General features: G+C 37.9%; 1 protein-coding gene across 3 annotated transcripts; it reads right to left on the reverse strand.

The window, feature by feature from the left end:
- Positions 1-1,463: 1,463 nt before the first annotated feature.
- Positions 1,464-174,167, reverse strand: t (C45 family peptidase tan). Of its 3 annotated transcripts, none has more exons than XM_067783506.1 (9): positions 174,006-174,167; positions 173,679-173,782; positions 89,133-89,226; positions 84,466-84,569; positions 13,329-13,433; positions 13,041-13,275; positions 9,620-9,740; positions 9,437-9,553; positions 1,464-1,817 (listed from the first exon to the last, which is right to left on the reverse strand). In XM_067783506.1, coding segments are annotated over exons 1-9 (1,185 nt in total). In that variant the 5' UTR covers positions 174,007-174,167; the 3' UTR covers positions 1,464-1,513. The 3 variants fall into 3 exon arrangements, with proteins under 3 accessions (XP_067639607.1, XP_067639609.1, XP_067639608.1); XM_067783508.1 differs by having other exon boundaries at positions 173,679-173,815; XM_067783507.1 differs by lacking the exon at positions 1,464-1,817 and adding an exon at positions 5,216-5,935 and having other exon boundaries at positions 174,006-174,164.
- Positions 174,168-288,358: the final 114,191 nt, after the last annotated feature.

A 288,358-nucleotide genomic window follows, 5' to 3' on the forward strand; every position in this document is an offset into this window, starting at 1 on the left:
AATTTAAGAAACGTCATGTAGACCAGATAAGTTCATGGCCCTTATCCAGACTTGAGGTTACCGTTACTGAACACAGGTCTCGAAGAAATCTACCTTATTACCGAACACATCCTATACCAACCTTCCCTTTAGACCCCACTAACATTGGGGCTGGTCAGTAAGAACTTGGTAACCGTATCAGGGCGTTCTTCGATTTTCATCACGGGTTCAGCCAAAGGTTTGCCCCTCGTTTATAAGAAAAATGTGCCCAATTTAAAACCCATCCTTAAAGTTTAAGAACAGAACTGTGGGAAAATGCACAGCACACCACAGCAAAAGAAATGCTTCTTAAGCTGTACTGTTAATTTTTACACAGCCATGTTGCTGTTGTAGCAATAACGACACTCCCCGAATGCCTCGGGTGGTGCCATCTATGTTGATGGTCCTTTGCTGGATATATATCTGGTACGTTCCGGTGACAAACACCATTAAGGTACAAGCCCGACTATCACGAGAACGACCACTTTGAGCCTTCTAGGCTTTTTCACCTGGTTCTGGAGTGGCGGCCGCCCTCTTCCTCTGCTTCCATAGCCGGGCTCCGATAAAAATTGCTTCTTTGCTTCTTCTTCATCAGCCAGCGTAGCCGCTGCGTTTTAATTCGTTGGACTATGGTGATGTTTGCGTAAAGCTCCTACAGATCATCATTAAATTTTCTTCGGTACTCGCCAACGCGTAGAGGTCCGTAAATCTTTCGAAGAACTTTTCTCTCGAACGCTCTTAGAGCCGCTTCATCTGATGTTGTCATGGTCCATGCTTCTGCCCCATATAGCAGGACGGGTACAATAAGTGACTTGTATAGTATGATTTTCGTTTGCCGAGACAGGAACTTTACTTTTCAATTGCGTAACTAGTCCAAAGTAGCATTTATTGGCAAGAGTGATTCTTCGCTGGATTTCAGAGCTGATGTCGTTGTTCGTGTTAATGCTGGATCCCTAATAAAGGAAGTCTTACTATTTCTAAATTATTGCTATCAACAGTAGCGTGGTTGCCAGGGCGCAAATGCTCTACTAACTCTTTGCTCGATAACAGTAGGTCTTCGTTTTGTCCTCATTCACCATCAAACCCATCATTTCCGCTTCTTTTCAGTTTGGAGTAGGTAACGCGGATGCTCAGGCCGATGATATCAATGACACCAACTTATAATTAACTTGTAGCAAGATCATAATCTTGCATTCGTATCGTTTCATACGTGCGGGTAATGTATCGGGATTATTTATTTTCCCAGCCTACGTGAAAAAGTAAGCTATGTACTCAGAGCGTTTTTCAACAGTTTTCGGGGAATTACTGTTTTTGAAAGGGCATCAGTCATTGTATGTGAGAGAAGGGTCCAACCTATGTACTTTTATTTTGGCATTCAAAATGTGGTATTATATGCGACAATAAATTGCATGTACGCGTACTTTCAAAAATAAGTTTTATTAAATTTATTTGATTGCGATATTGATGGGTAAGCTTTGACAACTAAGTAAGATATTCATATGTAATCTTTCAATATAAGTGGTAATACACACTGAGGTTTCGTTGTGCACGGATTATCTGAATATAAGGCAATCGTTTTTTCATTTATATCAAAAACACCAACGGCAATGGTCTTTACAACTTCGTCAGGCGAATTATTTTCTATGAAAACACAATATTCACAACCACTGCAATCGCTCAACATTTTAATGGCGTCCGCTTTACAATGTGGCGTTGGATAGTCTGCAAAGGTATTCATACGAGATTTGCTTGAATCCAATTGTCTTTGATTTGCTTCCTTGATGCATAAGCGCTCATATCTGAAATCAAATGGAATTATAAATAAATTAGTGGAAAACGTTAAATTCGGGATAAATGCGTGAATGTTGGTGAGTCAAACCGATTGCACAGATAGGGTAAGAAAATTGTTTCCTTGTAACTCAATTGTTGTTGCAATAGGCGCCAAAGCAGTCGACTTAAAGTTTTGCGGAATGCAGTCTTTCGACAGATAGAAATACAATGCGCTAGAATACTTGCAAGCAATTTTCCTTATAGTCAAACTCTTTGTACCGCTGTATGGAAGGGGCGTGGTAAGGAGCAATTATATTCTTAACTAAAAACATTTTGGAGTATTAAAAGTTTGATCATGCGTAATTTCGAGAAACTGGTGAAGTTTGCTACATTGATTGCTTTTAGCATTAGGGGGACTCATGAAAGCATATAAACTTATAAGGTGTAAAATTATATCCATTTACACACGCTGTTATATGAACGCACCTAGTAATACTCTTAATAAACTTGATTGTTTATCAGCTGTATTATTGCCAAACAAAATTTTTTTGATTGATATACAAATTAAAAAATGCCAAGATTAAGTGAAAAATCAAAACTAAAACGTCTTTACTTGCTGATGTTGGAGATTTCTGATGAAAATGATTGCTGTAATGTCTGCAAGGTTGCATTCCTTTGAGTTTACCGCGTTTACACAATGAAATGTGCGCGTAAATTTATACAAATTGTGTAAATGATTTTTCATACAAAATTTGACAGCTCGTTTACGCACTAGATAAATTTATACGTTTACACACTTTATAAGGCATGTATACGGTTACATGAGTCCCCCTATTATTTCGTAGAATTTTTCTCTCGGATATTCCAACGGCCATCGTACCAATGACGTCTTTGTTTCCGAGCCATACATCAGAACAAATATGATAAACGATTTATATAGCTAGATTTTGTTCGTCGAGAAGGTACTTTATTTTTCAATTGTCTATTCAGTCCAAAGCAGCACTTCTTAACAAGAGTGATTCTCCCTTCGATTCCCAGGCTGGCATTGTTTTCGCTGGTAAACTAGTTTCCTAGGTAATGCTAGTCTTTTCGTATCCTTATCCAGGTCTTACAGGGTAGAACTTACAGAGCATATGCTTAGGCCAATTATAAAAATATTATCCCAAAAAATATCAATAAAATATTTCTGTAGCCTTTGAGATTTTATAGTTTCCAAGTTTATATCTATCATCATTCTCCACACTCAACATCATCCTGCAACCTCCGAGTGGGAGCGAGAAGCTACAAAACTACAAAAAATTCCTGTTCAACTACCAGCGAAATATATTTTCATTCAAAATTGATGTTTGACTTGTCTGAAACTTCACCCTTTTAATCCTGAATCTTTATCTAATGTGTACAAGGCATGATCGCTTGATCAGAGTCGGTGGTGGTGTCCTTTCTGGGATTAGTCTTCACATATATATATATATATTTAACCTCTTTGCTACCACTAAACTTGGTAGTGATAAAGGACAAATTTTTCACTACCACTGAAAATTTAGTGCACTGCTCCCAATTATGATTTTATTATATTGTAACGATTTTTGGCAATTTCTGATTACGATGCACCTTCTACTAACGTTAGAATCGCTGAACTGTCGAATAAACAACTCCAATATTTTGTATTGCAAAATGGTCTTTATTTAGACTACTTTGGGAGTACTACTTCACAATTATACTTCACTAACAATCAAAATGTTTAGTTATTCCTCAGCTTACGCTGCTTTCATACTCTCTGTTGCCTCGTTCGCATATTTCTCCTAAGGTCTAGACTTTTCATAAACATGCAATCTGGAACAGTTGTATCTCATACTTGGATATTTAGCCATGGTGCCATACCATAACGCTAGAGCCATAACCATATCATAGCCAACCAATTGGTTTTGGTTTTTCGCCATATCGGAGAATTTATTAATTTTTTGTAGATTTTATTTATTGTTTTGGATAGGTTTTGACTAGGAGACTCATTTTTTGTGGTATATGTTTGTAATTTTTTGCGTTTTCTCCATTTTTATGTAATTTTCACGATTTTTAGGTTAAGGCGCATTAACTGATGCCAATTTGATATGGATAAGTAAAAATACGGTTATGACTATGCCAACTTTAACTCCGGCTTAACTGTCGTTGCGTTTATTTACTAACAACATATTGATGTTAGAAATGCTACTAATCGCCACAATTAATGTGCCAAAATATGCGAAAGACGCTGTTTCGAGAAATTTGTTGGTTAAGGCTTTTGGAAGTAAGCTAACGATATACCAACATTTTTTTGTTTTATTTTTAGCATTGCATTCTTACATTTGACTCCATCTAGAGAATCATTTTTGAGTACATGTTGAGACAGATCGCTCGTTCTCAAATTGAGATATAGAAATGCTTGTTTGGTTTAAAACGCTATGATTTTCCAGTTGAGCACCGGTTAAGAAACAATGTTTGTTCTCTAATGTGATTCAAGCCCAAATGTTTATTGCGATCATCCGCACTTTCTTATAATAGGCTATATATGCTGTGACGAATATTAACATCACTAAGCTGATACTAAATAAATAACAACAACGCAACAATAATAAAAAAAAAAAACATGAAGCAGCCACTCGTATATACATGAACACATCAATCATCATTTACACACACATATAAAAGGAAACGAAGAGATAACTCACACACTGATGTAGTCATCAGCCGAAGTTGTTAGTCACACATACACACGAATATAGTTAGCTCAATTACCAAGCAGGAGAGACATCAGTTCTAGAAGGCGAAACGTTTAGACTTTAGTAGAAATATGCGAATGAAACAACGGAGAGTATAAAAGCAGCGCAAGCTGAGTAATCAGTAATCAGTTTGATTTAAACACGCAATTAGTTTTAAAGTATAGGTGTTATTGTGAAGTACTGTCAAAGTAGTCTAATAAAGACCATTTTTATTTACTGAATATTGGAGTTATTTATTTGACAATTTAGCGATTCGAACGTTTGCAGAAGGTTTCAAATGAGCGGAATTTCACTAAATTCTCTACAATACAAACCCCATCTCCACTGAACTGAATTAACATATAAAGGACGAGGCCCTCTTCAAGTCTTTCGACAAGTTAATATAATAATAGTAGGTAATAATCGCTTATCGTGAGGCAACCCTTATCATGAACAGATAGATTTGGGATGTGTTAGAGATGCAGTTGTTGCAGTAGTATTACTTTTTATAACAAAGCATGACGTTCTTCGACAAAGTTTGAGCAGCAGTGGCAAGGTTGCGCGTTCTTTGAATGAAATGTTGAAAATCTATTGATCATCACTTAGAAATCAAACGCAACATAAACAAATTTACTGCGCTTTATCAGCTTGAGTATCAGAAATATTCCATTAATTAAGCAGAACTTTAGTAATATTTTATTTAATTGTTTTATTTAAATTGTATTCTTTCACTAAATTTATTTAAGGCCACAGAGATTTGTACTCGTATAATGTTATACACATTTTATACATATATAGATATGCATAGAAGTAAGTACATAATTCAACTAAATAATTTCGGTGTAATTTAATAAAATTTACATATCTAGAGAACGACCGAATATAGTTACAAATCGAGCTTTGGCCGTTAATGCAGCGGTCGAACCATAGTAGGCAATGAAAATGTTACTGTTAAAGTTTGGCTTTTTCAGCTCCAAAACCCGAAACTTTAGCTTCATGCCTATATCTTCGTGAAAATGAACGAAAGCCGCCCAATAAACCGAAGAGTGCAGTCGTTCTCTGATAATATATATACTGATAGGTAAGCATTTATATTTAACTTCTATGTTGATATTTAATCCTTTAATATAAGTGGTAAAACACAATGAGGCTTAGTTTTACTCGGATTATCTGAATATAAGGCAATAGTTTTTTTATTCAAATCAAAAACACCAACTGCGATAGTCTTCACAAGTTCATCTGGAGAATTATTTTCATTGAAGACACAATAATCACCGCCACTGCAATCGCTCAACATTTTAACGACATCATCTTTACAACTCGGCGATGGGTAGTCAGCAAACGTATTCATACGAGATTTGCTTGAATCCAGTAACCACTGATTGGCTTCCTTGATGCACAAGCGCTCATATCTGAAATCAGGTATTGAGAAATTGTGAAGTTAGGCTAAAATCATATGAAATATGTGCATTAATGTCAGGCCGAGTGACCGGGCTCGGGAAATGGAAAATAGCATTGTTGAAAGTTCTATGAATTCATGTTGTTGCATGTAGATGCGTGTATAATTTAAAAATCTAGCTGTAGCCTTTTTCTTATGGAACCAATTTTTATTATTGAAAGTTAAGGTTAGGGTCGGGTATAGGTTATAAACCGATATTCTACTTTTACTTATGCAATCTTTTTGTAAAACAGGTTTGACAGAATTTTCGGGATAGTACGGGAAGCATTTCCAGTAACATCTGATAAATTCTGCCAAATCAGCGAAATCATTGGACTTTTATTTATTAAACCCGCGGTCCCCATTTAGTTAATTAGTTAATTATTGGCGCCACTTCACACGTATTATTATTCTCTTTCGTCTTTAGTTGTCGCTGAACAAGGAGAGTAGTAACACCTGGTGAGGCTCATGAGCAGAATGTTTTCATGATTTAATGTTAACAATTCATTTTGTTGAAATTTTTCCTTAGACTCAAGCAATAAAGTAGTATTTATATGACATATTTACGAATTACTTTTAAACTAACTAAACCACTACCAATAAGATGATTTTAGTTCATTGATTTTACTCACACAGCCACAGTTTGAATTTTGGGGACTCCTGCCTTAAGCCCCCATTACTGATACTTAGCATAGACATGACTTGACTTGGCGTAAACTTGGCAACTTAGCCACGATTATACTCCACTTGGCGCAAAAATCTGGCATCATAATCAGCGTTGAAATTTATTTTTAAATAAATGTCAATTTGTATGACAAAATGTCAAAATGAAATGGAAACAAACAAATGGCATCTCAAAATGTAAACGTCACTTAGAACTTACATAGAAAATCAAAATTCAACAGACTTCTAAGTCAAGTTAAGTTTTAAGTAATCAGTAACATGCAATGTTTATTTAACAGAACTGTAAGTGACAGTTCGCAAGCCAAGTCGAGTCTATGCTAAATATCAGTAATGGAGCCTTTAAGCTATGGTTATGTTTGCGTATGTATTAGAGGTTTACGCCGACCACTTTATCGGCTGCGGCGGCGTGGGCGGCGCGCCTGCGTACGCCGGTGTTCTTACTTTAAAAAGCTTGATTTTTCTATTTAAAAAAATAGTAGGTATTTAGGAAAAGTTTTGTTTGTATGTATTTAAGGAAATCAACGCGTTGGCCATTTTGGAAAGATCCGGTATTTTTGCCTGAATATCTCTCAGACCGTTCAAAAATTTTCAGGAGTAGCTCCTTGCGGAGGGGTTGTCCCTCGTTCACTTACTCTATAGAGGCTTCGAACCTAACCCCGGTCTTTGGAATTGGTACTGCTGAGTCTGCTGAAAAAAATAGATATACATTAAATAGCCACACTTTGGCTGCATATCTCGTGCAAAGCATAGTTTCACCTAGGGTTAACTCCTAATAATCGTCGCGAACACAATTTCTTTAAATCATTTGTGGCTCCTTGGCGGTCACGCACAAAGGCGACTTGCGGTTGCTATTAATGGTCTATTAATACTCATGACTCTCGTGGCACAGGGCGCCTCTAGTTTTTTCGGCTGTTTTTAAGAGCTACAATTCCCGATGTGCGAACAGTAGCAGTCTCGACCACCAGTCGCTACCACGCCTCCTGACCCTTACACCATATGCCAGCACAGAAGCTATGGGATTGACACTTCGAACTCATACTTAGATCTACGTGTAGCTCCGAAGACTTTCTGGCGGATGTTTTTGTCGCGCTATGCTGCCGAACTACACCAGAGAAACACATTGAAACGTTAGGGAGTGACTATTCGGCCAAGGATGCCGCCTTCGAAATCATAAGCAAACTAAATGGATATCATTGCGTAATGGGTGAAAATCGTGTAATCCTCGGTGCATCTACAAAATTAAAATTTTACAAGGACCCTGGATAAAAATTTTAAAATGTAGACCAAAGTTTGCAGACGTTTGTGTTCACATCATTGATTTCAATAGTCTTCGTTAAATCAAAACGATATTTTAGCATAAAAGTCAACCGATTTTAAGTTGAAAGATGTTAACTGCTGTTTTCCGGCCTTATGATATAAGAGCTCATTATGGATGACCGCGTAGCTTCAGTTTTCAGACTAGTTCGACTGTCCAGTAAGTTAGGGTAGTAGCACACATGGTCATTAGTTCGACTGTCTTGGGAAAGCTTTTGCTCTACCACTTTGAGTGTTCTTGCGAAGGACAAAGCCTCACCTGGTAAATATATGTGCCTTCGTATTCACATTTGTAAAAGGAGCCGCTATTGTATAGTTTCGCAAACAAACAACAGATGTTTGAATGTAAGCCCAAGTAATTTTTCAAAAAATGTAGACCAAAGTTTACAGACGTTTGTGTTCACATCATTGATTTCAATAGTCTTCGTTAAATCAAAACGATATTTTAGCATAAAAGTCAACCGATTTTAAGTTGAAAGATGTTAACTGCTGTTTTCCGGCCTTATGATATAAGAGCTCATTATGGATGACCGCGTAGCTTCAGTTTTCAGACTTGTTCGACTGTCCAGTAAGTTAGGGTAGTAGCACACATGGTCATTAGTTCGACTGTCTTGGGAAAGCTTTTGCTCTACCACTTTGAGTGTTCTTGCGAAGGACAAAGCCTCACCTGGTAAATATATGTGCCTTCGTAGCCGCTATTGTGTAGTTTCGCAAACAAACAACAGATGTTTGAATGTAAGCCCAAGTAATTTTTCAACCCTTCTCATACGTACATATATCCTCAACTTAAGTATGAGGTAAGAATAATTTCAAATGAGTGTTTATGCCCCTAGAACCTACTATAGGATTTTGCATCACTGATTTCGCTTATTCTTTCAGCCAATCGCAATATAAATTTTTTTTTTTTTTTAATTGGCACCTTTTTTGGGTATTTTGCTTTTTTTAACAACTTGAGGACAATTTGAAAACACGTTCGCCATGGGTCATTTTATTTGAATTCATTGTTCATTATTAATTTTTTGAAAAAAAATATGCAAAGTGAGCATATAAATTTATTATATAACTTTTTTTTTAATGTTTTGTTTTAATAACTTGTTGAATTGGATGATGCAAAGTCCGTGTTAAGCTTACATCGAAAAGGCCTGTTTTTTAAAATAACTTTTGAACAGTTAGAAAGAGTTAAATTTCGCAATTAGTTTCTTATAACTGGCAGTGATGCGCATCCGTTGATACCACGCCGCCGCCGCGCCGATATTTTTGACATTCGGCGGCGGCGTGCGAAAAACGACCAATATCGGCGGCGGCGGCGGCGTTTATCGGCGGCGTATATCTCTAGTATGTATATTTGCGTAACTGTATTGACCATATTTTGTTTTTTGTTTTTTTGTCGGTGTTATTTACATGATGATGTGGTAGGGTAATCTGATTTTATGGTCGGGCAATGTCGGTCCAAATAATAATAAGTGGTTATTCAAACCTGTTAGCATGACAATTATGGCTACCACAGCAGACTTCTTTGATATCTAAACGCGATGCAGTGCCATCTTCTAGTACTGGAGCCATTTCAATATTGTAGAATTTACGGGACTCATCGCTTGAATGAAGCAAAAGTTATTTTGTTATGAATTAATTATAACATGCTGTGAAATATTATACTTACTTTATAAAAGTCATATTGAAAGAGCAACCATCGGCCGCGCCAACCCCCTCATCTTTAAGTATAGTTAATGCCTGATCGAAGTTTTCCGCACTTAAAAGGGAACGTGTGATAAAATGACGAGCTGCAACAAAAGAAAATTGGTATTATTATTGGTCTTAGTACAGTTTTTTCAGAAAACAAATTTTAATACAAAATCCAATGGAATTAAACTATTGAGAACGTCTTCAATCTTTTCAGAAGTAGAATAAGCGTTAGCGCAAATATCGACCCCTGAGGCACGATTTTCACTACAAGTTCGACTCAGTTTGTTAGTTAAACTACGCTAAAACTTATTCTGCAGTTTTTCAGTCTATTTTCACTGAAGCTGAGCTTAAGATGCCGATCGTGGGTTCAAACTCTAGTTAACCTATCAGTCATTTGCGTTCGTTCGCAATGGCGTCGAATATACCCAACAAGCATTTGGGCTCGAGTAGCATAAGTGCTCATGTTGATAACCAGACATACTTCTAAAATTTCAAAAATTGTTTCGAAACATTGCATTCTCAGCAAAATAGGGAATTATTTATAAAACAAAAAGTGCTATTCCCTTAGACCATGCTTACACATGCCTTAGCCTAAAATTAGTCGCCAATAGATAATCTACGCGTAGTGGAAATAATGTTCCACTCCTGGGAACTACATTATTTCCTGTGAGATTTTCACCTTTCTCCTTGATTTTGTGTTTCAAATTAGAGATTACACTCTGGAGGGGGAAACTTTTCTATTGTAACGAATTTATGGAAATTCCGCTTACTCCAAGTCTTCTGCTAACGTTCGAATCACTAAACTGTTGAATAAATAACACCAATATTCAATAATGCAAAAATGGTTTTTATTAGACTACTTGAAAGTACTTCACAATAACACTTCACAACCAATAGCGTGATTAAATCCAACTGATTACTGCTTACTCAGCTTTAACTCCTTTTATACTCTGTGATGTCCCGTTCGCATACTTCTAGGCGTTTCTTCTTCCAGAATTTACTACTTGTTTACCAGCTATAAACTCACCAGCTATAAACTACAGATGCACGTATATAGTTTCTCATACGCGCTTGTATATGTGAGTGATACTTCGACCGATGATTGCATACTTTTGGGAGTATCTCAGATATATGCATGTGTTTGTGCATATCTCTCCGCTTCTTGTATGTACATATGTGTAGACATAATGATGGATTTGTTTATGTAGATACAAGTGACTGCTTAGTATTGACTTAGAGATGGTAGTATGCCTTAGTGTTGCTAATATTCGTCACACTATGAAAACAAAATCCACATCTCTAAAATTGGTTCATGACTACCGATTATCGAGGCGTTAAGTACGAAAATTAAGATAATAAACTAGGTCTAAGTTGAAAAAAAGATACCTCCCAACTTGTACTTATGTGTGGTTCTCTAACTGGACTCAAATGCCAGATTTCAATACTACAATATTTTCACGAAAATAAAATGAAACATGTATAATTTATTTTTAATTAATAACGCTTCTTTACTGCTATCAACAAGGTGTTTATTTCTCTTCATGGTGGTACCACCTCGGAGAAGGTTTTTTCCAACTTACCTGAACTCGATATCAAATGTAGGATATAAACTAGAGAAATGTGTTGGATATTCAGAGCTGCATATTTCTCAAAATCTCTCAAAGGTCGGAGAATAATTTGAGAATGACGTTTGAGATTAACTCTAGAACTATACATTTTACAAAATTTCTCAAAGATGGGATAGTGATTGGAGAATGGAGATATAATTTTCTGGTTTAAGAATAATTAGAGAATGATGTTGGATATCATCTTGAAACTAGTTATATTTTTCTCTAAGGCTGGATAAATATTTTTTCCATGTTAGTTGGGTAAACAAGATCCAGCTGTTGCCGTATCTACAAATTATCTATATAATAAAAAACCAACGTTGCCGTACAAAAAAGCCTACCCCAAAGGCGGCCTTAACTGTGACTGAAAAAATGTTGAGTATTTTAACTGGAATTTAAATTTGACTAGAGTTTAAGCAAACTTAGTTAAGGCTTAGCTTAACCAACTACTGCAAAACCGTGCCAAAGTGAAATAAAATCCTATTTCGGCTGCCAGTTCGAAAACGCTCTAACTGAAATAATTTTTGGAAACGCCCGATCTCAGCTTTTTCTGACCAATTGGGAAATATGACGAAACTCAAAAGGTAAGATTGGCGACAAAGTTATATCATTTGTACCCAACTTTTTATTGGAGCAGAAAGTGATTGTAGATCAGGGGTCTGCTTTCTACAGCACAATTGTGCTCTCATCGCGCATGCGCAATGGTAATCACTTTCATTTTTGGAGACCAATGCTGTAGATCCATATTGCCATACTACAAACATATTCCACATAAAGGAGGTCGGTAATACATAGCCGCACCATATATAAATTCAGCTGATAATGCTTTATCAGATCTCCCAAAAATCGCGAACAGATCATTTACCGCTATTCGGCTTATTTTACTTCTTTCATAAGGCTAATATGCCCTTCTACACCTTTTGCTATCAACATAACGTATGATGAGCGTAACGACATACATATCATCAACATTCATTTTATCCGTTGTTAATGCCTGCGTTAAGCTTATCATCATGGACAACGCTGTAAATAGTCCGAGTAACTCTTCTCTTTAGTATTACAATAGCCCCTCAACCCCTCGACACCATCCATGTTCCCGATCCGTCCACTAGAACAGTATTTACATCCGTTCACAGTGACGTGGCTGCCTAGGCTCGAATACGCCGATTGTATCTTTGATAACAGCAAGTACTTAAATTTAAAATACTCATCTAAAACAGTAAGTTACATCATATAAAACACAGGCATTGAAACCGCTTGAATGTGTCAGTTCTTGGATTGATGTCTAAGTACTCTCGGTAAATGGGGATCCTTGTCAGCTCTTTTTCGCGCGAAGTATAAAAAATCCCATATTCGAATACAGGGTGTCATTATAAGCAAAATATACCCCCACGGGTTAGGGGGCTCGGCAAGTATGCCTGTTGTAAGAGGCGATTGAAATACAAAAGTGATTCAAGGGGTTGGGTAGCGCAATATATAGCTTCTCCAGCTCAATTGTCAATCTCAGCAACCCGTGGCAAATCCTTTCTTTAACAGCCGCGCCTCTAGGAACCCCAAATACCTCATGGATCTAGGGTGGGAGGGTGTTATTGCCTAGAAATTCCATGTGGTCATACCAAATCGTTTCCGAGATGCTCGGGCTAGTACCTTAATGGTGCTTGTTACCGGAACGTATCGGATCTGCATCCGGCAAAGGCGCTTAAACATCGATAACACTCCCCAGGGCCTTCGGGGAGTGTCCCTACAACAACAAAAACATTAGCTAAATATGATTTTAAAAATGTCTCTTACGTGTTTTGCCACTTCTCAAATGCAATGCTGATAATGTATTTATGGTGAATACTAAACCATGATGGTTGTAGCTCATCGTGTATCCAGGCAAATGACCGGCATAACAAAGTGACATAAAATGTTCCTCCTTCACTTTATGTTTTCCCTGTGGTGTATCGTTTATTATATGAGCCACTACGAAATAAAAATGATTAAGTGTCGCCGCCAGTGCGTCTTCGGTGTGAGCAAGAACACGCTAAAAAGTGATTTATTAAATAATAGCTGAAAAAATCTAAATCATTGACTCACCGATTTTTCATTGTTAACAATGATGCTGGAGCAGCCAACGGGTGCCACGGCTTGAGTGCCATTAGCACAAATTGCAGTGATCTCATCCATGTGGAGTAGAAAGAGCTGTGGAGAAAATGAGATTATTTTGTAATTAAGTAATTAATTTATTTATTTATTAAGTCTATGGTTTAGGAACCTTACAGACTAAGACGTACATAGGTTTTAATTATATTAAAAGTTGTTCATACAAAGTTTTTCTTTAAATACATTGCGATTTACAAACATATCTAAATTTATTTCTCTACATAACAAATTAAATTCCGCTAGTAGTCTGATAATTGGTTCATTTTGAGCATACCTGGTTTTGCAGAGGTCAATAGCAAATAAATCATGATGTCGCAAGTTTCTAGCTGGAACATTGAGTTTAATACAAAGCAATAAGAACGGACAATCAATAGTCCCATTGAGAACATCTCGAATAAAAACTAAGCCAGATATCAATCGCTTACTGGCAAGAGTATGCATACTGATCAGTCTGCACCGCGGAACATAACAGTGAATAGGCATATTAAACCTAATACTAGATAATGCAAATTTTAGAAACTTTTTTTGTATACCTTCAAGTCTTTTGGAATGCACTTCATAAAACGGATTCCAGATTATAGAAGCATATTCCAATTACAAATGTAATAAACAGTAACTTTTTAGTATAAGGATTCTTAAATTCTGAGCTATTTCGTCTAATGAATGCTAGAGAGGAATATGCTTTAGGTATGATGTAATTCAAGTGATCAATAAACGTGAAATTCGAGTCAAAAACAACTCCAGGTCTTTGATTTTATAACTAGAACTGAGGACAGAGTCAGAAATAAAGTACGAAGATATGAGTGGCAATCTAATTTTGTAGAAGGTGAGCAGCAGTTTTCGATATTGATCATTAGCATATTTCGATCACACCATTCCTGAAATTTGTTAACCTCATTTTGCATAATTTCAATATCAGAGCAGCTTGTTATTTTTAACAAGTAAGGAAGGTTAAGTTCGGGTGTAACCGAACATTACATACTCAGTTGAGAGCTATGGTGACAACATAAGGGAAAATAACCTTGTAGGAAAATGAACCGAGGGAAACCCTGGAATGTGTTTGTATGACATGCGTATCAAATGAAAGGCATTAAAGAGTATTTTATGAGGGAGTGGGCCATAGTTCTATAGGTGGACGCCATTTAGGGATATAGCCATAAAGGTGGATCAGGGTTGACTCTAGAATTTGTTTGTACAATATGGGTATCAAAAGAAAGGTGTTAATGAGTATTTTAAAAGGGAGTAATCCTTAGTTCCATAGGTGGACGCCGTTTCGAGATATCGCCATAAAGGTGGACCAGGGGTGACCCTAGAATTTGTTTGTACAATATGGGCATCAAACGAAAGGTGTTAATGAGTATTTTAAAAGGGAGTGGGCCTTAGTTCTATAGGTGGACGCCGTTTCGAAATATCGCCACAAAGGTGGACCAGGGGTGACTCTAGAATGTGTTTGTACGATATGGGTATCAAATTAAAGGTATTAATGAGGGTTTTAAACGGGAGTAGTGGTTGTTGTATAGGTGGTCGCATTTTCGAGATATCGCCATAAAGGTGGACCAGGGGTGATTCTAGAATGCGTTTTTACGATATGGGTATCAAAAGAAAGGTGTTAATGAGTATTTTAAAAGGGAGTAATCCTTAGTTCCATAGGTGGACGCCGTTTCGAAATATCGCCATAAAGGTGGACCAGGGGTGACCCTAGAATTTGTTTGTACATATGGGCATCAAACGAATGGTTTCGTTAATTTTTCTTCAAAGCATTCCTTATAGTAAAAGCAACCTCTCTGCCGAATTTTGTTAGAATACTGTAACGAATTTAGTGAAATTTCTGCTAACGTTCGAATCACTAAACTGTTGAATAAATCACTCCAATATTCTGTATTGCAAAATGGTCTTTATTAGACTACTTTGAAAGTACTGTACAATAACACTTAACCTCACAACCAATAGCGTGCTTAAATCAAACTGATTCCAGATTACTCAGCTTTCGCTGCTTTTATACTCTGTGCCCAAATGTCTAAACGTTTCTTCTGATAGAATTTTCTACTTCGCGACCAGCTATAAACTACAGATACACGTTTATAGCCTCTCGCATAGTCATATGCGCGTGTATATGTGGGTAATACTTCCACCGATGCCTACATCTGTGTGTGAGTTATCTCTTTAGTTGCCTTGTATGTGTGTGGGTAAATGATGATTAATGTGTTTATGTAGATTGCCTAATGTTTCTGTTGTTGTGCCTTTATTTAATAACCTTAGAAATGGTAATATTCGACACAACAGGTTTAACGATTTTTGATTTGATTAATAATATTTGTAAAATTGATTTTTCACAAAAAATTGTTTTCAAATTTTTATCAAGAGTCTCAATATCAGTCCACATGTCCAATTTCAACATTCTATGTATATTATTTACTAAATAATCGGGTTTTTTGTGTTTTCCAAAATGTTATATATATAAAAAGTGGGCGTGGTTATCATCAGATTTCGCCCATTTTCATTAATAATCTATTCTGGGTCCAGATAAGCTCGTGTACCAAATTTGGTGAAGATATCTCAATATTTACTCAAGTTATCGTGTTAAGGGGCTGACGGCCGGGCGGACATGGCTCAATACCTGTACAACCAACCGTTATCCAATCAAAGTTAATATACTTTGTGTCCACGCTGAGTATAAAAACGAAAACTTAAATATTGCAAGAATAAATAAATAATTACATAAATAAATTAGTGAAGAAAATTAATAAACAACCCACAACATAAATAAGGTCAAGTATGGTAAAAATAAAAATAGTTTGGTAGTCAGATTTACGGACGTTCACGACTATATACTGGCACAGATACATTTAGAAACCTATGCTATAAGAATATCCTTCGCATGGTATACCCCTACTCTTTTACCAGAGCTGTCCCCAGTTCATACAGTGAATAGCATATCGTACTTATGACAACACATTGAACATGTTTCTGTACCAGTTTAGCGTTGTAGTTTTCAAGTTGGGAGCTCTGGTTAAAATGACGGCGGTATACCACTTGCCCAATTTTAAATCTAACCTCTTTTGATCGCGTGTTATACACCTTCTCCTACTTTATATGCTCGCGCTAGCTCGTCAAATATTATGTTCCTCAATGCTTGGTGCCTATCTCCTAGTTCTTCCTAGCAAACTATATCTTTAATGGAACCTATTCTGCTTCAAACGAGGCGCCATGCTGTATCATGGGTATCCCGAATACGGCGTAGTATGGCGACTCACCTATGGTGGTGTGTAGCACGCTTCGCAGGTCAAAGGCGGCATAACTCACATGTTGGTCCCAGGTCTTTTCGTTCTTGCCGATATACGCTCGTTTCATTTGAAATACTGATCTATCGACTCGCTCAGCTACGTCTGCCATACTTTACTAAAAAGGAGGTGAATATCTCCGAGACAAACTATTTTCCGTTGCGTGAGTGTACAAACTCGAGGACTCCAAAAATGTGGAAAACTTTCTTCTCTAGAAATTGAACCACTTTAGCAGCTTTTGCTCTTGGCATAGGTTTCAGAAAAACGAATTTACTAAAATGATCAAGACACACGAACACAAAAACATTTCCATCCTTGGAAGGAGGATATGGTCCCATGAAATCGACGTGAAGACGATGGGAAGGTCGCTGGGTAATTTGTTGTTTGCCCATTGGTGGCTTTTGAGAACTATTTTGGGTCTTGGTTTCTTTGCATACGACGCAATCTTTAGCACACTGTTGTGGGTCCTCTTGAAGTTCTCCCTCTCTATCAAGTTGTGTCCGTTTGTTAATATATCCGTTATATACGCAAAGATCAGGTAGTTTGTCTTTGTCTTTCGTTATGTTGTGTCTCAGTCCACCGTATTCGTCGGTATCAAAGAATGGCGAGTCAAAGCTAATGTCTAAGACTCTGTCCAGTGGCGTTACTTCGTCCATGTCCATGTGCGATATCGTATCAAGCACAAAAACATTTTGCGCTATGTCGAAGTTGAAGGCTTGCAACTTCAGGCTCCACCTAGCCAATCTACCACTGAGCTCCTTCTGACCCATTCGCCATTTAAGGCTTTGGTGGTCCGTGAATATTGTGAAGGGCATACCCTCCACATAAGGGCGGAACCTCTTCACACTCAACACTGCTGCATAGCACTCTAACTTTGTCACGCTGTAGTTACGCTGTACCTTATTCAATTTCGCCGACATGTACTCCATAGTTCGTCCATAGTCCGTTTCCGTCCTCATCATTCTGGAACAAAACTCCACCCACTTCGCCTGCCGAAGGGTCATACTGTATAAAAAAGTGTTTATTAAAATCCGGGTGAACTAGCACCGGCGCTGTATTAGACTTTGCTTCAATTACTCAAAAGCATTGCTCGCTTCGTCAGTCATTACAAATATCTTTATTCTGTCCTTAGTGAGGCAGCCGTGCAGCGGCGCTGCAATGGTTGCGTTATCTCTAACGAAACGACGGTACCACCTTGTCATGCCCAGGAATTGATGAAGCTGTTTTGGGCTTTTTGGTTGAGGAAAGTCCCGCATTGTGGCTATTTTATTGGCATCCGTCCCTATGCAACCGTCGCTTACCATATACCCTAAATACCGTACTTCCTGCAAGCAAAACTTGTTTTTTTCAGTGAGTGTCTGCAGCAGACCCTAGAAAGCTCAGGTGGCTTGTTCAACAGTCAGTTTTTATTTTGAAAGTCATTATCCACGATAGATGCAATACAAACAGGTGTCCATATAGCCCGTGAAGCAGCAAACGGAGGTCAAAATAAAACTAAGATGTGTGTACTGATTACTTTGGATATAAGAAATCCTTTTACCACCGCGAACTGGATGCAGATAATGACAGCACTATGAAACTTTGGCACACCTGCTTACCTGCTCAGAATAATCGGTAGAAATTTTTGCGACAGGTGCTGGAAATGGCTAGCAATAAGACAGAAGTGGTATTGGTGATCCAAAGCGAACTGCGCATGTGTTAGTCCTAATCATAGGATACTATGAAATATAGACAAAGTCTTTTGAAAATGTTTATGAGTAGACATTGACTAAAAACTGGCATATCAAGCCATCCAGGTTTTATCTCGAAAATTCCCAGTAGATTTACTGTCGATTGAAATGTCCTATCTGTATGGTATTGGAATAGGCCGACCATCTGAAGATATCAAGAAAAGCTCAATGCCACGAACATTAATTTGGTGGCAAGAAAGGTGGGAAGAAGAAATGAAAGGCCACTGGATGTTCACGTTAGTTCGGAATATACTTGAATTGTACAAGTGGAAGAACGGCGAACTAAACTACTACCTCACGCAGATATTGAGTGGGCACGGCGGTTTCAAGGAGTATCTACATAAGCATAGGATTGAGGAAGATCATTTCTGTCCACGCTGTCCCACCGAATTGGAAAACGCAGAACACGTAATGCTTCATTCCACTCGTTTTCATGAGGAAAGACTCCCTGTTCACAGAGTTGTTGGAGAGGAGCCTTTAATTAGGAATTTAGTTCCCGTAATGTACAGAGACAGACAATGTTGAACTCCGGTGAGTAAAGTGACGTTTCTAGTGATGACGCGATTGATGGATGGAGGAAGGGAGCGCAGAGAAATGCGCATGAGATGCAGTAGCGGCCAAATCGCCTTTCGCTAACCCCATGAACAGGATTAGCCTGTTATCATTGGGCCACTTGAGGGCATAACGCTGCCCCTACGTCCAGGAAAAAAATATATGTATAGATGGAGTGAAAAAGAAGTGCAGAGACGGAGAAGGAAAAAGTTAAATGAGGAGTAAATAAAAGGATAAGGAAAAGGGAAGGGAGAGTAAGAGGTAAAAACTTTTTAAAACTTATGCAGAAAGACCAAAGCTAGGGCGGAAGTACATTTATAAACAAACAATTATTTGGAAATTTTCATTTGAAAAAGAATAGCTAAATAAACTTGCACTAAAAACATTTCGCTAGAATGTCAATAATTATGTTGAATTTTTTATTTTGGTAGAGTAGAAGCTGTTTGTTCACATGGTTTAGAATTCTCGTTACTATTTACAAAGCATTAGACAGGTTAATTAAGCTCCTATTATGTGGAAATTTCTATGGAAATGCCGTTTCACAACGCTTGATAAACTTTTTGTTGTTCTAATCTAGAATTTTAGCAGGCACTTTTACCGCGTTTGCTTATTTTTTATTGACACGACCCAATGATGTATAAGTAGCGCTAAAAAAACTTATCTTGCTTTAGTTAATACTTAACAGCGGCATGAAAGGCTACAAACTAGTTGCAATGAAATTACTAAAATATTTCGCGCTCGTAGTTGTCCTGACATGCCTTCTTACCTGTGCACAAAAAGGGGGCAAACCTTCGAAAATAGAGGATATCCCCTATTTGGTAACAATTTATACTAAACCTGGACCAAAATATCGTTGCGCTGGTGCATTGATCTCTATGGAAATGGTGGTTACTTCTGCGCGTTGCGTATATAAATTAAAAAAGGAGATCGCCGTTGCAGCTGGGTCAGACAAATTATATGGAAAAGAAAATGTTCGCAAAGTGTATAAAATATTTATTCCATTGGAATATACATATACATATATTTCCACACCAGGCCATATGGATATAGCAGTGCTTGAAGTTGAAATACCCTTTAAACAGGGTCCTACAATTAGAGAAGTGAAACTATACCTTCATGAATTAACAGCAGAACAAGAAATAAAGGTTAGTGGATGGAGTGAGGATAAAGCTGAAAAGACTGCGAATAAAGTACTCCGAACTATTGCCATGTATAAAATACCAAGGGACGAATGTCAGGATCGTTTCAAGGGGACAAAGATAATTGTAGAACCAACAATGATGTGCGCTGGAGGTCTTGAAACTGATGCGTATTTTGCAGGTTCTGGAGCACCGGGCGCTATGAATGGACAACTTTGTGCGATCGCCTTATCTAAGCAGGGAAAATTGCCGCATCTATATACAGATTTAAGTAATTCAAAAATTCGAAGCTTTTTGCAAGACACGAGAAAGGGAAAATGTTGTACTGCCCCGATTCGCGGCGAATATGGAACAAAATTTTTTTGCTAGAACACACACGAGAAACTCGCAAAAATCACAGTGTCGATATATTGTTGTTAACATTTTTTTGTTTTTATTTTTCGACATAATACAATATAATGACATAATTATACTGCTACAATCAATCCTTTTATTGTCACGTAAAAGCTAGTTGTGAGCAATTTGTTATAGTAATATGGAGTGCTAAATATATAACTGTTGAGTGAAATATCGCCGTATCTCGACTGAACGCCTTATTTCAGAACTTTTTTCATAAATGCCCCACGCGCTCACGTCAAAGCATTTTGAAATTATGCCGAGATAGGGCGTTTTCGAAACGGCAGCACACAGCAGTCGAAATGGGGACATATTCCATTTTTGTGTATCATCTATAAATAACTATTGCTGATTTCGATTAAATAAAAGTTTCGTTTATATGTAATGAAAGTGTGTAGCATGCAAATGCCCCGGTTTAGAAAAACTCCTCAATGACAAATTCCGTTTTTATCATTTTTGCTGAGTTCAACAAAAGTTATGATCAGAGCTGTTCAAAAATGCTTATATTGAAGTGCAATTAAATTTTTTGTTGTAAATTTGATAGTGTTAATATGAATATCATACTGAAGTGCCTTGGCTTAATATGGAAGTGCTTTGTCTTTGCAGATTTGAAATTCAGGCATTTTTTTATGAATTGAGTTTATACATATGCGAGGGCATATGGGAGTGCTATGAATTTTTTTTTTTATATTCAAAGTGTGAATTTGTATCTGTGCCTATTATTCAGGGAAAAACAAAAACAAAAGTGCTATAAGCGCATTAGGGGTTGAGCAGCTCTGGTTTTGCTAGATTTATTTCTATTTCAGCAATGATGAGGTGAAAAAGTTAATGCTCTTCTTTTAAAACTCATTGAAATATTTATCACATTTATTTAAACGCATGTCAGTACACACGGCATGACATAGAGTAATTATAAACAGAAAGAAAGCCCTGGAATGTACGGAGTATGCCTTGGGAGCCTTTTGATAAGATTGATCGGATGCATGTGAAAATGTAAGAAGATTACTTCACTTCGTAAATTTTAATGTAGATCATTTTGTCTGCCAAGAGAGGAATTTACTTTTCATTTTCCTAACTAGTCCAAAGTATCATTTATTGCCAATTGTTATTCTTCGCTGGATTTCCGATGCGCTGTCTCCTTGCTCGAAGACAGCAAGTACTTCGTGTGCTCCTCATTCACCATCAAATCAATCTTTTTCATTTCCTTTTCAACTTTTGAGTAAGCAGAACTTACAGCGCGGGTGTTCAGGCCAATGATATCAATGTCATCAGCATACGCCACGTTAATACGGCTAAGTTCTGAAGCTAGTATAATTTTCTCCAGCATCAAATTAAAGAAATCGCACGATTTGGGGTAACCCTGTTTCGAACGGCTCGGGGAGCTGCTTACCAGCTCTGACTGAACTGATGGTGTTGCTCAACATCATTTTGCACAGCCGTGTCAGTTTTGTGGGAAAACAAAATTCAGAAATAGCGGAATACATGCAGCTTCTTTTCGTGCTATAGAATGCAGCTTTAAAATCGACGAAAAGGTGATGTGTATCAATTGAGGAAGCTTAGTATGCCAAATTTTTCAGCAGAAAGTTGTTTGGTTGCTCTCGGGGAAAAATTGAGAGCTGTGAGAAATTTTGGCCCGCATAACGAAATAATTTAATTGGGAATTAAGGTAGTGGTACATCAATTAGGGCATTGAAAAATGTTTTTTTTTTTTTTAATTTTAATAGGGGGACTCATGAAAGCATATAAACCTATAAGGTGTAAAATTATATCTATTTACACATGCTGTTATTTGAACGCACCTAGTAATATTCTTGATAAACTTGATTGTTTATCAGATGTATTATTGCCAAACAAAAATTTTTAGATTGTTATACAAATTAAAAAATGCCAAGATTAAGTGAAAAATCAAAACTAAAACGTCTGTACTAAGATATTCTTGTAAATGACTTGCTAATGTTGGAGATTTCTGATGAAAATGCCTGCTGTAATGTCTGCATGGTTGCATTCGTTTGAGTTTACCGCGTTTACACAATGAAATGTGCGCGTAAATTTATACAAATTGTGTAAATGATTTTTCATACAAAATTGGACAGTTCGTTTACGCACTAGATAAATTTATACGTTTACACACCTTATAAGGCATTTATACGGTTACATGAGTCCCCCTAATATTTCATTATTAACATAGCAGAAAATTACAACATTTCATACAATTTGAAATATCTTTCGATGGTACCAAAGTTCGCTTTATAGTCCCGTTGTAGAAGACTAAGCAGTACCCTGCAAAAATCGCGAGTACTCCATGCATGCATGTATGGAGTACTCGCTATGGACCAAGCGAGTGCTCCAAAATTAAACACAATTCATACAAAAAATATGGTCCAATTAACATTGCGATGTCCTAGGACTGGACCATATACTCCAGCTCCGCATTACATCAGAGTAATCCATGGAGTACCCACAGTCCAATAAACATCGTGTAGTGATTACAATCGTTAAAAATCGGCTTACAATATGTTCGTGTAGAAACATGAGTTGGTCCATTGCTGCATTACAGTGGAGTATAAGGGTAAGTACTCCAGTGGACCACATGATCCAACGATTTTTGCAGGGTAATCCAGTCAGCTTACCATACATGGCATAAGGTATTGGTAATGCAATTTTATCCAATTTCTTACATTAGTTATGCTTTTTGTCATTACATTGGTATATTTTATATGATAGTACAAAAACTAAGGATTATTTCTTCGTTGTACTATTAAACCTGCTTCTTAGTTAAGATACATATGCATCATATTATACAACAAATCAAATACACACCATTTCTGAATTGAGAATAACTACACCTTTTTCAGTTTATATTCAGAAAATTTCATTTCATATTCAGAAATTACAAATTATATTCAGAAAGTTACAATTGATATTCAGAATTTCCAATTCATATTCAGAAAATTGCATTTGATATTCAGAATTTCAATTTCATATTCAGAAAATTACAATTAATATTCAGAAAGTTACAATTGATATTCATAATTTCCATTTCATATTCAGAAAGTTACAATTCATATTCAGAATTCCATTTAATATTCAGAAAGCTACAATTCACATTCAGAAATGTATGTGATGTTGTCAGAAATGTATGTGATGTTGTACGAGTAAGACGTATTTTTGCTGTGCTTCCGAGTTTTTCACATTAAACGTGTCGTTTGAACATAAAAGTTGCCACCGGCGTCATAAAAAACAGCGCGTGTGAAATAGTGTCATTTTTTCTTTCACCATTGGACCTTAATTTCTATATATTTTATATATTTTACCCACTAACCATGTCATCAAACCGAAGTAATCCAAAACGCAAAGCTGTATCACCGCCAACAACACCACTAACAACATCATCTACTGTGACCAAAACGGGAACTTCAATTGAAGGGCAGAGAATTTCAATCATACAAGAGCTGACTGCGGTAATTAAGAGTTCTGAGGAAAGAGTGATGCAAAAAATTGGGGAGTTAGCCGGTGAAATTGCCAACATAAGACCTTATGTAACTGCGATAGAGTCAAGAGTAACTGCGGTTGAGAACTCTTGCACCGAGGTTAATACTCTACGAAATGAATTAGCAAGTATGCGAGCGCAAGTTGCAGAGCTACAAAGCAGCGCAGTCGCCACGGACATAGTCATAAACGGTATCCCTCTAACAGCGAACGAAAATCTGCCTGACATATTCGCCAAACTATGTAATGCAGCGCAGCACAAACCACCCCAGCTGCGCGATGCGTTCAGAGTGCGTAGCTCGAGTGAAAATGGGCAAAACAAAAACCATGCCCCCATTATAATAAAACTTTGCTCTTCGCAGGAGCGGAATCAGCTATTAAAATCAATTTCCGCACTCTGCAAATCACGCAAAAGACCGCTAATACTCTCTGACATCGATCAGCCCGGATATGGCAGTGTATATGTGCACGAGTGCTTGTCAAAGATAACACGTGAAGTTATGTCGTATGCCTCTGAGCTCCGGAGGAAAAAACTCTTAACGTCAGCTTTCTCTGTAAGAGGAAAAGTTTCATCAGACTTAAACCCAATGAAGAGCCGCAACTAGTACGTACCAGATCTGATGTGAATACTCTCATGAGCGCAGCAGCAAAATAAATCACCTACATACATACATATATACACTCTACAGCATAAGTAAGAGTATACCGCTCTCAAAACATTTATTGATTTTATTATCTCTTTATACTAGTTTTTAGCTTTTGATATTTCACTTATTTATGTTTTCGTTGTTTCTATACCTTCATATCTTCGTCCTTCCCGTTTTTCCTGCTTTTAATCCATCTCTACTTCCACAGCTGGCTTTGTTATTTACATTTTCCCTTTTGTCTTCCTTATATATGTACGTCTGTTTGTTACGCATGTATGAACGCTTGTTTGATATGAAAGCGCAGTGCTCATGTTATTGTTCTGGGCTGTAACAGCATTTGTTCAAAGCTTGTGACAGTGCACATAACATGATCAGAATACTAGGTAAACAAATAAATGGTTTAAAAATCTTATTCACCTTAATGCGCAGAGCCTCCCAAATAAAGTAGATGAGTTTAGACATATTTTTGAATCGTCCGACGTTGATGTTGTTTGTGTCTCAGAGACTTGGCTTTCTGCTTGGCATAGTGATACCTTGCTGCATGTTGATATGTATAAGCTTTTTCGCGCAGATAGAGCTGGACGAGGGGGTGGAGTCGCAGTGTTTGTAAAACATGGCTTGTCTTGTAAAATCAAATGCACATCAGAGCCATCTAACTTAATCGAGTATATTTTCATTGAAATCGACTCTAAACTTTCAAAAATACTCATAGGATGCGTTTACAGACCGAATAAACATATTGCTTTAGACAGCTTAATTAACAACATTTATGACCTTAGCCTGAGTTACAACAATATTGTGATAGTGGGTGATTTCAACAGTGACCTGCTTACTGGTAATATATTACCTTTGGCAATGCAAACCCTAGCTCTTTTTCCAGTGAACACATTATACCCTACGCACTTTACACAATCAAGCAGCACTCTTCTGGACGTATTTTTCGTAACCGACTTGTCAAAAATCCTGCTCTTTGATCAGCTATCTGTCCCGAATTTTTCCAAACACGACCTAATTTTTCTGACATATGACTTCAAGTTCTCATATACTTCGACCACATATTCATATAAAGATTTTATGCATATAAACTATGTTCAACTTGAAGATGCTGTTGATAGCGTTTTATGGGAGTCGGTCTATAACTTGACATCTGCAGATGACCAAATAAATTTTCTCCAAGCTAATATTTGCTCACTATATGAAAAATACGTACCAATCGTGACAAAGTCCCGTAATGCTCGAAAGCGCCCTTGGTTTAACAACTATATCAAAGGCCTTATTCAAAAACGCAACAAGGCGTTTCGTAACTGGAAACGGCTAAAATGTGAAGAAACTTATAATATTTTCAAAGCTCACAGAAGAGAAGTCACCAAAGCTATCAAATAACAAAAACTCAAATATTATGAGTATCAGTTTGGCACTGCGATAGGGAGTAAAAATACATTGAAGCACATCCGAGATATTGGCATAGGCGTTAAGGACAATGCCACTGATGAACACATAAATGTAAATGAGCTGAATGAAAAATGTGTTCAGCTGTCTAACTGTGACAATAACATATGTATTGATACGTATAGTGATTGTTTGCATAGTTCTTTACCCGGTTTTTCATTCTCCAACATTGATGATTGTGCAGTTATTAAGTCAGTTCTTAGTATTAAGTCTAATGCTACTGGCCTAGATGGTATTCACCCCAAGTTTTTTAAGTGTATACTTCCCAAAATTTTACCATACGTCACTTTTGCCCTCAATACTATCCTGTCCTCATCTACTTTCCCTCAATGTTGGAAGGTGGTTAAAGTAGTTCCAATTAAAAAAACCAATGGAGAATATAGGCCCATTGCAATACTGCCGTTTCTGTCCAAAGTCCTCGAACGTTTAATGCATGTCCAAATAAGTTCTTTCTTAAGTCGTAATTCCTTTATTAATCGGACACAGTCTGGATTTAGAACCAAATGCAGCTGTACAACTGCTCTAATCAAGGTTTCTGAAGATATTAGACTGAACATAAATAAAAACCTCGTAACGTTCTTGACGCTTTTGGATCATTCTAAAGCCTTCGACACTGTCAACCATACCATCCTCGCCATGAAGCTCAAAAACTTGTTCAATTTCTCACCGTCAGCGATATGTTTATTAATCTCATACCTTAGCGATCGATCGCAAGCTGTATGTGCCGCTAACAATATATCTGATTATTTACCGATTAGCAAGGGGGTTCCCCAAGGCTCGATTCTTGGTCCTCTGCTATTTGTGTTATATGTAAATGACCTTCAAAGTGTATTAGAGTACTGTGATATTCACGTCTATGCGGATGATGTTCAATTATATGTAAGTTGTCCCACGGTTTCCGTCAATAGCTGTATTAGTCTCCTAAACGCCGACCTTGAGTACGTAAACAAGTGGGCCTGTGAAAATGGGTTACTTTTGAATCCCAACAAATCCCAGTGCATAATTATTTATAAGAATATTTTGAAATATGAAGACTACAACAAAGTTATATTAAATAACACAGCTATAAAATTTGTAAATACTGCCAAAAATCTAGGAGTAATTTTTAATAGAACGTTGACTTGAAATACCCACATTTATCGTGCAATAAGCAGGGTCTACGGCATGCTACGTTCACTTTGGACCATCCAACATTTTACCCCAGTGCAAATTCGACTGCTTTTAGCTAAATCATTCATGTTCCCTACCCTGTTCTATGGATGTGAACTGTATGCCAGTTGTGATAGCCTGTGCCGTAATAAACTTAATGTTCTATACAATAACATCGCAAGATATGTGTACGGTGTTAAACGTCATGAACACATATCTGCTTATGCCATACAACTATCTTCCATAAGCTTTGATAATCTGCTTAAGTTAAAATGTCTAACTCTACTTCACAAGGTCATTGTCTCACGAGAGACCGAATACCTCAGGGAACGTCTTCAATTTGTCAGATCGCCTCGCTCGCTAAACTTACTTAGTTTGAAGTACACCAACCTTATAACTGAGCGCCAGTTCTTCGTTTTCGCTGTCCGCCTTTGGAACGCCCTGCCTGTGAAGCTTAAAGCTATACAAAACCCACTGCGCTTCAAAAACGCGCTGCGACACTACTTTGCTCAATAATAGAGATGCATATATAGTCATTTATTCAACTGCATTCCCTTCTTCCTTCAATTTTCCCTACATTAACACCTTTCTTCCTAAATTTTCTTCCACTCTATGTTATTTTCCCACATTTATTGTATTGTTATAATTGCTGTAATTAAGTTAAGCTCAAATTACTTTAATTTAGTTTAAGATCAAACACTGTAAAGTAACTTATGGTTGTGTGTTTGAAATAAATTTGAAATTTGAATTTGAATTTAAATTTAATATTCAGAAAATTGTTATTCATATTCAGAAAGTTTCAATTGATATTCAGAAAGCTACAATTGATATTCAGAAAGTTGCAATTTATATTCAGAATTTCAATTTCATATTCAGAAAATTACAATTAATATTCAGAAAATTACAATTCATATTCAGAAAATTTCACTGTTCGCTTGTAATTTTTATGTTGCATACATAGAAGCAATTGTTTTACCAGGTATTTTTTATACCCAGCTGTACTTGTATACAGGGTGTTATAACTTTGATTGGATAACGGTTGGTTGTACAGGTATAAAGGAATTGAGATAGATATAGACTTCCATATATCAAAATCATCAGTATCGAAAAAAAATTGATTGAGCCATGTCCGTCCGTCCGTCCGTCTGTCCGTCTGCCCGTTAACACGATAACTTGAGTAAATATTGAGATATCTTCACCAAATTTGGTACACGCGCTTATCTGGATCTCACAGATTGGCATTTGAAATGAGCGAAATCGGAAGATAACCACGCCCAACATTCTGTAAAACACAAAAGACATGATTATTTAGTAAATAATACACCTAGAATGTTGAAATTTGACGTGTGGACTGATATTGAGACTCCTGATAAAAATTTGACAAACATTTTTTTAAAATGGGCGTGGCACCGCCCACTTGTGATAAAATCAATTTTACAAATATTATTAATCATAAATCGAAAATCGTCAAACCTATCGTAACAAAATTCGGCTGAGAGTTTGCTTTTACTATAATGAATGCTTCGAAGAAAAATTAACAAATAAAGGACCACGCCCACTTTTACGGACGAATTAAAAAAGCTATATCTTTGCAAAAAGAGCTTTATATCAATGGTATTTCATTTCCCAAGTGGATTTATAACAATAAATAGGAAAAGCTTCAAATTTTAAAAGATGGGCGTGACATCGCCCCTTTTATGACTAAGCAATTTTCAATGTTTCGGGAGCCATAACTCGAAGAAAAATTAGTTCAGAATAGAACCATATGTATATGTATTATTGCGCAGCCTTGTATCACTAATAAGCACACAAAACAAACAACAACAGCATTTCAACTGTACAGCTGGGTATGTAATGTTCGGTTTCACTCGAACTTAGACTTCCTTACTTGTTATATGTAACTTTCATTTTGTGCTTTATATATTACATATCGACACACGTGTGTGCGTATTAAAAAATATAAAATAATTTCAACAAATAAAAAATAATTTACAAAAATAAACAAGTAAATGTGTCTAAGTTCGGGTGTAACCGAACACTCAGTTGCACATTTCATTTCAGATAAATTACTGTTCTACATAACACGTGGCACCGCCCATTTATAAAAAAATGTCTCCCCATTTCCTCTTACAATAAAACTTGAGAAGTGAAATATCATTAATTCAAACTATATGCTAATTTGTAGCATGTTATCCTAGTCTACGACCCTTTTAAATTTGTTTTATATCTAAATTGTCGTGGTCTTTAACCGATCCCGTCCATTTGTACTAGAAATATTTTCTGCTATAAGGAAAATATGTGTACACAATTTCAATACGATCCGTTAATTTGTCTTCGAGTTATGGCTCCCGAAACATAGAAAAGTGCTTAGTCATAAAAGGGGCGGTGCCACACCCATTTTCAAAAATTTTTGTGTTTTCAAATTTAAAGTTATAATTCAATTTAGAAAGGAAAATTCTATTGATACAAAGCTTTTTTTCCTATTTTCATCTACGACTGTTTTAAAAATCTTTCATATAAAAGTGGGCGTGGTCTTTAACCGATCTCGTCCATTTTTTCTAGAAATATTTCCTGCTATAGGTAAAATTTGTATATCCAATTTTATTACGATCGGTTAATTTTTCTTCCAGTTGTGGCTCCCGAAACATATAATGCTTAGTCATAAAAGGGGCGATGCCAAGCCCATTTTTTTAAATTTGAAGTTTTTTCTACTTACTGTTATAAATACACTTGGGAAATGAAATACCATTAATATAAAGCTTTTTTTTGCAAATATATAGCTTTTTTTATTCGTCCGCGACCCTTTTAAAAATCTTTTATATAAAAGTTGGCGTGGTCCTTAACCGATTTCGTTAATTTTTCTTCAAAGCATTCCTTATAGTAAAGGCAACCTCTCTGCCGAATTTTGTTACGATAGGTTTAACGATTTCTGAGTTATGATTAATAATATTTGTAAAATTTATTTTATCACAAGTGGGCGGTGCCACGCCCATGTTAAACATGTTTTTCTAATTTTTATCAATATCAGTCCACACGTCAAATTTCAACATTCTAGGTGTATTATTTACTAAATAATCATGTTTTTTGTGTGTTTCCAAGGTGTTATATATATAAAAAGTGGGCGTGGTTATCATCCGATTTCGCTCATTTTCAATACCAATCTATTCCGGGTCCAGATAAGCTCGTGTAACAAATTTGGTGAAGATATCTCAATATTTACTCAAGTTATCGTGTTAACGGGCGGACGGACGGACATGGCTCAATCTAATTTTTTTCGAAACTGATGGTTATGATAAATGGAAGTCAATATCTATATCGATTCCTTTATACCTGTACAACCAGCCGTTATCCAATCAAAGTTAATATACTCTGTGTGCAAAGCACGCTGAGTATAAAAATGGAACTAAAAGACAACTGCTCGATTTGCCTAACAACAATGGCATACAAACATGTATGTCGCGCGTTACCGTGCAGGCATCTGTACAATGCGAAATGCGCAGAAGCGTTATTGCCAGCTGTACCGTAGCTCTGCGCAGAGCTTAAATTGATTGTAAGTAAGACTGTAAAAAAGAAAGTCGAAAAAAGCGCCGCATCATCAAATAAACTATGTACATACATATGTATGTATTGGAAAGCATTATATTTCTTCTCTATGTATATAAGGGTATCAAAAAATTTTTTGAGGGCTCAGGTTTTTACATAGAGTCCTGTTTCTTGGGAAAAAGAAGAAACAGTTTTTCAAAGTATCCTAAAATACACAGAAAAAAAAGGGCATTTCCAGTGATGCATTGATAATTTGCATTACTCGTGTCACGTCGTAACAATATATTTTTCTTGCGTATTATATAGACACCGAGAACATACAGAGGAAAGAGTACAAATCTTATTCAATTAGAGACAGGGAGAGAATTGTGCACGCTGCAAATCGGGGGAAGATTGGCCTACTCTAGCCACATCGCTGGGAGTTTGAAATAAAACGGCATATACTTGGATTACGAGTGGCATAGTAGAAAAAAGGGCTGCTGGCGGTAAAAAGCCCCTGGCAGACGAGGAAGTTACAGAGATGCTCAGCTGGCTTAAAGAAAACTGCAGCATTTCTCTCCGCCAAATTCAAGCAAAAATTATTACTAATTTTAATAAAAATATTTGTATTTCTAGCATAAGCAATTACCTTGTAGGTAAAATGTTTACATTGAGTTCACACACAACCCACAACCCACAACACTTAACTCACCACAAAAGAAAGCAAAACGCGCACAGTACATAACACAATTAAACACATACACACAGGCGGGTAAGCAGTTGGTTTATATCGATGAAACAAATTTTAATTTGTTTTGTCGGTATTCACGCAGGAGGTCGAAGCGCGGAAACAGGGCAGTGTAGACGCTGCCAGTCTCCCGTGGTGCAAACGTCTAAGTGACATGGTTCTTATCTGCGATAATGCGCCATGTCACTCAAGGATTGAAGCTTCAGTCAGCGAATTTTCGAGTGGGGTCGCAACTGTGCTCCGTTTGGGACCATATTCGCCTATACTGAACCCAGTAGAGGCAATATGGTCCAAAATAAAGACAGTTGTGAAATCGAATATGGCTGCGCCCAGTGTTCAAGGTCCAGGTCTGACGGAGCAGGGGCTGCAGTATTTATAGGCCAAAATTGATGATGCCATGGTAGCTGTGACAGGTGGAGATTGCGCTCGTGTAACGCAGCACTGCTTCAGTTTCCACGCTGACGCACTTTCATTGCGTGATTTGCCAGCCGGTGAATAGTTACATAATACACATACACACATGCACGCATACACACATACACACATACACAAATAGTATACACAAAAATAGAATAAAATAAAATAAAATAAAATAAAGTAAAATAAAAAATAAAATAAAAGAAAATAAAATAAAATAAAACAAAATAAAATAAAATAAAATATAACAAAAAATAAACACAATAATGATACAAAACATATTTTTTCTTCCGTTTTCAAAAAAAAAAAAACAAAAAATTGTTGAATACAGATTTTGTTCATTACTTTTGTTACTACATATGTACATACATATGTTCACTGTACTTTTCCATTACTTACACTCTTTTCATTATAAATATAATGTTAATAAAACTGAATAATATGTTAATGATCGTGTTTTTTTTAAAGCTTGTCAGTTCCCTATCTGTCTCCTTCCGAATACGTATTACTTTCACTCTCCTTTTGCCTGTCTGTGAACTCTCTTCAAAATTGGATTTCTCCTGTTTTAGCGGTACTTCGCCACGTTCAATGATACCACCACCACGCTTGGGTAGTCATCGACAACTTTTGAGTGTTGTGTAGTGGGTTAAATGGGGTTATATCGTGATGACAACACTTTGTCGGGAAAAAAATCCCGAGTACTTCACTCTGCTTAGCCGACGCATCCATTCATGAATTGATGGCCTAAACAGGGTTATACTGATGTGGCCGTCCTTTTACGGATATGAATCCGGTACGTTAGGTTACCAGCACCTTGCGGCACCAGCCCTACAGCCTTTATTGGATTTAAGTCGCCTCTTACGACCGCAGGGGGGAACTCTAATATCCGACTGCCTCTAACTCTTTTATCTTAAAGCACACTGCTTGGTAAGGTCGACATTTCATTACCTTCATTGTAATGATATATGTACATATCTAAAAATGCGACATAAAACCTGCATCCAAGGAAGGTATATCAAGTAAAGAAGGCTAAGTTCGGATGTAACCGAACATTTTATACTCAGCTGAGAGCTTTGGAGACAAAATAAGGTAAAATCACCATGTAGGAAAATGAACCTAGGGTAACCCTTGAATGTGTTTGTATGACATGGGTATCAAATGGAAGGCATTAAAGAGTATTTTAAAAGGGAGTGACCCTTAGTTCTACAGGTGGACGCCTTTTCAAGATATCACCATAAAGGTGGACCAAGTTATCGTGTTTACGGGCGGACGGACGGACGGACGGACATGGCTAAATGAATTTCTTTTTTCGCCCAGATCAGTTTCATATATAGAAGTCTATATCTGTCTTGATTAGTTTATGCGGTTACGTATTACCATTATGCGAACAAAATTAATATACTCTTTGAGCTCTGCTCAGCTGAGTATATAAATGTATGAACGTAACCCTTCATGTCAGGTTGACTCTGAGTTAAAAAGTTAACTTTCCGCCCTGCAAGTGGACCTTAGTGCCTCATCATGTAAACAAATACACACAACAGTATGACTAACTCTATACAGTAAATGCTACAAAAACTGACTGTATATATCGATTTTACTCATGTTTGGCAAATCTTTGTTCGCAATTTTATCGATTACATTCGATGCGTTTACAAATAATTAGTTACTCATTAAGGTACTATCGTAACAACGCTCAAAGTTACGGCCAGCATACTTTTTTTCAATGTTAAATTAAGAAGTTATCATTACTTGAAAACTGCATCAAGGCTTAAAATAAAATATATTCGACACAAGAGGGCATTTGATCAAACCAGTTTTTTTCCTTTTTTAAATTGACATCAAAATGGTGGATCGACACTAATGCGATGTAATTGTTAGATAAAAAAATTGTATTGGTTATATATTGTTTTTTGTGTTACATAGATATGTACGCAAAGATGTTCATGCATTACTTTTTGTGTACTTAAATAATTTATTTATTGAATTAAATGTCAAATTCAAGCCGACGGCACTTAAGTGCAGTTGCTTAACGGACTAATGAGGATTTTAGAAACTTTATTTTGAAATTTATTTAGTTTACAATTTTTTTTATGGGTGGCTACTTTACTACAGCCTCGAGATTAAAAGTAACTCTGCTGTCCCTAGTAAGTGGAGCCTTGACCGCGCGAGCGCAGAGCACGAAAACAGAACGAGCTTAACCGTTTCTTCATACAGCTTGCACTTCCTACATCTGCTGTGACTGACGTGGCCTTTCTTATAAGCATGTGATGAAAAAAGGCAGTGTACAGTTGGTATGCCCATAGCGAGCCTTGGATCTTCTCCCTTAAGAGGTAAAATTTAACGTCGTTGAATTTGCACATGACTTTCTCGACTTGGTGGAGCATATGCAACTTCTGTTTCCTTTTGAGTTCTTCCAAGCGGATTGTAACAACTAAGTACCGTCCCCTTTTCGTTACCTTCTATCCCTTTATGACCAGGAACTCAGTTAAGAAGTATGGTCCGGCCTGAGCGAGGTATCTTCAATGCTTCTTTGCATTCCAAGACACTTCTTGGTGAAGTACTGTATTATTGCCTTGATCACCGCCTGACTCAATATTGTGACGAATATTAGTGACACTAAGTGATACTCCTCACATCACTAGTTTGATGGTAAGTAATAAACGAATCAATCATTATATCTACACATATGTACGTACACGCAGCGGAGAGAGACGCACAAACACATGCATATATGTGAGATACCCCTGAAAGTATGTAATGATTTGTGAAAGTATCACTCATATATACACGCGCATGGGCTTTGCGAGAAGCTATAAAATCGTGCATCTGAAGTTATAGCTGAGAAATTTATAGCTGATAACTAACTAGTAAATTCTAGAAATAGAAGCGCATAGAAATATGTCAACGAGGAAACCATACAGTATAAAAGGCAGCTACAGTTGAGGCACGACAATCAGTTTGATTTAAGCAAGCTATCTGTTGCGAAGTATAAGTGAACTTTCAAGTAGTCTAATAAAGGCCATTTTGCATTATTGAATAGTGGAGTTATTTATTCAATAGTTTAGTGATTCGAACGTTAGTAGAAGGTTGCAAATAAGAGGAATTGCACTAAATTCGTTACAATATATATTTATATTGACGCGACTACAGATTAAGCATGCTTCCTCCAGAACTGCTTTTGCTTTCTTCATGGCTACAACTATCGCATGAAATACGTTGCAGTCACCTGGCAGTCTGTTGTTTGGGTCGACCCCTTCCGTTAATTTGGAACCATCGGTATACATGTTCTGCCATTTTCGCACTTCTGCGTAAACTCTCCGACTAAATTGTGGCCCAAGGCCTCTTTCGAAGCTCAGATACGGTACCATGTAGTCCTTTGGTTATTTATTAGGTGGCACTATACTGCTATGGCCATACGGCCTACACTTAATATACTCCGCGGCCTGTAGCCTTGTTGTAGTTGCTAGCGCTATATTTTGGGCCATGAGGTCTACAGGTGGGACGTACAGAATGGCTGCTGTCGGGTATTTTTCAGGGCTCCGGTTATGCTAATAGTTAATAGTCTGCATATCCTCTCAAGTTTTTTCGTACATTTACTTTTTGTGTGGCTTCGCCTCAAACTAGTACCTCATAGTGAAGTATGGGCTTGACAATTGGCGTAAATACCTTTTGAGCATACCCCGTGGGTTTGAATGGTCCCCTGTCGAACAGCCTAAGCAATTGGTTGATGAACAACGTTCACAGCATTGGTAATAGAAAAATTTAACACATTTTTATTCTATTTGCTTCTGAGGGTCTCCACAGTGAGGGGTGGAATATTTTGATTCGACTTTTGCCTCAATCTGTAAATAATTTCTGAAATTATGAAATGTTATCACTCATCAACTCAAATTTTGAAGTTTTTCGAAAACGTTTTTGAGATTGGTTTGTGTTAAATAAATCATGAAACTTGTTTTTAAATTTTCGAAAATAAAACAAAAAGAATATAAATGATGAAATTTGGTAAAAGCTACCACTGTTATTTCTGCGTTCGCAACTGCACCTACAATATCTACATGACATGATATCGAAAATCTTGTTTTTATAAAGTGGTTGGAGTGTTGTTGCGCTCAGTTTTCGAATTATTTCTTTGAACTTAACACAAAATTCATATTAAATCAAAATATTAAGAAAATGTTTGTTGACAACATAAGAAAGACAACACACAAGCAAGTTGCCGAACATAAGCACAACACAATCTAAAATCGAAATTCGGCCTAAGACTCGCCAAAAATAAATAAGCAATCATTATAAATTACATCAAGTTTTTATTTTTTGCCGAAAAGGATTTTGGTTTACTTAATTAGTAAATAGTTTTGAACAACTTTTGAAAGCCTGTCCTATTACCTCGAACAATAATGTAAGATGCAGAAATGTTTTGGCTGTTTATTTATGGTCGTTACTACTTCCAGCTATACCAAAGTGCAGTGCGCACATTATAATTAGCTGATTACGCACAATTACAGCTACTGCACTTAGGCAAGTAGGGTGATTGCGACAAGCGCTTGATAGCCATGATCTTTTGTGCTCGGCTATAAATCATTCAGCATTAACCCTGACAATGTGTATCAAGCTTACCTAATATAATATAATTACTCTTCAAATGAGCAAAACTAAAATGAATGAAAACTTGTCAGTCAAACGTACCTAAGACAATTACGCACCCCTGAGTGCAATAGATAATAGCAATCGTACTTGCCTTCATTGACGTTCAATCATTATGGTATATTTACATTGTTTATGCTGTAATGACGTTTGCAAGGCCAATTAAAGCAACGCAGTGAAATGATTCAAGGAAAACGTATAGAAACAAATTGACATATTATACAACACATATGTACGTAGATCGCATTAATATATCATAAATTTCAGTACATAAGACTTGCGAACCAACAACATACAAACTTAGCAAATTTTGGTCTTACATCGAAAAAATAAATAAAAATAAAAGAATCATAATAATTGACCACGTACCAGGATGACGATGTTATATAGGGCAATATAAATTTCGATAAAATGGAGTTTAAAGTGTTGCATTTTGATACAAACATATTGACGCTAACTCCCTTAATCGAATATTTTCTGCAATTTCCATGATACAACTTTATATTCAAACAAGTAAAGGTGTCTAAGTATATACTCAGCGTGAGCTTCAATTGCACATTTCATTTCAGATAAATTACTTTTCTACATAACACGTGGCACCGCCCGTTTAAAAAAAAATTCTCCCCATTTCCTCTTAAAATAAAACTTGATAACTGAAAAATCATTGATTCAAAACTATTTTTTGCTAAGTTGTAGCTTATTATTCTAGTCTACGACCCTTTTAAACTTGTTTTATTTACTAGAAATATTTTCTGCTATAAGGAATATATGTGTACACAATTTCATTACGATATGTTAATTTTTCTTCGAGTTGTGGCTCCCGAAGCAGACAAAATTGCTTAGTCATAAAAGGGGCGGTGCCACACCCATTTTTAAAAATTTTAGTGTTTTCCAATTTAATGTTATAATTCAATTTAGAAAGTAAAATTCTATCTTCATCTACGGCTCTTTTAAAAATCATTTATATAAAAGTGGGCGTGGTCTTTAACCAATCTCGTCCATTTTTTCTAGCAATATTTTCTGCTATAGGGAAAATTTAGGTATCCAATTTTATTACGATCCGTTAATTTATCTTCGAGTTATGTCTCCCGAAACATAGAAAATTGCTTAGTCATAAAAGGGGCGGTGCCACGCCCATTTTTTTAAAATTTGAAGTTTTTCCTATTTATTGTTATGAATTCACTTGAAAAGAAATAGCTTATTTTATTCGTTCACGAGATTTTTAAAAGTCTTTTATATAAAAGTGGGCGTGCTCCTTAACCGATTTCGTTAATTTTTCTTCAAAGCATTCCTTATAGTAAAGGCGACCTCTACCGAATTTTGTTACGATAGGTTTAACGGTTTTGTGATTTATGATTAATAATATTTGTAAAATTGATTTTATCACGTCCATTTAAAATTTTTTTTTTTTAATTTTTAACAAGAGTCTCAATACCAGTCCATACGTCAAATTTCAATATTCTAGGTGTATTATTTACTCAATAATCTGGTTTTTGTGTTTTCCAAAATGTTATATATACAAAAAGTGGGCGTGGTTATCATCCGATTTCGCTCATTTTCAACACCAATCTATTCTGGGTCCAGATAAGCTCGTGTACTAAATTTGGTGAAGATATCTCAATATTTACTCAAGTTATCGTGTTAGCCGACAGACGGATGGACATGGCTCAATCAAATTTTTTTTCGATACTGATGGTTATGATATATGGAAGTCTATATCTATCTCGATTCCTTTATACCTGCACAACCAACCGTTATCCAATCAAAGTTAATATACTTTGTGTGCAAAGCATGCTGAGTATAAAAACTTGCAATACTAATTCATGAAAAAGCTGTTTAATGGCCAAGTCTTTCCACACACGCATAGAATAGTAAATCCAGAATTGCATAATCGTACGTTTTCAAATATAGTCTTATGATAATGTGAAATGGGAGATGGGGTTTAATGGATTGCTATGTGACCCGAAGTTATTTTGTCCGTACCGTTTACTTAATCTAACAAGATTTGGTGTGAATTCTTTTAATTTTGTGTACTACACTATCTAGGCAGCAAGCACGAAAACGTCCTTTCTAAGAATTTGCTTAAAAAAAGACCTATCTCAAAAGTTGATTAAAAACGCCCATTTTTTGGTGTTATTTTTCCCGTGCCGCTCAGTTAATTTGATATGATTCCGTGCGATTTCTTCTAATTTTTACGATATTGTGCCCATTTTAGCATCACTAAGTTATTAGTAAATAAAGGCACGACAACAAAAACATTAAAGCAAGCTGCACTTGTGTACATGAACACATCAGTCATCATTATACACATACATAGAAGGCGACGAAGAGATATCTGACACACACACATGTAGTCATCAGCCGAAGTAGTTACTTACACATACACACGCATATGGCTATAATGTAAAAATATATAGCTGGTAACCAAGCATGAGATACAACTGTTCGCGAAATTACTAGACCTTAGGAGAAATGGGTGATCAAGGAAAGCAAGAGTATAAAAGCAGCACAAGCTGAATAATAACTAATCAGTTTTGATTGTACTACTTCCAAATTAGTCTAATAAAGACCATTTTGCAATACAGAATATTGGAGTTATTTATTCGAGAGTTCTGCGATTCGAACGTTAGCAGAAAGTTTCATATAAGCGGAATTCCCCAAAATTCGTTACAATATGTTTTTACATATGTCACTTGGAATCATCAAACGACCCTATTGTGCGAAATTACCCTTTTTACTTTTTGAGGGATTCTTAAAGGAAATTTAACGCTCTTTCCAATGGACCAAACCGCAGTTTTCTATATTTCTTAGTTTTTCACAAATCGCATTTAGAGTACACGCTGAGTACCCCCTACACGATAATTCAAATCTTTAAATTAGAGCTTACGATTCCTCGAACTTGTTCAAGAAGAGATTTCTCGCTAGTCTCGCCTTTTCGCGAGATTCTCGAATCTCGAATTACTCGTAAAGTTCGCGATCTTCTCGACATACAATTTAATCGATTCATTGGCTGTTTTTTAAAGAGCTTACGATTTCTTCTGGAACACAAGCGAAAATTTCCACAAAACCACAAGTAAAAAACACCGAAATGTATAGCAGTGCAGCGACTGAAGTGAAAGTCGAGAAGCTCGCCAGTATTGCAAGTATTTCGAGATTCGAGAATCTCGCGAGAAGCCGTGTTCTCGATGCCTCGTTAAAAAAATAAAATATGGTGCACAAAGTTATAGGCATAATAAATATGTTTTGAGTTAAGTGTCATCGGAAATCAAAATAAGCAACAACAAGTAAGGACGACTAAGTTCCGGTGTAACCGAACATTACATACTCAGTTGAGAGCTGTGGAGACGAAGTAAGGGAAAATCACCATGTTGCAAAAAGAACCTAGGGTAACCCTGGTTTGTATGACATGTGTATCAAATGGAAGGTATTAAAGAGTATTTTAAGAGGAAGTGGGCCATAGTTCTATAGATGGACGATTTAGGGATATCGCCATAAAGGTGGGCCAGGCCTGACTCTAGAATTTGTTTGTACGATATGGGTATCAAATGAAATGTGTTAATGATAATTTTAAAAGGGAGTGGGCCTAAGTTCTATAGGTGGACGCCTTTTCGAGATATCGCCATAAAGGTGAACCAGGGTTGACTAGAATTTATTTTGTACGATATGGTTATCAAATGAAAGGTATTAATGAGTATTTTAAAAGGGCGTGGGCCTAAGTTCTATAGATCGACGCCTTTTCGAGATATCGCCATAAAGATGGACCAGGGGTGACTTTAGAATTTGTTTGTACGATATGAGTATCAAATGAAAGGTATTAATGAGTATTTTAAGAGGGCGTGGGCCTTAGTTCTATATGTGGACGCCTTTTCGAGATATCGCCATAAAGGTGGACCAGGGGTGACTCTAGAATTTGTTTGTACTATATGGGTATCAAATGAAAGGTGTTAATGAGTATTTTAAAAGTGAGTGGGCCTTAGTTCTATAGGTGGACGCCTTTTCGGAATATCGTTATAAAAGTGGACCAGGTTTGACTCTAGAATGCATTTGCACAATATGGGTATCAAACGAAAGGTGTTAATAGGTGTTTTAAAAGGGAGTGGGCCTTAGTTCTATGGGTGGACGCCTTTTCGGGATATCGCCATAAACGTGGACCACGGGTGACTCTATAATTTGTTTGTATGATATGGGTATCAAATGAAAGGTGTTAATGAGTATTTTAAAAGGACGTGGACCTTAGTTCTATAGGTGGACGCCTTTTCAAGATATCGCCATAAAGGTGGACCAGGAGTGACTAGAATTTGTTTGTACGATATGGGTATCAAATGAAAGGTGTTAATGAGTATTTTAAAAGGGAGTGGGCCGTAGTGCCTTTTCGAGATATCGTCATAAAGGTGGGACAGGGGTGACTCTAGAATTTTTTTGTACGATATGGGTATCAAATGAAAGGTGTTAATGAGTATTTTAAAAAGGAGTGGGCCTTAGTTCTATATGTGGACGCCTTTTCGAGATATTGCCATAAACGTAAACCAGGGGTGACTCTAGAATGTGTTTGTACGATACGGGTATCAAATTAAAGGTATTAATGAGGGTTTTAAAAGGGAGTGGCCCTTAGTTGTATATGTGAAGGCGTTTTCGAGATATCGACCAAAATGTGGACCAGCGTGATCCAGAACATCATCTGTCGGGTACCGCTAATTTATTTATATATGTAATACCACGAACAGTATTCCTTCCAAGATTCCAAGGGCTTTTGATTTGGCCCTGCAAAACTTTTTCACTTTCTTCTACTTAATATGGTAGGTGTCACACCCATTTTACCAAGTTTTTTCTAAAGTTATATTTTGCGTCAATAGACCAATACAATTACCATGTTTCATCCCTTTTTTCGTATTTGGTATATAATTATGGCATTTTTTTCATTTTTCGTAATTTTCGATATCGAAAAAGTGGGCGTGGTCATAGTAGGATTTCGGCCATTTTTTACACCAATAAAAAGTGAGTTCAGATAAGTACGTGAACTGAGTTTAGTAAAGATATATCGATTTTTGCTCAAGTTATCGTGTTAACGGCCGAGCGGAAGGACAGTCGGTCGACTGTGTATAAAAACTGGGCGTGGCTTCAACCGATTTCGCCGTTTTTCACAGAAAACAGTTATCGTCCTAGAATCTAAGCCTCTACCAAATTTCACAAGGATTGGTAAATTTTTGTTCGACTTATGGCATTAAAAGTATCCTAAACAAATTAAATGAAATAGGGCGGAGCCACGCCCATTTTGAAATTTGCTTTTATTTCTGTATTTTGCTGCAACATGTCATTACTGGGGTTGAATGTTGACATAATTTACTTATATACTGTAAAGATATTAACTTTTCTTTTAAAATTTGAATTAAAAAAAAATTTTTTTAAAAAGTGGGCGTGGTCGTTCTCCGATTTTGCTAATTTTTATTAAGCAGACATATATTAATAAGAGTAACGTTCCTGTCAAATTTCATCATGATATCTTCAACGACTGCCAAATTACAGCTTGCAAAACTTCTAAATTACCTTCTTCTAAAAGTGGGCGGTGCCACGCCCGTTGCCCAAAATTTTACTAGTTTTCTATTCTGCGTCATAAGTTCAACTCACCTACCAAGTTTCATCGCTTAATCCGTATTTGGTAATGAATTATCGCACTTTTTCGATTTTTCGAAATTTTCGATATCGAAAAAGTGGGCGTGGTTATTGTCCGATATCGTTCATTTTAAATACCGATCTGAGATGAGTGCCCAGGAACCTACATGCCAAATTTCATCAAGATACCTCAAAATTTACTCAAGTTATCGTGTTAACGGACAGACGGACGGACGGACGGACATGGCCCAATCGAATTTTTTTTCGATACTGATGATTTTGATATATGGAAGTCTATATCTATCTCGATTCCTTTATACCTGTACAACCAACCGTTATCCAATCAAAGTTAATATACTCTGTGAGCTCTGCTCAACTGAGTATAAAAAAGTAACAAGTGAAAAAAAACTAAGTGTATAAATACTCTCCATGCAGCGATTAAGTTTATGTCGAGGAGCTCGCGAGATTTACGAGTATTTACGAGACACGAGAATCTCGCGAGAAGTCTAGTTATCGATTTCTGAGGTCTCGAAAATCTCGCTTGTGTTCGAGAAGAAATCGTTGGCTCTACTTTAAAGGCGTTTTTCTCGAAAACTTTTATTCGCACAATAGAGTCGTTTGATGATTCCAGGTCACATATGTACATATGTGACGCACAGTGGCGCCTCTGCCGTTAAAGCATGGCAAAATCAAAAAAATCATGAAAGCGTTCGCTAAATCTAATACATGTTTCTAATAGAGAATTTTTCAGGGATCAAGAATATACAACTATTTTTTCCAGGTAGAGACGCTCAAAGTTGACCAATTTTCAACATTGGGAAAAATTTGAAATTTTTCTTCTTTTTCGTTGTATTTAAAATGGTTTTGTGAGTAAATAAGGCGGCCGGTTGTCGTTTTCTTGTATAGCAATTAAAGATAATTTAATTTAGGATTGAAACAAAAAAAATTGTTGCGCACACTTTTTGGGACTTAACTTCAGACCAGCGCCAGCTATTCTCTGGAAAACTTCCTCCAAGTTCTTAAGATGTTCATCAAAATTCTTGCCCAATACGATGATGTCGTCCGGGTTCACCAAGCATGTTTTCCAATGTAGTCCTTTCAGTACCTGGTCCATGAGTCTCTCAAAAGTAGCTGGTGCATAACAAAGTCCAAAAGGCATCACTGTAAATTGCCGAAGACCATCACCCACACTGAAGGCTGTTTTCTCTTTATCCTCCTCCTTCACTTCAACTTGCCAGTAGCCGCTTTTCAAGTCCAGTGTGGAAAACCATTTCGTACCACATAGCGAGTCCAGAGTGTCGTCAATTCTTGGCAATGGGTAGCTATCCTTTTTCGTTACGTTATTCAACTTCCGGTAGTCCACGCAAAACCTCATTTTTCCATCCTTCTTTTTTACAAGTACTACCGGTGAGCTCCATGGACTAGCTGATGGTTCGATGACGCCGCTGTCGCTCATTTCTTGAATGATTTGACTCACAACTTCCCGCTTCGCCAGTGGAACACTACGTGGAGCTTGACGGATCGGCCTCGCATCTCCAGTGTCAATTTGATGTTTCACAACGTTGGTGCGGCCTGGTTTAGAATCATCCTGGTCAAATATGATCGTGTACTTTAGGAGCAGTTGTTTTGCCTTACTCTGATATGCTTCCTCTAGCCCCTGCGTCCATGCCGTGATGTCATTTGAAAGATCAGTATTACTAGCTGAAACGTGTTCCTGGAGCTGTTCACAGTTAATAACTACTTCAGCCTCTTGGCATCTTCCCAAAATAGCTCCTTTAGTCAGTTTGAGTGGTGACTTGAACTCATTGAGTACTCTTACCGGAATACGTCCATATTGTTTTGTCATAGCCAGGGTTTTTCCTACAAGTATGTTTAGTGCTGATTTGTTTGCTGCTTCGACAACCCACAATTTTTTTGTCCCACAATCTCCATCAACCCTTGCCCAGATGACTGCTTCGGATTTTGGTGGTATTTGCTGACTCTCTTTCACCAGCACTCGTTTACTGCTGTAGCCCCTCTCGTAGCCGAAATTAAGTGGTACATCCATGTTTTTATATCGCATCGTCTTGCTTTGCATGTCGATCTTGATGCCCTGGTCGATTAAGAAGTCCACTCCAATTATGATTTCATCAACAATTTCTGCCACTATAAAATTGTGTACTACCGTGACGTTCCCAATTGCGACTTCACATTCTACTTCTCCAATTACCTGGGTGTCCTCTCCCGTGGCTGTACGTAATCTTTCTCCAAGCAATGGTCTTATCTTTTTGTTGACTAAATCCGCTCGAATGATGAAATGAGATGTACCCGTATCTAAAGTCAGTAAACGTTCCTTTCCGTCCACATGTCCTCCAACAGTAAGATTGCTCGATATTCTTCCAATCTGCGAGATAGAGATTATGGGGCATTCAATTGCGGGAGCCAGCTGTCGCCCCTTGCGGCTGACTCGATTTAGTTTAACGATTGAGTGGTCTTGGAGATTTGCTCATCACCTTCTGCTCTGCGTTTACGACCACCCACATTGTTGGAGCTATTGGGACCGCTGCTGCAATGTCGTGCAATATGACCTGGGTTGCCGCACTTGAAACATTTAATAACTCCGGCATTTTTCTGTTGTGATCCCTTCAGTGCTTCCAAAATTGTGCTACCCAATCTGGTCTTTCCACTTCCACATGATGAGCTTTGTATGCTGGTTCACTCAATAGTGAGGCCGTTTCCTGAGTCAATGCATGTGATACCGTTTCAGCAAATGTCAGCTTTGGGTTTGCGTATGTAGCTCGCTTCGTTTCCACGTCCCGTATGCCATTTATGAAACTCTGGATTTTTACCCTCTCGGTGTATTCCACGGGTGCGTCCGCATTTGCGAGATGAGCTAACCTTTCAACATCCGAGGCAAACTCCTGCAAAGTCTCATTCGCTCTTTGGTGACGGTTTTGCAACTCAATTTGGAATATCTGTTTCCTATACTCACTTCCATAACGTCGTTCTACAGCAGCCATCAATGTTTCATAACTGTTCCGTTAGTACTCTGGAATCGTCTTCCGCTGCAGGCCCTTTCAATGCCACGAACAGTGCAGCAACTTTATCTTCCGCATTCCAGTTGTTCACTGCTGCGGTCTTCTCAAACTGTAGCTTAAAGACCTGGAAAGGAACAGAACCGTCAAAGGATGGTGTTTTTACCTTTGGATTACTCGCTGAAACTGCTGGACGATTTAATTGTAACTGCTCCATACGACCCTTCAAATCATCGACTTCTGCCTGAAATTGAGCGATTTTTGTCATCCTGCGCTTCCAGCTTTGATGTTACCCTTGCTTCCTGTGCTTCTAACTGTGAAGACATTTGTGCCACCTGCAATGATAAGCGCTCCTCTTGTTCTTCCATCTTTGATGTTATGCGTGTCTCCTGCGATTCCAGTTGGGGTGCCATATATGTCTTCTGTTCTTCCAATTGTGATGTTATACGGGTTTCCTGCGATTTCAGTTGGGATAACATATACGTCTTCTGTTCTTCTAGTTGAGATGACATATACATTTTCTGTTCTTCTAGTTGAGATGCCAGTTGAGATGTTATATCTGTCTTTTGCGATTCCAGTTGAGAAGCCACTGTCGATGTTTGAGCAGATATTGCAGCCAAAATCATGTTCAAGTCTGTGTTCGCCATTATCTGCGGTGTTTCTTCCATTTTTGTTATTTCCTCGCCATCAAGATGAAAGTCATACTCTTCCACATCAATTCCTTCTGCTTCCATTGCCTCTCGCAGCCGTGCCTGAAGTTCAAGTTTAACGCCGCTTGTATTCAATCCACGGCTCTCCAACTCCTTCTTTAGTTGCTGGATCTTCAATTCACTGAATTTTGCCATGTCCTTGTTGTCCTCTGGAATTTATTCAACAATTCCTCTTCTGACACCAATTGTAACGATTTTACTTGCAAATTCCTCTTATTTGCCCTTTTGCTAGGTTCGTATCGCTAAACTGTTGAATAAATAACCCCAATATTGAATAATGGAAAAAATGGCCTTTATTAAAATACTTCACAATAACACTCAAACTGTGCAACGAATAGCTTAATAACCAAACTGATAGCTCAAATGAAACTCCACTATTCAAAATAATACTGCTATTGCTCGCTAGATATCGTCTTAGTCGTAACTGCTTGACAACTCAAATCAAACTCAAACTCCTCGCCTTTACTGTCGCGCCTTTTACACTTTTTGATTTCATACTTCTAGGCTTTTCCATTCCAGAACTTACTAGTTAGTTTCGGCTGCAAAATCGCCAGCCACAACTACATACGTGCACAAATTATTGCCCTCTCTTGTCACAACTCAGATATATGCATGTGTTTGTGCATTGCCGCTCCACTGCTCGTATACGTAGATATGTGTAGACGCAATTATTTATTCGTTTATGTAGATACATAATGATTGAATTATTGATGTGAATGTTTGTAGTTTACAGTCTCTCGAGTACACATAGGCGTATAAGTAAATGTATCTGTGTGTGACATCTCTCTGGGCTGCCTTATATATGTGTATACTTGATTTGATTATAGACGTAAATACTGCTTAGCATGGCCTTAGTGATGCTAATATCCGTGACAGTATATTGTTCCAGTGCGGTTAAGTTCTGCAGCTAGTATAATTTTCTCCAGCATCAAATTAAAGAAATCGCATGATAGGGGGTCACCCTGTCTGAAACCTCGTTTAGTTTCGAACGGCTCGGAGAGGTCCTTCCCAATTCTGACTGAGCTGATGGTGTTGCTCAACGTCATTTTGCACAGCCATATAAGTTTTGCGGGGAAACCAAATGCAGCTCCTTTTCGTGCTGTCGAAGGCGGCTTTAAAGTCGACGAAGAGGTGATGTGTGTCGATTCTCTTTTTACGGGTTTTTTCCAAGATTTGGCGCATTGTGAAAATCTGGTCGATGGTAGATTTACCAGGTCTGAAGCCGCGCTGATAAGGTCCAATCAGCCGATTCACGGTGGGCTTCAATCTTTCGCACAATATACTTGAAAGGACCTTATATGCGGTATTAAGAAGGCTGATTCCACGATAGTATAGTGCAGTATCCCCCTTCTTGTGGACTGGGCAAAGAACACTTAGATTCCAACCGTCGGGCATGCACTCGTCCGCCTATATTTTGCTAAGAAGCTGCTGCATGCGCCTTACCAACTCCTCGCCGCCGTACTTGAATAACTCCGCAGACAATCCATCAGCGCCCACGGCCTTGTTGTTTTTCAATCTGGTTATTGCTATTCTAACTTCGTTATAATCGGGCGGGGGGACATATATTCCATCATCATCGCTTGCGGGATCGGGTTCTTCATCTCTGCGCGGTGAATTACTGCCTCCATTTAGGAGAGTAGAGAGGTATTACCTCCATAATCTAAGCACTCTCTGGACATCAGTTACAAGGTCGCCGTTTTCATTCCTATAGGAGTTTGCCCCGGTCTTAAAACCTTCCGTCTGTCGCCGTATTTTTTGGTAGAATTTTTGGGCGTTATTCCTGGTGGCTAGCAGCTCATGCTCCTCGCACTCACGTCTTTCTGCTTCTGCTTTTTTCTTCCTGAAAAGGCGTCTCCTCATGTCGCGCTCGCTTTTAACGTAGCCCTGTAGGCAGCGTCTTTTCTTTCGGTTGCAACGCGGCATTCCAGTTGTTTTTTCGTGGCCGCCGGTAACCAATTTTTTCCTCGGCGGCAGTACGAAGTTCTTTGGAGATATGCTCCCACTGCTCCTGTATTCCTTCAGGATGAGTTGTGCTCTCAGAGAGCAGGTGTGAGAGTCGAGTTGCGAAATCATTGGCAGTCTGTTGTGATTGAAGCTTTTCGACGTTTAGCTTTCCTTGTGTTTTTTGTTCCTTGGTTTTAGCCGCGAGAGAGATTTACTAATCAATTTTGTTACTTTACTGAAAAATAAGATATCTATGTACAAGTTAATTTTTTATTTCAAAAAAAAAGAATTAATTTAGTAATTTATAAATATATACTTTCCGTTATTGCATTTCTCTAAAGTTTACCAAATTTATTTTAAAGCTTAGGCATTTCGCCTTCAAACGAGTATACAATTTTTATAGAAATCAATACGTCTATCGGGTTTGGTACAAATTGGTAAAGCGGTTACTAAGATCAAACTTTTTAGCATAAATGGGCAGTGCCACTCCCTTTTTCCAAAATTCGTTGGCTGTTTAATCTTTAGCTCAAATAAAATTTCATTGAACCACTTCCAATAACTTTTAGTTATTAATAAAATACATATTTGGCTTGTAAATTAAAAAAAAACATGTAAAATTTTACGATGAATTTTGAAGCACCTTGTTATTGTGGCTCCAAAAACGGACATTTGAGTTTTATAAGAGTATTGCCATTTAAAAGAAACAATACGTTTATCGATTTTGGTAGTTATTGATTACGTGACTACTTAGATAAAACTTTTTATTATAAGTGGGCAGCGCCACGCTATCTTATCAAAATCATTAGATTATCTTGTTCAATGCTTAAATACGTCATTATAAGACAAATCTCATTTTATTTTTTTTATTTTTATTAAAAACATTTTGTTTTTGCATTTTTCTAAAAATTTTCGACTTTGACGAATTTTTTTGAAGCACCCTGTATCTGTGACATTCTGAGCTTTTACACAATAAAAATTCAAACAATTAGCTTTCATTTGCATTTTAAATATCTTCATTGGTTCAAAAGTTATAATTTTTGCAATGAAAAAACTCAAAAGGCGCCACTGTGTGACGCCTGGGTAGAGTGCCACCCTATCTAGGTAGAAAGTTCTTAAATGTTCTTTCTAAAAATTTGGTTCAAAAACGACCTATCTCAAAAGTTGATTAAAAATGCCCTCCTTCAGATTTCTTCTTAAAAACGTCCTACCGCAGCTCTAAACATATTGAACTCATGCCAAAATATGGAGTTTTCGAAGCAAATTCTGAGATACTGTGCTTTTCTACATAAAGTCTGGGGTATTTTTCTTCAAAAAAACTATGAATCGGATGTTTTTCTAAAGTTTGCTGAGATGATGCGAATTTAAAACAGTCATCAAGAAAGAGCGCTATGCTTTGATGTTTTATAGATGGTATGATATTTTATGAGGTGATATACTGCAAATGATGTAATATGCCTTCATATGATGCCTCGTGTTACGACATGCTGTGATGTGCGATGATGTGATGTGAGGTAGTATCTGATGACGTGATGTACTCTCTATCACATAATGCGATATAGTTCTGTGATACCAAAGAGCATACATAACAAGAGACGTCAGTTCGTATGTTTGATATCAAACACTCGCTACAAGAGATTGGGGTTTCTGACAGTTCCTTCCTACTTTTCGTTGTAATTTTCGCCATATGTCAAAACACTAGAGCAGTGTTGCCAGAACTTCTTTGTAGAAAAAAGGCTATATGTACAAAAATTAAAGTCTAAAAGAAGCGAAATAAAATTTTTTAAAGCTAAGAATAAAAGCTAAAAGTTAAAGGCAACTTTTCAAGAGTTTTACTAATTTTTTCATAAAAACCATAAGCTCTGCAAAAAACGCGATTAGTCTAGGATGAATGTTTTAAAGATTAATTGAGGTTAGTTTAGTCAACGATTGCATATGCACAAACAAAAGGAAGCAGTCAAACTACCTAGCATTTTTCTTTTGAATGTAGTGTATGAATGCAGTTAAAATATTTGTCGATTAGTGACAAGCAAAATGGTAAAGGAAACGGTTACTCAAAATGCAAAAATACAAATTTTGGGTTTATTTTATACGGCTTCTCCTATATTTCTGTCAATTAAACCTACATTTGTGCATCGTTGCAAGCACAAAAATTTATTAAAATATATGTTTTTTGCTGGCTCAAGGTCCAAATTAAAACACAAACGTTTCGTCTTTTTTGTCAATATATTTCGGTTACACTTCGGTAACCATCCTCAGGACACTATTAACAATATAAAAACATCACAATATAAAACAATGTACAATATAAAAAATTTTTGTAAACAAAAAATCACATACATGATAAATATCCGATCCGTCTAATGTGTCTACTGTTGTCGCTTGCTCTCTAACAAATGCCTGTACAAATGTGCGCTGTGGTCTATGTCCGTTTTATAATTCATTCGTATGTTTGTAGGTACGTTGATTATGTGAAGCATTTCCAATGTAAAACGTTTCCCGTAGTGTTGTTCTTGTTCAAGTATAGTTGCTCTGTCAAAGTTAGGAGAATGCCCGGTGCTTTTACAGTGGGACATAAGGGCTGTTTTATGAAAGTTTGTGTTGTGGGACTGTTTGTAGTCAGACTTGTGTTGTGACAGTCTGGTTTTTAACTTTCCTTTTGTTGTACCCACATATATGCTATTACATGGCTCATCTGTTTTACCGTTACATGGAATTTTGTAAACAACGTTACTTTTTTCGGGTGTTGGAATTCTCTGTTTAGTTCTATTAAATATATTCTTCAAAGTATTAATCAATTCAACAAAAACCCATCAAAATAACTCAGAAAGAGCGAAAATATTCAAATCATTAACATATGTACCTGAATTGTCAGAACGTGTAGCGAGATCTGATTGTTATAATAAAGGAAAAGTGAGAATATCTCATAAACCAATTAATACTTTAAAGAATATATTTAATAGAACTAAACAGACAATTCCAACACCCGAAAAAAGTAACGTTGTTTACAAAATTCCATGTAACGGTAAAACAGATGAGCCATGTAATAGCATATATGTGGGTACAACAAAAGGAAAGTTAAAAACCAGACTGTCACAACACAAGTCTGACTACAAACAGTCCCACAACACAAACTTTCATAAAACAGCCCTTATGTCCCACTGTAAAAGCACCGGGCATTCTCCTAACTTTGACAGAGCAACTATACTTGAACAAGAACAACACTACGGGAAACGTTTTACATTGGAAATGCTTCACATAATCAACGTACCTACAAACATACGAATGAATTATAAAACGGACATAGACCACAGCGCACATTTGTACAGGCATTTGTTAGAGAGCAAGCGACAACAGTAGACACATTAGACGGATCGGATATTTATCATGTATGTGATTTTTTGTTTACAAAAATTTTTTATATTGTACATTGTTTTATATTGTGATGTTTTTATATGGTTAATAGTGTCCTGAGGATGGTTACCGAAGTGTAACCGAAATATATTGACAAAAAAGACGAAACGTTTGTGTTTTAATTTGGACCTTGAGCCAGCAAAAAACATATATTAGAATATAAAGGCCGCTAAATCATCAATTAAAAATTTATTAATTTCAATGACGTAAAAATACATGGAAGAATAAACAGATGGAAAGTTATATGACTGTAGATGTCTCCGCTTATTAAAAGGGGTTTTTGGACCCCAACTCCGGATTTTGAGGACGTATATAATCCAAGTATGCAGATTTTGTATACTTGACTAGACCTAAAACTTGAGGTATATCTTGAAAATAATATATTTTCAATGTCATATAGTGTTGTTAATTGAGTTAACATTGTCGCGTTCGTTAATCTACGAGCATCAGCCTCTCGTCTAAGGAATGTAAAATGTCGCCAAAGCTTCGGGAAGATTCTCATAAAATACATGAAAATGTCCCGTCTGGAATCCAGACTTGCCCATACACATAAATAAGTCCCAAGATATTTCAATATCATAGTGCTATTCATCATCTGATGTATGAGAATTAATGAGACCATTTCTTATAACAAAGCCGTGGTACAAATCGTGGCATAACAAAATCGGGGTAATATTTCGTACATAATAAGAAAAGGAGTACAAACTCAGCCATTTTGCAGAATGACAGGTTACCTAGTTCAAAGTCGATTCGCCTGAATGCACTAAGTGTAAAATTTCGTTTTCAATTAATTTTTTCGCTGGCCATCTTATTGGCTCCATCAATGGCAAGCTTTATAAAATTACCAAGAGGCAAACGTGATTTTGAAATAAATTTTTAATTCAGTGTTGTATCACTTTTATTAGGTTCAACTAGTGACTAAAATCTATGAGGAAATTTGTTTGTTAATCGATCGAAATATCTAACCACCAAAATTAGACCTCTCGTTCTGATAAGTCCGTTGTTTTATCAACAATCTACAATATTTGTTTTTTGGAAAATCCGACTCCTTTTTTCCTTTTTTCTGCTACAATTAAATGATGGAACGATTTTTGAATCTGTGCAGTAGTGAAAAAGACAAAAATATCTAAATCGTGGCTACTTGCTTAAAAAGCACAAAAATTTACATAAAGGTACCAGCGCACTAAACAGAGTCCGAAGTGGCAACCGTGGTTTTCGCCGTGTGTTTGCGAACAGCCATAAAAGAAAATGTCAGTAACCCCAATCTAAATCAGCGAGTAGTTTGGGTTCGAAACAAACATGTACAGTGATGTCTCTTGTTAATTTATCCTCTTCGATAACATATTGTAGCTATAGCGGAACGATACAAGGTGGCAGCATGGCGACATACCTGCAAACATAAATAAAAGTTTGATGTACTTTGTTTTTGTAAATTCTATGGACAAATGTCAAAATCGTACTGCGTCGGAAGATGATGTATCAATTCAAAAAAAAACAAGTAAGGAAGGCTAAGTTCGGGTGTAACCGAACATTACATACTCAGTTGAGAGCTATGGAGACAAAATAAGGGAAAATCACCATGTAGGAAAATGAACATAGGGTAACCCTGGAATGTGTTGTTTGTACGATATGGGTATCAAATGAAACGTGTTAATGAATATTTTAAAAGGGCGTGGGCCTTAGTTCTATAGGTGGACGCCTTTTCGAGATATCGCCATAAAGGTGGACCAGGGGTGACTCTAGAATGTGTTTGTACGATATGGGTATAAAAAGAAATGAGTATTTTAAAAGGGAGTGGGCCTTAGTTCTATAGGCGGACGGCTTTTCGAGATATCGCCATAAAGGTGGACCAGGGGTGACTCTAGAATTTTTTTGGACGATATGGGTATCAAATGAAAGGTGTTAATGAGTATTTTAAAAGGGAGTGGGCCTTAGTTCTATAGGTGGACGCCTTTTCGAGATATCGCCATAAAGGTGGACCAGGGGTGACTCTAGAATTTGTTTGTACGATATGGGTATCAAAAGAAATGAATATTTTAAAAGGGAGTGGGTTTAGTTCTATAGGCGGACGGCTTTTCGAGATATCGCCATAAAGGTGGACCAGGGGAGACTCTAGAATTTTTTTGGACGATATGGGTATCAAATGAAAGGTGTTAATGAGTATTTTAAAAGGGAGTGGGCCTTAGTTCTATAGGTGGACGCCTTTTTGAGATAACGCCATAAAGGTGGACCAGGGGTGACTCTAGAATTTGTTTGTACGATATGGATATCAAACGAAAGGTGTTAATGAGTATTTTAAAAGGGAGTGGGCCTTAGTTCTATAGGTGGACGCGTTTTCGAGATATCGCCATAAAGGTGGACCAGGGGTGACTCTAGAACTTGTTAGTACGATATGGGTATCAAATGAAAGGTGTTAATGAGTATTTTAAAAGGGAGTGGGCCTTAGTTCTATAGGCGGACGGCTTTTCGCGATATCGCCATAAAGGTGGACCAGGGGTGACTCTAGAATTTGTTTGTACGATATGGGTATCAGATGAAAGGTGCTAATGAGTATTTTAAAAGGGAGTGGGCCTTAGTTCTATGGGTGGCCGCCTTTTCGAGATATCGCCATAAAGGTGGACCAGGGGTGACTCTAGAATTTGTTTGTACGATATGGGTATCAAATGAAAGGTGTTAATGAGTATTTTAACAGGAGTGGGCCTTAGTTTTATAGGTGGACGCCTTTTCGAGATATCGCCATGAAAGTGGATCAGGGATGACTCTAGAATGCGTTTATGCAATGTGGGTATCAAATGAAAGGTGTTAATGAGTATTTTAAAAGGGAGTGGGCCTTAGTTTTATAGGTGGACGCCTCTTGGAGATATCGCCATAAAAGTGGATCAGGGATGACTCTAGAATTTGTTTGTACGGTATGGGTATCAAATGAAAGGTGTTAATGAGTATTTTAAAAGGGAGTGGGCCTTAGTTTTATAGGTGGACGCCTTTTCGAGATATCATAAAGGTGGACCAGGGGTCACTCTAGAATTTGCTTGTACGATATGGGTATCAAATGAAAGGTGATAATGAGTATTTTAAAAGGGAGTGGGCCTTAGATTTATAGGTGGACGCCTTTTCGAGATATCGCCAAAAAAGTGGACCAGGGATGACTCTAGAATTTGTTTGTACTATATGGGTATCAAATGAAAGGTGTTAATGAGTATTTTAAAAGGGAGTGGGCCTTAGTTCTATGGGTGGACGCCTTTTCGAGATATCGCCATAACGGTGGACCAGGGGTGACTCTAGAATTTGTTTGTACGATATGGGTACGATGACTCTAGAATTTGTTTGTACGGTATGGGTATCAAATGAAAGGTGTTAATGAGTATTTTAAAAGGGAGTGGGCCTTAGTTTTATAGGTGGACGCCTTTTCGAGATATCATAAAGGTGGACCAGGGGTCACTCTAGAATTTGCTTGTACGATATGGGTATCAAATGAAAGGTGATAATGAGTATTTTAAAAGGGAGTGGGCCTTAGATTTATAGGTGGACGCCTTTTCGAGATATCGCCAAAAAAGTGGACCAGGGATGACTCTAGAATTTGTTTGTACTATATGGGTATCAAATGAAAGGTGTTAATGAGTATTTTAAAAGGGAGTGGGCCTTAGTTCTATGGGTGGACGCCTTTTCGAGATATCGCCATAACGGTGGACCAGGGGTGACTCTAGAATTTGTTTGTACGATATGGGTACGATGACTCTAGAATTTGTTTGTAAGGTATGGGTATCAAATGAAAGGTGTTAATGAGTATTTTAAAAGGGAGTGGGCCTTAGTTTTATAGGTGGACGCCTTTTCGAGATATCATAAAGGTGGACCAGGGGTCACTCTAGAATTTGCTTGTACGATATGGGTATCAAATGAAAGGTGATAATGAGTATTTTAAAAGGGAGTGGGCCTTAGATTTATAGGTGGACGCCTTTTCGAGATATCGCCAAAAAAGTGGATCAGGGATGACTCTAGAATTTGTTTGTACTATATGGGTATCAAATGAAAGGTGTTAATGAGTATTTTAAAAGGGAGTGGGCCTTAGTTCTATGGGTGGACGCCTTTTCGAGATATCGCCATAACGGTGGACCAGGGGTGACTCTAGAATTTGTTTGTACGATATGGGTACGATGACTCTAGAATTTGCTTGTACGATATGGGTATCAAATGAAAGGTGATAATGAGTATTTTAAAAGGGAGTGGGCCTTAGATTTATAGGTGGACGCCTTTTCGAGATATCGCCAAAAAAGTGGACCAGGGATGACTCTAGAATTTGTTTGTACTATATGGGTATCAAATGAAAGGTGTTAATGAGTATTTTAAAAGGGAGTAGGCCTTAGTTCTATGGGTGGACGCCTTTTCGAAATATCGATATAAAGGTGGACCAGGTGTGACTTTAGAATTTGTTTGTACGATATGGGTATCAAATGAAAGGTGTTAATGAGTATTTTAAAAGGGAGTGGGCCTTAGTTCTATGGGTGGACGCCTTTTCGAAATATCGATATAAAGGTGGACCAGGTGTGACTTTAGAATTTGTTTGTACGATATGGGTATCAAATGAAAGGTGTTAAAAGTATTTTAAAAGGGAGTGGGCCTTAGATTTATAGGTGGACGCCTTTTCGCGATATCGCCATAAAAGTGGACCAGGGTTGACTCTAGAATTTGTTTGTACGATATGGGTATCAAATGAAAGGTGTTAGTGAGTATTTTAAAAGGGAGTGGGCCTTAGTTTTATAGGTGGACGCCTTTTCGAGATATCGCCATAAAGGTGGACCAGGGGTGACTCTAGAATTTGTTTGTACGATATGGGTATCAAATGAAAGATGTTAAAAGTATTTTAAAAGGGAGTGGGCCTTAGATTTATAGGTGGACGCCTTTTCGAGATATCGCCATAAAAGTGGACAAGGGATGACTCTAGAATTTGTTTGTACGATATGGGTATCAAATGAAAGGTGTTAGTGAGTATTTTAAAAGGGCCTTAGTTCTATGGGTGGACGCCTTTTCGAGATATCGCCATAAAGGTGGACCAGGGGTGACTCTAGAATTTGTTTGTACGATATGGGTACGATGAATCTAGAATACGTTTATACAATATGGGTATCAAAAGAAAGGTGTTAATGAGTATTTTAAAAGGGAGTGGGCCTTAGTTTTATAGGTGGACGCCTTTTCGAGATATCGCCATAAAAGTGGACCAGGGATGACTCTAGAATTTGTTTGTACGATATGGGTATCAAATGAAAGGTTTTAATGAGTATTTTAAAAGGGAGTGGGCCTTAGTTCTATGGGTGGACGCCTTTTCGAAATATCGATATAAAGGTGGACCAGGTGTGACTTTAGAATTTGTTTGTACGATATGGGTATCAAATGAAAGGTGTTAAAAGTATTTTAAAAGGGAGTGGGCCTTAGATTTATAGGTGGACGCCTTTTCGAGATATCGCCATAAAAGTGGACCAGGGATGACTCTAGAATTTGTTTGTACGATGTGGGTATCAAATGAAAGGTGTTAATGAGTATTTTAAAAGGGAGTGGGCCTTAGTTCTATGGGTGGACGCCTTTTCGAGATATCGCCATAAAGGTGGACCAGGGGTGACTCTAGAATTTGTTTGTACGATATGGGTACGATGAATCTAGAATGCGTTTATACAATATGGGTATCAAAAGAAAGGTGTTAATGAGTATTTTAAAAGGGAGTGGGCCTTAGTTTTATAGGTGGACGCCTTTTCGAGATATCGCCATAAAAGTGCACCAGGGATGACTCTAGAATTTGTTTGTACGATATGGGTATAAAATGAAAGGTGTTAATGAGTATTTTAAAAGGGAGTGGGCCTTAGTTTTATAGGTGGACGCCTTTTCGAGATATCGCCATAAAGGTGGACCAGGGGTGACTCTAGAATTTGTTTGTACGATATGGGTATCAAATGAAAGGTGTTAAAAGTATTTTAAAAGGGAGTGGGCCTTAGATTTTAGGTGGACGCCTTTTCGAGATATCGCCATAAAAGTGGACCAGGGATGACTCTAGAATTTGTTTGTACGATATGGGTATCAAATGAAAGGTGTTAGTGAGTATTTTAAAAGGGAGTGGGCCTTAGTTCTATGGGTGGACGCCTTTTCGAGATATCGCCATAAAGGTGGACCAGGGGTGACTCTAGAATTTGTTTGTACGATATGGGTACGATGAATCTAGAATGCGTTTATACAATATGGGTATCAAAAGAAAGGTGTTAATGAGTATTTTAAAAGGGAGTGGGCCTTAGTTTTATAGGTGGACGCCTTTTCGAGATATCGCCATAAAAGTGCACCAGGGATGACTCTAGAATTTGTTTGTACGATATGGGTATAAAATGAAAGGTGTTAATGAGTATTTTAAAAGGGAGTGGGCCTTAGTTCTATGGGTGGACGCCTTTTCGAAATATCGATATAAAGGTGGACCAGGTGTGACTTTAGAATTTGTTTGTACGATATGGGTATCAAATGAAAGGTGTTAATGAGTATTTTAAAAGGGAGTGGGCCTTAGTTTTATAGGTGGACGCCTTTTCGAGATATCGCCATAAAAGTGGACCAGGGATGACTCCAGAATTTTTTTGTACGAAATAGGTATCATATGAAAGGTGTTAATGAGTATTTTAAAAAGGAGTGGGCCTTAGTTTTATAGGTGGACGCCTTTTCGAGATATCGCCATAAAGGTGGACCAGGGGTGACTCTAGAATTTGTTTGTACGATATGGGTATCAAATGAAAGGTGTTAAAAGTATTTTAAAAGGGAGTGGGCCTTAGATTTATAGGTGGACGCCTTTTCGAGATATCGCCATAAAAGTGGACCAGGGATGACTCTAGAATTTGTTTGTACGATATGGGTATCAAATGAAAGGTGTTAGTGAGTATTTTAAAAGGGAGTGGGCCTTAGTTTTATAGGTGGACGCTTTTTCGAGATATCGCCATAAAGGTGGACCAGGGGTGACTCTAGAATTTGTTTGTACGAGATGGGTATCAAATGAAAGGTGTTAAAAGTATTTTAAAAGGGAGTGGGCCTTAGATTTATAGGTGGACGCCTTTTCGAGATATCGCCATAAAAGTGGACCAGGGATGACTCTAGAATTTGTTTGTACGATATGGGTATCAAATGAAAGGTGTTAATGAGTATTTTAAAAGGGAGTGGGCCTTAGTTCTATGGGTGGACGCCTTTTCGAAATATCGATATAAAGGTGGACCAGGTGTGACTTTAGAATTTGTTTGTACGATATGGGTATCAAATGAAAGGTGTTAATGAGTATTTTAAAAGGGAGTGGGCCTTAGTTTTATAGGTGGACGCCTTTTCGAGATATCGCCATAAAAGTGGACCAGGGATGACTCCAGAATTTTTTTGTACGAAATAGGTATCATATGAAAGGTGTTAATGAGTATTTTAAAAAGGAGTGGGCCTTAGTTTTATAGGTGCGCGTCTTTTCGAGATATCGCCATAAAGGTGGACCAGGGGTGACTCTAGAATTTGTTTGTACGATATGGGTATCAAATGAAAGGTGTTAGTGAGTATTTTAAAAAGGAGTGGGCCTTAGTTTTATAGGTGGACGCCTTTTCGAGATATCGCCATAAAGGTGGACCAGGGGTGACTCTAGAATTTGTTTGTACGATATGGGTATCAAATGAAAGGTGTTAAAAGTATTTTAAAAGGGAGTGGGCCTTAGATTTATAGGTGGACGCCTTTTCGAGATATCGCCATAAAAGTGGACCAGGGAAGACTCTAGAATTTGTTTGTACGATATGGGTATCAAATGAAAGGTGTTAGTGAGTATTTTAAAAGGGAGTGGGCCTTAGTTCTATGGGTGGACGCCTTTTCGAGATATCGCCATAAAGGTGGACCAGGGGTGACTCTAGAATTTGTTTGTACGATATGGGTACGATGAATCTAGAATGCGTTTATACAATATGGGTATCAAAAGAAAGGTGTTAATTAGTATTTTAAAAGGGAGTGGGCCTTAGTTTTATAGGTGGACGCCTTTTCGAGATATCGCCATAAAAGTGGACCAGGGATGACTCTAGAATTTGTTTGTACGATATGGGTATCAAATGAAAGGTGTTAATGAGTATTTTAAAAGGGAGTGGGCCTTAGTTCTATGGGTGGACGCCTTTTCGAAATATCGATATAAAGGTGGACCAGGTGTGACTTTAGAATTTGTTTGTACGATATGGGTATCAAATGAAAGGTGTTAATGAGTATTTTAAAAGGGAGTGGGCCTTAGTTTTATAGGTGGACGCCTTTTCGAGATATCGCCATAAAAGTGGACCAGGGATGACTCCAGAATTTTTTTGTACGAAATAGGTATCATATGAAAGGTGTTAATGAGTATTTTAAAAGGGAGTGGGCCTTAGTTTTATAGGTGGACGCGTTTTCGAGATATCGTCATAAAAGTGGACCAGGGATGACTCCAGAATTTGTTTGTACGAAATGGGTATCAAATGAAAGGTGTTAATGGGTATTTTAAAAGGGAGTGGGCCTTAGTTTTATAGGTGGACGCCTTTTCGAGATATCGCCATAAAAGTGGTCCAGGGATAACTCTAGAATTTGTTTGTACGATATGGGTATCAAATGAAAGGTGTTAATGAGTATTTTAAAAGGGAGTGGGCCTTAGTTCTATGGGTGGACGCCTTTTCGAGATATCGCCATAAAAGTGGACCAGGGGTGACTCTAGAATTTGTTTGTACGATATGGGTATCAAATGAAAGGTGTTAATGAGTATTTTAAAAGGGAGTGGGCCTTAGTTCTATAAGCGGACGGCTTTTCGAGATATCGCCATAAAAGTGGACCAGGGATGACTCCAGAATTTGTTTGTACGATATGGGTATCAAATGAATGGTGTTAATGAGTATTTTAAAAGGGAGTGGGCCTTAGTTCTATGGGTGGACGCCTTTTCGAGATATCGCCATAACGGTGGACCAGGGGTGACTCTAGAATTTGTTTGTACGATATGGGTATCAAATGAAAGGTGTTAATGAGTATTTTAAAAGGGAGTGGGCCTTAGTTCTATGGGTGGACGCCTTTTCGAGATATCGCCATAACGGTGGACCAGGGGTGACTCTAGAATTTGTTTGTACGATATGGGTATCAAATGAAAGGTGTTAATGAGTATTTTAAAAGGGAGTGGGCCTTAGTTTTATAGGTGGACGCCTTTTCGAGATATCGCCATAAAAGTGGTCCAGGGATGACTCTAGAATTTGTTTGTACGATATGGGTATCAAATGAAAGGTGTTAATGAGTATTTTAAAAGGGAGTGGGCCTTAGTTCTATGGGTGGACGCCTTTTCGAGATATCGCCATAAAAGTGGACCAGGGGTGACTCTAGAATTTGTTTGTACGATATGGGTATCAAATGAATAGTGTTAATGAGTATTTTAAAAGGGAGTGGGCCTTAGTTCTATAGGCGGACGGCTTTTCGAGATATCGCCATAAAAGTGGACCAGGGATGACTCCAGAATTTGTTTGTACGATATGGGTATCAAATGAAAGGTGTTAATGAGTATTTTAAAAGGGAGTGGGCCTTAGTTCTATAAGCGGACGGCTTTTCGAGATATCGCCATAAAAGTGGACCAGGGATGACTCCAGAATTTGTTTGTACGATATGGGTATCAAATGAAAGGTGTTAATGAGTATTTTAAAAGGGAGTGGGCCTTAGTTCTATGGGTGGACGCCTTTTCGAGATATCGCCATAACGGTGGACCAGGGGTGACTCTAGAATTTGTTTGTACGATATGGGTATCAAATGAAAGGTGTTAATGAGTATTTTAAAAGGGAGTGGGCCTTAGTTTTATAGGTGGACGCCTTTTCGAGATATCGCCATAAAAGTGGTCCAGGGATGACTCTAGAATTTGTTTGTACGATATGGGTATCAAATGAAAGGTGTTAATGAGTATTTTAAAAGGGAGTGGGCCTTAGTTCTATGGGTGGACGCCTTTTCGAGATATCGCCATAAAAGTGGACCAGGGGTGACTCTAGAATTTGTTTGTACGATATGGGTATCAAATGAAAGGTGTTAATGAGTATTTTAAAAGGGAGTTGGCCTTAGTTCTATGGGTGTACGCCTTTCCGAAATATCGATATAAAGGTGGACCAGGGGTAACTCTAGAATTTGTTTGTACGATATGGGTATCAAATGAATAGTGTTAATGAGTATTTTAAAAGGGAGTGGACCTTAGTTCTATAGGCGGACGGCTTTTCGAGATATCGCCATAAAAGTGGACCAGGGATGACTCCAGAATTTGTTTGTACGATATGGGTATCAAATGAATAGTGTTAATGAGTATTTTAAAAGGGAGTGGGCCTTAGTTCTATAGGCGGACGGCTTTTCGAGATATCGCCATAAAAGTGGACCAGGGATGACTCCAGAATTTGTTTGTACGATATGGGTATCAAATGAAAGGTGTTAATGAGTATTTTAAAAGGGAGTGGGCCTTAGTTCTATGGGTGGACGCCTTTTCGAGATATCGCCATAACGGTGGACCAGGGGTGACTCTAGAATTTGTTTGTACGATATGGGTACGATGACTCTAGAATTTGTTTGTACGATATGGGTATCAAATGAAAGGTGTTAATGAGTATTTTAAAAGGGAGTGGGCCTTAGTTCTATGGGTGGACGCCTTTCCGAAATATCGATATAAAGGTGGACCAGGGGTAACTCTAGAATTTGTTTGTACGATATGGGTATCAAATGAAAGGTGTTAATGAGTATTTTAAAAGGGAGTGGGCCTTAGTTCTATAAGCGGACGGCTTTTCCAGATATCGCCATAAAAGTGGACCAGGGATTACTCCAGAATTTGTTTGTACGATATGGGTATCAAATGAAAGGTGTTAATGAGTATTTTAAAAGGGAGTGGGCCTTAGTTCTATGGGTGGACGCCTTTCCGAAATATCGATATAAAGGTGGACCAGGGGTAACTCTAGAATTTGTTTGTACGATATGGGTATCAAATGAATAGTGTTAATAAGTATTTTAAAAGGGAGTGGGCCTTAGTTCTATAAGCGGACGGCTTTTTGAGATATCGCCATAAAAGTGGACCAGGGATGACTCCAGAATTTGTTTGTACGATATGGGTATCAAATGAAAGGTGTTAATGAGTATTTTAAAAGGGAGTGGGCCTTAGTTTTATAGGTGGACGCCTTTTCGAGATATCGCCATAAAAGTGGACCAGGGATGACTCCAGAATTTGTTTGTACGATATGGGTATCAAATGAAAGGTGTTAATGGGTATTTTAAAAGGGAGTGGGCCTTGGTTTTATAGGTGGACGCCTTTTCGAGATATCGCCATAAAAGTGGACCAGGGATGACTCTAGAATTTGTTTTTACGATATGGGTATCAAATGAAAGGTGTTAATGAGTATTTTAAAAGGGAGTGGGCCTTAGTTCTATGGCTGGACGCCTTTTCGAGATATCGCCATAAAAGTGGACCAGGGATGACTCCAGAATTTGTTTGTACGATATGGGTATCAAATGAAAGGTGTTAATGAGTATTTTAAAAGGGAGTGGGCCTTAGTTCTATAGGCGGACGGCTTTTCGAGATATCGCCATAAAAGTGGACCAGGGATGACTCCAGAATTTGTTTGTACGATATGGGTATCAAATGAAAGGTGTTAATGAGTATTTTAAAAGGGAGTGGGCCTTAGTTTTATAGGTGGACGCCTTTTCGAGATATCGCCATAAAAGTGGACCAGGGATGACTCTAGAATTTGTTTGTACGATATGCGTATCAAATGAAAGGTGTTAATGAGTATTTTAAAAGGGAGTGAGCCTTAGTTCTATGGGTGGACGCCTTTTCGAGATATCGCCATAAAAGTGGACCAGGGATGACTTCAGAATTTGTTTGTACGATATGGGTATCAAATGAAAGGTGTTAATGAGTATTTTAAAAGGGAGTGGGCCTTAGTTCTATGGGTGGACGCCTTTTCGAAATATCGATATAAAGGTGGACCAGGTGTGACTTTAGAATTTGTCTGTACGATATGGGTATCAAATGAAAGGTGTTAATGAGTATTTTAAAAGGGAGTGGGCCCTAGTTTTATAGGTGGACGCCTTTTCGAGATATCGCCATAAAATTGGACCAGGGATGACTCTAGAATTTGTTTGTACGATATGGGTATCAAATGAAAGGTGTTAATGAGTATTTTAAAAGGGAGAGGGCCTTAGTTTTATAGGTGGACGCCTTTTCGAGATATCGCCATAAAGGTGGATCAGGGGTCACTCTAGAATTTGCTTGTACGATATGGGTATCAAATGAAAGGTGTTAATTAGTATTTTAAAAGCGAGTGGGCCTTAGTTCTATAGGCGGACGGCTTTTCGAGATATCGCCATATAGGTGGACCAGGGGTGACACTAGAATTTGTTTGTATGATATGGGTACAATGTCTCTAGAATTTGCTTGTACGATATGGGTATCAAATGAAAAGTGTTAATGAGTATTTTAAAAGGGAGAGGGCCTTAGTTTTATAGGTGGACGCCTTTTCGAGATATCGCCATAAAAGTGGACCAGGGTTGACTCTAGAATTTGTTTGTACGATATGGGTATCAAATGAAAGGTGTTAATGAGTATTATAAAAGGGACTGGGCCTTAGTTTTATAGGTGGACGCCTTTTCGAGATATCGCCATAAAAGTGGTCCAGGGATGACTCTAGAATGCGTTTATACAATATGGGTATCAAACGAAAGGTGTTAATGAGTATTTTAAAAATGAGTGGGCCTTAGTTTTATAGGTGGAAGCCTTTTCGAGATATCGCCATAAAAGTGGACCAGGGATGACTCTAGAATGCGTTTATACAATATGGGTATCAAACGAAAGGTGTTAATGAGTATTTTAAAAGGGAGTGGGCCTTAGTTTTATAGCTGGACGCCTTTTCGAGTTATCGCCATAAAAGTGGACCAGGGATGACTCTAGAATTTGCTTGTGCGATATGGGTATCAAACGAAAGGTGTTAATGAGTATTTTAAAAGGGAGTGGGCGTTAGATTTATAGGTGGACGCCTTTTCGAGATATCGCCATAAAAGTGGACCAGGGATGACTCTAGAATTTGTTTGTACGATATGGGTATCAAATGAAAGGTGTTAATGAGTATTTTAAAAGGGAGTGGGCCTTAGTTCTATGGGTGGACGCCTTTTCGAGATATCGCCATAAAGGTGGACCAGGGATGAATCTAGAATTTGTTTGTACGATATGGGTACGATGACTCTAGAATTTGTTTGTACGATATGGGTATCAAATGAAAGGTGTTAATGAGTATTTTAAAAGAGAGTGGGCCTTAGTTTTATAGGTGGACGCCTTTTGGAGATATCGCCATAAAAGTGGATAAGGGATGACTCTAGAATTTGTTTGTACGATATGGGTATCAAATGAAAGGTGTTAATGAGTATTTTAAAAGGGAGTGGACCTTAGTTTTATAGGTGGACGCCTTTTCGAGATATCGCCATAAAGGTCGACCAGGGGTCACTCTAGAATTTGCTTGTACGATATGGGTATCAAATGAAAGGTGATAATGAGTATTTTAAAAGGGAGTGGGCCTTAGTTTTATAGGTGGACGCCTTTTGGAGATATCGCCATAAAAGTGTATCAAATGAAGGGTGTTAATGAGCATTTTAAAAGGGAGTGGCCCTTAGTTTTATAGGTGGACGCCTTTTCGAGATATCGCCATAAAAGTGGACCAGGGATGACTCTAGAATGCGTTTATATAATATGGGTATCAAACGAAAGGTGTTAATGAGTATTTTAAAAGGGAGTTGGCCTTAGTTCTATGGGTGGACGCCTTTTCGAAATATCGATATCAAGGTGGACCAGGGGTGACTCTAGAATTTGTTTGTACATTATGGGTATCAAACGAAAGGTGATAATGAGCATTTTAAAAGGGAGTGGCCCTTAGTTTTATAGGTGGACGCCTTTTCGAGATATCGCCATAAAAGTGGACCAGGGATGACTCTAGAATGCGTTTATATAATATGGGTATCAAACGAAAGGTGTTAATGAGTATTTTAAAAGGGAGTTGGCCTTAGTTCTATGGGTGGACGCCTTTTCGAAATATCGATATCAAGGTGGACCAGGGGTGACTCTAGAATTTGTTTGTACATTATGGGTATCAAACGAAAGGTGTTAATGAGTATTTTAAAAGGGAGTTGGCCTTAGTTCTATGGGTGGACGCCTTTTCGAAATATCGATATCAAGGTGGACCAGGGATGACTCTAGAATTTGCTTGTGCGATATGGGTATCAAACGAAAGGTGTTAATGAGTATTTTAAAAGGGAGTGGGCGTTAGATTTATAGGTGGACGCCTTTTCGAGATATCGCCATAAAAGTGCACCAGGGATGACTCTAGAATTTGTTTGTACGATATGGGTATAAAATGAAAGGTGTTAATGAGTATTTTAAAAGGGAGTGGGCCTTAGTTCTATGGGTGGACGCCTTTTCGAAATATCGATATAAAGGTGGACCAGGTGTGACTTTAGAATTTGTTTGTACGATATGGGTATCAAATGAAAGGTGTTAATGAGTATTTTAAAAGGGAGTGGGCCTTAGTTTTATAGGTGGACGCCTTTTCGAGATATCGCCATAAAAGTGGACCAGGGATGACTCCAGAATTTTTTTGTACGAAATAGGTATCATATGAAAGGTGTTAATGAGTATTTTAAAAAGGAGTGGGCCTTAGTTTTATAGGTGGACGCCTTTTCGAGATATCGCCATAAAGGTGGACCAGGGGTGACTCTAGAATTTGTTTGTACGATATGGGTATCAAATGAAAGGTGTTAAAAGTATTTTAAAAGGGAGTGGGCCTTAGATTTATAGGTGGACGCCTTTTCGAGATATCGCCATAAAAGTGGACCAGGGATGACTCTAGAATTTGTTTGTACGATATGGGTATCAAATGAAAGGTGTTAGTGAGTATTTTAAAAGGGAGTGGGCCTTAGTTTTATAGGTGGACGCCTTTTCGAGATATCGCCATAAAGGTGGACCAGGGGTGACTCTAGAATTTGTTTGTACGATATGGGTATCAAATGAAAGGTGTTAAAAGTATTTTAAAAGGGAGTGGGCCTTAGATTTATAGGTGGACGCCTTTTCGAGATATCGCCATAAAAGTGGACCAGGGATGACTCTAGAATTTGTTTGTACGATATGGGTATCAAATGAAAGGTGTTAATGAGTATTTTAAAAGGGAGTGGGCCTTAGTTCTATGGGTGGACGCCTTTTCGAAATATCGATATAAAGGTGGACCAGGTGTGACTTTAGAATTTGTTTGTACGATATGGGTATCAAATGAAAGGTGTTAATGAGTATTTTAAAAGGGAGTGGGCCTTAGTTTTATAGGTGGACGCCTTTTCGAGATATCGCCATAAAAGTGGACCAGGGATGACTCCAGAATTTTTTTGTACGAAATAGGTATCATATGAAAGGTGTTAATGAGTATTTTAAAAAGGAGTGGGCCTTAGTTTTATAGGTGCGCGTCTTTTCGAGATATCGCCATAAAGGTGAACCAGGGGTGACTCTAGAATTTGTTTGTACGATATGGGTATCAAATGAAAGGTGTTAGTGAGTATTTTAAAAAGGAGTGGGCCTTAGTTTTATAGGTGGACGCCTTTTCGAGATATCGCCATAAAGGTGGACCAGGGGTGACTCTAGAATTTGTTTGTACGATATGGGTATCAAATGAAAGGTGTTAAAAGTATTTTAAAAGGGAGTGGGCCTTAGATTTATAGGTGGACGCCTTTTCGAGATATCGCCATAAAAGTGGACCAGGGAAGACTCTAGAATTTGTTTGTACGATATGGGTATCAAATGAAAGGTGTTAGTGAGTATTTTAAAAGGGAGTGGGCCTTAGTTCTATGGGTGGACGCCTTTTCGAGATATCGCCATAAAGGTGGACCAGGGGTGACTCTAGAATTTGTTTGTACGATATGGGTACGATGAATCTAGAATGCGTTTATACAATATGGGTATCAAAAGAAAGGTGTTAATTAGTATTTTAAAAGGGAGTGGGCCTTAGTTTTATAGGTGGACGCCTTTTCGAGATATCGCCATAAAAGTGGACCAGGGATGACTCTAGAATTTGTTTGTACGATATGGGTATCAAATGAAAGGTGTTAATGAGTATTTTAAAAGGGAGTGGGCCTTAGTTCTATGGGTGGACGCCTTTTCGAAATATCGATATAAAGGTGGACCAGGTGTGACTTTAGAATTTGTTTGTACGATATGGGTATCAAATGAAAGGTGTTAATGAGTATTTTAAAAGGGAGTGGGCCTTAGTTTTATAGGTGGAAGCCTTTTCGAGATATCGCCATAAAAGTGGACCAGGGATGACTCCAGAATTTTTTTGTACGAAATAGGTATCATATGAAAGGTGTTAATGAGTATTTTAAAAGGGAGTGGGCCTTAGTTTTATAGGTGGACGCGTTTTCGAGATATCGTCATAAAAGTGGACCAGGGATGACTCCAGAATTTGTTTGTACGAAATGGGTATCAAATGAAAGGTGTTAATGGGTATTTTAAAAGGGAGTGGGCCTTAGTTTTATAGGTGGACGCCTTTTCGAGATATCGCCATAAAAGTGGTCCAGGGATGACTCTAGAATTTGTTTGTACGATATGGGTATCAAATGAAAGGTGTTAATGAGTATTTTAAAAGGGAGTGGGCCTTAGTTCTATGGGTGGACGCCTTTTCGAGATATCGCCATAAAAGTGGACCAGGGGTGACTCTAGAATTTGTTTGTACGATATGGGTATCAAATGAAAGGTGTTAATGAGTATTTTAAAAGGGAGTGGGCCTTAGTTCTATGGGTGGACGCCTTTCCGAAATATCGATATAAAGGTGGACCAGGGGTAACTCTAGAATTTGTTTGTACGATATGGGTATCAAATGAATAGTGTTAATGAGTATTTTAAAAGGGAGTGGGCCTTAGTTCTATAGGCGGACGGCTTTTCGAGATATCGCCATAAAAGTGGACCAGGGATGACTCCAGAATTTGTTTGTACGATATGGGTATCAAATGAAAGGTGTTAATGAGTATTTTAAAAGGGAGTGGGCCTTAGTTCTATAAGCGGACGGCTTTTCGAGATATCGCCATAAAAGTGGACCAGGGATGACTCCAGAATTTGTTTGTACGATATGGGTATCAAATGAAAGGTGTTAATGAGTATTTTAAAAGGGAGTGGGCCTTAGTTCTATGGGTGGACGCCTTTTCGAGATATCGCCATAACGGTGGACCAGGGGTGACTCTAGAATTTGTTTGTACGATATGGGTATCAAATGAAAGGTGTTAATGAGTATTTTAAAAGGGAGTGGGCCTTAGTTTTATAGGTGGACGCCTTTTCGAGATATCGCCATAAAAGTGGTCCAGGGATGACTCTAGAATTTGTTTGTACGATATGGGTATCAAATGAAAGGTGTTAATGAGTATTTTAAAAGGGAGTGGGCCTTAGTTCTATGGGTGGACGCCTTTTCGAGATATCGCCATAAAAGTGGACCAGGGGTGACTCTAGAATTTGTTTGTACGATATGGGTATCAAATGAAAGGTGTTAATGAGTATTTTAAAAGGGAGTTGGCCTTAGTTCTATGGGTGTACGCCTTTCCGAAATATCGATATAAAGGTGGACCAGGGGTAACTCTAGAATTTGTTTGTACGATATGGGTATCAAATGAATAGTGTTAATGAGTATTTTAAAAGGGAGTGGGCCTTAGTTCTATAGGCGGACGGCTTTTCGAGATATCGCCATAAAAGTGGACCAGGGATGACTCCAGAATTTGTTTGTACGATATGGGTATCAAATGAATAGTGTTAATGAGTATTTTAAAAGGGAGTGGGCCTTAGTTCTATAGGCGGACGGCTTTTCGAGATATCGCCATAAAAGTGGACCAGGGATGACTCCAGAATTTGTTTGTACGATATGGGTATCAAATGAAAGGTGTTAATGAGTATTTTAAAAGGGAGTGGGCCTTAGTTCTATGGGTGGACGCCTTTTCGAGATATCGCCATAACGGTGGACCAGGGGTGACTCTAGAATTTGTTTGTACGATATGGGTACGATGACTCTAGAATTTGTTTGTACGATATGGGTATCAAATGAAAGGTGTTAATGAGTATTTTAAAAGGGAGTGGGCCTTAGTTCTATGGGTGGACGCCTTTCCGAAATATCGATATAAAGGTGGACCAGGGGTAACTCTAGAATTTGTTTGTACGATATGGGTATCAAATGAAAGGTGTTAATGAGTATTTTAAAAGGGAGTGGGCCTTAGTTCTATAAGCGGACGGCTTTTCCAGATATCGCCATAAAAGTGGACCAGGGATTACTCCAGAATTTGTTTGTACGATATGGGTATCAAATGAAAGGTGTTAATGAGTATTTTAAAAGGGAGTGGGCCTTAGTTCTATGGGTGGACGCCTTTCCGAAATATCGATATAAAGGTGGACCAGGGGTAACTCTAGAATTTGTTTGTACGATATGGGTATCAAATGAATAGTGTTAATGAGTATTTTAAAAGGGAGTGGGCCTTAGTTCTATAGGCGGACGGCTTTTCGAGATATCGCCATAAAAGTGGACCAGGGATGACTCCAGAATTTGTTTGTACGATATGGGTATCAAATGAAAGGTGTTAATGAGTATTTTAAAAGGGAGTGGGCCTTAGTTTTATAGGTGGACGCCTTTTCGAGATATCGCCATAAAAGTGGACCAGGGATGACTCCAGAATTTGTTTGTACGATATGGGTATCAAATGAAAGGTGTTAATGAGTATTTTAAAAGGGAGTGGGCCTTAGTTTTATAGGTGGACGCCTTTTCGAGATATCGCCATAAAAGTGGACCAGGGATGACTCTAGAATTTGTTTTTACGATATGGGTATCAAATGAAAGGTGTTAATGAGTATTTTAAAAGGGAGTGGGCCTTAGTTCTATGGCTGGACGCCTTTTCGAGATATCGCCATAAAAGTGGACCAGGGATGACTCCAGAATTTGTTTGTACGATATGGGTATCAAATGAAAGGTGTTAATGAGTATTTTAAAAGGGAGTGGGCCTTAGTTCTATAGGCGGACGGCTTTTCGAGATATCGCCATAAAAGTGGACCAGGGATGACTCCAGAATTTGTTTGTACGATATGGGTATCAAATGAAAGGTGTTAATGAGTATTTTAAAAGGGAGTGGGCCTTAGTTTTATAGGTGGACGCCTTTTCGAGATATCGCCATAAAAGTGGACCAGGGATGACTCTAGAATTTGTTTGTACGATATGCGTATCAAATGAAAGGTGTTAATGAGTATTTTAAAAGGGAGTGAGCCTTAGTTCTATGGGTGGACGCCTTTTCGAGATATCGCCATAAAAGTGGACCAGGGATGACTTCAGAATTTGTTTGTACGATATGGGTATCAAATGAAAGGTGTTAATGAGTATTTTAAAAGGGAGTGGGCCTTAGTTCTATGGGTGGACGCCTTTTCGAAATATCGATATAAAGGTGGACTAGGTGTGACTTTAGAATTTGTCTGTACGATATGGGTATCAAATGAAAGGTGTTAATGAGTATTTTAAAAGGGAGTGGGCCCTAGTTTTATAGGTGGACGCCTTTTCGAGATATCGCCATAAAATTGGACCAGGGATGACTCTAGAATTTGTTTGTACGATATGGGTATCAAATGAAAGGTGTTAATGAGTATTTTAAAAGGGAGAGGGCCTTAGTTTTATAGGTGGACGCCTTTTCGAGATATCGCCATAAAGGTGGATCAGGGGTCACTCTAGAATTTGCTTGTACGATATGGGTATCAAATGAAAGGTGTTAATTAGTATTTTAAAAGCGAGTGGGCCTTAGTTCTATAGGCGGACGGCTTTTCGAGATATCACCATATAGGTGGACCAGGGGTGACACTAGAATTTGTTTGTATGATATGGGTACAATGTCTCTAGAATTTGCTTGTACGATATGGGTATCAAATGAAAAGTGTTAATGAGTATTTTAAAAGGGAGAGGGCCTTAGTTTTATAGGTGGACGCCTTTTCGAGATATCGCCATAAAAGTGGACCAGGGTTGACTCTAGAATTTGTTTGTACGATATGGGTATCAAATGAAAGGTGTTAATGAGTATTATAAAAGGGACTGGGCCTTAGTTTTATAGGTGGACGCCTTTTCGAGATATCGCCATAAAAGTGGACCAGGGATGACTCTAGAATGCGTTTATACAATATGGGTATCAAACGAAAGGTGCTAATGAGTATTTTAAAAATGAGTGGGCCTTAGTTTTATAGGTGGAAGCCTTTTCGAGATATCGCCATAAAAGTGGACCAGGGATGACTCTAGAATGCGTTTATACAATATGGGTATCAAACGAAAGGTGTTAATGAGTATTTTAAAAGGGAGTGGGCCTTAGTTTTATAGCTGGACGCCTTTTCGAGTTATCGCCATAAAAGTGGACCAGGGATGACTCTAGAATTTGCTTGTGCGATATGGGTATCAAACGAAAGGTGTTAATGAGTATTTTAAAAGGGAGTGGGCGTTAGATTTATAGGTGGACGCCTTTTCGAGATATCGCCATAAAAGTGGACCAGGGATGACTCTAGAATTTGTTTGTACGATATGGGTATCAAATGAAAGGTGTTAATGAGTATTTTAAAAGGGAGTGGGCCTTAGTTCTATGGGTGGACGCCTTTTCGAGATATCGCCATAAAGGTGGACCAGGGATGAATCTAGAATTTGTTTGTACGATATGGGTACGATGACTCTAGAATTTGTTTGTACGATATGGGTATCAAATGAAAGGTGTTAATGAGTATTTTAAAAGAGAGTGGGCCTTAGTTTTATAGGTGGACGCCTTTTGGAGATATCGCCATAAAAGTGGATAAGGGATGACTCTAGAATTTGTTTGTACGATATGGGTATCAAATGAAAGGTGTTAATGAGTATTTTAAAAGGGAGTGGACCTTAGTTTTATAGGTGGACGCCTTTTCGAGATATCGCCATAAAGGTCGACCAGGGGTCACTCTAGAATTTGCTTGTACGATATGGGTATCAAATGAAAGGTGATAATGAGTATTTTAAAAGGGAGTGGGCCTTAGTTTTATAGGTGGACGCCTTTTGGAGATATCGCCATAAAAGTGTATCAAATGAAGGGTGTTAATGAGCATTTTAAAAGGGAGTGGCCCTTAGTTTTATAGGTGGACGCCTTTTCGAGATATCGCCATAAAAGTGGACCAGGGATGACTCTAGAATGCGTTTATATAATATGGGTATCAAACGAAAGGTGTTAATGAGTATTTTAAAAGGGAGTTGGCCTTAGTTCTATGGGTGGACGCCTTTTCGAAATATCGATATCAAGGTGGACCAGGGGTGACTCTAGAATTTGTTTGTACATTATGGGTATCAAACGAAAGGTGATAATGAGTATTTTAAAAGGGAGTGGGCCTTAGTTCTATAGGTGGACGCCTTTTCGATATATCGCCATAAAGGTGGACCAGGTGTGACTCTATAATGTGTTTGTACAATATGGATGTCAAATTAAAGGTATTAATAAGAATTTTAAAAGGGAGTGGTGGTAGTTGTATATGTGAAGGCGTTTTCGGGATTTTGACCAAAATGTGGACCAGGGTGACCCAGAACATCATCTGTCGGGTATCGCTAATTTATTTATATATGTAATACCACGAACAGTATTCCTGCCATGATTCCAAGGGCTTTTGATTTCGCCCTGCAGAACTTTTTCATTTTCTTCTACTTAATATGGTAGGTGTCACACCCATTTAACAAAGTTTTTTTCTAAAGTTATATTTTGCGTCAATAAACCAATCCAATTACTTTGTGTCATCCCTTTCTTCGTATTTGGTATAGAATTATGGCATTTTTTTCATTTTTCGTAATTTTCGATATCGAAAAAGTGGGCGTGGTCATAGTCGGATTTCGGCCATTTTTTATACCAATACAAAGTGAGTTCAGATAATTATGTGAACTGAGTTTAGTAAAGATATATCGATTTTTTCTCAAGTTATCGTGTTAACGGCCGAGGGGAAGGACAGACGACCGACTGTGTATAAAAACTGGGCGTGGCTTCAAACGATTTCGCCCTTTTTCACAGAAAACAGTTATCGTCCTAGAATCTAGGCGCCTACCAAATTTCACAGGGATTGGTAAATTTTTGTTCGACTTATGGCATTAAATATATCCTAGACAAATCAAATGAAAAAGGGCGGAGCCACGCCCATTTTAAAATTTTCTTTTTTTTTTTGTATTTTGTTGTACCATATCATTACTGGAGTTGAATGTTGATATAATTCGCTTATATACTGTAAAGATATTAAATTTTTTGTAAAAAGTGGACGTGGTCGTTCTCCGATTTTATTAAGCATACATAAAGTAATAGAGGTAACGTTCCTGCCAAATTTTATCATGATATCTTCAACGACTGCCAAATTACAGCTTGCAAAACTTCTAAATTACCTTCTTTTAAAAGTGGGCGGTGCCACGCCCATTGTCCAAAATTTTACTTACTTTCTATTCTGCGTGATAAGTTCAACCCACCTACCAAGTTTCATCGCTTCATCCGTCTTTGGTAATGAATTATCGCACTTTTTCGATTTTTCGAAATTTTCGATATCGAAAAAGTGGGCGTGGTTATAGTCCGATATCGTTCATTTTAAATAGCGATCTGAGATGAGTGCCCAGGAACCTACATACCAAATTTCGTCCAGATACCTCAAAATTTACTCAAGTTATCGTGTTAACGGACGAACGGACGGACGGACATGGCTCAATCAAATTTTTTTTTGATACTGATGATCTTGATATATGGAAGTCTATATCTATCTCGATTCCTTTATACCTGTACAACCAACCGTTATCCAATCAAAGTTAATATACTCTGTGAGCTCTGCTCAACTGAGTATAAAAATGTACCAGATTATGTGATACCGGAACTTTTCGTGGTGCTACAATAACACTAAAATGTAAACATACTAAATCTGAATATGTTAATCCGGCATTGACAAATGTACTGATTTTGTACACACGTACCAATTATGTTTACAGATATTTATGCATTGCAAATTTTATTGCTTAATTAATAAACAATAATAAATTACCGCCTTAAATAGATATTTCGCGTATTCATATATGTGTGTATTTCTACGAAGGAGACGATTGTATGTAAATACCTACATATGTATGTAGCATTGTAGAGTGATTAAGCGTTGACAACCGTTACAAATGCATGTAGTACACATGTTGGTGGGGCAATTTAGCACATGTAACTATTATTGTTAACATAATGCAATGCTGTCGCGCATTCCAAGTACATACATATGCTATATATATATACAAATGTCGGTAACAACATTAATAAGCATGTATCTCACATTACACGTGTGTCACAAAAAGCGACATGTTAAATTCGATTGATGTATGGAATCATTGCCATCGTGTTATACCATTTTTATACCCAGCTGTACTCGTACACAGGGTATTATAACTTTGATTGGATAATGGTTGGTTGTACAGGTATAAAGGAATCGAGATATATATAGACTTCCATATATCGAAATCATCAGTATCGAAAAAAAATTTGATGGAGCCATGTCCGTTCGTCCACCCGCCCGTCTGTCCGTTAACACGATAACTTGAGTAAATATACCAAATTTGGAACACGGGCTTATCTGGACCCAGAATAGATTGGTATTGAAAATGAGCGAAATCGGATGATAACCACGCCCACTTTTTATATATAACATTTTGGAAAACACAAAAAACCTGATTATTTAGTAATTAATACACCTAGTGTGTTGGAATTTGACGTGTGGACTGATATTGAGACTCTTGATAAAAATTTGAAAAAAAAATTTTAAAATGGGCGTGGCACCACCCACTTGTCATAAAATCAATTTTACAAATAATATTAATCATAAATCAAAAATCGTTAAACTTATCGTAACAAAATTCGGTAGAGAGGTTGCCTTTACTATAAGGAATGCTTTGAAGAAAAATTAACGAGATCGGTTAAAGACCAAACCCACTTTTATATAAAAGATTTTTAAAAGGGTCGTAGACGAAAATAATAAGCTATATCTTAGCAAAAAAGAGCTTTGTATCAATAGAATTTTAATTTCTAAATTGAATTATAACATTAAATTGGAAAGACTAAAATTTTTTAAAATGGATATGGACCGCCTCTTTTTTGTCTAAGCAATTTTCAATGTTTCTGGAGCCATAACTCGAAGAAAAATTTACATATCGTAACAAAATTGAGTACACATATTTTTCTTTTAGCAGAAAATATTTCTAGCAAAAATGGATACGATTGGTTAAGGACCACGCCCACCTGCATATAAATGGCTTTAAAAAAGTCGTAGGCAAAAATAATAAATTAAATCTTAACGAAAAATAGTTTTGTACTAATCGTATTTTGTGCCATTATAACAAGAAATAGGAAAAAATGTAAACCTTGAAAAGAGGGCGTGGCACTGCCCCTTTCTTACAATGCATTTTCCAACGTTTCTGGAGCCATAACTCGACGAAAAATTTGGTGCACACGTATGTTTTTTAAAAGGAAATATTTTCAGTAAAAATTGATTAAATCGGGTTAATCGCCTTCTTTATATAAAATATTTTTAGTGAAAGTTGGAAAATTTCGTTAATAACCCTGCTCTTTTTTTGTAATAACGCTTTTTAGTACAAGGGCACTTGTGTGGTTATGTTTAATGTTCTGTTATAACTTTATTTTAAAATAAACAGTAGGGAAATCCCAATATCTGAAGGAAAACTGCATTATTACCCGCTCAAGGTCATTGGTGTTAGCCTCTGTATCCTTTTTGCTTCTTTTAAACGAAAATTAGTTCAGAATAGAACCATATGTATATGTGTGTATTATTGCGCTGCCTTGTAACTCTATTAAGCACACAAAACTAACAACAACAACAGCATTTCTAGTGTACAGCTGGGTATTTAATGTTCGGTTTCACCCGAACTTAGACTTCCTTACTTGTTTTTAGCTTCGATTGGCCAAGTTTGATTGGATTAAATTTAAATTAAATCTACTTTTAGAAATCGTAATGAAAATGATGCATGTTGTAAAGAAAAATATCTTTTCAATGTTAATGTTATTTGTTAGTAACTGATTAATGAGTAAAAAATAAAAGAAAATAACAATTGAATACGGCATACAGCGACAGTTGCTTTGTAAAGAAATCAAATGAGTATACCCGGTGGAAACTAAAATACATATGAAATGTTATTGCGAATAACGTTTGAGCGACAAAAAATGTTCATTGTACGCTTGTTTGTCCCTCACCAGGGTGAGCACACTGCCAATGGTGTGAGGGCTTAGCTGAACTTCATAGAGTTCGACTATGTAGCTGAGCGGCCTTTCTATAATAAGGGGCTCTGCTGGGGCGGACGGTCTTCTGCCCCATATTTAATACTATACCGCTGAGGCAATCTTGTCGGGCAGGTGGTACTACGACCAAGATGAATGGCTCAAGATCTTATGATAATAAGAAGGTGATAGAGAGTACTGGGTCGAATAACAAGGAAAACAAAAGCGTTATAAGCATTGCGTCGGACTCGTGGAGCGAAAGCAGCGGAGAGCCAACAAGCTCCGTGATGGAGAAGGGTAAAGAGTGGAAGGGTAAGGCGTAGGAAGGGATAAGAGAGCTCTCTCGGCAGTATCGTGCAGCACTACGAATAATCCATCGCTTGGGAACAATGGTCGAAACAAGAACCTATGTTCTAAAATAACACAGTCTTCTTGGTAAATACTAGAAGCTTCCTGGGACCTGTGTTATTTGTTGCTACTAGATTTGATAGCTGTTTCTTTCCTAGTTGGAGTCTTAGCTTGATGAGCATAGGATTCGAGCATAGTACGTGCCCTACCGTTTCCTTGCGCAACCTGCTATCTTTGACGAGGCTCCTGATGCTCGAGAGAAAGTATATTCATTAAATAATAGTCAAGCAATTGGATTAATATTTTGTATCATAGGGGACAACGATTGACATCAAAAAAATTATCATTGGCAAAAGTTTAATTTTTTGCTCCTGATTGTTACTTTTATGGAAATGTTGTGATTTAAAATATTATTGTCGACCACGAAACGTAATAATGCGAGACAATGAGACTATAGACCTTTTATGGCTAGTTTATCATTGTGAGTAGCAATGGTTGTATTAGAGGTAGCATACTTGGCCCGTTACTTTTTGTAGTCTTTATAAACGTTATTTCCACCTGCTTCCAGCACTCTAATTTTCTATTATACACTGATGACCTAAAGATTTTCACTACCATCACAAACTCTGCTGATGTGATAAGGATTCAATCTGATTTAGATAATGTTGCTGTCTGGTCCAGTGCCAATAACCTGCCACCAAATGTTAGCAAATGCTTTCATGTAAACTTTTCCAAATCACGTGGCCACATTCCCACTTCCTACTCTCTTGACGGTACCCAACTCTGAACTCTTAATGAGATTTTCTTTCACGACCCATATGAATTCTACTATTGCTAAGGCGTATTCAGTTTTGGCTTTTATTAGGCGTTGTTGCACAGACTTCATGGATCCCTACACCCTTAAGTTATTATTTACTACAATAGTTCGTTCGAAGTTGGAGTATGGCTGCTTTATTTGTTCAATGAAATAGTTGTCCTTTGGAAATGACAGCGGTGCATGATGGCATTTACGGCGGCTGCATCAAAGCTAGACGATTTAAGAGAATTGTTTTCTTTTTGACGTCTTTACTCAAATAGTAAAGGTGGTGTTATATATGTAGGTATGTATATTTCCCATTGAGTTTTTATATAATATAATTCCTTTTTTAATCCTATACTACATATGTATATTTGTATGTACATTAGACCGACCCATTAAAAAAGTATATCCAATGTTTGCTAAGCCAAATTTAACATTTTTGGTAAGGATCCCACAAACTATCTTAACCCCCCAAAAGTTTCATGTAAAAATATCAATGTTTAGTACTGATGAGTTACCGTTTGGTGGTGCTGGTTGTCTGGATGCATGCATCAAAGTTTAATACCGTGGAAAAGGAAAATTCCGACTTAACTTAAAAAGAAGGGATCAGACTAAAAAAATGACATTCAGTTCCTTATTCGGAGCCAAAATCCTTCACCGGTTCGTAAGCCTTGCACGGAATTGAAGTTTGAATCATTCATGCAATCTACCAGCGCCACCAAACAGCAATATACCAGTACTTATTTACGTACTTAATTGGCGCTTAACCGTTTGCTCATACCAAGGGATTATAAATCGTTTTATACCTGGTACTTAAAGGAGTGGCGGCCGCCCTCTTCCTCTGCTTTCATATGCGGGTTCCGATATAAATACTTCCTTAGTCGGAGCGTCATATTTCGTATAACATGGCCTAGCCAGCGTCGCCGCTGAATATCAATGCGCTCAACTATGTTGATATGTACTCTTACAGCTCATTATAAACCCTTCTTCGGTACTCGCTTTCGTCAACTCGAAGAGATCCGTAAATCTTTCGAAGAACTTTTCTCTCGAACACTCCAAGTGTCGCTTCATCTGATGTTGTCATGGTCCATACTTCTGCACCATATAGCAGGACGCATACGATAAATGACTTGTAGTGCATGATTTTCGATTACCGAGAGAGCACATTACTTTTCAATTGCCTACCTAGTCCAAAGTAGCATTAAGCTGACGTACCAGTACTAAACACTGAGATATTCTTGTAAAATTACGTGAACAGTGGGGAGGGGTGGTGGAACCCTGAAAAACATTATTATTCAGATGCTACAAAAACTGGAGGTACTTTTTTCTAACGGGTCGGTCTAACATACATATGTACCTACAAACAACATAAGTCGATTACTATTGAACACGAATTTGTGTTATATGTACGTATATATGTATGTATATAACTGTACCATAACAATTGCCTACTGCCCACTGTTAGACATTGCAATTTAATTAGATTTTGTTAGGTTATTATACCGTTAGTTGCATACATTTTTATGTAGATCTACATATGTATGTATGTATGTACGAAAGCTAACCAATTCAGACTGAACTCATTACGTAAATGCAATGTTACATTTTACCCTTGACTTATGCAGTTGCATTGCCATTTTTACGATTTAATGGAAACCAACAAAAAACCCACAGTGGTCTAATTAAGTATTATAATGTTTGCTTATGTGAATGTATTTTTTTTTTAAATTTAAGTTTGGCATATATTCATAATTTAATGCGTTTATTGCAATGTACTTTTCAAATACAATTAATAATATATGCTTAACGTGAGTATTCGCCATCGTATGGTTCAATCTAACGGTGTCAAACATACAACGGATCTAATTAGAGGATTAGCAGCCCAACGAGGACGCCATGTTCCTAGCCAAACACTTCAGTGCACGATCGTTGGTTTAAGTCAGGGTCAACAAATTGTACTGGGTAAAAATCGTTGAGATCCCAGGAATCTTCATGACCTTCTAATGAATAATCCTTCATCCTTTTTTTCAAACTTTTTTAAAAAAAAGCACAATGTTATTTGGTAAATTCGTACTTTTATTTTTGTAGTCGGATAATATCAGTTAAATTACACCAAATAATAGTTTAGTCCAAAATCAAAAGCATTTTTAATTTACACACATACCATGAGCCTGATTAAATAAATTTGGTACCAATCGATTGGTATTTTTTATCAACAATCCAAAGTATATATTTTGTTTAAGATCAGAGCAGGTAGCTTTCCCCCCTTGATGAAATAAGATTATTATATAGTTTCTTATTTAGAATGAGATATGAAGAATAAATGCATCATAATCGCATTCGAAAATTATTCAAAAATCTCAAACAAAACGATTGAAATATGTTCACGAATATGATCAGAAAATGAAAAACAGTTAAATATTACTCTAAAACAATTAAAGCTCAATTTTACAAAAATATCAAATATGAATAAAAAGCGTTTGGAAATAGGAATCATAAATGATTATTCGAGAATAAGGTACATTTTTCTCCCGACGATACATTAATTTGGAACAGAAAATGATTTTAAATTTGAACGTTTTTAATCATCTTGGGGTATGATATTGAAATATCTTTTGAACAAAATTTTCAAAAAATTATGGCTGGGTATTTTCATCAAAAAACATAAAAATATTCTTGTTTTCATCATGATACACAAAATGGAGGTAGTTCCATTTCGTGTGACGTTAGCCATTTGACTTTTGCGGGGACAATGACAATTTCACTAAAAACAAGGTACCATATTGAAAAATGTTACGAATTTTTCTAATTTTGATGGATCTCATATTAACGAATACGACTAAATTACTTTCATAGTTATTTTAAATATAAAAGAAAAAAAAAGTAGCCCCATGCCTTCGAAATATTTTAATACGAAACATCGGCCTAGAAAAGGTTTTTAATAAGTTTTTCGAGCTCCCGAAAATTGTCTTGGTGGAAGAAACATGGATCGATGTATGCAAAGCAAGGAAATATAGCCTTAAGTGTCCGTATGTTTGCTCAGAAAATTTTGACAAATCATACACGTTTGTCTATTGATTGTCCAAAGGAGGTCCTTATAAACCGACACCGCAATTTCTTGACAAATTGGCTACAAGTCTACAAGAGTAGGGAGGAAGTCCACATTTTTTATTTTTTTATTTATTGTATAATTCAAGCGCTGTGCTTTAGGAGGGAATTGTTAAACCATTTTTTAGGGAGAACATTACCCTGTAGCTCTGCAGGTTAGCCACTAGTTATGAGAGTGTTTTGGCCCGTTGTACCAGGGGTCACCTTGGGGCAGTGACCTTTTAGCATTGACATAGATGTGCAGACTTTGGAGGAACACTTTTTCTCAACAGGCCTTGAGAAATAACCACTGTAGGGGCATGATAATAGGGCCATGCTAGAAGAGCACGTTTTTCGGGTACTTTTTTTCTGTCTAGGGGTCAAACTGCCATATAGATATGAGTCATTAACCAACGTATGAGTCATTATCCACTATTTTTCAATAAAATTGCATGTTTTACTGTATTCTCAATCGATATATATGCACATAAATCATGCTAAAGCATATTATTATTGTCTCAGATGACTATTGCGTTTTCATCCTAAAGGAAATTTCCATCTAGAAAAACCACAATTTCGCCTTAAACAGTAACGGTATTGCAACGCTTATAGCAAACAACAAACATTATGAAACTTCAAACATCCCCAAATACGTTAAAAAATTTTGAGAGGAACTACCTTCTTTTTTTTATCATGGTTTTCATTTGTTTTCCAATAATTTCAACGTTATTTTTCAAAACCAAAAAATTTCGTTTTCGAGTTTGACTATTTTTTCCATATAAAATTTGCCCAAAAAAAACTCAAAATTGGGCTAGTATGGTGGTATAAGATCACGGTTTGAAAATCATTTTCACTTAAGTTATGAATATGAAACTGTCAAACTTTTTATAAAAATAATAATCAGTTATGAATCTATAGAACGCTTGCTGTCCATTGTTAACATATGTCATTAATTCGACTCACCATTTCAGAGCTATTGTGATTTAAAAATTGGCCTATCGATCAAGGATCGTAAAGCACGATACAGGCTCGGATATTAACGAAAAAAAAACTTTTTGATAAATTTTTTTGATATCAATAACATCTAAAAATTTGTTGTACATTTCGTTGTGCAGGCCTGGTTTTTACCCTTAACTTATGATATTTCAGAAAAATCCAAAAAAAAGTTCTCAGAAATAGATTTGGGCTTTGCTGAATTTCATTTGGTTTTTTCTGAGTGTAACCTGTATTTATTTGAATTTCATTTGTGTTTTTCTGAAATACACTTATGCTTTTCTGAAAAAGAGTTGATGGTATCTGAAAAAAATTTGCTGGTATCGGAAATACATATATTTGAGATTTTCTGATATGCTGTTGGAAAAGGTGCAGAATTAAAAACTTTCTCAAAAAACTAGTAGAGTCCGCAAATACAAATACTAAAGTGCTTGGAAGTAACTAATCCGAATTGGATTATATAAACAGTACCTGGGCGACCGAGCTTTGCTCGGCAATCTTCGAGTATACCGCATAACATAATTTATTCTACATGTCATCATTAATCAAACTCTACTTTTTTATATATGGCAACATTACTCGGTATCTTCATGCGCCGAATTATTAATTTCAAATATTTTTTAGTTATACACTATGAAAGTCTCACAATTTTATTACATTTCAAAAACTTGCAACGAATGACAACTATCACTTAGTTTAGTTATATGTCAACTTACTTCCTCAAGCGCCATCTGTTGGTAAGTAGTTAAATGGTTAGATGTCGTTTTCAAATTGAACATATGCCTCTAGTGTTCAACGGTAGCAAATTACCATGGTTAGATATCTTTTTGCAATGGTGAGAAATCTTTCTAATAGTAATCTGTGAGAAATTACAATTATTCATTACATATATGTGCCAAAAATATGCACTTAAATATATTTTTCTAGAATTTGCCACGGTGGCTTGATATTGCATTTAAATTTTATTAGCGTGTGTGAAATTAAGAAAATTAAGTCGAATCATGTGTAACATTGTTTTACGAAGATTTTTAACTTTATTTTCTCCTTTAAAGCTTTAATAGAATAGCAGTAAGCAGAGTACTATTTCGTCTAACTACACTAACCCTAAATGGCAACCCTACTCAAAAATGTTCCTATTGTAATGCGGAGTGAAATACCTTTCGTTTGATACCCATATCGGCATATCTCATGCAATTTTTTTTTTAATTTCGATTAGGTGGCAACCCTAAATGGCAACCCTACTCAAAAATGTTCCTATCGAAATGCGGAGTCAAATACCTTCCGTTTGATACCCATATCGGCATATCTCATGCAATTTTTTTTTATTTCGAATAGGTGGCAATCTTGTGAAACATTATGAGTGGCAACATCTAGGTAGAAATTCTCGGAAGGTGATACATTATATCTTCATTTAGATCGGTTGAGCCGTTCCCGAGATCATTCGGCTATACAAACATACAAATATACAAGGATTGCTCGTTTAACCCTTTAACCCCTGAGCTTTTTTTCGAAATCAGGCGGGGTTTCATCATTACGACAGCTAATCCTGTAATATGGTTAAAATATAAGACGTTTGGCGTACCTGCATCCTTACCGTTATCCTGGGATATATAATCCCAATAACATTTATAGGTTGGACGCATAAGTCCCAATAGTACCAGAAGGCCCAAAAATTTGTACAAATCTAAAGGTATAAACAAATATTGGGATATTATTATCTCAAACAAATGCATTATTAGGATTATATATCCTAATGCAGTTATAAATATAAAAAACTTACTTTTTTCATTATAATTTCTTTCCAATTTCGAAGGAATAATATTTATTCACACCTAAATTTTACAGCAAGAGGTATATTACTAATAAAAACGGTACCAGATAGACGTTTCACCCTGAAATACAACGCGTTACTGATGAAATTTCGCGACATGTCTGTGCAAAATATTGCGTAACGGGAAATTTGATGTCAGTAATAACGGAATGCGGTTACTGATCATCAAAGAAGGCTTCAAGGTTTTATTGGGCACATTTCAATGCGTAACTGGATAAAAATTAAAGGTTATACACATGTTTGAAGTTTGCTGGGACGTATTGTCCCAGTAGGGGCGAAAGGGTTAAAGTTATAAGATGAGCAAGTAAATGCGATACCCATATATTTTATTCCAATTATGGTGCACCATTATGTAGGCAACAACATAATTAATATCGCATTGGGAAAAAACAACTAAAAATTTAATTCATTTAAGTGCATGTATTTTTATTGCTGCCTTTTAAGATCACTTAAAAATTTAATGTCATTGACTATATGCACATATGTATGTATGGATAATATGCGAGTATCTTGCGTAGTTGTCAAACGAATGCAATCATTCAATATTTTATTAAATTACAATTAATTGGTAATTGATTGATTGTGGGTATTAAATTTATTTATTGTTTCATTAATGGCTTTTAAATTAATGGGTATAAGCATTCAGCAGTTTGTAATTGAAATCTGTATGTTATGGTATTCTGTAAGATTTATCTATCAAATTTTTTTACAACTAAACTGACATTGCTTTGCGATAGTAATTGCAAAGTTTGTATGATAAATCGGCTATTGCTGCATGTATTGTTTTGTCAAAAACTCAAAAACTGGCACTTTATAAGTAGATAATAGAAGAACCTAAGATTTTACTCACCTTATGAAATTCGACTTGTGCACCATCAGCTATGCCTTCGAGTTCTCTGATATATTGCGGGAAGGATTTTTTTACACTTTCCAAAGTTTCATTGTATACCTTTCCTGAAAAAAATTGTTGAGTTTAATTGTGTTTATGCTCGTGGAATTGTCGCCACACTGTTCTGTTAATGTACAGATACGCTTATATATATTTCCAACAAGCTTACACATAGAATAAAACCACTTAGTTAAGAGGGGGAAAACATTTCCTTAAAAGTTTTCTTTAAATTGGGGAAAATTTCACTTCAATGAGTAAGAATTTCTAATTTTTGTATAAAACTTTTCCTTAATTTGAGGGAAAATTTTTCAATCAAGAATACTTGTCGGCATGATTCAATCAAAAGAGGTTTAGGTTAGGTTGAACTGGCCGGCCCATGACGACCTCACATAGACTGAATAAGTCCGTAGTATTACCAGAAGTTTGCTTTAACGACCAAAAAACCAGGACCTATGTTATAAAATAACTCCGTCCTCTTGGCAATTACTAGAAGCTTCCTAGGACTTAAGTAACTTGCTGCTTTTAGATCTGACAGCTGTATTACTCCTAATAGCTGGAGTCTTATCCCGGCAAGCGCAGGGCACGAGCACAGAACGCGCTCGATCGTTTCCTCCTCCAGACCGCACTTCCTATATCTGCTATCATTGACCAAGCCTAATTTAAAGGCATGTGACAGCAGAAGGCAGTGTCCAGTCAGAATACCCGAAGCAACTTTGTTAGTCTAAGGTTGTAAGACTTACACATAATCTTCGACACTTTACAGCCCCGCGCTTGAACCCACGCCTTTCCTGCTTGGTCGATCATGTGCACCTCTCGCCTTCGCTTAATCTCGCCCAATCTAATTGGGACGTCTACGGAGCAAGCTTCAAGGGATGCGCCCTTTTAGCTGGTTCATCCGCTCTTTCATTCCCATCTTTTCCCATATGCCCTGGTACCCAATATAGATGTATGCTTCTCCCTGTCCCGATTCCCTCCAGAGATTGCTTACACTCTAACACGCATTTAGATGCTGTGCTATGCGAGATTATTGCCTTAATTGCTGCTTGACTGTCAATATAAAAGTTAACACGGTTGCAGCTCTTCTCTTCCAGGGTTTCTACTGCTTTGGTTACGGCTAATATTTCAGCTAGGAAATCGCCACAGTAATCCGGCAGCCTGTAGGATCTACTTATTTCCGGATCAGCACAGTATACCGCAGACCCTACTTCTTCCACTACTTTGGAACCATCTGTGTACACATGTATCGCCTCGTCCGCCATTTGCGCACCCTTGCGCCAACCGTCCATCTCTATTGTGGCCTTAATATCTCCCTCGAAGCGCAGATAGGGAATCACGTAGTCTGTTCGTCTTGTGATTGATAACGCTATACTACTTACTATATCCATATGGTCGGCGCTCAAGCTGCCCCGAGGCACCGAGCCTGGTTGCAGTTGTTAACGATATGTTCTTTGCTACCAGGTCTACATGGAATGTGCAGAATGGCATACAGTGCAGCCGTCGGGGTAGTTTTCAGGGCTCCCGTAATGCTAAGAATCGATAGTCTGCATACCCCCTCCAATTTTTTGAGGTATGTTGTTTTTTATCTGGCTTTTCACCAAACAAGAACTCCATAGTATAGAATAGGGCTTACAATCGCTGTAAAAACCCAATGAGAAAGAGAGGGCGATAAGCCCCACGTACACCCCAGTATTCTTTTACATGCATAGAGTGCCGTTGAGGCCTTCTTCACCCTCTCCTCCACGTTGAGCTTCCATGACAGCTTACTGTGTAGGATGATTCCTAGATATTTTTTGCAAGGTTTCTCCTGTAAGGTCACCCCACCTAACTTAGGCCTGGTCCAATTTGGGACCTTGTACCTCTTTGTAAACAAGCCCATATCCGTCTTCTCCGCATTAACTTTCAACCCGACATTAGATGCCCAGGTATGAATATCCCGAAGCGCCCGATCCATCAAAGAACTGGATGGCACTTTCCACTTATGCCAATTGCAACGTCATCTGCGTAAGCCGTAAGTTTTACGGGCCCCTCATCGAATCGCCTGAGCAGTTGGTTGATGACCAGCGTCCACAGCAGAGGTGATGGCACTTCTCCCTGCGGCGTGCCCCTGTCCACTGATTTCGTGCCCTCGTACAATCCTCACAAGAGGTTTGCTCAGCTGACAAATTTTTTGACAATTGCAGCCATTTTGCTCCCAAATTGACTTGACATCCGTTAACTGTGTTGTTTCTTTGCAGTTTTTCGAACTTGTTCGAGAAGAGATTACTCGTGAGTCTCGCCTTCTCGCGAGCTTCTCGAATCTCCAATTACTCGTAAGGCTCGAGAGCTTATCGACATTCAATTTCGTCGATTCATTGGCTGTTTTTTATAGAGCTTACGATTTCTTCTGGAGCACAAGCGAAAATTTCCACAAAACCAGAAATAAAAAACAGCGAAATGTATAGAATACTACCAATACAGCGACTGAAGTGAAAGTCGAGAAGCTCGCGAGATTTACGAGTACTTCGAGACACGAGAATCTCGCGAGGGGCCGCGTTGTCGATGTCTCGTTAAAAAAAAAAAACAAAATTATATGTATAATAAATATGGTTTGAGTTAAGTGTCATAGGAAAGCAAAATAAATAACAAATGTAACAAGTAAAAAAATCAAGTGTATAAATTCTGTCCATACAGCGAATAAGTTTATGTCGGGAAGCTCGCGAGATTTACGACTACTTCGAGACACGAGAATCTCCCAGGAAGCCGTGTTGTCGATTTCTCGGGTCTCGAAAATCTCTCTTGTGTTCGAGAAGAAATCGTAAGCTCTAATAGGAAGCAATCAGTTTGCAAATACCCGATAAGTACTGAACTGCATAATTCCTTAGACAAGTTTTTTAGTTTTATGAGGAATTTATTAACTATGCCATGATCGATTAGTTTGGCTGAATATAGGTAAATTTATGAAAAGTACGGACACCAAGGAATCGTGTTGGTAAACCTATGAACATAAAAAACCTAAACCAATTCAAAATTCATCGCTCAACGTCAAAAACACGACTAGTAAATCGATTCACGTAAAAATGTCCTTAGTAAATAATGGAGATGCCTTAACGAAATGTACTCATTGAGCATGTTAATTTATTCATTCCGTATGTTTCACATTCATCTCCATTTAGGAATTTGTGGAATCAGTTTATTTTTGGAATATTATGTATATACTTATTTGATATATTCGGACCTCGTGAGGTAGTATCGAACGAACGTGTTCCAAGTATTCTAAATTAACGGTTTATCCAGAACAATTCCATGAATACTTAACGGAAAAGAGCTTTCCGAAAGTTCAGCATAAAGATGTGAATACGAAAGCTTAACTCTTCTGTCAAAGTCAAGGGCGGAATATAAAGTTCTAAGACAATAAGTCTTTTTCTTTTATTTATTTTTTTGTCAGCTGATTGCGGCTGCTGAAGAGTATCACCCTATGCCTGTTCAAAATTGTCCTATCCCAAAGTATTTTTCAAAAATTTCCCAATTCAGGATTTGTCACAAAAACGCCCTATATTAGAATTAAATTGAAGAACGCCTTATTTCTGAATGCTTTTCGTTAACTCCCTTTTATGTCAAAATGCATTAACGTTTGCTCAGATAATATACAGATGAATAGTGTATTTTCGAATAAAATTGGAACGTCACAATTCCATCAATTCCACTGCTACTGCCACTAATGCTATTGATATTTACAACCTTACTGCTGTTAAATTTGCATCAGGTACAACCAATACATGTTACCTTGTAATGCGTGCTCTACAAGGGGAAATTGATCGTCTGAAAATGCAAAGGGAGCTGCTTATATTGGTATAATCTCCTCATATTCAGGAAATGCAATTTGACAGGTATGTATGGCAACTGCAGATGTTATGGCAGTGAAATGCTGGATGATATACTTGAGTTGCTGCAAGTCGAAGAGCGCAATAAACTTGTGTGCACAAGGCGTTTTTTTGACTTCAGTGTGAAACTTTTTACGTGTACAATTACTGCCTCTACGTAGGGGCCATTGAAAAGTGCTCAATGAAAGAGTTCAGGAGAAAAAATACCCTGTTCGAAGTGTAGGAAATGATGAGAAATCGCGAACGCAAGCTAAATTAAAGCACCCAGTGGCACTTTGTCGAAATGAGGGTGATTGTTAGCAAGGCCAACATACCAGAACGCGACTTAGTGTACTATCATCATCATATATGGTTTGAACGAAAGAAACAAGTTAATATAAATATAATATCAAGCAAGTACAATGGAACAGCTGAAGATACAGCTCCAACACTACGACAAATACGGGATAAGTCAGAAACACTATTAAACGGCTTCTGAGTTGGAATCAAAACTACACAGCTTTGGGTTAGAGACTATAGCCATTGTGTTAGAGAGTTTTAAAACTGGATTAAATAGAATTTAATTTGTGATAGTCACTGACTGTTGCTCGCGCAATGGAGAAAATTTTCCTCGTTTTTAGGTAATTCTTTTTTGGGTATATGAAATAAAAATTTCAAGTAACTATGTTATGATAAGTATGAGTTATGGAGGCTTAATAATAGGCAAGCTCCATACTGATCAGGAAAACTACTACTTGTTTTTAAATTTAATTTAAAATATACACTTACTTCCTTCATCCTTGTTGTATAACGGCAAATACGATTCATTTAAGGGATTACATAGCTGTAAAAAACTTTTGATGATTGAAGCAAATGTACGTCCCTGAAAGTAGAAACATAACACATTAATAGATGAATAATTAGCTCACTTAATTACATAAGATTACGGATATATGTATGATAAAAATTTTACTTGAAAATCTCATACCAATTTAACACACAAGCTTAATGAAATAATTAGGCAAGTTTTCTACATTATTGAATTAAATCTTCCATACAAAATACAAACTCCTAATTATCTCATTGTTACTTTATTTAATGCCTAATGGAGTCAAAAATCTAGTATTTACTTTAAATTATTTACACTTTAAATTATTTACAAAACAAAGAAAAACACGAAAAAAATAAAAGTTTTATCGCAAGTGCAGCAAAAGATAATATAGCTTTCTCAAAAACGGGCAAATATTTGGTTAGGTGAAACATCTGTGAGAAGTTGCGTATGCATTTTATTTTGATTGTCTCAATAGTTAAAGAGGAAACGGATGCAATTAATTTCAACTATTTTTTGTAAATGCGTTGTATTTTTTTGGAGCTGTTGACAGATGTTCCCTTAATGAAGCAAGAGGCTGTGTGTGAAAAGGAAAATTTATTTATTTCATTAAACAAAATTGTGATGAATATTATTACATTCTCCAAACCCAAATTCATAAAATTATAAATCTAGTACTTGTTTAAGGATAACTTGTTTGCTTTATGCCATAATGGCTGCCGGTCAGTGCTAAATGCTGATGATCATCGCTCAAAATCATATTGACAGTATTGCGGCGAATATCCCCAGTTGCGTACATCACTATGCTGGTACTAAATAAATCCACAACAACAATAAAGCAAGCAGCCATACTTATGTACTTGAATAGCGTTGACAGATTGACGATTTTCTATTAGAATGACGCTTGGACAATTTTGTAATGAAAAATGACGATTTAAGCCTGCTTTCTATGTATCCATCGAAATATTTTTATACTCAGTTGAGCAGAGCTCACAGAGTATATTAAGTTTGATTGGATAACGGTTGGTTGTACATATATAAAGGAATCGAGATAGATATAGACTTCCATATATCAAAATAATCAGGATCGAAAAAAAATTTGATTGAGCCATGTCCGTCCGTCCGTCCGTCCGTCCGTTAACACGATAACTTGAGTAAATTTTAAGGTATCTTGATGAAATTTGGTATGTAGATTCCTGGGCGCTCATCTCAGATCGCTATTTAAAATGAACGATATCGGACTATAACCACGCCCATTTTTTCGATATCGAAAATTTCGAAAAACCGAAAAAATGCGATAATTCATTGCCAAAGGCGGATAAAGCGGTGAAACTTGGTAGGTGGGTTGATGTTATGACGTAGAATAGAAAATTAGTAAGATTTTGGACAATGGGCGTGGCACCGCCCACTTTTACAAGAAGGTAATTTAAAAGTTTTGCAAGCTGTAATTTGGCAGTCGGTGAAGATATCATGATGAAATTTGGCAGGAACGTTACTATATATGTGCTAAATAAAAATTAGCAAAATTGGATGAAGAGCACGCCCACTTTTTAAAAAAAATTTTGTTAAATTCAAATTTTAACAAAAAATTTAATATCTTTACTGTATATAAGTATATTAAGTCAGAATTCAACTCCAGTAATGATATGATGCAACAAAATACAAAAATAAAAGAAAATTTCAAAATGGGCGTGGCTCCGCCCATTTTCATTTAGTTTGTCTAGAATACTTTTAATGCCATAAGTCGAACAAAAATTTACCAATCCTTCATAAATTTGGTAGAGGCATAGACTCTATGACGGTAACTGTTTTCTGTGAAAATGGGCGAAATCGGTGGAAGACACGCCCAGTTTTTATACACAGTCCACCGTCTGGCCTTCCTCTCGGCCGTTAACACAATAACTTGAGCAAAAACCGATATATCTTTACTAAACTTAGTCCACGCACTTATCTGAACTCACTTTATATTGGTATAAAAAATGGCCGAAATCCGACCATAACCACGCCCACTTTATCGATATCGAAAATTACGAAAAATGAAAAAAATGCCATAATTCTATACCAAATACGAAAAAAAGGATGAAAGATGGTAATTGGATTGGTTTATTGACGCAAAATATAACTTTGGAAAAAACTTTGTAAAATGGGTGTGACACCTACCATATTAAGTAGAAGAAAATGAAAAAGGTCTGCAAGGCGAAATCAACAGCGTTTGGAATCTTGGCAGGAATACTGTTAGTGGTATTGCATATATAAATAAATTAGCAGTACCCGACAGATGATTTTCTGGATCACCTGGTCCACATTTTGGTCGATATCGCGAAAACGCCTTCGCATATACATCTAAGGGCTACTCGCTTTTAAAACCCTCATTAATACCTTTAGTTTGATATCCATATCGTACAAACACATTCTAGAGTCACCCCTGGTCCACCCTAATGGCGATATCTCGAAAAGGCGTCCACCTATAGACCTAATGCCCTCTCCCTCCTAAAATGCTCAGTAACACCTTTCGTTTGATACCCATATCGTACAAACATTCTAGAGTCACCCCTGGCCCACCCTAATGGCGATATATCGAAAAGTTGTCCACCTATAGACCTAATGCCCACTCCCTCTTAAAATGCTCAGTAACAACTTTCGTTTGATACCCATATCGTACAAAGATTCTAGAGTCACCCTTGGTCCACCTTTATGGCGATATCTCGAAAAGGCGTCCACCTATAGAACTAAGGATTACTCCCTTTTAAAATACTCATTACCACCTTTCATTTGACACCCATATCGTACAAACACATTCTAGAGTCACCCTGGCCCACCCTAATGGCGATATCTCGAAAAGGCGTCCACTTATAGACCTAATGCCCACTCCCTCTTAAAATGCTCAGTAACACCCTTCGTTTGATACCCATATCGTACAAACATTCTAGAGTTACCCCTGGCCCACCCTAATGGCGATATCTCGAAAAGGCGTCCACCTATAGACATAATGCCCACTCCCTCTTAAAGTGCTCAGTAACACCTTTCGTTTGATACCCATATCGTACAAACACATTATAGAGTCACCCCTGGCCCACCCTAATGGCGATATCTCGAAAAGGCGTCCACCTATAGACCTAATGCCCACTCCCTCTTAAAATGCTCAGTAACACCTTTCGTTTGATACCCATATCGTACAAAGATTCTAGAGTCACCCTTGGTCCACCTTTATGGCGATATCTCGAAAAGGCGTCCACCTATCGAACTAAGGATTACTCCCTTTTAAAATACTCATTACCATCTTTCGTTTGATACCCATATCGTACAAACACATTCTAGAGTCACCCTGGCCCACCCTAATGGCGATATCTCGAAAAGGCGTCCACTTATAGACCTAATGCCCACTCCCTCTTAAAATGCTCAGTAACACCCTTCGTTTGATACCCATATCGTACAAACATTCTAGAGTCACCCTTGGTCCACCTTTATGGCGATATCTCGAAAAGGCTTCTTTCCACCTATAGAACTAAGGGTCACTTCCTTTGAAAATACTCATTAACACCTTTCATTTGATACCCATATCGTACAAACACATTCTAGAGTCACCCCTGGCCCACCCTAATGGCGATATTTCGAAAAGGCGTCCACCTATAGACCTAATGCCAACTCCCTTTTAAAATGCTCAGTAACACCTTTCGTTTGATACCCATATCGTACAAACATTCTAGAGTCACCCCTGTCCCACCCTAATGGCGACATCTCGAAAAGGCGTCCACCTATAGACCTAATGCCCACTCCCTCTTAAAATGCTCAGTAACACCTTTCATTTTATTCCCATATCGTACAAACACATTCTAGAGTCGCCCCTGGTTCACCTTTATGGCGATATCTCGAAACGGTGTCCACCTATGGAACTAAGGATCACTCCCTTTGAAAATACTCATTAACACCTTTCATTTGATACCCATATCGTACAAACACATTCTAGAGTCACCCCTGGCCCACCTTAATGGCGATATCTCGAAAAGGCGTCCACCGATAGACCTAAGGCCCGCTCCCTCTTAAAATGCTCAGTAACACCTTTCATTTGATACCCATATCGTACAAACAAATTCTTGAGTCAGCCCTGGTCCACCTTTATGGCGACATCCCTAAATGGCGTCCATCCATAGATCTATGGCCTACTCTCTCTTAAAATACTCTTTAATACCTTCCATTTGATACACATGTCATACAACCACATTCCAGGGTTACCCTAGGCTCATTTTCCTACATGGTGATTTTCCTTATTTTGTCTCCATAGCTCTCAACTGAGTATGTAATGTTCGGTCACACCCGAACTTAGCCTTCCTTACTTGTTAATGATGCAGACTATATTGCTGCAAATGATATGTATGAGCACATAACTGCCGAAAACTCTCAAGTTTCCGAGCAAAATAAAGCAACTTCGGAGACTGAACGTACCCTTACTTCGTCGACATCTAATACAAATCGAGTGACTTCTCCAGAACCTGTGGCATCAACAAGTAAAGGAGTAATTTCACTATGGCAGATTTCACCATTTCCAAAGATTAGAAAGCCAGTTGCTACCGGAAGAGGAAGGAATTTAAAAGCGACAGTATTAACAAAATCACCATATAAGAATCAGTTGGAAGAAAGCATTCGGAAGATCCGGGAAAAAGTGAAGCCAAAAATTAAAAAAAGAAAAGCAACTTTCAAAACCCCAGCAGCGAAAGCTAGAAAAGCTGAATGTGAAGAATTAACTAGTCACCCCGAAGTAAGTCTAGGCTGAATCGAACCAAGGGGATTTTGTTAAAATGCCTCCAGACGGAGCAATCTGCTACTTTTGCGAAAAGTTATGGAAGGACGAAAGAAATATATTAGAATGGAGTGTTTGTTTACAGTGAAATACTCATAACGTCTGCATTCCCAAACAAAAAATCCAATATTTATTAGCGAGTCGTGCACAATTGAAGTTTTGAAGCAATTCTGACATTTCCAATAACTTATTAATTTTTAATATCAACGAGCCAAGGAGGCATTTTATTTTATCTTTTGAGAAGCTATTTATATTTTATTAATAAAATTGGTAAATTTTAAAAGAAGTTATTTAATATTTTCTTTAGTAAAACTGATCTGGTTATTAATCGGGTTAAATGGTATATTATACCAAATTAGCCTACCTTTGCGTACCACATTACCCGCCAATTTTTGGGGAAGCGGTTTTCGGGCTCACCCGAATTTCGTCTTATAAATTATAAACTGTTGGTGCTATACAACTTTTGATAAAGTACGCTATAGATGATATTTCACCAAACAAAATCTGTCAAAAAAGAGGTGAATTGAACTTTTTGTTAGGCCAAAATTACCCAAAAACTAAACGCTATACCACAAATGCCGCAGTTCCTCTATTTTGAAGAAATTTCTAAGGTTCCTCCAGAAGGTTTTTTGGAAAACTACTTCTACTATCAAAAGAGCTGACTGTACCTACGCCTTTTCTAATTTATGTGCATTCGTTGCAGATCTAATGTGCTTGCCACACTCTTAAGCGAATGTAGAAAGAATTTTTTCTAAAATAAATTTAAACAAAACAAAAATCTGAAACCATCTGCAAACTGATACATTAAAAGGAATATTGCTAACCCAAGATTAATTAAAATTGAATAACTTTTCCTGTCTTAATTTGAACCGCAAATAAATATGCTAAAACAAATGAACGCGAAAATGTATAACTAAGAAACTAAAATGATATAAGAGGTTCGATTCCAGCTCAAAGAAAACAAAAAACAAATAATTGTTAAAATGACTGAATACAAGTACCTTTCGTATGTAATACAAAATTTGTTGTTACGATGTTTTTGTTATTTATAAAATAAAACGAAATGAATTGAAAACGATTTTATATGTTGCATGTGGCAACAAAAAATAACAATCAAAGAAAATTTTCAGAAAAGCGCTTTTAAAGATAATGTTGTTACATGAAATTCGGCGATCTCATTTTGGTTTCCCGCGAATATGATCTTACGTCCCCTGGTAATAACCGAACTTCGTACTAACTCAACTTTGGTTGTTATGGGTTGTTGCCGTAGATATGACGTTTTTTTGGGCGGCGCTTGACGACTCGGAAAAAAATATATGGCATCGCTCTAAATGAACACAACGACAGTAAGCCATTTACACACATACATAGAAGGCTACGAAGTATATTCGACATACATAAGCAGCAGCTCGAAGTGAAGAGATTATTTCACATACACATATGTAATCATCAGCTAAGAGCAGAAGCTGTTAATCACACATACACACGTACATAGCTAGGAGAAAAACATAAACTAGAGATATACATGTATATTAAGCTGGGTCCATTTATTAACCATGCAAATCAACCCAGCTTAATGTATATAGCTAAATAACCAAGTATGAGATTCAACTGTTCCAGAAGACATGTTCGTGAAAAGTCTAGACCTTAGGAGAAATTGGTAAACGAGGTTTACTGAGGGTATAAAAGCAGCACGATGCAAGCGATATTGAGTCAGTTTGATTTAAACACGCTATTAGTGAAGTACAATTGTAATTGTGAAGTACTATTCCCATAGTAGTCTAAATAAAAATACTGAATATTGGAGTTATTTATTCGACAGTTCAGCGTTTCGAGAGTTAGCAGAAACTTTATAATTATCAGTAACTCCCCAAAATTCGTTACAGTATTCGTACAGTCGTCCTATTATATTATAAAGATTTTGAGTTAAGCGCTTCACTGGATTAACTGTAGAAAGTTCTCTCCCTGCCAACAATTTTAAGATAATAATTTCTCTTTCAAAAACGAAATTAATTGATTTCACCGGCACAAACAATTCATTAACCATATATGTAATACTCCTATATTGCTGCTACAGGCTAGGTACACTCACAAACAGAGTGCCGATATATTAAATGTTTTTGTTTTTGTATTCAATAATCGAATGTACCTAAATTAAAATTTTTTCTTGTCACAAAAATTGTGTAGGCTGTATTGTTTTGAATCTGAATCCAAAACTCATTGCGAGCATTTTCTATTAGCAATGTAGGCGTCATTGTAAAGGCCTACAAGTAGGATATGTAACAGCACGCCCATACACAGCCACGCTCACCTGATAAAATGCTTGTTCTTGTTCGGTTTTTTTGTGGATGCTATTTGGCACTGTTGTACTTCTTACGACCAAGAAAAGTGCAGTAGCTGCTAACGAAAACTGCGTAAAATTTATATTGTAAAATTACAAAGAAATATCCTTATTTACTTTCAAACGAGCACTTAATTACATCTCTCTTTAAAATCCATATGTTTTGGACACATTGTGATACTTTATTACCGGGGAAGATTGCTAAAACATGACCAAAACCGTAGGAGGAGGTATTAATAGACGCGTTTTGCCCCGCTTCTAATAGTTCGAATACTTTTTCGCCTTTGGACTATTGATAAGAGGACAAAACGCGTCTTTTCATTTCGCTTTCCACATTTTAGGACGGGTTATTGCAGTCGACGTCGTTTTCAAACAGTTTTTTCGCGGAGAACTTTTGAACGGGTAGAAAAGCTTAGCACCCGTGTTTGTATTCTTAATACTGGAATAACTACGCGTCCTCAGATACCCCAATTCAAGACTTTTGTATAATTTTCTGTAGGATCCATATAGGTGCACTACATTTTCATACTAAATTCGTTCAAAAAAATTTACCATCACAGCAACCCATATTTGATATTCCGCTCTTTTTTTCCCTGCGTCGCTTTTCACGACAGCAACCGCGGTAATTTTGACACTTCGTTCAGTGTCAAACGTATGTTCCACGCAGGTTTCACTGAGTTCCACAATAGTTTGACACTGACCCAAGTGTCAAACGGCAGTGTGTTAGAAAGAGAAAGGAATTGTTTTCTAAGAAGATGCCTGGGCGATAAATAACTGTAAGTGTTGAATTTGCTTTTGGTTCAAAATTGTATGAGAACTTTCTTTTCTGATTGCCGTTTTTTATTTTCTAAACTTGAATAACTATAAACGGTCTGCTGCATGGCCCAAATAGAAATTTCTTGGTAAATATTGAAAAACTTTGCAAACCCCAATATTTTACCATACTCTGTTATCTCACCAGAGCACACTTTCGCACTGTTGCTTATCGGGCATTCATTCCTTAGCATTTTTGGAATACTTAACTTTCTAGTTCCGTTTCCTATTATTCCAGCTTTGGTAAGACATTGCCGGCGGTTTCTCTCGGCCTTACAAATGCCTTCGTAGTTTTTATCCACTTCTGCGGAAAGAAATACCTCCTTAATGCTGGGCCATGACAACATCAGATGAGGCGGCTCTGGGAGTGTTCGAGAGAAAAGTTCCTCGAAAGATTTATATGCCTATACGCGTCGGCGACGGCGAGTAGTGAGGAACATAGTCCAGCGAATTAAAGCACAGCGGACGAGTGAATGGCGCATCTTGTGGCCTTCCATAACCACTTAAATGGTAAAGGGCCAATTGAGTACGTAAGAAAGTGAGTGTCCTGTTTTGACTTAAATAAGTTTCACATCAAAAGTAGTTTGGTTCTCGATATTTTGTCAGCCGATCACTCAAATTATTGCTCATACGCAACGGTGCACGTGATCTGGGCAAATTTACAATTGAGGAGTTGCTTCTTTAAAAATTACGTTTTGAGATTTTCGTGCATTAAATATTTGAGGTGATATTTCATTATTGTTGGTGTAGTATTTGAAAAATTTTTTTGTAAATAGTATATTTAATATTTAATCTTTGCAATATATACATTGACAGAATCCATTTTACACAATTTTCTCAAAAAATAGCGAAATAAATTGGTGATAGATGTTGCCTTTTTGTATATAACATAGAAGAAACAGTGGTACGTCAATGGAAATTTTTTATCTTCTCCCTCCTATGTAGGTTAGGTTGAACTGGCCGGTCAACCAAGACCTCACATAGACTGAATGTGTCCATATTGATACCAGAATTTCTTGGACGACCAAACGTAAGACCCCCAATCAGGTAACTTGTCTTATGTTATAAATAACTTCGTCCTCTTGGCAAATACTAGAAGTTTTCTAGGACCAAGCTTCATTGTTGCCTCGAGACCAGACAACTCTGCCGCCCCTAATAGCTGGTGCCTTGACCTGACAAGCGCAGGACACGAACATAGAACGTGCTCAACGGTTTCTCCCAGCAGCTTGCACTTCCTACATCTGCTGTTACTGACGAGGCCTTAATTATAAGCATGTGACACCAGGAGGCAGTATCTAGTCAGTATGCCCATCGTGAGCCTTAAGCCTTCTCTCTTCAGAGATATGAGTCACAGTTTAATACCGTATGATCTGCACATGATCTTAGGAATTTTACAGCCCCGCGCTTTTGTCCACGCCTTTCCTGCTTGATGGATCATATGCAACACTGTCTCCTCTTGATTTCTCCAAAACGGTTTGGGATGTTTACCGTCGATTCAGCGAATGCAGCACCCTCCTTTGCTAACTCATTGGCCTTTTCGTTACCTTATATCAGGAACCCAGTACAGATGTATGGTTCGGCCTGAGCGAAGTTTTTCCAATGCATCTTCGCATTCCACGACACTTCTTAATAAAGTGCTATGTGAGATTATTGCCTTAATCGCCGGCTGACTATCAATATATATATATATATATATATAAATATATATATTCCGTCCATACGGCTTGCACTCAAGCTGCCCCGAGGCCTTAAGCATTGTTCCTGTGTTAAAAAGAGCAAATATAAAATTTCAGCGAAATCCAGAGTTGCTTACATAGCTTATACGGGGTTGTATGAAAATTAAATTTTTTTTATAGAACAAAGCAAAAAACTAGCACAGAGCTTTACATTTTGAAATGTCACGAAGCCAGTTTCAGAGATTAAAAAAAAAAATATTTGGTTTGGGTATAAAACTTGACCTATTCTTTCCATTGGGCTGGTTTACAGAAAAGGAGAACATCCACCTTTTTGCACGCAACTTCTCAACTGCGTTATTGCAGCGTAAAATAAAGAACAAGATGTAATATATGGTGTGCCAAATTGAACCGACTTGCCAAGGGTTTCTTCCAGAATAGGAGGTGGCAAGTTGGTACTTTTGTGGTCGGGGCGTTGCCAGCTTTCATAATTTGAACATTTTATTTGAATTCACTATTCAATTTATTTTAGTGCAAGTGCTCCTTCTTTGAGCCGACTTGCCAAGGATTTCTTCCAGGATAGGAGGTGGCAAGTCGATACATTTGCGGTCGGGGCATTGTCAGCTTTCATATATTCGCCAAGTTAGAACCTGGCAAGTCCACGGCTTGAGGTTGCCCTAAATACGGATAAATGAGTGATATTGGTCTCGCTTAAATACAACATGCAACATGTTTTTTGCAGTGGGCTCCTGGACTATAATAGCATAACAGTTTTGTTTATTTATTAACTAATATCAACTACAGATTTATCAAATTTTACAGACCACTTATGGCGTTTTCTTTTCTACAAATTGCGTCGCCCTCTTGATTCTTCTCAGCTCGCATGTGAGCTTGTGTGTTCCTTTCACAAAATATTTTCCACTGAGTAAAAAAAGGGTCTCATAACCTATAAAAAGAGCCATTTTGCATAGCGAGAGGTGACATTGTTCAAAAGTTAGAATTTAAGAGTAAGATTTTTTCCAGAAAAAAAAACACGCATTGTGCATTTATATTTCGAGATATTTAGCCTAAAGATTCTTTCTATATAAGAAAATACCAGCAAGTTTACAGAATAAGTATGTTAAATTTCGAGATACTACGAATGTTGTTCATATAAATTCCGATGTTGATGATGTCGGGATGGACGGGACTTCCAGCACCTTTGTAGACGTTTGTTTATATGGTCGAAACTATTAGTTTTCAATCAATCATACCGTTCTCGTAGTTAGAAACTCACAACATGCAGGCATGCGTGATAAGGCAAGCATACCTAATAAGTTTTCATTTACTTCAGTGCGTGACAGTAAGACAGAATGCTTTATGACATTTTTGGTATTATATAGTGGTGTCTGTGAATGTGAGTGCCTGCGGCTCAAAGTGTCACGGCGTCGTACATAATTTGGCCTTTAATTTAAATTTTATAATCGTGAAAACATTCAGCCTTATTGTAAACTTCGCGTGAATGCAATTCCCAATGGAAAAATTCCCACATTTGTTCTGTTCTCATTGTGAACTTCACATGTGAAAAATTTCCCATTTTCGAAAAATTACCGTAACCGTCAACAAATTTTTTTCCACGTGAATGTATAGAATTTGTTCGCAAAACTGAAAGTGGGGAACAACACTCGATAAAATGTAAAGATTGTTTATTACTTATTAAACTTAGTTAAGAATTATTTTATATCACATTATGTCTATAAACAAAACTCAGTGGACTTTCTTGGTAAGCACTATGGCCGAAAATCCTGAAATAGGAAAGGGCTTCCAAAAAAAAAAAATAAAGATAAAGTGGTGGCTTTTTGGAAGAAATTGAACAATTCCCTCAATAGCATGGGCCCACCATCAAAATCAATCTCCGAATGGAAAAAGGTGACTATCAATGCAATGTGGCTATGGAATGTGCCATAATTTATATAGCCATTGCTTACAGGCCTGGATTGATCAAAAACGATACGTACGAAACAAGGCTGTCGAAAATACCAAAAATAGGAAAAAGACCGGTGGAGGAGCTTGCAAGCAACATGTTTTTTCTGTATTAGAACAGTCAATTTTGGATATAACTGCGTCAGTAGCAGCTGCGGAAGGTGTCGAAGATGGCAAGCCTTTTGGTTTGAAAGCAACGAAATCAACTGGTAAGCAACGTGAAAATAACAGTAGTGATGAAGACAACAGCTCTAGTGAGGACTCTGAAGTGGAACTTAGTTGCATGGACAATAGCTTGGACGAAAATAGCACCGAAACTGCCGGTGACACGCAAAGGGAAAGTGCTTTGCCCGCACAAAAACCAGCCAGCAAACTCGCAAAAAAATTAACCCTTCGGAGCTATTAAACATTGAACTAGATGTTGAAAAAGAAATGAATGACAACGTCAGAAAGGCCTTGGAAATCCAGAGTCATCACTATACTGAAATAGAAGGCCACTTAAAGAAATTAAACCAAGGCCTCGAAAACTTTCAAAATATTCAAAACAGTTTACTAAAGGAAACAAAACGCCACAATTCGGAAATTGAACGGCTCAGAAAAATTGAAGTTGACGGTAAACTCATACTTATAAACAGCCATACTCATACTTATAACTAGCTGCAAAGAAAAGCTTAGGCATTAATTAGAATATTTCGAACGTTTTTGTAAAAAAAATTAATTTTATCTACTTTATTTTTTCAAATTGGTAAAGCAAGATTAACAATAAAGCCGCTTTTGGGCTAATACAAATCAGACATTTCTTTGAAGAGTGTCATTCAATTATAAAAACATTTTGTCATAAATTTACATAAGGCAATTGCCTATATTTGCTCTAATACGCTTAGCCTCATTGAGGTATGATGAATGCTATTAAAATTCTTCAAACTGCACGTGCTCAGAAATTTCCGGTTGAGAAGCTCTATTTGAAATAAAATGTGTGTCATCGCACCGATACTTTAAGCATATATTGTGCAACGCGCAACAGACATTAGTAATTTGAGCTTCTTCCTTAGGCGAATAATGTAGCTCCCTGGCTCCTAGTACACACCTCCATCTATTTTTTAAGACGCCATTGGTCCTTTCCACAATGTTACGTCCACGTGCATGAACCTCATTAAATTTGTTTTCTGTGGAGCCCTCTTCCGCTGATCTATGGGGTGTTAGCAACCAAGGCTCCAGTGGATAGCCAGCGTCGCCTGTGAACAAAATTTGATTTTGGGACTTACAGATTTCATTAAAATTTTACCTAGAAGCCAAACATTTCTAGTGCCTAGCAAGTAATCCTGCTCCCTTGAAACCCTCAATTCACTTGTATTCCAAATTAATGAGTTATGGCAGGCTCCAGCGTGTGTAGCATCGACGTATCTTATTGCCATGTTATTATCACATACCTGGAGATAAAATTATTAACATGCGTAAAAGCATACACAAATTTTACCAATCTACCAGCAAAACATTCATACTATAGTAACCCTTTCTGTTATAATATAAATGTTTATTATTCCTAGGGCTTATAATTCTAACGTGTGTGCCATCTATGCAGCCAATAATGCCTGGGATATTAAATTGTTGATGAAAATCCAAAGCAATTTCACGCATTTCGTCTTTAGTAGGCCATTTTATCCACTGATTGCATAGGCACTCCTCAAAAACATTCAATACTTCAGACAAGACGTGGCTAAAACTTGACTGCTATAAGCCAACATCCACTTGCCTCCCTACTCCTTTTTGGTATGCCCCTTCACCAAAAAATTTTAGAGCAGCTGAAAGCTTTACGACTGTTGCTATTGCAAAACGTTTACGTGCCACTGGCAGACCACTGTGCAATACATCCAACAAATATTTGAACGCCGGCTTATTTATTCTATACAATTGGTGAAAGCTATGTACAAATAGTTAAAACGCGATTATTTATTTGGTTTACGAGTATAATTATTTGCATGTTTACCTTGCATTGGGTAATTCAAGGGGATTACACTTGTCGCATAATATCCTCCTGGACACTCGTTCAGCCAATTGCTGACTGGTATTAGTTTCTTCTTCAATTAAACAAAGGCGCAAGTAAGCACTAATCATTACAATTTTAATATTTAACGCAAGAATAAAAATGTTTGACTACACAGCAGCAATTTTTTCTGCAAAAATTTGTAAACAAAACATGAGTGATGTTCACAATAGCATATTCGAAATTCGAATATAAGGATTGATTCACATGAAATTAACGATACGAATATTTTGTTCATGGGGAATAAAAAATTCATGGGATTGATTTATTCACATGAAGTTTACAATAAGGCTGATTATTGAACATGTTGCCGGAATAGACGCAATACCGAGCAATACTGAATTACATTGAAATGATAATAATACGGTCGGTAAGGCGATGTACAATTATCAGGAAATAATAAGGGCTGCACTGCATTGGGGGTTAAAACGGACGTTCCTCTAGGCCATCCGCCCAAATTATTATTTTGAGTTATTAAAGGCAACAAGCTCAAAATGTACACAATACTTTTACGTAGCTCTTCGTTCGTATTAATTTTTAATGTTTCTGAAGGCTTGAATTCAGACGCTAAAGTATTTTTAAAAATACCATGAAACGCCAATTCAAATATACTTTATGCAAAGTGTAATATGTGAAAACAAAGAATTGGTTGAAACGCCGATGTGTAGCGTTAAAATGGGTCTACCACGTTATCTCCAAAATCAAAATCCCCAAAACAAAATTCCCAAATCAAAATCCACAAAATCAAAATCCCCATTTTATGTGTGAAATAAGTTCAAATTAGGTTTAAAATCGCCGCGACCAAAAAAGCCTAATAATCCATACCAACTATCTGCATAGGCGGCCTTCGGCCGCGCTTATAAAAATAACCCTGGGCTACGCCATGCCAAGTCCGGGTGTGTGGTATAACCGTGGCTACCGCCACGGTGATATCCTTCTGCGTAGTACACACTTCTGTTAGCTTGTTCGAATTAGAGCGACCAGCAGTCCTATATATGGATAAGTAAAAATATGTATTGCCAAAACGTGAATATATAGTTCTACATACATAAATATGAATGAAAGAGGAAAGAGAAATTGCTATTTTTTACACGGTCATGATGTTTATCATAGCAATAGGATTTTGTGTTTGGGGATTTTGATTTTGGGGATTTTGAATTTGGGGATTTCGTGGCACTCCCGTTAAAATGCGATTCTTTTTTCCATTTTTTATACAAACAAAAAAACTTGGCAGGATCTCTGATCAGTCAGATCTTTCAAACGATTTTCGCTTGTTCAGCAAATTTTATGTTTTAAGGGTCGAGCTGGCAGGATCTTCCTCCAACTAGATTTTTAGCAGTTTTGTCAGTTTAAAATCCACTCCTGGCAGGATCGCCATGAAATATGTGAAAACAAAGAATCGCATTTTAACGCTACACATCGGCGTTTCGACCAATTCATCGTTTTCACATATTTCAAAAGCACACTGTGCCATTAAAATGAAATTGAAAGGGAGCTCTAAATTTGCAGACGCTTTTGTACCAGTCCTTAAGTTCTCTTATGGCCGATTTCGAATCACTTGGTCGAAAATAATTGTTCCCCGGCAAATGTCCTTCAAATACAAGAAAAAGTCCGAAGTCTTAGCGTACTCGAAAACATAGAAATCTACAAACAGAAAACATGCGACGGTAACATTATAAACAAACGATGTCAGAATACGCCAACCTTTAAAACTTGCAATCACGCAGGTACTGCAGACAAGCACGCTTCAACAAATAAAAACAAAACAATAAACGAACCAATAAACAAACACACAAAAAAGGTCAAGCGACTAAAATTACAGACTTTTACCTGCCATGGCTAATCACTCAAATTGATCAGTGAAAACCACCTCTATTTCTGATTGATCACACACATATAGACAAACATACTTTTTGAAAATACCTACTCATGTACCTGCGAACACTAAATAAAGGAAAGACTACAGCAAGAACTAAAAATTACACTGAAGATGGCACAACATCAAAACCGGTTTGGCTCCAAATCAAATTTGACAAGGGGTGACAAGTTTCCAATGTACATCTTCTTTCATTGTCCTTGAATCTGAGTCAACAAAGCCTTAGATTATGAAAGTTCTTAGAACTTCCGTAACTAAAATTTATTTAGCCCACTATATTTTGAACCTGTTAAAAAGTTAATTTAATGCTCTTCATTCGAACATGTCCCACCAGTGACACTTATATTTTAGATTTAGCTATAAAAGCATTAAAGAAAATATTTGAACATCTCCTGGTCTTAGTATAGGAAACTTGACTTATTACTTCATTAGCCCCCTGCGTGAAATTGGTATGATGAGATTATTAAAAAAAAATAGATATAAACTGTGGATATAGTATATCATTAATTGACTCCACACTCCATATAGTATATCATTAATTGACTCCACATATATCATTAATTGACTCCACATTCGAACACAGATGGTATAACATGATTTCAAGATTGATTTATGATTTCATCCTAAAGAGCTTAATACGACAACATTCAAATGCGTAAATGTTAAAAAAATCAACTGCAATTCTACAAAATGTACGGGAAAGAAAAATTTATTTTCCCAAATTACCTCAAGGAAAGTTGCCGCCTACTTAAGATATTTAAATCAATTAAATTAAGAGATCGATTGAAATTATTTATTTTCTATTGAGTTTGACAAGTAAATTGCAAATCACTCCATATGCGGAATAAAACCAATGCAAATGCTTGCGATTAAATATCAAATATCAGAAATTTTGCAATAATCAGTAACCGGTTTTAACTAAGCAAAGTATGACATATTCAACTGAAGCGTTTGCTGTTTTCCATCGGCTACGCAGTAAAGAGTTTTTAAATTCTATTATGCTGATATTGTCATAATTTTTTTTTTTCATTCATTGATTGCTTCAGCAATTTATTTTAAATTAGTAAAAATAAACGCAATTTGAATGTTGTGAAAAAAGTAAATGTCGTGCGCATGACGAGAAATAGATACCCTGTAAGAAAAATGAGAAGTAGATACCCTGTAAGAAAAATGAGAAGTAGGTACACTGTAAGAAAAATGTAAAATTTACCCATTTAAAAAGTAATCAACTATTTTGAAACAGATGTGCCTGCAAATGTCCATTTCTTCAATTATTTTTACTTATCGTTATATTAATTAGGAAAGAGTTTTATTATATTTATTAAAAATCACAATAAATATATTTTAGTAAATAAGGTTTATTTATTTTAGTGAGCCAGTTTTAAAACGCTCTAAATTCTATAATATTATAGTAAAGTAAAACTTGTTTACTTTAACGGAAAAATCTCTTTTTAACTAAAATATTTGTTTGTAAAAATATCAACATTCATTTTAAATAATTATTGTTCTAAGTGTAATAAAGTATTTCACATCACTATTAAATTTCAGCTTCTGCTTCGCCAACAGATATAACGATAGGTACCCTGCATTCAAATCAACTAGTTGCATACTAGAAGAATACTAGTTTGCCAAAAATCCCAACTAGTTAGAGTTCTGTTGTTTTAATTGCCAGTCTCTGCATCAGCATCATACCTATTGACAAACTAGTCATTATATGCACCAGAATAGAACTAGATGACATACCAGTCAGTAGATGCATCACGGTCATACCAATCCATACACTAGTCAGCCTTTCGCCAGAATTATACCAGATGGCATACTAGTTATTATACACATCAATATTATACCAATTGACATACTAGTTAGTTTAGGCAAGAGTATAGTGATAACAGCGTTCTCTGGGCGCGTCCTCGCGATGCTACTTTTCGTCTTACTGTGGATAAGGATTGGGACCTTCTTGTGTTAATCTGTATCAACTGGCTGAGTTGGAAGGTGTCGTATCTCATGTTGCTGTTGACAGGTCAAGTGCAGCGATGGAGTTTTACACAATAGTGTAACCATTTACTGATATGTTTGGTGAAAAATAAGGCAAATTATTTGTAAACATGATTTACGCGTATTTTATTTAACTATTCAGCGGGATCGCCCCTCGGTAGTGTTCGCCAAGCAATCGGAGTATATTTCTGCCATGAAAAGTTTCTCAGTGAAAACACATCTGCCTTGCAGATGTCGTTCGGAGTCGGCGCGACGCAAATTTGAAGAAAAGCTTGGCCTAAAATCTCTTCGGAGGCTATCGCGCCTTAATTTTTTTTAATCAGTGAAATCTAGCTTTATTAAGGAGTCAAGGTCAAATTCATTAATATTGTTGTAGTTTGTCAAAGAATTGGTAAGAAAGATTTGAAAACAGCACTGTGTGAATTTTGAAAAATTATATCTTGGTAAATATTTTATATAGATATTCCATCCCATTTCGACCAATTTTGAACCCGCCCCCTTTAGAATTGGCTGAAAGTTTTTCTTCTTTTTCTAGCTTACGAAAGACGTTTTTCAGAAGTTTTTCAAATTTTTTCATCCAACTCAAAAAAAGTTATGAATTTAAAAAAAAAAAACACCGTTTTTGTTTTCAAAATGCTATAAGGTTTTCAAAAATTGACGGTTTGGGATCATTTTTTTATTTTTTAATTTTGTTTTTAAATGTACTTTTCGGAAAAAATTCAAAAAAATTTTAAAGTTTTTTTTTTTGTAATTTGTCCGTTTTTCGAGATTTTTCGAATTTCACCTTTTTTTTCTCATACAAAAATTCAATCAATTCTGCAATCATCCTCACTAATCCCGAGGTGGGCCGAGAATTTTTTTTTTTATTTAATTGAAAAAAAAAACTTTAAAATTTTTTTTGTATTTTTTCCGAAAAGTACATTTAAAAACATATTAAAAAAAATGATCCCAAACGGTCAATTTTTGAAAAAGTTATAGCATTTTGAAAAAAACACCATTTTTGCAGTATTCATTGAAGTTTTTTATGAGAAAAAAAGGGCGAAATTCGAAAAATTTCGAAAAACGGACAAATTACAAAAAAAAAAAAACTTTAAAATTTTTTTGAATTTTTTCCGAAAAGTACATTTAAAAACAAATTAAAAAAAAAAGATCCCAAACGGTCAATTTTGGAAAAAGTTATAGCATTTTAAAAACAAAAACGGTGTTTTTTTACAATACCTTTTTTTGAGTTGGATGAAAAAATTTTAAAAACTTCTGAAAAACGTCTTTCGTAAGCTAGAAAAAGAAGAAAAACTTCCAGCCAAATCTAAAGGGGTCGGGTTCAAAATTGGTCGAAATGGGATGGAATACCCCATATATATTGGTCAATGGAGTAGCTCACAGTTAAAACGTCGATAAATGCACATTGTGCTAAGACTCACAACCATTATTTTGAGCCAAGTAAAAAAAAAATGAAACAACTTGTGCTTGGTGAAAAGATAATTTTAAAATGTTTTTAAAGTACATAGATAGTTTCATTTCCAGCAGGGTAATTAAATAACAAATATATAATAATTAATTCAAAACAGTTTCGATTCCACATGAGAAAGCAAGTTTGGGAAAAATTAATGCAACTCGTCAATACTTTTACTTTGTAAATATAGAATCAATAAGTAATTCTAATTGATAATTTATTAATATTAAGATCGTCAATATTTTAAAATGATTAAAAATACGTAATGAAATCGAAGTTCGGGCGAAAATAATCATTATATATATCTAGATGCGGGCTCTCATTAATACAATAAGGAGATATTTCATGAGAAAATGGGGACAAAATTGTAGAACGTGCCACCTAAAAGAACTTTTCCATGTTTGCTAGAACATCAAATTTTGACCTTTTTACTGTACTTAGTTTTAAAAAAAGTTGGATACTTTGAAAAAAATTGGGAATTTAAGTGAATTTATCATTTCTTCTAATAGGATTAGGGCTGGGACTATCCGCATATTCGAATATCTGGATATTCGTACGGATATCCGTTGACACGGATAAAATCCGGACGGCATGGATATCCGGTTAATATTCGTTTGTAAAACTATCCGGATATTCGGATTTATGAAGATCCGGTTAATAACCGTATTTTTGAATATCCAGTGAAAGCAACAAATTGATGTACCATGTATGTTTATTTAACGTTAGTAACAATAAATTCGTGGGGCATTTAAATAAATTAACAGTGAATACAAAAAAGGCTCGTATTGAGAAAAATGTAACATGATGTTAAACTATTTTCTTCTTGTTGTGGTATAAGAAAACAAGTGCCGATATCATTTCCCGACTCAAACAACTTCGTATGGGACGAACTACATTTCCAGCACTTGAAATTACCTTTTCACAAGCTGTTGAAGTGGCAGGCACCGCAAAATATCTTTTGGCGATTTTCAACAGATTGGGATATATTTTTTCATGGTCTTGGCACCAATTGCTGGCACTGAATTTGTTCTTCGACAAGGAATTACATATTCTGGTTCGAGGACATTAACAAACTTCTTGAATCCATCACATTCCACCAATGAAATGGGCAATAAGTCGACAGCAATGATATTAGCCAAGGCTTGTGTTATTATCTCTTGACGTTCTGTGGACATATACTTATTGCGAACAGCTACGCGTGATGTTGGAACTTTCTTCATTGGGGGTTCTGAACATTCCGAATTGTGATCAAAATTACTTTTTGATGAACTGCTACTCAGCTTATATTCTGGATCCATAGATTTTATGTCGATCCTTTGTTTTGTAGCGTTTTTTTTCACAATATAAACAAATGGCACTGTTCTTATTTTCACTTTTTGGAAATGATCCCAAATCTTATAGACCACTTTAGCACTCATTATTAGTTTCAATTGACGCTTTGTAAAATTGTTGATGTTTGCAAAATTTTAGCTTTTTAATTTTTGACGTCGACAAACATGTTTTGTGAATAATTTTTCGATGTTTGCTTCATTCAATTCTGATATGCAGATATTCAACTTTTATATTCTAGTATCCGGACATACGAATATCCGGATTTTCCGTTTACGTATTCGGATATCCGGATTTTTTGCTAAACTATCTGGTTATTTGAATATCCGGTTTATCCGGATTATAACAGCCCTAATTAGGATGTTCCGTCGTCACGGGTGGGACATTTGTACGCAATATTTCATCTTTGACTTCGTTTATTTGGGAACCTGCATCAACACTAGCAACAACATCAGCACTAAATTCAGCGAAGAATCAATCTTGCCAATAAATGCTACTTTGGACTAGGTAGGCAATTGAAAAGTAAAGTCCTCTCTCGGCGAACGCAAATCATACTCTACAAGTTACTTATCGTACCCGTCCTGCTATATGGGGCAGAGGCATGGACCATGACAACAGCAGATGAAGCGGCTTTGGGAGTGTTCGAGAGAAAAGCTCTTCGAAAGATTTATGGACCTCTACGCGTTGGCGATGGCGAGTATCGAAGAAGATTTAATTATGAGCTGTACGAGCTATACGCATACATCCACATAGTCCAGCGAATTTAAATGCAGCGGTTGTGCTGGCTAGGCCATGTTATGCGAATGAAAGATGATGCTCCGGCCAAGAAAGTGTTTCTATCGGCCCCCGCTTATGGAAGCAGAGGTAGAGGGCGGGCCCCACTCCGTTGAAAGGACCAGGTGGAAAACGATTTAAACTTCATTGGTGTGACCAATTGGCGCCGGTTGGCGGAGCGAAGAAGCGACTGGCGCGCTTTGTTGGATGGACATAACCGTTTAGACGGTTAAGCGCCAATTAAGTAAGTAATTTTTTCGTTGGCACGAATAAATAAAAGAAAATTGCTGTCTTGATACAAGGCGAATTTAGAACCAAGCGTTGTAATCCCAACAGCTGATTGCTTCTTCTTGATTATTTTCCATACAACGACTTGGTACAACAAGATGTCAGTTAATCGAAATCAGCACAAATTTTCCTTTGACATTGTTCTACACGGCGAATTGGTTTGAATTCGCTTTGCTAACACGTAGTATAGATTCGCCTTGGTGTTGATATTTTTTTAAGCTTAAATTTTTTTTGAGGCTAAATACAAGGCGAATTCAGTACCAGGTGTTGTTATCCCGACAGCTGGTTGCTTCTCCTTGATAATTTTCCATACAGTGCCTTGTACTTTAATATGTCAGTTAATCGAAATCAATTAAAATTTTCTTTTTACTTGACATTCTTCTGCGGGGCGAATTGGTTGAATTCGCTTTGCCACCACCTGGTACGGATTCGCCTGATGCAAAATACTGACAGAAGTACTTTTTGCCATGAAGCACAACAGTTTCTTGGGAATTTTACTATTCGGAAATACGAAGAGCTCGTCAACATAATTTTGTGTTATACACTAATTTTTAGTCTTTTGAATCGGCTGATGTATGAAGTTTCAGTTAGCCCCATTAAGAACTTTATAACGCATTATTAACTGTCTCGGTAGTAAGCCTTTCAGTCTCATTTTGAAATTTAGGTATTGATTATTCCCGCACCAAATCATATTTTGACTTGAAATTTTGGGTATTCCTCCAACTGATTATAATTATTATGACGTATTTATTAGTTTTTGGATTGTGTACTTATTTTTACAATTTTTTATGTAACTGTAACGGTAATCCTAAGCCTGAGGGACGCGCTCTTCGCATAGTGAGCCTATCATTTTTAAATAACATGAAAATTTGAATTCGTAAAATGCAGAAAGTTATAGTAGTCACTGTATTTTTGAGCAGATAAAAAAAATATGCATATTCAAATTCTTTATAATTTTGCTGATTGTGCTCACGTGTACCTATACTAGTAGTCTGTTATTTCTCATTTGTGTAAATACGTAATTATATAACTGTGGCAAAATTTTATTTTACGATGGCTAAAAAACGGTTGTATGATTTGGAGTTGGAGGAAATTTCGGAACATTGGGAAGAGGAAGATGAGTCCGATGGTGAAGTCAGTGACAACAATGATGATGATTATAATGATTCCGAAGTGGACCAGATGACTGAGGCATCTGAATAAGAAGATGAGATTTTGGATGAAAACGAAAATGCAGTTATGGAAGACAATGAAGCCAACTTCTACGTTGGTAAAGATTCTGCCATTTGGAGCAAGTCTCCACCACCTTCATAGTAAATTAGATCAACGAATATCCTCAAAGGAAAGGTTGATGCAGTTGTTTTACCTACAGGTAAGTAATAATTATACCAGCAGAGCTGAGCACAAAACGGAATTTATTCAGACAGGTGCAACTTTATCAGACGTACTTGATTGCTTCAAACTCTTTATAAACGATCAAGTTTGTGATGATATTATAAGGTGTACGAATGAAGAAGGATCTGCAGTGTACTCAAAATTAGGAAAAATATGGCACGTGGTAGACAAAGATGAACTCCTTGCTTTTATAGGACTTTTAATCATAGCTAGCCATATGAAATCACAAAGCAATGCTATAAGTTATTATGGGACAAGTTGTATGGATTAACGATTTTTAAAGCCACTATGAGCGCTAAACGTTTTGAGGAACTTTTAAGATTTTTACACTTTGACACCAAGTCTACCCGAAGTATCTGCCATCAAACGGATAAGTTATTACCTATACGCGCTGTTTGGGATAAATTTAATCACAACTTTGGAAAGTCTTATATGCCCACTGGGAACATTGTTGTTGATGAACACTTGCTACCTTGCCGTATTAGATGTCTCTTTATTCAGTATATACCATCTATACCGGATAAATATGGAATTAAGATTTGGTGGTTATGCGACAGTGCTAATGCATATCCTCTTCGCGGCATTCCGTATACGTGGGGAATGAAAGGGCAGTTGGTCTTGTCAAAAAAGTTGTTGAGGAGCTTTGCGAACCTTACCATGGACTAACCGCAATGTAACTATGGACAATTACTTTACAAGTAAAGAATTATTGGAAAGTCTATTGATTAAAGGTTTAACATTGGTGGGTTTCAAAAACATATAACGATTGCTTCTCATGTTCCCAAAGCAAGAAAAGCAGTTATTTTCATATCAACTATGCATCATGATGATAACGTCTTTGAAGAAAAAGGAAAAAAAATTTCAGAGATCAATAAATTTTATAATAAAACCAGAGCGGGCGTAGACACATTTGACCAACTAGTTCACAAATATATGATCAAGCGCAAATGCAATAGATGACCTCTTGCCTGTTTTATGAATTTAATTGATGCTGCATTCCTACATTATTTGGGTAAAAACTCATCCTGAGTGTCACGACAAAAAGAAAAAGAAAAGATATTGGTTTTTGCGGGAATTAGAAGAAAGTCTTGTGGAGTCATAAATACAGAAGAGACAGTCTGCCAAATATATGCGAACAGAAACACAAGCAGCCACCCTGAAACGAAAGCTCTATCATCTTTGTCCGACGAAAATATCTAAAATGCAGAAAAAAATTTGTACCAAATGCGAAAAAAAAATATCTGTAACCAGCATTCTACAAGTACGAAAATTTGTGAAAAATGTAATGAATAATTTGACATTAATTATTTTATAAACAAAATTTTTTTAATGCTATGTATTTAGAAATTAAAAAAAAAAATTAAATAAATATGATTGGAAACGTTTTGGAAGTCGTTACTTCATCTGTACATATAAAATAAATTACCATAATTAAGCACTTTTCTCTATATGCGCTTCGGATTATCACTTTAGGATTTGTGTAATTTTTAAAATTAGGAGATTAGGGTTAAACACATGTAGCTGTAACTTAAAAGCTGTTAATACAAGTTTAGCTGCCAACAACCTCGCTGTGCATCCGATTAGCACCAGTTCGTAAGTAGTCATGAAAAACTACATATGTATATCCGCATTTATAGTTCCACATTTTTATAAACATATAAGTATATTGCCATATTTGAATACAGCGTCCAAACACATTTGAATAAAGCTTTTAAATAAAAGAATCTCCAAAATGTGACTAACCGGTTATAAAACGTGCTATACTATTATAGCAACAATATAATTTATCAATTTAACACGCGTCACACCCTCACAGGTGATTAATATTATCATGAGAGTAATTGTATTTTATGTTTTGGTTTATTTATTCATTAATTACCCTGCAGGAAAATAAGCTGACTGTAAGTTTACTATAACGTGCAATATAATAATCTAAATAAAATAGTATGTGTTATTATTTTATTACCTTATTTGAAAACAGTTAACATTTTAAAACGGTTTTATATAGCTTGTCTTGACAGAATGCACGGCGCATCCCAAGGCAGTCGGTTCTATGTACCGGAGCGACTCGGGATTTTTCCCGACCAAGGACTGTCATTTCAGTGTGCCCCCTTCTAATTTGTTTCGTCCCTCCCACAAATTATCATCCTTCCAGCAGCTCCTTGCAGTAGGACTGCTCCATATTCTCTTACTCCGGGAAGGCATCGAATCCAATCGGGGTCCGTCTCCTGACCCCGGTCCTGAGAAATGGTTTTGCTGCATCTGCCGGAAAAGAATCTTTTTAGGACGGTCATACTTTGTTCAGTGTGTCTCGTTCAAGGGATGATTGCATCGGACAGGTTGTTCTGGGCTTGATCCCAAAACCCGACGTCCACGCAACTTTTATAAATCTTTTGTGGCTCCTTGCTGTTCACGCCCAAGGGCGTCCCGTAGTCTACGCCTAAGCGCGGTAGCAATGCTGAGCATCAGCCCCTGCCCCATTCTTCTCCCCCCTCTTTTCCGGCAGCAATCGTGCAGGTCAGGGAAACAGACTCTTAGTCCCTACCTCCGTTTGCACCGTCTCCCAGCACAGAATATATAGGTTTGCGACATCCGCCCAATGCAGCTCCTGCCTTGGGTGGTGCCACTTTCCTAGATGTTCTGGTCTCCGCGACGGCAACCCCCCAACGGGTTTCATCGCGCCATGTTGCCAGGTCGCAAACCCAAATCATCCGGGTACCCCTATGGTTGCCCAAGGACAACATCCGCATTGCTGCGATTCAAGAGAATAAACTCACAGCAAGATCTGCATTGCAGACCTGCTCTGGGTATAATGTCCACAGGAAAGACCGCGAGAGCGGAAATGGAGGCGGTCTCGCGTTTATCATACACCACTCTGTGCAATATTATATATTTGATCCTGGCATCGACCGCAGGGACAATGTCTTAGAACGTCAAGGCCTATCTGTCCGATCAGGCGATGCAAACCTAGAAATCATCAACATCTACATCCCTCCTGCCACCTGTTGCGCCAGTGGATACAGCCCTAATATCAGGGCCTTACTCACTGGCAGCAATCGCATTATCTTAGGCGATTTCAATGCTCATCATGATCTATGGCATTCAAACTTGCGGGCGGACAGTAGGGGTGAGATGTTGGCGGACCAAATAGAAGAAACGACGTTCTGCACAATAAATGGAGACTCCCCACACGTATGGTAGGAAGCTGTCAAAGCTCGCCAGATATCTCAATCGTGAGCGCAGAACTCGTAAACTGCATCAACTGGCAGCCGATGGTAACATTGGCATCCGACCACCTGCCCATACTTATTTCGCTTGAGCGTACCGCCGACTTCATCGTCACTGAAAAACGAACTTTCATAAACTTCAAAAAAGGAAAGTGGGAAGAATATAAATCCTTTACAAACAGCCGCTTTGCTGCCCTCCCTATCCCGACTGATGCCCGCCAAGGAGAGCGTGCCTTCCGTAAGGTCATTAAATCCGCCTCGGCACATTTCATTCCCGCCGGGAGAATTCCCGAAATCCGGGCCCACTTCCCGGCGGAGGCCGCAAACTTAGCGAGAGAATGTGACCTTATAAGACAGCTTGATCCAGGCGAACCCCAAATAAGGGATATAAACCAACGCATCAGATTGCTTGTGGATGAACACAAGCGGGAGAAATGGGAGGAGCACCTAAGAGGTTGTAACCTCTCTACCGGTGTGGGTAAACTTTGGTCCACCGTAAAGTCCCTATCGAATCCGACTAAGCACAAAGACAAAGTTTCCATCGCCTTTGGCAACAAAGTGCTGTCGGACGCGAAAAAATGCGCGAGCGCTTTCTGCCGACAATATATAACGCATCCTACGGTCGACAAAGATAGACGGAGAGCCAATAGACACGCACATAAACACAAATTCAGCGCGTCACCAATCACCATCACCGCTAAAGAGGTTGAGGACGCCATTGGTCGTGCTAAACCATCCAAAGCAGTGGGCCCAGACGGCATAGCCATGCCGATGCTTAAAAGCCTAGGGAAAGAGGGTTTCAAATATTTAGCGCATGTTTTCAATCTGTCTCTTTCCACCTTTGTCATACCTGAGAAATGGAAAATGGTCAAGGTGGTCCCGTTACTAAAGCCTGGGAAACCAGCTAACACAGGTGAGTCGTATCGTCCGATATCTCTCCTATCGCCAGTGGCAAAGACGCTTGAAGCCATTTTGCTCCCTTATTTCCAAGCAAATTTGCAGCTAGCCCCTCATCAGCATGGCTTCAGAAAACTCCATAGCACTACCACCGCGCTAAATGCCATTTGCACCCAGATAAATTGCGGTTTAAATCAATACCCCCACCATAGAACAGTACTCGTAGCGCTAGACCTATCAAAAGCTTTTGATACGGTCAACCATGGCTCGCTACTGCAGGACCTGGAAGCGTCTACCCTTCCCCCATGTCTTAAAAGGTGGACCGCAAATTATCTGGGTGGTCGGCAGGCATCGGTGCAATTTAGAAACGAAACATCAAAACCAAGGAGAATTAAACAAGGGGTGCCACAGGGTGGTGTCCTATCCCCAATTTTGTTTAATTTCTACATATCTAAGCTACCTTCACCACCAGAAGGAGTCACAATCGTTTCCTACGCCGATGACTGCACAATAATGGCCACAGGCCCAGGCCCAAAGATCGATGCGCTATGCAATAAAATAAACGGCTACCTCCCTGATCTCTCCAGTTTTTTCGCCTCGCGAAACCTGGCATTATCACCGACTAAATCTTCCGCGACCTTATTTACAACATGGACGTCCCAAATGTCGACCATTTTGAACATCCACGTCGATGGCACTACGCTACCGACTGTGCTACACCCCAAAATCTTGGGTGTGACGTTTGATCAGGGTCTACATTTTGGTGAGCACGCAGCCGCAATTGTTTCGAGAATTCAGAGCCGTAACAAAATCCTCAAATCCCTCGCTGACAGTACTTGGGGAAAAGATAAAGGAATGCTCATGACTACATACAAAGCAATTAGCCAGCCGATTACGTGCTACGCGTCACCCATATGGTCGCCAAGCCTAAAAATCACCCACTGGAAGAAACTACAGGCCTGCCAAAATACTGCTCTCAGAATCGCCACGGGCTGTCTTCTTATGTCCCCAGAACACCATCTGCATAATGAGGCGAGAATACTCCCCATCAGGGAGAGAAATGCGATGCTGACCAAACAGTTCCTGTTTAATACCCAGAAACCTGGGCATCCCAACAGACATCTGATTGATGAACCAGCACCGCCTAGTGGCTTAAGGAGTCATATCCGTAAGCATTTTGAGGAAATACGGCACCTAAGAACCCAGCCGTATGAAGTGAAAAAACACAAGCAGGACCTTGGTGAACTCCATAAACAGGCGTCGGACCTTTATGCCGGGAATTGCCCGGTGAATCCAGTACTTAACGAAAATTATCCAAAACTCGCGGAAGAGGAACGCATACTCCCCAGGGAAACGCGTGTCACTCTTGCTCAACTTCGTTCTGGATACTGTAACAGGTTAAACTCTTACCTATCCAGAATCAACTCCGACATACAAAATGTATGCCCCGCTTGCAATGTGTCCCCACATGACACCAACCATCTCTTCAATTGTAATGTGGAACCAACGCCTCTAACACCCCTTTCCTTATGGTCCACCCCTGTTGAAACGGCAAGTTTCATTGGACTCTCGTTAGAGGATATTGATGACAATTTGTGATCGGTCGCGGCTATTAGGTGGGGCGAGCATTGCTACAACAACAACAACAACAGAATGCACGGTCGTTGTGAACGAATATTGTAATTGAATTAAGTAACTTCCCGATAAGCTACCAGCTTGAAACTTGGAATATAGTTCAGAACCCGATGACAATGCAATAATAAGAAAAAAAAATCGTCGCTAGGTGGCGCAAGGATCGAGATATTCACAAAAGTCATATTTGTAGTACGATTTAGATCATATTTTGAACACATAATACATACAAGAATAGAAAGCGACCTATGAAGAAAAAATCGCCGCTAGGTTGCGCAAGGATCGAGATATTCACAAAAATCGTATTTGTCGTCCGATTTGGCTCATATTTGGAACACATAATACATACAAGAATAAAAAGCGACCTATGAAAAAAATCGCCGCTAAGTGGCGCAAGGATCGAGATATTCACAAAAATCTTATTTGTGGTCCGATTTGGCTCATATTTGGAACACATAATACATACAAGAATAGAAAGCGACCTATGATGTTCGATTTGGTCCATATTTGGAACACATAATACATACATGAATATGATGTCCGATTTGGTTCATATAATACATACAGTCCGGTAGAAGTGACATCAAAATATTTTGGAGTTGGAGGATGGACAAGCATACGTGGCGCAGAGTCGAGTAAAGTCTTTGGAAGGATTATGTATTGAAGACTTAGATTGTAACAAATTGTCAGGAAAGAGTCCCTGTAATAATGAGTCCCTAAATGAACTAAATAGAACGAGAAATAAAAGGCAATTAAATAAAGACTAAAAACTTGAAAATAAAATAATAAAACAAAAATTTTTAAGTAAACGGTTTTATTGAAAACAATACTGACATGAAGTAATAATAATACTAAAAGGTAGAAAATAATTAGGTAGGTCCTAGGTGCTAGTCATCACACTCCTCACCAATGTAGGACATTGATAAGACAATTAAATAAAAGCGTTGGACGCGTAAAATTTCTATTGATAGTCATATATAAGACCAGCTGTATTTTAATCAGGTTATGCTACGCCTCACATTTTAGAAATTTCGCTCCATTTTATTCATATTATATTTTTAAGTAAATGACGGGTTATAAACTGCAATTAAAAACTGACTGTTCTGGAGAGCCTTGCAGATATGATGAAGGAACAAGGCGCATGTACTATTATTTATGCTTAGATCAAGTAAAAATTCAAAGAAAACACTACCTGCCTTAAAAATATGCTCTTGATTTAAATTTGAAAAATTGTATTTTGTTTTTGGAATAGTTCTGGTCTTGAGCTCAAATTGAACCTTGAATCCTTTATCAATAGGCCGATAAAAACAAAAGCAATTGTTAATAAACCATGAGCTCTTGGGAATGTCAAACAAAGTAATTGCCAATAAACAAATCAAGCATTATCAGTGATTTCCAACAGATGGCGCAACACTGAATAAATATAGTTGGTAAGAAGGAATAGAAGTAGCAATTTGTCCGTCAAACAAACCACCGCTGTATAGCTAAAGGGTTAGCCCAGCGTGCCTAAAGTGTACTGATGATGAAGGCTTAGCACCCTTCGAAATGGATCTATTTGCGCAGCTATGGGAGGTTATCTGAAAAATTTTCTACTTACTATTCCAAAAACAAAATAAAATTTTTCAAATTTAGAAAAATTAAAAAATAACACTCATTATCATTAGAAAAAGATTATTGTTCTGGCCTAGAGCTCGAATCGAATCTTGAATCTAAAATTTTTACGCTAATTAGAGCTTGCCAGGAGTTGGAGTTAAACCACAAGAGGACCTTCTTAGGGTTTTTATCTGTAACCATCGTTACCGACAAGTTATTTTCTTATTATCGGTTCATATCGACAACGAATGGTTATCGTCGAGTTATCGGTGTGTCATCGGCATCTTATTGGTTTCTTGTCAGCCTATTATAGCCAAGATACATCAATTATTTTTCGTTATCAAATTGAAAACTTTCTGGTAACAAATCTATATTTTTTTAATTACAAATCGATATCTTGTTTATAAAAAACGATATCATGTTTTTAAAAAATTGGCAACACTGCGATAACATATTGATAACTTTTTGAAAATTGTTCAATAACATTGCAATAAATAATCGATAATTTGTCGATAATATATCATTAAACTTTTTAAAACAACTCGATAACCGATCGATAACTTTTCTAAAAATAATACTTAATTTCGATAATAAATCTTTTCGGTAAAAATCCGATAAATCATCGAAAGGAAAATCAGTAACTCATTGATAACTCGTCCATACCTATCGATAACACATGCGTTAACCCAGAACTCATTTATAACAAACTGTAAACACTTCGATAATAAATTGATATAAGGTCATCCTTCGTAATAAGCTAGTTTGCTGTCTGATTTTGCTCATACCTAGTCTACCACCTATATTGTTCCAATACGCTTCTGTGTAGTAACTACACTTACGTAGGTGTTCTGTATTCCTCCATACAGCATCCCAATTCCATACATTATACCTACATTTCACCTATATTCTATATATACCCATATAGTATACCACTTTTAAGGCTACGTATCACTTACACTTAGTTATGGTTACATTCGATTTGTACACATTAAAAATTGTTGCCGATTTCCTGGAAATACCCATACATATGCAAATGAAAATATGCTTCGTAAACAATGATGACTATTTGCAACATTTTCTAACCTTTTGTGATTAATAAATGAAATAGTATATTTAAATAAATTAGACACTTATTTTACGTTTTTATATCACAAGACTACCAATAAATGGATCACGATTTGCAAATCACATATATTCTATTGCATATGTATATATTCTAACTACTTCATTTGTTACGGTTTTCTCCATTGACCACAATAATTTATGTCTTTTAAACGGATAGGCAAGCCAGTCAAATGAACACTGTCGCTAAATTTTATGTTATATAAATTGTGATAAAGATTAATTGCAACAAACAAACAACTGTTGGCACGACTTAAATGATTGGCTTTTAAAATATTTAACAATGAAATCGTCACGACAAACTTTTGTTCGTATATTTATTTATATATTTACATAATTAAAATAGTAGAAAAATATTGTTAGTGGTCAACCTATTAAATAAATTTGCCAACAAACTTGCGCATATATGTGTGTGTGCACATTCGACGGTTTCGGAAAAGCGCAATTTTCGAACATTATAAATTTCAAACAAATTACAATTTTCAAAAAATCTCAACGTCAGCGCTACGCACTAAGTTAATATATTGTGTTATTTTCACATTTCTATCTATAAGACAAAATCCCTTTTTTAAAGATGCTGAACCAAATTTTTTTAGAGATAAGCAAAACAATAATTTCCCCGTAATTCGAAGTTAGTCTCCAATGATTTTGCAATTGGTAGCTTTATATAATAAAAAAAAAATACAATTCAAATAAAGGCTAAAAGCAGAACACGTTTTACTTTTTGAAACATAATCAATAAAAAAAATATGTATATTAAGTTTCGGAAGCCAACTTCGAAAAGGGGAAAATTACTTGTATGCTTATTGATCAATATATTCGAAAAAACTTATTTACTCCAATACTAATTTACGTTAAAAATGCGATAGAGATAAATCATTTATAAATGTCTTGTAGATAGCTTCTATATTATACGGTGAAACAAAAATTTCAAGCCTATACGGTTAAAAAATAAATAAAATCGAAACAGTCTAAAGTACGAGCATACATTTTGTTTGAATCAATGTGATATGCAAATAATTACCGTGAGGTAGCTGCAAAACAGTCAACTGGCCGCGGTCGCTCAAGCAAATAGAGGAAATTCCATGACGTTTATAATGACAATGTTTTAAGGAAAGACACACGATATTTGTTAAATTTAAATTTGAGACGTGTGAAATCAATTATGTTTGTTGTTGTTGATTTAGGCAGGTATTTTTTTATCAACATAACATTGTTGAACAGGGTTCGGCGATTGAAGTGTAACTAACTTTACACTGGTATATCGGAATCATAGGTGTTTTATCTTTATAAGCTACCAAGAACAAACTATATCCGGGCAGTTGTTGACGAAGTTGTTATTACGTTATTATTTAAAATCACGAGATGTAAAAAAAAACGTATTTATTAAATATTTTAGAAAAAGTTTAAACAATGGACACATACATGTATACATACAGCTGTACGTCTGGAAACTAAGTTTTTAAGTTGACTAGAGCTCACCCAGTGGTTACTATAACAGGGCTAACTTTACCAGAAACAAATAGTTCTGAACTTTTTGAAAAGAGTTTCATGGGCTTCTTATTGGTAACAACTTATCGGTTTGTTATTGCCAAGTCATCGGCTTGTTGTTGGTTTCTTATCGGCTTGTTATAGAAGTGTTACACATTTGTCATCGATTTTATATTCAACTTTTATAGGTATAGGTAAAAAATCGATAAAATGCCATTAACAAACGATAAGGAGTCGATAACTTATCGATAACTTCTCCATAACATGCGGCCAACACTTTGATAACAAATCCTTCAAGATTCCTAACGCAAACTGATATTCTATTGGTTTATACTGATATCGATAACTTTCCGATAAGTCCTCGAAATCTTCTTAACTACAAATCGAACTTTTCGATAACACTCTGACCATAAATTTTTAACAATACGATAACAAATCGGTAACATATTGAGCACAAATCGATATATTTTCTATAATATATCCAAAATTTTTTGATTGTAAATGAAAAACTCATTTATTAAAAATCGATTTAATTTAATTTAAATAAATATTTTTATTATATTTTATTTTATTTTTTACTTTACTTTATTTTTTACTTTATTTTATGTTTTATTTTTATTTTTATTTTATTTTGTTTTTTTTTTATTTTATTTTATGTAAATTTTTTATTTTATTTTATTTTTAAATTTAATGAAATTGTTTATATTTTGTGTTATTTTTTCAAAATAATTTTTTTTTATGTTTTTATTTTATTTAACTTTATTATGTTTCATTTTATTTTATTTTTTTTTTCGTTTTATTTTATTTTTCAAAATCTACTTTATTTTAATTTATTACGGATGGTTACAACTAAATGCAAGAGTCGGGTCTGCTGTTTACTGTGTCGATCCAGAAGTAGGTAGATCCTACAGGCTGCCAGATTACTGCAGCGTCTTTTAGGCGGTAGTTATAACCTTGAAGAAGTTTTGGAGGAAGCGTGCATAAGCTGCAGTCGCGGCAATAAATATGTTGATAGTCGGGGATTAAGGTAATAATCTCACACAGTACTTCATCAAGAAGTGTTCTGGAATGCAAAGAATCATTGGAAAATATTCGCTCAAGGCGGACCATTCATACTGTTTTCTCGGTTATAAGGGGATAGAAGGTAACGAAAATTTCGATGAGTTGTCAAAGGACGGTGCAACAATAGCTGGAACGACGATAGACGAAAGTAGTTGCAAATGATCCATCAAGCAGAAAAGGAGTGAACAAATGCGCGGGCCTACAAAATCAAGAACATGTGCAAAGCCTACGATACTAGACTCTCGAAGTGGCTCATATCTCTGAAAAGAGAAGACTTAAGGCTCACGATGAGCGTACTAACTGGACACTGCCTTCTGGCGTCACATGCTTATAAGTAGGCCTCGTCAGTAACGGCAGGTGTATGAACTGGAAGCTGCAGGAAGAAACGGTTAAGTACGTTCTGTGTTTATGCCCTGCGCTCGGCAGGTCAAGGTGTCAGTTTTAGGGTCGGCAGAGCTGCCAGATCTCGAATCAGTATTTAAGTTAGGTCCTAGAAAACTTCTAGTATTTGCCAAGAGAATGGTATTATTCTATATCATAAGTCCTAATACCTGATTGGGTCCTTACGTTTGGTCATCAAACAAATTCAGGTAACACTATGGACACACGCAGTCTATGTGAGGTCTCTATTAACCGGCCAGTTCAACCTACTATGCTTTATTGTAATAACACTTTTCTAATATTTTTTCTTATTTTACGCTTTATTACTTCATATAAAATACAAAATAAACACGAGACGCGGTCCATAACCGAAGCGATTAAGGCCGAGCTTTCGTTCCAGTTTACGTGGTGCTGCTCTAAATTGTTTCCTTTAAATTTGCGGCACCTAATGTTTTACGCCGTTTATACAAAACTTTTTTCTAAGTGAAAAAAACTTGTTTCTAAATTTTTGATGTTCTTCGGTGTGGTAGGCGGAGAACGCTACCATCACACTACGGCGGCCGCTATAATGATTGCCTCTTGCATAAAGCCCCGGTATAGGTTGCATCCCCAGCGAGTTAGGGGGCTTAGAATAGGCTCCGTAAGCATTATGAAGAAATACGCCACCTGAGAGCTCAGCCGTATGAAGCAAAAAAACACAAGCAGGTCCTCAGTGAACTCAACAAACAGGCGTCGGACCTTTATGCCAGGAATTGCCCGGTGAATCCAGTACTCAAAGAACAGTACCCAAAACTTGTGGAAGAGGAACGCATACTCCCCTGGGAAATGCGAGTCACTCTAGCTCAACTTCGATCTGGATACTGTAACAGGTTAAACTCTTACCTATCCGGAATCAACCCCGACATACAAAATGTATAACCCGCTTGCAATGTGTCCCCACATGACACCAACCATCTCTTTAATTGTAATGTGGAACCAACGCCTTTAACACCCCTCTCATTATGGTCCACCCCTGTTGAAACAGCAAGTTTACTTGGACTCCCGTTAGAGGATATTGATGACAATTAGTGATCGGTCGCACCTATTGGATGGGGCGAAGCACTGCTACAACAACAACAACAACCCCGGGCTCCTGATAAATCTAGGCGGTGTGGTCCAAATCGTTCCCGAGGTGGTCGGGTAGTAACTTTATGGTATTTGTTACCGGAACGTGCCGGATCTGCATCCGGCAAAGGACCATCAAAATCGATAAGACTCCCCAGGGCCTTCGGGGAGTGTCCTTATGGCTAAAACAACAACCGGTATAGCTTACCGTCATGGAATATTAAATGGTGTCATTTTAAGATTATCGCTTATCATCAATTGCTTTTATTGCACACTTCAGAAATGCTTATAAAATTTACTAACTAAATGATAAAAAGTTTAGAGATAACTAAAGAAAGCAACTAATACACAAAACGAGACAAATAAAACAAGAAACACAACTAAAATATTTAAAATGCAAAAACGTAAAAGACACGTTATCGCCGGTGAATATATTAGCATTAATTGATTAGAAAAAAAAAAATGCGTATAATTAAATGGGCGTATCTTTAATAACATCGCCTCGACTATGTGAATACTAATTTACACGATGAAATTAATATTCAGGTGTTCTCATCCCGTTGACGTTTTCCCTTATTCTGAAAAGTTCGGCATGCATAATTTAGAGGGTTGTCTATCATACATAACTGCCTTTGAATTCTACTACGACCGGAGTAGATTTTACAATAAGTTTAGAAATATAATAACTATGTAAGCCGCTACCAGAATTTTTGAGACATAAACATAAACATAACTTTGTATTCCCCAAAAGATTATAGACAAAATTTTGCAGAAAACTTAATTTTTTGAGGAAATTTATAGGAAAAATTTAGCAATAAAAATTTAGTACTTTTGTAGTACAAGTAAATACTGGCCAATAGAGCTGACGAAAAAGTAAGGTTATGTTGTTGACATCACCTTTATTATTTCATCATGACTAATTTATAGTTTTTGTTTGTTTATGGAAATAAGCTGTCAACAATGTACATTTTTTTTGATTTTGTTTTTATTTTTCTTAAAAATTTTTCCTTCGGCGGCGTCTTGCGAAAAACGACGAAAAAAGACGAAAATCGGAGGCGAGGCCGTTTATAGGCGGCGTATATCTTTAGTTCTTAGCAAATCTCTCAAAAATTTTAAATTTTCTTTTCCTAAATGTGGGAGGTGCCACGTCTTTTTTCTTATTTTAGAATTAGTCTTTCGCCAAGTTTCATCACTTTGCAAGTATTTCGATATTGAAAGTATAACATTATTTAATTTCGAGCATTTTCAACAATATTTTATTTTGAGTTCAGATTAGGCCGCGTACTGATTTGGTGAAGATTTCAACGTGTTACCATCCTCATTGGCTTTAATTTTTGGGCCCTCAAAACTTTAAAATTTTCTTCTTCTAAATGTGAGCTATACCACGCCTATTTTCCAAAACTTTATCACAAATATATATTTCGTCGAATATTCAACCCAAATATCAAGTTTCAACACTTTATCTCTCTCTCGTAATGAGTTATCGTATTTTATCCAATTCTCAAAATTTCGATACCGATTTTTGTAAAATAAATAGTAATGAAAATAAGATATTAAACACACGAAACACTTTTCACTGCTACACTCAGGTACTTACATACGTACACTAATACGAAAGTATATATCTGTAGTATATGCACAATACTTGTCTATTTGGGGCTATTAAAGTTTCGAAGTGGTTATTTCCTTTGCTTGTGTGCTTTGTGCTCGTTGAAGAGATGATGCTAGGTCTAATTTATGTTTCTTGTGCTAAATACTGTGCTACTTTACAGTTAAGCGATTTGATAATATTGACATATTTAAACAATTGTACTACATGCTTACAAATGTTTAAATAACAAAGCAATGTTATGATACCACATTTAATAAAATAACGGTGACGTAAATATAGCTACTTAGAGAATAGTTGGGTAGCAACGATAAAGCTCCGAATGATACCGATCTCAACTTTGGATAAATCCTTGGGAGATCCAGGTGAGTCTCCACCGAAGTACTTTCGCCTAGTTCTGGCAAAAGCTGGGCAATCAAGGATAAAGTGATTTGATTATTCCACCCAATCATCCTCCATACAGCTGCAGCAGGATGGAGTTTCTTGTATATTGAGACGTACTGCATGGATACCCATGGGACAGTGCCCTGTCAAAACCCCATTGAACATTGATAGGTGAGCCTTAGTGGACCGAATTATTTCAGCAGACCTGCAAGAAGTGGTGTCCGCCCAATGTTTACTGAGCTGACTCGAGGCCCAGTATATGGAGGAGCAATCCACAGGTGGCCAGCGGGATCCCGAAATCCCTACAGCCATCTTCAATCGGTTCATATGTACCGATGCGGGCGAAGAGATCCGCTTGACAGTTACCCGGGATATCACTATGGTCCGGGATCCATATAAACTTAATTGTAAAATAATTCGATGCAATTGCAAGCGAGGTCAGGCACCCCAGACCACCCTCAATCGCACTTTAGTTTAGCTCAAGGCCTTGATAGCCGCTACGCTATCAGTGTAGATGTTAAATTCATGTACATTCATATATACAGACATCCATACATATCTACGTAGATTAATTTTATATAAAAACGATTCAAGCATGTTTATTAGCATAAATAAGTATTCATGTATATACATATAAACTTATGTACATATTTATTTACATATATTTACATATATTTTATCTACACCCACTTCTCCAACATCGAACGAATTCATGCAACAAATGCCGACAAAGTGATTTATTATTTAGTAATTGCCACTGGCTATCATATTACAAATGCACTAAAGCTTTTAATTGCCGATTACGTGACAATCAGTGCAGTCAATTGATGTTTCAAACAGATGTTTTATGTGAATTTGTGTTTTGAAGTCTTTACCCAAGCTTTTGAATTTTGTGTTTGCCACCTCACTTTGCCAATCCCTACTTCAGTGAAATGAAAAAAATAAAATCAGCTTATGAGATGAGCCAACCGTTTAGTTGAGACATGCTTACGGCACTCAAAATTTTTTTTGATGTGTAAAGTTTTTTGCTCACGGTATGGGGGAATCCTGAATGTAAGCCTAAGATGTAATTGTAAATATAGGCGTAGGCTTTGTAACGGGTATGCTATATTCGTGATACGTATAGAATTTAAATGCAGGCTTAGTCTGTAATATTGGTATACTGTATGGAATACTAGAGAATGTGTTAGTGTAGGCGTAGTGTGTGGTATTGACGTGCTGTATGGATTAATAGAGAATGAGGGCGTGAGTATAGTCAGAACAAACGAGCAAATGTGCGATTTTTATTACTTATACAAAAACTGTTTACAAAAACAGCGCACGTGGTTAGGTCTTCGGATTTAAATTGAAATCATTTTCATTAGCGAGCTTTGCTCATATTGCTTTTATGCAATGGTTTTTGTAATTGATATTAGAGAAAAATTTTAAGTTTTCAGCGAACAACGGGACATTCAAATGGCTTAGCAGCTGATATGAATGTTGGAGATTCGAGTTTAACGCTCAGCTCCCGAAAAGCTAGTTGATGAAGAAGTGAAATTCAGAAACATGTCCTAGTAACCATCGCCGTTTGAAACTTACAATTTTTCTCTAATATCAATTATGAAATCATTTTCTTTTTAGGGTTCTATTGGTTATAACATCTTTGTACAATAATTGGTTAGATTAATATGAAGTAATAAAGTGCAAATGTAGTATAATAATTTAAAATATTATAAAACTAAATTAAATTAAACTTAAACATAGAAATAAAATAAATTAAAATAAACTGAAATAAAAGAAAAAAAAATGATAAAAAAAATAAAATAATAAAAATTTAACAAAATTAAGTTAGATAATTTAAATTAAACAAAATGTAATGAAATTAAATTTAATTAAATTGAATAAATTAAATGAAATTAAATTAAATTGCACTAAATTAAATTAAATAAAATTAAAATAAATCAAATTAAATTAAATAATATTAATTTCTATAAAATAAAATAAGCTAAAATAAAAACAGAGTAAGTAGACAAAACTGGTGTTTTTATTAATAATATATTGACCTCGAACCGGCACACACAAAACCAATATCTGTAGATAACATTGTTGTTGTGTTAACAGCTTCCCACGGCAGCCGGTTCTATGTACCGGAGCGACACGGGATTTTTTTTCCCCGACAAGGGGCTGTCATTATAGTGTAACCCCATTTAATTTGTTGCGTAGAAAAAAGGTTGTAAAACCTAACGTAATTAAAAAAAAAAAATTAAAAAAATTTAATAAAATGAAATGGTTGAAATAAAACGCAATAAAAAACACAATTAAAATAAATTAAATCGATTTTTACTTGATGAGTTATCCGTTTGTTATCGAGAAGTTTAAGATTTATCATCGAAAACTTTTCAATATGCTATTGATTTGTTATCAGATTGTTACCTATTTCTTATCGGAGTGGTATCGAAAAGTTATCGAAAATTATCAAAATTTTATCGATTACCTTAGTGTTATCGGTATATTACAAAAAAGAAATTAATTTGTTTTAGGAAACTTATAAATTTATTATCGGAGTGTTACCAATTTGTTATCGGCGGTTTATGAAAAAGTTATCGGTTTCGTTATTAAAAATGTACAATTTGCTATAGACAAGTTATCGATTTTTACCGGAGAGCTACCAGTTTTTAAACCGGCATATTATCGATTTTTAACAACAACTCACCGGCTTGTTATGATACTCAACTATAAAACTTTAAGATAAAATCCATGAAAAATGTGTAAACCTTCTTTGACAAGCCGATTAGAAACCAATTAGTCCACGATTATAAAACCATTTGAGCTGTACCAATAAGAAGCTCATTAAGCTCTTCTCAAAAGGTCCGGAACTATTTGTTTCCGGCAAAGTTGGCTCTGTTGTAGGTTAATTTCAACCACTGGGCGAGTTCTACTTAAAAACAAATTAGTTTCCAGACGTCCACATGTATGTTTACTCATCGAATTTCACGAGTACTTGGTAATCACGTCTTTTTGTAGCCGATTTTATGAAAGGTATGTTTAATATGGGCTTTTTCTTTTCTGGAAAAATGTTACAACCGTGGTGCCCTCTTGAAATCTAACTTTTAAATAAAAACATCTAGCCTATGCAAAATGAGTCTTTTTGAAAGAAATGAGACCCCTTTTGTTATTCAGTTACACAATTTTTGTGAAGGGAACATACAATCTCACCAAGCTGCTATTTTTTAAACTGTTGTTTTTGGACTTTGATAGTGAAAACTCCGCCCCATAACAAAGGAACCGGTAGCACTGAAAACTGTATGGACTTTTAAACACTTTTGCTAATAATATTCGATATTCTATAATAATATTAGTTACATTTTTGTGCTAGCTAAGGGCAACAAAACACGAAGTAAATAACCGAATAGTATAGAAAGCAACAACACGAAGTAAGCTAGTGGAGTTGGCTAAGCGGTTTGAGATGAAATCACTTAGGCAACAGTCGACCAAAAAAAGAGCACTATTGTGAACGGGCAAATGAAATGTACATACGAATATGCAGATAAACATAAATAATAAAATAACAAGGAGGCGGCAGGATAATATACATATAAACAAATTTTACGTATCAAGTTTCATCACTTTATCTATCCTTGGTATTAAATAATTTTGTAATTTTTTTTTTCATTTTTCGAAATTTTCGATATCGAAAATATGGGCATGTTTATCATTGAATTTCGCCCGTTTTCAATATCGATCTATGCTGGGTCAAGATAAGCCAATATACAAATTTTCTTAAAGATATCTCAGTTTGTACTCAAGTTATCGTGTTAACGAACGGACGGACATGGCTCAATCAAAATCCTTTTCGATGCTGAAAACTTTGAGAAACTTAAAGGAAGTTTATATCTGCCACTATTTCTTTATGTCATTACGTTCTACTGTTAGCCAGCCAAAGTTATAATACCTACACAAGAGTCTACACATTACATGCAGGGCCGGATTAACACTCAAAGGGGCCCTTGCCAATCATCAATTTGGGGGCCCTTTTTTCACGTCCGTTCCCTTCTTGTTTCGTTTAAAAAATACAAACTTATATATTTCTTAAAAATGTTACTGTCACAATGTAATAATATCAATAAAATTACTATCTACATTTTAAACATGTCGTTTTCTACATTTGTTTTCGGCAAATTCAACAATATCGATTTTGTTCAATAAATTTGACTCAATACAAAGTATACCTAACATCTCGAGTCGCTCTTCTCGCGTTGTAGCTCTTTCAGCAGTTTTGATTCTTTTTAACTGCGAGAAGGATCGTTCGGCAGAACAATTTGTGACAATTAATGTTAAACAAATCTCAAGAGCTATTTCTGTAATAGAAAATATATGGGGTAATTGATCTTCCATTAGAATCTTATACAAATGACTATGAGTTTTTTGTCCATCAGTGTATCTGGAGTTCGCGTAAACTTTGGAATTGTTTAATTTCAATGAAAAATTCTTCCAGATCTCTAGAATAAAAAATAACTAAGTTATTTATAGTTTCGTGGAGGTCTCCATTACTAAGAGAAAAGTTGATGAGAAATGTAAATCTCTCTGAAACTTCCACAATTGTCGATGATTTCGAGGAAACCTTTTGTCCTAAAATCATCGCGAGGCGAAAATTCTACTTCTGGAGCATTTCCGTCACTAAGTTGTTTTTTCTACGACGAGTACATTTTACGATTTCTGTATAACCTACACCAGGTAATAATTGTTTTGTATTTTCCTCGAAATCATTGAACTTTTCACGGAATGAAACTAAACTCTCTTCTATCGATCCGTCGAAAAAAGCATACGTTTGCAAATCTGCTTTTTCGTTTTGCAATGAATTACTCACTGAACGCATAGCTATCAAAATAGAGTTGAAGGTTTCTACAGCCTCGGTTCCAAAAATAACCGAAATTTTTCAAAATAAAAACAACCAGTGAAGATAATTCTTTTTTATTATTCAATATGCTCTCCTTTCAATTCGATACACTTCTTTGCACGCTAATACAATTTGTCAGATGAGTCGGAAATGTTCTTTTTAGAAACCTTGTCTACTTCGTCGGTCGTCGCCTTTTGAATGCGGTCAATTGAGTTTTATTTATTTGAGTAAAAATGATTTTCAGTTCTGATAATATTTTTCTTGTAAGAAAATTTTAGAATTATTTTTTAGGCAACTTCCTATTCCTACAAAAACAAAACCTGCCTACTTGTTATTCCGGCCCTGATTATATGTATTCATACTCGTGTACTGTATGCAACTTTGAATACATTTTTCGCACAAACTGCTAGTACGTTGTTATAAATAAATATCATTTGTTGCTTAAACTTGAAGAAACTCATTGAATAACATTTTATTTAAATTATTTGTATATAGATAAACAGATGTCCATACTATATCGGATCTCTTTAAAAAAGTCGTTAGTATATTTTTATCAGGGTTACAAACACTTTATTGGTGATTCTTAGATAACGCGCAAACTGGAAATCTGGGAATGGGAATTTCTTTTTTAGAGAGCGCCAGCTAATTTAGAATTAAGTTTGCAACATGAGGGTAAAATTGTCTCTCAAAAAGAAAAAAAGGAAAAAGCCACAAGTTTATTCATTTCATTGCTCATACGCCACGGTGCACCGGAGCTGTGATAAATGCAATTGCGCCCGTCTACACAGAATTGAGATATGCATGTAGATAGACATCAAACTGAAACACAAAATGTGTATATACTTGACTTCTTTAGCTACACAGTGGGTAGATAATTTGAAATTTGTTAGACTATTTTATTTAAAGACGACCGCCGTGGCGTGGTGGTTGTGTGCTCCACCTACCGAAGATCTTGGGTTCGATTCACGGGAAAAGCAACATCAAAATTAAAAACAAAAAAAAAAAACAATTTTTTTCAATTAGAAAACACTCTTTCTAAGCGGAGTCGCCCCTCGGCAGTGGTTTGGCAAACACCCCGAGTGTATTTTTGCCATTAAAAGCATCTCAGTGAAAAGTCATCTGCCTTGTTTCCGAACGGCATCTTCGGAGTCGGCGATAAATATGTAGGTAGGTTTGTAGGAAAAATTGAAACGAACACAACGTAAATTGGAAAAAAAGCTCGTCCCAAAATCTTTTCGGAGGTTATCGCGCCTTACATTTATTTATTTTAGGGAAAAACCAATGGTGCCGTACCCCAAAAGCGGCCTTAAACTGTGACTAAAACACTGCTTGTAGTATAACTTATGCTTAATTTTGACTAGAGTTTAGGAAATCTTAATTTACGCTTAACTTAACCTATTACTGAAAAATGGCCCTTAAAGGCGAACTTCTGCTTGATACGAAAGTAATTATACATGAAAAGTTGTTTAGTAATTTTCGCTATAAATTCATAGTGACGAGTGCGACATAGAAATCACCACCTATAAAAGTGAATGCTTTCACTTTCTAAATGATACAAACCTTCTCAAAATTTGTTGTACCGTATGTTTTAAATAAAAAGGCTAAAACTCAATTTGCATTTCCATCATTTTAGATATACATATATACATACTTAGATATAGCCAAATCCAGCAAAAACTGGCATAAGCGCTTGTAAGCCATAAGCAATGCTGGTTTGACTCTTGTTAGATAAGCAGCCTTAGAATAAGGTAAATAAAGCACATCATACCCCTTTTAATAACACCTTATTCTGCTTATTTACGCTACAAAAAAGCTTTATCCCTAAACTTAAATGTGATACGAACTGGAAATGAATTTTTGATGAGAGTGGCAACCTCTCTTAAATAACTTTTTGAAATAGTTGATAATAAAAATGAAAAAAGGAATTCAAAGTCAGATGTTGTCTTATTCTTAGTCCTGTGCTGCCTGGTTTTATATATGCAATAACACTTATGTACATATAATTAGGTTGAATAAAGCATATAGCAAGGAAATAGCCTTTTCTACCTGGTCCATAAACTTTGTATTCTCTTATTATAACAATTTATGTGAGCTTAATTTTTATTGAGTTATAAGCCTTATATAAAATGTCATAATAATGTAAGCCATATTTTTTGGTCCATAAGCTGTTTTACTCTACCTCATGGCTTATAAGAATGCCTTGTGTAATCCTTATTTTGCTTGGGCTATAAGCCTTATACATAACGGTATCTATCAGATAAACCTTGTGCCTGATGACATAGGTAGAGAAAAACAAGTAAGGAAGTCTCAGTTCGGGTAAAACCGAACATTACATACCCAGTTGTACACTTGAAATGCTGGTGTTGTTTGTTTTGTGTTTAACAGTATTACAAAGCTGCGCAATAATACACACATATACGTATGGTTCTATTCTGAACAAATTTTTCTTCGAGTTATGGCTCCCGAAACATAGAAAATTGCTTAGTCATAAAAGGGGCGGTGCCACACGCATTTTGTAAAATTTGAAGTTTTTCCTATTTATTGTCATCAATCCACTTGGGAAATGAAATACCATTGATATAAAGCTCTTTTTTGCAAAAATATATGTTATTTTTTTTCGTCAACGACCCTTTTAGACATCTTTTATATAAAAGTGTCCGTGGTCCTTAACTGATTTCATTAATTTTTCTTCAAAGCATTCCTTATAGTAAAGGCAACTTCTCTGCCAAATTTTGTTACGATAGGTTTAACGATTTTTGATTTAGTATTAATAATATTTGTAAAATTGATTTTATTACAAGTGGGTGGTGTCACTCCCATTTAAAATTTTTTTTTCAAATTTATATCGAGCCAAATTTCAATATTCTAGATGTATTATTTACTAAATAATCAGGTTTTTGTGTTTTCCAAAATGTTATATATATATTTGGCCCTACCAATGTTTCTCGTACCAATTATTAAAAGAAATTCTCTTTATAGTTTTACAAAAACGTGTCTTTACTTTACCAAGTGAAAAATAAAAAACGGAAATAATGAAAGGGTTTTATAAAAATAAAATATTAAAAAGTTTGAAATGAGTGTTGCTGGTTTTCTCCTACGCTCAGCTGAATAGCGTTGCCACATATATAAAAAATGGGCGTGTTTACCATCCGATTTCGCTCATTCTATTCTGGGTCCAAATAAGTTCGTGTACCAAATTCAGTGAAGATATCTCAATATTTACTCAAGTTAATGTGTTAACGGACGGACGGACATGGCTCAATCAAATTTTTTTTCGGTACTGATGATTTTGGTATATGGAAGTCTATATCTATCTCGATTCCTTTATACCTGTACTACCAACCGTTATCCAATCAAAGTGTACAAGTACAGCTGGGTATAATAAGGAGTATTATAAAGTTATATTCCTTATAGAATTGAGGCCTGCTGCCATTAGCTTTTTGGCTATATGCAATAAGCCTTATATAAGGTTAACATGTGTTTGCTGGGATATTCATACGTATGTATATGCATTATGATTGACTCTGGCAAGCCAATACTGCATTTATTTCTTATCCGTCATTATTCTAATTAAATACTATATAAATAACTATACATATGTACATTAGTTTGTTGTCACGATTCCATTGTTAAATGTTTGTGCAAGCAAACCAATTCAGTCATGCCAATTGTTGTTTGTTTGTACAATTAATCATTATCACAATTTATAACAACAAACAAACATGTGATTTGCAGTTAACTCACTTAACTGCTTTAAAGTCGTACGTTATTGTTGCCTATTTTGACAAACGAACAGAGAAGCAAAAATTCTGCTTCAAATTGTTTGTTTACTTTAAATTTGGTTTTGTTACAAGAAGTTTTGCACAAAGACATTTTTTTTTATCTCGTGCAAAACGTGAGCCAATTAATGACATCATTATGTTATGTAAATACAAGTACAAGGCGAAAAGCGTTTACTTTCTAATGATTAAAGAAAAGTTAGGTGAGCCAATTAATGTGAAAGTTGCGAAAATTAAAGTTAATCAGTGTAGGAAAATGTTATCCATGATGAAATTAATATTCAGGTGTTCCCATCCCGGTGACGATTTTCCTTATTCTGACAAGCTCGGCATGCATATATAAGAGGGTTGTCTGTCATACATGGATCACTCTATATCCGTACAGAAACTTTTCCATGAGATTCTCTTCGCCCTGGAAATTTCACGCTTGTAGATCTTCAGTAGATCCCTGTACTCGTCCTAACACGTTTCGCTTTCCACGGCCTTTGCTAGCTTAAACATTTCTTTTACACGTCTTCTTAGAAGACTCAGCTCATTGCTTCACCATGACGGCTTTGCTTTTCCTCTAAATCTTCTTACAGCGCAAGCTTTGTTATGCGCAGTCATAAGCGTCCTTGTTAGGAATTCATTAGAGTCCTCCAGTTCCTCCACATTGGCAACCTCTTTGGGTTGTCTCAGTTTTGTTTCTACCTGTTTCTGGAATTTAGTCCAGTTCGTTGACCTAAAGGTTCCTCCCTTCTCTGCGTTCTTTAGGGGGATGCTGAAGCTGATAGCATAGTCGGAGAAGGATGGTCTATCAAGAACCATCCAATCATAACTTGATATATCACGTTGGGAGCTAAATGTAATAACAAAAAAATTGCTGGATGTTGGACCAATGTATGCAGGGTCTATTATATATAACTGCCTTTGCATTCCACTACGATTGGAGTAGATTTATACGTTTAGAAATATAATATAGTTATTTAGCCGCTACGAAAATTGTTTAAACAAAAAGTGATACGTAATATTGTATTCCCCAAAAGAAATATAGAAACAATTTTGCGAAAAAATAATTTATTTGCCGAAATTTGTACGAAAAATTAAGCAGTCAAAATTTAATACTTTTGTAATACAAGTAAATACTGGCAAATAGAGGTGCCGAAAAAGTGAAGTTATGTTGTTGACATCACCTTTATTATTGCATTATGATGTTGTCATTCATTCCAAAACAAAGAAAATTTGTGTTCATATGAGCTTACATATTTGTATATACATAGCTGAAAACGAAACAAGTAAGGATGGAATGGTCTGCGGCTGTAACCATTACATAGCATGTTGAACTTCAACTTGTTCGGCAGAAAGACTTTTTGAGGCTGACTGATGGAACTCGACGCAGGATGGTCATAGTATCCTCAGAAGGCTTCTCGGTGTGGCTTGTTCACAAGGGTCCGTATCGCATTGTACGATCCGTAGTCAAACTCTATTTAAAAATTTAAATCGTAGTAGTACTGAAATGGTTAATCAGATTATGAAAACACGTAGAATGGAGGCTAGGTGTACTTATTACATCCATACTATATTATAATTTTTACGAATAGTTTTAAAGATTCATATTAATCTTTCAAGGTTCGAATCGAGCTCAAAAACAAAAAACAATTGTTAATAAACCATGAGCACTTGGGAATGTCAAACAAAGTAATTGACAATAAACAAAAATCCAGCATTATCAGTGATTTGCACCAGATGACGCAACACTGAATAAATATAGTTGGTAAAAAGGAATAGAAGTAGCAAATTTGCCAGTCAAACAAACCACCGCTGTATAGCTAAATGGTTAGCGCAGCATGCCTAAAGCGTACTGATGATGAAGGCTTAGCACCCTTCGAAATGGATCTATCTGCGCAGCTATGGCAGGTTGTCTGAAAAATTTTCTACTTACTATTCCAAAAACAAAATACAATTTTTGAAATTTAGAAAAATTAAAAAATAACAATAATTATCATTAGAAAAAAATTATTGTTCTGGCCTTTAGCTCGATTCGAACCTTGAATGAATTATAATAATATTAATAAAAATAAAAATTTGGATGTTACTTCGGCCGGGACTTGAACCAAGGAAGTTGGGTGTGAAAGGGGAACCACACTATCACTACACCACTGTGGCATGCTGTTCACATCTGACATTACTCAATACAACGAGCAACGGTATTGACTACAAAATTAGTTTGGATATCACTCCAAAAAGTGACTCAATGAATCGACAGCAGACGTCCGCTTCAGTTTGGGAGAAATCAATAGTAGACAGGTCTTGTATATGATCTACCGAGCAGAAAAAGCGTAGACACATTTAATTTAGTTTATTTTAAATAGTTAATTATTTTAATTTGATTTAATTTTTTAGTTTATTAATTGAACTCAATTTAATTATATTCTTATCGATTTGTTTAATTTTATTTGGCTTCGTCTTATTTCATTTCATTTTATTTTATTCTATTTTATTTTATTTTATTTTATTTTATTTTACTTTTTACACTCAGTTGAGCAGAGCTCACAGAGTATATTAACTTTGATTGGATAACGGTTGGTTGTACAGGTATAAAGGAATCGAGATAGACATAGACTTCCATATATCAAAATCATCAGTATCGAAAAAAAATTTGATTGAGCCATGTCCGTCCGTCCGTTAACACGATAACTTGAGTAAATTTTGCGATATCTTGATGAAATTTGGTACGTAGATTCCTGGGCACTCATCTCAGATCGCTATTTAAAATGAACGAAATCGGAATATAACCACGCCCACTTTTTCGATATCGAAAATTTCGAAAAACCCAAAAAGTGCGATAATTTATTACCAAAGACGGATAAAGCGATGAAACTTGGTAGATGGGTTGAACTTATGATGCAGAATAGAAAATTAGCAAAATTTTGGATAATGGGTGTGGCAGCGCCCACTTTTAAAAGAAGATAATTTAAAAGTTTTGCAAGCCGTAATTTGGCAGTCGTTGAAGATATCATGATGAAATTTGGTAAAAACGTTATTCCTGTTACTATATATATGCTAAATAAAAATTAGCAAAATCCGAGTACGAACCCGCCCACTTTTAAACAATTTTTTTTTTAAGTCAAATTTTAACAAAAAATTTAATATCTTTACAGTATATAAGTAAATTATGTCAACATTCAACTCCAGTAATGATGTGGTGCAACAAAATACAAAAATAAAAGAAAATTTCAAAATGGGCGTGGCTCCGCCCTTTTTCATTTAACTTGTCTAGGATACTTTTAATGCCATAAGTCGAACAAACATGTATCAATCCTTGTGAAATTTGGTAGGGGCTTAAATTCTAGGACGATAACTATTTTCTGTAAAAATGGGCGAAATCGGTTGAAGCCACGCCCAGTTTTTATACACAGTTGACCGTCTGTCCTTCCGCTCGGCCGTTAACACGATAACTTGCGCAAAAATCTATATATCTTTACTAAACTCAGTTCACGTACTTATCTGAACTCACTTTGTATTGTTATAAAAAATGGCCGAAATCCGACTATGACCACGCCCACTTTTTCGATATCGAAAATTACGAAAAATGAAAAAAATGCCTTAATTCTATACCAAATACGAAAAAAGGGATGAAACGTGGTAATTTGATTGGTTTATTGACGCAAAATATAACTTTAGAAAAAAACTTTGTAAAATGGGTGTGACACCTACCATATTAAGTAGAAGAAAATGAAAAAGGTCTGCAGGGCGAAATCAAAAGCCCCTGGAGTTTTGGCAGGAATACTGTCCGTGGTATTTTTTATATAAATAAATTAGCGGTACGCGACAGATGATGTTCTGGGTCACCCTGGTCCACATTTTGGTCGACATCCCGAAAACGCCATCACATATGCAATACCACCACTCCCTTTTTAAACCCTCATTAATACTTTAATTTAATACCCATATTGTACAAACGCATTCTAGAGTCAACCCTGGTCCAACTTTATAATAATATCTAAAAAAGGCGTCCACTTAGAGAACTAAGGCCAACTCCCTTTTTTAAAATACTCATTAACACCTTTCATTTGATACCCATATCGTAGAAGAATTCTAGAGTCACCGCTGGTCCACCTTTATGACGATATCTCGAAAAGGCGTCCACCAAAGGAACAAAGGCCCACTCCCTTTTGAAATACTCATTAACGCCTTTCATTTGATACCCATATCGTACAAACAAATTCTAGAGTCACCCCTGGTCCACATTTCGAAATCTCGAAAAGGCGTCTACCTCTCCCTTTTAAAAAACCCTTCCATTGATACCCATGTCATACAAACACATTCCAAGGTTGCCCTAGGTTCATTTTCCTATAAGGTGATTTTCCCTTATTTTGTCTCCAGAGCTCTCTGCTGAGTATGTAATGTTCGGTTACACCCGAACTTAGCCTTTTTTACTTGTCTTGTAAACAGTTTGTGTATCATGCATTTGCCCATGTTTTCCACTATATCTTGTTTGGCTCTTTATTTCCAACAAAACAGCAGTGTAAACATATCTTCGTGCACTTGCATGCTTAGGAATTGTGTATATTCTCAGGTATTTAAATGTGTAGGTAGGTGATGTGTTTGCCTCGAGATACTATGTAAATTCGCTCATATCAACGCAACCACGTACATTATTCCCACATTACACTACAGTGCAGTGAATACGCCAGCACCCCAGACTGAATTACGCTCTACATGTACAAAGACTAAGCTTATACTTTACACCTTATGCCGGCATTACATTTTATATTTAATTATTGGCTAAAATGTAGGACTAGATCGAAGGGTTGTATATTTCTTCCACTTGGCTCTCGTTAGGGACTAGTGACACTATTTTTTTGCAGGGTAGTATACTTTGTGAACTTACTAATTTTTAACTCTGTGATGAAATATTACAACTAAAAACAATTGAAGATTTAGCCATAAGCGTGCTTGAAAGCAATTTATCGCCAATTGCTTTTTATATTGCTAAATGTTTGAGATTGCCTACATTTGTTTGATAGGTTGAATCTATGTATGTATGTACTTTTTTCAGAATTTTGAATTCATTTCATTTTTTATAGCTTAATTTTAATTAAAAATTTATTGCTGAAGCGCTCAATGAATGAGCAAAGTTGAATGACAATATTGGCAAACACATATTTTTACAATTTCATTTAAATTGGTAGTTGATGGATAATGGCAAATGCTTCAGTTGAAAATGTCATATGTTGTTTAATTAAACCGGTTACTAATTATGTATTGCAACATTATTGATATTAGCGTTTTATCACAATACAAATATGTATGTATTTGCGTACGAGTTAATCCAGCAAAAGAGGCACCTCTGCTAAATTTTTATACCCCGCTGTACTTGTAAACTGGGTATCACAACTTTTTTGCATAACGGTTGGTTGTACATGTATAAAGGAATTGAGATAGATACAGACTTCCATATATCAAAATCATCAGAATCGAAAAAAAATTTGATTGGGCCATATCCGTCCCTCCGTCCGTCTGCCCGTTAACACGATAACTTGAGTAAATATTGAGATATATTCACCAAGTTTGGCACAAGAGCTTATCTGGATCCAGAATAGATTGGTATTGAAAATGAGCGAAATCTGATGATAACCACAGCCACTTTTTATATATATAAAATTTGGAAAACACAGAAAACCTGATAATTTAGTAAAACCTATCGTAACAAAATTCGGCAGAGAGGTTGCCTTTACTATAAGGAATGTTTTGAAGAAAAATTCACCACTTTTATATAAAAGATTTTTAAAAGGGTCGTGGACGAACAAAATAAGCTTTACCTCTGAAAAAAGAGCTTTATATCAATGGTATTTCATTTCCCAAGTGGATTTATAACAATAAATAGGAAAAACTTCAAATTTTAAAAAGTGGACGTGGCATCACCCCTTTTATGACTAGGCAATTTTCTATGTTTCGGGAGCCATAACTCGAAGAAAAATTAACCGATCGTAATAAAATTGTGTACACATCTTTCCTTATATCAGAAAATATTTCTAGAAAAAATGAACGATATCGGTAAAGACCACGCCCACTTCTATAACTAAAAGGAGCACGAAGAAAGTTGGAAGAGAAGCTCGGCGTAAAATATCTTCGGAGGTAATCGCGCATTACATTTATTTATTTTTTATAAAGACAATCAATATAAAATGCATGCGCAACTACTTATAGATGTTGGACCTAATCTAGTATGTGCCTATTTTTGAAAGAGCCATATTTTCTTTTGCTGCAAACGCAGCAAAAATACAATTTAAAATTTTATTAGTTTTATTTTTTCCTTTTTTAAATTATTGAAAATAATAGTTTTTAGATTACTTTTGTTACTTTGCAAGTGAAGTCCGACGTCAAGCAAACGTACAAGACTTTTGACTTCATTAGGTATTCAATAAAGCAATAATGAGATAATTAGGAATCTGTGTTTTGTATGGAAGATTTAGTATAATAAGTGTTTTAATGTGGAAAACTTGACTAATTATTTCATTAGCCCTCTGTGTGAAATTGGTTTAAAATTGATTAGACTACAAAACTACATACTCAAAAAAATTCCGAGAACTCCAAATAAAAAGATCGAAACTATCGTTTAGAAGTTTTTTCTTCAAATATCCAAAAATAAGATAAGATAAGGCGATAAGAAATAATTGCAAAAATAAGATATTTTTGCTGATCTGCTGATTTTTTTTTTCTGTTGTTTATTTTTCGTAACTTTGGTTCTACCATTCCGAGCAATTATATAAAGCAAGCTACGCCGATGGATATTTTGTTCATTTAGCTTTATATTATTTTTTACACCCCTTGATACGCCTACCTCTCGCCCGGATATCGGTCTTCAACTAGAAAAGGATCCTTTTATCTTTGATTATCAATGAGTCAACAACAAATTATCGAATACAAAGTTAAAGCTGGGTTTCGGGAGCTTGGTGAAGTTCTCTTTAACGACAATCCATTACTTTTCAAATAACACATGAATTTATAAATGCCACAAAAAGGGCTTTTGGTGGTTTTTTGAAAAATCATGCACTGGATCGAAAATGTTAAGTGTATCTCTCACAGTTCAGTATGTCCCAAAAACCAAAAAGAAATAGCCAAACTAATCCAGCTAGCCATATTGCGCATTGAATAACACCCATCTGGACATCTACTGCATGTTAACTGAAATTTACTTTAATAAGCGTCACTTACATCACTAACAGAGATACCTCCATCTCCATGATTAAAAATCAGGAATTTTGGATATTTCAAATTTGACGAAGAAATATTACGGCCTGCTAAAAATTGCCTAAAAATTTGGAATTTTTTTTTTTTGTATTTACAAACTTAAGCGGTAGAAAGCTTTGAACATATTGTGACGAATATTAGCATCACTAAGCTGATACTAAGTAAATAATGACGCAACAATAAAAAAACATGAAGAAGTCACTCGTATATACATGAACAAATCGATGTTTCATTTGCACACATGCATACAAGGCTACGAAGAGATACTTTTTTTTAAGAGATACTTTTTTTGCGGGGGGGGGGGGGGGGTTGAAAAAATGCCTCATGCACTATAATTGCTGCCGTTGCAGCAACCGTGGGTCCGTAGACTAAAAAACAGCCCCGTTTTGGAACCGTCGCCCACCACGGATCCACTTTTGCATTACTTCAAGGTGGCGTCCCATATTTCTCATTTTTTAAGAGTCTACTGTTGTCCCTGCGTCCAGGTTCCCGCTATTTGCCCTGAGTGTCGATTTAATCGACACTGCTTCGCATGCGCATTTCTCTTCGCTCCCTCTCAGCATCCATCAGGCGTGTCATTACTATAATGCCATTTTCCTCACTGCAGTCCAGCACTTTCCTGTTGCATATTTGTGATACTAAATTTCTCGTGGCAGGTTGCTCCCCAAAGACTCCATGCAAGGCGAGTCTTTCCTCGTGGAAACGGGGGCAGTGGAACATGACGTGTTCTGCGTTTTCTAACTCCGTTATACACATTGGGCAATGAGGATCTTCCTCTATCCTACGCTTTCATAAATACTCTTTGAAACCGCCATGTCCACTCATTATCTGCGTGAGATGGTAGTTCAGTTCGTCGTGCTTCTGCTCATTCAATTGAGATACGTTCCAAACTAGCGTGAAGGTCCAACGCCCTTTACTCGAGGCCTCCCACCGTTCTTGCCATTTAGCTATTGTTTGTGTCCTTGCTCTTTTCTTGGCTTCTTCAGATGTTCGCTCGATATTAGTGTTATACAGATCGGCCATTTCGCTTGCCAGTAAGTCCACTGGGATTTTCCGGGTTAGAACCAGGATCGCGTCGTTGGACACCGTCCGATAAGCACTTGCTATTCTTAAAGCAGCAAATCGGTACGCTGCTAATGTATATTTTTGAAGGGTCCGTTTAGATCCATACCACAGCTTCATTATTGAGCTGGTTACTGTGGACAATAGCTGACGTGTAGCTTCGCTCGGACTAAGAGGAGATACTCACAAACACATGTAATCATAAGACAAAGTAGTACTCACACATACAACCGCATATGACTACAAGATAAACACAAACTACAAATATACAGGGTAACCAAGCAGAAGATAAAAAAGTTCTAAAAGGCGAAACGTCAAGACCTTGGGAGAAATATGCGAACGAAGCAACGGAGAGTATAAAAGCAGCTCAAGCTGGGTAATCAGAATCAGTTTGATTTAAACACGCTATCAGTTGCGAAGTGAAGTATAATTGTGTTACTCCCAAATTAGTCTAATAAAGACCATTTTCCAATACAGCATATTGGAGTGATTTATTCAACAGTTTAGCGATTCGAACGTTAGCAGAAGGTTTAAAATAAGCGGAATTACCCTAAATTCGTTACAATATGCACCAAAAAATTATTATGCAAAAGCTCTAAAAGTAGAACATATTCCGGAAAACCGAATCAAGGGAATAAATGCCACATGCATTCACATTGCGCCATTAACTCGAGTTTAAGGTGCATTTCAGAGTTTAACAGCACTGGTAAACTTTAAAATGGCCCATAAACTCCAGTTTGTGGCGCAATGTGAATTCCATATTAAGAAGAATAACAAGGACAAGTGTTGTTCCGATACCATCATGAACTCCATACCTGTACTCATATAAAAGGATCGAAAAAAGTAATCGATGCCAAAAAAAGATCGCAGTAAAGCGCTCGATACTTATTCGCATCGTACTCATTAAAAACACTAAGTAAAACTTTTGAAAATTAATCCGTTACTTACACAGCGCAACAAACTTTTTGCGGCCTTAAATGTTAAAGTCGATTCGGATAGGACTTTTTTCTCTGTGCTCGAATGTGATTTTCGAAATTTGTAATTTGCTCAGGTTTTCCCGATACTTTGGATTTAAAATGCGAAAAAGCGTTTTTTCGCTAAATTTTGAATTTAATATATCGGTAAGAATTGGGTGATATGAAATCTCAAACATTAGCACTTAATAGAAAAGGTGAACAAAATGTTGGCTCACACATTTGAGTGTAGTTTTTTTTTCTTTAAATTATATACTCCATTTCCAGTTTTGAGTTTACGCTTTACAACAGTGTATATAGGCCTTGTTGCAAAATATGTTCTAAAATTCGTGCGGAGTGCTGACCATTATTTATTGATGTTGAGTATTGAAGAGCATGGTTTTATCTTTCAATTTCTTTCATGCACACAGATATATTTTAGCACCTTATTAAATAAATAATTACAAGGCGCTATAAACTGCAAAGTAATTTTAGGCCGAGCTTCTCTTCCAATTTGCGTCGTACTCCTTTTAATTTTTCCTGCAAATTGGCGGGGCGGGACCTACGTGTTTTATGCCGACTCCGAAAGGCATTTGTAAAGTAGATGAGTTTTCACTGAGAAGCTTTTTCATGGCAGAAATACACTCGGAGTGCTTGTCAAATCTTCTGCTTAGAAAATTTTTCTTCTAATTGAGAAAACTTGTTTCCGAAATTTTGATGGTGCTTTGGTCGGGAATCGAACCCAGGACCTTCGGCGTGATAGGTGGAAGGGGCTACCACCATACTAGGGTGGCCGTCCCTTAACACCTTATTGCTTCACTGAAGTTCAAAAATTACAAAAAGGGCCAAATATGGCGAAAACTAGAGCAAATCAGAAATTTCGAAGATCGGATTCGAACTCCACGCGGAAAGTCCTTTCAGAATCGACTACAATAATTTGGGCAACAAAAGTTGTTAAAATATTGTTGCCCTGTGTTATATATGCCCCAATTTTCCTACTTTTATTTTAAATTTCATGTGAGTCTTGTTAAATGTACAAACTAAAATGTACTTCGGTTCTTTTTTTTCTCACCTGGTTTATGAGCGTTACTCAATATTCTCGGAATCTATCATATCGCACCTTTTTATTGTAAACAAAAGTAATCTAAAATTTTTTCTTTTTTTTGTACAACGCAACCAAAGAATTATTTTTTCATAGAGTTTTATCATAAAAATGAGATTAAAAGGCATCTATCTCAGCAACTGAGGTCTTATAAATTTTAGCGTAATCTCGTCAGGTCGACTTAAAATCAGTTTACAATAAAACATGCGATATTTTAGATAGCATTTCATGAAGAGAAAGACTGAAGCCCAAAGTCTAAGAACTGATTGGTCCTTATCAGAGCGTCTACAGATCTGGTAAAGCGACTATCGGTCAGATCTTTATGATACATCAAATGGAGAAGATGACTCAGAAACAATTTCTGTCGGCACCCATATTTTTAGCACCAGTGGGTTAGGGAGCTTAGAACATACCCGCGGCAGATATGCCTGTCGTAAAAGGCGACTAAAATACCAAATTTATTCAAGGGGTTGTGTAGCGCAACCCTTTCAAGGGGTTGCTTCTCCAACCCAATTGTCAACCTCACCGTGGCGAATCCTGTTTCATTAACAGGTGATGCTCTGGTGAGCCCAAGTTCCTTATGGATCTAGGGGTTGGGGAGGGCCGTATGGCCTAAAAGGTTTCATGTGAGCATACCAAATCGTTCCCGAGATGGTCGGGTTGCCACCTTAATGCTGCTTGTTACTTGTTGTTATCAACATCGATAACACTCCCCAAGGCCTTCGGGGAGTATCCTTATCGCTACAACAACAACAACCCGTATTTGTAAGCAGAGGACTTTTGGATTGACCTTTTTAGCACGGCGACAATTTCCTAGCGGGTGAAGGCCAATTAACATGTTGATTTCTTATAAAAATTCTCAAATGTTGCCTTTTTTCTAATTTATGAGAAATATTATTATTAATATAATTTTTGAAGTATTTTGATATGGCAGCTCAAAATTGGAAAATGTAGAAAATCTTAAAATACAATTTGGAAGGAATTTCCTGAGCAGAATTTACAAAAATACAGGAGGTGTTATTTGACTTGATTAGTCGATACCTCGTTACTGTGCATCATATTCGGTAACTCAGAAGGTACTTGTACGAGATAATCAACACGAAAAATATCTAGTACTTGAGCAAAGTGCACACTCGTAGTTACTCGTATCGGAACAACACTAATTAGGACAGTTAATGCTTATCTAGCTTTTGTGAGTGTAATTCGTTAGATTTTGCTTGGAGATAAATATTTTATAATGATTAAAGATACTAAAGAAACAACTGAGTCAACAACGACTACGCAGTACTTTTTATTCTATTTTTAAATAGGTTTATTCAGCTTGACTCCGGTAGAAGAGACATCAAAATACTTTGGAGCACATATGCTCGAACTGTGTAAGTTAAATTTAAGTAAACAAAATAATTTAAAACAGTCGCTTCTTCTCTCTGCCAATTAGCGCCAATTACTCGTAGTCACACCAAGGGAGTTTAAATAATTTTCCACCTGGTCCTTCCAGCGGAGTGGGGGCCGCCCTATTCCACTGCTTCAATATGCGTTTTCCGATAGAAACACTTTATTAGCCAGAGCGGAGTTATCGTTCAATCTCTCCTATTAAGAACCCTCTTCTCAAAATAGTAAGTGTATACATTTTTATTAAAATATATCAAGTTATCACCTGCTTTGTTTTATATTCTTACTTTGGATAGTAGTTTACGATCGACTTCTTTATCATATAAATTAATTGTGCAATAAAGCAAAGTAGCTAATGTGCGTATCTATTGATCACATCTATAGATATGATTATATTAGTGCTAGTTTTAGGTGTTCATGGTAACGGCGTTTCAGGTTGAGTTCGCAATGTTATTTTCCAAGTAATGAAACCGAAAGCGAAGCCGCTTAAGACCGTTTAATTTTGCATAACCGAAACCATTATTTCAATACGTAAAAGAACGAAGCCGAAACCGTTCCTTGTGTCGGAGCCGGTTTGTAATAAGTTATGGATCTAATGAGTCCTATTTCTCGCTAGTTGACATGTTATTAATGCGATCCACCATTTCAAGGCTTTTGTGTTTTAAAAATGAGTTTCGATCAAAGAATCGTAAAACGTAATACGAGCTCAGAGCCAACAAGCAGAGTGAACAAGCAGTAATGAAAGCTCTTTGTATAATCGAAATGAATAATCTGAAAAAAATTTTAGTTGGATGAGGTGAAATTATATGGGATCGCGGGGATACCCATAGCATTTTCCTGACAAATGATAATTATTTTTCAGACTTTTTTCAAAAAAATTCACACATACAAGTAAAATCCGGACTTTTCTTTTGTAAATCCGAAAATAAAAGGCTAAACCCCACTTTTATTTTTTAAGGAGATATAAAAGTCCGACCCTATAACTATGAAATCCAAATGAATTTTTTACTAATAAATTCTTCTATATGTCTAGATTTGAAACCTTTATGGTGGTTTGAAAGTTTTTGTTAGTAGTACCAGAAATTTGTGATAGAAAAACTAAAACTGCATTGTAAATTTACAGCTCTCTTGTCACCATAAAGTTTAATCCAATTGAAGGTAACATCAAATTTGATACACCGCTTTCTGTTGGAAAAAGAAGGATTTTGTCTCATTTGAATGAATCGTTTAAAAATTTTAGGATCGGACTTTTATTCTGTCCTTATAAAATAAAAGTCCGGATTTAATAATTTTTTTCGGATTAATAAATCAAATGTCCGAAAATAATTTTTTCTAAAGGACCCTTATTATAATAGAAATAACAGTTTGGGTCCCTGAAAAATTCTTAAAACCATTCGACCACTTTTAGTAGCATTTTCAAACAAAAAACGGCTCGAGAAAACCGTTGACGTTCTAAAATATTGGAAGAATGAGTCCTTACGAAAACCTTACTTACCTGAACTTGCTAGAGGATTTTTAACTGTTTCTGCAACACAGGTCAACGTGGAAAGCTTGATTTCTGGGGCCTTATTTTGTTACTTGATTCGAATGAAATTTCTTTCGAACTATTATATTAATTTGGGACTACAAAATCTAAACTTAAGACAAGGATATCCGCTCACAAATCAAATATAAAATTAAGGAATAATTTTTGCGGAAAACTAAACAGCTTTAACATCACATTGAGAGATACAGGGCATTACCCGGACTTCGAAAATGTCACCGTTTTGGAAGAAGAGAAAAAGTACAATAAAAGATTCATTTTAGAAAAGATATATATAGTAGACACACCTAATGACAAGAAAATTAATTTCAAATCCGACACTTCTAATTGTGAATATGCATACCGCAACCTTATAAAAAACAACACACACCCCTAATGCATTTTTCATAAACATATACATATATGTATGTATGTACATGCATATTTACACCATCGTCTTTGTGACAACAACACCAACGCTAGGATGATCAGCTGAATCGTTACTGTTTTGCCGTCTTATGTATTGACGTTTTCCAATATTTTTGTTTACAAAAACTGTTCTTTAGTTTGTTTATATTTTCTGTTTTATTATGTTCAATACCTTTGTTACATATAATTAGTGTTAAACGATTTATTCTTCTAATCACAGTTGAAGAAGTAAGTAGTGATGTTTTGTTTTTTAAAAAATTTTTTTGTTTGTGTATAAAAAGGGGCTTTTTTCGTTTTATGTATTTCTAGCTCCTGATGATGAATTCAGACTGAATTCGGAATATTGAGTGAAAATAAATTAAAACAAAAACATATTTATTTGTTTTATTTAAAACCGGCCTTGAACTCAATAAAATTAAAAAAAAAAAACATTTATTTGTTGTCTTCAAGACCAAGTTTATTAGTTTTGTAATTTCATATTTATTTGTTTTATTTAAAACCGGCCTTGAGCTCAAAAAAGTTAAAAAAAAAAAAATTTATTTGTTGTCTTCAAGACCAAGTTTATTAGTTTTGTAAAGTGTATGTTTTACAAGTTATATTGTAACGAATTTACTTGAAAATCCTCTTATTTGCCCTTTTTCTAAGTTCGTATCACTAAACTGTTGAATAAATAACTCCAATATTGAAAAATGGAAAAATGGCCTTTATTAAAGTACTTCACAATAACACTTATACTTTGCAACTAGCTGGCTTAATAACCAAACTTATAGCTTAAATGAAACTGACTTTCAAAATAATACTGCTATGGCTCGCTAGATAGCGTCTTAATCGAAAGTGCTTGATAGCTCAAATCAAACTGAATTCCAGCGCCTCTACATTTGCTGCCTTTTATACTCTCTGATTTCAACGTTCGCATCTTCTAGGCGCTTCCAGAATCTACTAGTTGCCATCAGCTCTCAAACTTCTCAGCTGTAACTACAATTGCCTGATTTTATAGCTTCTCTCATTGCATACTTTCAGGAGTATCTCAGATATATGCATGTGTTTGTGCATTGATTCTCCGCTGCTCGTATACGTACATGGTAAATATATGTAGACGCAATTATTGTTTCGTTTATGTAGATACATAATGATTGAATTATTGATGTGAATTCACGTCACTGCTTAGCATCGGCTTATAGATAGCAGCACCCCTTAATTTTGCTAATATTCGTAACAATATTATATTAAATTATTATACATAGAAAACGAGTAAATTAGAAAAAAAAGCTCATAGACCGTATAGCCGACTATTTCAAAACCCATGACGGTTTATCACATTAGGCCATCAATGCAATTTGCAAGTTTCTATTTATAATTCGTTTTCTACTGTTTGTTGTTTTTACTCTTTACCACCGTCATACGGTGGGGTATTTGATCTAATTGGCCAAAAGTCGATTTTTCAAAATATTCCAATTTTTTTAAATACTCTCCCTGGCCTTCCTAGATCTCCACTGAATAGTATACATACCCCAAAATCCATCTGCAAGATCAACGGAGCTAACCGCGCACATCAAAAGTTCTATAAAAATTGTGTGCAGTTCGATGTATTTTTGGATTAAAAAGCAATATACCTTTCTAACCTAAATACATGTTCACTTGCTTAGCCTTAATCAAATCTAGTAACATTTTCTTTTAGGACAGGTAAATGGGTTTCTAATTCATACGTTAGATTTTTTATACTGCATATTTTAACTGAGTTATTCTACTTGTAATATTCAATATTAAATTTTTTAAAAACCTTGCAAACAAAAATATATATCTTTTTTTCATGGCTTATCATTTCAGTAATTTTTTGGCAATACATAAGCTTGTGTTTATTTAAAAGTTAATAATAAAAACGGCTGCGCATACCCGCGATTTTTTTGAGTGGTAATCAATTTTGCAAGAGACTGATACCCTTATTCACAAAAAAACATCCTCAGTGGCTACACCTAGGTGAAGTCTTAAAATGTAATACTATATCGATATACCAAATTTGATTCAAATCAATTAAGCCGTTTGCGAGTTGGTAGTGTACAAAAAAAGGAATTATAAAAAAGAAGGTGATGAGGCAAACCTAATCGTATCTCTTCTTAAAAATATCAATAGAAATACGGAGTAAAATACTTTTCGTTTAATACCCATATTGATGAATCTCATGTAATGCCAAAAAAAAATGACCCCGGGTCCATCCGAAACCGATAATTTAATGTCAAATATTTTCTTTCATAACAATGAAGCGAGACAACCACTTTTTGAACAGAAATAACTGCTGTTTTAATTTTGGCCAGCTAGATTGATCAAATACCCCACCGTGCGTCAATTGAGTGCGCCAATCAGGTGCTATTATCTCATTAGACGAGGGTTTTTGTTGCAGCCCATATACATTTCCATTCGAATCGAGTTACATAAAAGGCCCCTGGTCTCAAATTTATTATGCCCAAGAGCCAAGTTGAGCAGCAATGAAGTGTATTCGATCTCATTAATAAGAACAAACCAGTTGTATGGACTACAAATTTTCAATTAGTTTTTCTTAAGTTCCATGAGTGTTTATATATATATACATGTGTATATATTACCTGCCGAATCACGGTTTTACTACAAACTATCCAGTCTGAACAGATTAGGCCAAACTAGTTAATATAATTTGCACTATATATTGTTCTGCAGAATTACAGCACTAGTCATATGAGCATGTTTTCTTCTTTAATAAGACCTTAACTTACCGTTGTATAAGTCTACATTCTGTACTTGGTGTTAAGTTCAAGAACGTTCCAATAAGATTTAGAAACTTATCAAATACTAAAAATTTAAAATTTAGTCTAACAAAGTGCAACGGGTTTAAGCGGGATATCTTAAACATCCAATATCAATAAATGAACGACGACTTATCAGTTATCAACGACGACGATGACGAAAGCTAAAAACTGCAAAGGTATTAAAAAAGGGGCCGCCCTGATGTGACGGTAGCGTGCTCCGCCTTCCACACCGAAGATCCTGGGTTCAGGCACCAGGAAAGGCAACACCAAAATTTTAGAAACAAGTTTTTTTTTTTTAATTAGACGCCAATTTTTCTAAGCGGGGTCGCCCCTCGGCAGTGTTTGACAAGTACTCCGAGCTTATTTGTGCCATGAGAAGTAGGTCTCGTCCAGCCAATTTGTAGGAAAAATTAAAAGGAGCACGACGCAAATTGTCAAAGCAGCGCGGCCTAAAATCTCTTCGGAGCTTATGGCGCCCTACATTTATTTGTTTATTTATTAAAAAAAAAGTACTTCACTCATTTCGTAATTTTTTGTAGAAAAAATTCGAATAAATATAGTTTCCTACAGAATTGACTTTGAAGCGTCTGGCAGGAATAATAAATTTCTCATTATCTGCCATATACGTAAAGATCAGCACTGAGACTATAAGTAAAGTAAGCGATATTTTTACGCAACTTCAGCGGCCTTTACCGGAAAATTGGCCCGCGGGTGTGTATTCCTTCATAGTACAAGCTATCACTAATCTTTCTGACGCATTTTGTTTGTTAGAAAATAAGTAATATCTGGCTGCTCTGGGACCTTGGACTATTAATAAAAAAATACTTTAATAATATTAATAAAAAAAATGATATAAATCGTTAAAACATGCCAATATGAGTGCTGTTATAATTATAAAAAGCAGTAGATTATAAACTTAATAGTTACCCAGCAAACAACACTGGAAGAGAATAGCTAAAGCTGCAAACGTGTTAACTTTTATATTGACAGCCAAGCAGCAATTAAGGCAATAACCTCGCATAGCACAGCATCTAAATCCGTGTTAGAGTGTAAGCAGTATCTGGAGAGAATCGCAACAGGGAAGACGCATACAATCTATATTGGGCCCCAGGGCATATTGGAATAGATGGGAATGAAAAAGCAGATGAAATAGCTAAAAAGGGCACATCGCTTGAAGCTTGCTTCGTAGACGTCCCAATTAGACTGGGCGAGATTAAGAGAAGGTGAGAGGTGCACATGATCGGCCAAGCGGGAAAGCGTGGGTTCAAGCGCGGGGCTGTAAAGTGTCGAAGATTATGTGCAGGTCTTACAACCTTAGACTAACAAAGTTGCTTCTATCATTAAAAAGAGAGGACTGCAGACTCATAACGGGTATTTTGACTGGACACTGGCTTATGGCGTCACATGCCTTTAAACTAGGCTTGGTCAATGATAGCAGATGTATGAAGTGCGGGTTGGAGGAGGAAACGATCGAGCACGTTCTGTGCTCATGCCCTGCGCTTGCCAGAAGACTCCAGCTATTAGGAGTGACACAGCGGTCAGATCTAGAAGCAGCAAGTGGCCTAAATCCTAGAAAGCTTCTAGTATTTGCCAAGAGGGCATAGTTATTTCATAACATGGGTCGTGGTTTTTGATAGGGTTTTTCAGTTTGGTCGTTAAAACAAACTTTTGATAACACTACGGACTTATTCAGTCTATGTGAGGTCCTCATGGACCGATCAGTTCAACCTAACCAAGCAAACACAGTTTTTAACTTTAGAGAAATACTGTGATGTAGCTTTCTGGTGCACCTCTAATCGAAAACTAGATTAGAGGGCTAGGTTAGAACTCTATTTGAGGATGATTTGAGGAACACTAGAAATGCGATATTGTCACAGTTATCGGTTATTTGTAGGACATGATCACTCATTCTTGTGTTATACAAAAGAATTACTAATCGTGAAAAGTTGTGCCAAAATATTGGTAGTTGCAAAATCAGTTTTTCATTTGTAATAATTAAAAGTAGTATGTGAAAATAAATTAAAATAAGTTAGATCGGGAGTGTGAGCAAACTTGAAATGTTATTCGACTTGCAAAAGAAGGTAGTTCAGCTTACACATTTTTGACGTTTTTTGCGGATTTTTGAAGTTTTATAATGTCTGTTGTTTTGGTAGAAAAGTTGCCATACCGTTGCTGTTTAAAGCGAAATTGTGGTTTTTCGGGATGGATTGTGGTTAATGGGAAGATAATAATAATATGCTGTAACAAGATTTATGTACATACATATCAATTGAGAATACAGTAAAACATGCAATTTTATTGAAAACTATTTGTCATATCTTTATGGCAACTTGGCCCCAAGGAAGAAAAAAATACACGAAAAACCTTGTTGTTCTAGCATGGTCCTTTTATCATCCCACTTTAGAGGATATTTCTCAAGGCATGTTAAGAAAAAGTATACCTCCAAGGTCTGCAGTGTGTGGCTGGTATTTAGTTTGTTACATTTGTGGTTCGCCACATCCATGGCAATGCTAAAATGGCACATAATGCGTAAAGGTGGCGGTTGTCCCAAGATCTCTCGCAACTAGTGGCTAACGGTTCCCCCCCATAATTTGAGAAACAAAAATTAAGAAACTCATTTTTTCAGAAAGCCAGAATTCAGAAGTCACAACTCAGAAACAAATTTTGCGCAAAATTTAATGTTTTTTTGTCTTCTGATTACTATCTCAATTTTGACTTCTGAATTTAACTTCTGAATTTTTTTTTTCAGCCGCCTGGTAACTTCCTGGAACACAGCAAAGTCGAAAGAAGGCGTTATATCCAATCGAATTATGGATGCATTATGTATTATGTCCATACAAGCAGCTGAGAGCAACACACATGCATATATCTGAGATACTCCCAAAAGTAGGCAATAATTTGTTCAAGTATCACTCACATATACATATGAGAGGCTATAGGCGTGCATCTGTAGTTATAGCTGATAAGTTTATAACTGATAAATAAGTAGTAGATTCTAGAAATAGAAACGCTTAGAAGTATGCGAGCGACACAGCATAGGGTATAAAAGAGCGCCAGCTGAGCAATCAGTATTCAGTTTGATTTAAGCACGCTATCTGAAGAGCAGTAGAAGTGTTATTTTGAAAGTAGTCTAATAAAGACCGTTTTGCATTATCGAATATTGGAGTTATTTATTCAATAGTTTAGTGATTCGAACGTTAGCAGAAGGTTGCAAATAAGAGGAATTGCAGTAAGTTCGTTACAATATTTAATTTCATAAATAAAATAAAAAACGAACAGGCAATAACAGAAATAAAATTGTAGCATTTTTCATCTTGAGGCAAGCCATATCGAAAAAGCACGGATAAATATGAAGACCTCGGCCAGCGTTTGTTTAATATTGTAAATTCATTTGCTGTTGTTGTTGTAGTATTAACGATAAAGACCCTTGTCGAAGGCTTTGTGGAGTGTTATCGACGTTGATGGTCATTTGGCGGATATAGATATGTACGTTCCGGTAACAAATCACCATTAAATTACTAGCCCAACCATATCGGGAACGATTAATATAACCACATTAAACCTTCTAGGCCATACCGCCCTCCCACCCCCTGGTACCATGAGGAACTTGGGGTCGCCAGAGCATCGCCTACTAAATATGTGTATCATTCGTATTTGTAACATATTTGTAACAGGATCCCACATGTAAGGTTGACAATTGGGTTTCGGAAGCTTTGGAGCTATAAATCTGTGTATTGCTCTTATCAACCGCTTGAATCCCTGTAATTTCATTTGAAAAGATAAACGCGAAAACGATTTAATTAATTACATGCTTGCCATTGCAAACAATTTAAAATTTTAGATTGTGCTACTTTTTCTTTATATGTATGTATGTACAAAATACCTTCCAAATAAATAAACGAGAGAAATATAATGTTTTTTCTGTCGTCTGATTACTTTCTGAATTTTAACTTCTGAATTTTGCCTTCTGAAATTTGACTTCAGAGAATTGACTTCTGAATTTTAACCTCTGAATTTTGTTTTCTGATAAAAGGATTCTGACTAATGTTTTCTGAAAAAATGTGTTTCTGAATTTATGGGGGGCACCGTGGCTAACCTGCAGAACTACAGGGTAATGTTCTCCCTAAAAATTGGTTTAACAATTCCTTCCTCCAGCGCTATGCTTGAATTATACAATAAATAAAAAATAAAAAGTGTAGACTTGTAGCCAATTTATCACCATTCAATTTCATAAAAACCGCGTTTAAGTATGCCAAACCCTTGCGGTGTTGGTTTATAAAGACCGCCTTTGTGTAAGCAATTGACAAACGTGTATGTTTTGTCAAAATGTTATCAAACGTCTTCCCTTACTTTCCATGTTTCTTCCATCAAAACAATTTTCGGGAACTCAAACAATTTATTAAATTCTTTATTTTTTAGGCTACTTATTAAAATATTTCCAACGCATGCGGCTCATTTTTTTATTACTTTTATTTTTATTATTTTTTTTTGTACCTTTATATTAAGTCGCTTCCTCATTCCATACGAATTTTTGACCAACGGAAAAATCTTTTTCGGTAACTTCCCGTTGAGCTGACACTTGATACTTAGAACATAGTTTAGATCTGAGAGACATTACAATGCAAGTGAAAAAAAAATCCGGTAGGTGGCGCACGGATCGAGATATACATAAAATAAATTTTAAAATGGAAATTTTGCGATCGACTTTTAACTAACTTCTCGGTGATCCAGAGACTTGAAACTTAGCACATAGTTTGCGAGTCGATGGCACCACAATTCGTGGAAAACAAAATGCCGCCAGGTGGCAGACGAATCGAGATAAACGAAAATCCCTGAAAAAACGCAGGGAATCTTTCAATCGATTTTTGAGTAACTGCTCGGTGAGCTGGAGATATGAAACTTGAGCCGTAAGTCAGAACCCGGTGACAATGCAATATTTTATCAAAAAAATCCGCTAGGTGGCGCATGGAACGAGATAAAAGGAACATTAATTTTAATTTGGGAATCTTTCAATCCATTTTTAGCTAACTTCCCGGTTACCTAGAGACATGCAACGTAGGACATAGTTCGAGACCCGGTGACAATACAATTTATAGAAAACAAAGTTCCGCTAGGTCCCATACTAATTGAGATAACTGCAAATCCCTAAAAAAACGAGGGGAATATTGCGATCGATTTTTGAGTAACTTTCCGATGAGCTAGAGACTTGAAATTTGGGCCGTGGGTCAGAACCCGGTGACAATGCAATATTTTATTAAAAAAAATTCCGCTAGGTAGCGCATGGATCGAGATATTAAGAAAATTAATTTTAATTTGGGAATCTTTCAATCCATTTTTAACTTACTTCCCGGTTACATAGAGACTTCTAACTTAGCACATAGTTCGAGACCCGGTGACAATACAATTTATAGAAAACAAAGTTCCGCTAGGTCCCATGCTAATTGAGATAACTACAAATTCGTGAAAAACGAGGGGAATTTTGCGATCGATTTTTGAGTAACTTTCCGGTGAGCTAGAGACTTGAAACTTGGGCCGTGGATCAAGACCCGGTGACAATGAAACACTTGATCAAAAAAATGCTGCTAGGTGGCACATGGATCGAGATATTAGGAAAATTAATTTTAATTTGGGAATTTTTCAATCCATTTTTAACTAACTTTCCGGTTACCTAGAGACTTGTAACTTAGCACATAGTTCGAGAACCGGTGGCAATATAATTTACAGAAACAAAATTCCGCTAGGTGGCGCACTAAGTGAGATAACTACAAAACCTTGAAAAACGAGGGGAATCTGGCAATCGATTTTTGAGTAACTTCCCGATGACTTGAGCCGTAAGTCAGAACCCGGTGACAATGCAATATTTTATCAAAAAAATCCGCTAGGTGGCGCATGGAACGAGATATAAGGAACATTAATTTTAATTTGGGAATCTTTCAATCCATTTTTAACTAACTTCCCGGTTACCTAGAGACAGGCAACGCAGGACATAGTTCGAGACCCGGTGACAATACAATTTATAGAAAACAAAGTTCCGCTAGGTCCCATACTAATTGAGATAACTGCAAATCCCTAAAAAAACGAGGGGAATATTGCGATCGATTTTTGAGTAACTTTCCGATGAGCTAGAGACTTGAAATTTGGGCCGTGGATCAAGACCCGGTGACAATGCAACACTTGATCAAAAAAATGCCGCTAGGTGGCACATGGATCGAGATATTAGGAAAATTAATTTTAATTTGGGAATTTTTCAATCCATTTTTAACTAACTTTCCGGTTACCTAGAGACTTGTAACTTAGCACATAGTTCGAGAACCGGTGGCAATATAATTTACAGAAAACAAAATTCCGCTAGCTGGCGCACTAAGTGAGATAACTACAAAACCTTGAAAAACGAGGGGAATCTGGCAATCGCTTTTTGAGTAACTTCCCGATGAGTTGAGCCGTAAGTTAGAAACCGGTGACAATGCAATATTTTTTCAAAAAATTCCTCTAGGTAGCGCTTGGATCGAGATATTAGGAAAATTAATTTTAATTTGGGAATATTTCAATCCATTTTTAACTAACTTCCCGGTTACCTAGAGACTTGTAACTTAGCACATAGTTCGAGACCCCTTGACAATACAATTTATATAAAACAAAGTTCCGCTAGGTGGCGTACTAATTGAGATAACTACAAATCCCTGAAAAACGAGGGGAATCTTGCGATCGATTTTGAGTAACTTGCCGGTAAACTAGAGACCTGAACTTGGGCCGCGGGTCAGAACCCGGTGACAATGCAACATTTGAAAAAAAATATTTCGCTAGTTGGCACGCGGATCGAGATAGTAAGAAAACAAATTTTAATTTGGGAATCTTTCAATCCATTTTTAACTAACGTCCCGGTTACCTAGAGACTTGAAACTTGGCACTTAGTGACAATACAACTTATAGAAAACAAAGTTCCGCTAGGTGGCGTACTAACTGAGATAACTACAAATCCCTGTAAAACGAGAGGAATCTTGCGATCGATTTTTGAGTAACCTGCCGGTGCGCTAGAGACTTGAACTTGGGCCGTGGGTCAGAACCCGGTGACAATGCAACATTTTTTCAAAAAATTCCGCTAGGTGGCGTATGTATCGAGATATTAGGAAAATTAATTCTAATTTGGGAATATTTCAATCAATTTTTAACTAACTTCTCGGTTACCTAGAGACTTGTAACTTAGCACATAGTCCGAGACCCAGTTACAATACAATTTACAGAAAACAAAATTCCGCTAGGTCCCATGCTAATTGAGATAACTACAAATCCCTGAAAAACGAGGGGAATTTTGCTATCGATTTTCGAGTAACTTCCCGATGAGCTAGAGACATGAAACGTGGGCCGTAAGTCAGAACCCGGTGACAATGCAAATTCCGCTAGGTGACGCATGGATGGAGATACTGAGAAAACTAATTTTAAATTGGGCACCTTGCAATCGTTTTTTAACTAACTTCCTGGATATCTAGATACTTGAAACCTGAAATATAGTTTAAAACTCGGTGACAGTGCAATGTTTGATAAAAACATTTGAACTACGTAACGCACAAGTCGAACTATTTAGAAGATTAAGCCATACTTTCATGGCTAGCCTGCTGAGTGTTGCAGGCGTAGGAGAATTCCACCTCGTTGAAGGCCCAACTCAATGCACGTCCTTCCATAATTTTAGGTGTACGCGACTTTCACCACGATTCTTTTAGACTCTCAGGCGTATGCGAATTTCACCACGATTTTCAGCTGTGCAAATCAAGTGGCTGACAAACGAGGTAGAATTCTCTCGTTATGATGCGAGGTGGAATTCTGTTGTTTACGCCAGTGTTGTCAGCGAAAATTTCACTAATTCTATTAAATCTTGCTATTTTGAACAAATAAATAAAGATAAGAATTTTCACTTAGGAATTACTTAAATTACTAATCAAAGTTGTAATTGCCTTTTTGTAGGCAGTACTAAAAAATTGAAAATAAAAAGATTTAAGAAAATTTAAAGATTTTGGGTTTTAAAATTATAAAGGTAGAGTGCGTGTTTAAATTTTAAATAATCAATTAGTTAATCCCAAGTACATGATTTGCCTTAAATTGAAAGATTGCGCTCCACCTTCATAGTTTTAAATCCCAAAATTCTTGCAAGAGCTATTGTTAAAGTTTTTTAGTCAAAATTCAACGAGACTATGTCTGTATTTAAGGAAATATTGCATCCTATTTTTTGGTCCATTTATATAAAATAGTCCTTAAAATTTTTTTATCATCTTTTTATTTGTTTTTTATATAAAACAACTATGAAATGTTTGTTTGTTTTAATGGTTTGTTCAATTTATACTTATTAGCCGTGTTTTTTTACACGCGTATACGTTTACGTTTGCGCGTAAAAATAACGCTTATCCTCGCTTAGATAATGCTTATGAGACCCATCTAGCGGCAGTGGTTAAATAACTAGCTACAGAACAGGGTGTACCTAAAATCGGAGACACAAACCTTTAGTGGTCATAATGTATAACATATAGCTGAATCGGTTGCCATGAATAGTGGATACACACCATTTTAAGACGTGATACATAGAACTAGTGCAGAGGGTGAAACATAGTCAAATATTTCAGTTACATCTGAGTATAATGCGTATTAAAATTTAGTAGTACTAATTTTATGCGCAGCAATTTCAGAGGTGTATTTAAAGTTTGACGCTTAGCAGTCCATATAAAGTTTAAGCGTAAACTTCTATAGATGTAAAAAAAACCACAGCTATTATTAAGAATTCATGAGCTTAACACCGGCTTATAATAATTGAATATTCAATGAATATTCATGAATTCTTAATAATAGTAGTGTTTTTTTACACGCTTATACGTTTTCGTTTGCACGTAAAAAAACGCTTATTATCGCTTAGATAATGCTTAGGAGACTTATCTGGCGACAGTGGTTAAACAACTAGATACAGCACAGGGTGTACCGAAAAGCGGAGACACAACCCTCTGTTGTATGTTTGTGCATAACATATATCTGAATCAGTTGCGATGAATTGTGAACACGCACCATTTTAAGAGGTGATACATAGAATCAGTGTGGAGGTGAAACATAGACACATATTTCAGTTACATCTGAGTATAATTCGTATGGAAATTTAGTAGTATTAATTTTATGCGCAGCAATTTCAGAGAGTTTGACGCTTAGCAGTCCATACAAAGTTTAAGCGTAAACGTCTATAGATGTAAAAAACAAACACAGCTAATAAGAATAACTATGAAAGTAATTGAGTCGTGTCCGTTAATATGAAATCTATCGAAATTAGAAAATTTCGTAACATGTTTCAATCTGGTAGCTTGCTTTTGATGAAACTGTCATTGTTACCGCAAAAGTCAAGTGGCTAACGTCATATTAAATGGAACTTCCTCCATTTTTTAAACTCAGCTGAGCAGATCTCACAGAGTATATTAATTTTATTCGCATAACGGTACCCCGGAACGGCATAAACTAATCGAGATAGATATAGACATATACTTCAAATGATCTGGGCGAAAAAAGAAATTAATTTAGCCATGTCCGTTCGACCGTTCATCTGTACGTAAACACGATAACTTGAGTAAATTTTGAGGTATCTTAATGAAATTTGGTATGAAAGTTCCTGGGCACTAATCTCAGATCGCTATTTAAAATGAACGAAATCGGACTATAACCACGGCCACTTTTTCGATATCGAAAATTCCGAAACACCGAAATAGTGCGATAATTTATTACCGAAGATGGATAAAGCGATGAAACTTGGTAAGTGGGTTGACCTTATGACGCAAATTAGAAAATTAGTAAAATTTTGGACGATGGGCGTGCACTGCCCACTTTTAAAACAAGGTAATTTAAAAGTTTTGCAAGCTGTAATTTGGCAGCTGAGTTTATAATGTTCGGTTACACCCAAACTTAGCCTTCCTTACTTGTCCTTATATGTATATGTCGACTGCTGAGTTGAATATCACCATATCTAAGATGCCGTTTAAAAAACGCGCTATTTCAGAAAATATTTAATAACGCCCTATTTCAAAATTTGTTTCAAAAATGGCCTATCTGAACTTAATTTCAACAATTTCTGAAATAGGGAGTTCTTCAAGCGAATTGTGAGATAGGATAGGAAAGTTTAGTTAAGCGTGTTGGTCTACCACATCGGTAGCCCTGATTTCAAGTAAAAGGGATCCTCTTAAAAGCAACATCAAATAATTTAGAAAAAGTGAATTCTAAGAGAGTTAGCTCCTCGGAAGTCGTTTGGCCAACACTTCTCGTGTATTTCTGCCATGAAAAGCTTCCGCTCAGCAAAATATCATCTGCTTTTGCAGCTGCTGTTCGGAGTCGGTACATCACGACGCTCCACCTAAATCTCCTAGGAGGTATATTGCACCAGGTATGTATGTTTTTTTTTTTAAATTATACAAAACTATTTTACTTATTGCGTTTTCTTTTCTAGCAAAAGTGTTACACTTTTTGTATGCTGCGGAAGGGGTTTAAATATATTTTGTTCTATTCTAAAAAACAGACAAACACGGGGTAGCCATTTATGTTCTTTCCATGCACTACATATAAATATTGAAATGATGTTGTTTTGGGGAAGGAGTAACTCTATTAAGACTTTACCATTTACTTAGGCAACAATTTATTTCAGAAAAGAAAACGCTATAAGCAATAGTGAATTTAATGCAAATGTTTTACATTCATAAAATTTAATGAGTGTTTTTGGAGAAAAATGAACAAAACTATTTATTTGAAATAAGGTAAAAGATTAAAGGTAAACGTGATTAAAAAGTGCTTTAATATAGTAAAAGTAGCAATTACACACACACATTTTTGGATGAAAAACAGCACCTTGTGGTGTTGTTCTACATATATAAAAACCAAAATAATGTAAATACAATTCACAAGAAGTGCTGAAAAAAACTATTCTTAAAGTAATAATAATAATAATGATAAAAAGCAATTAAGGACATTAATGCCTTCGGCTCTGTCGAAAACCTCATATCTTTCATGAATGGAGCTGAGCTGTAACGTGTTTGGATGGACGGACATAGCTAATTCAACTCTATCTCTTCTCCTTTAAGGACTTCGAATTTGGGATTCGTGACAAACTTAATATACCATTTAATTTTCATGAAAGGTATAAACAAATTTTAAATTAAACGACTTTATTCAAAAAAGCAATACTTTCTTTAAGTAATTATAATACTAAAAACTATAATATAATTAGGAGGTCCTAGGTACTAGTCATCACACTCCTCATCAATCTAGGGCGTTGATTAGAAAAATAAATAAAAGCATGGGCCGCGTTTTCTGTTGATAGTCAACCGCTCATATCTTTATAAATGATATTTTCATATATGCATAAGTAAGACCAACTGAACCCTAATTGGGTTATGCTACTCATCACGTTTTTAGAAATTCCACGGGCCACGCTTTTATTTATTTTTCTGATCAACGCCCTAGATTGATGAGGAGTATAATGACTAGTACCTAGGACCTCCTTATTATATTATAGTTTTTAGTATTATAATTACTTAATGTAAGTATTGCTTTTTGAATAAAGTCGTTTAATTTAAATTTTTTTTATACCTTTCATGAAAATGAAATGGAGATAGACCCATCAATAAGTATACCGAAATGATCAGGATGAAGAGCTGGGTTGATTTAGCCATGTCCGTCTGTCCGTCTGTCTGCTTGTATGCAAACTAGTCCCTCAATTTTTGAGATATCTTAATAAAATTTGGTGAGTGTGGTATATTTAGGTGTCCGATTAGATATTTTTCGGAACCGGCTGGATCGGAGCACTATAGCATATATCCCCCATACAACCGATTTTTCAGAAAAGAGGATTTTTGTCATATCTTCCTCAGTTTATCAGATTGAAGCTTCAAACATCACCATATGCTTTCGTATATGTTACATATTGTTGTCTGAAAAAATTAATAGCATCGGTCATATATATATCATATATCCCCCACAACCGATTGTTCAGATAAGAAACTTTTCATAATTTTTGCCCCATTTTAACAGCTAGAAGCGTCAAATGTCATCAAATGCTTAAGTATATATGTAGTAAATATTGTTGTCTAAAAAAATCATAGAGATCGGTGTTATATATATTATATAACCCATATAAACTGTCATTTCTGTCCCCTTTTTAACGGCTACATAGAAGCATCAAATTACATCAAATACTTACGCTTGCGTCATATATTGTTGAGATAAGTGATTCATGGTCATAGTTTTTTCATACAGACCACAAAGAATTTGAAACTTTGCATTCTCACACAAAGTACCTATCTATTTTTATACTCAGCGTGCTGTGCACACAGAGTATATTAACTTTGATTGGGTAACGGTTGGTTGTACATGAATAAAGGCATCGAGATAGATATAGACTTCCATATATCACAATCATCAGTGTCGAAAAAAAATTTGATTGAGTCATGTCCGTCCGTCCGTCCGTTAACACGATAACTTGAGTAAGTATTGAGATATTTTCACCAAATTTGGTACACGAGTTTATCTGGACCCAGAATAGATTGGTATTGAAAATGAGCGAAATAGAATGATAACCACGCCCACTTTTTATGTATATAACATTTTGGAAAACACCAAAAACCTGATTATTTAGTAAATAATACACCTAGAATGTTGAACTGATATTGAGACTCTTGATCAAAATTTAAAAAAATTGTTTAAAATGGGCGTGAAACCGCCAACTTGTGATAAAATCAATTTTAACAAGTAAGAACGGGACTGTCTTCGGCTGTGCCGAAGACTTCATACCTTTCATGAATGGGGCTGAACAATAATCTTATCCCGATCGTAATCTCCGAATAATCGGATGTATAAGATAAGAAATATATAGTGAACAGATCTACATACCTTAACGATTTTTAAGATAAATATAAAATAAAAAACAGGTAGGTACTTTGTGTGAGGATGCAAAGTTCCAGGTTTTTTGTGGTCTGCGTGTAAAAAGTATGACTACGAATCACGTATTTCAAAAATATATGACGTAAACGTAACTATTTGATGAAATTTGATGAATTTTGAAGCTTCTAGCCGTAAAAAGGGGGCAAAAATGACAGTTTATATGAGGTATATAATATATATACCACCGATCTCTATGATTTTCTCAGACAACAATATATGCTATACACGTAAGCATTTGGTGAAATTTGAACATATCTAAACGATTTTTAAGATAAATATAAAATAAACAAGTAAGAACGGGACTGTCTTCGGCTGTGCCGAAGACTTCATACCTTTCATGAATGGGGCTGAACAATAATCTTATCCCGTTCGTAATCTCCGAATAATCGGATGTATAAGATAAGAAATATATAGTGAACAGATCTACATACCTTAACGATTTTTAAGATAAATATAAAATAAAAAACAGGTAGGTACTTTGTGTGAGGATGCAAAGTTCCAGGTTTTTTGTGGTCTGCGTGTAAAAACTATGACTACGAATCACGTATTTCAAAAATATATGACGAAAACTTAACTATTTGATGAAATTTGATGAATTTTGAAGATTCTAGCCGTAAAAAAGGGGTCAAAATGACAGTTTATATGAAGTATATAATATATATACGACCGATCTCTATGATTTTTTCAGACAAAAATATATGCTATATACGTAAGCATTTTGTGAAATTTGAAGCTTCTAACTGTTAAAACGGGGCAGAAATTGCGCAAAGTTTCTTATCTGAACAATCGGTTGTACGAGATATATACTATGTATACCACCGATCTCAATGATTTTTTCAGACATCAATATATGCTATACACGTAAGCAGTTGGTGAAATTTGAAGCTTCTAGCTGTTAAAATGGGGCCGAAATCGTAAAAAAAATATATATATACTATATATATATACTATATATATTATATATATATCACCGATCTCTATGATTTTTTGACACAACAATACATACTATATACGTAAGCAATCGGTGAAATTTGAAGCTTATAACTGTTAAAATGGGGAAGAAATTGCGCAAAGTTTCTTATCTGAACAATCGGTTGTATGGGATATATACTATATATACCACCGGTATCTATGACTTTCTCAGACAACAATATATGCTATACACGTAAGCATTTGGTGAAATTTGAACATATCTAAACGATTTTTAAGATAAATATAAAATAAAAAATACGTAGGTAATCTGTGTGAGGATGCAAAGCTTCACGTTTTTTGTGGTCTGCATGTAAAAACTAAGGCTACGAATCACGTATTTCAAAAATATATGACGTAAACGTAACTATTTGATGAAATTTGATGAATCTTTAAGCTTCTAGCCGTAAAAAAGGGGTCAATATGACAGTTTATATGAAGTATATAATATATATACCACCCATCTCTATGATTTTTTCAGACAACAATATATGCTATATACGAAAGCATTTTGTGAAATTTGAAGCTTCTAACTGTTAAAACGGGGCAGAAATTGCGCAAAGTTTCTTATCTGAACAATCGGTTGTATGAGATATATACTATGTATATCACCGATCTCAATGATTTTTTCAGACATCAATATATGCTATACACGTAAGCAGTTGGTGAAATTTGAAGCTTCTAGCTGTTAAAATGGGGTAGAAATTGCGAAAAGTTTCTTATCTGAACAATCGGTTGTATGAGATATATACTATATATAGAACCGATCTCTATGATTTTTTCAGACAACAATATATGCTATATACGTAAGCAATCAGTGAAATTTGAAGCTTATAGCTGTTAAAATGGGGTAGAAATTGCGAAAAGTTTCTTATCTGAACAATCGGTTGTATGAGATATACACTATATATACAACCGATCTCTATGATTTTTTCAGACAACAATATATACTATATACGTAAGCAATCGGTGAAATTTGAAGCTTATAGCTGTTAAAATGGGGTAGAAATTGCGAAAAGTTTCTTATCTGAACAATCGGTTGTATGAGATATATACTATATATACAACCGATCTCTATGATTTTTTCAGACAACAATATATGCTATATAAGTAAATATTCGGTGAAATTTGAAGCTTCTAGCTGTTAAAATGGGGCTAAAATTTGCGAAAATATATATATATATACTATATATATATACTATATATATATACTATATATACCACCATATATATACTATATATACCACCGATCTTTATGATTTTTTCAGACAACAATATATGCTATATACGTAAGCATTCGCTGAAATTTGAAGCCTCTAGCTCTTGAAATAGGGCAGTAATTACGAAAAGTTCCTTATCTGAACAATCGGTTGTGGGGGATATATACTATATATACGACCGATCTCATAAATTTTTTCAGGCAACAATATGTTCAATATACGAAAGTATATGGTGAAGTTTGAAGCTTCAATCTGTTAAATTGGGTAAGATATTACAAAAATCCTCTTTTTCTGAAAAATCGGTTGTATGGAGGATATATGCTATAGTGGTCCGATCCGGTCGGTTCCGACAAATGTCTAATCGAACACCCAAATACACCTGCTCACCAAATTTTATCAAGATATCTCAAAAATTGAGGGACTAGTTTGCATACAAACAGACAGACGGACAGACGGACATGGCTAAAACAACTTAGCTCTTCAACCTGATTATTTCGGTATACTTAATGGTGGGTCTATCTATTTTCCTTTAAGGACTTACAATTTTCGGTTTCGTGACGAAATTAATATACCATTTCATTTTCATGAAAGGTATAAAAATAGGTAGGTAATCTGTGTGAGGATGCAAAGCTTCACGTTTTTTGTGGTTTGCATGTAAAAACTATGACTACGAATCACGTATTTCAAAAATATATCACGTAAACGTAACTATTTGATGAAATTTGATGAATCTTTAAGCTTCTAGCCGTAAAAAAGGGGTCAATATGACAGTTTATATGAAGTATATAATATATATACCACCGATCTCTATGATTTTTTCAGACAACAATATATGCTATATACGTAAGCATTTTGTGAAATTTGAAGCTTCTAGCTGTTAAAACGGGGCAGAAATTGCGCAAAGTTTCTTATCTGAACAATCGGTTGTATGAGATATATACTATGTATACCACCGATATCAATGATTTTTTCAGACATCAATATATGCTATACACGTAAGCATTTGGTGAAATTTGAAGCTTCTAGCTGTTAAAATGGGGCCGAAATCGTAAAAAAAATATATATATACTATATATACCATCATATATATATTATATATATCACCGATCTCTATGATTTTTTGACACAGCAATACATACTATATGCGTAAGCAATCGGTGAAACTTGAAGCTTATAGCTCTTAAAATGGGGTAGAAATTGCGAAAAGTTTCTTATCTGAACAATCGGTTGTATGAGATATATACTATGTATACAACCGATCTCTATGATTTTTTCAGACAACAATATATGCTATATACGTAAGCAATAGGTGAAATTTGAAGCTTATGTTAAAATGGGGTAAAAATTGCGAAAAGTTTCTTATCTGAACAATCGGTTTTATGAGATATATACTATATATACAACCGATCTCTATGATTTTTTCAGACAACAATATACGCTATATACGTAAGTGTTCGGTGAAACTTGAAGCTTATAGCTGTTAAAATGGGGTAGAAATTGCGAAAAGTTTCTTATCTGAACAATCGGTTGTATGAGATATATACTATATATACAACCGATCTCTATGATTTTTTCAGACAACAATATATGCTATATACGTAAGCAATAGGTGAAATTTGAAGCTTATAGCTGTTAAAATGGGGTAGAAATTGCGAAAAGTTTCTTATCTGAACAATCGGTTGTATGAGATATATACTATATATACAACCGATCTCTATGATTTTTTCAGACAACAATATATGCTATATACGTAAGCAATCGGTGAAATTTGAAGCTTATAGCTGTTAAAATGGGGTAGAAATTGCGAAAAGTTTCTTATCTGAACAATCGGTTGTATGAAATATATACTATATATACAACCGATCTCTATGATTTTTTCAGACAACAATATATGCTATATACGTAAGCAATCAGTGAAATTTGAAGCTTATAGCTGTTAAAATGGGGTAGAAATTGCGAAAAGTTTCTTATCTGAACAATCGGTTGTATGAGATATATACTATATATACAACCGATCTCTATGATTTTTTCAGACAACAATATATGCTATATACGTAAGCAATCGGTGAAATTTGAAGCTTATAGCTGTTAAAATGGGGTAGAAATTGCGAAAAGTTTCTTATCTGAACAATCGGTTGTATGAGATATATACTATATATACAACCGATCTCTATGATTTTTTCAGACAACAATATATGCTATATTCGTAAGCAATCGGTGAAATTTGAAGCTTATAGCTGTTAAAATGGGGTAGAAATTGCGAAAAGTTTCTTATCTGAACAATCGGTTGTATGAGATATATACTATATATACAACCGATCTCTATGATTTTTTCAGACAACAATATATGCTATATACGTAAGCAATCGGTGAAATTTGAAGCTTATAGCTGTTAAAATGGGGTAGAAATTGCGAAAAGTTTCTTATCTGAACAATCGGTTGTATGAGATATATACTATATATACAACCGATCTCTATGATTTTTTTAGAACACAATATATGCTATATACGTAAGCAATCAGTGAAATTTGAAGCTTATAGCTGTTAAAATGGGGTAGAAATTGCGAAAAGTTTCTTATCTGAACAATCGGTTCTATGAGATATATACTATATATACAACCGATCTCTATGATTTTTTCAGACAACAATATATGCTATATACGTAAGCAATCGGTGAAATTTGAAGCTTATAGCTGTTAAAATGGGGTAGAAATTGCGAAAAGTTTCTTATCTGAACAATCGGTTGTATGAGATATATACTATGTATACCACCGATCTCACTGATTTTTTCAGACATCAATACATGCTATACACGTAAGGATTTGGTGAAATTTGAAGCTTCTAGCTGTTAAAATGGGGCCGAAATCGTAAAAAAAATATATATATACTATATATATATACTATATATACCATCATATATATATTATATATATCACCGATCTCTATGATTTTTTGACACAACAATACATACTATATACGTAAGCAATCGGTGAAATTTGAAGCTTATAACTATTTAAATGGGGTAGAAATTGCGAAAAGTTTCTTATCTGAACAATCGGTTGTATGAGATATATACTATATATACAACCAAATCTCTATGATTTTTTCAGACAACAATATATGCTATATACGTAAGCAATCAGTGAAATTTGAAGCTTATAGCTGTTAAAATGGGGTAGAAATTGCGAAAAGTTACTTATCTGAATAATCGGTGGTATGAGATATATACTATATATACAACCGATCTCTATGATTTTTTCAGACAACAATATATGCTATATACGTAAGCAATCGGTGAAATTTGAAGCTTATAGCTGTTGAAATTGGGGTAGAATTGCGAAAAGTTTCTTATCTGAACAATCGGTTGTATGAGATATATACTATATATACAACCGATCTCTATGATTTTTTTAGACAACAATATATGCTATATACGTAAATATTCGGTGAAATTTGAAGCTTCTAGTTGTTAAAATGGGGTTAACATTTGCGAAAATATATATATATATATACTATATATATATACTATATATACCACCATATATATACTATATATACCACCGATCTTTATGAATTTTTCAGACAACAATATATGCTATATACGTAAGCATTCGTTGAAATTTGAAGCCTCTAGCTCTTAAAATAGGGCAGTAATTACGAAAAGTTCCTTATCTGAACAATCGGTTGTGGGGGATATATACTATATATACGACCGATCTCATAAATTTTTTCAGGCAACAATATGTGCAATATAAGAAAGTATATGGTGAAGTTTGAAGGATCAATCTGTTAAATTGGGTAAGATATTACAAAAATTCTCTTTTTCTGAAAAATCGGTTGTATGGAGGATATATGCTATAGTGGTCCGATCCGGTCGGTTCCGACAAATGTCTAATCGGACACCCAAATACACCCGCTCACCAAATTTTATCAAGATATCTCAAAAATTGAGGGACTAGTTTGCATACAAACAGACAGACGGACAGACGGACATGGCTAAATCAACTCAGCTCTTCAACCTGATTATTTCGGTATACTTAATGGTGGGTCTATCTATTTTCCTTTAAGGACTTACAATTTTCGGTTTCGTGACGAAATTAATATACCATTTCATTTTCATGAAAGGTATAAAAATATTAATCATAAATAAATAAGTAAGGAAGGTTAAGTTCGGGTGTAACCGAACATTACATACTCAGTTGAGAGCTATGGAGGCAACATAAGGGAAAATAACCATGTAAAAAATGAACCGAGGGTAACCCTGGAATGTGTTTGTATGACATGTGTATCAAATGAAAGGTATTTAAGAGTATTTTAAGAGGGAGTGGGCCATAGGTGGACGCCATTTAGGGATATCGCCATAAAGGTGGATCAGGGTTGACTCTAGAATTTGTTTGTACGATATGGGTATCAAATGAAAGGGGTTAATGCACATTTTAAAAAGGAGTGGGCCTTAGTTCTATAGGTGGACGCCTTTTCGAGATATCGCCATAAAGGTGGACCAGGGGTGAATCTAGAATGTGTTTGTACCATATCGGTATCAAACTAAAGGTATTAATAAGGGTTTTAAAATGGAGTGGTGGTAGTTGTATAGGTGGTCGTCTTTTCGAGATATCGGCATAAAGGTGGACCAGGGGTGACTCTGGAATGCGTTTGTACAATATGGGTATCAAACGAAAAGTATTAATGAATATTTTAAAAGGGAGTGGGCCTTAGTTCTATAGGTGGACGCCTTCTCGAGATATAGCCATAAAGGTGGATCAGGGGTGACTCTAGAATATGTTTGTACGATATGGGTATCAAATGAAAGGTGTTAATGAGTATTTTAAAAGGGCGTGGGGCTTAGTTCTATAGGTGGACGCCTTTTCGAGATATCGCCATAAAGGTGGACCACGGGTGACTCTAGAATGTGTTTGTACGATATGGGTATCCAATTAAAGGTATTAATGCTTTTAAAAGGGAGTGGTTGTAGTTGTATATGTGAAGGCGTTTTCCAGATATCGACCTAAATGTGGACCAGGGTGGCCCAGAACATCATCTGTTGGATACCGCTAATTTATTTATATATATAATACCACGAACAGTATTCCTGCCTAGATTTCAAGGGTTTTTTATTTCGGCCTGTAGAACTTTTTCATTTCATTCTACTTAATATGGTAGGTGTCACACCGATTTTACAAAGTTTTTTTCTAAAGTTATATTTTGCGTCAATAAACTAATCCAAATACCATGCTTCATCCCTTTTTTCGTATTTTGTATAGAATTATGGCATTTTTTTCGTTTTTCGTAATTCTCGATATCGGAAAAGTGGACGTGGTCATAGCCGGATTTCGGCCATTTTTTATACCAATACAAAGTGAGTTCAGATAAGTATGTGAACTGAGTTTAGTAAAGATATATCGATTTTTGCTGAAGTTATCGTGTTAACGGCCGAGCGGAAGGACAGACGGTCAACTGTGTATAAAAACTGGGCGTGGCTTCAACCGATTTCGCCCTTTTTCACAGAAATAAGTTACCATCCAGAATCTAAGCCCCTACCAAATTTCACAAGGATTGGTAAATTTTTGTTCGACTTATGTCATTAAAAGTATCCTAGACAAATTAAATGAAAAAGGCCGGAGCCACGCCCATTTTGGAATTTTCTTTTATTTTTGCATTTTATTGCACCATATTATTACTGGAGTTGAATGTTGACATAATTTACTTATATACTGTAAAGATGTTAAATTTTTTGTTAAAATTTGACTTAAAAAAAAAAAAATTTTTTATAGTCGGCGTGGTCGTTCTCCGACTTTGCTAATTTTTGTTAAGCATACATATAGTAATAGGAGTAACGTTCCTGCCAAATTTCATCATGATATCTTCACCGACTGCTAAATTACAGCTTCCAAAATTTTAAATTACCTTCTTTTAAAAGTCGTCGGTGCCACGCCCATTGTCCAAAATTTTACGAATTTTCTATTCTGCGTCATAATTTCAACTCACCTACCAAGTTTCACCGCTTTATTCGTCTTTGGTAATGAATTATCGCACTTTTTCGAATTTTGGAAATTTTCGATATCGAAAAAGTGGGCGTGGTTATAGTGCGATATTGTTCATTTTAAATAGTGACCTGAGATGAGTGCTCAGGAACCTACATACCAAATTTCATAAAGATACCTCAAAATTTACTCAAGTTATCGTGTTAACGGACAGACGGACAGACATGGCTCAATCGAATTTTTTTTCGATACTGATGATTTTGATATGTGGAAGTCTATATCTATCTCGATTCCTTTATACCTGTACAACCAACCGTTATCCAATCAAAGTTAATATACTCTGTGAGCTCTGCTCAACTGAGTATAACAATCGTTAAACCTATCGCAACAAAATTCGGCAGAGAGGTTGCCTTTACTATAAGGAATGCTTTGAAGAAAAATTTACGAAAACGGTTAAGGACCACGTCAATTTTTATATAAAAGATTTTTAAAAGGCTCGTGGACGAACAAAATAAGCTACATCTTTGCAAAAAAGAGCTTTATATCAGCTTTATATGGGCGTGGCACCACCCCTTTTATAACTAAGCAATTTTCTATGTTTCTGGAGCCATAACTCGAAGAAAAATTAACTGAGAATAGAACCATATGTATATGTATATATTAAGCACACAAAACAAACAACAACAGCATTTCAAGTGTACAGCTGAGCATTACATACCCGTTTCACCCGAACTAAGACTTTCTTACTTGTTTAAGTTTACGTATCTGAATATCTGTTCACGTTATATTTCTTATCTTATAAAGCCGATTATTTGGATATTTCGTATGGGATAAGATTATTGTTCAGCCCCATTCATGAAAGGTATGAAGTCTTCTGCACAGCCGAAGACAGTCCCGTCCTTACTTGTTATTACTCAATGTAAGTATTGTTTTCAATACAACCGTTTAACTTAAACATTTTTTGAAATTATTTTATTAGTATATAAGCTTATAATAAATGTCTTCAAATCTCACCATATCAAAACCGACATCATAATGACTGCCTCTTGTATAAAGCACCGGTATAGCTTGACGTCTTGGAATATTTGTGGGTGCCATCATAAGATTGTCGCCTATCACTAAATAATTTAATTGCACGCTTATCAAAAACGCTGGTAAAATTAGAGATAAACAAATACAGCGAGACTTATGAAAAACACAACTAAAAATGTTAATAATGCAAATAAGTAGCCGAACGCGTTAATTTTAATCGATGGAAATATTAGCATTAAGCGATTAGAACAAAAAATAAAAATACGTTTGTAATCTAATGGGTGTATCAATTGTATAATCAATAAACACTTTTGTATAAACACGGCGGCGCTATTATCAACTAATGGGCTATAATTCTTTATTAAATAATATTTTTTTATTTATTAAAATTTTTGTCCAAAGTATTTTATTTTATTTATTTTAACAATAGAGTTTAACAGTTAGCTCCAAACCGTTTGACGGCAATATTTAAACTGAATGAATTGAAAATTCTTAGCAGCGAGGAGACTTCGTTTGCTTGCCGGGTTTTTATAAGTCGTTTGGTTCGTTGGCTTTTTGGCGTCCGCATAACGTCGCGTGGCTTCATACATATATACATACCTATGTCGCTTTAATATGTACATTTGTTTGTAATATGTGTGCGTTGAAAAGTGTTCTACAAATTGTAAACAAAAATAAAAATTTAATAAGAATATGTATGTATGTAAATAAAAGAGACCCGTAACTTTTTCGGCTTTAAGGGAATGGCAAAGTTAAAATAGTCATAACCATATTTTTACTTATCCATATCAATTAGCATCAGTTATTGGTACTTTAACCTAAAATATGTAACAACTTCAAAAGAAAGAAGAAAATGCAAATTCCACAATTAATAAGTCACTTAGTCAAAACTTATCCAAAACGAAAAATAAGGTTTGCAAAAAGTTGATGAATCCCCCAACTCAAATATTTATAGGTTATGGATATGGTGAAAAAACCCAAAGCCAATTGGTTGGCTATGGTATGGTTATGGCTAGGGCGTTACGGAATGGCACCATTGGCAAATTACATTGATTTCCATAAAGTTGGTAAGATCAGCTGTTTTATATGGATGTGGATACGTCAACTTTGCCAGGCCCTTTAATGCTACCAATTACGCGCATTTGTATACATTAATACATATTTACATATCCGTACTAAAAGTGCAATACTGGTCATTACTGTGGCTGTGGAAGTGCCTATTTTTGCTGGTTTGTGTGTGTCGTGTTTGGGGCAGGGATGGGCGTTATCAACAAATTTGAAAAACCATTGACGAAAAAATAAAAAATAAATTTTTATTCATTATTCAAGAAAACTTGAGTGATGAATAACATGTTATTTTTTATTCAAGCATTTCTTGAATAATGAATAACATTTTCTCGTTATTCAAAATATTCTGATTGATGATAACCGCTCATTCTTATTTTTGCAAAATTTGAATAAAGAGTTGAGTTATTATTCCTTATTTACAAAATATGGAGTAACAATAAAATTTTAGTTTTTATTCAGTTATCCAAAAATAAAAAAAATAAACCATCGAGATGCCCTGAAAATATACCCATATGCGTAACCAGTTCGTGTGTAGTTCTGAAGCTTCCCGCCGGAGTTCCCAAAACCATCCCGAAATGACCCCGAGGGAGTCCCCAAAATCATTCCGGAATGACCCCGGAATAACCCCGAAATGACCCCGAGGGAGTCCCCAAAGCCATCCCGGAATGACCCCGAAATTACCCCGAAGGAGTCCCCAAAACCATCCCGGAATGACCCCGAAATGACCCCTAGGGAGTCCCCAAAATCATCCCTGAATGACCCCGAAATGGCCCCGAGGGAGTCCCCAAAACCATCCCGAAATGACCCCGAGGGAGTCCCCAAAATCATCCCGGAATGACCCCGAAATTACCCCCAAATGACCCCGAGGGAGTCCCCAAAACCATCCCGAAATGACCCCGAAATGACGCCGAGGGAGTCCCCAAAATCATCCCGGAATGACCACGAAATGACCCCGAGGGAGTCCCCAAAACCATCCCGAAATGACCTACGAATGACCCCCAAATGACTCCGAGGGAGTTCCCAAAACCATCCCGAAATTACCCCGAAATGACCCCGACGAAGTCCCCAAAATCATCCCATAATGACCCCCAAATGACCCCGAGGGAGTCCCAAAAAGATCACGGAATGACCCCGTGGTACTCCCCTAAACCATGCCAAAATGACCTCCAAAAGACCTCGAGGGAGTCGCAAAAGTCATCCCGAAATGACCCCAAAACCCTAGAAGGATCGCGAGGGAGCCCCTGGAATGGACCCCAATAGGCCCCGGGAGGATCCGCAGGCTATCCCAGAAATTACCCCCAACCGCCCCCAGAAAACCCCACGAATACTCCCCAAAATCATCTCAATATTACCCTAAGAAGCTTCAGAACTACACACGAACTGGTTGCGCATATGGGTATATTTTCAGGGCATCTAGATGGTTTATTTTTTTATTTATGGATAATTGAATAAAAACTAAAATTTTATTGTTATTCCATATTTTGTAAATAAGGAATAATAACTCAACTATTTATTCAAATTTTGCAAAAATAAGAATGAGCGGTTATCACACAATCAGAATATTTTGAATAACGAGAAAACGTTATTCATTATTCAAGAAATGCTTGAATAAAAAATAACTTTTTATTCATCAATTAGAAAATTTAAAATGATGAATAATTTTTTTATTTTTTATTTTGATTTGTTTCATTTCAAAATGACTCAACCCTGGTTCGTTTACTTGTGTGCAATGTGGAATACATAGTTGCGTTACCGTTAAGCGGTCTGGAAACACTAACATTTATATACACAATATACCAATATAAAATATTGTCAGCATTTGGCCATAACAAAGCATTATACTGCGGTAAAGGTAAGCATGACAAACGCTGTAGAGGTAATTATGCATTTACTTATGAATATAAAAGCCCAATTGAACTACATATTAATTCTCACACCGTGCACCCTTACAAATAATGGAACACTTTGGTTCAGCAGTACACCCGGCAGAAGTTGGGTACCTGAATGTAAGGTGTAAGCGTAGTCTTTGTAAGTGGTATGCTATTGGGAGTGAATGCAGATGAAATGTGAGGTATTAGGAGTAGAAGAGAATGTGTAAGCGTATGCTCATCACCACGATATGCGGAGTTACACAGCACCTATGTCGCACAAAGAAAGGCACTTAAAAATGCCATAAAAAAGAGCAAGAAGTTATGCTTTAGGGAACTGCTGGATAATGTCGACCTAGATCCTTGGGGATCAGCTGATCAGAACTGTGATGGCCAAAGTTAAAGGATCGATATCACAGCAACCTACGTGCCCGATACTGATGAATACTATTGTTGAAACACTTTTCCCGGCGCAAGATCGCTGGACTCATCCAAGCGAGGATCTAGAAAGTATGGAAATTCCGCAAATTACAGAGCAATAGGTGCTGGACGCTGCAAAAAGAGTTGCTGATAACAAATCCCCAGGACCCGATGAAGTACCAAACATAACCCTTAAAGCCGCGATCACAACTAAATAAAAAAAAACTACATTATTTACTGATCTTTTTAATGCCTGTATGCAAGAAGACGTGTTCCCTCGTCCGTGGAAACGACAAAGACTTGTCCTATTGCTGAAACGTGGTAAACAGCCGGACCAACCATCCTCATATAGGCCACTTTGTATGCTGGATTCCCTAGGGAAGATTTTGGAGCGTATAATTAGTAAGCGCCTACAGCTGACTCTAGAAAGACCAGGTGGCTTATAGAATAATCAATATGGATTTCGCAAATCAAGATCCACCTTAAATGCAATGCAAACAGTCGTCAATATAGCTAGAGAAGCTATCTCTGGAGGCCAAAATAAAAGGAAGTTCTGTGCACTGATTACGTTGGACATCAAGAATGTTTTTAACACTGCGAACTGGATGCAGATAATGGCAGCGCTGCAAAGCTTCGACACACAAGCTTACTTATGCAGAATAATAGGTAGCTATCTTAAAGACAGAGTACTTCTTTTTGACGCGGATCAAGGAGCAAAAGAGTACAAAATCACTGGAGGCGTCCCACAGGGATCTGTTCTTGGGCCAACGCTTTGGAATGTAATGTGCGACGGGGTGCTAAAGATTGATCTACCAGAAAACACGCAAATTGTGGGATATGCTGATGATATTGGAGTGGTAGTAGTGGCCAAGAAACTGGGCCTGCTTCAAGCATCATGTAATGACGCAGTAGCAAGAATAAAGGAATGGCTGACCAATACGGGACTGGAGTTGGCCAGAAGACGGAAGTGGTATTAGTAAGCTCCAAACGGTCGGCGAACGAGTTAGTTTTAACTGTCGGGGATCATCAAATCACTTCAAAGGATTCTCTAAAATATTTAGGAGTGCACATTGACTCTAAGTTAACTTTCAAAGATCACTTCAGAGCGGTGGGGGGAAAATTAAAAAAGTTAATGGAGCACTTATGCGAATAATGCCTAACATTGGTGGTCCGAGCAAAGATACACGTCAGCTATTGTCCACAGTAACCAGCTCAATAATACTATACGCAGCACCACTTTGGTATGGATCTAAACGGACCCGACGGTGTCCGACGACGCGATCCTGGTGCTAAACCGGAAAATCCCAGTGGACTTACTGGCAAGCGAAATGGCCGATCTGTATAACACTAATATCGAGCGACCATCTGGAGAAGCCAAGAAAAGAGCAAGGATACAAACAATAGCTAAGTGGCAAGAACGGTGGGAGGCCTCGAGTAAAGGGCTTGGACCTTCACGCTAGTTTGGAACGTAGCTCAATGGCATGAGCGGATGCACGGCGAACTGAACTATCATCTCACGCAGATAATGAGTGGACATGGCGGTTTCAAAGGGTATTTATGAAAGCTTAAGATAGAGGAAGATCCTCATTGCACAATGTGTACCACGGAGTTAGAAAACGCAGAAAACTTGATAATTTTATATAAAAGAATTATCATTAAACGAAAATTTATTTAAATCGAATCCTTTTTGAATGTAACAAACAAGTTAATGACAAAAACTATATTAAATATACACAGATGAAAAGTTATGTTTCACAGTAAAATTATTTAATCTGCCTACTGCCAAAATATTTCAGAGATAATCACATATTCTAGAGCAGTCTTGTATTATTGATTGTGAATATGGCGGATATGGTTTCAATCAAAGTATTTGATATTTTGCTTTAAAAATTAAATTTTATTCAAATTGGAATCTTTCAATCGGTTTCTTTTTTTTTCTAGGTATGTGACCGGCTTTCGAAAATATGCGCTCAGATGCTACTGATGTTGCAAGTTTCTTCAAGCCAGCTCTTCTTTATGGTTGGGTCTCTGCATTTGACGTAATTTATCGGAAGCTAACGTACTTGAACGAAAATATGTTACTAAACTTTCCCACTTTTTTAAAATGTTTTCAAAATGTTTGCTTTTAAACCTCTCCTGCACTACTAAGTTAATTGAATTCGTAAAACATGGTAAGTGACGAGAATATCTGCAGCCTTAACAATTGTAGTGGCGTTATCCGTTACAATCGCTACCGCTTTGTTTTTATACTCAGTTGAGCAGAGCTCACAGAGTATGTTAAGTTTGATTGTATAACGGTTGGTTGTACATATATAAAGGAATCGAGATAGATATAGACTTCCATATATCAAAATAATCAGGATCGAAAAAAAATTTGATTGAGCCATGTCCGTCCGTCCGTCCGTCCGTCCGTTAACACGATAACTTGAGTAAATTTTGAGGTATCTTGATGAAATTTGGTATGTAGGTTCCTGAGCACTCATCTCAGATCGCTATTTAAAATGAACGATATCGGACTATAACCACGCCCACTTTTTCGATATCGAAAATTTCGAAAAACCGGAAAAGTGCGATAATTCACTACAAAAGACAGCTAAAGCGACGAAACTTGGTAGGTGAGTTGAACTTATGACGCAGAATAGAAAATTAGTAAAATTTTGGACAATGGGCGTGGCACCGCCCACTTTTAAAAGAAGGTAATTTAAAAGTTTTGCAAGCTGTAATTTGGCAATCGTTGAAGATATCATGATGAAATTTGGCAGAAACGTTACTCCTATTACTATATGTACGCTTAATAAAAATTAGCAAAATCGGAGAAGACCACGCCCACTTTTAAAAAAAATTTTTTTTTAAAGTAAAATTTTAACAAAAAATTTTATATCTTTACAGTATATAAGTAAATTATGTCAACATTCAACTCCAGTAATGATGTGGTGCAACAAAATACATAAATAACAGAAAATTTCAAAATGGGCGTGGCTCCGCCCTTTTTCATTTAATTTGTCTAGGATACTTTTAACGCCATAAGTCGAACAAAAATTAACCAATCCTTTTGAAATTTGGTAGGGGCATAGATTTTATGACATTAACTGTTTTCTGTGAAAATGGGCGAAATCGGTTAATGCCACGCCCAGTTTTTATACACAGTCGTCCGTCTGTCCTTCCGCATGGCCTTTAACACGATAACTTGAGCAAAAATCGACATATTTTTACTGAACTTAGTTCACGTGCTTACTTGAACTCACTTTATCTTGGTATGAAAAATGAACGAAATCCGACTATGACCACGCCCACTTTTTCGATATCGAAAATTACGAAAAATGAAAAAATGCCATAATTCTATACCAAATACGAAAAAAAGGATGAAACATGGTAAGGTAATTGGATTGTTTTATTGACGCGAAATATAACTTTAGAAAACACTTTATAAAATGGTTGTGACACCTACCATATTAAGTAGAAGAAAATGAAAAAGTTCTGCAAGCCAAATAAAAAACAATAAAAAACCCTTAAAATCTTGGCAGGTATTACATATATAAATAAAGTAGCGGTATCCAACAGATGATGTTCTGGGTCACCCTGGCCCACATTTTGGTCGATATCTGGAAAACGTCTTCACACCACTCCCTTTTAAAACTCTCATTAATACCTTTAATTTGATACCCATATCGTACAAACACATTCTAGAGTCACCCCTGGTCCACCTTTATAGCGATATTTCGAAACGGCGTTCACCTATAGAACTAAGGCCCACTCACTTTTAAAATACTCATTAACACCTTTCGTTTGATGCCCATATTGTACAAACAAATTCTAGGGTCACCCTTGGTCCACCTTTATGGCGATATCTCGAAACGGCGTCCACCTATGGAACTAAGGATTACTCCCTTTTAAAATACTCATTAACACTTTTCTTTTGATACCCATATTGTGCAAACAAATTCTAGGGTCACCCCTGGTCCACCTTTTTGGCTATATCTCGAAACGGCGTACACCTATGGAACTAAGGATTACTCTCTTTTAAAATACTCATTAACACCATTCGTTTGATGCCCATATTGCACAAGCAAATTCTAGGGTCACCCCTGGTCCGCCTTTGTGGCGATATCTCGAAACGGTGTCCACCTATGGAACTAAGGCCCACTCCCTTTTAAAATACTCATTAACACCATTCGTTTGATGCCCATATTGTACAAACAAATTCTAGGGTCACCCCTGGTCCACCTTTATGGCGATATCTCGAAACGGCGTCCACCTATGGAACTAAGAATTACTCCCTTTTAAAATACTCATTAACACCTTTCATTTGATACTCATATCGTACAAACGCATTCTAGAGTCACCCGTGGTCCACCTTTATGGCGATATCTCAAAAAGGCGACCACCTATACAACTACCACCACTCCCTTTTAAAACCCTCATTAATACCTTTAATTTGATACCCATATCGTACAAACAAATTCTAGGGTCACCCCTGGTCCACCTTTATGGCGATATCTCGAAACGGCGTCCACCTGTGGGACTGATCATCACTCCCTTTTAAAATACTCATTAACACCTTTCTTTTGATACCCATATTGTACAAACGCATTCTAGAGTCAACCCTGATCCACCTTTATGGCTATATCCCTAAATGGCGTCCACCAATAGAACTATGGCCCATTCCCTCATAAAATACTCTTTAATGCCTTTCATTTGATACACATGTCATACAAACACATTCCAGGGTTTCCCTCGGTTCATTTTCCTACATGGTTATTTTCCCTTACGTTGTCACCATAGCTCTCAACTGAGTATGTAATGTTCGGTTACACCCGAACTTAACCTTCCTTACTTGTTAATTTTAAACTCCTCCATTACCGAGTCTATTATCTGGAAATAAGATTTTTTACATCCAATCCTTTAATTATAGAGTGCAATTGGAAACTTACCGTAGCAATAGCATTTGGGAAGCCACAGCTCCCTCAAGTTTTATAACTTTTAATAGCGGTGATAAAATATTTTCATTTTTGATGACATGGCATGTGACAGCCAACATACCCTAATTTGATGTCGAAGTCCACATATCAGTTATTATAACTGCATATTTACAAACATTCAAAAGCTCGCTCAATTTTTGTTTAATCTCTTCATAATAACTGGGAATCAAAGATCCTTTTACCGTGCTCCTACTAGGAATTCGATACTACTTATTTAAAACACTTACAAACTCTCTCAGTCCGTCATGTTCACACAATCTAAATGGCTGCATATCGACTGCAATCATCTTTATGAATGCTGTATCTATTCGTTTTTTTGTTATAGAATTATCGCCATAGTATATACCCCGATTTAAGAAATCCTTGATTGCACTCTTCTTTTTTGGTACATCTGGTTCAGAATCAGACAGGATATCCAGAGAATTGTTTTCTTCAGTTGATGGCTTATGAAGTAAACGCTTTAGTTTGTGGTATGCTTGCTTTTAATATTGTCAAACATGTTTGTGGTATTTCCACAATATTTATATTAACTGCAACAAAGCTCGAATTGTACGAACTTAGAGTTTTCATCTTTTTTAAAAAATTGCCACACATTGGACTTCTGCCTATTTATTTTTCATATTTATAATTTTCTGAGCTGAAAAGCGTTGACGTTAATTCAAATAACACAGAAAATAATGAGACGGCGAATTCGCTCAAGAGATGCCAATGTGTAGAAATTTGGTAGGTTTTCTATTCATTTAAAGGGCGACATAATCGATAATTTTAAAGATTGTTTTAACGAACTATCGGTGAATCGAAAGTTCAGAAACCATCGATACTATCTATAGACTATCGATGTTTTGCCAGCACTACTAGAAGGTGTAAGTATAAACGTCGCAACTACACTGCAGCATAATGCATGAACAAGGCTTTTTATACTCAGCTTGCTTTGCAAACAGAATATATCAACTTTTGTAACATAACGGTTGGTTGTACATGTACAAAGGAATCCAGATAGACATAAACCTTCATATATCAAAATCATCAGAATCGAAAAAAAATTAGACTAAACCATGTCCGTTCGTACGTCTGTTCGTCCGTTAACACGATGACTTGAGCAAATATTGAGATATCTTCACCAAATTCGGTATACGGGCTTATCTGTACCCAGAATAGATTTGTATTGAAAACGAGTGAAATCGAATGTTAACTACGCCCACTTTTTATATATATAACATTTTGGAAAACATAAAAAACCTGATTATTTAGTAAATAATACACTTAGAATGTTGAAATTTGACGTGTGAACTGATATTAAAACTCTTAATAAATATTTGAAAAAACTTTTTGGAAATTGGCGTGGCACCTCCCACTACTGGTAAAATCAGTTTTACACATATTCAAAACCGTTAACATAACAAAATTCAGCAGAGAGCTTGCCTACACTATAAGGAATGTTTCGAAGTAAAATTAAAGAAAACGTTTTTAGGACCACGCCCACTTTTATATAACAGATTTTTAGAGGGGCGTGAAGGAATAAAATAAAAAGAGTTTTATATCAATTATATTTCTTTTCTCGAGTGGAATTATAACAGAAAATTGGAAAAGATTCAAATTTTAAAAATGAGTCTGGCACCGCTCCTTTTGTGACTAAGCAATTTTCTATATATAAGGAGCCACAACTCGAAGAAAAATTACCGAATCGGGGAGGGAAACTCTCCCCTAGTCCCTCCCCCATGGCTCCTTCACTGATAAAACAATAACTTGTCGGTGTCGTTTATTTCTGTTAATGTTACCTTAAGCGGGTTACCCCTAAGAGGGTTAAAAACTTTAGTTTCTTAGACGCCTTTTCTAAGTTCAAAACAGTAATTATTTTGTTACTCATACGCCATGACACCCCCTACCAAGAAAATGTGATATACTTTATGAAAGTGCAAGAAAGTCAATAAATAGAAAATTTGAAAGACGAGTTTGATGCATAGCTCCATATGCAAAGCACAAAAGGCTTCAATACAGTCCGAATTCCTAGTATTTACTTACATACGTATGTACTTAACATCTGATATTAAGCCAATAACTACAGTTAATTCAACAACGAATACGTGATTCACAGCACTTTTGCTGACAATTCTTTCAATGATCTAACATCAAAAAAGGAACCATTCATTTTCCTTCAGGGACAAGCCTTTATTGAATATTCCAGTTTTGTTAATTATTCATCTACATAGTTAGTATGTAAATGTCATTCTCGGACTCGGCATAAAACAAGTTACTCCTATAATTTATATGGAACATTAAGAAGCAGCAAACCACAAATGGAAATAAAGGCTCAGCCTCAAACGCATTGAATGTATGTATGTACATTAGACTGTGTCGATTTATTAACCGATATCGCGCCATCGATTTTTCTATAGGTTTTGGGCTCAGGAAAAAAAGTTCCACTACGCATACCCAAAAAAGTAATTTTCGAACCTGCTAAATTTAATTTTTTTGACTTTTTTTCGACTTTGATTTATAAGGTTTTTCATGACCAAACAAAACAAAACAAAACAGAACAAATTTTCATATGATTGTTAAATTTTTTTTCAAATTTCTCAGGCTCGAAAATAATTTTTTTTAGGTATGCGTAGTGGAACTTTTTTTCTTGAACACAAATCTTATCGAAAAATCGATGGCGCGATATCGGTTAACTTTCGTCCATACAAGTCCCACCCTAATGTATATGTCGCTAAACTATTGTGATTGCATATTATTATTATTTGAGGGCTTACTGTATAGTTCCCATGGACAGGTGCGTCAGTTTTTCCGTGCGTTATTTGTTGTAACGATAAAGTCACTACCCGAAGGTTTTTGGAAGTGTTATCGCAGTTGATGGTCCTTTGCTAGATAAATATCCAGTACGTTCCGGTAACAGCACCATCAAGGTACACGACCGACCATCTCAGGAACGATTTAATACGACTACATTAAACATTCTAGGCCGTTTCGCCTCCTAAATGCGTACAAGGAGATCAAGTTTTTCTTTATCTATTTCTTCTAACTCAGAACTGCACTATATACAAACTTACTTAAGACTTTTACAACTTAGCGGCCCACGTTGTTGGCATCACGGTAAAAACATTACGTTCGGACAGTTATGATGTGCGATTTGTTGAGACATTTTTTGTTCGTCAAGAGAGGATTTTCTAACTCTATCCGAAGTAGCACTTGTCGGTAATAGAGGTCTTCCGGTGGAGGTAGCATGAGGTAACAGTGACATGGCTTCCAAGGCGCAAATGCGCTTATTTCTCCTTTGAGGACTTCGGAAACTGTACTCCCTTTTATTTTCTCGGTTTAGATTTGCTCCTATAATTATTGTCATGAATATCAGGTTAAAGAAATCACCTGAAGCCTCATTTGTTTTCGTTAAAAGAAGTGTAATTAGCTTCTTTCTAAATTCGATAAGTCAATTGATACCATAGCAGAAGCCACATAAACATTCTTATATATGTAGGTTTGTTATGTAACAAAAACCATATTTTTTAATCGTACTTCATGGTTTTTGGAGTGTTCGCAAAATTTTTTTTTATCGGTCAGTCAGAGCTACGACGGATAAAAGAACGTTTAAAGTTTGTGTCGTCAACTCGACTGTTTTTTGTCCATACTATAAGGACATGGAACTTAATACCAACCCGACTTATGTATTGATTGTGTGAAGCTCAGGAAAGGCTATTGCGTACGATCACCCAAGACACGAGTTAATTCTGTTCCGGACAGATATTGTACCCAACATTGACACAAGAACGAGCATCTACTGCACAGCGGACTTGACACCACTGCAAACAGACATCGTGATTTTCTTTTCCACTAAGATCCAATTATGCCTTTGCTACGAAAGGCAGCTTGTCACTGGTATGAGGGCATAGCGCTACTATATGTAGCTGAGTGGGTTAGATGATTGCATACATGAAGTGTGTTGTATTTGAGCAAAGCCCTTCCCGGACTGGACCGCATTAAAGAGCACTAAGATTCCGAAAGAAGCAAAATGCAATGACTTCGGTTATCCATACGATGATAATAGGAACAACGAAGCTGTTCTTGACTCTGAAGCTAATAGATGTCAGGAATTCCAATGGGCAGTTGTCTACCGAAACTTGGAGATCTAATAAAAGGAAGCTACTTAATGTCATGGTCAGGTTAATGCGGGACGAACCAATTAAATTTCTGCCATTACTCGATTTATCAGATACAATGGAGAATGATAACATAGGTTAAACAATATAAGCACCTTGAAATAGATAAACTGAGTTTCCCGACGTCGGTATGCCCCACCTTAAGAGGGTCCGTTCTAAATACATACATTCAAACAAAAGGCTTTCCAATTTGCTACCCAATTCTTAACGCCTAGCATCAAAAATTCGCCCTAAACGGCTCGCTTATAGTCCTTTAAAAAATGCATACAAATGAGTCATATAAGTAAAAAGTATATTATGAACTGTTTACGAGTGTAATAGGAGTATGATCGGACTCCTATTTAAGCACATATAATATATGATGTACGATCATTGTTAAAAGGGGAATACACCAGGCATGCTTAACCAACGAACCGATATCATTTCGTTACGATAATTAACGTTAATAAACGAAACAAAGTCATTTCGTTTCGTTTATTAACGTTAAGAACGTCAAATTAACGAAATGATTTTGTTTCGTTTTCTGCCATATCAAAACGAAATCAAATCGTTTATGTTGATTATTAATTTCAAACTATGCTGGCAAAGCTGATTGATGGTGGAGTCATTAAAGGTGAAAGCACTAGCCAAGCTGATTGCAAATTTTCTCATAAATTTTGACAGTACGAACATTTCTCAGAGTATTTTTGACATTACCACCAACGAATTGGACAAACAAATTACATGGAGTTTGTGTGTATGTCCGCTCGCTGTTACCACCTCACGGCTTCACCATGGCTATAGCATTTCCAGCACAATTCAAATATAAAGTATCACGTTTTTGTTAACGTTTTTAACGTTAACGAAAGCTTTTCGTTTCGGTTAAAAACGAAATACAATTTATCTTGATAATTTCTTTATCGATAATTATTATTATTATTATGTATTTAGGCTTAAAATGAATTTTAAGAATTTTAATTATCGATAATATTTCGAAGTGTTTCAACGGAAACGGTGGAAATTTTTTGATAAACGTTTAGCTTAACGTTAAGGTGCGTCCCTGGAATACAGTCATTTTAGATTCTTAAAAGAGCTCATAATGAGTGTTAAGTGTTTTTATGACACTTTTTTAACTCGAAATGTTTGCTAGGTAATTTTTGAATAATTTGCCGGTACATTGAACGCTCATTTGTTATTTATACAATTTAATTCTGCTGTGACTATCTTGCAAAGATGCTTTACAAATTAGTTAGCAAGATGAAATTTAATATTTTATTTTATTCCTATATTTGTACCTTATTTCAAGATACAAATAAAAAGATTAAAAAAAAGTGATTGATATTCTCCTGTTGTCATAAAAAAAAACAACCAAAGATATTTTAGAATAATAACTTTCGATTTTTCGTTTGTACGAACACACAGATAAATACTTAGATTGTTCGTGCTAATGTAAAAATAATAAATAATGGAAATGAGGCAGTCTTTTATTTATACATACTTGATGATATACAATTTAATAAAAACACCCGGTAGTAAAATGAGGGAGTAAAAATGTCTATAGGATCTTACCGTCTAGTATTTTTGCTCCTTCCGTTCATCTCTAACACACCACATATGCAAGGGAGTATGCAGGGGGGGGGGGGGCGGCCGTTGCCTCCCCCTTCGCTAATTAAGAACACAAAACTGAAAGATAAACATCAACAACATAAAAGGTTTTTAGTTCCTCACCTTTATCTAGTTCAATTTGTTCACTAAGTGAAAGGTTTTCGCAGCAAAATAATCCTGCTTTTGTTTGACTATATTGCATCCAAATATTGTCAAAAAGACGACATTGAAAGCAAACTTGCCCATGCCAAGGTTTGTTATAATTTATAATGAACTGGAATTGTGGTACAAGACTTGCCAAAATCAGGGACCAACAGATCTTGTATGTGCCTTCGAGAAGACAGCATTCCATCCAAAGATAAGCGAACCACTTGAAATTCTGCTTGCAATGCCCTGCACAACCCCAATTGTGGAACGCTCCTTCAGTGCTCTAAGGAGGGTAAACACGTGGTTGAGGACATCAATGGCAGAATCTCGTCTTAATGGTAAATACCGTTTTTTTTAATATATTTATTGTATTTTTTTTTTTTTCAAAAGTTTCTGTATGCTGAGTGCTCACAGAAAATTTGTAGCGTAAAATGATACGGAGTTAAAAGATCTAATTTTAGCTGAATTTTCAATAAATCCTCGAAGAACTATACTTAGCAGGTTTTCTAATACTCAGAGAATGAGTAATGCAATTTAAAATAAATCTCTTTAACTAAATAAAGTATGTGGAAAAATAAAATTTTGTTGAATCTGAAACTCATTTGGGGGATCACATTTCTAAAGTAGTTACACCTTGTATTAACTATTAAATTAATCTATCTAATTCAACAAAATTTTGAGTTACCAAATCCTAGACATGGTAGATATTTTAGGAAGCTCTTGCTAAATAAATAAAAATTTTAACGGAGTGCTAAAGCCCATAGCTGGGTGTATAAAGCAGGCTTCGCTTTTACCTAGATGGCATTACTCTTTATAGTTATAAATACACTATATATGAATCTGAAATAAAAAAAATGGTCCCCCCTTTGTGAAAGGCTGGATACGCCCTTGCACATATGACTTATTTTAATGCTTGGTTTTCACTAGGTCAAGTTTAACCACAAATTTGGGTATATCAATTAAAACGGCATGTCATACAACGTAAAGTTCGACATCCATTTTGACTACAAAGGGACAATTAAATTGACCAATGAGTGAAAGCGGCTATTGACCAAAGTTATGGGAAATTTGACATTAAAGTTTTATTAGCTAACATGTTGTCAAATTATTTTCGTTTGCCAATAGGTGTCCCATCAATAAATACTGCCAAAGCGTGTGAAACAACGAGAAATAATGAAATGGGTTGTGAAATAAATGATAACAAAATGTGGGCGTCTGTTTTCCCCAGTACCGCTTTATTGACGTCGAATCAGTCATGTGACATAAAATCACTCTTATCGCGAGTTTTATTTTCACCCGAAAATATTCACAGTTTTTGTTCGCAAAGGGTGGCGAAACAATTTTTCGGGTTCGAAAAAGATTTAATCTTATCGGCAATTCTTTGTTCGGGCGAAATGAATAGTGGGGAAACCCAAATGTATTCACTTATATTTTACAGGCGAACGAGAGAAAAACAAAATGTAAGTAATTTTTTGTTTTGAAATTTGATATTCTATTAATTATTTTATTTATTTTTATTATTAGGAGTAAATCAACAAATAATGCACAATCGGATATGATGCTTGACAAGATGATCGGGGAAAAGTGCCGGACTTCTGGAAACAGCTTACTTTTGTTTAAATAGCATTAGTCTACCTGTTAAGAATGAAGCTGAGTGGAAAAAAGTAAAATTCCTTTACTGCTAAGTATTTAATTCCATTTTTTATGAAAACGTATCTTTTTCTTTGTATGGAATGACCAAAAAAGATATGTACGAAACAAGGTTTCTAAAAATGCAATTTATGCGAAGGGGACAGGAGGCGGGACCAACATCCTACAACTCCTAGTATTCCAAAATTTTTACAAAAATCGTGTGCAGTTTGACGTTGCTCTTTTAAAGTCGGCCAAGTTATCCATTTTGGCCAAAGCCACAGTACCAAAATGTTCAGCCCCTTTGAAAGTACCTCACTGAAACTAGATTGGCTAAGGCCCACCTCATGGTCCTTTCCAATGCCTTATTGATGTCCCCCCCCCCCTCCCCCCGCGGCAAAAAATCGAAGACATGCGTTCAAATATACAATTGTTGGAACACCAAATTATTGCTTCAATGGTATCTTTTTATTCAAAAGTGCTGAAAATAGTAATTTTTATTTTACCTTAATTGCCTCCGAAACGCTTTCACATTTATATTCTCCTTACGCTCAATCAATACCAACCTAAGTGCAATACTAAACATTTTTTTATGCCAGGTGCATTCCATGGTTCCTGAAGATGACTTCAGAATGAAGTCGAAATATCGAGATAAATAAAAATTGACAAATAATATATGTTTACACATAATCATTTTGTGGTTTAATTTCTATATATTTGATTTGGCCTAGAGCTTGGCTATTGTTTAAATATTTTTTATGCATTTTTTATCTCTATAAATATGTACTTGTTTACGAAATGAACACAACTGCAAGAAAATTATTTATTCTGCTAATTCACAATAGAGCATCAGCTGTTTTGAAGTGAACCTTTGTTCCCCGAAATTGCCGATAGGCGGAAAAAGTTCACCCGAACAAAAAAGTGAAGGCGAACAATTTTCCGTGTGAACTTCGCGATAAGGGTGAATGGAAACGCTTTTGACACCAACACACCAGCGGGTAAGCTTGAAGCAGTTTTTGATGGCGGTCATTATCCTAATGGAAGCCAAGTATAAGCTCATGTATTTTTCGTTCGCAAACTGTTGATTTCCTTTACAGAAAAGTGAAATATGTTATGTTTGGGGTCTAAAGCATTTCCATTATGTCACATTATTGACTCGAAATCGATAAAGCAGTGCGTTGTCAAAACAAACGCTCAAATTTTGTGTTCATTTATTTTACAACCCATTTCATCATTTCCCCGTTTCACACGTTTTGGCACTATTCATGGATGGGACGCCTGTTGGCAAACGAAAATAAAAAGTCAACTTGTAGAAAATGAAATTTTCAGCCTGAGGTCAAGTTTATAAGTTGTGCTGTGGGAGATTAATGCTTTTAGTGCTGCCTCGTGACATATGTAGTGCAATTGCTTATTCAGAAATCTTATAATGTTTTATTGTGCGTATAGATTTGCTTAACAAATGAGCTTTAGGTAACCCACAAAGGTGTGAAAGATGAACATAAAACAGTGGGATGTGCGCTCATATCAACTAATATGGGGCGAAGCGTCACCTTTGTCCATACCTTAACGGTTTGACGGACTTCTGTCAAAATTTTTGAAGGAGATGGAACTGTATTATATATTCTTTAAGACTAATTCGGCAGCGTTTCTGAAATAGTCAGGAAATGGTACCAAAGTGATCGTGAACTAATCCCGTAACTGTTCTGAAATTGGTCCCGAAATAGTACCGAAATGATTCTAAAAAGGCTAACGAAATTAAAGTATGCTTCAACTGCTACAAAATAGTCCCGAAACAGTCTGAAAATGATTCTGACGTTTTCCCGTAATGATACCTCTAATAATCCCAAAGTGATCCTGAAATTATTCCAAATTGGCACAAGAATATATGATTCAGTTTCATTTGCTTCAAAATTTGATCGAAGTGTGTCAAACTCTTAAGGCATGGACCAAGGCGAAGCTTCGCCCCTGACATGAACGCGGATTCAACCTTTCTAAGTTCGTCTTTCATACTCTTATGGGTTACCTAAAGCTGATTTTTTAAGCAATTCAATACACACAACATGTGCACTACCATTCAGTCTATGTGAGTAGCCACAGACCGACATATATCATCCCCATTCAAAGCTTTTGTCCTAATGCTGAAAAGTATCTAGTGCATTGTGAATATCTTAATTTGTCTCACATTTGTATAGGACATCTAGACACCTTGAAACTAGGGTTCGTTATATATGTTTTATGCTATTTATAGAACTTACTGTTAGTTTACAATTACATATGCTGTTACTGTTAAAGATCTGGTAACGTTTGCCCCCACTTATATATGTCAGTATGTACTAAATGCATGCGATGCAATTTTCACTTTTACTACTTTTGAAAGGTCTCTGGCGACGCTTGGCGTGCACTTTAGTGGTTTCTTTCTTCACAAAGCGTTTTAATACGTATTTATATGTTTGGACAAAGAGACACACTATCTGAACTAAAAGACACACGTTATATTACATGAAGGTGGCCGGCATTGTATATAATATAAATATTGATCGAGAACGAGAAGTCATAATACAGATTGTTGACTTTGTTCCCGGGATCCTTTCTTGAAAAAGGGTAAGACTAGTGATAGAACTTTTAGGAAAAGTATAGATACCGATACTCGTATAAAATACTCGGATCAAAGTATCGATGCTAGTACTCATACTCAGTAAAAGGTATCGAGTATACTCGATCAAAGTGAGTACTTCGGAATTTTTAATAAAATCGAAGAAACTTTTTTTAAAATGAGGTCGTATGTTTTGAATTTAATGGAAAACAATTAAGGAGGTTTAATTTTGGACGAAACCGAAAATTATATACCCATTTATTTGCTCTTACATTTATTTTCACGATGCATTTAAAGAAAAACTTCACGAACATTAAATGACTTAAAAGATTTTTGATCGACTTAATAGCTTAAAAAATTTTTTTTTCGGTTAGAAAAAAGTTTTTCCAAACGGGGTAGCCCCTCGGCAGTGGTTTGACAGCACTTCGAGTTGTTTCTCCTATAAAAAGCTTCCCAGTGAAAATTCATCTCCTTGCAGATGCCGTACGGAACCGGCATAAAATATGTAGCAAGCCGTAAATTGGAAGAAAAGATGGGTCTAAATCTCCTCGGAGGTAAATCGCGCCAAGAGTTTTTTTTAATTAGATGGCTGTCTCTTCAATTAGATGTGTTCTTGGTATTTAACATAAACTGTTTGTTCAGCATATACTCTCGCTTCACTATGTAGGTGGTGCTCTGGGGACATAAGAAGACAGCCCGTATCTGTTATTAAAGCGGTGTTTTGACAGGTCTGTATTTTCTTCCAGTGAGTAACCTTAAGGCTCGGCGACCATATCAGGGACGGGTAGTATGCCAATTATTTTTTAAGTGGTGCTGCCGACAAGAGATTTAAGGATTTTGTTAGAGCTCTGGATTCTCGCCAAAATGTAGATCCTGATCGAACGTCGCACTCAGTATTTTTGGTAGTCGGTGGCGTATTGCCATCGACGTCGCCTATAACTTTGTCGGTGACAATGTCAGGTTTCGCGAGGCGAAAAACTGAAGAAATTAGAGAGATAGTTCTTTATTTTATTACATAGCTAATCGATGGGTAGGCCGGGTCCTGTAGCCATTATCGTGCAGTAGAGGTTTACGCTGATCACTTTATCGGCGGTGGCGGCGTAGGCACTATTATATAACGGCGGCAGCGGCGTGGCCAGCTTTCTTACTTTACAAAGCTTGATTCCGGGGTTTTTGTATCGAAGTCTCACGGATCGTTCAAAAAGTTTCAGGAGTAACTCCTTGTGGAGGGATTGCCCTTCGTTCACTTACCCCAGGAAGGCTTCGAAGCTAACCAGGGTCTAAGAGACCCTTACTGCGGCGTCTGCCGAAAAAATTGAAGTACTTGCAATGGCAACACTTTTGTCTGTATGTCTCGTGCAAAGCGTGGTTTCACCGACGGAGATACTCGTTCTCGACACGATTTTTTTAATATTTTGTGGCTCCTTGCTGGTCACGTACAAAGGCGACTTACGGTTGCTGTTAATGGTATTTTAATATTCATAACTATCTCGGGACAATTTAACGATTAGCACCAATGATGGCCTATTGTTGATTGCGCTAAAGGGCCCTCCAGTTTTTTCGGCAATCATAAGAGCTATAATTTCCGATGTGCGAACAGTAACAAACCTGACGACCAGTCGCCACCACGCCTACTGACCCTCACACCACATGCCAGCACAGAAGCTGTAGGACTGCGGCTCCAAACTCATACCTTCGTCGACGGCGCGTTCCTAGCAGCTCTAGGTGTTGCTCCGAAGAATTTCAAACGGATTTTTTTCGCGCTGTGCTGCCGACCACTACCAGACACCTTTAAGAGTTAGGGAGTAACTATTCGGCTAAGGATGCAGGCCTGGAAACCGTAGGCAATCCAAGTATTATCTCATGGATGAAAATATTATAATCCTCGGAGCATCTACAAAATTATGCAAATTGAGCATTTAAATTTTTTATTTAACTTTTCGTTTAGTGTTTGGTTTTAATAACTTGGTGAATTGGGTGATGCAAAATACGTGTTAAGATGCCATTGAATGCGCCTGTTTTTTAAATAACTTTTGAACGGTTAGAAAGAGTTAAATTTCGCTCCCCCCTGCGGGTTAGGGGGCTTAGAATATACCCGCGATAGGTATGCCTGTCGTAAGAGGCGACTAAAGTACCAAATTGATTTAAGGGGTTGTGTAGCGCAACCCTCTCAAGGGGTTGCCAGCGTGATATATAGCTTCTCCAACCTAATTGTCAACCTCACCTACCCGTGACGAATCCTGTTTCTTCAACAGACGAGGATCTAGGGCGGGATGGCCTAGAAGGTTTCATGTGGTCATACCAAATCGTTCCCGAGATGGTCCGGCTGGTACCTTAATGGTGCTTATTGCCGGAACGTACCAGATCTGCATCCGGCGAAGGACCATCAACATCGATAATACTCCCCAGGGCCTTCGGGGAGTGTCCTTATCGCTACGAAAACAACAACAATTAAATTTCGTAATTGGATTATTATAACTGGCAGTGATACGCATCCGTTGATACCCCTTTCGAACATATCGGGCCAATTTTCGACATGAACGATAAATGGCCTAGATTGTCATAAATAAAATAGTAGAAAACACCGATGTTTTTGACATTCGGCGGCGGCGTGCGAAAAACAACTAAAATCGGCGGCGGCGGCGGTGTTTGCCGGCGGCGTATATCTTTATTGTGCAGTCATCAGCGTAGCAATGGTAACTCATTCTGGTGGCGAATAGAGCTTCGATATGTAGATGTTAAACAAAATCGGGGAGAGGACAGCATCCTGTGGGAACCCTTGTTTAAGTCTTCTGGGTTTAGATGTTACGTGCGTGAATTACACCGAAACCTGCCGACCAGACAGATAATCTGCGGTCCACCTTTTGAAACTAGGAGGAATGGGACACCTTTACAAGTCTTGCAGTAACGTGCCGTGGTTGACTGTAACAAAAGCTTTTGATAAGTCTATTTCTGCTGGTAATATTGTTGCTTACCATATATATTTCGGAAATTCTCTTAAGATTAAAACTGTAAGCCCCTTTTCTTTAAAGTAGGCGTTGTGCTTATCCGCTTTTGTCTGATCTATATATAATACCAAGGACCTTATTTCCGCCATATTGCAAAGCGATATAAACAGCATTTGACGGTTTGCAAATTTTAAAATTTGCTTTTGCTTAGTGTGTGCGCCGCCACGATAGTTTTAATAAATTGTAGTAAATTTATATTGTACATCGTAACTTTTTATACTCAGTTGAGCAGAGCTCACAGAGTATATTAACTTTGATTGGGTAACGGTTGGTTGTACAGGTATAAAGGAATCGAGATAGATATATACTTCCATATATCAAAATCATCAGAATCGAAAAAAAATTGAGTGAGCCATGTCCGTCCGTCCGTCCGCCCGTTAACACGATAACTTGAGTTAATTTAGAGGTATCTTGATGAAATTTGGTATGTAGGTTCCTGAGCGCTCATCTCAGATCGCTGCTTAAAATGAAAAATATCGGACTATAACCACGCCCACTTTTTCGATATCGAAAATTTCGAAAAACGGAAAAAGTGCGATAATTCATTACCAAAGACGGATAAAGCGATGAAGCTTGGTAGGTGAGTGGAACTTATGACGCAGAATAGAAAATTATTAAAATTTTGGACAATAGGCGTGGCACCGCCCACTTTAAAAAAAAAAGGTAATTTAAAAGTTTTGCAAGCTGTAATTTGGCAGTCGTTGAATACATAATGATCAAATTTGGCAGGAACGTTACTCCTATTACTATATGTAGGCTTCATAAAAATTAGCAAAATCGGAGAACGACCACGCCCACTTTTAAAACAAAATTTTTTTTAAAGTCAAATTTTAACAAAAAATTTTATATCTTTACAGTATATAAGTAAATTAAGTCAACATTCAATTCCAGTAATGATATGGTGCAACAAAATTCAAAAATAAAAGAAAATTTCAAAATGGGAGTGGCTCCGCTCTTTTTCATTTAATTTGTCTAGAATACTTTTAATGCCATAAGTCAAAATTTCACCAATTCTTGTGAAATTTGGTAGGGCTTAGATTGTGGGACAATAACTTATTTCTGTCAAAAAGGGCGAAATCGGTTGAAGCCACGCCCAGTTTTTATACACAGTCGACCGTCTGTCCTTCCGCACGGCCGCTAACACGATAACTTGAGCTAAAATCGATATATTTTTAGTAACTCAGTTCACGTACTTATTTTAACTCACTTTGTATTGATATAAAAAATGGCCGAAATCCGACTATGACCACGCCCACTTTTTCGGTATCGAAAATTACCAAAAACGAAGAAAATGCCATAATTCTATACCAAATACGAAAAAAGGGATGAAACATGGAATTTGGGTGGGTTTATTGACGCAAAATATAACTTTAGAAACAATTTTTGTAAAATGGGTTTGACACCTACCATATTAAGTAGAATGAAATAAAAAGTTCTGCAGGGCGAAATAAAAAACCCTTGAAATCTTGGCAGGAATACTGTTCGTGGTATTATATATATAAATAAATTAGCGGTATCCAACAGATGATGTTCTGGGCCACTCTGGTCCACATTTTGGTCGATTTCTGGAAAACGCCTTCACATATAAAACTACCACCACTCCCTTTTAAAAGCCTCATTAATACCTTTAATTTGATACCAATATCGTACAAACCCCTGGCCCACCTTTATGGCGATATCTCGAAAAGGCGTCCACCTATAGAACTAAGACCCACTCCCTTTCAAAATACTCATCAACCCCTTTCATTTGATACCCATATCGTACAAACAAATTCTAGAGTCACCCCTGGTCCACCTTTATGGCGATATCTCGAAAAGGCGTCCACCCATAGAACTAAGGCCCGCTCCCTTTCAAAATACTCATTAACACCTTTCATTTGATACCCATATCGTACAAACAAATTCTAGAGTCACCTCTGGTCCACCTTTATGGCGATATCTCGAAAAGCCGTCCGCCTATAGAACTAAAGCCCACTCCCTTTTAAAATACTCATTAATACCTTTAATTTGATACCAATATCGTACAAACAAAGTCTAGAGTCACCCCTGATCCACGTTTATGGCGATATCTCGAAAAGGCGACCACCTATACAAGTACCACCACTCCCTTTTAAAACCCTCATTAATACCTTTAATTTGATACCAATATCGTACAAACATATTCTAGGGTAAACCCTGGTCCACCTTTATGGCGATATCTCGGAACGGCGTCCACCTATGGAACTAAGGATCGCTCCCTTTTGAAATACTCATTAACACCTTTGGTTTGATACCCATATTGTACACAATTATTCTAGAGTCACACCTGGTCCACCTTTATGTCGATATAACGAAAAGGCGTCCACCTATAGAACTAAGCCCCTCGCCCTTTTAATATACTCAGTAAAACCTTTCATTTGATACCCATATCGTACAAACACATTCTAGAGTCACCCCTGGTCCACCTTTATGGCGATATAACGAAAAGGCGTCCACCTATAGAACTAAGCCCCTCGCCCTTTTAAAATACTCATTAACACCTTTCATTTGATACCCATATCGTACAAACAAAGTCTAGAGTCACCCCTGATCCACGTTTATGGCGATATCTCGAAAAGGCGACCACCTATACAAGTACCACCACTCCCTTTTAAAACCCTCATTAATACCTTTAATTTGATACCAATATCGTACAAACATATTCTAGGGTCAACCCTGGTCCACCCTTATGGCGATATCTCGGAACGGCGTCCACCTATGGAACTAAGGATCGCTCCCTTTTGAAATACTCATTAACACCTTTCGTTTGATACCCATATTGTACAAAATCATTCTAGAGTCACACCTGGGCCACCTTTATGTCGATATAACGAAAAGGCGTCCACCTATAGAACTAAGCCCCTCGCCCTTTTAATATACTCATTAAAACCTTTCATTTGATACCCATATCATACAAACATATTCTAGAGTCACCCCTGGTCCACCTTTATGGCGATATAACGAAAAGGCGTCCACCTATAGAACTAAGCCCCTCGCCCTTTTAAAATACTCATTAACACCTTTCATTTGATACCCATATCGTACTAACAAAGTCTAGAGTCACCCCTGATCCACGTTTATGGCGATATCTCGAAAAGGCGACCACCTATAAAAATACCACCACTCCCTTTTAAAACCCTCATTAATACCCTTAATTTGATACCAATATCGTACAAACACATTCTAGAGTCACCCCTGGTCCACCTTTATGGCGATATCTCGAAAAGGCGTCCACCTATAGAACTAAAACTCACGCCCTTTTGAAATACTCATTAACACCTTTCGTTTGATACCCATATTGTACAAAATAATTCTAGAGTCACACCTGCGCCACCTTTATGGCGATATAACGAAAAGGCGTGCACCTATAGAACTAAGCCCCTCGCCCTTTTAAAATACTCACTAACACCTTTCATTTGATACCCATATCGTACAAACAAATTCTAGAGTCACCTCTGGTCCACCTTTATGGCGATATCTCGAAAAGCCGTCCGCCTATAGAACTAAGGCCCACTCCCTTTTAAAACACTCATTAATACCTTTAATTTGATACCAATATCGTACAAACAAAGTCTAGAGTCACCCCAGATCCACGTTTATGGCGATATCTCGAAAAGGCGACCACCTATACAAGTACCACCACTCCCTTTTAAAACCCTCATTAATACCTTTAATTTGATACCAATATCGTACAAACATATTCTAGGGTCACCCCTGGTCCACCTTTATGGCGATATCTCGGAACGGCGTCCACCTATGGAACTAAGGATCGCTCCCTTTTAAAATACTCATTAACACCTTTCATTTGATACCCATATCGTACAAACAAATTCTAGAGTCACCCCTGGTCCACCTTTATGGCGATATCTCGAAAAGGCGTCCACCCATTGAACTAAGGCCCGCTCCCTTTCAAAATACTCATTAACACCTTTCATTTGATAACCATATTGTACAAACGCATTCTAGATTCACCCCTTGTCCACCTTTATGGCGATATCTCGAAAAGGCGTCCACCCATAGAACTAAGGCCCGCTCCCTTTTAAAATACTCATCAACACCTTTCATTTGATACCCATATTGTACAAACGTATTCTAGAGTCACCCCTGGTCCACCTTTATGGCGATATCTCGAAAAGCGTCCACCTATAGAACTAAGGCCCACTCCCTTTTAAAATACTCATTAACACCTTTCGTTTGATACCCATATTGTACAAACGCATTCTAGAGTCACCCCTGGTCCACCTTTATAGCGACATCCCGAAAAGGCATCCACCTATAGAACTAAGGCCCACTCCCTTTTAAAATACTCATTAACACCTTTCATTTGATACCCATATCGTACAAACAAATTCTAGAGTCACCCCTGGTCCACCTTTATGGCGATATCTCGAAAAGGCGTCCACCCATAGAACTAAGGCCCACTCCCTTTCAAAATACTCATTAACACCTTTCATTTGATACCCATATTGTAGAAACGCATTCTAGAGTCACCCCTGGTCCACCTTTATGGTGATATCTCGAAAAGGCGTCCACCCATAGAACTAAGGCCCGCTCCCTTTTAAAATACTCATTAACACCTTTCATTTGATACCCATATTGTACAAACGCATTCTAGAGTCACCCTTGGTCCACCTTTATGGCGATATCTCGAAAAGGCGTCCACCCATAGAACTAAGGCCCGCTCCCTTTTAAAATACTCATTAACACCTTTCATTTGATACCCATATCGTACAAACAAACTCTAGAGTCACCCCTGGTCCACCTTTATGGCGATATCTCGAAAAGGCGTCCACCCATAGAACTAAGGCCCGCTCCCTTTCAAAATACTCATTAACACCTTTCATTTGATACCCATATTGTAGAAACGCATTCTAGAGTCACCCCTGGTCCACCTTTATGGCGATATTTCGAAAAGGCGTCCACCCATAGAACTAAGGCCCGCTCCCTTTTAAAATACTCATTAACACCTTTCATTTGATACCCATATTGTACAAACGTATTCTATAGTCACCCCTGGTCCACCTTTATGGCGATATCTCGAAAATCGTCCACCTATAGAACTAAGGCCCACTCCATTTTAAAATACTCATTAACACCTTTCGTTTGATACCTATATTGTACAAACGTATTCTAGAGTCACCCCTGGTCCACCTTTAAAGCGACATCCCGAAAAGGCATCCACCTATAGAACTAAGGCCCACTCCCTTTTAAAATACTCATTAACACCTTTCATTTGATACCCATATCGTACAAACAAATTCTAGAGTCACCCCTGGTCCACCTTTATGGCGATATCTCGAAAAGGCGTCCACCCATAGAACTAAGGACCGCTCGCTTTCAAAATACTCATTAACACCTTTCATTTGATACCCATATTGTACAAACGCAATCTAGAGTCACCCCTGGTCCACCTTTATGGCGATATCCCGAAAAGGCGTCCACCCATAGAACTAAGGCCCGCTCCCTTTTAAAATACTCATGAACACCTTTCATTTGATACCCATATTGTACAAACGTATTCTAGAGTCACCCTTGGTCCACCTTTATGGCGATATCTCGAAAAGGCGTCCACCCATAGAACTAAGGCCCGCTCCCTTTTAAAATACTCATTAACACCTTTCATTTGATACCCATATTATACAAACGTATTCTATAGTCACCCCTGGTCCACCTTTATGGCGATATCTCGAAAAGGCGTCCACCCATAGAACTAAGGCCCACTCCATTTTAAAATACTCATTAACACCTTTCGTTTGATACCCATATTGTACAAACGCATTCTAGAGTCACCCCTGGTCCACCTTTATAGCGACATCCCGAAAAGGCATCCACCTATAGAACTAAGGCCCACTCCCTTTTAAAATACTCATTAACACCTTTCATTTGATACCCATATCGTACAAACAAATTCTAGAGTCACCCCTGGTCCACCTTTATGGCGATATCTCGAAAAGGCGTCCACCCATAGAACTAAGGCCCGCTCCCTTTCAAAATACTCATTAACACCTTTCATTTGATACCCATATTGTACAAACGCATTCTAGAGTCACCCCTGATCCACCTTTATGGCGATATCTCGAAAAGGCGTCCACCCATAGAACTAAGGCCCGCTCCCTTTTAAAATACTCATTAACACCTTTCATTTGATACCCATATTGTACAAACGTATTCTAGAGTCACCCTTGGTCCACCTTTATGGCGATATCTCGAAAAGGCGTCCACCCATAGAACTAAGGCCCGCTCCCTTTTAAAATACTCATTAACACCTTTCATTTGATACCCATATCGTACAAACAAACTCTAGAGTCACCCCTGGTCCACCTTTATGGCGATATCTCGAAAAGGCGTCCACCCATAGAACTAAGGCCCGCTCCCTTTGAAAATACTCATTAACACCTTTCATTTGATACCCATATTGTACAAACGTATTCTAGAGTCACCCCTGGTCCACCTTTATGGCGATATCTCGAAAAGCGTCCACCTATAGAACTAAGTCCTACTCCATTTTAAAATACTCATTAACACCTTTCGTTTGATACCCATATTGTACAAACGCATTCTAGAGTCACCCCTGGTCCACCTTTATAGCGACATCCCGAAAAGGCATCCACCTATAGAACTAAGGCCCGCTCCCTTTTAAAATACTCATTAACACCTTTCATTTGATACCCATATTGTACAAACGTATTCTAGAGTCACCCCTGGTCCACCTTTATGGCGATATCTCGAAAAGCGTCCACCTATAGAACTAAGGCCCAGTCCATTTTAAAATACTCATTAACACCTTTCGTTTGATACCCATATTGTACAAACGCATTCTAGAGTCACCCCTGGTCCACATTTATAGCGACATCCCGAAAAGGCATCCACCTATAGAACTAAGGCCCGCTCCCTTTTAAAATACTCATTAACACCTTTCATTTGATACCCATATTGTACAAACGTATTCTAGAGTCACCCCTGGTCCACCTTTATAGCGACATCCCGAAAAGGCATCCACCTATAGAACTAAGGCCCGCTCCCTTTTAAAATACTCATTAACACCTTTCATTTGATACCCATATTGTACAAACGTATTCTAGAGTCACCCCTGGTCCACCTTTATAGCGACATCCCGAAAAAGCATCCACCCATAGAACTAAGGCCCGCTCCCTTTTAAAATACTCATTAACACCTTTCATTTGATACCCATATTGTACAAACGTATTCTAGAGTCTCCCCTGGTCCACCTTTATAGCGACATCCCGAAAAGGCATCCACCTATAGAACTAAGGCCCGCTCCCTTTTAAAATACTCATTAACACCTTTCATTTGATACCCATATTGTACAAACGTATTCTAGAGTCACCCCTGGTCCACCTTTATAGCGACATCCCGAAAAGGCATCCACCTATAGAACTAAGGCCCGCTCCCTTTTAAAATACTCATTAACACCTTTCATTTGATACCCATATTGTACAAACGTATTCTAGAGTCACCCCTGGTCCACCTTTATAGCGACATCCCGAAAAGGCATCCACCTATAGAACTAAGGCCCGCTCCCTTTTAAAATACTCATTAACAGCTTTCATTTGATACCCATATTGTACAAACGTATTCTAGAGTCACCCCTGGTCCACCTTTATGGCAATATCTCGAAAAGCGTCCACCTATGGAACTAAGGCCCACTCCATTTTAAAATACTCATTAACACATTTCGTTTGATACCCATATTGTACAAACGCATTCTAGAGTCACCCCTGGTCCACCTTTATAGCGACATCCCGAAAAGGCATCCACCTATAGAACTAAGGCCCGCTCTCTTTTAAAATACTCATTAACACCTTTCATTTGATACCCATATTATACAAACGCATTCTAGAGTCACCCCTGGTCCACCTTTATAGCGACATCCCGAAAAAGCATCCACCCATAGAACTAAGGCCCGCTCCCTTTTAAAATACTCATTAACACCTTTCATTTGATACCCATATTGTACAAACGTATTCTAGAGTCACCCCTGGTCCACCTTTATAGCGACATCCCGAAAAGGCATCCACCTATAGAACTAAGGCCCGCTCCCTTTTAAAATACTCATTAACACCTTTCATTTGATACCCATATTGTACAAACGCATTCTAGAGTCACCCCTGATCCACCTTTATGGCGATATCTCGAAAAGGCGTCCACCCATAGAACTAAGGCCCGCTCCCTTTTAAAATACTCATTAACACCTTTCATTTGATACCCATATTGTACAAACGTATTCTAGAGTCACCCTTGGTCCACCTTTATGGCGATATCTCGAAAAGGCGTCCACCCATAGAACTAAGGCCCGCTCCCTTTTAAAATACTCATTAACACCTTTCATTTGATACCCATATCGTACAAACAAACTCTAGAGTCACCCCTGGTCCACCTTTATGGCGATATCTCGAAAAGGCGTCCACCCATAGAACTAAGGCCCGCTCCCTTTGAAAATACTCATTAACACCTTTCATTTGATACCCATATTGTACAAACGTATTCTAGAGTCACCCCTGGTCCACCTTTATGGCGATATCTCGAAAAGCGTCCACCTATAGAACTAAGTCCTACTCCATTTTAAAATACTCATTAACACCTTTCGTTTGATACCCATATTGTACAAACGCATTCTAGAGTCACCCCTGGTCCACCTTTATAGCGACATCCCGAAAAGGCATCCACCTATAGAACTAAGGCCCGCTCCCTTTTAAAATACTCATTAACACCTTTCATTTGATACCCATATTGTACAAACGTATTCTAGAGTCACCCCTGGTCCACCTTTATGGCGATATCTCGAAAAGCGTCCACCTATAGAACTAAGGCCCAGTCCATTTTAAAATACTCATTAACACCTTTCGTTTGATACCCATATTGTACAAACGCATTCTAGAGTCACCCCTGGTCCACCTTTATAGCGACATCCCGAAAAGGCATCCACCTATAGAACTAAAGCCCGCTCCCTTTTAAAATACTCATTAACACCTTTCATTTGATACCCATATTGTACAAACGTATTCTAGAGTCACCCCTGGTCCACCTTTATAGCGACATCCCGAAAAGGCATCCACCTATAGAACTAAGGCCCGCTCCCTTTTAAAATACTCATTAACACCTTTCATTTGATACCCATATTGTACAAACGTATTCTAGAGTCACCCCTGGTCCACCTTTATAGCGACATCCCGAAAAAGCATCCACCCATAGAACTAAGGCCCGCTCCCTTTTAAAATACTCATTAACACCTTTCATTTGATACCCATATTGTACAAACGTATTCTAGAGTCACCCCTGGTCCACCTTTATAGCGACATCCCGAAAAGGCATCCACCTATAGAACTAAGGCCCGCTCCCTTTTAAAATACTCATTAACACCTTTCATTTGATACCCATATTGTACAAACGTATTCTAGAGTCACCCCTGGTCCACCTTTATAGCGACATCCCGAAAAGGCATCCACCTATAGAACTAAGGCCCGCTCCCTTTTAAAATACTCATTAACACCTTTCATTTGATACCCATATTGTACAAACGTATTCTAGAGTCACCCCTGGTCCACCTTTATAGCGACATCCCGAAAAGGCATCCACCTATAGAACTAAGGCCCGCTCCCTTTTAAAATACTCATTAACAGCTTTCATTTGATACCCATATTGTACAAACGTATTCTAGAGTCACCCCTGGTCCACCTTTATGGCAATATCTCGAAAAGCGTCCACCTATGGAACTAAGGCCCACTCCATTTTAAAATACTCATTAACACATTTCGTTTGATACCCATATTGTACAAACGCATTCTAGAGTCACCCCTGGTCCACCTTTATAGCGACATCCCGAAAAGGCATCCACCTATAGAACTAAGGCCCGCTCTCTTTTAAAATACTCATTAACACCTTTCATTTGATACCCATATTATACAAACGCATTCTAGAGTCACCCCTGGTCCACCTTTATAGCGACATCCCGAAAAAGCATCCACCCATAGAACTAAGGCCCGCTCCCTTTTAAAATACTCATTAACACCTTTCATTTGATACCCATATTGTACAAACGTATTCTAGAGTCACCCCTGGTCCACCATTATGGCGATATCTCGAAAAGCGTGCACCTATACAACTAAGGCCCACTCCATTTTAAAATACTCATTAACACCTTTCGTTTGATACCCATATTGTACGAACGCATTCTAGAGTCACCCCTGGTCCACCTTTATAGCGACATCCCGAAAAGGCATCCACCTATAGAACTAAGGCCCACTCCCTTTTAAAATACTCATTAACACCTTTCATTTGATACCCATATCGTACAAACAAATTCTAGAGTCACCCCTGGTCCACCTTTATTGCGATATCTCGAAAAGGCTTCCACCCATAGAACTAAGGCCCGCTCCCTTTCAAAATACTCATTAACACCTTTCATTTGATACCCATATTGTACAAACGCATTCTAGAGTCACCCTTGGTCCACCTTTATGGCGATATCTCGAAAAGGCGTCCACCCATAGAACTAAGGCCCGCTCCCTTTTAAAATACTCATTAACACCTTTCGTTTGATACCCATATTGTACAAACGCATTCTAGAGTCACCCCTGGTCCACCTTTATGGCGATATCTCGAAAAGGCGTCCACCCATAGAACTAAGGCCCGCTCCCTTTCAAAATACTCATTAACACCTTTCATTTGATACCCATATTGTACAAACGCATTCTAGAGTCACCCTTGGTCCACCTTTATGGCGATATCTCGAAAAGGCGTCCACCCATAGAACTAAGGCCCGCTCCCTTTTAAAATACTCATTAACACCTTTCATTTCATACCCATATCGTACAAACAAACTCTAGAGTCACCCCTGGTCCACCTTTATGGCGATATCTCGAAAAGGCGTCCACCCATAGACCTAAGGCCCGCTCCCTTTCAAAATACTCAGTAACACCTTTCATTTGATACCCATATTGTACAAACGCATTCTAGAGTCACCCCTGGTCCACCTTTATGGCGATATCTCGAAAAGGCGTCCACCCATAGAACTAAGGCCTGCTCCCTTTTAAAATACTCATTAACACCTTTCATTTCATACCCATATTGTACAAACGTATTCTAGAGTCACCCCTGGTCCACCTTTATGGCGATATCTCGCAAAGCGTCCACCTATAGAACTAAGGCCCACTCCATTTTAAAATACTCATTAACACCTTTCGTTTGATACCCATATTGTACAAACGCATTCTAGAGTCACCCCTGGTCCACCTTTATGGCGATATCTCGAAAAGGCGTCCACCCATAGAACTAATGCCCGCTCCCTTTCAAAATACTCATTAACACCTTTCATTTGATACCCATATTGTACAAACGCATTCTAGAGTCACCCTTGGTCCACCTTTATGGCGATATCTCGAAAAGGCGTCCACCCATAGAACTAAGGCCCGCTCCCTTTTAAAATACTCATTAACACCTTTCATTTGATACCCATATCGTACAAACAAACTCTAGAGTCACCCCTGGTCCACCTTTACGGCGATATTTCGAAAAGGCGTCCACCCATAGAACTAAGGCCCGCTCCCTTTTAAAATACTCATTAACACCTTTCATTTGACACCCATATTGTACAAACGTATTCTAGAGTCACCCTTGGTCCACCTTTATGGCGATATCTCGAAAAGGTGTCCACCCATAGAACTAAGGCCCGCTCCCTTTCAAAATACTCATTAACACCTTTCATTTGATACCCATATTGTACAAACGTATTCTAGAGTCACCCTTGGTCCACCTTTATGGCGATATCTCGAAAAGGCGTCCACCCATAGAACTAAGGCCCGCTCCCTTTTAAAATACTCATTAACACCTTTCATTTGATACCCATATCGTACAAACAAACTCTAGAGTCACCCCTGGTCCACCTTTACGGCGATATTTCGAAAAGGCGTCCACCCATAGAACTAAGGCCCGCTCCCTTTTAAAATACTCATTAACACCTTTCATTTGACACCCATATTGTACAAACGTATTCTAGAGTCACCCTTGGTCCACCTTTATGGCGATATCTCGAAAAGGCGTCCACCCATAGAACTAAGGCCCGCTCCCTTTTAAAATACTCATTAACACCTTTCATTTGATACCCATATCGTACAAACAAACTCTAGAGTCACCCCTGGTCCACCTTTACGGCGATATTTCGAAAAGGCGTCCACCCATAGAACTAAGGCCCGCTCCCTTTTAAAATACTCATTAACACCTTTCATTTGACACCCATATTGTACAAACGTATTCTAGAGTCACCCCTGGTCCACCTTTATGGCGATATCTCGAAAAGCGTCCACCTATAGAACTAAGGCCCACTCCCTTTTAAAATACTCATTAACACCTTTCGTTTGATACACATATCGTACAAACAAATTCTAGAGTCACCCCTGCCACCTTTATGGCGATATCTTGAAAAGGCGTCGACCTATAGAACTAAGGCCCACTCCATTTTAAAATACTCATTAACACCTTTCGTTTGATACCCATATTGTACAAACGCATTCTAGAGTCACCCCTGGTCCACCTTTATAGCGACATCCCGAAAAGGCATCCACCTATAGAACTAAGGCCCACTCCCTTTTAAAAATACTCATTAAAACCTTTCATTTGATACCCATATCGTACAAACGTGGACGCCTGGTCCACCTTTATGGCGATATCTCGAAAGAAGTCCACCTATAGAACTAAGGCCCACTCCCTTTTAAAATACTCATTAACATCTTTCATTTGATCCCCATATCGTACAAACAAATTCTAGAGTCAGCCCTGGTCCCCCTTAATGGCGATATGCCTAAATGGGGTCCACCTATAGAACCATGGCCCTCTTAAAATACTCTTTAATACCATCCATTTGATACACATGTCATACAAACACATTCCAGCGTTACCCTAGGTTCATTTTCCTACATGGTGATTTTCCCTTATTATGTCTCCATAGCTCTCAGCTGAGTATGTAATGTTCGGTTACACCCGAACTTAGCCTTCCTTACTTGTTTCTTATCCACGGGTCAAGTTTCACCACTTCATTAGTATTTGCTAAAGTATTGTTCCTTTTTGCCATTTTTGGAAGTAGGCGTGGATATAATCGGATTTCGACCACTTTCAATACCAAAATCGTCGAAAATGCTGTAAAAGCTGCTAAGTCCATCCACCAAAATTTCACAGTAGAACGAAAAAGCTATATTGCAGCTAGCATATTGTAGTTAGCAGCTTTTCATAAATTTGTTGGTGCTAGTGATTCAGGTCAATAAAGACACACTTATCCTTTACCACCATATGCAGAAATTGTCTCCCATTCCACCATTATCAAAAAGTCAGTTTAAGTTAAATGCGGAGCTTTTACCGTATCGTCGACGATCTCAATTTATAAAGTTAATGGACTGCACTTTGTTGATCTTAAACATGTAGACCATCGGCACTTGGAAAGGTATCAGGTAAGGTATCAGTAATTCGAAAAAAGCATCGAGTACGAAATACTCGATTATTTTTTGGAAAAGTATCGATACTACTCACTCCGTACCCGTACCGTTGTATTACTAGACAAGACTGCAATATATAGCTTCTCCAAACTTTACCTACCTGTGGCGAATCCTGATTCTTTAACAGCCAAGACTGTGGCGGCCCCAAGTTCCTCACGGATCTAGGGGGTGAGAGGGCGGGATGGCCTAGAAAGTTGCATGTGATTATACCAAATCGTTTCCGAGATAGTCGGGCTAGTACCTTAGTGGCAAAGGACCATCAACATCCATAATACTCCCCAAGGGCTTCGGGGAGTGTCCTTATCGCTACAACAACAACAACAAGTGATGCAGTACGTTAATTTTTGAATATATTTTATAAGGTTTCTTCAACATACAAACTATACATTGTTGGAAGCACAAAAATTTCTTTCTGATGACATACAGTTTATAGTAGAGCTTACGATTTCTCGAGAAGATATTTCTCGCGATTCTCGTCTTCTCGCGAGATTCTCGAATCTCGAAATTCTCGTAATACTCGCGAGCTTTTAAACATTCAATTTAATCGATTCATTGGCCGTTTTATATAGAGCTTACGATTACTTCTGGAGCACAAGCGAAAATTTCCACAAAACCACCACTAAAAAACACCGAAATGTTTAGAATACTGCCAATGCAGTGACTGAATTGAAAGTCGAGAAGCTCGCGAGTATTACGAGTATTTCGAGATTCAAAAATCTCGCGAGAATTGAAAGTCGAGAAGCTCGCGCGGATTACGAGTATTGCGAGATTCGAGAATCTCGCCAGAAGCCAAATTATCGATGTCTCGTTAAAAAAATAAAATATTGTGAACAAAATTATATGATTAATAAATATATTTTGAGTTAAATGCCATTGAAAAGCAATATAATAAAAAACAAGTAAGAACGGGACTGTCTTCGGCTGTGCCGAAGACTTCATACCTTTCATGAATGGGGCTGAACAATAATCTTATCCCGTTCGTAATCTCCGAATAATCGGATGTATAAGATAAGAAATATATAGTGAACAGATCTACATACCTTAACGATTTTTAAGATAAATATAAAATAAAAAACGGGTAGGTACTTTGTGTGAGGTTGCAAAGTTTCAGGTTTTTTGTGGTCTGCGTGTAAAAACTATGACTACGAATCACGTATTTCAAAAATATATGACGAAAACGTAACTATTTGATGAAATTTGATGAATTTTGAAGATTCTAGCCGTAAAAAAGGGGTCAAAATGACAGTTTATATGAAGTATATAATATATATACGACCGATCTCTATGATTTTTTCAGACAACAATATATGCTATATACGTAAGCACTTTGTGAAATTTGAAGCTTCTAACTGTTAAAATGGGGCAGAAATTGCGCAAAGTTTCTTATCTGAACAATCGGTTGTATGAGATATATACTATGTGTACCACCGATCTCAATGATTTTTTCAGACATCAATATATGCTATATACGTAAGCAATCGGTGAAATTTGAAGCTTATAACTGTAAAAATGGGGAAGAAATTGCGCAAAGTTTCTTATCTGAACAATCGGTTGTATGGGATATATACTATATATACCACCGGTATCTATGATTTTCTCAGACAACAATATATGCTATACACGTAAGCATTTGGTGAAATTTGAACATATCTAAACGATTTTTAAGATAAATATAAAATAAAAAATAGGTAGGTAATCTGTGTGAGGATGCAAAGCTTCACGTTTTTTGTGGTCTGCATGTAAAAACTATGGCTACGAATCACGTATTTCAAAAATATATGACGTAAACGTAACTATTTGATGAAATTTGATGAATCTTGAAGCTTCTAGCCGTAAAAAAGGGGTCAATATGACAGTTTATATGAAGTATATAATATATATACCACCGATCTCTATGATTTTTTCAGACAACAATATATGTTATATACGAAAGCATTTTGTGAAATTTGAAGCTTATAACTGTTAAAACGGGGCAGAAATTGCGCAAAGTTTCTTATCTGAACAATCGGTTGTATGAGATATATACTATGTATATCACCGATCTCAATGATTTTTTCAGACATCAATATATGCTATACACGTAAGCAGTTGGTGAAATTTGAAGCTTCTAGCTGTTAAAATGGGGTAGAAATTGCGAAAAGTTTCTTATCTGAACAATCGGTTGTATGAGATATATACTATATATACAACCGATCTCTATGATTTTTTCAGACAACAATATATGCTATATAAGTAAATATTCGGTGAAATTTGAAGCTTCTAGCTGTTAAAATGGGGCTAAAATTTGCGAAAATATATATATATATACTATATGTATATACTATATATACCACCATATATATACTATATATACCACCGATCTTTATGATTTTTTCAGACAACAACATATGCTGTATACGTAAGCATTCGCTGAAATTTGAAGCCTCTAGCTCTTAAAATAGGGCAGTAATTACGAAAAGTTCCTTATCTGAACAATCGGTTGTGGGGGATATATACTATATATACGACCGATCTCATAAATTTTTTCAGGCAACAATATGTTCAATATACGAAAGTATATGGTGAAGTTTGAAGCTTCAATCTGTTAAATTGGGTAAGATATTACAAAAATCCTCTTTTTCTGAAAAATCGGTTGTATGGAGGATATATGCTATAGTGGTCCGATCCGGTCGGTTCCGACAAATGTCTAATCGGACACCCAAATACACCTGCTCACCAAATTTTATCAAGATATCTCAAAAATTGAGGGACTAGTTTGCATACAAACAGACAGACGGACAGACGGACAGACGGACAGACGGACATGGCTAAAACAACTCAGCTCTTCAACCTGATTATTTCGGTATACTTAATGGTGGGTCTATCTATTTTCCTTTAAGGACTTACAATTTTCGGTTTCGTGACGAAATTAATATACCATTTCATTTTCATGTATACCATTTCATTTCAAGTAAGGAAGGTTAAGTTCGGGTATAACCGAACAGAGAGCTATGGTGACAACATAAGGGAAAATAACCATGTAGGAAAATGAACCGAGGGAAACCCTAAAATGTGTTTGTATGACAAGTGTATCAAATGAAAGGCATTAAAGAGTATTTTATGAGGGAGTGGGCTATAATTCTATAGGTGGATGCCATTTAGGGATATCGCCATAAAGGTGGATCAGGGTTGACTCTAGAATTTGTTTGTACGATATTGGTATCAAATGAAAGGTGTTAATGAGTATTTTAAAAGGGAGTGATCCTTAGTTCCATAGGCGGACGCCGTTTCGAGATATCGCCATAAAGGTGGACCAGCAGTGACCCTAGAATTTGTTTGTACGATATGGGTATCAAATTAGAGGTATTAATGATGGTTTTAAAAGGGAGTGGTGGTAGTTGTATATGTGTTAATGAGTATTTTTAAGAGGGAGTGGGCCTTCGTTCTATAGGTGGTCGCCTTTTCGGGATATCGCCATAAAGGTGGGCCAGGGGTGACTCTAGAATATGTTTGTACGATATGGGTATGAAATGAAAGGTGTTAATGAGTATTATAAAAGGGCGTGGGGGCTTAGTTCTATAGGTGGACGCCTTTTCGAGATATCGCCATAAAGGTGGACCAGGGGTGACTCTAGAATGTGTTTGTACGATATTGGTATCAAATTAAAGGTATTAATGAGAGTTTTAAAAGGGATTTGTGGTAGTTGTATATGTGAAGGCGTTTTCCAGATATCGACCAAAATGTGGACCAGGGTGACCCAGAACATCATCTGTTGGATACCGCTAATTTATTTATATATGTAATACCTGCAAAGATTTCAAGGGTTTTTTATTTCGCCCTGCAGAACTTTTTCATTTTCTTCTACTTAATATGGTAGGTGTCACAACCATTTTACAAAGTTATTTCCAAAGTTATATTTCGCGTCAATAAACCAATCCAATTACCATGTTTCATCCGTTTTTTCGTATTTGGTATAGAATTATGGAATTTTTTTCATTTTTCGTAATTTTCGATATCGAACAAGTGGGCGTGGTCATAGTCGGATTTCGTTCATTTTTTATGCCAAGATAAAGAGCGTTCAGTACGTGAACTAAGTTCAGTAAAGATATGTCGATTTTTGCTCAAGTTATCGTGTTAACAGCCGAGCGGAAGGACAGACCGACGACCGTGTATAAAAACTGGGCGTGGCTTCAACCGATTTTGTCCATTTTCACAGAAAACAGTTAACGTCATAAAATCTATGCCCCTACCAAATTCCAAAAGGATTGGTAAATTTTTGTTCGACTTATGGCATTAAAAGTATCCTAGACAAATTAAATGAAAAAGGGCGGAGCCACGCCCACTTAGAAATTTTCTTTTATTTTTCTATTTTGTTGCACCATATCATTACTGGAGTTGAATGTTGACATAATTTACTTATATACTGTAAAGAAATAATTTTTTGTTAAAATTTTACTTTAAAAAATTTTTTTTTTAAAAGTGGGCGTGGTCCTTCTCCGATGTTGCTAATTTTTATTAAGCGTACATATAGTAACAGGAGTAACGTTCCTGCCAAATTTCATCATGATATCTTCAACGACTGCCAAATTACAGCTTGCGAAACTTTTAAATTACCTTCTTTTAAAAGTGGGCGGTGCCACGGCCATTGTACAAGATTTTACTAATTTTCAATTCTGCGTCATAAGTTCAACTCACCTACCAAATTTCATCGCTTTATCTATCTTTGGTAATGAATTATTGCACTTTTTCGGTTTTTCGAAATTTTCGATATCGAAAAAGTGGGCGTGGTTATAGTCCGATATCGTTCATTTTAAATAGCGATCTGAGATGAGTGTTCAGGGACCTACATACCAAACATACAACCAACCGTTATGCAATCAAACTTAATATACTCTGTGAGCTCTGCTCAACTGAATATAAAAATCACAAGTAAAAAACACCGTCCATACGGCAATTAAGTTTATGTCGAGAAGCTCGCGAGATTTACGAGTACTTCGAGACACGAGGATCTCGCGAGAAGTCGAGTTCTCGATTCCTCGGGTCTCAAAAATCTCACTTGTATTCGAGAAGAAATCGTAGGCTCTAGTTTATAGTTATAAGCCAATATATGAATCAACCTATGAAAACGGGCCTTTTGGCTCCTTACTCCAAAATTTGAGGGTATGTTGCAAATTCTAAGTACGTAGGGCTTATGTCCTCAATTAGGCCTACAAACTGCGGTACATCGATGTTACAAAATGCAGTTTTCTCAGTGAATTTTCGTAAAATTTTACTTTTGGGGCTATTTTAGCCCACAAAACACGAATATGAAAAAAAACTGAAGTGGTCTGACTTCGATTTAAACTTAGTTCAAGCACCCCGTGAGGGATCTCTCGTAGGTAACAGGCAAAGAAACAAAAAAAACATACATACATATATGCAGAGGAATTTTGATGATGCTTTGCAAGCTATTTACATTTAAGCTAGTGATCCTTGTACCATCTTGTAGTTTGTCTACGTACATGTCAAGGAAAATACTTTATGGCCCGGGTTTTCAGTACAAGTTCCACTTTGTTTGTTCGGTAATCTACCTCTGAACTTATTCTGCAGTTTTTTCAATCCAATGAAGTTGAGCTTAAGCATCCGATCTGGCAATGTTAAACGCTAGTTAACCTCTTAGTTGTTTACGTTCGTTCGCAATAGCGGGGAATATCCCCCAACAAGCATTTGGGCTTGAATACCATTCCAATTCATGTTGATAACTAGCATACTTCTAAAGCAGAGCCGGCCACACAAATACTAAAACAATTGCATAAGTGTGTGTAAAAATTGAGTGACAACTCCCCACAGTGTGCTAAAAGAAAATGTGGACTGTGAAGTTCGAAATTAAAAAGGACTCTGGTTATTTGATTTCAAGCTAATCCTAACAATATTTACTTATATTCATATAACTAAGAACGCGGAGGTCGAGCTAGCCAGATACAACTTTTTTATAAAAGAAGGTATGGTGTTTCTTCAATGCAAAATTAACTTAAAAAAACACTTTTTCATTAAGAAAGAACTATAAAACAAAGTAAATGTAAAGATAGAAATATATATTTTCATAACATAAAGTTATTCAATAAAAAAAAATGTATAAAAATTAATAAAACTAAGTAGAACGTGTAAAAAGTTACTTATATTAAATTGTCAATATTTATTAATAATTAATTAAGTATTATTAATTATTAATATTTAAATCGTCAATATTAATATGTATGTTCAAAGGAACTTAATAATACTAACTAAAACGTATTAAAAGTCACTTTAACCTTGCAGCTTATTGTTTTTATTATGTCCCCAAAAAGTAGCATGGACTTTTCCTTTTGCATTCACTGTTGATTTTAGTGAGTGACAAGCGAAAGCAAACTATCGTGATCGCACATCTTTAGTATACGTGTGAAAATACGAACTCAAATTGCACAATGTGCAAATTTTTGGCCGGCTCTGTTCTAAAGTATCAGGCGTTGTTTCTAAGCAGCTTAATTTAAAACCTAGCGATGACAGAAGTCAAAAAAAAGAGGCCACCAAGGAAACCCTCTACAATAGCCAAGTGTATGGTATGGGCTTAAGATTCGATCTTAAGGCTTTCATATAACAATCCGCTGTCTTGGTACTTTAATGACTAAATTTTCGACGACCTGATATGACACCGAAAAAGTGAAACCACATCAGTCGTGTACCTTCAGGTTTTTCAAACGGACAATGGCACAAAAAGAGAATCGACACATTTCACCTCTTGTCGATTTTAAAGCCGCTTTCGACTGCATGAAAGGCTGCGTATATGCTGCTATGTCTGGCTGCCCCACTAAACTTATACGGCTGTGCAAAATGACGTTGATCAAAACCATCAGCTCAGTCAGAATTGGGAAGGACCTCTCCGAGCTCCGTCTAAACGAGGTTTTAGACAGCGTGACATGCTATAGTGCGATTTCTTTAGTTTGATGCTGGAGAAAATTATACTAGCTGCAGAACTTAACCGCTCTGGATCAATATTCGATAAAAGCGTGCAATAACTGGAGTATACTGATGGCATTGATATTATCAGCCTGAACACCCACGCCGTAAGCGCTGCTTACTCCAAACTGAAAAAATAAGCGGTAAAAATGGGTTTGATGGTGCATGAGGACCAAACGAAGTAACAATAAATTAGTTTTTTTGAAAAAGTTTGGCCCTGGTCTCACATGCAGGAAAAAAAGTTTTCCGAATATTCAGCCAATCAAAAAGTATCGCCTTAACAATATTTCAAGCAAATCACACCATGATTTATTTTTATTTAGAATAGATCGGCCCCAGGTTCACTTAAGGAAAGGTAAGAAAGGAAACAGACGAAGTTGTTAATATAAAGCAAAGGGGATTTGAGCATACACAAAAAATGTCATTATTATCGCATCGGTCGTTTAGGAGCAGTTCATTCACAAACACAAATACAAAGGAAATATATATATTAAGATGGTAAATTTGCCAGGGTTTTAAAGTGCCTATTCTACAATTTTCTTTTGTTCTCATGATCTTTTTATACATGTGGAAACCAGTCAAGACTTTAAGATTAACATTTTGTCCCACAACCTAAGACATTTGTATGCGTCACAAATTTATTGCACAATACCAAAAATTAAATCGTAACAATAAATAAGTATTTATTAATAGATAATACAAAAATGAATATTGTCATTACGATTGCTGAGTGGAATATCATCCTATCTTAGTTGCCATTTCGATTATGCCCTACCTCAGCATAAATTCAATATGCTTCTACGTGACGTGGTGAAGATGGGGTGATACTCCACTTAGCAGTCGAGCACATTAACAATTCATCACTTTTTCTATAAACTCTAAAACTTTTTTATCAGTTATATTTGTATATACACCTGGAAATTTGGAGCGTCCACAACCATACCCAAATGATACCACTGCACAAAGTTCTCCTCCCACAACGCCTGGTGCTCCAGAATCACCATAACATGCATCACTTCCACCAAGTCCAGCACACATCATTGTTCTTGTTAGAAATAGTGCTACCTTCTTATAATTTTTGGCACAAACTGGCGTCGCTATTATAGGCAGGACAGTGGTTCGGAGTTCTTCTACACGACGCCCTTTCTTTTCACTTAATGCACCCCATCCACTAACTCGCATTGGTGTGTTTGGTGTTAATTCAGTACTGCAAATTGGAATTTTGCTTACTTGAGGACCCGGGATGAATGGTTCACTCACTTTAATAGCACCTATATCCATATTTTTTGTATTGGCTTTATAATCAGGTGGAATAAATGTCTCATTCCCTTTTCGAAATTGGCCAGTTTCGCGTACTCTATTGGTTGCGCCAGCTTGAATCACAAATAATGTTGCTTCTTTGTCTAGCAGGCAATGCGCAGCTGTTATCACTGTTTCCATACTAACTAATGAACCAGCGCATCTACGTTGTTTATAATATATTGATACCATATATGGGCTATCCTCTATCCTCGACAATTCGCCTTTAACAATGCGAAACCGTGCTTTCGCGTAGCTAAAAAGGCAGCTATGGACGGCAAAAAGGAGCGTGAAATAATTGCGTATATTCATTCTAATTTGTGACTTTTACTAGCGATTGCTAGGTATAAATTAAAGGAAGTAAACTCTTGTTGGCTTTATTTAAAGAAATATAGCTTGAGGGAAGTTTTTAAAGTATCGGCTAAAATTTCAAAAGCAGGTGAGCAAACAGTTTTTGTTCTACCAAAATAACAAATTCAAGATAATTACGTATATTCCAGCAAATTGAAACTACCGTGAGTTTGGCAAAATATATACTTATTCTTTTTCAGAAGAGAATTATCTTGTTATTGTTTGTTTTATTTATTGTTATTGTTTATATTGGTAGTTGAACTGTGTTATTAATATCGTGACTGTGTTTTTAATGACCAAATACAGAAAAGTACACAGACCTCACTCTTTAATTTATTTCTGTTTCCAAAGTTATTACTATAAACAAGCAAAACTTGTTTTTATATCCGGAACGATTTCGAAAACGGCTTAACCCTTTTGAATTAAATTTCGTACATAGATAGTGTATCACATTATTAGACTTTCTATCTAGGTGTTGACACTTAGGATGTTTTCACAAGGTTGCCACCTATTTGGAATTTAGAAAAAAAAGTACATATAAGAAAAATCAGGTTTCCACTTAGGGTTGCCAACTCACCTTATTATTTATATCTCTTGGTACATCTACTACTATCGCGGATACGACTAAATTTTGTATATAGATAAAGTCTCACATTCTAAGACTTTCCATCTAAGTATTGCCACTGATGATGTTTTTACAAGCTTGCCACCTTTTTGGAATTTGAGAAAAATTACATGAGATATGCCAATATGAGTATTAAACCAAACGTTCCAATAGATATATTTCTCAGAAATAATATATGTATATTATCTACTATCTCGGGAACGGATCAATCAATTTGGAGGAAATTTGGAACATCGATAGTGTGTTAGATTCTAAAAATTTTCACTTGAGTAGGTGTTGTCGTCACTGGGGATTGCGGCTTGTCCCTTTAGAGCAGGGTTGCGTGATTTTTATTTGAATGAATCACGAATCAAAAAATAAAATGTATTTTTTATTTGAAAATGTTTTCAAATCAAAGATGTTTTTATACTCAGCTGAGCAGAGCTCACAGGGTATATTAATTTTGTTCGCATAACGGTAATCCGTAACGGCATAAACAAATCGAGATAGATATAGACTTCTATATATCAAAATGATCTAGGCCAAAAAAGGAATTCATTTAGCCATGTCCGTCCGTCCGTCCGTCCGTCTGTCTGTCCGTTAACACGATAACTTGAGTAAATTTAGAGGTATCTTATAATTTTTCGTACAATCTGCCGTCGCTATTATGGCAGATCCGAAGTTCTTCTGCACGACGCTTTTTGTCTTCATTTATTGCATCCCATCCACTAACTCGCATTGGTGTGTTTGGTGTTAATTCAGTACTGCAAATTGGAATTTTGCTTACTTGATGAAGGGTGCACTCACTTTAATAGCAGCTATATCCATATTTTTATACTCAGTTGAGCAGAGCTCACAGAGTATATTAAGTTTGATTGGATAAAGGTTGGTTGTACATATATAAAGGAATCGAGATAGATATAGACCTCCATATATCAAAATAATCAGGATCGAAAAAAAATTTGATTGAGCCATGTCCGTCCGTCCGTCCGTCCGTCCGTTAACACGATAACTTGAGTAAATTTTGAGGTATCTTGATGAAATTTGGTGTGTAGGTTCCTGAGCACTCATCTCAGATCGCTATTTAAAAAGGACGATATCGGACTATAACCACGCCCACTTTTTCGATATCGAAAATTTCGAAAATCCGAAAAAGTGCGATAATTCATTACAAAAGACAGATAAAGCGACCAAACTTGGTAGATGAGTTGAACTTATGACGCAGAATAGAAAATTAGTAAAATCTTGAACAATAGGCGTGGCACCGCCCACTTTTAAAAGAAGGTAATTTAAAAGTTTTGCAAGCTGTAATTTGGCAGTCGTTGAAGATATCATGATGAAATTTAGCAGGAACATTACTCCTATTACTATATGTACGCTTAACAAAAATTAGCAAAATCGGAGAAAGACCACGCCCACTTTTAGAAAAAAAATTTTTTAAAGTAAAATTTTAACAAAAAATTTAATATCTTTACAGTATATAAGTAAATTATGTCAACATTCAACTCCAGTAATGATATGGTGCAACAAAATACAAAAATAAAAGAAAATTTCAAAATGGGCGTGGCTCCGCCCGTTTTCATTTAATTTGTCTAGGATATTTTTAATGCCATAAGTCGTCAAAAATTTACCAATCCTTATGAAATTTGGTAGGGGCATAGATTTTATGACGCTAACTGTTTTCTGTGAAAATGGGCGAAATCGGTTGATGCCACGCCCAGTTTTTATACACAGTCGTCCGTCTGTCCTTCCGCATGGCCGCTAACACGATAACTTGAGCAAAAATCGACATATCTTTAATGAACTTAATTCACGTGCTTACTTGAACTCACTTTATTTTGGCATGAAAAATGAACTAAATCCGACTATGACCACGCCCACTTTTTCGATATCGAAAATTACGAAAAATGAAAAAAATGCCATAATTCTATACCAAATACGAAAAAAGGGATGAAACATGGTAAGGTAATTGGATTCTTTTATTGACGCGAAAAATAACATTAGAAAAAAGTTTATAAAATGGTTGTGGCACCTACCATATTAAGTAGAAGGAAATGAAAAAGTTCTGCAGGGCGAAATAAAAAACCCTTAAAATCTTGGCAGGTATTACATATATAAATAAATTAGCGGTATCCAACAGATAATGTTCTGGGTCACCCTGGTCCACATATTGGTCGATATCTGAAAAACGCCTTCACATATACAACTACCACCACTCCCTTTTAAAACTCTCATTAATACCTTTAATTTGATACCCATATCGTACAAACTCATTCTAGAGTCACCCCTGGTCCACCTTTATGGCGATATCTCGAAAAGGCGTCCACCTATAGAACGAAGGCCCACTCCCTTTTAAAATAGTCATTAACACCTTTCATATGATACCCATATCGTACAAACATATTCTAAAGTCACCCCTGGTCCACCTTTATGGCGATATCTCGAAAAGGCGAACACCTATGGAACTAAGGATTACTCCCTTTTAAAAATACTCATTAACACCTTTCATTTGATACCCATATCGTACAAACAAAGTCTAGAGTCACCGCTGGTCCACCTTTATTGCGATACCTCGAAAAGGCGCCCACCTATAGAACTAAGGCCCACTCCCTTTTAAAATACTCATTAACTCCTTTCGTTTGATACCCATATTGCACAAACGAATTCTAGAGTCACCCCTGGCCTACCTTTATGGCGATATCTCGAAACGGCGTCCACCTATGGAACTAAGGATTACTCCCTTTTAAAATACTCATTAACACCTTTCTTTTGATACCAGTATTGTACAAACAAATTCTAGGGTCACCCCTGGTCCACCTTTATGGCGATATCTCGAAAATGCGACCACCTATACAACAACCACCACTCCCTTTTGAAACCCTCATTAATACCTTTAATTTGATACCCATAATGTACAAACACATTCTAGAGTCACCCCTGGTCCACCTTTATGGCGATATTTCGAAACGGCGTCCACCTATAGAACTAAAGCCCACTCCCTTTTAAAATAATCATTAAAACCTTTCGTTTGATGCTCATATTGTACAAACAAATTCTAGGGTCACCCCTGGTCCACCTTTATGGCGATATGTCGAAACAGCGTCCACCTATGGAACTAAGGATTACTCCCTTTTAAAATACTCATTAACACCTTTCTTTGATACCCATATTGTACAAACAAATTCTAGGGTCACCCCTGGTCCACCTTTATGGCGATATCTCGAAACGGCGTCCACCTATGGAACTAAGGATTACTCCCTTTTAAAATACTCATTAACACCTTTCATTTGATACCCATATCGTACAAACTCATTCTAGAGTCACTCCTGGTCCACCTTTATGGCGATATCTCGAAAAGGCGACCACCTATACAACAACCACCACTCCATTTTAAAACCCTCATTAATACCTTTAATTTGATACCCATATCGTACAAACACATTCTATAGTCACCCCTGGTCCACCTTTATGGCGATATTTCGAAACGGCATCCACCTATAGAACTAAGGCCCACTCCCTTTTAAAATACTCATTAACACCATTCGTTTGATGCCAATATTGTACAAACAAATTCTAGGGTCACCCCTGGTCCACCTTTGTGGCGATATCTCGAAACGGCATCCACCTATGGAACTAAGGATTACTCCCTTTTAAAATACTCATTAACTCCTTTCATTTGATACACATATCGTACAAACGCATTCTAGAGTCAACCCTGATCCACCTTTATGGCTATATCCCTAAATGGCGTCCACCTATAGAACTATGGCCCACTCCCTAATAAAATACTCTTTAATGCCTTTCATTTGATACACATGTCAGACAAACACATTCCAGGGTTTCCCTCGGTTCATTTTCCTACATGGTTATTTTCCCTAATGTTGTCACCATAGCTCTCAACTGAGTATGTAATGTTCGGTTATACCCGACCTTAACCTTCCTTACTTGTTGGTATTGGCTTTATAATCAGATGGAATAAATGTCCCCTTCCATGTTTTACCTTAGCCGTGTTTTTGTTACACTCATTTATGTTTCGTTTGCGCGTGAAAAAAACGCCTATCCTCGGTTAGATAATGCTTACGAGACCCATCTAGCGGCAGTGGTTAAACAACTAACTACAGCACAGGGTGAACCGAAAAGCGGAGACACAAACCTCTGTTGAATTTCTGTGTATAACATATAGCTGAATCAGTTGTGATAAATAGTGGACGCACATAGAATCAGTGCAGGGGGTGAAACATAGACACATATTTCAGTTACATCTGAGTATAATGCGTATTGAAATTTAGTAGTACTAATTTTATGCGTAGCAATTTCAGAGGTGTATTTAAAGTTTGTCGCTTAGCAGTCCATATAAAGTTTAAGTATATAGATGTGAAAAAAAAACACATCTATTGTCCAGTTTCGCCTACTCTATTGGTTACGCCAGCTTGAATCACGAATAATGTTGCTTCTTTGTCTAACAGCAATGCGCAGCTGTTATCACTGTTTCCATACTAACTAATGAACCAGCGCATCTACGTTGTTTATAATATATTGATACCATATATGGGATATCCTCTATCCTCGACAATTCGCCTTTAGAAATGCGAAACCGTGCTTTCGCGTAGGTAAAAAGGCAGCTATGGACGGCAAAAAGGAGCGTGAAATAATTGCGCATATTCATTCTAATTTTTGACTTTTACTAGCGATTGCTAGGTATAAATTAAAGGAAGTAAACTCTTGTTGGCTTTATTTAAAGAAATATAACTTTAGCAAAGTTTTTAAATTATCGGCTAAAATTTCAGAAACAGGTGAGCAAACAGTTTTTGTTCTACCAAAATAACAAATTCAAGCTAATTAGGTATATTCCAGCAAATTGAAATTGCCGCGAGTTTGGCAAAATATTTACTTATTCTTTTTCAAAAGAGAATTATCTTGTTATTGTTTGTTTTATTTATTGTTATTGTTTATATTGGTAGTTGAACTGTGTTATTAATATCGTGACTGTGTTTTTAAAGATCAAATATAGAAAAGTACACAGACTTCTCTCTTTAATTTTTTTCTGTTTCCAAAGTTATTACTTTAAACGAGCAAAACTGGTTTTTATATCCGGAACGATCTCAAAAACGGCTTAACCCATTTGAACGAAATTTCGTACATAGATAGTGTATCACATTATTAGAGTTTCTATCTAGGTGTTGCCACTTAGGATGTTTTCAAAAATTTGCCACCTATTTGGAATTAAAAAAATTATAAGAAAAACAAGTAAAGGTGTCTAAGTTCGGGTGTAACCAAACATTATATACTCAGCGTGAGCTTCAGTTGTACATTTCATTTCAGATTAATTACTATTCTACATAACACGTGGCACCGCCCGTTTAAAAAAAAATGTCTCCCCATTTCCTCTTACAATAAAACTTGACAAGTGAAATACCATTGATTCAAAACTATTTTTTTAAACTTGTTTTATATCTAAGTTGCCGTGGTCTTTAACCGATCCCGTCTATTTTTAATAGAAACATTTTCTGCTATAAGGAAAATATGTGTACACAATTTATTCATATTCATATTCATATCTTCACTAAGTCAATGGCAAAAGACCTTACTGACTAGATTTGCAATATTATTATAAATTAACTTGGAACTAATTAGCAAAGAGTTCAAGGAATAATTGTATTTGCTCGGTAGTAAGACTCAATCAGTAACTTAAACAAAGGTCTTGACATCGTAAAGTCAAGATCCAGGCTTCTAGAGATCCTATTAAACTCTTCCAGTTCTCTAATGAGAGGTGCAAAATTAAGGTAATTAGATCTCAGAACTTCAATGTAAAATACATTATAAGAACGGAGAGTTCTATTGGGAACATTAAAACAAATTTGTCCAAGAAGAGCTGGACAGTCAATTATACCAGCGATAATGTCGAAGATAAACATTAAAATTTAAACAGAACGTCTGGCTTCGAGCGGCAAAATGTTGATAAGCATGCACCTAGCAGTATATGGAGGCAACGGATTATCAAAATAGAGAGGTTGAAGAGCGAATCAAATGAATCTGCGTTGTACCCCTTTCGATTTTCGCCGAGCGTGTGGAGTAAATCGGATGCCAAATGACACATCCATACTCTACATTAGATTGCACTAAAGAACTATACAAAATTTTCCTAATATATGGGTCCTTAAAGTCCTTCGCGTACCGCCTTAAAAAGGATAAATTAGCATAAGCCTTCGGCATGATATAGTTAACATGGTTAACAAAAGTGACAGAAAAATCAAAAATTATACCGAGATCACGAAATTCGTTAACCGAACTGCCGATAACTGCTCCCTATAGACCTTTACCCAAGTCATTCCAGAGAGAGAGGAGTGGGGAAGAGGAATTATCTGGGGCATGGGACCGGTTAACTTGTTCACGGATAGGTCGAAGCTGGATGGAAAGGTTGGTGGGGGGGGGGGGGGGGGTTCTTTTGTAAAGAGCTAAATTTAAGCCGCAAGTTTAAGTTGGCTGATCACTGCAGTGTATTCCAAGCGGAAGTTGCTGCGATTAAAGATGCGGCGGATGGAATGCTATCCAGTACTACTACGGTCAGGGAATTTAACATCTACTCTGATAGTCAAGCGGCTATCAAGGCCATGAGCTCAACTACAGTGTGATCGAGGGTGGTCTAGGAGTGCCTGACCTCGATTGCGATTGCATGGAATTATTTTACAATTAAGATTATCTCGGTCCCGGACCATAGTGATATCCCGGGTAACTGTCAAGCGGATCTCTTAGCCCGCATCGGTACAACTGAACTGGATGAAGATGGCTGTAGGGATTTCGGGATCCCGCTGGATACCTGTGGATTGCTCCATAGCTGGGCCTCGAGTCAGCTCAGCAAACTTGCAGGGTAGCAAGATCTTTCTGGCCGAAAGGGGATGACAGGAGGTATGCTGAAATAATTGGGTTCACTAAGGCTCACCTATCAATGGTCATTGGGGTTTTGACAGGGCACTGTCCCATGGGTATCCATGCGGTACGTCTCAATATATTTGAAACTCCATCCTGCTGCAGCTGTATGGAGGATGATGAGGTGGAATCACCAAATCACTTTATGCTTGATTGCCCCGCTTTTGCCAGAACTAGGCGGATCGCGGTCACTTGTATCTCCCGAGGATTTATCCAAAGTTGAGATCGGTATCATTCGGAGCTTTATCGTTGCTACCCAACGATTCTCTAAGTAGCTAGATCTAAGTCACCGTTATTTTTGGTGTATGTGGTATCACAACGGACCTTCGTGTTGTCCAAGTGAGCTATCCTTATCAGGGCAGCTACCACCTAACCTATCCTATCCTAGGGTTAAATTCTCTTAATTGCTGGGCTCTCCATAATAATCTGCATCTCAATATAAGTAAATGTTGTCATATGACGTTTACTAAATCTATAAGTGCGCTTTCGGAAACATACTATATCGCAATTATAGAAAGTCCATTTCCCATATCACGAAGCCTGACCAACGACCTTGCCGCGGCCGCCTTTCCCGCAATATCTACTGGGTATATGTTCAGCATGACGTTCAGTGCCTAGGTAGGTGTTGTTCTGAGAGCGCCACTGATACCGATCAGCGCCGTCCGTTGCACTGACACTAACATTATGGAGGTGCTCGCCGTGTCCAGTGCTTTCCACCAGACCAGCACCCCATATAGCAGAATCGGTTCGACACCATCTCATAAAGCCAGTGTACTACTCCTGGCGAGAGTCCCCATCTCTTTCCGATAGCCCCTCTGCAGCAATACAAGGCAATGGCGGCCTTCCTGGCCCGATCTTCCACATTGGGTCTCCAGGACAGTTTCTTGTCCAAAGCAATCCCCAAATATTTAACCCTATCAGAAAGTACCAACGGTACCCCTCCAATCGAGGGAGCTCTGAAATCGGGCATCTTATATCTCCTTGTAAAAAGAACCAATTCCGTTTTTCCCGGATTGACCGCCAATCCACATGATACAGCCCACCTAGCCACAGTATCCAGGTAGCCCTGCAGAACATCGCGCACGGTTCCCAGAAATTTTCCTCTGACTAGAATAGCGAGGTCATCTGCATAGGCAACCACCCGACAACTATTGTCTTCCAGCTCCACAAGAAGCTCGTTGACTACCACAACCCAGAGGAGAGGAGATAGGACACCCCCTGTGGCGTACCCCTGCATACCTTCCTCTTAGTTATGGCCACTCCGCTGCGACAATTCTGCCGCATAGAAGTTTGCTAATAAATTCAACCAGAGCCGCCTCGACTTCTAAACCCACCAGAGCTTTTTCGATTGCTCCCGGTAAGACATTGTTAAAAGCCCCCTCGATGTCTAGAAAGGCACCCAGAGCATACTCTTTGTGTTCTAGGGACCCCTCTATTTGCTGTACAATCGAATGGAGAGCCGTTTCCGTCGAACTGCCCTTGCAGTACGCATGCTGTGAAGCCGACAGTAACCTCCGAGGTATCCTTTCCCGTAGGTACAGGTCAATCAACCGCTCAAACGTCTTAAGAAGAAACGAGGAGAGATTGATTGGCCTGAAATCCTTAGGTGAGCTTCTTCCGGCCTTTGGAATGATAATAACCCTAACCGTGTGCCAACACTTCGGGATATAGTTAGGCCTGAGGCAGTTAGTATAGATGATAGCCAATCAGCGGCAGGAAATCCCCAAAGACTTTTGAAGTTGCGCAGGAATGATTCCATCCAGGCCCGGAGACTTATAGGGATTGAACGACCTTATAGCCCAAGTTATTTCACTTTCCCGTATTGGAATTGCAGGCACTTCTGCATATCCAACGACCGCCTACCATGCAGGCGAAGATCCCTGCGCAACTGGGACCTCTCAGATACCCCAGAGGAGCGGGATTCCTAGAGAGTATTTTTCTATGCCTCGCGGATTCATTGCAGCCTTCTATATTTTCGCAGAAACTTCGCATGCATCTCGCTTGGCTCTGTTGAAGAGCCGCCGACTCTTAAGTCCTCAAGAGAATCCGACCACCAGGGCGGCTTGCCCTACCCCTGTATGTTTTCAATGGGCAGTACAGCTGAAAGGCGCTATTGCTTGCCGAGGTGAAGTTTTCCACCAGAACGTCTATCTCAGATTCGGGCAGGTCCAAACTAACGGTAGGCGCCGCAGGCAATAGCTCTCCCAGCTTCCTACAATACAAGTCCCAGTTAGTACTTTTAGGGTTCCTAAAAGATATTTTACCGGGACGGTCTTCGTTCTCCGAGAACTGAATATATCGGTGATCAGAGAAGGAGTGCTCGTTGAGTACCCTCCAGCCAGATATCCGACCTTACAGTTCTCTACTAACCAGGATGAGGTCCAGGACCTCCTCCATTACCGCAGTAATAAAAGTCTGGCCATTCCCCCTATTACATATACAAAGTCCCTCATCTACAATAAAAGTAAATAAAGACTCACCTCTAGTGTTGGTATCCGAGCTTCCCCAGATGCTATGATGGGCATTAGCAGCGGCAGCGATGATCACGCAAACACCTCTCCGCCTTGCTTCAGCGTGATTTCGCCCAGTATAACAACAACAAAACAACAACAAAACAACAAACAAAGAAAAAACACACACCACCCACATTTCATTACTTCCTCGCTCGAGGCAGACCGTGGTTACGTCAGCATTGCTGAAATTAGAGAGAATTAAGCTTTTTTTTTAACAAGCACACAGGATCTAGGCCTACTTGCCTCCACATGCACCAATGTGTTGAATTTTTCAGTCCTTAATCCAGAAATCTTACTGCCGTTACTACTCAGCCACGGCTCGTGGACAAGGACTATATCCACTCCGCCTTTTTCAAGGCATAGCAACAAATTTGCGGAAGCCGCCTTAGAGTGCTGAAGATTGATTTGACGGATTTCCATCAAAATCCCTCTTCTTCCGCACCCCATCCTTGGCGGATTCGTGTTAGTCGTGTCCATTCTAAAAAGTCCCCCATCAAGGCCGCTATCCGGATCCGATTGTGTAGTCGCCCTTCAACGGTGTTGTGGTTATCTATGCTACGCAGGGAGGCCACGCGAGGGTTGACGCATTACCTTATGAGTAATGCGTTCAGAGCCAGACCGGACGCGAAGCGGGACAATTTTCGTCACTATGGCCGGTCTAAGACTGATAACAGTCCCTGATCCAGAGCCTGGAACCACTTATGATATCCAAGCCAAGTATCTTAGCCCCTGAATTTAACCATAGAAAGATAACGTTATTTTTTACTCTAGAAAGATAACGTACGTCTGAGAGACGTGTTCAAGTTTAAGGACCCTAAAGATATAATAAAAAACTTACATTTTTTTTTTTTGTTTTTTTTTTGAATCATTTATTTGATATATATTCACTTGTTTTAAATATTTTTAAAGGAAAATATTTTTTTTTTAATATATTAAAAATTAAGTTTGACTTGTCTTGGAATTGTCCTTACAAAAATCAGTTTTTTTCGAAGGACCTCAGTTTATAGCAAAAAAATTAAAATAAAATACATATTTTTGTACTTCAATTGAATGAATTAACTGGTTTAAATTATACTTAAAAAATGTTAGCTAAAATTACCATTTTCGGCAAAAATTACATATAATATTAGTCATGTCACGTAGTCACGTAGAAGATAACGATACGTCTCTTAGACGTATTTTTAAAAACTAATCGTATATATTTCAGCAAACAAAAAAGTTACTACTGAAAAACACAGACGTACGTTTTCTCACTAGGGTTAAATCATCCTGCAAGAGCAGTGTATCTGATGGGCATGTTATCCTTCTATACAATTTTAAGTCATCTGCATAAAGTAAGTATTTTGAGTGTTTTGGACATAAACCAACGTCATTGATGAAGATTAGAAAAAGGATTGGGCCAATGATGCTACCTTGCGGCACTCCGGATGTTGCTAAAAACTTATATGACCTCATATTTTCAATTTCAACAAAAGTCGTTATATTTGATAGGTATGTTTCCAGCCAAGACAGAAATGTTGAAAGGAAATCTATATTTTTAAGTTTTAAAAGAAGTAGTTTGTGGGAAACTGTATCAAAAGCCTTGGAAAAGTCGGTATATATGGTATCCACTTGATACCCTTCCTAGAAAGCAGAAACACAGAACTGCGAAAAAACGGCAAGATTTGTAATAGTTGAATGACCTGCTGGCAATGATCGATTATCCCCTTTATAGAGAAAGCTAACTTGTCTTTAACAACTTTCCCGAAAAGTTTGGAGCAAGTTGACAATTTAGAGATTGGCCTATAGTTGGTGACTTCGTTTTTGCTTCCCGATTTAAATATTGGAGTGATAGATGCCAATTTCCATCGATCAATGAAGGTGCCCGAAGAGAGCGAGCTATTGAAAATAAGACGGAACGGAACGCACAGAGAACTACTGCATTTTTTAAACACAAAAGAGGAAGGTTATCAATGTAGTTTTTCATAGAGGTTTGTAAGGAGGATATCGCATTAATCATATATGCTTCAGATAGCGACAAGAACACAAAGTCTAACGATTTGGGTGTATCAATGCAATACCTATTTCAGTTATATCAGAATCAATCACAAAATTGGATTTGAAGAAATCGGCAAAAAGATTCACTGTCTCGGCTAAACTATTTGAACTAATACCATTAAATATGACGCAAGATGGAATGTTCGATGAGCCTTTTTTCGATCGGACATAGTTCCAGAAGGACTTAGGATTTTACTTTAGCTCCATCTCGAAACTAGAAATATATTTATCATACAGAAACTTGTCCAGTACCTTGAACTTTCTCATATAACTCAAATAAAGATCTCTAAAGACAGTATCGTGTGTTGTTTTATACATTTTAAAGTACTTATTCCTCTTATTTTTTTAATTTTTTAAGCTTTTAGTGTACAATGGTAGTTTATGGACTTTACCAGGCAGCAATGAGAGTTTACTACGAAATAAGTCGAAAAGTTTAAACAAAAAAATATCATAACTTTCGGAGGCATCTTTTCCAAGGAAAATAGACTCCCAGTCAATTTCGAAGATACTCGAGTTGAGAGATGCAAAATTCGCATTCCTGAAGTTAAAGAGGGGAATACCTTGATTTGCGTCGTTTTTAGGCACAAAATCAACGAATTGTAATGTTAGAGAGAAGGATACATGATGTATATCCCATTTACAAAGAGGAAAATGACTTTCCGTTACATCCGTAATTAAATTAACATCAACAAAAATAAGATCTAAGACATTCTTTAGCTTATTCACAAATGAGTTAATCTGAAAGAAATTTGCACTAAAAAGAGTATCCGATAAATTTATTTCATGGGTGTGGTTAACATTTGTGGGTTAATATATTGTAACGAATTTAGTGCAATTCCTCTTATTTGCATCCTTATGCTAACGTTCGAGTCACTAAACTGTTGAATAAATAACTCCACTTTTCAATAATGCAAAATGGCCTTTATTAAAGTACTTTCAATAACACTACTATTGCTCGCCAGATGCATCTTAAATCAAAACTGATTGTCGCGCCTCTACTGTGCGGCCTTTTATACTCTGTCATTTCTTGTTTGCATACTTCTGGGCTCTTCCAGAATTTAATTAGTTACTGCTATATAATTATAACTACAGATACATGTATATAGCTTCTCTCAAACCCCATGCGCTTGTATGTGTGAGCGACACTTGCACAACCATTGCATATTTTCGGGAGTATCTCAGATAAGATATCTGCATGTGCTTGTGCGTCTCTTCTCCGCTGCATGTACGTACATAATGATTGATTTATTGATGCGCATACAAGTCACACGCATTGGCTTAGAGATGATAGTATCCCTTAGTGTTGCTAATATTCGTCACAATATTATCATTCAGTAGATTAGATCAAACGATCTTATTTAGATTAAAATCACCTAAAACGTAAAAGTTACGATTTAAGTAATTTTCGTAAATTTCGTAAATATTAGTCACGTGGGCACAGTACAATGAATCGTTACTGCAAGGTGGAATATACGATACAATGATAAACATAATACCAGATGGCACCCGCATAGAAACACAGAGTTGGTCTAGAGTCATTATTAGGGAGTTGAACGTATGAAGAAAGTAGGGTACGTCGTACAGCAATCAGCACCACACCTCCTCTCATGCACCCAGTTTTGATGGGATCTCTATCTTTACGATACGTATTATTTAAATTATCGTCGAAAAACTCGGCATCAAAAAAAACGTCATTCAGCCATGTCTCAACTATGACATACACGTCATATTCACAGCGTGATGTGGCTAAAAATTTACATTTTCCTTTTGTAGTATGTGTACTTGTGTATTTGAACTGTATAACATATTTGGTTTTCATGTTTGATATAGAAAGCTTTGTTTCAAATGGTTAGCAACATATTTTCATTTACTTTTCCCTTATATGTTTGTATGTATTTGTTTTATTTGTCAATTTGAATATTGTCTTATTCAAGTTTATATAAAATATGGAATTGTGCATGTAACGTATTTTCATTTTGAGAATTGTTTCTATGTTTGAATTTTGATTATTATATAAGTGTTTGTGTGAATATGTTTAAAAGGGCGTACATTTGTTCGACTTGTTGAAAATGTATTTGTAAGGGGAACAAGTGTACGTGACTCGTTGAAAAAAATATTGTAACGAGTTCAGGTTTTGAATTTGGAAAATTGTATTTTGAGAAGGAGAATTAAATAGATTGTTGAATTGAACGGACGTATTATTATAATTTACGGTATCTTCCGGTGGCCTTACACTTTGGTTCTCATGTCAGAGATATTTTGATAATATATACTTAGAGTATGATTACTGATTGCTTGATTTACTTGACTTACTAAAGCTTGGGAGTTTCGCTCCTTCCCTTTTGAAAAAAAACGGAAAGTTTTAATTTTAACATCCTGTTGGCCATATACATACATCTTACTAACGAGCTTAGATCTGTGTCCTTCTTAATTAATTTATAACAACTAATTAGAGCTGGAGATATATTTGTATTTTCGGAAACATAATCAACAATATCGCTGGAACTAATCGTCGGCTTAAAAGATGAAAGGTGAAGCCATTTTAGTCGGACAGCTAAGTTTATATCAGCGTTCGAATTACCACCAACAACAATCGTAGATACTTTTACTAATCTGTTTTCGATCTTCATCATATTCCCAATGGTAGCATCATTACGATCCGTTAATTTTTCTTCGAGCTATACCTCCCGAAACATAGAAAATTGCTTAGTCATAAAAGGGGCGGTGCCCATTTCAACAATTTTTGGGGTTTTCCAATTTAATGTTATAATTAAATTTAGGAAGTAAAATTCTATTGATACAAAGCTCTTTTTCGCTAAAATATAGCTTATTATTTTCGCCTACGACCCTTTTAAAAATCTTTTATATAACCTCATCCATTTTTCTAGGAATATTTCCTGCTATAGGGAAAATTTGTGTACCCAATGTTATTATGATCCGTTAATTTTTCTTCGAGTTATGGCTCCCGAAACATAGAAAATTGCTTAGTCAAAAAAGGGGCTATGCCACTCCCATTTTTTAAAATTTGAAGTTTTTTCTACTTATTGTTATAAATCCACTTGGGAAATGAAATACCATTGATATTAAGCTCTTTTTTGCAAAGATATAGCTTATATTATTCTTCCACGACACTTTTAAAAATATTTTATATAAAAGTGGGTGTTTAGGCCACCAGCCTAAATATTTCGGACCACCCTAACACGCACATTAGTTATTTATTTATTATTCTTACCGGTAACGGCTAACACCAGCCGAGAGCTAACTCTGAAGGGGAAAAACTCAACGAAAGTTAGCTATCGGCAGGTGCCGCGGACTTGTTCGCGGTTTTGAACTTTCTTTTCTATTTTGGAACGTCAACGAGCCAGCAGCTAGCCCCAGGTGAGTTAGAAAAAGTGAGTGATTTAAATCAACCATTTCCCACCTTTTTCCATTTTTGTAATAAGTGCGATTTTCATTAAGTGCGATTTTCATCGTCATTAATATTTGCAAATTAATACAAAGTGAATTTTCCAAGTGCACAGTGAGTGGTCGATTTTAATTGATATATCTAGTTTTCCGCATTATAATTGCGCTCCTCCGTGCGCATTTTGAATTGATAAAATTATAATTGTCCACTTTGAATTGCCTAGTGGAAATTTCTTATATCCTAACTACTTGCACTTGCGGGAAGATTGCACTTTGATAAATTTGAATTTTGTATTTCCATTAATTTCGTTCTGCACTACTGCATATTAAATCGGAATAACTATTGATAGTGTGAAATAATTAGTTTGTGAGAGTTTCATTTTGTAAACACACTACGTAGCTCCATACATTATATTTCTGAATAAATAATAATACACTGTGATTACTCGGTATTAATTCTTCTCTTTTTTATTTCTTTATTTGCGTGCGATCGCGCCCTACGACCTGGCCGCCACATTCCCCCCGCAACATTTGGTCCTTACGCGCCGAGAAAATCAAAAATTTGAAGACAACATAGGAGATTTACCCCAGAATCAGCGCAGCGGAATAATTAGAAAATATTAGCCAAGCAATAAAAATTATTTATAAGTGTTAAATTGGAAAAAGCAATCAGCGAAACAAAACCAACTAGCACAACATTTCAAGCAACTCGTTAACTCACACATACAGTCTATTAACATCGAAATCATATCATGTCAGCGCACAACATCAAACAGTCCACACGAAATCGCATACAATCCATTGATCATCACAGGTCATAACATCATACAGTCCATTACAGTCAACAGCACATCATACATTTCAATATCGCAAGTACGCTCTTCAAGTTCACATACAACATCCCACAGTTAATCACATCACATCATCACATTACTCAGTTCATCACATCATCTACGGCACATACAGTCCATTATTATCGCATACAGTCCATTTATCACATCAATCAACTAAAAACACAAGGTACGTGGTTGCTTGGTATTGCACATATTTTTTTTTTAAATTTAATTTACGTGTTTTACGTAGAAGTGCACTGTGTGATAGTTACAAAAAGAGGCAAAGCAAGTGAAAATTGTTAGATTTCGTGTTTTTTAAGCAAACAATCGCCTTTTGACGATCGGGTAATTCCCCCCACCAGTGGTAAGGGTTACTCGACACCGCTCAAGGCAGACAGGCAGTGAATTTTTTTTAGTTTTTTTTCACATTCATCGCTGCACTGTATTGTACCCCTCGTCTTCACAGTCGTTGACAAAACTTCCTAGTCAGGAACCATATTTTCACTTGGTTGATAGCCTTAGCTTGTCTATCACAGAATTCACTTTAGTAATCAGTTTGCGAGCTGAAATATTACCAAAAGCAAAAAAGTATCACTACGTTGGGTGGCTAGTGGCTCATCACAATTGGTCACAAACACAATTTTATACTGATCGTTTTTGTATTATATAGCTGTAGGTTTTCAGCGTTTTCATAATAAATAATTGAAAGAGTAATTTTCCACATTAAGTTGGATGAAAAAATTTATTGTCTTATTTATATTGGGAAAGATACCCTGGTTGGCTACTCGGCGATACTTATCAACGTTCACATAACACCTTTTGTATACACATTAAATCCTCGTCAGGATCTCTATCTGTGTTTCACTTTCACTTGTATACACATTAAATCCTCGTCGGGATTTCTATCTGTGGGTCAAATTTCACCCTTTAAACACATTAAATCCACATAAGGATTTCTATTTGTGTTTCAAATCTCGAGGATTACACATCATATCCACATCGGGATTACATCTGCGTTTTTTAAACTTTTTTTAGACACACTAAGTTTTCAGAAAATATTTCTATCTGTGTCCAACACACCCTTTAGACACATTTAATATTTGCAGACGAATTCTCTTCTCTGCATTGCACATCACTGTAGACACATTAAATCCTCGTCAGGATTTCTATCTGTGTTTGATATCATTTTGTACACACTAGAACCTTTCAGGATTTCTATCTGTGCTGCATATCACTATATACACAGTAAATCCTCGTCAGGATTTCTATCTATAACACTGTATACACATTAAATCCTCGTCAGGATTTCTATCTGTGTTATATAATCCTCGTGAGGATCTCTATAAGTGGTTCATATCACTGGCCACACATTACACCACGTCAAGATTTACATCTGATTCAAATTTTTTCTTATCACTACATTCACATAAGATTGCTTTCTGTGTTAACACATACAATCCGATCAGAGTTCAAATCCGTGTATTTTTTAAACTTTACTCACACAGCACAATCACAGCAGGATTGATAGCTGGGCTACGCACAAAAAAAAAAAAAAACAAAACACTCTTATAATTTTGCTGCGGTTGAATATACACCAGCGCCACTAAGTCTTTTGCCTTCAAGCTCGATACCTTCAAAGAAACAAAATATTCAGATTAATTAAAGCAATGGAGACTTATATTAGATTGGCTGATTCCATAGTAGAGTTTGAGCAAAATTTCAACTCTGCCCCGGCCGAATCCCGGAACAAGCACACCCTTGCACTACTGCAAGAGGAGCTAAAGGCACTGTGGAAGAAGACCAAATCCACATATGAAGGTCTTCTCAGCAATCCTGAGCTGTCCAAAGAGGAACTCAGCTCCCTAAGAAGAAAGAACAAAAGTTGCTTCGCATGCTACCTACAATGCATGTCTGCTGTGGCGGCTGAAGCCGAAGCTATCACCCCACAGCCGGCGTAAGATGAAGCAAAGGATGAAGACTCTTCGCGCCGTGGACATAAAATGCGGCTGCCGCCTTGTGACATCGATGTATTTAAAGGCGACTACCTTCCCTGGCCAGCCTTTAGAGATATGTTCACGGCGATATACATCCACAATACTGATCTGAAAGATGTCGAGAAATTATATTATTTAAAACAAAAAACGCAAGGGGAGGCAAAAGAAATAGTGGGACTGTGCTCATTAACAAACGAGGGTTTTGCAACCGCCTGGAAGAATCTAAGCGACAGGTACGAAAATAAACGTATCCTCGTCAACACACAATTAAAACTTTTATTTAATCTGACGGCAGTCGAGCAGGAGTGTGGAACATCAATTAAAAAATTGCAACGTGAGATCAACAATTGCATTTCTGCGCTACAATGTCATAATATTGACATCACAAATTGGGATGCAATTATAACTTACTTATGCTCCACAAAACTCCCTGAATCTACACTGGCTCTTTGGGAACAGACCGTAGAACGGAAAACAGATATTCCGAAATGGGAGGATATGGACAAATTCCTGTCCAATCGCTTCCAGACATTAGAGACGGTTTCCGATCTTAGGGGTAACAAAACTACAAAAGCACCCAAAAGTCAAAATTCGAATTCTAGGGAAAATTCTACAAAACTCGGGGTTTACCAAGCCAGCGTACCAAAATCGGCATGTAAGATGTGCAACAGTACGGAGCACAAATTACGAAATTGCCAAAAATTCCGTAAGTTGTCTACGTCAGGGAAAATCGAATTTGTCAAGAACAATAGTTACTGTCTGAATTGTCTGTCGGGTGGACACACCGTGACACGATGCACTAGCCAATTTAATTGCAGCACGTGCCATGCAAGGCACAACACCTTGCTCCATCTTCCGACAGCACAACCAAAGACAACTCCTCAAAGGTGGACCCGAAACACCACCGATAATACACCTTCAACCTCACAACAGGCTAGGGCAAGGATGGAGTCTGAAAAAAGACAAGATAATGCTACTAACGTCTCTTCGTGTCATGCTAACACCACTAAAGGGGTGTTATTAGGAACAGCACGTGTCAATATACACTATAATGGAGTGAAGTTTTCTGCCAGAGCGCTGATAGACTCTGGGTCCGAATGCTCTTTCATAACAGAAAGACTAAAAAAGCGAATAAACCTTCCATCCAAACGTCTGCACGTGCAAGTGTCAGGAATAAATAATACACCATCTGCACAGGTAAAGGAATCATGCTCAATTAACTTAGGTTCGCTTACAGACCCCTTAGTGAGCATCCATACAGTGGCCCTAGTCCTGCCTCAATTAACAGGGGACCTTCCGACTTGCCATGTGAGCGCAACGACTCGGCAAGCATTCCATGATCTGATTCTGGTGGATAAGAGGTTCTTTATTAATGAACCAGTCGACCTCATACTTGGAGGCGATATTTATCCCCAGATCATACTAAACGGTATACGGAAGAACGTCCTAAATACGCTTCTCGCCCAAGAAACCGTCTTCGGTTGGATTTTAACCGGTCGTGCAGATGCACCTCACCCAACCAATACACGAGTATCCTTTTTCAATGAAATTAGCCTAGACAAGCAGCTAGCCGCTTTCTGGGAACTTGAAAACGTACTTACAAAAAAGGCCCTGACCGAAGATAATGCCTATTGCGAGGCACTATATAAAAACACAACGGAAAGGAATTCAGATGGAAGATACACCGTCGCCCTTCCATTCAAACAAGACTTCCCAAAAACGCTCTGTTTGGGCCCATCTCTTAAGAGCGTCTGCTCTCAGTTCTATCGGAACGAGACACGCCTAGCCAAGACACCGGCCCTACAGACGGAATACAATAGGGTACTGACAGAATACGTCACGTTAGGGCATATGTCTAAGGTGCACACCGTAGTGCCACCACAATCATCTGATTGTTACTTCTTGCCGCATCATGCGGTTATCAAAGAGGAGAGTACAACGACTAAAGTGAGGGTCGTGTTCAACGCGTCATGCCCGACATCCAATGGCACAAGCCTGAACGATGTTCTACACACCGGCCCAGTACTTCAATCCGACTTAACAATACTGCTCCTCCGATGGAGATTCTACAAGTACGTCTTCAACAGCGACATTGAGAAGATGTACAGGCAAATTTGGGTAAAGGAAAATCAAACCCAATACCAAAGAATAGTTTTTCGACTCAAAGCAGAGGACCCTGTCAGCGTGTTTGAGCTCAACACGGTAACCTTTGGGGTAAACTGTGCCCCCTATCTAGCGATCAGAACCCTACATCAACTTGCTGATGACGTCGAGGCGTCTCTGCCAACCGCAGCGCATATCTTGCGAAACAGTATGTACGTCGATGACGTCCTTGCAGGGGGACATAGCATCGAGGCAGCAATCGCGGCCCGCGATGAAATCACAGCTGCATTAAAGTCAGCAGGATTCCCTCTGCGGAAGTGGACATCCAACTGCAGTAGGATACTACAGGGCATACCCAAACCTCACAGGCTTACGGAAGACTTTCTGGAATTCGAGGACGCGAGCATGGTAAAAACCCTAGGCATCCGTTGGAACGCGCATTCCGACTATTTCTATTTCACAGCGAAACCAATCGAAAACCAAGACATCTTAACAAAAAGGGCGATCCTATCGGCCATCGCCAAACTCTTCGACCCGTTAGGCTGGCTTGCTCCAGTTATCATCGTAGCTAAGATATTAATGCAGAACATTTGGCTGGAAGGGACGGATTGGGACGAACCGGTATCCACAATCACTTTAGATCGGTGGCAAACCTTTATGCAGGAGTACCCCGCCATTAACCGGATTCGTATACCTCGGTGGGTGCACTTCACCCCAACCAACGATATAGAAATTCACGGCTTCTGTGACGCGTCCGAAAAAGCCTACGCGGCTACGGTTTACGTGCGAGCTAAGATCAACGATAGGGCATACGTTAGTCTACTCATGGCGAAAACGAGGGTGGCACCAGCAAAAACAATTTCACTACCAAGATTGGAGTTATGCGGTGCCGTCTTGCTGGCTGAAACTTTGGAAAATGTGATGGAGAACCTGAACTTAGGGACATTTAACATGCATGGATTCGAAAACCCCCGTGTTCCTGGTCAACATTTGTAGCTCACATGGTAACGAAAATCGTCGAGAAGGTAGGAACTAAAGCATGGCATCATGTCGAGTCCGCATCAAATCCAGCGGACTTTGCCAGCAGAGGACTTCCAGCCACGGACCTAGTCGACAACTCTTTGTGGTGGCAGGGACCTTCTTGGCTGCAAGAAGGCAAAGCAAAATGGCCATCTCAAGGCGAACAGGAGTACCACACAAACATCGAAGAAAAACGAGTACAAGTGCATGTAGCAACGAACATCAACAATAGCGAGGATATTCTTGATCGGTTTTCCGATCTATCAAGAGCGTTGCGGGTAATCTCCTACATAATAGAACACGTCCCAAAACTAAAATGTCCTTTAAAGCAGAGTCTCACCAGATCTCGCCCGACGAAATCAAGGCTACGACTAGCCGCCTCATAAGGATATCCCAAACCAACCACTATGCCGAAGAAATAAGCTCTCTGAGAACTAGGAAACCCATCGCGACCAAAAGTGAGATTCTCTCTCTAAACCCCTTTATCGACGAAGATAATGTCCTTCGGGTGGGGGGCCGCCTCAACGCATCCAGGGACGTTCCCGTCGACGAGCGTCACCCGATAATCCTCCCTTACGCCTGCCGACTCACCCGTCTCCTGGTCCAGTTTGTCCACACCATTTCCATACATGGCGGAAACCAACTAATACTGCGGCTCCTACGCACGCAGTATTGGATACCTCGGGTCAAAAACATGATCCGATCCATCATACACAACTGCAAGGCCTTGACGCTATTCCGCAAACGTTCCCCGACGCAACTCATGGGAACCCTCCCTGCGGAACGCACTACCTTTAGCAGGGCATTTACCAACACCGGGGTGGATTTCGCAGGACCGTTTGACATAAAGTCTTACAGCGGTCGAGGATGCCGCATGTCTAAGGGTTACGTCTGCCTATTCGTCTGCTTTGCGACTAAGGCGATCCACTTAGAGGCGACTAGCGATCTCAGCACCGCCGCATTTCTAGCAGCATTTAGTCGGTTTGTCTCCAGACGAGGATGCCCGAAAAACCTCTATTCCGACAACGGAACGAACTTTGTCGGGGCGTCGAGGGCTCTCCGCTCAGAGGTCAAGGCATTCCTCGTTGATGCGCGCAACCAAACCCTCTCTAAATATGCCCACCAAACCCTTACATGGCATTTCATACCAGCAGCTGCTCCTCATATGGGCGGACTGTGGGAAGCGGGAGTCAAGAGTTTCAAAACTCATTTCAAAAAGATCGCATTGGATCATAAATTTACTCTAGAGGAGTTTAGCACCCTCCTGTGTAGGATTGAATCCTGTCTCAACTCCCGACCCCTAAGCCCATCTTCCAATGACCCGTCCAACCTGGAGCCACTCACCCCCGGGCACTTCCTAGTCGGGGGCCACCTACTAGCGCCACCCGAGATTGACGTCAGCGAGAATCGCGCTTCACTCGTCAATCGATGGGAAAAACTTAAGGCGCTGCATCAAACCTTCTGCAAGCGGTGGAAAACGGAGTACCTCACCGAACTGCAGAAGCGCGTTAAGTGGAAGCATCCACAATCGAATCTCAAACAGGGGGACTTAGTCGTCATTAAAGAGGACAATCTGCCCCCCAACGAATGGAGACTAGGTCGGATAGCCAACCTCCATTATGGCCCCGATAACCGAGTTCGAGTCGTCGAACTGGATACGGCAAGGGGACAAACCACCAGACCAATCACGAAATTGGTCCTACTACCACCCTCCAGTGAGGGTAAGGGAGACTTGTAACTCCCACCAGTTATAACAAACCCCCTTAAATAAAATTACCCCGCTCTCGTTCACCCCGAACGAGGCCAACGGAATCCTAATGCAGATCCGATATCTGCCACAGAACATAAAGGCCCTCGGCCTATTATATTTCAAACTGTCAAAAGTCAACCCGAATTCACTTGCTCCCCCGAGCGAGGACACCAGAACCCTAACGCAGACCCACGTCTACCACAGATTGCATATGCATTCGGCCAAGGCACGTGGCCAACAGAACCCAACAACTAAGTGCAACTGATGGACTGTCCCGACATCCATATACATACAAATATTCACGCATATTTGAAACACACGTCCTCTAATGGTCACCTCCCACAACACTACACATTAAGCGCATGAGAGGCGGTACCCATTGTTTCACAAACAATAGTTACTCTTTTTAAGGGTCATTCAGTCTCAGAACAAGCTTGAACTTTTACAGAACTTTATTCGCGTCTGCAAAGAATTTCCTAAGAAAGAGTTCTAGAAGTTGTGGATTTTAAAAGGTTAGAAATTCAAAAAAAAAAAAAGGAATTCCTAAAGCAATTTCCAAGAAGGACAACTCATTTAAAGATTCTAATTTGCAATTTTGATTGCATTTATTTTAAAAATAATAAAAGTTTGAGAAATGTCTACTAAAATCAAATTCACTATGACTACATAGTGTCTACATATCTTTTTCAAAGTAGGTACACTTGAATATACTAAATTTCGCATTTTTAAGAGTGCCGCTCACCAATTTAAGTATAAAAAATATATCAGTAGGCATATTCTATTGACTAATAATTCTTACTTAAGAAAAAATTTATCATAACAATAATAATGATAAAAAATTATTGTTAGGCCTTGAGCTCGATTCGAACCCGCGATCTTGAAAATTGTTTTTATTCGCTATGCTTCGCAACTTATCTGATTAAAATTTATCCTCTCTGCTGTCTTTCAGTTTAACAACAGGCCTGCAAAGATGGACAATTTTGTAAACTATTGTTGTTTTCGAAAATCAATTTGAGATGGAATGACCCTTAGCCCCAAAAAAAAAAAATTTTACGAGTATAAGATTCATCAGTCCGTCAATGAATATATACAGCAAAGAGTCAGGAAAGCGAATTAAAAGCGGTTATACAGTTTGATCACCCAAAGTAAACACATTTGATTCGTCTATGATTCTAAAGATGACTGCAAGACGTTATTTCGTTTGATAATCCATGATTAGCACAGGTTACTATTATGAATTATACCAAGTTACTCATTAATGAACTTCAAAAGGGATTCATGAAAGGTGATCGAAAAACGCCTTTCAGTTTTTCGGACAATCAATGGTATTCATATTGTGACTAGTTCTTCGGTTCCATTGTCAAAAAATTCAATAATAGGGAAATCCAAACTTTAGGCACCTCAAGGCAGAGTGGAAACTAACTAAAACGAAATTTGTCGTTCAACAACAATGAAGGCCCTGCGATATTGTATCTGGTACGATCATTCTCGTCGATACACCTAACCCCCCCCCCCCCCCCCCCTTTCCCCCACACCAATTGGCGATCGAATCCTCCTGAAGAACGTCACATAACCATTATAATTATTATCGCTTTATTAACACTAGGGTCCCATACATTGGCGACTCACCCTATCAGTTACTGGGTTCTTTGTACGACCCACTTAGCAACTAAATATATATATATATATAAGAAACATAATTAAGACCCTTTTGAATTCAACTTACAAGTAATCGAACGTATATCCTTCATTCCTTGGCCAACGGCCATCCGGTGGGAAGCGTGTTCGTTTGGTATGCGCCTCCATCTCAGAAGCTCACTAAGCAGCTGTACTACCTCCTCAGCCTACATGAAAATAAATATTCATTTCATCATCCAGCATTGTATGTAATCAGAAAATCACTTACCTCGAAAAGCCAATTAGTTATTACGAGCGCCCGGTGAATCCAATTGTTGTGGTGCCTCGAATATCACCCAAATCCTTGTTACCACCACCGACGCCATTGGTCAGATCCCCATCCGTCACCATTAGACGTATATCAAGTGGCATGCCAGCCATGACACGTCCCATAAAACTCAAATCGCCGTCCATGGGCGCATATATCCACAAAGCGCGGTAAAGCATTCATGCCCAAACTCAAATCCCGCAACGCCAAATGTATATGTATGACGTACATCAACACGATCTGGCCGATATTCATGTATTGCAGCCAATAATTTAGCGCACAACTGACCATTTAAATAGGCGGTGCGTGATGCAAAGAGCGCATGCAATGTTTGAAAGCAATTTGTGCGTATGAGTACATTAGCAGCAGTCATTATAGAAAGAAAACTTTCGCAAACTGTACGTATATCTTCAGTTTTAAAAACCGCTTATAATATCTTTGAGCAGTGTTAGTGTATGCAGCACTGTCGTTTGAGAGTTAGTCAAAACTTCGGGCTTGCATTGGCTCAAACAAAATTTCGTAATGCGACTGCTGGCCGGATGGTTTTTTCACCTTTGGCGGCTCTATATTGGTTGTAGCCTCTCCATCATATGCCTTAGTTGGCTGCATAAAGGAGCTACCATAAATAATTGAGACAATAGCATGTTGCGCAGCTTTGCGTATCTTCGGCTTCGAATGTACAGTGAAAGAAAGTATAGCATCAAGATATTGCCAAGTTGAGGAATACGACCAAGTCACATAATCTTGAGCGCGCAAAACGGACAAATTTCCAATGATATATTTTAAAATCGTTTGATTTGGAGACTCCATAAAAAGTTGCAACCACGTTAGAAACGTTTGAGCTGTTTCCCCAAATCGTTTGCGCAACACCGCTGCCGGTACCGATTTAATGCCCATGGCAAGCAGCGAAAGACCTGCAATAATATCATTATCTTCTGTACTCGTTTCAATTTGCTCCATTAGAAGTATAAAGTATTCCGTTGATGACTCTGTGCCACCACGTTCACGTATAACTTCTGTAATTGCGGTTAGAATAGCTAACGTTTCTTTATGTAAATCGGATGCACGAAAACCAACTAAGTTTCTTAAAACTCATATTGCTGCAAGCACTATAATTGGAAGCAAAAGTTTTGAAGGTCTTGAAAGTGCTTTGCTGAGATTGGGACATGCGTTCATCCTCCAAAATATAGTCGTGCAGGCTAAATGATTTGAGGCTACCGGCAACATCATTTACTGTTGTTTTAGGCATTATAAGATAGACGTTGGTCATGCTCCAGCACTGCATTCAATGTGAGCGCAGTCGGATTGGCAGGTGCCTATGGTATGTAAACCAACCTGAAAACCGACGAGTGCCCTTCTTCCATTTGAACATCTTCATCACTCTCTAACATTCACCCACGTTCTCGTGTAGAAACACGCTGTAGATATTGGTCACCAATAGAGTCCCGTTTAATAGGCCTTTTTAGAACAGACTTTAAATTTAATGTCGCGTCAGGACTCAGACGCAAGCTGTCCCTAAATACGTTCATGACATGACCATTATGTATCAATACATTGCAATGGGCAGCACCGCACAGCGGTCTCATTCCAACGATTGGAAGAGTGAACAGCTGACAAGTCTACAAATTGCCACACTCGTTAGTGTAGGCTATTCCCGCCAGGGTTGTGTTGGAATCAACAAACACACCACAATTTGTGATTCTCACACAACATGGCCCAAATCAACACAAAGAGTGTTCCCAGACAGCGAGTAAAGGCCTCTTTACATTTGTCGCACATTTATATGCACGACGTCATTTGACTAGTCATTTTACAGGGATTCATAGGTTATATTCACAGCCACATTTGTATCGCCGTGGGTGAGTTTTGTGACCAAATTTTTGTAGGGCAACTACAAGGAGCCGTGAAAATACACGGGTAACTCGTGATACCATCTGCTACACAAATGTAGCGTATATTACCGCATATTGCCTGTATTATGCAAACACCAAAAAATGACTGCTTTCAATATCAGAATTTCATTATGATGAGGATATTTACCAAAATTAAAGATACCTTTAGGCGTATCTCAATAAAATTATATTAAATATAACAGTGGTTTCAATCACTACAAACCCATCATTACATCGACAGAATAACTTAATAAGATTATTCGTTCCACACAACCCTTTATCCCGAGTACGCCAACCATAAGCTCGACCAATTTAGCCTCTACTCTCCGCCCATACGCCACCCAACTCCCTTAAAATGCAAAACAAATAATAACAAGTTCCCGTTCCAGAATGACGGGTTTCTCGGTCAAACGCACCAAGACGGAGCAACGCGTTGACTCCTTCACCGTCTCCTGCCGGTTGTGCCAGAAGAACCACGGCATACGGCTATGCCCGCGGTACAGGGGAATGTCGGCAGAAGAACGCCTCCGGGCCGTCCTTATACACCGGCACTGCCCGGTTAGAGATATGCCCTAGCAACGACCGTTGCCACCGCTGCCGTGAACCACACCACACTACGCTTCACATGGAGGACGAGCAAGCACGGCCACGCCCGATCCCTGGCGAAGAGCGCGACGACGACGAAAGCGACGAGGTGCTATCGATCAACATCACCGAGGACACACGATCGTGGGCCCAACAGGTGAAAGAGGAGGAGAAGGAGATGGAAGAGTTCACGAGAGGTGCAGCCGCCTTAGCCATCACCCCAACGGCCAGTGGAGAAGCACGATCCTTCCGACCGCTGCTTCAGCATGAGAAGCAGAAAAGCAATCAGCGACACATGAAACACGGGGATGGCGCGGAGACCCGTCCTTTCCGCCCATCGCACCGCAATGCCAGTGCGCGCCGGGGCGGCAAGGAGGGTACCACAACCACCCTCGCGCGCCAAACAACAACCCCAGCCGGCTTCAGAAGTGGTCGACTCCGGGATAATTTAGCGGCACCGACTATAACTCGAGCATTGATCGCCATCGCGCCGACAGCCATAGTCCGAATTGAGGCAGGAGGCCGTTTACACCTGGTCCGCGCCCTGTTAGATGCCTGCGCTCCCACCAGCATTATCGATGCCAATTTGTGCAAGGATCTACACCTGGAGCGTAACAATACCGCACGTCTGTCAAGGTGCACCATCGTTCTTCGAGGAAAGTATGGGGTAGCGGGAAAGATCACGACCCAAGCCACCGTAATAGCAAACTATGCCAGGTTAAACACCACGGCAAATCTGGACCCGTCGGTAGCGGCCCCATTCCAGTTCATGAAGCTGGCCGATCCGACGTTTTACCGATCGTCGCCAGTGTTGCTCACTTTGGGCGCCGACGTCTACGCCAATATTATGGTCGGCGGCACACCCGCGTCGACTGTCGGTGGGCTCCTCACCCAAGCCACAATATTCGGCCTCGTCGTGTCCGGAGCCCACCCACTATAGAACCGTAAACTATACCACAAGGTGCATTTTAAACCAAGCAACCCCACGTACTTGAATACTAACGCTTTTCTTTTTCATCCACAGTTCAGCGAGGCTGCATTACTGCGAGCACGGATGTCCGCCGGAGATCGTACTTACGATCCTACTATACATACGTCTCATATTTTTTAAATTTATTTAGTTTATCCCGCCTTGGGAAGGTTGCTGGCGTACTCACCGAGTTTCAAGTTGCTCGCCGCAAGGGGGCCGGCATGTTTAGGCCACCAGCCTAAATATTTCGGACCACCCTAACACGCACATTAGTTATTTATTTATTATTCTTACCGGTAACGGCTAACACCAGCCGAGAGCTAACTTTGAAGGGGAAAAACTCAACGAAAGTTAGCTATCGGCAGGTGGCGCGGACTGGTTCGCGGTTTTGAACTTTCTTTTCTATTTTGGAACGTCAACGAGCCAGCAGCTAGCCCCAGGTGAGTAAGAAAAAGTGAGTGATTTAAATCAACCATTTCCCACCTTTTTCCATTTTTGTAGTAAGTGCGATTTTCATCGTCATTAATATTTGCAAATTAATACAAAGTGAATTTTCCAAGTGCACAGTGAGTGGTCGATTTTAATTGATATATCTAGTTTTCCGCATTATAAGTGCGCTCCTCCGTGCGCATTTTGAATTGATAAAATTATAATTGTCCGCTTTGAATTGCCTAGTGGAAATTTCTTATATCCAAACTACTTGCACTTGCGGGAAGATTGCACTTTGATAAATTTGAATTTTGTATTTCCATTAATTTCGTTCTGCACTACTGCATATTAAATCGGAATAACTATTGATAGTGTGAAATAATTAGTTTGTGAGAGTTTCATTTTGTAAACACACTACGTAGCTCCATACATTATATTTCTGAATAAATAATAATACACTGTGATTACTCGGTATTAATTCTTCTCTTTTTTATTTCTTTATTTGCGTGCGATCGCGCCCTACGACCTGGCCGCCACATTCCCCCCGCAACAGTCGGCGTGGTCCTTAACCGATTCGTTATAGTAAAGGCAACCTCTCTGCCGAATTTTGTTGCGATAGGTGTAACGATTTTTGATTTATGGTTAATAATATTTGTAAAATTAATTTTATCACAAGTGCGCGGTACCACACCCATTTTAAACTTTTTTTTCTAATTTTTATCAAGAGTCTCAATATCAGTCCACACGTCTAATTTCAACATTCTAGGTGTATTATTTACTAAATAATCAGGGTTTTTGTGTTTTCCAAAATGGTTTATATATAAGGAGTGGGCGTGGTTATTTTCCGATTTCGCTTATTTTCAATACCAATCTATTCTGGGTTCAAATAAGGTCGTGTACCAAATTTGGTGAAGATATCTCAATATTAACTCAAGTTATCGTGTTAGCGGGCAGACGGACAGATGGACATGGCTCAATCAATTTTTTTTCGATATTGATGATTTTGATATATGGAAGTCTATATCTATCTCGATTCCTTTGTACCTGTACAACCAACCGTTATCCAATTAATGTTAACTTTTTCTGTGTGCAAAGCACGCTGTGTATAAAAAAAAGTTGAATATTTATAATGAATACATATAGAACAAAGCATATTATGCGGATACGCGAAGATTACCGAGCAAAGCTCGGTCGCCCAGGTACTGTGTTATAATGTATACACAGTATGAGGTGGGTTTTGTCTAAGGCTGGGGTAACGCTCAGCCACTCCAGAGTCGAGTAAAGGTCCCACAAACCCCTACTGAATAAATACACCATATTTATGTGTTACGAACACACGCACACACGGCTGGAGATATTAGGCGGGCAGCAGCTTTCCGTCGCAAGATGGCGAGGGGCGAAGCGGCGGATAACTGTCGTTGGAGTAGAGGAGGTTCGGTAGGCCGGTTAAACGGTCGGGTAACGGAAGCAGCGGCGGGATAGAAGCAGCGGCTTAACGGCGGTAGGATGGCAAGCGGCCAGTGGCTGGTGTAGCAGCGGCGGGACGGATGCCGCTTCTTAACGGCGGTAGGATGGCAAGCGGCCAGTGGCTAATGTAGCAGCGTCGTGACTGATGCCACGGATTAACGGCGGTAGGGTGGCAGACGGCCAACGGTCGTCGTAGCAGCGACGTGCCGGATACCGCAGCTTAACGGCGGTAGGACGGCGAATGAGGGGGAGGGGGGTATAGTCATTAAGGCGTCGGGCCGCTCAAAACCCAGGGGGCGACGGGTGGCAATAGCACAAGGCATCCGCCCCGCTCGTCCTTACCTGGGTGAAGGGTGACCCACGCCATGACAGCGCCCCTTCCACTCAGCTGGCCGAAGCCGGAGCTGAGGGGGAAGGGCGACATAGTCATCAAGGCGTCGGGTCGCTCAACACCCAGGGGGCGACGGGTGGCAATAGCACAAAGGCATCCGCCCCGCTCGTCCTTACCTGGGTGATGGGTGACCCGCGTCATGACAGCGCCCCCTCCACTCATCTGACTAGCCGGAGTGTCAATTTTGTCTTTACAAAGACAACCACTCCCGCTGGCTCACCTGCGAGGACTGAATTGCAAAAATGCAAATTCGCTGTTTATATGGGTGGTGCCGCAAACTGGTTGAGAAATCAACACACCATTATTGTGATTTTCATTGGTTTGCTATCAGTGGTTGTTGAGTATGCTATAGAAGAATAAGTACACGTGGTTGTTGACTATGCTATAGAAGAATAAGTACAGGGAGGTTCAGGTGGCTATGCTATAGAAAAATAAGTACAGGGAGGTTCAGGTTTAAGTGAATAAGGAAATACAGGGGGGGATACGTTATTGTAACGCTACGTTACAGTCCCCCTCCCACTTCGGTTGACGGAAAGCTGCGGTGGGGAAAGATGGATCTCCAGGCATGGCCTGGGTCTTATGCCGGTGTGTATGTGGGCGAAGCACTTTATTAATTTTTTTTTTTCTTTTTTTCTCAAAAATATACAGTCATTACACTTATATCTAACAGAGTTTATGTTTTTAATTCATTTGTATAACGTAAGAATTACATTTCATTGTTCTTAAAACTAACAGAGTATATTTCATACAATTCATTAGGGTAAATAATATTCTTCTTCTTCGTTTCCATCTTCCTCGGGTTGTAATTTCATCATGGCTATCAGGTATTCGGTTATATGTGGCCCCAAGATAATAGGTCCCCTTCGCTTTTTGTTCGGTTGGCTGGCCACTGGTACTGCTCCCTGCTTTTGTACCCTCTTTTCTGACCATGTTTATTGCAAGTGCCATTTGTGGAATCTCCTAATCCCATGTGCGGTGGTCGCTCAGGAACGGTGCTAACGCTTTTCCGCCGAACTGCTTCCCATTGCCGGTGAGGAAGGTTTTCGGACAACCAAGTAAGTATATGACCTTTTCTTGTAGCGCTTTGAGCACGCTTGCCGTTTTTGCTTGGCGCGTCGGGATTAACTCCACCCACTTGTAGAATTTGTAGCTCATGGCGAGGAGGTAATTGCTTCTTTGCTTGGAACATGGTAGTGGTGGCACGGAGTCGGTGGTTACTATTTCCCATGGCCGCGGATATTGCATGGTTGCCAATAATCTCACCGGGCTCTTCTATGTCGCTTTTTATTGTGTAAAATATGTCTGGTTTTTGTGTCGATGTGTCGGTGTTTTGTAACGGGCGGCTGGATAGCGCATTGAATACCTCGTTCGGCGCTCTTTTTCGGTACTCTTTATTGAGGTTCTATTTTTGTATTGCCGGGTAACGGGGTAGAAGCGTTGCTTCAGCGTTCGGTTATGTTTACGGATCGTCGAATGTTCGGCTGTGGTAATTGGGCTAACGGTTTTACTCAATCGCTTCTGATGGTGCGCTGAAAAAGTTTCCTTCTCCGAATTTTGGCCATTGCTCACGTGTTCCCGGCTGGCCATTGCACATAGCGTGTCTAAATCGGCTGATCTTCTGGTCAAAGTGGCTTCTAACGGCTGGCCATCTAGCGTGAGGGTGATTCCCCTTTCCCGTAAAAAGTCCATACCTAAGATCATCCGTTCTGCAAGGTTCGGGATGACGGACATCATTGTGTTGGTCGTTCGTCCTTGGTACGAAATCCTTGCTGCGTAGGAATTCGAACTATAGACACACGTATGGTCTGCCAATTGCACGCTCCGCCTGTTAAGAGGTGGTTTGATGTTGCTTCTCTCCAGGTGATTTCGTATTGACTCATCGACGTATGAAAGGGTGGCGCCGGTGTCCACTAGCGCACGCACGCTCATGCCCTCGATGGTTATCGGTATATAGAAACGGTCATCTACTTGCATTTCGGCCGCGGGATCGCAGGCTGGTGGTTCAATAGGCTTCTGTGGCCGCACAAATAATGCTTGGCGGCTTCCTCTCACATAACTTGACGGCATCCTGGGTGTGTTGTTGTCGGTGGATTGGTTGGTCGAAGTGCATAGGCAGTCACTGGAGAGGATGTTGTCTTGTCCACACCTGGAGCAGAACATTCTCCAGCGGTCCCTGCATTGGAAGCGGCGGTGTCCGCGTTCCTTGCAGCACTCCTTGCTATCGTACTCCTTTTGAAGATGATACAGGCTGTGGATCGCTTCTTTGTCCTGTTTCGCTTCCTCGCTTTTTAGCAGCTCATATTCCTCCGTTATTTCCAGGAGCTCATCAATCGTCTTAAACTCGCTGCGCTTGACGAAGAGGCGGTATTCAATGCGTAGGCCTTCGTATATTCGCTCGAGGTGATTCTCTTTGCACATGGTCGGATGCTGGCGGATCAGCGTTTCCAATGCGAGGACGTAGTCCTTGGCTTTTTCTCGGCCTTGTTGCCTGCGTTTTCGGATGGCCTCTTCTAAATGTTGAAGATGACGCTTAGGCAGAAAAAAAAAATTTCACCTCCCTTCGAAAATCGCTTCAGTGGTTGATTTGTTGCTTACGGATGCGGAGTGCTTTGCCACGCAGCAGTTCCGGCAGCATTAGGAGAAGCCGGTCGACGGGGATGCGGTAACATTCGGCGAGCTCCTCTATTCTCTCCAGAAATTCGTGCAGCGACTCCTCTCCCGAAAAAGGCAGATCCCAGTGGCGGGCGGTATTCATTAGCTCACTGGTGCTCATTTCGTCTCGTTTCGGTTGCGCGCGTTCTCTCTCATGCGCAGGCGAGAGGGAATTTTGTACCTGGATGGCGGTTATTGACTTGGTCGGTTGTGTTGGGGTGATGTTTAGAGTCGGTGTTGGTAGTTTAACTGGTTTCCCTTCGTCCTCTTCTACTTCCTTCTCCAACTCCTTCAGTAGGTCTTCACTTGATTTCCTCGTGCGTTTTGCTTCCACGTACGTGCTCAGGGCGCGGCGTAGATCGGCTAAGGTTTGGCCTTCCACGGGAATGCTATGCTTCCTACACTCCTCCATCAGCCTCTCCCTTTTCAGTAAGTAGATCCAATTGAGTAAGTCGGTATTCAGCATCGTAGCTTCGGGGGCCGGTGTGGTTTTTGTTTCTGATGGTGTGTTCGTCGAACCCGCCCCGGCAGTGTTGGTGGTTTTTGTATTTGTTTTTCCACGGTAATCTGCGGAGGAGGGTCCCTGCTCGGGCGCCATTTATGAGGTGGGTTTTGTCTAAGTCTGGTGTAACGCTCAGTCAATCCAGAGTCGAGTAAAGGTCCCACAAACCCCTACTGAATAAATACACGATATTTATCTGTTACGAACACACGCACACACGACTGGAGATATTAGGCGGGCAGCAGCTTTCCGTCGCAAGACGGCGAGGGGGCGGAGCGGCGGCTAACTGTCGTTGGAGTAGAGGAGGTTCGGTAGGCCGGTTGGACGGTCGGGTAACGGACGGACCGGTACGGCGGAACGGAAGCAGCGGCGGGATAGAAGCAGCGGCTTAACGACGGTAGGATGGCAAGCGGCCAGTGGCTGGTGTAGCAGCGGCGGGACGGATGCCGCGGCTTAACGGCGGTAGGATGGCAAGCGGCCATTGGCTAATGTAGCTGCGTCGGGACTGATGCCACGGATTAACGGCGGTAGGGTGGCAGACGGCCAACGGTCGTCGTAGCAGCGGCGGGCCGGATGCCGCAGCTTAACCGCGGTAGGACGGCGAATGACCACCGGTCGTCGTAGCAGCGGCGTGACGGATGCAGCAGCTTAACGGCGGTAGGAGGGCAGACGGCCAACTGTCGTCGTAACAGCGGCGTGACGGATGCAGCGGCTCAACAGCGGTAGGATGGCAAAAGTCCAACGGTCGTCGTAGCAGCGGCGTGACGGATGCAGCGGCTTAACGGCGGTTGGATGGCAAACGGCCAGCGGTTAGTGGGGCAGCGGCGGCACCAGCAAGGCGGGATTGGCACGGCAGTAGTATGGCGGACGGCCAACGGTCGGGGTAGCACCGGCGGGATGGAAGCAGCGGCAGCACCAGAGGGGCGACGATGCGACGGCAGCGGCAGTGGGCTACGGAGCGCGTACCAGGGCCGTGGTGATAGGGGAAGTAGGCTAGCGATGGGGTTTACCCGGACAGCGGCGGCTCGTTCAGGGCGGGGTCTGTTGACGGTATCGGATTGATCGGCAGTCTTCGGCAGAATCGATAGTAGGTCGGTCGGTCACCTGGGGAAGAGACTGCGAGGACTCGTTAGTGCTGGTTTCACCGCTGGACACCCCCGCCACCCTAGTTGCACGCTAATAGAAGGTGCGTAAGAGGGGCGGGTTTACCAGCCGATACACCGTGGGTCGATCCGTGCGCGGAGAGGAAGTGCACCCTAACGGCACAGCGGTAGCCCCTTATGCGCACGCATCGGCTCACGGCCGAAACCAGAGTTGAGGGGGAGGGGGGTATAGTCATTAAGACGTCGGGCCGCTCAACTCCCAGGGGGCGACGGGTGGCAATAGCACAAAGGCATCCGCCCCGCTCGTCCTTACCTGGGTGAAGGGTGACCCGTGCCATGACGGCGCCCCTTCCACTCAACTAGCCATGGCCAGAGCTGAGGGGGAGGGGGTTATATAATCATTAAGGCGTCGGGCCGCTCAACACCCAGGGGGGCGACGGGTGGCAATAGCACAAAGGCATCCGCCCCGCTCGTCCTTACCTGGGTGAAGGGTGACCCGCGCCATGACAGCGCCCCTTCCACTCAGCTGGAAGAAGCCGGAGCTGAGGGGGAGGGGCGACTTAGTCATCAAGGCGTCGGGCCGCTCAACACCCAGGGGGGCGACGGGTGGCAATAGCACAAAGGCATCCGCCCCGCTCGTCCTTACCTGGGTGAAGGGTAACCCGCGCCATGACAGCGCCCCCTCCACTCAGCTGGCTAGCCGGAGTGGCAATTTTGTCTTTAAAAAGACATCCACTCCCGCTGGCTCACCTGCGAGGACTGAATTGCAAAAATGCAAATTTGCTGTTTATATGGGTGGTGCCGCAAACTGGTTGAGAAATCAACACACCATTATTGTGATTTTCATTGGTTTGCTATCAGTGGTTGTTGTAGAAGAATAAGTACACGTGGTTGTTGACTATGCTATAGAAGAATAAGTACAGGGAGGTTCAGGTGGCTATGCTATAGAAAAATAAGTACAGGGAGGTTCAGGTTTAAGTTAATAAGGAAATACAGGGGGGGCGGGGGGATATGTTATTGTAACGCTACGTTACAACAGTTAAAATTTTAGTGTAAATATAAAAATGTTTGTGCTAAATATATGTGAATCCGGTTACAGCTGAATCCGGTTTTTTTAAAGACTTCATTTTTTTTTGTAAATTGAAAACATATTTATATATATATTAATTTGAAGTAAAAAAAGTTTAATATCAAAACCTATATATATTTGAATCTAAACCGTATGTTACTAAATCAGGTAACATTTATTACTATTTTTGTTTTGCACAATAGCAAGCAACCATTATTTTGTATAACTAAAGTGTTTAGCGACCTTTTTGTTTTATATACATTTATTTTTTTTGCCGGCTCTAGGTAAAATTTTTGAATAAAAACACGTAAGTGTTTTTCTTGTTTATTCGGTTACTCAGCGGTAACAGTTCTCAGCGGGACTGTTGACAAAATTTAGACAATAAATAAAAAATCAGTTAATTAACAAATAATAATAATAAATATTTTTAACATACGATTTTTACACGTCTTCACCGTGTGACGTGGAGTTCTGTACTGTCTGTTTGTTCGTAAATGTTTGTACAAGTGATACGTTATAATAATACTGTGCAGATACTTTTTATACTCAGTTTAGCAGAGCTCACAGAGTATATTAACTTTGATTGGATGACGGTTGGCTGTACAGGTATAAAGGAATCGAGATAGCCATGTCCGTCCGTCCGTTAACACGATAACTTGAGTAAATTTTGAGGTATCTTGATGCAATTTGGTACGTAGGTTCCTGAACACTCATCTCAGATCGCTATTTAAAATGAACGATATCGGACTATAACCACCCCCACTTTTTCGATATCGAAAATTTCGAAAAATCGAAAAAGTGCGATAATTAATTACCAAATACGGATAAAGCCATGAAACTTGGTATGTGAGTTGAGCTTATGACGCAAAATAGAAAACTAGTAAAATTTTGGACAATGGGCGTAGCACCGCCCACTTTTAAAAGAAGGTCATTTAGAAGTTTTGCAAGCTGTAATTTGGCAGTCGTTGAAGATATCATGATGAAATTTGGCAGGAACTTACTATATGTATGCCTAATAAAAATTAGCAAAATCGGAGAACGACCACGCCCACTTTAAAAAAAAAAAATTTTAAAGTCAAATTTGAAAAGAAAAGTTAATATCTTTACAGTATATAAGTAAATTATGTCAACATTCAACTCTAGTAATGGTATGGTGCAACAAATAACAAAAATAAAAGAAATTTTCAAAATGGGCGTGGCTCCGCTCTTTTTCATTTAGTTTGTCTAGGATAATTTTAATACCATATGTCGAACAAAACATTACCAATCCATGTGAAATTTGGTAGAGGCTTAGATTCTAGGACGATAACTGTTTTCTGTGAAAAAGGACGAAATCGGTTGAAGCCACGCCCAGTTTTTATACACAGTCGTCTGTCTGTCCTTCCGCTCGGCCGTTGACACGATAACTAGAGCGAAAATCGATATATCTTTACTAAACTCAGTTCACGTACTTATCTGAACTCACTTTATATTGGTGTAAAAAATGGCCGAAATCCGACTATGACCACGCCCACTTTTTCGAGATCGAAAATTACTAAAAATGAAAAAAATGTCATAATAATATACCAAATGCAAATAAAAACTTGTAAAATGGGTGTGACACCTACCATATTAAGTAGAAGAAAATGAAAAAATTTTGCAGGGCGAAATAAAAAGCCCTTGAAATCTTGGAAGGATAATTGTTCGTGGTATTACATATATAAATAAATTAGCGGTACCCGACAGATGATGTTCTGGGTCACCCTGGTCCACATTTTGGTCGATGTCTCGAAAACGCCTTCACATATACAACTACCACCACCCCCTTTTAAAATCCTCATTAATACCTTTAATTTGATACCCATATCGTACAAACACATTATAGAGTCACCCCTGGTCAACATTTATGGCGATATCTCGAAAAGGCGTCCACCTATAGAACTAAGGCCCACTCCCTTTTAAAATACTTATTAACACCTTTCATTTGATACCCATATCGTACAAACAAATTCTAGAGTCACCCCTGGTCCACCTTTGTGGCGATATCTCGAAAAGGCGTCCACCTATAGAACTAAGGCCCACTCCCTTTTAAAATACTCATTAACACCTTTCATTTGATACCCATATCGTACAAACAAATTATAGAGTCACCCCTGGTCCACCTTTATGGCGATATCTCGAAAAGGCGTCCACCTATAGAACTAAGGCCCACACCCTTTTAAAATACTCATTAGCACCTTTCATTTGATACCCATGTCGTACAAACAAATTCTAGAGTCACCCCTGGTCCACCTTTATGGCGATATCTCGAAGGGGCGTCCACCTATAGAACTAAGACCCACTCCCTTTTAAAATACTCATTAACACCTTTCATTTGATACCCATATCGTACAAACAAATTCTAGGGTCACCCTTGGTCCACCTTTATGGTGATATCTCGAAAAGGCGTCCACCTATAGAACTCAGGCCCACTCCCTTTTAAAATACTCATTAACACCTTTCATTTGATACCCATATCGTGCAAAGAAATTCTAGAGTCACCCCTGTTCCACCTTTATGGCGATATCTCGAAAAGACGTCCACCTATAGAACTAAGGCCCACTCCCTTTTAAAATACTCATTAACACCTTTCATTTGATACCCATATCGTACAAACAAATTCTAGAGTCACCCCTGATCCACCTTTATGGCGATATCTCGAAAAGGCGTCCACCTATAGAACTAAGACCCACTCCCTTTTAAAATACTCATATCTTGAAAAGGCGTCCACTTATGGATTTAAGGCCCGCTCACTTTTAAAATACTAATTAACACTTTTCATTTGATATCCATATTGTACAAAAGCATTCTAGAGTCACCCCTGGCCCACCTTTATGGCAATATCTCGAAAAGGCGTCCACTTATAGAACTAAGGCCCACGCTCTTTTAAAATACTCATTAACACCTTTCATTTGATACCCATATCGTACAAACAAATTCTGGAGTCACCCCTGGTCCACCTTTATGGCGATATCTCGAAAAGGCGTCCACCTATAGAATTCAGGCCCACTCCCTTTTAAAACACTCATTAACACCTTTCATTTGATACCCATATCGTGCAAACAAATTCTAGAGCCACCCCTGTTCCACCTTTATGGCGATATCTCGAAAAGGCGTCCACCCATAGAAATGAGGCCCACTCCGTTTTAAAATACTCATCAACACCTTTCGTTTGATACCCACATTGTACAAACGCATTCTAGAGTCACCCTTGGTCCACGTTTATGGCGATATCTTGAACAGGCGTCCTCTTATAGATTTAAGGCCCACTCCCTTTTAAAATACTCACTAACACCTTTCATTTGATACCCATATCGTACAAACAAATTCTAGAGTCACCCCTGGTCCACCTTTATGGAGATATCTCGAAAAGGCGTCCACCTATAGAACTAAGACCCACTCCCTTTTAAAATACTCATTAACACCTTTCATTTGATACCCATATCGTATAAACAAATTCTGGAGTCACCCCTGGTCCACCTTTATGGCGATATCTCGAAAAGGCGTCCACCTATAGAACTAATGCCCACTCCCTTTTAAAATACTTATTAACACCTTTCATTTGATACCCATATCGTACAAACAAATTCTAGAGTCACCCCTGGTCCACCTTTATGGCGATATCTCGAAAAGGCGTCCACCTATAGAACTAAGACCCACTCCCTTTTAAAATACTCATTAGCACCTTTCATTTGATACCCATATCGTACAAACAAATTCTAGAGTCACCCCTGGTGCATCTTTATGGCGATATCTCGAAAAGGCGTCCACCTATAGAACTAAGACCCAGTCCCTTTTAAAATACTCATATCTTGAAAAGGCGTCCACTTATGGATTTAAGGCCCGCTCCCTTTTAAAATACTAGTTAACACTTTTCATTTGATATCCATATTGTACAAAAGCATTCTAGAGTCACCCCTGGCCCACCTTTATGGCAATATCTCGAAAAGGCGTCCACTTATAGAACTAAGGCCCACGCCCTTTTAAAATACTCATTAACACCTTTCATTTGATACCCATATTGTACAAACGCATTCTAGGGTCACCCCTGGTCCACGTTTATGGCGATATCCCGAAAAGGCGACCACCCATAGAACTAAGGCCCATTCCTTTTTAAAATACTTATTAACACCTTTCGTTTGATACTCATATTGTACAAAAGCATTCTAGAGTCACCCCTGGCCCACCTTTATGGCAATATCTCGAAAAGGCGTCCACTTATAGAACTAAGGCCCACGCCCTTTTAAAATACTCACTAACACCTTTCATTTGATACCCATATTGTACAAACGCATTCTAGGGTCACCCCGGTCCACGTTTATGCTGATATCCCGAAAAGGCGTCCACGAATAGAACTAAGGCCCATTCCCTTTTAAAATACTTATTAACACCTTTCGTTTGATACCCATATTGTACAAAAGCATTCTAGAGTCACCCCTGGCCCACCTTTATGGAAATATCTCGAAAAGGCGTCCACTTATAGAACTAAGGCCCACGCCCTTTTAAAATACTCATTAACACCTTTTATTTGATACCCATATTGTACAAACAAATTCTAGAGTCACCCCTGGTCCACCTTTATGGCGATATCTCGAAAAGGCGTCCACCTATAGAACTAAGACCCACTCCCTTTTAAAATACTCATTAACACCTTTCATTTGACACCCATATCGTACAAACAAATTCTAGAGTCACCCCAGGTCCACCTTTGTGGCGATATCTCGAAAAGGCGTCCACCTATAGAACTAAAACCCACTCCCTTTTAAAATACCCATTAACACTTTTCATTTGATACCCATATCGTACAAACAAATTCTAGAGGCACCCCTGGTCCACCTTTATGGCGATATCTCGAAAAGGCGTCCACTTATAGATTTAGGCCCCACTCCCTTTTAAGATACTCATTAACACCTTTCATTTGATACCCATATCGTACAAACAAATTCTAGAGTCACCCCTGGTCCACCTTTATGGCGATATCTCGAAAAGGCGTCCACCTATAGAACTAAGACATACTCCCTTTTAAAATACTCATTAACACCTTTCATTTGACACCCATATCGTACAAACAAATTCTAGAGTCACCCCTGGCCCACCTTTATGGAAATATCTCGAAAAGGCGTCCACCTATAGTACTAAGACCCACTCCCTTTTAAAATACTCATTAACACCTTTCATTTGACACCCATATCATACAAACAAACTCTAGAGGCACCCCTGGTCCACCTTTATGGCGATATCTCGAAAAGGCGTCCACCTATAGAACTAAGACCCACTCCCTTTTAAAATACTCATTAACACCTTTCATTTGACACCCATATCGTACAAACAAATTCTAGAGTCACCCCTGGCCCACCTTTATGGAAATATCTCGAAAAGGCGTCCACCTATAGAACTAAGACCCACTCCCTTTTAAAATACTCATTAACACCTTTCATTTGACACCCATATCGTACAAACAAATTCTAGAGTCACCCCTGGTCCACTTTTATGGCGATATCTCGAAAAGGCGTCCACCTATAGAACTAAGAACCACTCCCTTTTAAAATACTCATTAACGCCTTTCATTTGACACCCATATCGTACAAACAAATTCTAGAGTCACCCCTGGCCCACCTTTATGGAAATATCTCGAAAAGGCGTCCACCTATAGAACTAAGACCCACTCCCTTTTAAAATACTCATTAACACCTTTCATTTGACACCCATATCGTACAAACAAATTCTAGAGGCACCCCTGGTCCACCTTTATGGCGATATCTCGAAAAGGCGTCCACTTATAGATTTAGGCCCCACTCCCATTTAAGATACTCATTAACACCTTTCATTTGATACCCATATCGTACAAACAAATTCTAGAGTCACCCCTGGTCAACCTTTATGTCGATATCTCGAAAAGGCGTCCACCTATAGAACTAAGACCCAATCCCTTTTAAAGTACTCTTTAACACCTTTCATTTGATACCCATATCGTACAAACAAATTCTAGAGTCACCCCTGGTCTACCTTTATGGCGATATCTCGAAAAGGCGTCCACCTATAGAACTAAGCCCACTCCCTTTTAAAATAGTAATTAACACTTTTGATTTGATATCCATATTGTACAAACGCATTCTAGAGTCACCCCTGGTCCACGTTTATGTCGATATCCCGAAAAGGCGTCCACGAATAGAACTAAGGCCCATTCCCTTTTAAAAAACTTATTAACACCTTTCGTTTGATACCCATATTGTACAAAAGCATTCTAGAGTCACCCCTGGTCCACCTTTATGGCAATATCTCGAAAAGGAGTCCACCTATAGAACTAAGGCCCACGCCCTTTTAAAATACTCATTAACACCTTTCGTTTGATACCCATATTGTACAAACGCGTTCTAGAGTCACCCCTGGTCCACGTTTATGGCGATATCCCGAAAAGCCGTCCACCCATAGAACTAAAGCCCATTCCCTTTTAAAATACTTATTAACACCTTTCGTTTGATGCCCATATTGTACAAAAGCATTTTAGAGTCAACCCTGGTCCACCTCTATAACGATATTCCGAAAAGGCGTCCAACTATAGAACTTAGGCCCACTCCCTTTTAAAATACTCAGTAACACCTTTCATTTGATACCCATATCGTACAAACAAATTCTAGAGTCATCCCTGGTCCACCGTTATGGCGATATCTCGAAAAGGCGTCCTCTTATAGAACTTAGGCCCACTCCCTTTTAAAGTACTCATTAACACTTTCATTTGATACCCATGTCGTACAAACAAATTCTAGAGTCAGCCCTGGTCCACCGTTATGGTGATATCCCTAAATGGCGTCCATCTATAGAACTATGGTCCACTCCCTCTTAAAATACTCTTTAATACCTTCCATTTGATACACATGTCATACAAACACATTCCAGGGCTACCCTAGGTTAATTTTACTACCAGGTGATATTCCCTTATTTTGTCTCCATAGCTCTCAACTGAGTATGTAATGTTCGGTTACGCCCGAACTTAGCCTTCCTTACTTGTTTGAAATGAGATCGTATGTTTTGAATTTAATCGAAAACAAGTAAGGAAGTTTATGTTTGGACGAAACCGAAAACTATATACTATAAAAGATTAAATGCAGGTATATGAGTTTTGACATTAGTGAGCGAATTCTGAATGTCTCTTTATTCAAATATTACAGCTTATTTATATTAAATTATTCTAAACATATTCTTACATACATATTTACATTTAAGCATACATACTTACATGCATATCTACTTTAAGCATACATACTTATATACCTACATACAACTCGATACAAAATATGTACCTACACATCTGTGTTGAGCTGTGACTTCTGTGGGAAATGCACTGTTTGCAAATTTGCTGGAATTCAAATTTGTTTGGTTGTGTGTTGTACACACACCGGTATTAAATCGTGGGACTGGCTATGTCAGCAATAATTATCAAATGCATATTTATGTGTTGATGAACATTTAGACTATTTTTGTATCAGGGTAGCATATTAGACTGATTTAAATATTTGGCATTAAATTGTTGGCTGTTTACACTACATCTCCCTTTTTTTCAGAATGCTTATGCATTTAGAGAATGCATGAGCATTATATTTTTATTTAGTTAAGTATGAATTAATTCTACTTTTGTATTTTGTGTTTGTAGGTTGAAAATGTTGAAAATTTTCTTATTCTACTAATTTAAGTCTATTTTTGTGTATTATTATTTTCTTATTATTTATGATATTGCCATTCTCTATGTTACTGAGAAATTTTTGCTTATCCACATTTCCTATTCTAAATGGGATTAAAGTGTATTAGAGTAAAATTATTATTTTCATCGATTTCTTCTACATTATAGGGTAAAATTAAAATATTTTTTCCTATTGATCTTTTTTTTTACAGGTTATTAATAAAATTATTTTCCTATCGGTATTTGATATTCTACAGGGCCCTATATTAATGTCTACTATCTACCTTACAACCCCTCTAAAAGGTGAGGTTTTCCTAGATGAGGCAGACCAAACTTATATTTATATTTCTAAAAAAAAAATGAAGATAAATGATTTAGATTTCCTTACTCTCTACTCCACAGGACCCTATATATATGCTATCTAACGTATGACCGACTAAATATAGGAGATTTAGTTTTCCTTACTTTGACTATTTCTATTAAACAAATCGTTTGCATTGTTATTAAAACGTGTTGGACAGCATGATGGTTACAGTCATCATTGGGTGAAAATTAACATTGATCTAAAAGTGGGATCTTGGAGCGTATGATATACAGTAGATTGGGTAGACTCAGTTGCTGCTAGAGCAAGAAGTAGTTATATAGTGACAAGTGGTTAAACAAAAGGGTACAGTGGATGCAAACATTTTTCATATTGTCACGGATATTAACATCACTAAGTTATACCATCACTAAGGCGATGCCAAGGCCACGATAGGCAGTATTTACGTCAATAATCAAATCATGTATACACATATATACGGCAGCCGAAAGATGTCACACACAGATGCATTTACTTATACGCCTATGCATACGCGAGAGACTGTAAACTACAAACATTCACATAAATAATTCAATCATTATGTATCTACATAAACGAATAAATAATTGCGTCTAAACATACAGCATACGTATACGAGCAGCGGAGCGGCAATGCACAGACACATGCATATATCTTATCTGAGTTGTCACAAGAAAGAGCAATAATTTGTGCACGTAGTTGTGGCTGGCGGTTTTGTAGCCGAAACTAACTAGTAACTTCTGGAAATCGAAGAGCCTAGAAGTATGCAGCGTAAACTATAAAAGCGGGGCAGGCGAGTAAGAAGTAATTCAGTTTGATTTGAGATTTCGGTTAAGCGCTATCTAGCGAGCTATAGCAGAATTATTTTGAATAGTAGAGTTTCATTTGAGCTATCAATCAGTTTGGTTATTAAGCTTCTATTCGTTGCAAAGTATAAGTGTTATTGTGAAGTACTGTAATAAAGGCCATTTTTCAATTATTCAATATTGGAGTTATTTATTCAACAGTTTAGCGATACGAACTTAGCAGAGGGTTGCAAATAAAAGGATTTGCAAGTAAATTCGTTACAATTGGTGTCAGAAGAGGAATTGTTGAATAAATTCCGAAGATTGGGAATACAACTTGGGCATGGAAAAGTTCAGTGAATTGAAGATCCAGCAACTGAAAAAGGAGTTGGAGAACCGTGGATTAAATACAACCGGCAATAAGATCGAACTTCAAGCACGGCTACGAGAGGTAATGGAGTCGCAAGGAATTGATGTGGACGAGTTTGTCTTTTATCCTGATGGGGACGAAACAACAACAAAAATTGAAGAGAAAAACGAAACATCGTAGACGGTTACCAGCACAGACTTGAACATGATATTGGCTGCAATAACTGCTCAAACATCGACAATAACATCCAAGATGGAAGCGCAAGAGTCACGTATAACAGAAATGTCATCACAAATATCCACCAACATGTCATCTCAGCTGGAATCGCAGGAGACACGCATAACATCCAAGATTGAAGCACAAGAAACGCGTATGGCAGAAATGTCGACACAGATTACATCAAAGATGGAGACACAACTGAAAGAACAAGAGGCGCGCATAACAGTACAACTCGAAGCGCAAGAGGCGCGTATATCATCAAAACTCGAAGCACGTATGGACGAGAAAATAACGCAGTTTGAGGAAAAAATCGAAGCCGAGGTGGATGCTTTGAGAAGTCGTATACAATAGTTGCAATTAAACCGCCCAGCTGTTTCAGCAAGCAATACAAAGGTAAAAATACCATCCTTTGACGGTTCTGTTCCTTTCCAGGTCTTTAAGCTACAGTTTGAGAAGACCGCAGCAGTGAACAACTGGAATGCGGAAGATAAAGTTGCTGCACTGTTCGTGGCATTGAAGGGGCCAGCAGCGGAAATTCTACAGACGATTCCCGAAGGGGAGCGGAACAATTATGAAGCATTGATGGCTGCTGTAGAACGACGTTATGGAAGCGAGCATAGAAAACAGATATCCCAAATTGAGTTGCAAAACCGCTACCAAAAAGCAAATGAGACATTGCAGGAGTTTGCTTCAGATATTGAAAGATTGGCTCATCTTGCAAATGCGGACGCACCCGTGGAATACACTGAAAGGGTAAAAATCCAGAGTTTCATAAATGGCATACGGGACGTGGAAACGAAGCGAGCTACATACGCAAACCCAAAGCTGACATTTGCTGAAACGGTATCACATGCATTGACTCAGGAAACGGCCTCACTATTGAGTAAACCAGCATACAAAGCTCATCGTGTAGAAGTGGAAAGACCAGATTGGGTAGACACTATTTTGGAAGCACTGAAGGGATCACAACAGAAAAATGCCGGAGTTATTAAATGTTTCAAGTGCGGCAACCCAGGTCATATTGCACGACATTGCAGCAGCGGTCCCAATAGCTCCAACAATGTGGAAGGTCGTAAACGCAGAGCAGAAGGTGATGAGCAAATATCCAAGACCACTCAATCGTTAAACTAAATCGAGTCACCCGCAAGAGGCGACAGCAGTCTCCCGCAATTGAATGCCCCATAATATCTATCTCGCAGATTGGAAGAAGATCGAGCAATCTTGCTGTTGGAGGACATGTGGACGGAAAGGAACGGTTACTGACTGTAGATACGGGTGCATCTCATTCCATCATTCGAGCAGATTTAGTCAACAAAAAGATAAGACCATTGCTTGGAGCAAGATTACGTACAGCCACGGGAGAGGACACCCAGGCAATTGGAGAAATAGAATGTGAAGTCGCAATTGGGAACGTCACGGTAGTACACAATTTTATAGTGGCAGAAATTGTTGATGAAATCATAATTGGAGTGGACTTCTTAATCGACCAGGGCATCAGGATCGACATGCAAAGCAAGACGATGCGATATGAAAACATGGATGTACCACTTAATTTCGGCTACGAGAGAGGCTACATCAGTAAACGAGTGCTGGTGGAAGAGAGTCAGCAAATACCACCAAAATCCGAAGCAGTCATCTGGGCAAAGGTTGATGGAGATTGTGGGACAAATAAATTGTGGGTTGTCGAAGCAGCAAACAAATCAGCACTAAACATACTTGTAGGAAAAACCCTGGCTATGACAAAACAAGATGGACGTATTCCGGTAAGAGTACTCAATGAGTTCAAGTCACCACTCAAACTGACTAAAGGAGCTATTTTGGGAAGATGCCAAGAGGCTGAAGTAGTTATTAACTGTGAACAGCTCCAGGAACACTTTTCAGCTAGTAATACTGATCTTTCAAATGACATCACGGCATGGATGCAGGGGCTAGAGAAAGCATATCAGAGTAAGGCAAAACAACTGCTCCTAAAGTAGGCGAACATATTTGACCAGGATGATTCTAAACCAGGCCGCACCAACGTTGTGAAACATCAAATTGACACTGGAGATGCGAGGCCTATCCGTCAAGCTCCACGTAGTGTTCCACTGGCGAAGCGGGAAGTTGTGAGTCAAATCATTCAAGAAATGAGCGACAGCGGCGTCATCGAACCATCAGCTAGTCCATGGAGCTCACCGGTAGTACTTGTAAAGAAGAAGGATGGAAAAATGAGGTTTTGCGTGGACTACCGGAAGTTGAATGACGTAACGAAAAAGGATAGCTACCCATTGCCAAGAATTGACGACACTCTGGACTCGCTATCTGGTACGAAAAGGTTTTCCACGCTGGACTTGAAAAGCGGCTACTGGCAAGTGGAGGTGAAGGAGGAAGATAAAGAGAAAACAGCCTTCAGTGTCGGTGATGGTCTTTGGCAATTTACAGTGATGCCTTTTGGACTTTGTAATGCACCAGCTACTTTTGAGAGACTCATGGACCAGGTACTGAAAGGACTGCATTGGAAAACATGCTTGGTGCACCTGGACGACATCATAGTATTGGGCAAGAACTTTGATGAACATCTTAAGAACTTGGAGGAAGTTTTCCAGAGAATAGCTGGCGCTGGTCTGAAGTTAAGTCCCAAAAAGTGTGCGCTGTTTAAAAAGGAAGTCAATTATTTGGGTCACAAGGTAACGACAGAGGGCATCTGCACTGCGAACGAAAAAATAGAGGCTGTAAAGGATTGGCCAAGACCACAGAACCTACATGAATTGAGAAGTTTTTTTGGGCTGTGCACATATTACCGCCGATTTGTACCAAATTTTTCCAGTGTAGCCCATAGCCTCCATGAGCTTACAAGAAAAAATAAAGCTTTTGAATGGAAGAAGGAGCAAGAAGTGGCTTTCCAAACATTGAAGGAGCGTTTGTGCACTGCCCCAATGTTAGCATATCCGATTCCAGGAGCAACATTTATTCTAGATACAGATGCGAGTGGATATGCTATAGGAGGCGTTTTATCACAACTGGTCGATGGACAGGAGAAGGTAGTTGCGTATTACAGCCGTTCGATTGGAAAACCAGAGAGGAACTACTGTGTTACGCGGAGAGAGCTGTTGGCATTGGTAGAGTGCATTAAACATTTTCACAAATACCTCTACGGCCAGCGATTCCGTGTCAGGACAGATCACGCAGCGTTGAAATGGCTTCTGCAGTTCCGTAATCCGGAAGGACAATTGGCACGGTGGATCGAGCGATTACAAAGCTACGACTTTTCCATTGAGCATCGAAAAGGTAGTACCCATGGAAATGATGATGCAATGTCACGAAGACTATGTAGTCTGGAATGCAAGCACTGCTCAAAGGCCGAGGCTAAAGAAGACATTATAGATGTCCGGCTAATGACTATAACGTGTACGGAGGAATAGGACAAGGAACAACTAAGAAAGTGTCAGCTAGAAGATACAGATCTGTCACATGTTATGCAAGGGCTCGAACGAAACGAAAGACCAAGTAGAGAGGAAATGTCAGCAGAGAGTCCCATTGCGAAGTCATATTGGGCACAGTGGAACAGTTTAGAATTGATATCCGGTTGCTTGCATCGAGTATGTGAGAGTGAGGATGGTCAATGCAAGAAGAAACTGATAGTTGTTCCCAGGAAGAGGATTCCTGACGTGCTCAGCGAACTGCACAATGGTCCAAGTGGAGGTCATCTTGGAATCAGGAAGACACTCGAAAAAATTAAGCAGAGATTCTATTGGGTTGGTTGCCGTCAGTCGGTCACCGAGTGGATTGCCAACTGCGAGGTATGCAACAGAGCGAAAGGGCCCAAAACCCGAAGTCGTGGCCAGATGAAGCAGTATATTTCAGGTGCACCATTTGAAAGATCGCCATGCATGTCGCAGGTCCATTTCCTACTAGCAACCGCGGAAACAAATACGTACTGGTGGTTATGGATTATTTCAATAAATGGCCAGAGGTATACCCAATCCCAAACCAAGAAGCAGAAACAGTAGCAGAAGTGGTTAAAAACGAATGGGTTGCAAGGTATGGTGTACCAATGGAGTTACATTCTGACCAAGGCAGGAATTTTGAATCAGCTGTGTTCCAAGAAATGTGCAAGAAGTTGGGCATTCGAAAAACACGGACAACTGCATTGCATCCTCAGTCCGATGGTATGGTGGAACGCTTCAATAGAACATTGGAGGAGCATTTAAGGAAAGTTGTAGACAAGTACCATAAGGACTGGGATACACACATCTCATTATTCTTGATAGCCTACCGATCGGCAGTACATGACACAACGGGCCAAACTCCCGCAAAGGTAATTTTTGGCAATGACCTTCGACTGCCAGCTCATTTGAAGTATGGGATAGATGCCGATGCGGAGAGGAATGTCAAGAAATCCACTGGTGTCTTGGAAGAAGGGCTGAGAGAGATACACGATCTGGTAAGGCAACGAGCAAAGATTATGAGTGACAAGATGAAAGCGAGGTACGATAAAGCAATTAATTCGGAAGGGTTTCAGGAAGGAGATTTGGTGCTGCTATATAACCCACAACGGAGGGCAGTGCCACGGATATTAACATCACCTACCATCCCTAAGGCGATGCCAAGGCCACGATAAGCAGTATTTACGTCAATAATCAAATCATGTATACACATATATAAGGCAGCCGAAAGATGTCACACACAGATGCATTTACTTATATGCCTATGTATGTGCGAGAGACTGTAAACTACAAACATTCACATAAATAATTCAATCATTATGTATCTACATAAACGAATAAATAATTGCGTCTACACATATGTACGTATACGAGCAGCGGAGCGGCAATGCACAAACACATGCATATATCTTATCTGAGTTGTCACAAGAAAGAGCAATAATTTGTGCACGTAGTTGTGGCTGGCGGTTTTGTAGCCGAAACTAACTAGTAACTTCTGGAAATCGAAGAGCCTAGAAGTATGCAGCGTAAACTATAAAAGCGGGGCAGGCGAGTAAGAAGTAATTCAGTTTGATTTGAGATTTCGATTAAGCGCTATCTAGCGAGCTATAGCAGAATTATTTTGAATAGTAGAGTTTCATTTGAGCTATCAATCAGTTTGGTTATTAAGCTTGCTATTCGTTGCAAAGTATAAGTGTTATTGTGAAGTACTGTAATAAATGCCATTTTTCAATTATTCAATATTGGAGTTATTTATTCAACAGTTTAGGGATACGAACTTAGCAGAGGGTTGCAAATAAAAAGATTTGCAAGTAAATTCGTTACAATTGGTGTCAGAAGAGGAATTGTTGAATAAATTCCGAAGATTGGGAATACAACTTGGGCATGGCAAAGTTCAGTGAATTGAAGATCCAGCAACTGAAAAAGGAGTTGGAGAACCGTGAATTAAATACAACCGGCAATAAGATCGAACTTCAAGCACGGCTACGAGAGGTAATGGAGTCGCAAGGAATTGATGTGGGCGAGTTTGTCTTTTATCCTGATGGGGACGAAACAACAACAAAAATTGAAGAGAAAAACGAAACATCGTAGACGGTTACCAGCACAGACTTGAACATGATATTGGCTGCAATAACTGCTCAAACATCGACAGTAACATCCAAGATGGAAGCGCAAGAGGCACGTATAACAGAAATGTCATCACAAATATCCAGCAACATGTCATCTCAGCTGGAATCGCAGGAGACACGCATAACATCCAAGTTTGAAGCACAAGAAACGCGTATGGCAGAAATGTCGACACAGATTACATCAAAGATGGAGACACAACTGAAAGAACAAGAGGCACGCATAACAGTACAACTCGAAGCGCAAGAGGCGCGTATATCATCAAAACTCGAAGCACGTATGGACGAGAAAATAACGCAGTTTGAGGAAAAAATCGAAGCCGAGGTGGATGCTTTGAGAAGTCGTATACAAGAGTTGCAATTAAACCGCCCAGCTGTTTCAGCAAGCAATACAAAGGTAGAAACACCATCCTTTGACGGTTCTGTTCCTTTCCAGGTCTTTAAGCTACAGTTTGAGAAGACCGCAGCAGTGAACAACTGGAATGCGGAAGATAAAGTTGCTGCACTGTTCGTGGCATTGAAGGGGCCAGCAGCGGAAATTCTACAGACGATTCCCGAAGGAGAGCGGAACAATTATGAAGCATTGATGGCTGCTGTAGAACGACGTTATGGAAGTGAGCATAGAAAACAGATATTCCAAATTGAGTTGCAAAACCGCTACCAAAAAGCAAATGAGACATTGCAGGAGTTTGCTTCAGATATTGAAAGATTGGCTCATCTTGCAAATGCGGACGCACCCGTGGAATACACTGAAAGGGTAAAAATCCAGAGTTTCATAAATGGCATACGGGACGTGGAAACGAAGCGAGCTACATACGCAAACCCAAAGTTGACTTTTGCTGAAACAGTATCACATGCATTGACTCAGGAAACGGCCTCACTATTGAGTAAACCAGCATACAAAGCTCATCGTGTAGAAGTGGAAAGACCAGATTGGGTAGACACTATTTTGGAAGCACTGAAGGGATCACAACAGAAAAATGCCGGAGTTATTAAATGTTTTAAGTGCGGCAACCCAGGTCATATTGCACGATATTGCAGCAGCGGTCCCAATAGCTCCAACAATGTGGATGGTCGTAAACGCAGAGCAGAAGATGATGAGCGAATATCCAAGACCACTCAATCGTTAAACTAAATCGAGTCAGCCGCAAGGGGCGACAGCAGGCTCCCGCAATTGAATGCCCCATAATATCTATCTCGCAGATTGGAAGAAGATCGAGCAATCTTGCTGTTGGAGGACATGTGGACGGAAAGGAACGGTTATTGACTGTAGATACGGGTGCATCTCATTCCATCATTCGAGCAGATTTAGTCAATAAAAAGATAAGACCATTGCTTGGAGCAAGATTACATACAGCCACGGGAGAGGACACCCAGGTAATTGGAGAAGTAGAATGTGAAGTCGCAATTGGGAACGTCACGGTAGTACACAATTTTATAGTGGCAGAAATTGTTGATGAAATCATAATTGGAGTGGACTTCTTAATCGACCAGGGCATCAAGATCGACATGCAAAGCAAGACGATGCGATATAAAAACATGGATGTACCACTTAATTTCGGCTACGAGAGAGGCTACATCAGTAAACGAGTGCTGGTGGAAGAGAGTCAGCAAATACCACCAAAATTCGAAGCAGTCATCTGGGCAAAGGTTGATGGAGATTGTGGGACAAATAAATTTTGGGTTGTCGAAGCAGCAAACAAATCAGCACTAAACATACTTGTAGGAAAAACCCTGGCTATGACAAAACAAGATGGACGTATTCCGGTAAGAGTACTCAATGAATTCAAGTCACCACTCAAACTGACTAAAGGAGCTATTTTGGGAAGATGCCAAGAGGCTGAAGTAGTTATTAACTGTGAACAGCTCCATATTTGACCGGGATGATTCTAAACCAGGCCGCACCAACGTTGTGAAACATCAAATTGACACTGGAGATGCGAGGCCTATCCGTCAAGCTCCACGTAGTGTTCCACTGGCGAAGCGGGAAGTTGTGAGTCAAATCATTCAAGAAATGAGCGACAGCGGCGTCATCGAACCATCAGATAATCCATGGAGCTCACCGGTAGTACTTGTAAAAAAGAAGGATGGAAAAATGAGGTTTTGCGTGGACTACCGGAAGTTGAATGACGTAACGAAAAAGGATAGCTACCCATTGCCAAGAATTGACGACACTCTGGACTCGCTATCTGGTACGAAAAGGTTTTCCACGCTGGACTTGAAAAGCGGCTACTGGCAAGTGGAGGTGAAGGAGGAAGATAAAGAGAAAACAGCCTTCAGTGTCGGTGATGGTCTTTGGCAATTTACAGTGATGCCTTTTGGACTTTGTAATGCACCAGCTACTTTTGAGAGACTCATGGACCAGGTACTGAAAGGACTGCATTGGAAAACATGCTTGGTGTACCTGGACGACATCATCGTATTGGGCAAGAACTTTGATGAACATCTTAAGAACTTGGAGGAAGTTTTCCAGAGAATAGCTGGCGCTGGTCTGAAGTTAAGTCCCAAAAAGTGTGCGCTGTTTAAAAAGGAAGTCAATTATTTGGGTCACAAGGTAACGACAGAGGGCATCTGCACTGCGAACGAAAAAATAGAGGCTGTAAAGGATTGGCCAAGACCACAGAACCTACATGAATTGAGAAGTTTTTTTGGGCTGTGCACATATTACCGCCGATTTGTACCAAATTTTTCCAGTGTAGCCCATAGCCTCCATGAGCTTACAAGAAAAAATAAAGCTTTTGAATGGAAGAAGGAGCAAGAAGTGGCTTTCCAAACATTGAAGGAGCGTTTGTGCATTGCCCCAATGTTAGCATATCCGATTCCAGGAGCAACATTTATTCTAGATACAGATGCGAGTGGATATGCTATAGGAGGCGTTTTATCACAACTGGTCGATGGACAGGAGAAGGTAGTTGCATATTACAGCCGTTCGATTGGAAAACCAGAGGGGAACTACTGCGTTACGCGGAGAGAGCTGTCGGCATTGGTAGAGTGCATTAAACAAATACCTCTACGGCCAGCGATTCCGTGTTAGGACAGATCACGCAGCTTTAAAATGGCTACTGCAGTTCCGTAATCCGGAAGGACTATTGGCACGGTGGATCGAGCGACTACAAAGCTATGACTTTTCCATTGAGCATCGAAAAGGTAGTACCCATGGAAATGGCGATGCAATGTCACGAAGACCATGTAGTTTGGAATGCAAGCACTGTTCAAAAGCCGAGGCTAAAGAAGACATTATGGATGTCCGGCTAATGACTATAACATGTACAGGTGAATGGGACAAGGAACAGCTAAGAAAGTGACAGCTAGAAGATGCAGATCTGTCACGTGTTATGCAAGGGCTCGATCGAAATGAAAGACCAAGTAGAGAGGAGATGTCAGCAGAGAGTCCCATTGCGAAGTCATATTGGGCACAGTGGAACAGTTTAGAATTGATATCCAGTTGCTTGCATTGAGTATGGGAGAGTGAGGATGGTCAATGCAAGAAGAAACTGATAGTTGTTCCCAGGAAGAGGATTCCTGACGTGCTCAGCGAGCTGCACAATGGTCCAAGTGGAGGTCATCTTGGAATCACGAAGACACTCGAAAAAATTAAGCAGAGATTCTATTGGGTTGGTTGCCGTCAGTCGGTCACCGAGTGGATTGCCAACTGCGTGGTATGCAACAGAGCGAAAGGGCCCAAAACCCGAAGTCGTGGCCAGATGAAGCAGTATATTTCAGGTGCACCATTTGAAAGGATCGCCATGGATGTCGCAGGTCCATTTCCTACTAGCAACCGCGGAAACAAATACGTACTGGTGGTTATGGATTATTTCAGTAAATGGCCAGAGGTATACCCAATCCCAAACCAAGAAGCAGAAACAGTAGCAGAAGTGGTTAAAAACGAATGGGTTGCAAGGTATGGTGTACCAATGGAGTTACATTCTGACCAAGGCAGGAATTTTGAATCAGCTGTGCTCCAAGAAATGTGCAAGAAGTTGGGCATTCGAAAAATACGGACAACTGCATTGCATCCTCAGTCCGATGGTATGGTGGAACGCTTCAATAGAACATTGGAGGAGCATTTAAGGAAAGTTGTAGACAAGTACCATAAGGACTGGGATACACACATATCATTATTGTTGATGGTCTACCGATCGGCAGTACATGACACAACGGGCCAAAGGTAATTTTTGGCAATGACCTTCCACTGCCAGCTGATTTGAAGTACGGGATAGATGCCGATGCGGAGAGGAATGTCAAGAAATCCACTGGTGTCTTGGAAGAAGAGCTGAGAGAGATACACGATCTGGTAAGGCAACGAGCAAAGATTATGAGTGGCAAGATGAAAGCGAGGTACGATAAAGCAATTAATTCGGAAGGGTTTCAGGAAGGAGATTTGGTGCTGCTATACAACCCACAACGAAAAAAAGGTTTGTCCCCGAAATTGCAGTGTAACTGGGAAGGCCCATACAAAGTTGTAAAACGGATCAACGATGTAGTGTACCGCATACAAACCACTACCAAACCACGAACCAAAATGAAAGTGGTTCATTTGGAGAGATTAGCAGCGTTTAGATCGAGAGATTTGTCTGACCGGGACGATCAGACTTAGGTGGAGGGCAGTGTCACGGATATTAACATCACTAAGTTATACCATCACTAAGGCAATGCCAAGGCCACGATAAGCAGTATTTACCTAAATAATCAAATCAAGTACGTATACGAGCAGCGGAGCGGCAATGCACAAACACATGCATATATCTTATCTGAGTTGTCACAAGAGAGAGCAATAATTTGTGCACGTAGTTGTGGCTGGCGATTTTGTAGCCGAAACTATCTAGTAACTTCTGGAAATCGAAGAGCCTAGAAGTATGCAGCGTAAACTATAAAAGCGGGGCAGGCGAGTAAGAAGTAATTCAGTTTGATTTGAGATTTCGATTAAGCGCTATCTAGCGAGCTATAGCAGAATTATTTTGAATAGTAGAGTTTCATTTGAGCTATCAATCAGTTTGGTTATTAAGCTTGCTATTCGTTGCAAAGTATAAGTGTTATTGTGAAGTACTGTAATAGAGGCCATTTTTCAATTATTCAATATTGGAGTTATTTATTCAACAGTTTAGCGACACGAACTTAGCAGAGGGTTGCAAATAAAAGGATTTGCAAGTAAATTCGTTACAATATCGTTTCTTATACCATTTTTCATATTTTCCAGCAATATGCCTTTCCAGATGAGATCGTCATGATATTTGTGAAGAACTTCTTTAATTTTTGTCAACATTTGTCACATGCATAACTTCTGGCGTTAATGCAAATATTAGATCTTTGAGAACTTGGGTACCTATTTTTTATTTTTAAATAAGCTTATACTAGGTTCAAACACACACCAAATTGGCAATTTATACTATTTGGGTAATTTAATACGCAATTTGTCATATAATAAATTGTAATAATAAATTGCCAATTTAAAAAAAATTGCGTAATAAATTGTTTCAACCTGCAAATGCAACATTGTAAAGTGTGTTTATTGAGTATATTTAAACGTCACTTACGCATGGCTGAGCTATATGGTTGGCTCATTTCATCAGCTGATTTTATGTCTTTCATTTCACTGGAGTCGGGACTGTCAAAAGAAGATGGCAAAATCAAAATGAAAACAAAACACGGAACACATTTTCTTACAACACACAAAAATTTCAAAGTTTTATGTTTTCATTCCATTCCATTCACCTAATACCAACACGCACATTTTGACAGTCTCAACAAAGATATGTTGTTACTGTAGAGATGAGCCAACCAGCTATCAAATTACTATTGTGTAAGCTAAATAGAGTTGTATGAACACCACTCAATTTAAATCGAAATAGCCTCAATTTATTTTTCTGTTTGAACATAGTATTACTCAAGTATTCATTATTCTTGACCAATTTGTCTCCTAAGGGACAACTGCCTTTTTCTCTTACAAGTCCTAGATTGCCGGCATTTTTAAGCCTGGTTGAATATTGTCCTAAGTCAATAACTTCCTCAACAATCTGATTGCTTGTATTACGCTACAATTTTTCTATCCTTTTGGGTGAAAACGAGCGTGACATGTCTAATTGCAAATTTATTTATTAAGCGCTTTATTTGTATTAAGGTTCTCTTTGTGGCTTTTTATTTTCTTCATTCTAGCTAGTTTTTAAGTTTCCGATCTTGTGGTAGGTTTAGGTATTTTGCATATTTCCACTTACGTAAGGTTTTTAGTCAAGCATTATGTTGCGAAAGGTTTGTGGTATAAATCTTCTACCTTGGCAGCCTTCATAGTTGTTATTTTGATTAACTTCTATGGAAACAACTACTGTGAATTAGCAAATTCTTGAACTTAGACAGTGCTAATGAAGCTGTTTTAATAAATCCTTCTATTGAGTGAGGCATTTTGCAGTGATTCATTTGTAATTGTTTACTGTTCTTATCGAAATTGGGTTGAGTTTAGGTGGTCTAGGGTGCTAAATTTGAATATTCTATCAATAGCACGATTCCGCAGGTTAAAACTGCTAGCCAAACATCTGAAATGTTTAGGTTAATTTTTGGCTCTAGTTCAGCTAGTGGTTCATATTTTAATATTCTATTCTCTGATGTTTCAGAGAGTAAGTAAAGAGAAATTAAAATTAAAGAGAAATTAAAAATTTATTCCTATTTCTTTGCGGTTGGGGGGGGGGGGGGGGGGGGGGGAATGCTAATTTATTCTTATTTCTTTGTTTTTTATGTTTATTTTATTAAGCATTTCATTTTAGTTTTATTAATTTTTCTTATTTAGTTAGCATTATATAAGTTATTATTTAAAAGGTTTATTTCTAAAAATGTTTGTTCTTAAGGAACAATTTGTTTATTTTAACATTTTTGACATTTCTAATTTTACTTAGAAAAAAAAATTTTTTCAAGTGATGAATAGTTAATTATTAAAAATTAATTCCTATGCTATTCTCTTTTTATTTTCCTCATTTTATTTTCTACGCCATCTTGGCGGCCACCGTGGTGTGATGGTAGCGTGCTCCGCCTATCACACCGTATGCCCTGGGTTCAACTCCCGGGCAAAGCAACATCAAAATTTTAGAAATAAGATTTTTCAATTAGAAGAAAATTTTTCTAAGCGGGGTCGCCCCTCGGCAGTGTCTGGCAAGCGCTCCGATTGTATTTCTGCCATGAAAAGCTCTCAGTGAAAACTCATCTGCCTTGCAGATGCCGTTCGGAATCGGCATAAAACATGTAGGTCCCGTCCGGCCAATTTGTAGGGAAAAATCAAGAGGAGCACGACGCAAATTGGAAGAGAAGCTCGGCCTTAGATCTCTTCGGAGGTTATCGCGCCTTACATTTATTTTTTTTATTTTTATTTTGGCTTAAAATAAAAATTTTCTATTTTGGTAAAATATTTCAAAAACAAATTTTTTTTCAACACCCTAATGTTTACATTGCTGGAAATTTAAATTTAGTTTAACTAATTTGTCGAAAATTTGGTCAAATTGGCTTTGATTTTGTATGTCTTCTTCTGGTAACATAGCTCAAAAATTAGTAAAAAAAAAGTTTTTACAGCAGAAATTTAAATTTTTGCTTGTCAATAGGCAGCCGTTAGGTTGCCCGAATATTTTTCCTGCTTAAAAATAATGTCTAAATTGTCAAAACTATTTCAAAATTAAGGTAATTATATTTATTATATTTATACTTATTATGCTGCCTCTCTTATTCCTAATGTGGTTCTTTTGTTCCTTCCAAGGTAATATCAATAGTTTTTCTGGTCATATCTACTGCTCCTGCATCATTTCGATTATAAAGCCCGTAAATTATCATAAAAATTGCTAAGTGGCATCATTTTTGAGTGTTCCAAATTGGTCATATCCACTGCTCCTGCATAAGTTCGATTATAAAGCCCGTAAATTATCATAAAATTTGCTAAATGGCGTCATTTTTGAGTTCTCCAAATTTAATTCATCGAAAACATCATTTGCTTCTTTTACGAGGCTTAGGCTGTAATCAGCCAGTAAATCCTTGCCAGTTATGAAATTAGGCTGAAAATTCAGCCAGTAGAATCATAGGCAGGATCGCCATATAAAAGATTAAATGCAGGTAAATGAGTTTTAACATCAGTGAGCGAATTCTGAATGTCTCTTTATTCAAATATTTCAGCTTATTTATATTAAATTATTCTAAACATATTCTTACATACATACTTACATGCATATCTACCTTAAGCATACATACTTATATACCTACATACAACTCGATACAAAATATGTACCTACACATCTGTGTTGAGCTGTGACTTCTGTGGAAATGCAATGTTTGCAAATTTGCTGGTATTCAAATTTGTTTGGTTGTGTGTTGTACACCTGTATTAAATCGTGTCAGCAATAATTATCAAACGCATATTTATGTGTGTGTTGATGAACATTTAGACTACTTTTATATCAGGGTAGCATATTAGACTGATTTAAATATTTGGCATTAAATTGTTGGTTGTTTACACTACAATACCCATTTTTGTGCTCTTACATATATTTTCACTGTACATTTAAAGAGAAACGTAACGAACATTAGTAAATGACTTAAAAGCTTTTTGATCGATTTAAAACATAAAAAAATGTTTGCAGTTAGAAAAAAGTTTTTCCAAACGGGGTCGCCCCTCGGCAGTGGTTTGGCAGCACTCCGAGTTATTTCTCCCATAAAAAGCTTCCCAGTGAAAATTCATCTGCTTGCACATGCCGTACGGAACCGGCATAAAATACGTAGCAAGCCGCAAATAAAAAAAGAGCTGGGTCTAAATCTCCTAGGAAAAAGTGTTAGAGGCTTTGGCTCCACATTGCAATTGACAAGTTGGTTAGTGCCATGTGGAGACATATGGCAAGTAGGACATACATTATGTATGTGGGGGTTGATTCTGGATAAGTACGAGTTTAACCTGTTGTAGGGGTGAGATGTTGGCGAATCAAATAGAAGAAACGACGTTCTGCACAATAAACGGAGACGCGCCCACACGTATGGTAGGAAGCTGTCACAGTTCGCCGGATATATCAATCGAGAGCGCAGGACTTGTAAACTGCGTCAACTGGCAGCCGATGGTAACATTGGCATCCGACCACCTGCCTATACTTATTTCGCTCGAGCGCACCGCCGACTTCACCGTCACAGAAAAACGCACTTTCATAAACTTTGAAACGAATAAAAATCCTTTACAGACAACCGCTTTGCTGCCCTCCCTTTCCCGACTGATGCTCACTAAGGGGAGCGTGCTTTCCACAAGGTCATTGTATCCGCCTATGGTCGCTTCATTTCCGCCTGTAGAATTCCCGAAATTCGGCCTCACTTTCCGGCGGAGGCCGCAAATTTAGCGAGATTACGTGACCTTATAAGACAGCAAAGAGGGAAATAAGGGATATAAATCAACGCATCAGATTGCTTGTAGATGAACACAAGCGGGCTAAATGGGAGGAGCACCTAAGCGGTTGTGACCTCTCTGTCGGTGTAGGTAAACTTTGGTCCACCGTAAAGTCCCTATCGAATCGGTGTAAGCACAATGACAAAATTTCCATCGCCTTTGGCTTACATTTGTATATGCATACGCATGAATGTATATTGTTTTAGGTATAACCATCTTGTCTGCTTAAAGCTGGAGACATTGGTGCTTTATCGGTAACCGTATCGGTAACCTTATAACAGCTGATTCGACCAACCTTATGAGAATCAATGCAATCGATTATTGGTGCCGCTAAGGTCGTAACCGTATCGTAGCCAACCAATTGGGTTTTGGTTTATCGTCGTAACGATAAACAGCTGATTACGTTAGGGATACGGATACAGCGATACGACATACGGCACCAATGACTCCGGCTTAAAGCTCCTCTTTATACTCTCTTCTTTCTGTTACTCATACTCTGCTTTCTAGTGATTCACATTTCTCTTTATGTTAAGTATTTATTGTTTATGCATAATATATTTTCAATATCTTTTTGACTTCTTAGTTGTTTTGGGTTATGTGTTTGTTTATGGTTTTTAGCAGAGGGGAGCGTGGCGCTGTTGATAACAGTGTTGCTATGATTAATGTGTTGTGCAAGCAGTATAAGGGCTTTAACATAGTGCACTTTGACGCGAGAAGTTTGAATATCGAATAGATGGATTATGTTAGATTTGTGTTCGAGAATTCTGCTGTTGATGTCATTTGTGTGACTGAGACAAGGTTTTCACAAGATATGGATGACTCTTATTTTAATATCCCCAACTACAAGATCATTCGAAATGACAGAAAGCATAAGAGAGGAGGAGGTGTGGCTGTATTCTGTAAAAATAATCTATAACAATCTTATAAAATAAAGTCGCTAAATGCCATGTATTCACATAACTTCACACAGAATGCTCCGATTTTAAAACGCTTTTTTGCATTTGAAAGCTTAGCTACGTGAGATGGTACATTTAATATAATTTGAAGACATATATTATAGGGGCGTGGCAAATTGCCAAATTGTACTAAAAAATCATAAAATGTTTGTTTACACAGCTATAACTCATTAACGGATGGATGGATTTAAAAAATTCTACTTTTCAGTAAAACTTTGAAATATTTACCTTCGATCTGTATCAAAAAAAATACTTGATTCCTTTCTTATATCAGCCAAATTGTTTAAACAAAAGTAACATTTTTACCAAAAAATTCGTGTGTGTGATTGCTCGGTGTCAACTGTGCAAGCAAATTGCTTTTGAGTGAGGCGTGATGCAACACATACGTACATACATAGAATTCGCTGCGTTATTTAACTTCGGGAGTACATTTATATGTATGGATGTATTTTCATATCATATCAGCTTGACATATTTATGCGTTGTTGCCAAGTTAATGCAACATGAATGGTTAAGAATGCATACATCTCTTGAAAAATACTCTTTCATTAAAAATATTGAACATTTCCTTAAAATTCTTAAACAAAAGTTACATTTTTTGATATTTTAGCGTATATCACTTTCACTATCAGTACATAGTATAAAACAAAGTCGCTTTTTCTGTCCCTAAGTCCCTTTGAATGCTTAAACCTTTAAAACTACGCAACGGATTTTGATGCGCTTTTTTTTTAATAGATAGAGTGATTGAAGAGGAAGGTTTGTATGTATAATAATATCTATTAAATAGTGGAGAAATTCTGTTATTTTGGAGTTTCTAATGTGATGTAAGTATAAATATAAATGAAAGTGGTGTTAGTAACACTATTTATAACTCAAGAACGGATGAACAGATTTGGCTGAAAATTGGTGGAGGGGTAGCTTAGAACCAGGAGACAGACATAGGATACCTCTTATCCTTCTGGCCAGGGTCTTGAGATCAAAACGTGGACCTAGGTAATTTTGGGATTTGTTTGTACAATATGGGTATCAAATGGAAGCTGTTTATGAGTACATTGATAGGGGTATTTTTCGTACCCGTGGGTGACTAGGGTCTAGAGATATAACCTATTCCGAGCTAGTTTATAACAAGTTAGACTCTATATCTGCTTACAAAATTGATGTTGCGTTTAATTATGTCACGCGTTACGTGTTTGGGTTGAGAAAGTTTGACCATATTTCGGCCTGGAAGTCTAAACTTCTAGGTTGTAGTATGTTAAATTATCAGAAGGCTAGAAGTTGCATTTTTCTCTACCGACTAATTCAACAAACAAACAAAACAAGTTTGTTATATAAATACTTGTGTTTAGTAAATCCACTCGTTCATTTAATTTAACTATTCCTTTATTTAACTATGTTAATTCCACGAGACTGTTCTTTATCAACGCTGGGCGTCTCTGGAACTCCATTCCTGCTGCTTTAAAAAATACACTAAACAAAAACAACTATAGGAGAATCCTTCTTAGCTACTTTTCTACTTGAAAACCTAATCTTACCACTAAAATATCCGAATTTGTATCTTATTGTGCTAATTTTAAATCCTGAATAAATGTTAATCAGTCCTATTCTGCATTTCGACTTGCATTGGATTTTTTTCGATTTGGCAATTTTGGTATTCTGTGTTCCAATCTCTTTCGATCCAACTTCGAATCGTTCGATTTTGTGTGTTCTGCATTTCGATCGTAGTTCCGTTTTTCTAAGTTGCAAATTAGTTGGCGGAAAAATATTTTCTTTTTATTTTTTATTAATTTATAACAGAATTTTAGCAAAAATTTAAGTAAAACTTCTTGAGAAACGTAAAAGGCTTGATGATGATTGTTTTTTATATGTTTCCAGGTCAAAAACAACATGTCGATGTCTAAGTCCTTGGACGTATTTGCCCCGCAAAAGTATCTAAGACATACTTGAAAGCATTTTTTTTTAACCTAAATAAGAAAATAAGTCATTAAACTTTACCACTTTTAAGTTAAATTTCCTACAATTCGTCACTCATCTCACATGGATTACACAAATCTCGCAATATTTGCCTTTCCATTCTCGCCTGGCCATTTTCGTATGCGTTGCTTTCCAACTCCACAAATAATGCCGCGGCTATTGATTCCATTATAATAGACAGCTATAATTTGTGTCTGTTCGTTGGGTCCAGTTATATGCCAAAGCAAGCTGCCGGAGTAGAGGAAGTTGAAGCGAAAACGTAAACAATCCTTGCGGAAAGAATAAATAAATATCCGTAAAGTATTTTAGGCCACTGCAATTAAATTAGCATCCATAAAATTAAGAAAATGTCAACTATATTCGTGCAGGAATCCGTTTTAACAAAACTTGGTGGCCACGGCAGGGAATTGGCCAAAAGAACGACAAAAGCACTCTTATAATTATGAAAGCACTTCACTCAAAAAAATATAACACTGCAGCAATATATTCTATTCCTTTTTTTTTTGTACAAAATGGCGTGGATAATAAAATAAAAACGTTTTTCAGTGTTTTTACAAATTTTCATTAATTTATTCTGTTTCAATGTTCACACATTCCGTACAAACAGCTGATTTCGAAAAATCATTTGCGCTTCCTCTTCTCGTTACGATTCCGTCGTAATGCAGAATACCCAAATTCGATTTAAGCGGAGCGTAGAACGGGAACGTAATCGAAATGCAGAATATGGGTGAATGTTAATGTTAAAGTGCTGCCGGATGCGAAAAAATGCGCGAGCGCTTTCTGCCGACAATATATAATGCATTCTACGATCGACAAAGATAGAAGGAGGGCCAACAGACACAGACACGCACATAAACATAAATTCAGCGCGTCTCCAATTACCATCACCGCCAAAGAGGTTGAGGACGCCATCGGTCATGCCAAGCCGATGCTCAAAAGCCTAGGGAAAGAGGGTTTCAAATACTTAGCACATGTCTTCAACCTGTCTCTTTCCACCTTTGTCATACCCGAAAAATGGAAAATGGCCAAGGTGGTCCCGCTACTAAAGCCTGGGAAACCAGCTAACATAGGAGAATCGTATCGTCCGATATCTCTCCTATCGCCAGTAGCAAAGACGCTTGAAGCCATTTTGCTCCCCTACTTCCAAGCAAATTTGCAGCTAGCCTGTCATCAGCATGGCTTCAGAAAACTCCATAGCAACACCACCGCGCTAAATGCCATCAGCACCCAGATAAATTGCGGTTTAAATCAAAACCCCCACCATAGAACAGTACTCGTAGCGCTAGACCTATCAAAAGCTTTTGATACGGTCAATCATGGCACGTTACTGCAAGACCTGGAAGGGTCTACCCTGCCCCCATGTCTTAAAAGGTCCACCGCAAATTATCTGGATGGTCGGCAGGCATCGGTGCAATTTAGAAACGAAACATCAAAACCAAGAAGAATTAAACAAGGGGTGCCACATGGTGGTGTCCTATCCCCCCTTTTGTTTAACTTCTACATATCAAAGCTACGTTCGCCACCAGAAGGAGTTACTATCGTTTCCTACGCTGATGACTTCACAATAATGGCCACAGGCCCAGGCCCACAGATCTATGAGCTTTGCAACAGAATAAACGGCTGCCTCCCTGATCTCTGCAGTTTTTTCGCCTCGCGAAACCTGGCGTTATCACCGACTAAATCCTCCGCGACCTTATTTATTACATGGACGTCCCAAATGTAGACCAATTTGAACATCCACGTCGATGGCACTACGCTACCGACTGTCCTACACCCCAAAATCTTGGGTGTGACGTTTGATCAGGATCTACATTTTGGTGAGCATGCAGCCGCAATTGTACCGAAAATCCAGAGTCGTAATAAAATCCTCAAATCTCTTGCTGGCAGTACTTGGGAAAAGACAAAGAAACGCTGATTACCACTTACAAAGAAATTGGCAAGCCGATTGCATGCTACGCGTCCCCTATATGATCGCCAAGCCTAAAGACAACTCACTGGAAGAAGCTACAGGCCTGCAAAAATAGTGCTCTCATAACCGCCACGGGCTGTCTTCTTATGTTCCCAGAACACCATCTACATAATGAGGCGAGAATACTCCACATCAGGGAGAGAAAGGGGATGTTAACCAAACAGTTCCTGTTGAATACCCAGAAACCTCGGCATCCCAACAGACATCTGATTGATGCGCCAACACCGCCCAGGGACTTAAGGAGTCATCTCCGTAAGCATTAGGAGGAAATACGGCACCTGAGAACTCAGCCGTATGAAGCCAAAAGACATAAGCAGGTCCTCAGTGAACTCCACAAACAGGCGTCGGACCTTTTTGCCAGGAATTGCCCGGTGATTCCAGTACTCAAACAACAGTACCCAAAACTTGCGGAAGACGAACGCATACTCCCCAGGAAAACGCCAGTCACTCTAGCTCAGCTTCGATCTGGATACTTTAACAGGTTAAACTATGAGGCGGGTTTTGTCGAAGCCTGAGGTAAGACTCAGTCAATCCAGGGGCAAGTAGAGGTCCCACACACCCCCACTTAATAAGAACACAGTAGTTTTGTGTTAATGGCGAATACACACACACACACACGGCTTGAAGGGTAGTGAGGGCAGCAGCTTTCCGTACAAAGATGACAGGGGAGGGAGGCGAGCGGCGGCTAACAGTCGTTGTAGCAGAGGAGGAGTCGGTACGGCGGTGCAGTAGCGGGCGGGTTGGTACAGTGGTCTGGAGGTAGCGGCGGGATCAGCACGACGGCCGGACGGCTGACAGTATTTGCGGACAGATTGGTGCAATGGTATGGGTGCAGTGGCGGGATTAGCACGGCGGCTGGACGGCGGACAGTATTAGCGTACGGATGGATGTAGCGGGATGAACGCAGTGACGGCAACAGCGAGCTGGCTGGACCTTGGTAGGATAGCGGGCGGCCAACAGTCGTCATAGCAGCGGCGCAATGGCGGTAGGATAGCGACGGCAACAACAGGGCGACAGAGCGCGTACCAGTGTCGTGGCCAAGGCGAGGTGGCGGTGCCAACGTTCTACTTGATTACCTTTTCGGTGGGTTAACAGTAGCGGTGGTTACGGGTGGCGGCTTCCCGTGATGACGGCGGCGGGGGGACCTGCGAGGAATGAAAAGAAATATGGTTAGTGCCGGTCCGCTAGCTAGACACCACCGCCTCCATGCCCGCACGATGGCAGGGCTGGACGCGCAGTTGTACCAGCCGGATCTCCGTAGGCCGATCCGTGGGCTGAGGGGAAGTGCACCTTGGCGGCACAGCGGTAGCACCTTTAGCTGGTGGACCGGTCTATGGCAGGAGCCGGGGCGGAGGGAAAAGGGCCGGATGGTCATAAGGCGGCGAGCCCCCCCCCCCCCCCTACTTAGCTGGGCCACGGGTGAGAAAACCATAAAGGCGGCGACCCGTTGTCCCCGCAAGAAACGGGTGACCCGTTCCCTGACGGCGCCCCTTTCCACTCCGGTGGTGTGGTTGGCTCACTCGCTGTTTAGTGCTGACTCGCTAGCTGGACACCACCGCCTCCATGCCTGCTGGACGCGAAAGTGTACCAGCCGGAAATTTGTAGGGTGATCCGTGGGCTGAGGGGGAGTGCACCTTAGCGGCACAGGGGTAGCCCCTTTAGCCGAAGAATCGCTCCACTGCCGGAGCCAGGACTGAGGGGAAGGGGTCTGTTGGGCGAACGGCGGCGAGCCCTCCTTACTTAGCTTGGTCACGGGCGAGAAAACCATAAAGGCGACGACCCGTTGTTCCGCAAGCAAAGGGTGAACAGTGCCGTGGCGGCACTCCCCTTTCCCTCTTTGAGTCGGATTGGCTCGTTTGCTGGACATCGACCATCCCATGTTCAGACACTAAAGTAAGGTGCCGGGGAGCGGTGCACTAGCTTTGTCCTTGCCGGTTCGTATGCTGCGAGGAGAAACTGGGCCCGAATGTCACCACGCTACGCAGCTGTAGAACCGGGTCGGCTGGAGCCTTAGCTGAGGGGAAGGGGTGAGGTAGCCATAAGGCGGCGAGTTCAGGTGCCGGCCAAAGCAACATCAAAAATTCAAAACAAGTTTTTCTAAGCGCTGTCGCCCTCCGCAGTGATTTGGCATACAATCCAAGCGTATTTCTACTATGAAAAGCTTTTCAGTGTAAATGCATCTTCCTTGCATCAGATTCTGTTTGGAATCGGCATGAAATATTTAGATGCAGTCCCGAAAATGTGTAGGCAAAATTAAAAGGGAGTAAGACCCAAATTCGATGAGAAAAATTCGGCCTAAATCTTTTCGGAGATAAATCGCGCCTAGCGTCAATAAATATGTTTTTATAATTTTAATTTTTTATGGTTAATGCGTCAACCGTAATACAAATTCTAAATCAGTTAAATAAACAGCTACTGCTCTACCAAAATAATAAACTCAAGGTTGTTATGTTTATTCCAGCGATTGCCCGTTTCTATATTTGTACAGTTGAATTGTGGTATTAATTTCATTGTGTACAATATGACCGTATTTTTAACCCTTTCACGCACCGGTGTCACATACCGGTGTCCCAAAAGTATTTCCTTGTATAGCAAGAACGCTAGCAATATTTTACTAGCTTTTTCGTTATAAGTTAACTTAAAATGGTCACACTACAAAGCGTGGTTTCACCGAAGGAGATGTTCTAACTCCTAGTACTCGTTGTCGACACGCTTTCTTTAAATTAGAGCTTACGATTTCTCGAACATGTTTGAGAAGAGATTTCTCGCGAGTCTCGCCTTCTCGCGAGATTTTGGAATCTCGAAATATTCGTAAGGCTCGGAAGATTCTCGATATTCAACTTAATCAATTCATTGGCTATTTTATATAGAGCTTACGATTTCTTCTGCAGCACAAGCCAAAATGTCGGAAAAACCACAAGTAAAAAACCCAAAATGTATAGAATATTGCCAATGCACCGACTGAATTGAAATTCGAGAAGATCGCGAGTATTACGAGTAATTTGGGATGCGAGAATCTCGCAAGAAGCCGTGTTCTTGATGTCTCGTTGAAAAATAAAATACTGCGAACAAAATTATATGTATAATAAATATGTTTTGAGTTAAATGTCATTGAGGCAATATAATCAACAAAAATGTGACAAGTAAAAAAAAGAACAAGTGTATAAATACTGTCCATACAGCGATTAAGTAAGAATGTCGAGAAGCTCGCGAGATTTACGAGGACTTCGAGACACCACAATTTGGCTCCTCGCTGGTCACGCACAAATGCGACTTAAGGTTGCTATTAATGTTCTCTTAATACTCATGACTCTCGTTGCACAGCTTCAACGATAAGCACCAACGCTGACCTACTGTTGTTCGCTCCAAAGGGCGACTCTAATTTTTTTGGCTGATTTAAGAGATATAATTCCCGATGTGCGAACATTAGAAATCCTGTCCACCACCAGTCGCTACAACGCCTTTTGCCCCTCACACCATGTGCCAGCGCAGAAGCTATAATACTGCGACTTCGAACTCATACCTTCGCCGACGTCACTTTCCTAGAAGCTCTAGGTGTAGCTCCGAAGACTTTCAACCGGATGTCTTTGTCGCGCTATACTGCCGAGCTACACCAGAGAAACACCTTGAAACGGTAGGGAGTGACTATTCGGCCAAGGATGCCGCCCTCGAAATCATAAGCAGTCTAAGTGGATGTCATTGCGTAACTCATGGGTGAAAATCGTATAATCCTCGGCGCATATACATAAGTAAAATTTTACAATGAGCCTGGATAAAATTTTTAAAATGTAGACCAAAGTTTGCAGACGTTAGGAAATGTCAAACCGGGAGATTTGGGTGTTGAAGGATGAAGTGTGAAAATCAAAATTAACATTTCAGACGCTATTGTATAGTTTCGCAAATAAACAACAGATGTTTGAATGTAAGCTCAAATGATTGTTTAAACCCTTCTCATACGTACATACATATACCCTCAACTTAAGTATGAGGTAAGAATCATTTTGCATCACTGATTTCGCTTATTCTTTCAGCCAATCGCAACATACAATTTTTTTTTAATCGGTTGGGTAATTTGCTTTTTTAACAACTTGAGGACAGTTTTAAAACATGTTCGCCTTGGGTCATTTTATTTGAATTCATTGTTCATTATAAATTTTTTTGAGAAATATATGCAGGGTGAGCATATAAATCTATATATATAAAAGAAAAGGTGTTAGTTACACTACACATAACTAAAGAACGGATGAACCGATTTGGCTGAAAATTGGTGGAGAGGTAACTTAGAACGAGGGAACGGACATAGGATATTCTGTATGCCGTTCTAGCTAGGGTTTTGAGATCAAAACGTGGACCTGGGTACTCCTGGGATGTGTTTGTACAATATGGGTTTCAAATGGAAGCTGTTTATGAGTACTTTGATACTGGGTATTTTTCGTACCCCTGGGTGACTTAGGTCTCGAGATATAGGCCAAAACGTGGACTCGGGCACCCCTAGAATGTGTTTTTACATTATGGGTATCAAATTGCAGCTGTTGATGAGTGCTTTAGTACAGGGTAGTTTTCATACCTATTGGTGACTATGGTCTCGAGATATAGGCCAAAACGTGGATCAGGGTAACACAAGGATGTGTTTTTACATTATGGGTATCAAATTGAAGCTGTTGATGTGTGCTTTAGTGCAGAGTAATTTTTATATCGCTGGGTGACTAGGGTCTCGAGATATAGGCCAAAACGTGGACCCGGATACCCCTAGAAAGTGTGTGTAATATGGATAGCAGATGAAAGCTGTTTATGTGTGCTTTAGTACAGAGTAACTTTTATATCGCTGGGTGACTAGGGTCTTGAGATATAGGCCAAAACGTGGACCCGGGTACCCCTACAATGTGTGTGTAATATGGATATCAAACGAAAGCTGTTGCTGAGAGCTTTAAAGTAATTTCCATTGTCATATTCGATTTAGTGGCATCAACCTGGCAAAACTGATAAATAAGCGTGCGAAGCCGCAATAAATACATGAATTTATAATACCAAGATACCTATATACATATGTACGTCCTATTCGATTTGTTTGAAATTTGGTGTATTAATTTGCCTGTATTAGTATTTACGATCCTTTTTTCGGGAACTAGACCAGAGACGGACTGGGACTGGGATTTGGACTAGGACTGTGGCTGAGACTCGGAGTAGGACTGGGACTCGGAATAGGACTGGAACAAAATACATACCACCCTTTGGGACTGGCAATAAGTGATGAGGAAGAATGAGAAGAACTTGAGAGAAGAGAAAAGAGGGAAGGAGAAGGAGACTGAGAAAGAGATAGAGTGAGACGAAATAGAGATAGATGAATCGAAGAAGACGGAGGAAGGAGTGAATAAAAGGATTAAGAAAAATATAAGAGCAGGGAGGCAGAGTTAGACCGAAAACGCTTATTAAGATGTATGCAGATATTTCAAATTTAGGGCAGAACAACATCTGCCGGGTCTGCTAGTTTATTATATAACTTTTCTTTTAGTGTTTTGTTTTAATAACTTTGTGAATTGGGTGATGCAAAGTCCGTGTTAACACATCGACATCGAAAGCGCCTGTTTTTTTTTAATAACTTTTGAACAGTTAGGAAGAGTTAAATTTCCCAGTTAGTTTTTTATA

This window comes from Eurosta solidaginis, chromosome 4 (genome assembly GCF_040869045.1).
Source record: "Eurosta solidaginis isolate ZX-2024a chromosome 4, ASM4086904v1, whole genome shotgun sequence".
In the NCBI taxonomy this organism is placed as follows: domain Eukaryota; kingdom Metazoa; phylum Arthropoda; class Insecta; order Diptera; family Tephritidae; genus Eurosta; species Eurosta solidaginis.

Coding starts and splice junctions, on each gene's coding strand:
- t (XM_067783506.1), bottom strand. Junction 89,227..173,678: donor ATGATGTCGGTTTTGATATG/GTGAGATTTGAA, acceptor TTCTACTTTCAG/GGACGTACATTTGCTTCAAT. Junction 13,434..84,465: donor CACAAGTCGAATTTCATAAG/GTGAGTAAAATC, acceptor TTTTCTCCACAG/CTCTTTCTACTCCACATGGA.